General features: G+C 42.8%; 1 protein-coding gene and 1 pseudogene across 1 annotated transcript; both read right to left on the bottom strand.

Annotated features, from left to right (window-relative positions):
• Positions 1–42897: 42897 nt before the first annotated feature.
• LOC135565511 (growth/differentiation factor 10-like) lies at positions 42898–49922 on the bottom strand (annotated as a pseudogene).
• A 22744-nt stretch (positions 49923–72666) lies between these two features.
• Positions 72667–190806, bottom strand: LOC115113413 (tyrosine-protein phosphatase non-receptor type 13-like). The gene is given in 44 exon segments (XM_029641011.2): positions 72667–73609; positions 73611–73733; positions 74603–74665; positions 88157–88372; positions 88706–88883; positions 89166–89322; positions 96578–96668; positions 96818–96966; positions 97302–97438; positions 103111–103196; positions 108227–108306; positions 108309–108347; positions 108536–108878; positions 110973–111134; positions 111547–111602; positions 128460–128561; positions 129261–129298; positions 129434–129644; positions 130097–130271; positions 130497–130667; positions 135874–136393; positions 136809–137206; positions 137286–137384; positions 143986–144200; positions 144874–144997; positions 145670–145755; positions 145852–145945; positions 146394–146492; positions 159513–159694; positions 160212–160328; positions 162429–162529; positions 172248–172503; positions 172610–172772; positions 172903–173088; positions 173868–174020; positions 174645–174783; positions 174909–175044; positions 175151–175325; positions 175483–175554; positions 186882–187020; positions 187533–187608; positions 189212–189301; positions 190453–190522; positions 190634–190806. Coding segments are annotated over 44 exon segments (6474 nt in total). The 5' UTR covers positions 190772–190806; the 3' UTR covers positions 72667–73540.
• Positions 190807–229104: the final 38298 nt, after the last annotated feature.

Here is a 229104-nt window from a genome sequence, read left to right on the forward strand (position 1 = left end):
ACAAAGTGTAACTACAAATGGTTACAGTGTCAAAAACTGTTTTTATGGTAGTCAAGTGTATACATTTAAATGACTAGTGTAGCAAAATTGGGGCTAGTAGTAGAAGTAGTGACTGTACTACAAATATACTGAACAAAAATATAAGCGCTGGTCCCATGTTTCATGATCTGAAATAAAAGATCCCAGAAATGTTCCATAAGCACAAAAAGCTTATTTCTCACAAATATGTTTAAAACCCTTTCAGTGAGCTTTTCTACTTTGCCTAAATAATCCATTCACGGGACAGGTGTGGCATACCAAGAAGCTGATTAATCAGCATGATCATTACACAGGTGCACCTTGTGCTGCGGGCAATAAAATGTGCAGTTTTGTCACACAACGCAATGCCACATATGTCTCAAGTTTTGAGGGCTTGCTGACTGCAGGAATGTCCAACAGACCTGTTGCCAGAGAATTTTATGTTAATTTCTCTACCATAAGCCACCTCCAACGTAGTTTTAGAGAATTCGGCAGTACGTCCAACAGGCCTCAAACCGCAGGCCTTGTGCAGCCACGCCAACCCAGGACCTTCACATCCGGCTTCTTCACTTGCGAGATCATCTGAGACCAGCCAACTGGACAGCTGATGAAACTGGGGGATTGCACAACAGAAGAATTTCTGCCCAAACTGTCAGAAACTGTCTCAGGGAAACTCATCTACGCGCTCGTCATCCTCACTAGGAACTTGACCTGCAGTTCAGTGTCGTAACCAACTTCAGTGGGCAAATGCTAACCTTCCATGACCACTGGCATGCTGGAGACGTGCGCTCTTCATGGATGAATCCTGGTTTGAACTGTACCGGACAGATGGCAGACAGCGTGTATGACCTCGTGTGGTCAAGCGGTTTGCTGATGTCAATGTTGTGAACAGCGTGCCCCATTGTGGCTGTGGGGTTATGGTATGGGCAGGCATAAACTACAGGTAACAAACACAATTGCATTTTATCAATGGCAATTTGATTGCACAGAGATACCGTGATGAGATCCTGAGGCCCATTGTCATGCCATTCATATGCCACTAACACCTCGTTTCAGCATAATAATGCAAGGCCCCATGTCGCAAGAATCTGTACATCATTCCTGGAAGCTGAAAATGTCCCAGTTCTTCCATGGCCATCATACTCACCAGACATGACACCCATTGAGCATGTTTGGGATGCTCTGGGTCGACATCTACAACAGCGTGTTCCAATATCCAGCAACTTCGCACAGCCATTGAAGAGGAGTGGGACAACATTCCGCAATCAACAGCCCAATCAACTCAATGCGAAGGAGATGTGTATCGTTGCACGAGGCAAATGTTCTATAGGATTGAGGTCAGGGCTTTGTGATGGCCACCCTATACCTTGACTTTGTTGTCCTTAACCATTTTGCCACAACTTTGGAAGAATGCTTGGGGTCATTGTCCATCTGGAAGACCAATTTGCGACCAAGCTTTAACTTCCTGACTGATGTCTTGAGATGTTGCCCCCTTTTTCCTCCAAACATAACGATGGACATTATGGCCAAACAGTTCTATTTATTTTCCATCAGACCAGAGGACATTTCTCAAAAAAGTATGATCTTTGTCCCCATGAGCAGTTGTAAACCGTAGTCTGGCTTTTTTATGCCGATTTTGGAGCAGTGGCTTCTTCCTTGCTGAGCGGCCTCTCAGGTTTTGTCGATATAGGACTTGTTTTACTGTGGATATAGATACTTTTGTACCTGTTTCTTCCAGCAGCTTCACAAGGTCCTTTTCTGTTGTTCTGGGATTGATTTGCACTTTTTGCACCAAAGTACGTTCATCTGTAGGAGACAGAACGCGTCTCCTTCCTGAGAGGTATGACAGCTGCGTGGTCCCATGGTGTTTATACTTGCATACTATTGTTTGTACAGATGAACGTGGTACCTTCAGGCGTTTGTACATTTCTCGCAAGGATGAAGCAGACTTGTGGAGGTCTACATTTTGTTTTCTGAGGTCTTGGCTGATTTCTTTTGATGTCAAGCAAAGAGACACTGAGTTTGAAGGTAGGCCTTGAAATACATCCACAGGTACACCTCCAATTGACTCAAATTATGTAAATTAGTCTATCAGAAACTTCTAAAGCCATTACATAATTTTCTGGAATTTTCCAAGCTGTTTACTTAGTGTATGTAAACCTCTGACCCACTGAAATTGTGATACAGTGAATTATAAGTGAAATAATCTGTCTCTAAACAATTGTTGTAAAAATTAATTGTGTCATGCACAAAGCAGATCTCCTATCTGACTTGCCAAATTATAGTTTGTTAACAAAAAATGTGTGGAGTGGTTGAAAAAAAAAAAGTTTTAATGACTCCTTCCTAAGTGTATGTAAACTTCTGACGTCAACTGTAATTAGAAGACAAGGAATACTTTATCACCCATTTTGTGGAAATGGAAATTAGTATTTTTTCTTTCACCCACATTACTCTATCTCTACATCTAGTAATAGTCTGTCTATCATAACCACTGACTCGAAGGGAGCCTTTTGCTTGCTCTTTGGGTTCCAGGTCAGGTTACTGTAAAGCATACATGCTGATGTGAGAAGGGCTTTATAAATACATCAAGGGCTTTATAAATACATTAATCAATCAAACAATTGATTACATTTGATTGATGCTAAAGCAGAATGATGTATCTTTCTTCACCCTACAGATGATGAGGGAGAGATTAAAGACATTCTGGATGAGGCTGGAGTCAAGATTGTGAGTATCCACCAAAGTTGCCTACCGTTTTTCCACATTACTGTGCTCACTGTGGCAGCTTCCCTTCCTAGGCGTGGTACACTACATGTCCCAAATCAATCAAATCAAGTTTTTAAAATCAAATGTTATGTGTCACATGCTTCGTAAACATCAGGTGTAGACTAACAGTGAAATGCTTACTTACGGGCCCTTCCCAACAATGACTGCCTTGCCTGGTTCACCAACTACTTTGCAGACAGAGTTCAGTGTGTCAAATCGGAGGGCATGTTGTCCGGTCCTCTGGCAGTCTCTATGGGGGTGCCACAGGGTTCAATTCTCGGACCGACTCTTTTCTCTGTATATATCAATGATGTTGCTCTTGCTGCGGGCGATTCCCTGATCCACCTCTACGCAGACGACACCATTCTGTATACTTCTCGCCCTTCCTTGGACACTGTGCTATCTAACCTCCAAACGAGCTTCAATGCCATACAACACTCCTTCCGTGGCCTCCAACTGCTCTTAAACGCTAGTAAAACCAAATGCATGCTTTTCATCCGTTCGCTGCCTGCACCCGCACGCCCGACTAGCATCACCACCCTGGATGGTTCCGACCTAAAATATGTGGACATCTATAAGTACCTAGGTGTCTGGCTAGACTGTAAACTCTCCTTCCAGACTCATATCAACATCTCCAATCTAAAATCAAATCTAGAGTCGGCTTTCTATTCCGCAACAAAGCCTCCTTCACTCACGCTGCCAAACTTTGACTTCGGCGATGTCGTCTACAAAATAGCTTCCAATACTCTACTCAGCAAACTGGATGCAGTTTATCACAGTGCCATCCGTTTTGTTACTAAAGCACCTTATACCACCCACCACTGTGACCTGTATGCTCTAGTCGGCTGGCCCTCGCTACATATTCGTCGCCAGACCCACTGGCTCCAGGTCATCTACAAGTCCATGCTAGGTAAAGCTCCGCCTTATCTCAGTTCACTGGTCACGATGGCAACACCCACCCGTAGCACTCGTTCCAGCAGGTGTATCTCACTGATCATCCCTAAAGCCAACACCTCATTTGGCTGCCTTTCCTTCCAGTTGTGACTGGAACGAATTGCAAAAATCGCTGAAGTTGGAGACTTTTATCTCCCCCACCAACTTTAAACATCTGCTATCTGAGCAGCTAACCGATCGCTGCAGCTGTACATAGTCCATCGGTAAATAGCCCACCCAATTTACCTACCTCATCCCCATACTGTTTTTATTTATTTATTTTTCTGCTCTTTTGCACACCAGTATCTCTACCTGCACATGACCATGTGATCATGTATCACTCCAGTGTTAATCTGCTAAATTGTAATTATTCGCCTACCTCCTCATGCCTTTTGCACACAATGTATATACTCTTTTTTCTTTTTTTTCTACTGTGTTATTGACTTGTTTATTGTTTACTCCATGTGTAACTCTGTGTTGTTGTCTGTTCACACTGCTATGCTTTATCTTGGCCAGGTCGCAGTTGTAAATGAGAACTTGTTCTCAACTAGCCTACCTGGTTAAATAAAGGTGAAATAAAAAAAAAAATAATAACAATAATAAATGCAGAGAAAAAGAAAATAGAGAAATAATAGAAAAGTAAAACACATAACAATAAAATAATAAATACCAAAAGATAACTTGGCTATATACACGGGGTACCAGATCTGAGGCGATGTGCAAGGGGACGAGGTAATTGAGGTAGATATGTACATATAACTAAGAATAAAGTGATGGACTATAACTATGACAGACAAAATGAGAGAAAAAAATCCAGAAAATCACATTGTAGGATTTTTTATGAATTTATTTGCAAATTATGGCGGAAAATAAGTATTTGGTCAATAACAAAAGTTTATCTCAATACTTTGTTATATACCCTTTGTTGGCAATGACAGAGGTCAAACGTTTTCTGTAAGTCTTCACAAGGCTTTCACACACTGTTGCTGGTATTTTGTCCCATTCCTCCATGCAGATCTCCTCTAGAGCAGTGATGTTTTGGGGCTGTTGCTGGGCAACACAGACTTTCAACTCCCTCCAAAGATTTTCTATGGGGTTGAGATCTGGAGACTGGCTAGGCTACTCCAGGACCTTCAAATGCTTCTTACGAAGCCACTCCTTCGTTTCCCGGGCGGTGTGTTTGGGATCATTGTCATGCTGAAAGACCCAGCCACGTTTCATCTTCAATGCCCTTGCTGATGGAAGGAAGTTTTCACTCAAAATCTCACGATACATGGCCCCATTCATTCTTTCCTTTACACGGATCAGTCGTCCTGGTCCCTTTGCAGAAAAACAGCCCCAAAGCATGATGTTTCCACCCCCATGCTTCACAGTAGGTATGGTGTTCTTTGGATGCAACTCAGCATTCTTTGTCCTCCAAACACGACGAGTTGAGTTTTTACCAAAAAGTTATATTTTGGTTTCATCTGACATTACATTTACATTTAAGTCATTCTCCCAATCTTCTTCTGGATCATCCAAATGCTCTCTAGCAAACTTCAGACAGGCCTGGACATGTACTGGCTTAAGCAGGGGGACACGTCTGGCACTGCAGGCTTTGAGTCCCTGGCGGCGTAGTGTGTTACCGATGGTAGGCTTTGTTACTTTGGTCCCAGCTCTCTGCAGGTCATTCACTAGGTCCCCCCGTGTGGTTCTGGGATTTTTGCCGTTCTTGTGATCATTTTGACCCCACGGGGTGAGATCTTGCATGGAGCCACAGATCGAGGGAGTTTATCAGTGGTCTTGTATGTCCTCCATTTCCTAATAATTTTTCCCACAGTTGATTTCTTCAAACCAAGCTGCTTACCTATTGCAGATTCAGTCTTCCCAGCCTGGTGCAGGTCTACAATTTTGTTTCTGGTGTCCTTTGACAGCTCTTTGGTCTTGGCCATAGTGGAGTTTGGAGTGTGACTGTTTGAGGTTGTGGACAGGTGTCTTTTATACTGATAATGAGTGGAGGACAGAGGAGCCTCTTAAAGAAGAAGTTACAGGTCTGTGAGAGCCAGAAATCTTGCTTGTTTGTAGGTGACCAAATACTTATTTTCCACCATAATTTGCAAATAAATTCATTAAAAATCCTACAATGTGATTTTCTGTTTTTTTCTAATTTTGTCTGTCATAGTTGAAGTGTACCTATGATGAAAATCACAGGCCTCTCTCATCTTTTTAAGTGGGAGAACTTGCACAATTGGTGGCTGACTAAATACCTTTGTGCCCCACTGTATATTCTCATCCCATTCCTTTACTAGATTTTGTGTATTAGGTTTTTTTGTGGAATTTGTTAGATATTAGGTTTTGTGGAATTGTTAGATATTACTGCACTGTCGGATCTAGAAGCATAAGCATTTCGCTTCACTCGCAATAACATCTGCTAACCGTGTGTATGTGACCAATAACATTTGATTTGATGACGGCCAAATGCAGGCGGTAAGATTGAACTTTTATCAAAATTGACCTTATATTCAGAGAAATACCTATGATACTGTAATAGGTTCTGTAAGTGAGAGAGGGAATGTTCTGGGTTCATTAGAAATAAGATAAGGTCGTCCGCAAAAAGTGATAATTTATGGGTATGGCGGCCCACCTCAAATCCATGTATGTCAGGGCACGTTCTAATGGCCTCAGCCAACGGTTCGATGGCGAGAGCGATGAGGTGGAGGCTAATTGGGCAACCTTGTCTATTCCCCCTATAGAGAGGGAAAGAGGAGGATGTAATCCCATTGGTAGCAATCCTATCTTTAGGAGATGTGTAGAGTGATTTTATAAAATTTACAAACACGGTGCCTAAACCAAACTTTTCCAAGACGTGAAAGAGATATGGCCATTCGACCCTATCAAAGGCCTTTTTGGTATCGAGGGAGACCGCGATACTAGTTATTTTGTTTTTGTTAGCAAGGTGTATTATATCAAAAAACCTTCTGAGATTATTAAGGGGCAATCTAATAATTATGAAGCCAATCTGATCTGGGTTGACCAACAGGGGGAGACATGACTCCAGTCTCTTAGATAGCATCTTGGTGACCAGTTTACAATCTGTTATTAAGGGGATAGAGTGGTCTATAGGAGGCGCACTTTAGCGGGTTTTTCCCTTTCTTGTGAATTACTGTAATCACAGCTTGAGAGAAAGACTCTCGAAAGCATTTGTCCTCTCTGGCTTTTTTAAGTACCTCCATAAGGTAGAATAAAGACTCAATAGGTAAATCAGTAAGAAGATACATTAAACACAACAAAACATCCTTCCTCTCCATGCTAAAAATAACGTTTAGCTGAAAATGTTCATAAATTATTAGTCTATAATTAGGCTATAAGTGTGAATGTTCCATTAGCAGGAAAACACCATTCTCAAAAGTGTCCACAAACGCGATTATGCATGCCAGTTAGGCTTACACCCGTTGTAAAGCGGATTGATGTGCTTCCTTTTAAGAAGTTATTTGGCCACTTGAGTTGTGATACAAAATTATCAAAACATATAGGCCAATGGGCTAGGCTACATAAGGTGTGACTCTGATTTGAAAAAGTCAACAAAAAAAAGAATGCGCTTTTTACCTTAAGCTAAATGATAATACATAATTCACAAGTGATAATATGTGACTCTTTTCAGGAAACTAGGCGTATGTCGCACATCACTACCACACAGGAGCACCATTTGAACGTCAACTTAAAAAATATATAAAAATTGCCCCTTCTGGAACATGTGAACTTTCATCTGCCTTAATAACAAACGTGTATGCCATATGCCAAATACGCATACAATTGTTCAATTATGAGCCTAGTTGTTTAAGCTACAGAAAAAGACAGCAACTTTCCCACTAGCCATGATTGGTTGAGATAACGAGTGGGTTAGACATGCCGAGAGATGAGTTCGGATTGGTCTGCCATGTAGTGCGCTTCTGTCTATAATATGAGCTCGTCAGTATGTGTAGGTAATCCTTTAACGCATATTTTTTTAAAGATGTCACACAGTAGAAGTGCATAAGTGTTGCTCTCCACTTTCTGGAGGACTGAGTTTTGAAATCAGTTTTAAGTATGATAGCAAAGGAGATGGAGATAATTCTGCCGTTTGATTTCAAATAGTCAAAATGAGAACACACAGAAGGCTGTTGTCAGCCCACTAAGCTAAGGACCCTGGGACTAAACACCTCCCTTTACAACTGGATCCTGGACTTCCTGATAGGCCACCCCCAGGTGGTAAGGATAGGTAACAACGCATCTGCCACGCTATCCTCAACATGGTGGCCCCTCAGGGGTGCGTGCTCAGTCCCCTCCAACACCATCATTATGTTTGCCGATGACACAACTGTGGTAGGCCTGATCACAGACAACGATGAGACAGACTATAGAGAGGAGGTCTGTCATGTGCAGCGGTTAGGACGGAGTCAGGCATAGGACACATAACTGAGTAAAATACCTACTTTACTCGAAGAGAAACAACTAAATTTCCACGCAGGGAAAACACACCAGCTCACAGAAGTCTTGAACACTAAACAAAGAACAAACACGCACAAAACCATGTGGGAACTAGAGGGTTAAATAGGGAATAACAACATACACATCAGGTGTGTACAATCAAGACAAAACAAATGGAAAAATAAATGTAGATCGGTGGCAGCTAGAAAGCCGGTGACGACGTCTGCCGAACGTCGCCCAAAAAAGGAGGCACCAACTTTGGCGGAAGTCGTGACAGTACCCCCCTGACGCGAGTCTCCAGCAGCGCCCCGACACCAGCCTTGGGGAGGACGAGGCTCAGGGTGATCCGGGTGGAGATGATGAAATTCCTGCAGTAAAGGAAGGGTCCAGGATGTCCTCCACTGGCACCCAGCATCTCTCCTCCGGACCGTACCCCTCCCACTCCACGAGGTACTGAAGGCCCCTCGCCCGACGCCTTGAGCTCGCACAGTATACGCCGGGGCCCCCTCGATGTCCAGAGGGGGCGAGGAACCTCCCGCACCTCAGACTGCTGGAGCGGACCAGCCACCTCCGACCTGAGGAGAATCACATGGAACGAGAGGTTAATACAGTAATCAGGGGGAAGCTGTAACCTATAACATACCTCGGACTTTAAGTCTTTAAAAATCTCCTCAGGACTTTAAATGGCCCCACAAACCAGGGACCCAGCTTCCGGCAGGGCAGGCGAAGAGGCAGGTTTCGGGTCGAGAGCCAGACCCGGTCCCCCGGGGCGTACACCGGGGCCTCTGCTGTGGCGGTCGGCGCTCGCCTTCTGTCATTGACGGCCCGTTGCAGGCGCACATGGGCAGCGTCCCATGTCTCCTCCGAGCATCGAAACCATTCATCCACCGCAGGTGCCTTGATCTGGCTCTGATGCAACGGTGCCAGGTCCGGCTGATAACCTAGTACACACTGAAATGGAGACAGGTTAGTGGAGGAGTGGCGGAGGGAGTTTTGGGCCATCTCTGCCCAGACGATGAAAGCCACCCACTCGTCCTGGCAATAGGACCGCAGAAACCTACCCACATCCTGGGGTAGAAACCTACCCACATCCTACCCAACTCTCTCCACCTGCCCATTACTCTCGGGGTGAAACCCTGAGGTCAGGCTGACCGAGACCCCCAGATGTTCCATGAACGCCCTCCAGACCCTCGATGTGAACTGGGGACCCCGATCAGACACTATATCCTCAGGCACCCCGTAGTGCCGGAAGACATGTGTAAACAAGGCCTTCGCAGTCTGTAGGGCTGTAGGGAGACCGGGCAAAGGAAGGAGATGGCAGGACTTAGAAAACCGATCCACAACGACCAGAATCATGGTGTTTCCTTGTGAAACGGGTAGGGGTTGTAATTTCCCTCTGGGCATGTGTCTAGGTGCCTTGCACTGGGCGCACACCGAGCAGGAGGAAACATAAACCCTCATGTCCTTAGCTAAAGTGGGCCACCAGTACTTCCCACTAAGACAGCGCACTGGCCGACCGATACCAGGATGACCAGAGGAGGGTGACGTGTGGGCCCATCAGATCAATCGATCACGGACATCAGACAGAGGGTCAACCTCAACATACCACCGGTGCCATCAGGCAAGAAGCCGGAAGTATGGGAGTGGGATCCGTGGACCGCTCCTCTGTGTCATACATCCAGGACAGTGCGTCTGCCTTCGCATTCTGGGAACCTGGTCTGTAGGATAGGGTGAAAACAAAACGGGTGAAAAACATGGCCTACCTTGCCTGGCGAGGGTTCATTCTCCTCGCCGCCCGGATGTACTCCAGATTGCGGTGGTCAGTCCAATTGAGAAAAGGGTGTTTAGCCCCCTCAAGCCAATGCCTCCACGCCTTCAGAGTCCTGACAACAGCCAACAGCTCCCGGTCCCCCACATCATAGTTTCGCTCCGCCGGGCTGAGCCTCTTCGAAAAGAAAGCACAGGGGCGGAGCTTTGGTGGCATACCCGAGCGCTGGGACAGCACAGCTCCTATCCCAGCCTCGGACGCATCCACCTCTACTATGAATGCCAAGGAGGGATCAGGATGAGCCAGCACAGGAGCTGAGGTAAACAGAGCCTTCAGGTGACCAAAAGCCCTATCCGCCCCAGCTGACCACTGCAGTCGCACCGGTCCCCCTTTCAGCAAGGAGGTAATGGGAGCCGCCACCTTATCAAAGCCCCGGATAAAGCTCCAGTAGTAGTTGGCAAACCCTAAGAACCGCTGCACCTCCTTTTCCATGGTTGGAGTCTGCCAATTACTCAAGGCTGAAATGCGTTCATTCTCCATCTCCACCCCTGACACGGACAGGCGATACCCTAGGAAGGAGATGGACTGTTGGAAGAACAGACATTTCTCAGCCTTGACGTACAGGTCATGCTCCAACAGTCAACCAAGCACCTTGCGCACCAGGAAGACATGCTTGGCGCGTGTAGCGGAGTATATTAGAATGTCATCTATATACACCACTATACCCTGCCCGTGCAGGTCTACAAAGGATTGGAAGACTGATGGAGCATTCATCAACCTGTACGGCATGACGAGGTACTCATAGTGCCCAGAGGTAGTACTAAATGCCATCTTCCACTCATCCCCCTCCCGGATATGCACCAGGTTGTAAGCGCTCCAATTTGGTGAAGAAGTGCACCCCGTGCAATGACTCGGTCACACTGGCTATGAGTGGCAGCGGGTAACTATACTTCACCGTGATCTGATTTATACCTCTATAGTCAATGCACGGACGTAAACCTCCATCCTTCTTCTTCACAAAAAAGAAACTCGAGGAGGCAGGTGAAGTGGAAGGCCGAATGTATCCCTGTCCCAAAGATTCGGAGACATAAGTTTCCATAGCTGCTGTCTCCTCCTGTGACAGAGGATACACGTGACTCCTGGGAAGTGCTGCGTCTACCAGGAGATTTATCGCACAATCCCCCCGTCGATGCGGTGGTAATTGAGTCGCCTTCTTTTTATAGAAGGCGAGAGCCAAATCGGCATATTCAGGGGGGATGTGCATGGTGGAGACCTGGTTTGGATTCTCCACCGTAGTTGCACCAATGGAAACACCTATACAGCTACCTGAGCACTGACGTGACCATCCCTTGAGAGCCCTCTGTTGCCACGAAATAGTGGCGTCATGATAGGCCAACCAGGGAAGCCCCAACACCACAGGAAAAGCAGGAGAATCAATCAGGAAGAGACTAATTCTCTCATAACCCTCCTGCGTTATCATACGTAGTGGAGCTGTGACCTCCCTAATCAGGCCCGACTCTTCATTTCAAGTTAACGTGTAATGTTAGCTAGCTAGCTAGCTAAAGTTACGTGTATGATCTATGTAGTAATATTATTCGTATCTCAGAGTCTTTGCATTGCTAGTTATAGCCTAATGCTAGCTAGCTAACATTGAACCAGGTTGGTTAGCTACCTGCAGATTCATGCAGGGTAGTAACGTTATGAGTTGGGATTATGGTTCATTGTTTAGCTAGCTAGCTACATATCTAAACAAAAGAGTACTATTCAAGTAACTATTTCAATAGAATGTTTGATGTCACTGCGACAACTAGTCAATAGACATAGCTGGTAAATTAGCTCGGGTTATCTACTCCGATTTCAGAGCACCCTCATCTGAGTGTGCCAGAGCACAGAATAACTGTCAAATTTACGAGCGCTCCACACCCGTTCAATATGGCCGGTGTCAGTAAACATGGGCAAAAAATGTATTAAATTGTTTCCAGCAGCACAGTTGCAGTGACCAACGCTCTAGATAACATAAGCCTTACCAGCTCTGCAATGGTGAATATAATGGTCAGAGTGAGCTGTTCTCTTTTTTTGTGTCTGAAAGTAGCTAGCAAGCTAGTCAATGTTAGCCAGTTAGCTTGTGTGCTTGACTGATGTTGTTAGGTCAAAACGCTTGGATCAACCATACCTTTTGTCCAGACCGTCCAGTGTGCGCTCTAAGCACTCCGAGAGCAAAACACTCCGAATTTACGAACGCAAATCTGACAATGCTCTGAGTTTACCAACGCCCAGAGCACACTGGCACTCCAGATAAAACTTACGAACAAACCTGTAGTATAAGCCAGCCTTTAGTCTTGAAGTCTTTGGCTGTTTAGTACATAGCCTCACACGTGAATCCTTAAACAGATGCGGGGGAGGGGGCTAAAGCTTAAGAGGGTGTGAACGATGCTGAATGGGTGTGGACGAAGAAGAGTTTTCCAGTAGTTCATCAACTTTCAAAGCAGAATTACTTTCCCATTGTTCCTCAACTATAATGAATGATGCACTGTCTCTACTTTTATCGAATGTTTGAAACACAATTTCAAATTTTTCTACATAAGACCGAATCAAGCCGGTTGGTCACATATTGTCACCCATCACACTATTCTTGATTTAATCTTGTCTTTGCATATACAAAAAAATATAAACTCAGCAAAAAAATGAAGGTCCCTTTTTCAGGACCGTCTTTCAAAGATAATTCGTAAAAATCCAAATAACTTCACAGATCTTCATTGTAAAGGATTTAAACACTGTTTCCCATACTTGTTCAATGAACCATAAACAATGAATGAACATGCACCTGTGAAACGGTCATTAAGACACTAACAGCTTACAGACGGTAGGCAATTAAGGTTACAGTTATGAAAACTTAGGACACTAAAGAGGCCTTTCTACTGACTCTGAAAAACACCAAAAGAAAGATGCCCAGGGTCCCTGCTCATCTGCGTGAACGTGCCTTAGGCATGCTGCAAGGCGGCATGAGGACAGAAGATGTAGCCAGGGCAATAAATTGCTATGTCCGTACTGTGAGACGCCTAAGACAGCGCTACAGGGAGACAGGATGGACAGCTGATTGTCCTCAATGGCAGACCACGTGTAACCACACCTGCACAGGATCGGTACATCCGAACATCACACCTGTGGGACAGGTACAGGATGGCAACAACAACTGCCCGACTTACACCAGGAACGCACAATCCCTCCATCAGTGCTCAGACGGTCCGCAATAGGCTGAGAGAGGCTGGACTGAGGGCTTGTAGACCTGTTGTAAAGGCAGGTCCTCACCAGACATCACCGGCAACAACGTTGCCTATGGGCACAAACCCGTCGCTGGAACAGACAGGACTGGCAAAAGGTGCTCTTCACTGACGAGTCACAGTTTTGTCTCACCAGGGGTGATAGTCGGATTCACGATTCCCCCCAATAATGCCTGTGAACTTACAGGTGCCTTGGTGGAAGAGTGGGGTAACATCTCACAGCAAGAACTGGCAAATCTGGTGCAGTCCATGAGGAGGAGATGCACTGCAGTACTTAATGAAGCTGGTGGCTCTTGACTCTTGACCGCTGGTGTGGCAGTAATACGGTCACCATAACAGTCTTTGGCCCAACAACAGTGTCAGAACCAGAAACGTGATAAGCAGGATGGTCCTGTCAAACTACACAGAGAGAGATATCATAATATGTCACAGAAAAGTAATGTGGTGTCTTGTTTTAATCTAGATTGATATAAATTGAGATGAGTGATGATTTAAGGGGGTCTGGGTATTGTTTATTAGGCATAACACAGAAGAAAATGGATTGAAATCAAATCAAATTTTATTTGTCACATACACGTGGTTAGCAGATGTTAATGCGAGTGTAGCGAAATGCTTGTGCTTCTAGTTCCGACAATGCATTACTAACCAACAAGTAATCTAACTAACAATTCCAAAAAAAACCTGCATAGTTTCCTAGGAACGCGAAGTGAGGTGGCCATCTCTGTCGGCGCCGGAAATATACCAACAAAAATATTATATTTTGCATTGCTTCAGGACGTGATGCTGAATATTGTAAAATGCTGCTGAATTTTGTTAAATGTTGCTTAGGGATTGTTGAATGTCCCTGTATTCACACATTCAGTGGTGGTGATGTGAATAAAACTGGTGATGTATGAGAGTCCTTCATTCATACTGACCTGTAGATAGATCACCCTACAACACACACAACGCTACATTAGGGGAGAGTGGGGTAAGTTGAGCCAAAGGGTTAGTTCAGCCATCCCTTGTTTCTAGGAAACCATATACAAAATGAATCATGTGACCAAATATTTTAAAAGATTGTGTGAAGGAAGAAACCACATAGGAAAATGATTTTCAAATGAATTTATGGTGTTATAGGTTTCATGATTATTGTACTAAACCAAAGTAGATCATTTTAAGATATATTTATTTACATCAGTTGGGGTGATAGCCACCATACCCCATTCAAATGATGATTACATTTAGTCAGTTTTATGCATAGTAGTTTTGTGTCAACGTAAAACAAGCAGGGGTCTAGCACCGTTGGAGGTTCTTGAGAGAGCAGCCAAGAAAGTGAGAGAAGAGAGCAGGGAATGAAAAAACAGACTGAATGATACTGAAAAGAGGTACATTGACAAAAAAAGAAAAGGAACATGTACATGTGTGAAAGAGAGGCTATGATAGAGTAGCAGAGGCACGCAAGGTCTTGTCTGATGACATGGAGTCTGAGCTTGCTAAACATATCAAGAATCCCATAGTCCAGTTTCATGGGATTAGGAGCCTCAAATGCAGAGAACTTGCCTACGACATGGCACATCGAAACATCCCTGTCCCAGAGAACTGGTCAGGACATGGAAGGGTACATTTTTTCAGTCACTGGACTTGAAACCTATTGAAAACCTTTGATTTGAATGACAGAGGGCAGTCCATAAGCGCAGACTAAGGATATCAAGAATCTGGAAGAATTCTTTCTGTATGGAGGAATGGAGGCTCAACTCTCCCTGTCCCTATGCTAAACATACCCAGGATAAGTTGTGCCAAGAGACCACTTTTTTTGGACAAGCTATGTTTTAAAAACTGTTATGTTTACACTTATTCTGATTATTTCCAATGATACACAACATCCTGAAATATATGTAGATCTCTTTGTTAGAAAGAATACTATATTTCCCTTGGTGTAGTGATGCTGAATGTAAATGCATCTTTGTTAACAGTACAGATTAGCAAAGTAAGGTTTATCAGGGTTGCATTGTCGACTGCCAACAAGTGGAGAAAAAAAGTGGCAAATGTGGAAAGTTGTCATTAGGTCACTGAATGACTTCCCTTCCCTTCCCTATTGTTAGTGCTGCTATCTACAACACAGATCAGAGAGTAGTATTCTCTCTCTCTCTCTCTCTCTCTCTCTCTCTCTCTGTGCGCGTGTAGGGCTGTTGCAAAACTCCACTAACCCCAAGGTAAATTGAGAGTTGGGGTTGGTGGGTTGATATTTGAGAGGAGAGTGAGTCGGTTTAGCATTGAGGGAGGAGGCGGGAAGGGGGACACATAGGGGCAAGGGGGGTCAAGGTTATTTGTGGGTGGATGAAAAAAGAGGAAGCAGACTGAAAGAGAGGAAAGGGCCAGGGAGCCTTGTACCTCCCTTCTGGGACTTCCACTCACTCTAAAAGACTAGAGAACAATATAATATTATTTAATCCTGTATAGCACCACAGAAAGAACCAGATATAAATAATGATGCACAGATAAATCTGTACTCCCTCTTCTTGTGCCTCTTATCTCTTTCTCTCTCTCTCTGGGCTATCAGTACCCTGGTGACAGAGCCATCTTACCACCCATCAATCAGCTCTCTGCCATGAGTGTGTGTAGCTTCTTCCAGAAGGTTCCCAGTCACCATGTGATTGTGTGACAGCAGCAATGATGTCTTCATCATATGTGACAGGGCTGAGGGGTGTGTGTGTGTGTTAGGGGGTTGGTGGTTGCAGCCATGGGGGGGAGGGGGAGATAGGAAGAGGGTATGGGCCCTCAAATGCCCTCAAACATTGAGATTATATTAACAAGTCACTCTGGCACCTCCAGTTAGACATTCAGTTAGACAGAGCGTTGTAAAAGATACACAACCAAACATACAACGGTCATGTGCTTTTTAAGCATAATTACGTCTTTTAACCCGTTACACTAGCGGAAATGAACGGGGCTACCCATGGTAGCAGTTGAAAGAGAACACTGAGATTATGGGGAAATGATCAGATCAAAGGTGAAGACACAACAGTTTACCTGACACAAGACTGAATCCAAACATTAAATTATTTTATGTGCATTTTACCAGGGATATGTGTGCTCTGGGGACCTTTAACAGAATGTGACTGGTAGAATGGGTGTTGTATGTGGAGGATGAGGGCTGCAGTAAATATCTCAGATAGGCCTAAATCAAATCAAACTTTATTTGTCACATGCGCAGAATACAAGTGTAGACTTTACCGTGAAATGCTTACTTTACAAGCCCTTAACCAACAGTGCAGTTGAAAATATTTACCATGTAGACTAAAAGAAAAAGTAATAATTAAAAGTAACACAATAAGAATAACAATAACGAGGCTATAAACAGGGGGCACCGGTACCGAGTCAGTGTGCAGGGGTACAGGCTAGTTGAGGTAATCTGTACATGTAGGTGTAGGTAACAAACAAACAGCGAGTAGCAGCAGTGTACAAAATCCAAAATCATCCACCTCTGGCCTGCTCGCCTCCCTACCACTGAGGAAGTACAGTTCCTGCGCAGCCCAGTCAAAACTGTTCGCTGCTCTGGCCCCCCAATGGTGGAACAAACTCCCTCACGACGCCAGGACAGCGGAGTCAATCACCACCTTCCGGAGACACCTGAAACCCCACCTCTTTCAGGAATACCTAGGATAGGATAAAGTAATCCTTCTCATCCCCCCCCCTTAAAATATTTAGATGCACTATTGTAAAGTGGCAGTTCCACTGGATGTCTTAAGGTGAACGCACCAATTTGTAAGTCGCTCTGGATAAGAGCGTCTGCTAAATGACTTAAATGTAAATGTAAACAAAAGGGAGGGGGGAGCATGGCTCCATGAATTGTTCAGCAGTCTTATGGCTTGGGAGTAGAAGCTTTTGAGGAGCCTTTTGGTCCTAGACTTGGTGCTGCGGTACCGCTTGCCATGTGATAGCGGAGAAAACAGCCTATAACTTGGGTGACTGGAGTCTCTGACAATTTTATGGGCTTTCCTCTGACACCGCCTATCTGACACCGCCTATCTGGACCCACTCCCAGTAAGTATTGCAGGAAGCTTAGCCCCAGTGATGTACTGGGCCATTCGCACTACCCTCTGTAACGCCTTACGGTCAGATGCCGAGTAATTGCCATACCAGGCGGTGATGATACTGGTCAGGATGCTCTCATGACTGTCTTGGTATGTTTGGACCATGATAGTTCGTTGGTGATGTGGACACCAAGGAACTTCAAACTCTCGACCACTACAGCCCCGTCGATGTTAATGGGGGCCTGTTCGGCCAGCCTTTTCTTGTAGTCCACGATCAGCTCCTTAGTCTTGCTCACAATTAGGGAGAGGTTGTTGTACTGGCAGTTCTCTGATCTCCTCCCAATAGGCAAACTTAATGATGGTGTTGGAGTCATGTTTGGCCACGCAGTCGTGGGTGGGACAGGGAATACAGGAGGGGACTAAGTACACACCCCTGAGGGGCCCCAGTGTTAAGGATCAGCGTGGCAGACGTGTTGTTGTAGACTCTTACCACCTGGGGGCGGCCCGTCAGGAAGTCCAGGATCCAGTTGCAGAGGGAGGTGTTTAGTCCCAGAGTCCTTAGCTTAGTGATGAGCTTCGTGGGCACTATGGTGTTGAACGCTGAGCTGTAGTCAATGAACAGCATTCTCACATAGGTGTTCCTTTTGTCCAGGTGAGAAAGGGCAGTGTGGAGTGCAATTGTGATTGCGTCATCTGTGGATCTGTTGGGGCGGTATGCGAACTGGAGTGTCCGGGAGGATGCTGTTAATGTGAGCCATGACCAGCCTTTCAACGCACTTCATGGCTACCGACGTGAATGCCACGGGGCGGTAATCATTTAGGCAGGTTACCTTCACTTCCTTGGGCATAGGGACTATGGTGGTCTGCTTGAAACAACTAGGTATTACAGTCCGTAATATTTTTCAAGCCCTGCCACATCCGACAAGCGTCATAGCCGGTGTAGTAGGATTCAATCCTAATCCTGTATTGACGCTTTGCTTGTTTGATGGTTCGTCTGAGGGCATAGCGGGATTTCATATAAGCGTCCGGATTAGTCTCCCGCTCCTTGAAAGCGGCATCTCTAGCCTTTAGCTCGATGCGGATGTCACTGTGGGGATGACGTCATTGATGCACTTATTGATGAAGCCGATGACTGAGGTGGTGTATTCCTCAATGCCATTGGATGAATCCTGGAACATATTCCAGTCCTGTAGTGTAGCATCTGCGTTATCTGACCACTTCCGTATTGAGCAAGTCACTGGTACTTCCTGCTTTAGTTTTTGCTTGTAAGCAGGAAACAGGAGGATAGAATTATGGTAAGATTTGCCAAATGGAGTTCGGGGGAAAGCTTAGTATGCATCTCTGTGTGTGGAGTAAAGGTGGTCTAGGATTTTTTTCCCCTGATTACACGTGACATGCTGGTAAAAATTTGGTAAAACTGATTTAAGTTTGTCTGCATTCAAGTCCCCGGCCACTAGGAGCACCGCTTCTGGATGCACATTTTGTTCTTTGCCTATGGCCTTATAGAGTTGGTTGAGAGCGGTCTTAGTGCCAGCTTCGCTTTGTGGTGGTAAATAGACAGCTACAAATAATACAGATGAGAACTTTCTTGGTAGATATTATTTCCTGTAGAGTACAATAAGGTATTCTACCTCAAGCGAGCAATACCTTGAGACTTCTTTAATATTAGACATCGTGCACCAGCTCTAGTTGACAAAAAGACCCCCCCCCACCCCTCGTCTTACCAGAGGTAGTGTCTCTGTTCTGCCAGGGTATGGAAAATTCCACTAGCTGTATAATGTCCGTATCTTCGTTCAACAATGTCTCTGTGAAACATAAGATGTTACAGTTTTTAATGTCCTGTTGGTAATATCATCTTAATCATAGGTCATCAATTTTGTTTTCCAATGATTGCACGTTAGGAAGAAGAATGGAAGGCAATGGGAGTTTACTTGCTCCCCTCTGGATTCTCAGAAGGGTGCCCGATCTGCGGCCTCTTTTCCGGCGTCTTTTCTTCACACAAAGGCGTGGATCTGGGCCTGTTCCAGGGAAAGTAGGATATCCTTCTCGTCGGACTTGTTAAAGGAAAAGGTTTTAGAGGTGAGTAATCGCTTTTCTGATGTCCGGAAGTTATTTTCGGTCATATGAGACAGTAGCAGCAACATTATGTACACAATAAGTTTAAAAAATAAGTAACACAAAACGCAAAAAAATAAATACAAAATAGCACAATTGGTTTGGAGAATGTAAAACATCAGCCATATTCTTCGGCGCCTTCTTAATGGGGTTATATAAATAAGCATCAACCAGTGGGTCTTGGGACGGGTATACAGAGATGACCAGTTTACAGAGAAGTATAGAGTGCAGTGATGCGTCCTACAGTGCCTTGCAAAAGTGTACATACCCCTTGGCGTTTTTCCTATTTTGTTGCATTACAACCTGTAATTTAAATCGATTTTTATTTGGATTTTATGCAATGGACAAACACAAAATAGTCCAAATTGGTGAAGTGAAATGAAAAAAATATGGAAAATTCTAAAAAATAAAAAACGCAACCAATTACCTTCAGAAGTCACATAATTAGTTCAATAAAGTCCACCTGTGTACAATCTAAGTGTCACATGATCTGTCACATGATTTCAGTATATATACACACCTGTTCTGAAAGGCAGCAGAGTCTGCAACACCACTAAGCAAGGGGCACCACCAAGCAAGTGACACCACCAAGCAAGTGACACCATTTAGACCAATGAGCTCTCCAAACAGGTCAGGGACAAAGTTGTGGAGAAGTACAGATCAGGGTTGGGTTATAAAAAAATATTCAGAAAATGTGAACATCCTACGGAGCACCACTAAATCCATTATTAAGAAAATGGAAAGAATATGGCACAACAACAAACCTGCCAAGAGAGGGCCGCCCACCAAAACTCACAGACCAGGCAAGGAGGGCATTAATCAAAGAGGAAACAATTTTTAATTTTTATTTTTTATTTCACCTTTATTTAACCAGGTAGGCTAGTTGAGAACAAGTTCTCATTTGCAACTGCGACCTGGCCAAGATAAAGCATAGCAGTGTGAACAGACAACACAGAGTTACACATGGAGTAAACAATTAACAAGTCAATAACACAGTAGAAAAAAAATGGGCAGTCTATATACAATGTGTGCAAAGGCATGAGGAGGTAGGCGAATAATACAATTTTGCAGATTAACACTGGGGTGATAAATGATCAGATGGTCATGTACAGGTAGAGATATTGGTGTGCAAAAGAGCAGAAAAGTAAATAAATAAATAAAAAAACAGTATAAAAACAGTATGGGAATGAGGTAGGTGAAAATGGGTGGGCTATTTACCAATAGACTATGTACAGCTGCAGCGATCGGTTAGCTGCTCGGATAGCTGATGTTTGAAGTTGGTGAGGGAGATAAAAGTCTCCAACTTCAGCGATTTTTGCAGTTCTTTCCAGTCACAGGCAGCAGAGTACTGGAACGAAAGGCGGCCAAATGAGGTGTTGGCTTTAGGGATGATCAGTGAGATACACCTGCTGGAGCGTGTGCTACGGATGGGTGTTGCCATCGTGACCAGTGAACTGAGATAAGGCGGAGCTTTACCTAGCATGGACTTATAGATGACCTGGAGCCAGTGGGTCTGGCGACGAATATGTAGCGAGGGCCAGCCGACTAGAGCATACAAGTCGCAGTGGTGGGTGGTATAAGGTGCTTTGGTGACAAAACGGATGGCACTATGATAGACTGCATCCAGTTTGCTGAGTAGAGTGTTGGAAGCCATTTTGTAGATGACATCGCCGAAATCGAGGATCGGTAGGATAGTCAGTTTTACTTGGGTAAGCTTGGCGGCGTGAGTGAAGGAGGCTTTGTTGCGGAATAGAAAGCCGACTCTTGATTTGATTTTCGATTGGAGATGTTTGATGTGAGTCTGGAAGGAGAGTTTGCAGTCTAGCCAGACATCTAGGTACTTATAGATGTCCACATATTCAAGGTCGGAACCATCCAGAGTGGTGATGCTAGTCGGGCATGCGGGTGCAGGCAGCGATCGGTTGAAAAGCATGCATTTGGTTTTACTCGCGTTTAAGAGCAGTTGGAGGCCACGGAAGGAGTGCTGTATGGCATTGAAGCTCGTTTGGAGGTTAGATAGCACAGTGTCCAATGACGGGCCGAAAGTATATAGAATGGTGTCGTCTGCATAGAGGTGGATCAGGGAATCGCCCGCAGCAAGAGCAACATCATTGATATATACAGAGAAAAGAGTCGGCCCGAGAATTGAACCCTGTGGCACCCCCATAGAGACTGCCAGAGGACCGGACAGCATGCCCTCCGATTTAACACACTGAACTCTGTCTGCAAAGTAATTGGTGAACCAGGCAAGGCAGTCATCCGAGAAACCGAGGCTATTGAGTCTGCCGATAAGAATATGGTGATTGACAGAGTCGAAAGCCTTGGCGAGGTCGATGAAGACGGCTGCACAGTACTGTCTTTTATCGATGGCGGTTATGATATCGTTTAGTACCTTGAGCGTGGCTGAGGTGCACCCGTGACCGGCTCGGAAACCAGATTGCACAGCGGAGAAGGTACGGTGGGATTCGAGATGGTCAGTGACCTGTTTGTTGACTTGGCTTTCGAAGACCTTAGATAGGCAGGGCAGGATGGATATAGGTCTATAGCAGTTTGGGTCCAGGGTGTCTCCCCTTTGAAGAGGGGATGACTGCGGCAGCTTTCAATCCTTGGGGATCTCAGACGATATGAAAGAGATGTTGAACAGGCTGGTAATAGGGGTTGCGACAATGGCGGCAGATAGTTTCAGAAATAGAGGGTCCAGATTGTCAAGCCCAGCTGATTTGTACGTGTCTAGGTTTTGCAGCTCTTTCAGAACATCTGCTATCTGGATTTGGGTAAAGGAGAACCTGGAGAGGCTTGGGCGAGGAGCTGCGGGGGGGCGGAGCTGTTGGCCGAGGTTGGAGTAGCCAGGCGGAAGGCATGGCCAGCCGTTGAGAAGTGCTTATTGAAGCTTTCGATAATCGTGGATTTATCGGTGGAGACCGTGTTACCTAGCCTCAGTGCAGTGGGCAGCTGGGAGGAGGTGCTCTTGTTCTCCATGGACTTCACAGTGTCCCAGAACTTTTTGGAGTTGGAGCTACAGGATGCAAACTTCTGCCTGAAGAAGCTGGCCTTAGCTTTCCTGACTGACTGCGTGTATTGGTTCCTGACTTCCCTGAACAGTTGCATATCACGGGGCTATTCGATGCTATTGCAGTCCGCCACAGGATGTTTTTGTGCTGGTCGAGGGCAGTCAGGTCTGGAGTGAACCAAGGGCTGTATCTGTTCTTGGTTCTGCATTTTTTGAGCGGAGCATGCTTATCTAAAATGGTGAGGAAGTTACTTTTAAAGAATGACCAGGCATCCTCAACTGACGGGATGAGGTCAATGTCCTTCCAGGATACCCGGGCCAGGTCGATTAGAAAGGCCTGCTCACAGAAGTGTTTTAGGGAGCGTTTGACAGTGATGAGGGGTGGTCGTTTGACTGCGGCTCCGTGGCGGACACAGGCAATGAGGCAGTGATCGCTGAGATCCTGGTTGAAGACAGCGGAGGTGTATTTGGAGGGCCAGTTGGTCAGGATGACGTCTATGAGGGTGCCCTTGTTTACAGAGTTAGGGTTGTACCTGGTGGGTTCCTTGATGATTTGAGTGAGATTGAGGGCATCTAGCTTACATTGTAGGACTGCCGGGGTGTTAAGCATATCCCAGTTTAGGTCACCTAACAGAACAAACTCTGAAGCTAGATGGGGGGCGATCAATTCACAAATGGTGTCCAGGGCACAGCTGGGAGCTGAGGGTGGCCGGTAGCAGGCGGCAACAGTGAGAGACTTATTTCTGGAGAGGGTAATTTTCAAAATTAGTAGTTCGAACTGTTTGGGTATGGACCTGGAAAGTATGATATTACTTTGCAGGCTATCTCTGCAGTAGACTGCAACTCCGCCCCCTTTGGTAGTTCTATCTTGACGGAAGATGTTATAGTTGGGTATGGAAATCTCTGAATTTTTTGGTGGCCTTCCTGAGCCAGGATTCAGACACGGCAAGGACATCAGGGTTAGCAGAGTGTGCTAAAGCAGTGAGTAAAACAAACTTAGGGAGGAGGCTTCTGATGTTGACATGCATAAAACCAAGGCTTTTTCGATCACAGAAGTCAACAAATGAGGGTACCTGGGGACATGCAAGGCCTGGGTTTAAAGAGCATGGCTGAGGTGCACCCAAAGAGACCAAAGATAAACCTGAAGGAGCTGCAGAGTATCTGTCCATAGGACCACTTTAAGCCGTACACTCCACAGAGCTGGGCTTTATGGAAGAGTGGCCACAAAAAAAGCCATTGCTTAAAACTTCTTCGGGATCGGTGTCCCGTCCATGGGACGGTTAAGCTAACATAGGCTAATGCGATTAGCATGAGGTTGTAAGTAACAAGAAAATTTCCAAGGACATAGACATATCTGATATTGGCAGAAAGCTTAAATTCTTGTTATTCTAATTGCACTCTCCATTTTACACTAGCTATTACAGTGAAATAACACCATGCTATTGTTTGAGGAGAGTGCATCATTTTGAACATGACAAGTTATTAATAAACAAATTAGGCTCATTTGGGCAGTCTTGATACAACATTTTCAACAGAAATACAATGGTTCATTGGATCAGTCTAAACTTTGCATATACACTGCTGCCATCTAGTGGCCAAAATCTAAATTGCACCTGGGCTGGAATAATACATTATGGCTTTCTCTTGCATTTCAAAGATGATGGTACAAAAAAATACAAACGAACGGTAGGTTATTTATTTGTATCATCTTTTACCAGATTTATTGTGTTATATTATCCTACATTCCTTGCCTCAGTTACATTTGGGTCATTTTAGGCAGAAATTTTGGTGTTCGCGCAAAGCGCATGTGTGAGACTCCTCAAACATATGGAAGAAGGAACTCTGGTCAGATAGACTAAAATTGAGCTTTTTTGGCCATCAAGGAAAAAGCTATGTCTGGCGCAAACCCAACACCTCTCATCACCCCGAGAACATCATCCTGCTGTGGGGATATTTTTCATCGGCAGGGACTGGGAAACTGGCCAGAATTTAACCTCTTGCGACGAGCAATCCCGTATCCTGGAGCGTAATCATAGCCTTAAACGCATTAGCATAACGCAGCGGACATAAATACCCCTAGAAACTTTTCCTATTCATGAAAATCGCAAATGAAATGAAATAAATATATTCAAACACAAGCTTAGCCTTTTGTTAATAACACTGTCATCTCAGATTTTCAAAATATGCGTTACAGCCAACGCTAGACAAGCATTTGTGTAAGTTTATCATGGCATAATGCTATGCTAGGCTCTGCTGGCAGCAGGCAACATGTTCACGAAAATAAGAAAAGCAACCAAATTAAATAATTTACCTTTGAAGAACTTCAGATGCTTTCACTCAGGAGACTCCCAGTTAGATAGCAAATGTTCCTTTTTTCCAAAAAGATTATTTTTGTAGGCGAAATAGCTCCCGTTTCTTCATCATGCTTGGCTGAGAAATCGACCGGAAAATGCTACAACTATAACGCCAAACTTTTTTCAAAATTTGATCCATAATATCGACAGAAACACGGCAAACGTTGTTTAGGATCAATCCTCAAGCTGTTTTTAACATATATATTCGATAATATATTCGTTAAGGCAATTGGTTTCTCATAAGAAGCGATTGGAAAAATGGCTACCTCAGTATTTTACGCAAGATTTTCTGCGGGAGACACCATGTCTCATGCTATATTTGGTCCCTTACGGCCATTCTTCAATGGAAATGCCTAAAAAGACGTCACAATGCTGTAGACGCCTTGGGGAATACGTGGAAAATGTAAGCTCATTCGTAGCTCATTCACAGCCATATAAGGAGTCATTGGCATGAGGCAGTTTTAAAAAATGCGGCACTTCCTGGTTGGATTTTTATCTGAGTTTTTGCCTGTAACATCAGTTCTGTGGCACTCACAGACAATAGCTTTGCAGTTTTGGAAACGTCAGAGTGTTTTCTTTCCAAAGCTGTCAATTATATGCATAGTAGAGCATCTTTTCGTGACAAAATATCTTGTTTAAAACGGGAACGTTTTTCATCCAACATTTTTAATAGCGCCACCTAGTCGCAAGAAGTTAAGGAATAGTGGATGGCACTAAATGCAGAGAAATTCTTGAGGGAGACTTGTTTTCAGTCTTCCAGAGTTTTGAGACTGGGATGGAGGTTCACCTTCCAGCAGGACAATGACCCTAAGCATACTGCTAAAGCAACACTCGAATGGTTTAAGGACAAACATTTACATTTTTATTTCACCTTTATTTAACCAGGTAGGCAAGTTGAGAACAAGTTCTCATTTACAATTGCGACCTGGCCAAGATAAAGCAAAGCAGTTTGACACATACAACGACACAAAGTTACACATGGAGTAAAACAAACACAGTAGAAACAAGTCTATATACGATGTGAGCAAATGAGGTGAGATAACGGAGGTAAAGGCAAAAAAAGGCCATGGTGGCAAAGTAAATACAATATAGCAAGTAAAACACTGGAATGGTAGATTTACAGTGGAAGAATTTGCAAAGTAGAAATAAAATAATGGGGTCTAAAGGAGCAAAATAAATAAATAAATAAAATAAATAAATACAGTAGGGAAAGAGGTAGTTGTTTGGGCTAAATTATAGGTGGGCTGTGTACAGGTGCAGTAATATGTGAGCTGCGCCGACAGCTGGTGCTTAAAGCTAGTGAGGGAGATAAGTGTTTCCAGTTTCAGAGATTTTTGTAGTTCGTTCCAGTCATTGGCAGCAGAGAACTGGAAGGAGAGGCGGCCAAAGAAATATTTGGTTTTGGGGGTGACCAGAGAGATATACCTGCTGGAGCGCGTGCTACAGGTGGGTGATGCTATGGTGACCAGCGAGCTGAGATAAGGGGGGACTTGGACAGGCGGGCAGGTGCAGGCAGCGATCGGTTGAAGAGCATGCATTTAGTTTTACTGGAGGCCACGGAAGGAGAGTTGTATGGCATTGAAGCTTGCCTGGAGGGTTGTTAACACAGTGTCCAAAGAAGGGCCAGAAGTATACAGAATGGTGTCGTCTGCGTAGAGGTGGATCAGAGACTCACCAGCAGCAAGAGTGACATCATTGATGTATACAGAGAAGAGAGTCGGTCCAAGAATTGAAACCTATGGCACCCCCATAGAGACTGCCAGAGGTCCGGACAGCAGACCCTCCGATTTGACACACTGAACTAGGTAGTAGTTGGTGAACTAGGCGAGGCAATCATTTGAGAAACCAAGGCTGTCGAGTCTGCCGATGAGGATGTGGTGATTGACAGAGTTGAAAGCCTTGGCCAGATCAATGAATACAGCTGCACAGTAATGTTTCTTATCGATGGCGGTTAAGATATCGTTTAGGACCTTGAGCGTGGCTGAGGTGCACCCATGACCAGCTCTGAAACCAGATTGCATAGCAGAGAAGGTATGGTGAGATTTGAAATAATCTGTTTGTTGACTTGGCTTTTGAAGACTTTAGAAAGGCAGGGTAGGATAGCAGTTTGGGGCAAGAGTGACCCCCCCCCTTTGAAGAGGGGGATGACCGCAGCTGCCTTTGGTGGTTTGATTCATCCTGAATGTTGTACTATTCAAATGCAATCCATGAACTATTGGAAGGTGGAAAAAAGTGTACAATTGGGGTCGAACAGTAGTCCTATAAATATACCCTAATTCTCACTAATCATGGAACTTTATGACACTAAAGTAATTGTGAACCGTGCTCCAGGCTCCACGTTTAACCTGCTACGTGTGGTTTGAGTTCCATAATGATTCAAATTGTCACGACTTCTACCGTAGTCGGTCCCTTTCCTTGTTTGGGCGGTGTTCGGCGGTCGACGTCACCGATCTTCTAGCCATCACTGATCCATTTTTCATTTCCATTGGTTTTGTCTTGTCTTCCTTCACACCTGGATCCAATCCCATCAATTACATGTTGTGTATTTAACCCTCTGTTTCCCCTCATGTCCTTGTTGGAGATTGTTTGATTGTATGTTAGTGCTAGTATGTGTTGGTGTACGACGGTTTTTGTACCCATTTTATTATTTTTTGTTTATTTTGGTTTTTGGAGTTTGTTTGTGAGTTCTTATTTAATGACTCCGTTTATACCAAGTTCCCTGCTTCCAACACGCACACCTTACACAAATAGGCTACATGTCCCAAATTATTTCACAATGTTAGCCTAATATGAACCACTAATGCTAGCGACCTTTTGGAACAACTTACACAGACATGACAGAGAAAAGAAAGGTCAACAGAATGAAATAATGCAAAATGTAAGCTACAAATTTAAGAAAACTAAAGTGACAGTTATAAATGTATGTGGTATTAATGACGGTTTCTCTCGATATTGGCTAATATTTAACATGATACAAACTGTAAAATAAAACAGAAAAAAAACCATCAGAGTCTATCATTAAAACTTCGGCAGATTCAGCTCTACAGAAGCCTACAGCTTGGTTGTCCAAATGTTATCCACGCGAATTATTACATTACATTTACATTACATTTAAGTCATTTAGCAGACGCTCTTATCCAGAGCGACTTACAAATTGGTGCGTTCACCTTAAGACATCCAGTGGAACAGCCACTTTACAATAGTGCATCTAAATCTTTTAAGGGGGTGAGAAGGATTACTTTATCCTATCCTAGGTATTCCTGAAAGAGGTGGGGTTTCAGGTGTCTCCGGAAGGTGGTGATTGACTCCGCTGTCCTGGCGTCGTGAGGGAGTTTGTTCCACCATTGGGGGGCCAGAGCAGCGAACAGTTTTGACTGGGCTGCGCGGGAACTGTACTTCCTCAGTGGTAGGGAGGCGAGCAGGCCAGAGGTGGATGAACGCAGTGCCCTTGTTTGGGTGTAGGGCCTGATCAGAGCCTGGAGGTACTGAGGTGCCGTTCCCCTCACAGCTCCGTAGGCAAGCACCATGGTCCTGTAGCGGATGCGAGCTTCAACTGGAAGCCAGTGGAGAGAGCGGAGGAGCGGGGTGACGTGAGAATTATAAGGGCACAATTCAAATTTGGAATAATGGCACAGCTATTTATAGCCTATTTCACTGAGAAAAAGGGGCAATACATGTCACGTTGATATGATTTTCAGTTTGCTTACATATGGCTGGTTTCACATTCATCTTCAGGGATCATATGGGAAAATCCTCTAAAACAATTGCTATATGCATTTACAATCTCATTCTCCAAACGGATTACCCATTTACCTAGCTCTCATCAATAGCTCTTATCCATTTCTAAATTACAGTGCATGGAGAATGCTGTTATTTCTATCCGAAAAAATGAAGTAGATGCTTTTTTCACTTGGAACCGGTAGATTTGCTCAACCTTATTTATGGTTTCCTCACCCGTAAAGGTGGTGGAATTATGGGGGAAGGTCAGAATATGGTTTATCTGTAGACACAACTCCGCCAAACCTTAATTTCTTAGTTCTCTACCCTGAACAAATAGCAGGTGAATAGCATGCTATTCTCGTGCTAAAGTTCAAGGTCAGAATATGCATAGAGAGAAACGTGCAAAAAAGGTAATTCAAGTACGCTTAACTCGGGTCGGAATCGGGGCCATTCTGTTCAGGACAACAGGGTATAAGGTCCTTTTTACTGTGGATCAAACATAGCGATCATAAGGGTTGATACTGTAAATGACATGAGTTTTCAAATATGGAAATGTTAAGTGTGCATTTGGACTCATGGGTGTGGGGTTTGCTTGTAATGACATCAAACAGTATTTATTATAATCCTCAATGTCTCATCTTTCAGAACACATCGAGTCCTCTCGATTTACAGCATTTCCCTCACCCAGACAACAGCAAATGTGCAATAGTAGCCCAATTAGAGGGAGGGATGGGGGAATCTTCCTGTCGCACACATTGCTCAAGTTGTTAACATTTGTCAGTCAAACCCCATACAGCGCTGTGAATCGGAGAACCTGAGCTCTGGCGTCATGTATAGCATGTTACTGTACAGCCACTGGGTTCCAATTAAGGTACTTATTAATGACAAAATGTGCCATTTTCAATCTGTATACAGGATGACAGGGACTGTGAGTGAAAAGGGCTACATTGTAAAATAACCCTTATGATTTGTGTGAAAGATAGAAATATGATGACCTTTGTAGATTAAATAGGGTAAACACATAAATGGCATTGTTCCGAAACGTTCTTATGAATCAACAACAACAGGCCTCGTTGTCTGGCCCTTCAGCTGTTCACAGTTGAGTGTTGTTGGTAGAGTGTGTAATAACGGGGTGACTCCGTAATAGTGCTGGGAACAACACAGAGCTTCATGGGCACCATTATGGGCACATAAATGGAGAAGCAGCACAATTTTATGCCTTGTTACACCAATTTGGGGTGGTGAGGGTGTTGGCACAAGCCAAGACAGCCAGGTATTGACTGCTCCTTTCTACCTTTTTCGTTTTTGTGGAACAATAGAAACAAGGAGTTGGCTGATGCAGACTTATAATGACTAATAACATAGAAATGGGGATATAAAAAACCACACCAAAACTATTATTAAATCTCTTCTTGTTACAGCTTTAAACTAAAAGTGTCTTTAAGAGTGGTGTTGCAGTGGTGAGTCTGACTAACCCCAAGTCAAGAAAAGAGCAAGGCCTCCTCAGACTTCTGAGTGACAACAACAAGACAGTTGATCACCTGCAGGTGTCTGTGGCTGGGGGACAGCGGTATAATTATGCGCTGGGCTGGAGGGTAGTTTCTTCCAGCTCCCAGATCTTTCTCTGTCCCTTGAGAAGCTCTCAAACCACCCGGTGTGGCTCTTGAGGATGCTGGGGTGAAGTCTTTAGACATGGAGTCTCGCTCTCTCTCTCTCTCTCTCTCGCTCTCTCTCTCTCTCTCTCTCTCGCTCTCTCTCTCTCTCTCTCTCTCTGACCCCTAGCGCTGAACTGAGACCAGGCAAATACAGACATGCATAGAAAACTTCTCACCTCCCTAGTGACTGTGTTCACACACACCAGACGCACACACGCTCTGTCCGTCTCTCCTGCGTGTTTTCCCAGAGTCTAATTAAACCATGTTCCTACTTCTACTCCTCTAATTCTTTCCTTTCCACTCTTTAACCCTCTTTCTCTCTCTGATTACTGTCTAAGCTCGTTAGCGGTGACTGATCACAGCAACAAACGACTTTGTCCCTAATTCGCTCAAACCAATCTACCAATCCAGCTGCAGTGGCAGAGCGCTAGCACTATCGTTACTGCAGGGCTGGAACTAATGCCTGCACATCCTGTAGCTATACAAGACCATGTAGGATTGAAGTACACATTGGAATAATGTAGTAAGTAGAAGAGTAACTTACCTTCTACTCACTCACAGCAGGAACGTTTCCTCTATACCAGCAGGCCTCTTATCAAAAGATAAATTATCATCTGTTAATTAACATCACATTAATCTTGCAAATTAATACAGGAAATGTGTGTGTATTTGTGAGTGAGTGTGATTTTGTGTGTGTGTGTGTAACAGTATAGCTTTAGACCGTCCCCTAGCCCATATCCGGGCGCGAACCAGGGACCCTCTGCACACATCAACAACAGTCACGCTCAAAGCATCGTTACCCATCGCTCCACAAAAGCCAGGGGAACTACTACTTCAAGGTCTCAGAGCAAGTGACGTCACCAATTGAAACGCTATTTAGCGCGAACACCGCTAACTAGCTAGCCATTTCACATCCGTTACACTCACCCCCCTTTTGACCTCCTCCTTTTCCGCAGCAACCAGTGATCCGGGTCAACAGCATCAATGTAACAGTATAACTTTAGACCGTCCCCTCGCCCATATCCGGGCGCGAACCAGGGACCCTCTGCACACATCAACAACAGTCACCCTCAAAGCATCGTTACCCATCGCTCCACAAAAACAAGGGGAACTACTACTTCAAGGTCTCAGAGCAAGTGACGTCACCAATTGAAACGCTATTTAGCGTGAACACCGCTAACTAGATAGCCATTTCACATCCGTTACATGTGTGTGTGAGAGAGAGAGATATTCATTAGACATGTTCTTAGTATTTATAATTATAGCCTAAATGACACCCCATTTTTCACATAAACGTGTATGTTTGTGTGTGACTAACCCAGAGTGTTTGTGTCGTTGAGTTTGATGCTACAGAGGACCTGGTTGGTGTTTCTGGCGTGAAGAAAACAATTCCCTCGAACCACTACCGGGTACAACTCAGAGAAAGAAACAGAAAGGGTAAAAACAAAATGACCCTAAAAAAAAGGAAAGTATATTCTAGGAAAGTATTCTAGTGAAAATCTGTTAGAAAAAAATGACAATGAGTATCGCAGCAGCACTTCTCTTCCACTTATTTGTCTCATTTGGCCCTGTTTTACATTAGAAAGTGTTCACAGCCAGAGGCAGTATGTGTGTGTGTGTAGCTCTTTGCCTGCTCTCTCATGTGCTCTATGCTTAACCTTTCAGGAAGACTAAACTCAAGCAGCAGAAGAACAAACGGCATATGCTTCACTGGTGCTAACGCTAAAAGTACTGCTGTTTACAAATCCCCAACTGCACAGCCGGTGAGAGATGTGTGTGTGTGTGGATGGGAATATGTGTGTGTGTGTCTCTGATCTTTTAGTCCCCCAGGCACCACTAAAGCATATTAGCGTAAGCTAACCAGCATATGCTGGAATGTGTGTGTGTCAGTGTGTGGAAGTGTGTACAGCATATGTTGTAGAGAGGGGGGGGGGGGCACTCGCTTAGAAAGCGGTCTGCAGGGCTACCAGCAGAGACAGAGTGGCTCCGACTTTACCTATGGCATCAATGGTGTGTCTGTGTGTGTGTGATCTCTGCTGTGCACTGATGCATACTCTAGCCTTATCCCTGCTAACATTTGACACACCTTTAACATTTAAAGCTAAAGTGTAAAGTTCACTGTTCACAGTGTGTGTGTTCACCACCAGGGAAAAGCAGTGTTTCAAAAAGGTCCAAGCAACTAAGGTAAAACATTTGAATTCTCTCTGAAATACCAAGTCATCGGAATTAGTCACACACACCTTACCCCTCCCTTTCCTACACACCACATCCCCACAATGAACCTGTCACTACTTCTTTAATTACAGAGATAACACACTCTCTTCCTTCCCTCCCTCCTTTTTCTTTCTCTTCTCTACTTTCTCCTCTCTCTTTCCCCCTCGTAGTGGGCAGGAACTGGTGGTGTGTTGGCCGCTGGCATATCAGTACACACACATACCCACACACGCACGCACGCACGCACGCCAACACAAACACACATACACATCCTTGTCAGGCTTGCAGGTACAAATATAAGGTGACAACTCCTGTGTGTGTGGTGGTAGGCTAGCAGCAGATCAGGGCAATGCGTTTGTCTGTGTGTGTTCTTGTATGTGTGTGTTTGTGTTTGTGTAGGGGGGTTTGGCATGGGGAGGGGGAGGCAGGGTGATGTTAACAGTCATGTTAAAAACACATTACATAGCACCACTTTCGTTAAGAATTACTCTTTTACACAGTAATATGAAAACGGATAACTTTGACTATATAACATATCTTAATTGAAAATGCATTAAAAAAGTTATAAAAAATATTGTTATTTTACAGTGATTTCAGTTTAATGGACATTGCTTGAAACAGTCTTGCAAATATTATTGCAAAGTGTAAATATATTTAGTCCTACCTTTTTTGGTCCAGTAACCGAAAGGTTGCTGGTACGAATCCCTGAGCTGACAAGGTAAAAATCTGTCATTCTGCCCCTGAGCAAGGCAGTTAACCCCACTGTTCCCCGGGCGCCGAAGACATGGATGTCGATTAAGGCAGCCTCCTGCACCTCTCTGATTCAGAGGGGTTGGGTTAAATCCGGAAGACACATTTCAGTTGAAGGCATTCAGTTGTACAACTGACTAGGTATCCCCCTTTCCCTTTCCCTTTAATCTAATGTACTGTTAAAGACGTCGTCACATCCTCTTGATTGACAACTTAACCTCTAAATCTACTTATTCTGGGTGTATGAAACTGTCCAATAAGTCTATTAGTTCACTGACCATTACTGTTCTCATCAATCGAATAGTAAGTTAGGCTGTTTGGAACATGTCTAGTGACAGGCTGACCAGGCAAGGACATGCCATTCCTGATTAACATATTATTATACAGAACAGTCTTTATGAAGAAGGGTCTCACTCTCTCTCCCACTCTCCGTCTCTGTTTCTTCCTCCTTTTCTTTTCCACTCACTCCCCGTATCAGTCTCTCCCTACTTCTCCCTCCCTCCTTCACTCTTACCCTCTTGCGCACACACACACACACACACACACACACACACACACACACACACACACACACACACACACACGACCTCGATCTCTTCTCTCACTCTCTCTATTTTCGAGAACTGTTTAATCATTTAATGTTTCTTGTTTGTCTATCTTTTTTATGTATTTGTCTACAAGTTTATACATGTTTACAACAAGCAAGGGGAAGATATCGTGAAGCCGTCTCTAGAGTAATGCAAGGTCTCTTTCATGATCATGTGAAATGTCAATTGCTATGGAAATGTTGGGATGTGTTTTTCAATGATGTTAAAGGTAATTATGATGCAACTATGATGGTGATACGATATGGATTACAATTATCAGCATGACTATTAAGGCTATACTCACTTCATGTTACACACAGACACTCAACCATGAAAATTGGTTATTATTTATTTGGAAAGCACATTATAGTCTTAATCTTATACAGACAACATACACACTCACACTAAATCACATACAATATCATACACATCAACCTACTCAGATTTACTGTATCTTGTCTCAATTGGCACTGGCTCACAGTCAAACAGGCAAGAGAATAAAACAAATATTGCTAGAACCTATTTCTTGAATTCTAAATATCAGAAAGCTCTAATTTTGTCCGTCATAATACCTCTGATGGCAATAACTTTACAAGCACTAATTATGGTCAGTTTAGACTGAGAATAGTATCTAGTTATGGTAAGGGGTAAAATAAGTGTAGCCAGTTATAATGGCGAATATCACATTTCAAAACAACTTTACCACAGTAATTAATGGCCACATTAAAGTTCATGCCAGGCTCCCTCCTACTCACTAAATTGAATTTAAAAAGTTACCATATACAGTATATGTATATAGCATAGGCCACACTGTTTGAGGAAATATATGATTAAAATCATTTTAATGACAACAGAAAGCAGTAACGGTGCATGGGTAAAAATCATTGGGGAAGCCAAGCCCCCCACCCCATATTACAACCTGCGTGTTGTGATAATTGCATTGTTTGCTCTATAACCTGTTATATCACAGTCGCAAGGCATATGAATTATAGGCCTAAAGGCAGAGACAATAAGACAGTGGCAGAATATATTCAACCACATCTTTGTTTTATCACAAAACCGGATAGCAGCTTCTGTCCAGGGAAGTCCACAAAGCATATTGCATGTACAATAACATGACCTACAGCATGGTCAAGCAAGTTAATGTTTGACATTTTTCGGACCACTAAACAACTATTGATTTAGAACCACAGAGTTATCGCAAGTCGCAAAGAAAATAGGAACTGCCTCCACTATTTCAGCACCATTTCAACTTCAAAATCACTTGTGCTTAGTCTATTACAGAGACAACTAAAAGATACCTAAAAACAATTGTCCAATAAAATTAAGCTAAATGTGGCTATCCATGGTCCTGATTTCTGTGGGCGTTCACGCACGCGCACACACACAAAAATCAGAACCATGGAGAAACGCCAATGCCATACTCTTTCATGTTGACTAAACGGTCACAACAATGTATGAATTAATGGTTGGATCAGAATCCCAGTTATAATCAATGGCCTGTATGGAGAATTAAGTAAAACCACAAGTCCAAATCCCCATCTCCATCCATAGCTCATTTAGGAAAGGGACAATTTTAGCTAGCAAAATATGGATTTCACAAAGCGCTGATGAAGCCTTTATCAAGCTGCAAAAAACCTTTCCAGTTGATGGCCCCAATGAACTGTTCTCTATAGAAGTAGCTGATGCCAACAGGCTACATAGACACTGATAAGACAATTAATGTACAGTACCCACGGAAAGTATTCAGACCCCTTGACTTTTTACACATTTTGTTAGGTTACAGCTTTATTCTAAAATGTATTAAATTGTATTTTTCCTTCATCAATCTACACACAATACCCATAATGAGTGGCCTCCATCTAGCCACTCTACCATAAAGGCCTGATTGGTGGAGTGCTGCAGAGATGTTTTGTCTTTCTGTAAGGTTCTCCCATCTCTACAGAAGAACTCTTGAGCTCTGTCAGAGTGACCATCGGGTGCTTGGTCACCTCCCTGACCAAGGCTCTTCTCCCCCGATTGCTCAGTTTGGCGGGCGGCCAGCTCTAGGAAGAGTCTTAGTGGTTCCAAACTTCTTCCATTTACGAATGGTGGAGGCCACTGTGTTCTTGGGGACCTTCAATGCTGCAGACATTTTTTGGTACCCTTTCCCAGATCTGTGCCTCGATACAATCCTGTCTTGGGGATCTACAGACAATTCCTTTGACCTCACGGCTTGGTTTTTGCTCTGACATGCACTGTCAACTGTGGGACCTTATATAGACAGGTGTGTGCATTTCCAAGTCATGTCCAATCAATTTACCACAGGTGGACTCCAATCAAGTTGTAGCAACATCTCAAGGATGATCAATGGTAACAGGATGCACCTGAGCTCAATTTCGATTCTCATAGCGAAGGGTCTGAATACTTATGTAAATAAAGTATTTCTGTTTTTTATTTTTAATACATTTGCTAAAATTTCTAAAAAACAGTTTTTCCTTTGTCATTATGATGTATTGTGTGTACATTAGATGAGGAAAACACACCATTTGATACATTTTAGAGTAAGGCTGTAAGCTAGCAATTGAGACATGGATTGGGTATGTGTGCCATTCGAATGCCTTTGAACAGGGTATAGGTTGTAGGTTGCAACATATTGTTAAATATGGTCATGGCAATAAATTGGAGCTGGAATTACCGCGGCTGCTGGCACCAGACTTTCCCTCCAATGGATCCTCGTTAAAGGATTTACAGTGTACTCATTCCAATTACAGGGCCTCGAAAGAGTCCTGTATTGTTATTTTTCATCACTACCTTCCAGAGTTGGGAGTGGGTAATTTGCGCACCTGCTGCCTTCCTTGGATGTGGTAGCCATTTCTCAGGCTCCCTCTCCAGAATCAAACCCTGATTCCCCGGTACTCGTGGTCAACATGGTAGGCACAGAAAGTACCATTGAAAGTTCATAGGGCAGACATTCGAATGCGATGTCACCACCACAAAGTGTGCGCAATCAACTCAAGGTTATCTAGAGTCACCAAAGCGGCTGGGGCGTCCGAGCGCACCCCTCATGGGTTTTGGGTCTGATAAATGCACACATCCCTGAAGGTTGGAAATGATTTGCTCTAGATATGCCACAGTTATCCAAGTAAAGTTGGACTGATCAAAGGAACCATAACTGATTTAATGAGCCATTCGCAGTTTCACTGTACCGGGCCGTGTGTACTTAGACTTGCATTGCTAAATCTTAGAAACAAGCATATGCTACTGGCAGGATCAACCAGGTATCCCCCGCAATGTAGAGGTTGTCCCTGGGCGCGCTGGGCAGAGAATGGCTGGGGGGGAAGGGTCCTACCCAGTGGGGGAAGGAGGCCCCGGTGCAATCCAGTTGGAGGCCCTGAAATGCCCGTGGCCTGAGCCACCGGAGACAGGGCGCGCTCGAGAGGTCTTTATCTAGCTGGAGGGTTTAGTAGGAACCGAGCCAACGACAGGGTTTGAGAAACACACATGTCTTTGGCACCGGTGTGTAGAGGGGAGTGGCACACCCATTCAGTAATACCTGAAGCGGTTCCTACTAAACCCTACAGCGACGTTAGACCTCTCGAGCGGCGTACCGGAACACCAACGTAGGGCCGCAATGAAGCCTTCAACCGCAAGCGGGCGTTGCGATTCCATCCCCTTGTGGATGTCCCCAATTGAAATGCATGACATCCGGCGCAGTCTAATGGAGTGCTTATGGGTAATGTGAACAAGCCTTTAGATTACGAGCGTTTTCAAGTGCAACGTTAATAACGATGGTTTTGGGAAACAGCTCAGAGATTTAACAATGCTCCTACAAAGGTTCTAAAGACGAACTTAGCCTTAATCTGTTTTTTGGAAACCGGGCACAGGTCAGTGATCCTGAAGTTTTTGCATCCGCTGCCACAGAAGTTGACACTTTGTTTTTTGTACAATGTTTATAACTGGCTTCCAAACATTATTGTCACCATTCTATGGAGGACCAAGACAGCCAAAATCAAAAATAAATGAATACATAAATAAATCTATAAATATACATGCATATGAATGTAAAAATAAATGAATGTACATGGAAATCAATCAATACATAAACACAATTTGATATGAGTACTTTTGCACCATTTATTCCTGTATTTATTTATTTGCTTATTTCTTTATTTCTGTCAACTTTTCTTTATTAATTTATCTATTTATTTATGTTTTTCTTCATCCCTATGCAAATGACGAGGCTGCCAATCAAGCCATGTCACTGTGACCTTACTCCCATTGGTTGATCGGTATCAGAGCACGAAGTTCGACTTCACATGCCTGGTTGCTATGACACAGACACTATGTAATATGGCTACACACATGCAAGAGATAGCCAGATATTTGAGAGTGTTGGCTAACCTTGCTGAAAATGCTAGTGCTGAATCGGATTATTTACTTTTTCGTGTGGAGTCTCTGGCTGACAATTTGTTCCAGTTAGCTGCAACTACTGACACAGAGGTTGACCCTTTAGTGTTCAGCAAATTGGATGAAGTGTGCCAACGCCCTGCTCACATACTGCCTATGGATGCTGTAGAAAGTTATTTGTTAGCACGTTTGTCTGTTCGTGACATTGCAACTCTTTTTGGGGTTGGTTAAAGAACAGTTCACCATCAAATGGTAGAGCATGGGATAAGGGGAGTGTACCTGATATCATGCGGGAACAAGCCCCCAAAAGAGTCGGTGTGTGAATGCGTCTTGAGGTTAAGGGTAACGTTAGCTGTTTAGATTTGTATGTTTTTGCCTGCTACTGGCTTAAAAGCATGTGGTGACATCTAGCTGATGAGGACCCCGATCCTTAAGAAGTTAACAATTGTTGGAAAAATTACTTTTGGCATGCACAAAGTAGATGTCCTAACCGACTTGCCAAAACTATAGTTTGCTAACAAGAAATTTGTGGAGTGGTTCAAGAACCAGTTTTAATGACTCCAACCTAAGCGTATGTTAACTTCTGACTTCAACTGTATATTTATTTATGTTTTCATTTATTTTGGCCATATTGGTCCTCCATACCATTCAACATCATCTTCACTAGATGGTTATTTAAAAACAATGACATATTATATTGACAAATTTGGATTCGATTACTTTTTATTACAATTCAATACACATTTACAAAAATACATCCATTTATAAAATGTAATAATAATACGGTAACCAAGACAAGTTCATTTCAAAATATAATATAGAAATATTAGATTTTTTTTATTGTTTCTTCCACTTACCTGGCAGGTTTGAAAATATTATTAAGGAGGGAAATAAACAAATTAATTCCAGATCTTTACTATTCACTTGAAGGTCATTTTGTTAGTTGAACAAAACTTTATAAAATAATTTTTACAACATAACAGAGAGCTCCATCCCTTTGACATCCTTGTGCGCATTGTTTGGATAGAGGGAGGTATCGGGATGTACAGTGCATTCGGAAAGTATTCAGACACTGACTTTTTCCACATTTTCTTAGTTTAAAACCCTATTCTAAAATTACATTTCCCCCCCTCATCAATCTACACACAATAGTAATAGTCTTCTCTGCAGATCCTCTCATACTCCTTCAGGTTTGATGGGGAGCGTTGCTGCACAGCAATTTTTATGTCTCTCCAGAGATGTTCGATCGGGTTCAAGTCGGGGCTCTGGCTGGGCCACTCAAGGACATTCAGAGACTTGTCCCGAAGCCACTCCTGCGTTGTCTTGGCTGTGCGCTTACGGTAGTTGTCCTGTTGGAAGGTGAACCTTTGCCCCAGTCTGAGGTCCTGAGCAGGTTTGCAGTTTGCTCCGTTCATCTTTCCCTCGTCCTGACTAGTTCCTCAGTCCCTGCCGCATACCCACAGCATGATGCTGCCCCCAACATGCTTCACCGTAGGGATGGTGCCAGGTTTCCTCCAGACATGACGCTTGGCATTCAGGCCAAAGTGTTCAATCTGGGTTTCATCAGACAAGTTCATCTTGTTTCTCATGGTCAGAGTCCTTTAGGTGCATTTTGGCAAACTCCAAGCAGCCTGTCATGTGCCTTTTACTGAGGAGTGGTTTCCGCCTGGGAAAGGCCTGATTGGTGGAGTGCTGCAGAGATTGTTGTCTTTCTGGAAGCTTCTCCTATCTCCACAGAGGAACTCTGGAGCTCTGTCAGAGTGACCATCAAGTTCTTGGTCACCCCCCTGACCAAGGCCCTTCTCCCACGATTGCTCAGTTTGGCTGGGCAGCCCGCTCTAGGAAGAGTCTTGGTACTTCCATTTAAGAATGATGGAGGCCACTGTGTTCTTCAATGCTGCAGACATTTTTTGGTACCCTTCCCCAGATCTGTTTCTGGACACAATCCTGTTTCGGAGCTCTACGGACAATTTTTTCAACTTCATGGCTTGGTTTTTGCTCTGTCATGCACTGTCAATTGTGGGACCTTATATAGACATGTGTGTGCATTTCCAAATCATGTCCAATCAATTAAATTGACCCCAAGTGGACTCATATCAAGTTGTAGAAACATCTCAAGGATGATCAATGGAAACAGGATGCACCTGAGCTGAATTTCGATTCTCATAGCAAAGGGTCTGCATACTTATGTAAATAAAGTATTTCTGTTTCTGCAAAAATGTCTAAAAACCTGTTTTCGCTTCGTCATTATGGGGTATTGCGAGTAATGAGGAAATATTTTTATTTAATACATTTTGGAACAAGGCTGCAAAATTTGGAAAAAGTCCAGGGGTCTGAATATTTTCCGAATGCACTGTATGTACAATATTAGTGAATGAGGACCTAGGGTCTTGTTCAGTAGGCTTAAAACATTAAGAATAATCCAAAACCGGGAGGTACTCTCTGAACGTGTTCAATAAGAAACCCTCGTTTTAATTTTCTGTTGCAATTTTTTTTTCTGAGGCGTGTACTAATGAAGATGACCCAGGACTCTAATTACAACAAGCATGATCAGTGCCACAAAAACAAAACAAATTCCCATCTCTCTTCCTCCAGTTGTTTGGAGGGAGAGAGAGGGGAATTGAGAAGCGGTGATGCTGTTTTGTGGAGGATATGGTAGATGTGAAGGTGTGTGTTCCGGAGTTCCAAATTGAGCAGCTGCTGAAAAATGAGCTCCTGTATATATTGAGATTTAAATGTTTTTTTAGAGTGAAGTACATCGAAAAAATCAAGAGAAAACTGCAAGACTCAATAGAAGACAAAACAAGGAACAAACCAAAAAGACAGGCTTTTGAAGAAGTAACTATTTTTCATAAAATTGTACAGTTATCTTAGCTAGCTGAATTGCTAGTTGAATTGTTTACTTGTTGCTAAGCAGTTGCTAGGGACTCTCCTGGAAGAAGCTAGCTAGCTTACAAAGAATAACAACAAAAAATATCTAGTTAACAGAAGAAAGGAAGACAAAATAAGGACAGAAGAAAAAGGAAAAGAAAAAGGACAACAAAGTGAAACCTCTAAAGAAACAAGAGACCATAATACAAGAAACAGCACTATAGAGAGATAGAACAACAACAACGCAGCCACTGCCAGCTAGCCTACTTCAGCAGTACTGTATCATTTGAATTATTTTAGTCAATAAGATTCCTGCTACGTAAGCTTAACTTTCTGAACATTCGAGACGTGTAGTCCACTTGTCATTCAATCTCCTTTGCATTAGCGTAGCCTCTTCTGTAGCCTGTCAACTATGTGTCTGTCTATCCCTGTTCTCTCCTCTCTGCACAGACCATACAAACGCTCCACACCGCGTGGCCGCGGCCACTCTAATCTGGTGGTCCCAGCGCGCACGACCCACGTGGTGTTCCAGGTCTCCGGTAGCCTCTGGAACTGCCGATCTGCGGCCAACAAGGCAGAGTTCATCTCAGCCTATGCCTCCCTCCAGTCCCTCGACTTCTTGGCACTGACGGAAACATGGATCACCACAGATAACACTGCTACTCCTACTGCTCTCTCTTCGTCCGCCCACGTGTTCTCGCACACCCGAGAGCTTCTGGTCAGCGGGGTGGTGGCACCGGGATCCTCATCTCTCCCAAGTGGTCATTCTCTCTTTCTCCCCTTACCCATCTGTCTATCGCCTCCTTTGAATTCCATGCTGTCACAGTTACCAGCCCTTTCAAGCTTAACATCCTTATCATTTATCGCCCTCCAGGTTCCTCGGAGAGTTCATCAATGAACTTGATGCCTTGATAAGCTCCTTTCCTGAGGACGGCTCACCTCTCACAGTTCTGGGCGACTTTAACCTCCCCACGTCTACCTTTGACTCATTCCTCTCTGCCTCCTTCTTTCCACTCCTCTCCTCTTTTGACCTCACCCTCTCACCTTCCCCCTCTACTCACAAGGCAGGCAATACGCTCGACCTCATCTTTACTAGATGCTGTTCTTCCATTAACCTCACTGCAACTCCCCTCCAAGTCTCCGACCACTACCTTGTATCCTTTTCCCTCTTGCTCTCATCCAACACTTCCCACACTGCCCCTACTCGGATGGTATCGCGCCGTCCCAATCTTCGCTCTCTCTCCCCCGCTACTCTCTCCTCTTCCATCCTATCATCTCTTCCCTCTGCTCAAACCTTCTCCAACCTATCTCCTGATTCTGCCTCCTCAACCCTCCTCTCCTCCCTTTCTGCATCCCTTGATTCTCTATGTCCCCTATCCTCCAGGCCGGCTCGGTCCTCCCCTCCTGCTCCGTGGCTCGACGACTCATTGCAAGCTCACAGAACAGGGCTTCGGGCAGCCGAGCGGAAATGGAGGAAAACTCGCCTCCCTGCGGACCTGGCATCCTTTCACTCCCTCCTCTCTACATTTTCCTCTTCTGTCTCTGTCTCACCACCTTCCGGAGACACCTGAAACCCCACCTCTTTCAGGAATACCTAGGATAGGATAAAGTAATCCTTCTCCCCCCCCCCCCCCTTAAAAGATTTAGATGCACTATTGTAAAGTGGCTGTTCCACTGGATGTCTTAAGGTGAACGCACCAATTTGTAAGTCGCTCTGGATAAGAGCGTCTGCTAAATGACTTAAATGTAAATGTAAATGAAGGATATTGTGGTGGTGTGTCTGCTGCTACCAGAGGACTTGACTGGTGCTGCCAACAGCAGATAATGTGCCTCTTCAACACCTCATCATGCTCAACTATCGTTCTCTCAGTGTCAAAGCCTGAGGGATATAAAGGACCAACAGACGGAAAGACACCTCAACTCACCTTTTTACTTCCCTTTTTTGTCCTTTTAAATTCAGTCCATCCAGTTTAGCCTGGCTTATTCCCCCTCTGACTTCTGCAGCTATCTGCAGGCACAGCTCTCCAGAGATATACTGGGGTAGACCTTGAGCACCAGATTACCCCTTTCATCCTGGTAGAGAACCCCCAGGAGGCTCATCTTCTCTGGGACACAGCAGGGCTCTGGGACCCCTGGAACTATCCCAACCGCACAGACTATACTCTGGATGGTAGCATGGTTAGAGGGATGCAGTACCTAGTAGAGAGAGGGAAGGGTGGGTGGAGTAGAGAAAGAGGGAGAGAGGTTACAGCATTTACTGGCAATGCCGATAATTATTAAAATGGAAAAATTACATGAAGGTTACTCTGCATTTAAAAAAAGGAAAAGTGGTCTTGATAAAAGCAGTCTATGATTTAGAAGCACAATGGTTCATTCATTTAATAAAGTGCAAGTTGGAAAACATGATACAGTAGTACAATTAAGTACATTTAAGTGTGTCTGCAATGGCCAGTAATGATGCTGAATTATACTATTTCCTAAGTGTTGTAGACATAACATCAGACTATGAGCAATGGAGCAGTTCTAAGATGGAAACAATAAAAACATTCTCGGCTGTTGTGCTCACCTTAAAATAAGTGTGACGTTATTCCTCTCTGTCCTATCGTAGCTTTGTTCTGCTCTCTAACATTGACCATGTTTATTACGACTGCTTTAGTTCAGAGGAAGACCAGATTTGAACCAGTTTCAGATTTGACACAGGTTCGTCACAGTCTTTACCTTGGGAACAGGGATTCCACAGGTGCCAGCGCAGTAGTAGCAATCGAAGGCTTTGGGCACCAGGACCCACTCACTCCAGCCAATGTCTGCAAAGTCTACCCTGAGTGTCCTCCTAGAGCAGCTCCTAACCTGGGGCTTCGAGCCCCACTGTTTCCTTTTTGCCTTATCCAAGGTCGGCTCATCAAAACACAGCATCGAAGACTTACCTCCTCCTTCATTCCCTATATCACTCTTTCCATCCCTCCTTCCCTCACTGTTGTCTTGCGACCTACTACCTCCAACGCTGCTTTCTTGTGGTCCTCTCATCCAAGCTCAGGACTGGCGATTGACCCCCTCCATCCCTCTCTCCATCTTTCACTTCTTCCCCCTTCAAGTGTGGGCTTGATGGGTTTCAGGGCATGGTAGGCAGTTTCAAACGAGTCCTCTTTCATGGATCTACTAGGCCTGTACTCCATTTCTGGCAGTTCGTTGTTCTGGATGGAGTATGGGAGGGATGGTACCTCCCTTCTCACATGATCCTTTGACCCCAATTTAGCGTGAAGAAGAGAACGGTGAGGAGACTCTTTCTCCGCCTCAGGATCATACCTCTGTAAAGTCTGTGCCAAACTCCTGGTCGTCAGCATACACCAACAAATAAGGTAGGCTGGCCCCAAACAGTATGTCCTCTGATTTTCTGTGGTACTGCAGCCCAAAGTCCACCTCCACCGACACAAAATGGCTTCCCTTTCCCTGGCCTCTTTTATCGCTGTGGTTACGTCTTTAATCTGCCACGACCCTCTCTGGTGGGGGTGAAAGGTCACACTGCCTAGCAACAACCCATGAGACCCTGGATTGACCTCTGACCCAGAGGGGTCAGAGCGAAGGAGAAGGTGGATGGAGGAAGCAGAGTGGAGGCGTAGAGATCAACACACCAGGGTTTTGTAGTGTTTGCAGAACCAGGCGGTCGGCCGCGATTGCCGGTCGAACAGGAAGTGGAACGTGGCAGAGAGGATGATCTCCAAGTCCTGGAGAGACGTCAGGTTCAGATGGTACAACGTCCTCTGGTCAGACGAGTCTACAGGGGGAGAAATCAGTTACTTCAGAGAGTGTGTTTCACAGTGACCCAGGCCTAAACCCCGAAAGAGTAGGCAGAGGTACAGTGATTCCCTATAGTGGGAAGAAACCTTGAGTGGAACCATACACTGGAAAGGGAACCCATCATGCTCTGGCTTTTATAGGATAGTATTGAAGAGGGGAAGTCAGGAGGGAGATGATTTGGATTGACTAAAGAGATATACATATTTTTGTTGTTAAAACTCCCTTAACATCTCTCCTTAGAGTACATGGTTTCTGCAGGAAAAACACAACATGTATAATGATATGCTATTTTAGAACAGAATTTTGAGTAAATGTCGGGCTGTTTTGTCCTATATAAAAATAAATGAAGCGCAACTGTGCGCTAAGGCTTCATAATCCAGCCCAGGATACAGTCGCCTCTTGAGGGAAATAGAGCGGCCTTGATTTGGCACATTATTGGTTTCCCGTCTCCTAGTTACCGCATAGATTTCATAGCCGGCAGCACCGCGCTTGACTTGGGGCGAATCCTAAACACATTCTTTGCGCTTCTGCGGCAGCAGGGCTATACACTACAGCTGACACCACACAGACAGATCTGCCCCTGAGTGCTGTCCTAAAAAGCACTCATTGGCAGATGGTTCCAAAACAAGCCTACCTATTTAGGCAGCCTTGTCTCAAAGACTAGCCTTTTAATATTACATGTAAATCCGGGCATTCAAACTAGTATGATTTTTATGTTTAGTATGGTATATAAGACAGATGGTTACTCAAGGCAAAGGTTGTAAGTTTGAATCTCATCACTGACAACTTTAACATTTTAGCAACTTTCAACTACTTACTACTTTTTAGATGCTTTGCAACTACTGAGCATGTTAGCTAACCTTTCTCCTAACCCTCCTAACTCCTAAACTTAACCCTAACATTAACCCCTAACTCCTAGCCTAACTAACGTTAGTCAGTTAGCTAACATTAGCCACCTAGCTAGAATTCGCAACATATCATACGTTTTGCAAATTCGTAACATATAATACCAATTGTAATTGGTAATGTATCATACGAAATGGGTGATGGACATTCACAAATGAAAACATATGATATTAGGGGGTAACTGGCCCCACCCTGTACTTCAGATTAAGACCACAAGATGTCACCTAATTATTTTCCCAACTCACTTTGGCTGCCACTGCTCAACAAAAAATGTCCTCTGTGTAATCACAACTTTTGGAGATATTTCAACAAAACAATTTTGCAGTAAGTTAATTTTCTTTTTAAATGACATTTTGAAATAGTTGTAAATATATTTCAATGAAGTTAGATCTATAATTGTTTTTTAAATATACAAGTAGGAAAGTGTGTTTCCTGTCATTTAAACAATGACAAACCCAGTTAGTGGTAGTTTATGCTAACTTTCTAGCTAGCAACTTCAGTACCAGTTTTTTTATTTTATTTATTTTTTATTTCACCTTTATTTAACCAGGTAGGCCAGTTGAGAACAAGTTCTCATTTACAACTGCGACCTGGCCAAGATAAAGCAAAGCAGTGTGACACAAACAACAACACAGAGTTACACATGGAATAAACAAATGTACAGTCAATAACACAATAGAAAAAGTCTATATACAGTGTATGCAAATGGCGTGAGGAGGTAAGGCAATAAATAGGGCATAGTAGCGAAGTAATAAAAATTTAGCAAATTAATACTGGAGTGATAGATGTGTAGATGACGATGTGCAAGTAGAAATGCTGGTGTGCAAAAACGTAAATGAAAACAATATGGGGATGAGGTAGGTAGATTGGATGGCTATTTACAGATGAACTGTGTACAGCTGCAGCGATCAGTATGCTGCTCCGATAGCTGATGCTTAAAGTTAGTGAGGGAGATATCAGTCTCCAGTAAATAATAGCCATCTAGCTAGTTAGCATAAGCTGCTAGGAGTGCTAGCTAGCAACTTTACTGCCAGATCATCTGAGGTAAAATACATTAAAAAGATAACGTAACTTAATTGCAGTTGTAAATGTTTCCCCTAGTGACTGATAGCTTTGCAGTTAATGTTACTTCATAGCCTTTGAACTATTTTACACAGCATTTAATAATTATTTTCATTTTAAAGACTTCTGGGATTTAAAATATTGCATCATTCAAATAATATTTAGTGCAATTATACATAATTGATTTTATGGAAAAGGAACAACAAAGAAAGAACAAAGAAAATGAATGTGCAGGTGAGTTAAAAAGAGGGACTTTACATCAAATCTTTTCATAGTGTGGATATTAATGGTGACATGTGCAACATCAATTCCCCCCATATTTTATAAAAACAATTGAAATAAGACAACTAAACTTAGCTTGTAAGTATTACTTACTTAAGAAACCCTATGCCATAATCTTCTAACGGGGTAACTGGCACCCCATGGGGGAGGGGTCAGTTACCCGGGATAAAAAATAAAAAAGAATAACAAAAAAAGTATGTTTATAGTTTATTCGCCTAAGCAAGACCTTCATCCACATACAATTTTTTCCCCAAACTTTGCTTTTTTTTGTGTCAGCCATTAGACATTGTTCTTAGGGGGGGCTAGTTACCCATGAGTACCATACCAAACTAAACATATCACACTAAATGAGTGTCTCGGATTTACATACAGAATAATACGGGAGGGAGTTGGGCGACAGTAGCCTACATTGATGTTATTGAAAAAAATAAAACATTGGGTTGTTATACAATAACAACCATCACCATCTCTCTGTAAACGAAGAAGACACCACCAAGTTGCGTTTCTCTCAGTGCCATTCTCAACAGCACCCGAGAAAAGTTTCTTACTCTGTCTGAGAACAGATATACAGTATGTCTCCAACACTCATATGTGCATCTCAATAATTGAGGAACCACATCAACACTAATTTATCTACATATTTCTGTCCAGCATCTGAACAATTATGTTGGATGTGTGAATTTCCCTTTTCTCAATGTTCATCATAGACATCTATAGGCCTTCCACAACCACACTCACCTTGGCTGGCTCTGAAACTCCTGACAGTGTTTCCCTCTACGAGTTGGTTCAGTTCTCTGTTGTATTTCTCATACAGCCTGTGCATGTGCTGTGAGACCACGTCATGATCTGCGCTGTCCCGGTCAAACGAAGACTCTGTACCATCTCTGACCTGTCCCTGCACGATCCTTGGGTTTCGGCTCGCGGTCCGACCCTCCAAAGCTCCAAGACAACTCCCCAGCAATAGAAAAAACTCAAACCAGACTGCTATTTCAGAACAAAATGCAAAATCCTAGATCCTAGGAAGAAAACATGCATCCGAGGAACGACTTGGTATATAAGTGACTGGAATCCAAGGGTATGTGCCTCATGTCCGCTTTCACTGCTCTTTCTAGGTTGCACTGTCCAACATGCATGGTGTGGATGTCTCTCTCTCTCTCTTCCATTTGAAAACAAACTATTAAAACACAAATTTAGCAATCCAAATACATGCTTAGGGTCATGTATAAAAATGCTGGGCAGTCCCATCAGTAGCGGTGCATGGGAAAAATCACTGGGGAAGCCAAGCAAAACATTTAAAAAAGATATATACATATTACAACCTGTGTTGTGATAATTGCGTTGTTTGCTCTAAAACCTGTTAGTTCAAATTCCTCGCGACCGTGATGAACAGGCCTAAGGAAGACAAAGAGGCAGAATAAATTCTTTGTTTCATCACAAAACCAGAAAGCAACAAACAATTACTAAACAACTATTGATTTAAAACCACGGAGAGTTACTGCAAAGAAAGAAAACAGGAGCTGCCTTCACTATTCCAGTACCATTTCAACATCATCAAATCACCTATGCTTAGTCTAATGCAGTGCCAACTAAAGGATACCAAAAACAATTGAGTCTAATCAATGTAAGCTAAATAGACTATATATACAAAAGCATGTGGACACCCCCTCAAATGAGTGGATTCGGCTCTTTCAGCCAGTTGAGTCGGCTCTTTCAGCCACACCCGTTGCTGACAGGTGTATAAAATCGAGCACACAGCCATGCAATCTCCATAGACAAACATTGGAAGTAAAATGGCCTTACTGAAGAGCTCAGTGACTTTCAACGTGGCACTGTAATTGGATGCCACCTTTCCAAAAAGTCAGTTCATCATATTTCTACCCTGCTAGAGCTGCCCCGGTCAACTGTAAGTGCTGGTTTTATGAAGTGGAAACGTCAAGGAGCAACAACGGCTCAGGAGTGAAGTGGTAGGCAACACAAGCTCACAGAATGGGACCGGTGAGTGCTGAAGCACGTAGTGTGTAAAAATGGTCTGTCCTCAGTTGCAACATCCAGTACCGCCTCTAGAAGCAACGTCAGCACATTAACTGTTAGTTGTGATCTTCATGAAATGGGTTTCCATGGCCGAGCAGCCGAACACAAGCCTAATATCACCATGCGCAACGCCAAGCATCGGTTGTAGTGGTGTTAAACTCGCCGCCATTGGACTCTGGAGCAGTGGAAATGCGTTCTCTGGAGTGATGAATCACACTTCATCATCTGGCAGTCCGATGGACGAATCTGAGTTTGGCGGATGAGAACGCTACCTGCTCCAATGCATGGTGCCAACTGTAAAGTTTGCTGGAGGAGGAATATTGGTCTGGTTTGGGCTAGGCCCCTAAGGTTCCAGTGAAGGGAAATCTTAACACTACAGCATATAATTACTTTCTGTACTTCCAACTTTGTGGCAACAGTTTGGGGAAGGCCCTTTCCTGTTTCAGCATGACATTGCCCCCATTCACAAAGCGAGGTCCAGACAGAAATGATAAGTCGAGATCGGTGTGGAAGAACTTGACTGGCCTGCACAGAGCTCTGACCTCAACCCCATCGAATACCTTTGGGATGAATTGGAATGCCGACTGCGAGCCAGAGCTAATCGCCCAACATCAGTGCCCGACCTCACTGATGTTCTTGTGGCTGAATAAATGGAAGCAAGTCCACGCAGCAATGTTCCATCTAGTGGAAAGCCTTTCCAGAAGAGTGGAGGCTGTTATAGCACCAAAGGGGTAGCAACTCCAAATTAATGCCCATTATTTTGGAAGGAGATGTTCGACGAGCAGGTGTCCACATACTTTTTTTCGTGTTGTGTATGAGGTGGCATTGTTTTGATGTGTGTGTGTGTGTGTGTAAACCAAGTGATTCGCCGGGATGTTGAAGCACTTGGTCCCCTTCTTGATTATCCTCCAGTAGCTCTCCTTCTGTTTCTCCTGCACCTTGTTGATGTACATATCTATTGGAGGGTCAGAAAACAAATTAACAGCAGACAGTTTTTACCTGGTCAAAAACCTCCACGTCCTTCTCATTCTGTGCCTAATGTGGTCCTAGAAGGCATTCTGATCTGGTTTGATAACTTCCACCATATCAGGTGGAGTTTCAGTGATCTGAAAGTGTTATTCAAAAATAGCAGTAGACAAACAATAACACATGAAGTCAATCACAAATTTGGATGACTGCACTGTATGCAACAATTGTATATACAATTGCATTGTTCACCTCAGTCAGCTGCTCCCGTCCGTACAGCAGGCGATAGGGCAAGTACTTGGTGGAGGCCTGGACACTGCTGTTGTGTGCAAAGAGAATTACCTTCAGGTTATCCTCCCACCGTTCCTGGTCCCCTTCAAGAGACTTGCCCATGGCAGTCTTGAGGGTCTGATTGGTCCGGTCATCCAAACCTGGAGGAGTGGGTAGGTAAGGGTTATCTATTGACTATGTAAGATATTGTGTCTGATTATGTACCACGGAAAAACAATTTAAAAAACGCTCTGTAGATGATATGCAGCGGAGACCCAGTGCTTCAGCCCCTGTCCTCGAACTAGGCTTTGTTGGTCTAAGGAAAATCGCATATCAGTAAATAAACTTGGTTATATAGTTAGTGACAGAATATAGCCTATTTTATTACCTTGTGCCAGAGTTCACGACCTCGGTCACTCAAGATGACCTCAGGAGCACCGTGGGTGTTAAAGATGTCCATCATCGCCTTGGAGGTGGCCTCACCAGTCTTGTCCTTGATGGGTATCATATAACATGAAAATAGTTTTTTTGGTTCCAAGCACCCTTTTTATGGGTTACAGAAGGGAATTTAGAATTAAGCTAATTTTCTTCCTTTACTGACTTAATGGGTATAGCCTCCACCCACTTGGTGAAGTAATCGGTCGCCGTCTGACACCAGCAGTTGCCATTCCTGGATTTTTTGAAGGGTCCGATGAGATCCACCCCAACATTTAAAATGTTACTTTATTCTGATACTGACACAAACATTTGATCATATTGAAGTCTGCTGTGGTCAAATAAAGCAACCATTTTTTTTTAAAGCGTGTCAACGCAAATTTGAAGTTGACACCGATCATGTGCCATGGTGAAACAACTCTGGCGCCACAGTCTTCACCCTCTCAAACTTCTGGCAGGCTAGTCAGGTACTGACCTATAAGCAAAAGTGTCCGATTGAAACACTGTGTGCTCTCTGATATGACATTCATCAAAATCATAATAATTTCAAATATAATAGCATGTGATTGATAAACAAAAGGTTATTTCACTTGCCCAGCTGTCCACATCCTTGACAATCCCAGGCCAGAAGAAGCGGAGGTTGATTTTGGCAATCATGCACTTCACCACGAAATTTCCAGCATGCATCTCTGTCAGCACGGCCTCCTTCTCCTCCTTAGTGAAAATACCCTCCTGTGTGGCCAGCCATCCTTCCCCCATAGGTACATGTGATTGCCTAACAAGTTGGAAGACAATAGTTGTCTAAGTAAATTTGCACTGATGTATTTATCTTTCTGTTTCTCTCTCTCTTCATCTCTCTCTGTCTTTCACTCTTCCCACCTCTCTCCCTCCCTGTCACTTTCTTCCTCTCTCTTTCGGTATGGGTCTCTTTCTAATGAAGACACCTAGTTAAGGGCAATTGGAGGTACCATAATTGTTTACACCTAACCATTTGATCGATCAGGGTTAACTTATAGCTAGATACCTTAATGTGACATACATATAACTAAATGTATAGCCAGCAACATGTAGATGACAAACTAATGTTAGCTAGATGAAAATGTGTTGTTAAATGGTTGTACATAACTAGAAGGATTTATCGAACAGTAATATAAATTAACTGCTTAACGTTACCCATGAATTGTGAATTTCTCTGCCCCCCTACGAATGTTGTGCTTCTTGTCGAGATCAGTGGTGCCTCCATAGTACTTCGCCTGGTTGTAACTTAGATAACGTTAGCTAAATAAAACTGCCTGGCTGAGGTAAATAAGTAGCTAGGACTGTCACCATTAAATACATCTAAAACAGCTTAAATTATTTATTGCTATTTAACTAAATGTTCTTATGTAATGAAAAATACAGTGCTGTGAAAAAGTATTTGCCCCCTTCCTGATTTCTTATTGTTTTGCACATTTGTCACACTTAAATGTTTCAGATCATCAAACTAATTTTAATATTACTCAAAGATAACCAAGTAAACACAAAATGCAGTTTTTAAGTGATCATTTTATTTATTAAGGGAAAAAAGCTATTCGAAACTTCATGGCCCTGTGTGACAAAGTAATTGCCCTCCCTTGTTAAATCATGAATTTACTGTGGTTAAATCACATTTTTTGTAAAACTGAGTTCAATTTCACTAGCCAAACCCAGGCCTGACTACTGCCAGACCTGTTGAATCAAGAAATCACTTAAATGGAACCTGTCTGACAAAGTGAAGTAGGCCAAAAGATCTCAAAAAGCAAGACATGCTGCGATCCAAAGAAATTCAGGAACAGATGAGAAACAAAGTAATTGAAATCTTCAGTCTGGAAAGGGTTACCATTTCTAAAGCTTTGGGACTCCAGCGAACCCCGGTTAGAGCCATTATCCACAAATGGAGAAAATTTGGAACAGTGGTGAACCTTCCCAGGAGTGGCCAGCCTACCAAAATTACCCCAAGAGCACAGCGACGACTCATCCAAGAGGTCACAAAGAACCCACAACAACATCTAAAGAACTGCAGGCCTCACTTACCCCAGTTAAGGTCAGTGTTCATGACTCAACCATAAGAAAGAGACTGGGGAAAAAATGGCATCCATGGCAGAGTTCCAAGGCAAAAACCACTGTTAACATGAACATGAAGGCTCGTCTCACTTTTGGCAAGAAACATCTTGATGATCCCCACAGAATATTTTCCCCAAAGTCTTGGACTGACGAGACAAAAGTTTAACTTTTGGAAGGTGTTTCATCCATTTCATCTAGCACAGCATTTAAGAAAAAGAACATCATACCAACAGTCAAATATGGTGGTGGTAGTGTGATGGTCTGGGGCTGCTTCAGGACATGGACGACTTGCTGTGATTGATGGAACCATGAATTCTGCTCTCTACCAAAAAGTCCTGAAGTAGAATGTCCGGCCATCAGTTCGTGACCTCAAGCTGACGCGCACTTGGGTTCTGCAGCAGGACAATGATCCAAAACACAGCAGCAAGTCCACTTCTGAATGGCTTAGTGGCCTAGTCAAAGTCCGGACATGAATCCGATTGAGATGCTGTGGCGTGACGTTAAAAAGGCGGTACATGCTCGAAAACCCCTTAAAACAATTCTGCAAAATTCCTCCACAGCGATGTGAAAGACTCATTGCCAGTTATCGCAAACGCTTGATTGCAGTTGTTGCTGCTGAGGGTGGCACAACCAGTTATTAGGTTAAGGGGGCAATTACTTTTTCACATAGGGCCATGAAGGTTCGGATAGCTTTTTCCCTTAATAAATAAAATCATCACTTAAAAACTGCATTTTGTGTTTACTTTGTGTAATATTTACATTTGTTTTGATCTGAAACATTTAAGTGTGCAAATGTGCAAAAAAACAAGAAATCAGGAAGGGGCAAATACTTTTTCTCAGCACTGTATATGGAAAAGAAATAGTGTTATCTTTACAGTCTTTTCGGTCCTCTGAAACAGCAGGTAGTCAGCAGGTTGTTACCTTCAAAACACCATCCTTGGAGAGCAATTCTGAGGAAATAATTTTGTGCGAACTAAGTGAACGCTTCTGAGGTGAAATAAAACTAGAACTGCTGGCGTCCCCCTTCCTTCGCGACCGCTACGAGGTAGCCAAGCAACCAGCATAGCAACAAACGTGTTGGTTCATTATGTAATCCGGTCAGAATGTTGCAAGTTCTAGCAACAACCGTAGCAACAGAAGCTAGAACTCATCAAATCCCATTGTGATGTAGAGGGGGACACTATTTGTCCGGGGGACACTATTTGGCATGACAGGCCCCATGACTCACCATACGCCCAGAAGCTTGACCTCGGATGTGTCATAATAGGTAAGTCTGCCTGGGGAGCATTCACAAGCCTCTCTGTGAGGTACCTTTTACACAAACACTGTGGAGAAAGGACGCTCTACTCTCTTCGAGCCAAGTCTCAACCTCTCCTTGGTGAAAGAAAGATGCCTGTCAACCTGCATTACGCAGCTACAAAAGTCTTCCTTGCAACAAAGAGTAAGTTCACTTGGACTGCAATGTGTTCCAGGAAACAAGATGACAATAAAGTGGCCTTCTCCATCGAAGACAGCTCTTTTCTGAAAATTATGATGGAAGGGATCAGGAAGGACGACAGCAACAGCTAGGTGGCACCATTACCATTTTAGTCACCAAGACATTGTCTCCCCGACAATAGACCTCTAGCCTGAAACGCTTCTCCTCCCACAGATGCAACTTCCTTAGGAAACCCGAAACGAAAGACTACTTTGTCTCTTTCATGGAGGAGATTTTCAAGCATGGTCATGCTGAAGTGGCTCTTCCCCTGAAAGAAGAAGAAGAACGGTGGTAACTACCTACATTTGGTGTCCATTACCCAAAGAAGCCTGGTCAAATCCGTGTGGTTTTTGACTCCAGTGCCCAATACGATGGAGTATCCCTCAATGATGTCCTCATGACTGGGTCTGACCTCAACAACACACTCCTTGGGGTGCTTACCTGCTTCCGTAAGGAATCTGTTGCTGTGACAGCGGATATCCAACAAATGTTCCACTGTTTCCTGGTGAAAGAAGAAGACCGTAACTTCCTGTGGTTCCAGGGCAACGACTTGTCAGAAGACATCGACTACTGCATGAAGGTCCATGACTTTGTCAACAGTCCCTCTCCAGCAGTGGCCATCTACAGGGTAAGCGTCGGTGAGTATGTTCATTTTTGGTAAAAAATGTCCCTCCGAATTCGCTACAATCATTCATTCTTTGGTGTGCAACCTTGACTGATGAGCAATATCCTGAGCTCTGTTTTTGAACCAACAATCTTGCTAGGGAACCTGTCTGCCACATATCAGGCCGGTGACAAATGACCTTTGGCGTGGCACATCTGATAAAGTTTCTCATGTTCCCGCCATGACAGTGAGCCACGTTATTCTGCAGTGACAGCAAGCATTTAATAAGCTGTCCTGCCATGTCTGATGTGTATCATTGTGACAGTGACCTACTTAAAGTCCCTTCGTTTGGAATGTCAAACACATCACATCTGGGGATGGACTGTGCTTGGTCATCATTAGCTGTATACCCTATTTAATGGATTAATAAGACTGCCACGGGTGTCGTTGGAGGTAGACCAAAGTGCAGCGTGGTGAGTGTACATTTTATTTTATTTTAAAATGTTGCCAACAAAACAACAAATGAAAGAAACAACCGTGAAGCTTACAGTGCTAAGTGGCACAAACAAAGTTAACTTCCCACACTGACAAGGGGTAAAGGCTGCCTAAGTATGATTCCCAATCAGAGACAACAAATGACAGCTGTCCCTGATTGAGAACCATACCCGGCCAAAACAAAGAAATAAAAACATAGAAAATAGAACATAGAATGCCCACCCAAATCACACCCTGACCAAACCAAAATAGAGACATAAAAAGCTCTCTAAAGGTCAGGGCGTGACAAAGACTACTCTTCAATTAATAATTATCAGGAAAGAGAGGTACTATTATGGCTACCTAGGCTAAGTAAATATTTCTAACCAGTCTTTTGGAACACTGGACAGTGAGTTTTAGTAAGTGAGTGTTTTGTTTCTCCCTGAATGTGTGTATGTGTGCGCACAAGCATGCAAGTCTATTGGCCTATGTGACGTGTATGCAGGCATGTGGTAATTTAATTGCTCGGTTGGTGCGTTCTCTCTATCCCTCCTTTACACACATGCAGTGTCCATCAGAGCGGACATCTCCATTGGAAGCAGACACATATTGATGGTGCTAGCCGCCAGTGACGACTGGTCGTCTTCCTCCTCCACGGTGCTCCTGGTTAAGGACGAATCTCTGAGCCAGAGATCCAAACCAGAGGTCTCATCAGCACCACACTGCCTGTCAGTCACATTTTAATCACAAACCCTAATTAGAATTTACACTAATGAATACAAACGACTCCCAGGACTTCACAAGCTGATAGTTATAAATTATCATTGTCGCTAAATAGCATCAATTCACAGCTCCATAGTCATTTTTCAATTACATTTACATTTACATTTAAGTCATTTAGCAGACTCTCTTATCCAGAGCGACTTACAAATTGGTGCGTTCACCTTAAGACATCCAGTGGAACAGCCACTTTACAATAGTGCATCTAAATCTTTTAAGGGGGGGTGAGAAGGATTACTTTATCCTATCCTAGGTATTCCTGAAAGAGGTGGGGTTTCAGGTGTCTCCGGAAGGTGGTGATTGACTCCGCTGTCCTGGCGTCGTGAGGGAGTTTGTTCCACCATTGGGGGGCCAGAGCATTAGCAATTACCTGCTCCCGCCGGAGCCACTCGAGTATGATCTGCCGTAGATGAAGATAAACGATGTTTCTATCCATGGAGTGTGTGTGTGTGTGTATAAAATAGTTTTCTTGTTATGGGAACATCTTTGAAGTGGTGAGCCAGTTATTATTTTCAAATAACAGCTTGACAGAAAGGGTTGGTTAATTATCAGCAGGTGTTAATCATAATTCTCTGACATGGCTGATGAGGGGTGGGGGAGTTTGGGAAGTGAAGACAGTCCTTGCCATTCCATTACATGTTCTATATACTGTAGTTGTGCGAACAGAACGCCTGAAAAGGCAGGTAAGTCACAGAAGATCATGACCCAAATTATTTGTAGGTTACTTTTTGCTGGATAAATGTCTTTCTGAGATGATATATCAGACAGATTTTTATTTTGAGAAGTGTATATACCCCTGACCTATAGGGGTTTAAAGGGACATTACACTCCAAAATCAAGGTTTGCCAGATGTTTTCATACGTTGGTTCTCGGTTGATATACTGTAGTTTCACGTAGCAGGCCATCTAATGGAAAAGATAGGCACCATGTAATTTCCAGATTTCTGGTGCTTATCTTTTCCATTAATTTGGGTTGAGACGTAGAGCTGGACCTACACCACCGATGGTGTGATATTTGGACTACTTTTGAGGTCTGAAAATATCTGCCAAAATGTGATTTTGAAGTGTAATATCCCCTTTCTAAGTAAATGTATTTTTAATCCTATAGCTATGGTGGTGAAACACATTCACATTGAGCCTGCCTCTCTCCCTGCAATGAAAAATAAATACAGTAATGGAGCGAAACCACTGTGTGTTTGTGTACGCACTCTCACATGTCTGTGCTTGCATGTGTGTGCCAGTGTTTCCAGTGCTCTGAAGATGGGCCCTGTCCCGGCCCTATCCCCAAACCCCTCATGATTCACTCTCTACAGACCAAACCTCTTTACTATGCTTCCTACTTTTCTGGGAGTGAAGAAAGAGCCCCATAGCCCTGTGTGTGTGTCATTATAAATTTGTGCCTCTTTCAGATCTGCCAAGCACAACTCTGCCTCTACTGGTTGCTTGCAGAGCAGCTCTTACAAGCACAGATTTTTTTGTTTACAACTACAAAACGTTTGGCACAGTTTAGTCGCTAAATTTGTGCCAAAACATATTCAACTCAGGCAAATGTAGTTTTGATTCACAGGAGAAGATTCACTAGTCGCAAAATCTTATTGGATTTGACATAAGTTACATGTTTACAAGTGTTGTATTTATTCACACAATACCTGCTTGCTAGGGTTGTTGCATTTACTCTCAAAAGAAGTTTGCAGGTATTTTTTGCAACTATACAACTGATTATACAAGTAACAGCTCATATTTTACATGTGCAAATCATACTTTATATGCTTGTACACTTAATTTAACTTACAAATATGTATTTTACAGTTATAAGGAAGGTGTAATCGTATAGTTTGTAATTTTATATTTTGATTATGCTATATTTAGAATTTATATAAGTAATTTCAAACCTTATTCAAAGAGTTTTGTTGAATAGGAAACACATCATTAACCATATTTGTACTGTTTAGCCTACTGGTTAGCGCATTGGGCCAGTAATCTTTGTGGGCTATACTCAGCCTTGTCTCAGGATGGTAAGTTGGTGGTTGAAGTTATCCCTCTAGTGGTGTGGGGGCTGTGCTTTGGCAAAGTGGGTGGGGTTATATCCTTCCTGTTTGGCCCTGTCCGGGGGTGTCCTCGGATGGGGCCACAGTGTCTTCTGACCCCTCCTGTTTCAGCCTCCAGTATTTATGCTGCAGTAGTTTATGTGTCGGGGGGCTAGGGTCAGTTTGTTATATCTGGAGTACTTCTCCTGTCCTATTCGGTGTCCTGTGTGAATCTAAGTGTGCGTTCTCTAATTCTCTCCTTCTCTCTTTCTCTCTCTCGGAGGACCTGAGCCCTAGGACCATGCCCCAGGACTACCTGACATGATGACTCCTTGCTGTCCCCAGTCCACCTGGCCGTGCTGCTGCTCCAGTTTCAACTTCCACCTGGCCGTGCTGCTGCTCCAGTTTCAACTGTTCTGCCTTATTATTATTCGACCATGCTGGTCATTTATGAACATTTGAACATCTTGGCCATGTTCTGTTATAATCTCCACCCGGCACAGCCAGAAGAGGACTGGCCACCCCACATATGCTCTCTCTAATTCTCTCTTTCTTTCTCTCTCTCGGAGGACCTGAGCCCTAGGACCATGCCCCAGGACTACCTGACATGACTCCTTGCTGTCCCCAGTCCACCTGACCGTGCTGCTGCTCCAGTTTCAACTGTTCTGCCTTATTATTATACGACCATGCTGGTCATTTATGAACATTTGAACATCTTGGCCATGTTCTGTTATAATCTCCACCCCGGCACAGCCAGAAGAGGACTGGCCACCCCACATAGCCTGGTTCCTCTCTAGGTTTCTTCCTAGGTTTTGACCTTTCTAAGGAGTTTTTCCTAGCCACCGTGCTTACCTATTGTAGATTCAGATTTTCCAGCCTGGTGCAGGTCTACAATGTTGTTTTTTGGTGTCCTTTGACAGCACTTTGGTCTTGGCCATAGTGGAGTTTGGAGTGTGACTGTTTGAGGTTGTGGACAGGTGTCTTTTATACTGATAACAAGTTCAAACAGGTGCCATTAATACAGGTAACGAGTGGAGGACAGAGGAGCCTCTTAAAGAAGAAGTTACAGGTCTGTGAGAGCCAGAAATCTTGCTTGTTTGTAGGTGACCAAATACTTATTTTTCACCATAATTTGCCAATAAATTCATTAAAAATCCTACAATGTGAGTTTCTGGATTTTTTTTCTCATTTTGTCTGTCATAGTTGAAGTGTATCTATGATGAAAATTACAGGCCTCTCTCATCTTTTTAAGTGGGAGAACATGCACAATTGGTGGCTGACTAAATACTGTTTTGCCCCACTGTATAGGAGATACATATGGTGCATAGGAAGTAACAACAAGAGAATTGTTGAAGTTGCACATGGGGTAATAAAGGAGATTACCGAGTGTGTTCGGGAATAGTACTAAGTGAATGTGGGTGTGAAAGTTGTGTGATTGTGAGATATGACATATTAAAAGCTGATTTAAAATTTGGATAATAAATGGATTTAAATTATTACTATTAAGATTGAAATTTGATTAATAAGTTGATTGATTGAAATGTGGATATTAAGCTGATTGAAATATGGATAATAAACAGATTGAAATTTGGATAATAAGAGATTGAAATGTAGCTATAACATACTGAGTGAATGAGAACTGTCAGGGGACTGTCTCCAGTGTGAATGTGAGCTGAGTTTTCAGTTCTGTGTGAGAGTTTTTCAATCTATAACGTTATCTAGGGGTTCTTTCCACCACCGCCCATTGTAATCTGAGACTACTAATAATAGCACAAGTGTTTTTGAGCACGGGGTGTTGTTTTATATGTACAGGAAGAAGGGGTCTATAGGCATTTCTGGGAATTGTCCATGTGGTCTTGGACCACTGTCTCTGGGAGGTACAGCGAAATGGTTACTTGCATAGTAGCAATTTCAGAAACAGTGTCAATATAAATAACATAACATACAGTATGAACAAGAACAATACCGCCCTAACAGGTCCACAGACGATGCAATCATCACACTGTACACTGCCCTATCCCATCTGGACAAGAGGAATACCTATGTAAGAATGCTGTTAATTGACTACAGCTCAGCATTCAACACCATAGTACCTTCCAAACTCGTCATCAACCTGGAGGCCCTGGGCCTCAACCCCGCCCTGTGCAATTGGGTCCTGGACTTTCTGATTGGGCGCCCCCAGGTGGTGAAGGTAGGAAACAACATCTCCACCTCGCTTACCCTCAACACTGGGGCCCCACAAGGGTGCCTGCTCAGCCCCCTCCTGTACTCCCTGTTCACCAATGACTGCGTGGCCATGCACACCTCCAACTCAATCATCAAATTTGCAAACGACACAACGCTAGTGGGCTTGATTACCAACAACGATGCAACCTCTCACCCAACGTCAACAAAAAAAAGGAGATGATCGTGGACTACAGAAAATATCAGAGGAAGCACCCCCTATCCACATCGAAGAGACAGCAGTGGAGAAAGTGGAATGTTTTCACATCAACGACAAACTGAAATGGTCTACCCACACAGACAATTTGTAAGTCGCTCTGGATAAGAGCGTCTGCTAAATGACTTAAATGTAAATGTAAATGTACCCACACAGACAGTGTGGTGAAGAAGGCACAACAGCGCGTCTTCAACATCAGGAGGCTGAAGAAATGTGGCTTGTCACCCAAAACCCTGACTAACCTTTACAGATCCACAATCGAGAGCATCCTGCCGGGCTGTATCCCAGCCTAGTACGGCAGCTGCTCATCCTGAACCGCAATGGACTCCAGAGGGTGGTGTGGTCTGCACAACGCATCACCGGGGGCAAACTACCTGCCCTCCATGACACCTATAGCAGCCGATGACACAGGAAGGCAAAAAATATAATCTAAGACAACAACCACCTGGCCACTGCCTGTTCACATCGCTACCATCCAGAAGGCGCGGTCAGCACAGGTGCATTAAAGCTCGGACCGAGAGACTGGAGAACAGCTTCTATCTCAAGGCCATCAGACTGCTAAACAGCAAATCACTAACTCAGAGAGGCTGTTGCCTACATGGAGACCCAATCACTGGCCACTTTAATAAATGGATCACTAGTCACTTTAAGAACAAATTCTTAATTACAATGACGGGCTACTAGGGAACAGTGGGTTAACTGCCTTCTTCAGGAGAAGAGTGACAGATTTTTACCTTGTCAGCTCGGGATTCAATCCAGCAACCTTTTGGTTACTGGCCCAATGCGCTAACCACAAGGCTACCTGCCGCCCCAGGTAGCCTAGTGGTTATTGCTTATTAGAAAAGCACAAACTTAAACATTTCCATCACAAGCCTCCAACCATTGTAATCTCATATTTGGTTCCTAGCCTCCCACGCATAGGCCTAACATGAAAACTGAAACTAAATAATAGCCCCCCTTCTTCTCAAATTCCACCTAAAGACATACATAAATCCAACTGCCTGTAGCTCAGGCCCAGCAGCAAGGATATGCATATTCCTGGTATCATTTGAAAGGAAACACTCTGAGTTTTGTGGAAATGTGAATTGAATGTAGGAGAATGTAACACAATAGATCTGGTAGAAGAAAATACAAGGAAATAAACATACGTTTTCTGTTGTTGCTGCATCATCTTTCAAATGACCAAGAACAGCCAAACATACAGATAGGATGCTGAATGAAGAACATAAGATGGCAACAATAGCTGAGCAAAGTTTTAGACAGATAACTTCAAAAATGAGCGAGCTACATGACATTGAGCATGAAGTCTCCCAGGTGTCCCACACAAATGTACCCAAATGTACCCAAGTGGCCGAATTGGTACAGTGATACATTTTGAAGGAAAGAACTATATACAATATACATAAATGCTATTCTAACACACACCAAAAAAATATATATAAAAAATATTTTTAAAAACAAATAAAAAATAACAAGGGTAACTATTAACACATTTTCTATTTACAATATTGTGAAGACCTTCAGTCCTGTACACTTTGTGCTGCTGGTGCCATGGCCCATAGCGGTCTCTTTCAGCTGTAAAGCAGAGGCTTACTGAACAGGTGGTGCAGGTGATGGGGCATTTCCTGTGACAAAGGGCACAACGACGTCTCCCTACTGTGCCCTTTTTGCCCTGGGGCACATTCATGCCTGCAGAGATGAACCTGGGCAGGTGAACACCACTGGTTGAAGCAGAAGGGACAGGGGACAGAAGGTGCTACAGGATTGCAATGAAACCAACCATGACTGGATAAACGTGTTCAGTGTGTGTATTCACCACAAATGTTTTGTCCAAAGTTGAATGAGACAGAAATCACAACGCAAGCGGTTTACAAATAGGCTATAAAAATTGATTTTATCAAACATAACTAACATTCACTGTGGAGCTAGGACAATTGGCATTGCCACTAGAGGAATATTTTCTGAGGTAACAATACAATAAATCGCTTATTTCTGACTTTTGTGATACTAATGCTTGGTTGGAAAATGCTAGTAATACTTTTGTTAGCTGGGTGCTCTCCTCAGATAATCACATGGTTTGCTTTTGACGTAAAGCCTTTTTGAAATCTGACACAGCGGCTGGATTAATAAAATGTTAAGCTTTGAAATGATGTAAGACACATGTACCGTAATTTCCTGACTATAAGCCGCTACTTTTTCCCTACGCTTTGAACCTCGCGGTTTATACAATGACACGGCTAATTTATGGATTTTTCCCGCTTTCACAAGATTCATGCCGCCAAAAAACTGAGCACCGTCACATAAAGTGACGTAAATCGAGCGCGCTCAAACTTCCCATCATTCTGATTACGGTAGTCATTTTGTCACCCTCATCATGGCAAAGACACGGAGAAATGCATATGATGCAGCTTTCAAATTGAAGGCGATCGATCTGGCTGTTGGAAAAGGAAATAGAGCTGCAGCACGGGAGCTTGGCCTTAATGAGTCGATGATAAGACGTTGGAAACAGCAGCGTGAGGAACTGACTCAGTGCAAAAAGACAACAAAAGCTTTCAGAGGGAAGAAAAGTAGATGGCCCGAACTAGAAAATGAGCTTGAAGACTGGGTCAACACACAGAGAGCAGACGGCCGAGGTGTTTCAACTGTGCAGATCAGACTGAAAGCCAAAACAATCGCCACGCAATGAAGTTTGAGGATTTTAGAGGTGGACCATCGTGGTGTCTAAGATTTATGAGACGTAAGGGCCTGTCCATCAGGGTACGGACAAGTCTGTGTCAGCAGCTCCCTCCCGACTATGAGGAAAAAGTTTCAAACTTCCGCAAATTCACTGATGCAAAGATAGAGGAGCATTCCATCGGCCCGCACAACATCATAAATATGGATGAGGTTCCTCTGACGTTTGACCTGCCTCTCACTCGGACTGTCAACAGGAAAGGCGAATCATCCGTCACGCTGAAAACAACTGGGCATGAAAAAACGCACTTCACCTGTGTTCTGAGCTGCACCGCATCGGGAGAAAAGCTTCCACCGATGTTGATTTTTAAACGCATAACGATGCCAACAGAAAAATTCCAGAGAGGAATTGTTATGAAAGTCAACAAGAAAGGATGGATGACGGAAGGCCTAATGCATGAATGGTATACGGAGTGTTACGGCAAGCGACCGGGAGGATTCTTTCACAAGAACAAGGCATTGCTCGTGTTGGACAGCATTAGGGCCCACATAACAGATTTGTGAAAGAAGCCATCAAGAGGACAAACTCAATTCCAGCTGTGATTCCTGGGGGCACAACAAAGTATTTGCAGCCACTCGACATCAGTGTAAATCGTGCATTTAAGGTGGTGCTCCGTGTTCAGTGGGAGGCTTGGATGACAAGTGGGGATAAATCCTTCACTAAAACGGGCCGCATGCGAAGAGCCACTTATGGTCAAGTCTGCCAGTGGGTCCTGACAGCGTGGAGCATTGTTAAAAATCCACTATCATCAACGGGTTTCGAAAGGCTTGGACTGCTGCTTGTTGAAGAGGGCAGCATGAGCTCAGCGGGGAATTTGCCTCCGGATGAAAGTGACGAGAGCGACAATGAAAACGATCCAACATCGGATGAAGCAATTCTGAGGCTATTCAACTCCGACACCGAAGGAGATGACTTCAGTGGTTTCAGTGCACAGGAGGAGGAAGATAGTGACCAATGACTTTCTTGGTAGGCTACTGTAAAAATTTTGTTACAAGCCGTGATTCGTTAAAGCCTATTTATTTTTGTTACAGGCCGTGTTTAGTTTAAAGGCTGTGTAAAGTTCATTTGTTTCAATGTACCGGTAGGCACCTGCGGCTTATAGACATGTGCGGCTTATGTATGTACAAAATACATATTTTTTAATAATTCAGTGGGTGCGCTTTATATTCAGGTGCACTTAATAGTCCAGAAATTACGATATTTACAAGAATGTTTAATATTACGAATGGTGTATTTACAATTTTAGTGCGCTGCAATTTCACTGGCTGTTGGCCAGGTGGGACGCTACCATCCCACTGGTGCCAGAGAGGTTAACCTGTTTGGGATAGGTGGCAGCATTTTCACATTTGGATGAAAAGCGTGCCCAGAGTAAACAGTTAATAGATTTGGATAGAAAACACTCTGAAGTTTCCAAAACTGTTTGAATGATGGCTGTGAGTATAACAGAACTCATATGGCAGGCGAGAACCTGAGAAAAATTCAACCAGGAAGTGGGAAATCTGAGGTTTGTAGTTTTTCAACTCTTGGCCTATTGAAAACAGTGTCTATGGGGTCAAATTGCACTTCCTAAGGCTTCCACTAGATGTCAACAGTCTTTAGAACCTTGTTTCAGGCTTCTACTGTGAAGTATATGTACATGTTCTCATTCACCACTTTTAAAATGTGTATGTTTTGGGTAGTTGTTGGGGAGTTGTTAGATTACTTAGATATTACTCCACTGTCGTAACCAGAAGCACAAGCATTTCGCTACACTCGCATTAACATCTGCTAACCATGTATATGTGACAAATAAGATTTGATTTGAACAATATCAATAACGATATCAGTGATTTATGAGGTAGTTATATGCATACAATCAGGGGTAAAGTGGCTGAGCAGCATAAAAAAAAGAAAATAGTAGCAGCGTGTGTGTTAGAAGAAAGTAATTTGAATAGTGGCACTGCAGATAGTGCTGATGACTGGGAACTCACCCCCAGTGACGAACTGGTCCGTCCGCACCATGCATGAACAAGATAATCTATATTCAGAGAGCCTGTTTTGGTCCTACTCTTGACTTTGGTGCAGGGCATGTGATGTCCATAGCCTCTTCGTCATCTATGGGAGGAAGGATGTCAGCATTGCAAAGCAGCTGAAACTTGGTCCCGACTGAGCCCGAACGCTCTTTGGCGACAACAACACCAGGCTCCAGAGCATCAAAGATGTAAAACAGGAAATAACAGAAAAAGGATGTGAGATTAATAAAAGTAATGCCAGTCATGTTGGAGGTAAATAAAAAAATAAAAACATGTTGTTTATGCTTTACATACCAAGTGTTGTCATCGATTCTGCTTTTGTCACATGGGAAGGCAGCAGCTTTCCACCAAGTGTTTGTGTCCTGTGTGGCGTCCTGGTAATACTACTGCATTATCCTCGGTGTAGCTGTTGATGAAGTTCACAACTCGCTGCAAGTCCTCATGCTTCAGGTGTAACCTGTGCTTGCTTGGGTCAGCTTTCTTTTTGATGGGAAGTATTAGACCACTCTCCTTGTATGATTGGTGGAGGAGAGTCAAACGTGTTCTACTGATGCTAAAAGACAAATTCCAGAAACAACTATTTTGGCATTATTATACAATAGATAGCCGTAATCACCGTCAGACACACCTGGTGTTATGGGTGTGCACGGGAGGCGAAGCCAGGTGCAGGAGAGCAGAGTGTGGTTAACAAGCACACTTTTTATTCCGGTCCAAACAAAAGCACATAAGTACATAAACGCGCCCAAAACAAGGAACATAAAACAAAAGTCTGGCGCGTGACAATACCCGCATAACATAAAACAATTTCACACAAAGACATGGAGGGGAACAGAGGACTAAATACATGCAGTGTGATTAGGGAATGAAAACCAGGTGTGTATGGAACAAGACAAAACAAATGGAAATATGAAAAATGGAGCGGCGATGGCTAGAAAGCCGGTGACGTCGATCGCCGAACGCCGCCCGAACAAGGAGAGGAGCCGACTTCGGAGGAAGTAGTGACACCTGGCTAACTTGATGGGTCCTCTAATCATCTGGTAAAGTGGAGTCTTTTGTTTAGACATGCTAGCTAAACAATGAACCACAATCCTAATCCATAGAGTATTAGCAATACAAACCGATTGTCATAGCTAGCTAAAGTTAACCAAATAGGTTTATTGTTAGCTAGTTAGCTAGCTAATATTAGGCTATAATTAGCAATGCGATATGGCATTCTGAGAAAACATTACTACACACAGATCATAAACGTAATGTTAGCTAGCGAGCTAGCCATCTAACATCAGCTAGCTAGCTAACAGTAAGCTTAACTTGCAATGAAAACAACTTTCTGAAAAAATTAGAAATGTATAACATTTGAAACTGTAGCTAGACTCTTACCCGTATACATGGATGAACACTTCACGGCAGACTGCAACCCCTCCTGTGTCTTTTCCGTTTTGTTTGTACAACTTGCTTGACCTGTTGTGTCAAGTCACTTTGGTTCACACTGACCGTGTGCAATGCCATAAGAATCATCTTAAGCTTTAGCCCCCACTCAAACTTTTACTCGCCCTAGCAGAGATGGTTAGCCTGTTTTCATGTTATCCAGAACGTTGGTGACTGTAACTGTGCTCCTGGCAACAATTTAATCCTGCTTTTTTGCAGACGTTTACTGGACATATTCAACCGGTGTTGAGCGTTTGTAAATTCATCAGTTATTCTGCACATTTGTTGCAGTGACATTCTATTGAAATGGATACTTGCATAGTATTTTTTTGTTAAGTTTTACAATGCAATACATTTAAAAAAAAAAAGCAGCATTAGATAGGATTACCTACACATACTGACCAGCTCAAATAGACAGAAGCGTGCTATATGGCAGACCAATCCAAAATCATCTCTCGGCATGTCCAGCCCACTCATCTCAGCCAATCATCGCGCGAAGGTTGCTCACTTTTTCTGTGGCTTAACCAATTATGCTTGTAATTAAAAAAATAGTATGCATATTTACAGATGGCATATAACTTTGTTATCAAGGCACATGAAAGTTCACATGTTCGAGAAGGCATTTCTGCCAAAAAACGCATTTTGATAAAAATAAAAAGTTTACGTTCAAACGGTTCTCCTGTGAAGTAGTGACCCATGACATATGCCTAGTTTCCTGAAACGGGTCACTTATGGTGCATATACGCACATCGAGTTGTGTGGATATGAATACCTAAGTATAGTTATATAAGGAAAATAATGAATACCCCAACCAGTTCTGTGTGAGCTGAGTTTTCAGATCTATAACGTCATCTTGGGGTTCTGTCCATCAGCGCCCATCGATCTACAGGTAGTGAGCACTGACAGGAGAAGCCATTGAAATATTTGAGAGGGTAACAGCCCCCGGACACTGATTTCCTCGATATGAAAGATATGTGTACCTCTTGGGCTGCTGCGTTGTGATCGTTGCTGTGGTGTGGACATGAATAACTAAAGATTTATAACATTATATAGGGATTCTGTATGGAGATATGAAAGAACAGAGTATTATTTCCGAATATGAGGCTATTATATATGTATAGAAAGATGCATATGGTGCATTTCCTATGTAATGACAGGAGAATCGTTGAAGATGCACATGAAGTAATAAGGGAGATTACTGAGTATGTTTGGGAATAGTACTAAGTGAATGTGGATGTGAACGTTTTGTGAGTGTGGAAAGGATGTGTTAAGCTGATTGAAATTTGGATGATAAACTGATTGATTGAAATTTGGGACAGAGGTATGAATTATTGAATAAGGCAGGTTTTTGACCATTTCCAATTATTAATAATCAAATCTATAGTTTGGGTAGCACCAGTTTGTACAGAACTGTATTTCAATGCAACAGGTCAAAATAACAATGATTACAAGAGAGGGGCTCTGGGATTGTCTACTTTAGAATGTGCCTATTCAGCTTGATGTAAGGGTAAGGCCTGGCCATTTGGTTTGTTTTTACCCTAAGAGTTTTACCACACACACACCAGCACCCACACACAACCCACCTGTTAATTAATATTTGTTAGTGGTTAATACTCTGATTTATTGTGTGGGGTATATTTATTTTTGTTTTAGTGGGTTGGAAAGGATGCAACTTAAACGGTAAACAAATTACATTTTTCTGGGGTTTCTATTGTGAGAGTTTTGGTTGTACACTTGTAATTTCTCTTGATAAGAAATGTACTGAAAATGTAAACCTGATACACAAAATGTTTGAAATATTTGAAATATCTTTAAAAATGTCTGAGATACAGGGAGACAAACACTCACTTGATGGGGTTGAATGACCTCTGACCTCTGTTCTGACTTACTGGTGAGGCCTGATCACCCTCACTAGAAAGACTAGAGACATTGGAGGAGATTTAAATGTGCAAATGTGTAATTTATCAATAGTCCTATGTGTGACAAGAGAAGGAGAGCGTCAGAACGGTTTGGCCTACAAAATAATATGACCACTATGGAAAGATGAGACTCTCACGAACACGATGGCGTTCTCCATTTCTATTTACGACCCCCACAAGCCTCACAAACTAGTCTTAAATCGGTACTGCTGATGTGCTAACTTCTGTCTGGAACCATTTGGGTTACAAACTACACATAACAAAAATATCAACGCAACATGTGAAGTGTTGGTCCCATGCTTCATGAGCTGAAATGAAAGATCCCCAAAATGTTGATTGAGGTCAGGGCTCTGTGATGGTCACTCCAATACCTTGACTTTGTTGTCCTTAAACCATTTTGCCGCAACTTTGGAAGTATGCTTGGGGTCATTGTCCATTTGGAAGACCCATTTGCGACCAAGCTTTAACTCCTGACTGATGTCTTGAGATGTTGCTTCAATATATCCACATAATTTTCCTCCCTCATGATGCCATCTATTTTGTGAAGTGCACCAGTCCCTCTTGCAGCAATGAACCCCCACAACATGATGCTGCCACCCCCATGCTTCACAGTTGGGATGGTGTTCTTCGGCTTGCAAGCCCCCCCCCCTTTTCCTCCAAACAAAACGATGGTCATTATGGCCAAACAGTTCCATTGATGTTTCATCAGACCAGAGGCCATTTCTCCAAAAAGTATGATCTTTGTCCCCATGTGCAATTGCAAACCGTGGTCTGGCTTCTTTATGGCGGTTTTGGAGCAGTGGCTTCTTCCTTGCTGAGCGGCCTCTCAGGTTCCGTCGATATAGGACTCGTTTTACTGTGGATATAGATACTTTTGTACCTGTTTCCTCCAGCATCTTCACAAAGTCCTTTGCTGTTGTTCTGGGATTGATTTGCACTTTTCGCACCAAAGTACGTTCATCTCGAGGAGACAGAACGCGTGTCCTTCCTGAGCGGTATGCCGGCTGGTGGTCCCATGGTGTTTATACTTGCGCACTATTGTTTGTACAGATGAAAGTGGTGCCTTCAGGCGTTTGGAAATTGCTCCCAAGGATGAACCAGACTTGTGGAGGTCTACAATTGTTTTTCTGAGGTCTTGGCTGACTTCTTTTGATTTTCCCATGATGTCAAGCAAAGAAGCACTGAGTTTGAAGATGGACCTTGAAATACATTCACAGGTACACCTCCAATTGACTCAAATTATGTCAATTAGCCTATCAGAAGCTTCTAAAGTCATGACATCATTTTCTGGAATTTTCCAAACTGTTTAAAGGCACAGTCAACTTAGTGTATGTAAACTTCTGACCTACTAGAATTGTGATACAGTAAATTATAAGTGAAAAAATCTGTCTGTAAACAATTGTTGGAAAAATTACTTGTCATGCACAAAGTAGATTGTCCTAAACCGACTTGCCAAACCTATAGTTTGTTAACAAGAAATTTGTGGAGTGGTTGAAAAATGAGTTTTAATGACTCCAACCTAAATGTAAACGTCCTACTTCAACTGTATATACTGTAATGACTTATGATTTTACTTCAGACTAAGTAAAAAAAAAAAAATATTATAATGACAAATGCATCCCTATACAGTGTTGGATTCGGGCTAAACTTTGAATATTGAGATATTAAAGACATGATAGATGCATAGTATATAAAGGAGTGAGATCTGTAGAAAGACAGAGTGGCTGTGGAATGTGTTGCATGGACGGGAGAGAGTCACGGGAGTGCGATAGGTGATACGAGAGGACATCTGTGGATTAGGCGAAGGAGGGGTTGAGGTCAGGTCAGATCCCCTGTATCCTGTTACCCTCTTCCTGTTAAACCATATGATGTAAAGATTAGAGAGGAGTGTCCAAAGTGGGGTATATATACTTGTGATGGTGAGAGCACGTTTTTTTTGTCTGAATACAGCTGTGTGGACCCTTTAGGAAGAATTAAACTTGGTCAAGCTTCTCTAGTGTCTGTGAGTTATTTACTCTGAAAAATAAGAACCTAACAACAGTAAACATGTATCCAAAATTAAATTGCCGGGGTCTTTTTGATGGGGGCAGACGCTTTTATCCAAAGTGACAACAGTGACTCCACACATTTTCGTATGTGATCCCAGTGGGAATCGTACCCACCACTCTTGTGTTGCTAAAGTCGTGCTCATACTGAGTCACATAGGAACACTACAATACACAAGTACAATACAAACTGTAAAATACAATACATGACTACAGTACAGGTGTAGTACAGGCACACTCCCCATGAGTGAGCCACCCTCCTTCAGGCGATGGATGAGGCATGCGATGACATCTTTCCAGACCAATGTCACACTTGGATTCGCCATGCCAAATTTTTTTTCCCCAGCTGCATAAACAATGAGGACATTTACAGTAATGTCGAAGAGAACCTATGGCCAAATGCGCAGGACAGGCCGGATGCAAACTAGTGCCTGCTAAACATTGTTTATTTTATGTTTAATTTGATTACAGTACACCTATCTTGTAATTATATTGGAACAATACATTTTATTTTTTGCATTTTGTGAACGTTGTCTTCAGGGATCACAACTTTGATAACACATAGGATAGAAATTATGGAAATGTGATTTTCAGTCGGTAGTGCAAGTGTATTGCCTAATGTAAAAACGGTGTAACGTCGTGTAATTTATACTACTATAGCATATTACATTCAAAGGGCAATTTTAAAAAAATGATCTAGCATTTTTTACAATTGGATTAACTGGTTGTTAAAACAACTACATTGAGAAGATATCATTATGTTGTGTTTTGGTGAAATGTTAAGTCCCCTATTTACAGTGCATTCAGAAAGTATTCTACCCCTGGACTTTTCCCACATTTTGTTGTGATACAGCCTGCATTTTAAATGTATTAACAGAAAAGATGGTTGTGTGTGTGTTTCTTTGTGAACCCAACAGAGAGGAGGATTTACTGGAAGTTGGTAAGTTCCTTTCTACATGTTTCCATGGTTTGTAAATCACTGAACACACAACTAATTACTCTACCACCTCCCCATGTTCTCCACACTCCTATCACCTCTGGACGTCCTCTCCTCCACTCCTTCTTTCCTCTCCTTACAGCTAAAGCATAATCCTCTCACATGTGCCTTTATAGTTAGAGAGAAGATTACAGTGTCTACAGTGCTGCTATAGAACGGTGGCTGGTGACGGATGAGGAGAATGTGAGACTTTATCAAGGTTAGAATCTCAAATGCATTTCCTTGATTCCTTGCATCCTCTCGCCTCCTCAAAACCCATTGGATGAGAAGGTCAGAGGTCCCTCACGACTCCTGCGATCACAACTTTTATAAAGATGAAAGAACTATTTACACAAAACTATAAAAGGCATTGAACTCGACTCACGTTGGTTGATAGCCCTCTCCTTATATACAAAACTATTCAAATTAACAACTATTTATATAAAACTAGGAAGGCAAGTAGGATTTATATAACTCCATAAACCTATAAAAGTAACTGGACCCTGAATAACCCACGTCGTGCCTATCATGCAATAACTCAGAACTATAATAAGGTCTGGGTGAGAGGGAAGTAGGGAAAGAGTGCGAGAGAGGGAATGAGGAAGGGACTTAGTGAGTGAATGAGTGAGGTTGGGAGTCCTGATGGAGACACTGAGTGGGAGAGAGGGAGACTGTACAACAGGGCTTTCCACAAACTCAGGTTTTAAGACTTCCCACTCCAGTACCTGTGTGTGTGTGGCTAGCTGTTTCCTCTTAGGGAGCATACTGTTAGATTTTTTCCCCCCATGCAGTCACAAGGGCCCCTCTGAGACACACTTATTTACCCTTCAGTAAGCCTGCATAGGGACTCTTTTCCATGTTCTGTCAGTTAGCACTTGTAGGTAAATCTCTCACTCTCTCTGCTTGTAGATATTACTATAGCCAACTGCCTTGTCATATACAGCACCTGTGACCTACCAAATAAAAAATATCAGTTTCTAATTGTGATCCAGCCCTTACGACGCCATGAAACAAAGCAGTATTTCAGAACAACTTTTATTTGACGGTCCAAGGTAATAGGAGGATCAGTGATCAGACCGAGGCTATACTGTACTGGTAGTGAATGTTACAGCATATTATCATGCTACTGAAACTGCAACTACAATGGTGATGTTACTGTACAATGATTTTGTGCATTTGACCCCCATTATATTTCAAACTTCAAGCACTTGCTCAGTGGTCATAGAGATTAGACTGCAAAATGAATAGAGTTTCACTACTGTGCTGCAAAATTCACACACAGTGAATCAGAGTTTTGGGACAACAAGATTCGAACAAAAACAGTATCGGACAGACATTCCTTACAGAATCACACAGAGCATTTGTACTGAGGTTACTGTTCAATCAAACCTGGTTTCCAGGTTTCTGGGGGTGAAACAAACAAAAATATGAGTCTCTTAGCACTCCAAGATCGCATGTTTGGATTCACCCCCAGAAACCTGGATTATTAATCAGTGTCACATAAAGCTGCAAGTCTTTCCAAGGCACTTGATTCTATTCACTTTTGGTTTTAGTCATGGACAGAATTAATAAATGATTAACATGCACTTATTTCACAATTTTTAAAATACTATAATCACAGTTTGAGAACACAGAAAGAACCAACAGTAAGAATGTCTACCTCCATCAATAAATGCATAACCCAAATATCAAAACACTGCAGAAACATAGCCTGGTCTTCCATCTATATGTGCTATAGCCAACTGTTAATAGTCATGTTAGGCATGACAACAAATAAAGTAGCTGGCTAACAGTGCTCATAACAAATTAAACTGCTAACAAATGTATAACTTACACAGTCAACTATTCAAATATTACACATCTTCATTGATAAGGTATCTTCTTTGGGAAGGTGGGAAGTAACTGGTTAAACAAATTGGTTATCTTCATGGGGGCTCTCGGGTTGCCATCGGCTACTGTGTTTGTGAGGGCCCATAAGTTTGCGGGGGGCTCTCGGGTTGCAATTTGCGGGGGCTCTCAGGATGCCATCGGTTACCATGCAGCTGCAGGATGCCCTGTAGAACCTCCAACCATACCTTGTAGCAGAACAGGTACTGTTCCTATGCAGAGACAAGACAGGTGTTACAACATGCGCGTGCGCACACACACAGTCTTTTATAACTAACCTCAATTCAGTCCCATTGAAGATCCTATTTTCCCTAAACCTAACTTCAACCCTAAACTTAATCCTAACTCGAAAACGAGCCCTAGCTCCTAACTCTAAACCTAATTTTAACCATAACACTAATTCTAACCTTAACTCAACCCCCCCCTAAAAATAGCATTTGACCTTGTGGGGACTAACAAAATGTCCCCAGTTGGTAAAATGTTTGTTAGTTTACTATTCTTGTGGGGACTTGTGGTCACACACACACACATAGGATGTTTTAATGACTAATGATGTGGTACATTAGTGGTTAGGGGGAAATAGCTTCTGGGTGGAAGCCTCTTTCTCTAGCTTTCTGGGGGTCCACTTACTCTATTCACACACTGTCATTAATGATGAGGGTGGGTTTCTCGTAAGTTTCTTAGCTAAAATACTTTCTCTGGTCCAACCAGACTCAGGCCACTCCAACCGCAAAGTGCTTTATTTTTTTAATGAATTAGATATGGTCATGTATAGATTGACTGTCAAACATTGGTTTGATTGTTGTTACTCTCTTGCGGCTGTGTGGCAGAGAAAAATAAAATACAACTAGCTATGAAGTCTTTGGAAACCCACACCAGGTTAGTAGGTCCAAAGAACTACTACTCAACCTGGGTTTCTGGAATATGTGTAATTTAATATCTGACTATGTAGGAAACAATAGAGTGGACAGGATTATGGAAGCCATAGACAAAGAAACATTGGTACCCTGAATGGCCAAAAAAACGTTTAACCCCTGACCTCTGAACACTAACCTCTGTATGGTAGGCCTACCGTACTGACCTTGGTCTGAATCATGCCATATCGCTGCAGTCTCATCTCCCTAACAATGCTACTGACCTTGATCTGTGGACAGAGAGAGGGACAAGGAGTTACTGTAGGTTCATGGTGGTCAGTACAGGTATATGTCTGTGATATACACACAAACTTTTGTGAACACCAACTGAAGAGCATAGTTTGAGATAACCGTGAGGTAAGGAGTGTGTGCGTGTATGTGTGTGTGTCTGGGTGCGCACCAATGATGTACATAAACACTAGATGACAGTCTGTCAGTCAACAAGGGTGGCCATTTTAACAAAATGGCTGCCATTTGGGTTTCCTGTTAGAATAAAATAGGGTTGAATCATTCCAAACAATCTAAAAATGACTTTGTAATGTTATCTACCCATTGTAATGTTATTGTAACCATTCAGCACACAATTTCAAGAAAGGTGACAAGAAACCTTCCCTGTATTGGGGCGTCAGGTTTCCTAGTGGTTAGAGCATTGGGCCAGTAACTGAAAGGTTGCTGGATCGAATCCCCGAGCTGACAAGGTAATAAGCTGTTGTTCTGCCCATGAGCAAGGCAGTTAACCCACTGTTCTCCGGGTGCCGAAGATGGCGATTAAGGCAGCCCCCTGCACCTCTCAGATTCAGAGGGGTTGGGTTAAATGCAGAAGACACATTTCAGTTGAATACATTCAGTTGGACAACTGACTAGGTATCCCCCCTTCTCTATTTAGAATGTTGAAAATGGAAACATGGATGTGAAGTCAATAGAAGTCTACCTTTTTAAATGGGATGTATGGGACTACTAAGGCTGCCATTACGCACATGTTGTATATAATTTTAATCCACAGATATCACAGTATTGTGGAGCATGCTGAACCATAATCCGCTCAATTGAGATATGAAAATATTATCAAAATCTGTGATTTAGACAGCATTTTGGGCAATTATTTTGTTTTATTTTCAAAAACATCTTAAAAAAACATACATGATTCATTATATTGTATTTACCAAGCTATCCTGAACAAGTTAAGCTATCATTAGGCTAAATACACCACTTACTAATGAAGTTATGGCCAATTCAAAGTTTTAGGGGGCATTTTCACCACAAGGCATACTTGGGTCATTTTATTGTGTTCTCCACACCACCACAAACATTTTAAGCCACGTATGTACCAATTATTTATGGCTAAATGGCCATGTGAATCCTGTCCAATTAGAACCAATGTAGCTGGTTGGTGGTCATTTTGGAAAACTGGTATTTTAGAGTATAATAGGTTATTACATCTGCGATGGCACTATAGCTAGACATCTTTATGTAGTAGTTGACTCACTTTGTGTAAAGACTGAAAGGTATAATATTAAATGATTACCTGTCTGCTGGACATAATGCATTCCTATTGGATTTTACCTAAAGTGATGTGTACAGGGCTGTTTCCTGTCACGTTTCTTAAAATAGACACAAAACAGAATATCATATTATACTGTATATCATTGCAGCTGTACAAAAGCCCTCGGAGTGGAGCAGCATACAACTGAGATTAACTTGATCAACCAAGTTGATTTCACCTGTTGGCTCTCTCTCTCTCAATGCCACACTCTTGCCACTCATTATCAGGACTGCCCTGATAGGCCGCCCTGGTTGACTGACAGTCTTCCCAGACTGAATATGATCTTTAAAATGTTCTTTAAGGTATCTAGTATTAGTGTACCATGTTTGATACTTGTATCATAAAATGAAACAATGACTTCACCTACCTGCTGGACTATGTGATTTGTATGTGAACTGTATGTCCAATTACAAAGAAAAACCTGTTCAGTAATAATCTCACTTGTTAGCTGGTGGTGAATTATGTGGCCATTGAGGACAGCAGTGACGATCAAATGGAAAATTATCTTCTTATACCACTTGGTAGTTTTCCAAGCACATTCCACAAAGCTGTTTATAATGTCTGCTTTATCCACTGCCCCCATTTTGAGGTTATCGTCAAGTACAGTCTGACTTGATCTTTCTCTTTCCCGTCAGGTCATGCAGACTCCTTGTGGCTGACATGGTTGCGGTATGGCAAGGATCCTCAACAAGATTCAGCCGTGGGCCAATTGTTTCTTGAGCGGATGGTCAGGGGGCCAGAATATAATAAAACAAATACATTTAACATTACATTTAAGTCATTTAGCAGACGCTCTTATCCAGAGCGACTTACAAATTGGTGCATTCACCTTATGACATCCAGTGGAGCAGCCACTTTACAATAGTGCATCTAAATCTTTTAAGGGGGTGAGAAGGATTACTTTATCCTATCCTAGGTATTCCTTAAAGAGGTGGGGTTTCAGGTGTCTCCGGAAGGTGGTGATTGACTCCGCTGTCCTGGCGTCGTGAGGGAGTTTGTTCCACCATTGGGGGGCCAGAGCAGCGAACAGTTTTGACTGGGCTGAGCGGGAACTGTACTTCCTCAGTGGTAGGGAGGCGAGCAGGCCAGAGGTGGATGAACGCAGTGCCCTTGTTTGGGTGTAGGGCCTGATCAGAGCCTGGAGGTACTGAGGTGCCGTTCCCCTCACAGTTCCGTAGGCAAGCACCATGGTCTTGTAGCGGATGCGAGCTTCAACTGGAAGCCAGTGGAGAGAACGGAGGAGCGGGGTGACGTGAGAACTTGGGAAGGTTGAACACCAGACGGGCTGCGGCGTTCTGGATGAGTTGTAGGGGTTTAATGGCACAGGCAGGGAGCCCAGCCGACAGCGAGTTGCAGTAATCCAGACGGGAGATGACAAGTGCCTGGATTAGGACCTGCGCCGCTTCCTGTGTGAGGCAGGGTCGTACTCTGCGGATGTTGTAGAGCATGAACCTACAGGAACGGGCCACCGCCTTGATGTTAGTTGAGAACGACAGGGTGTTGTCCAGGATCACGCCAAGGTTCTTAGCGCTCTGGGAGGAGGACACAATGGAGTTGTCAACCGTGATGGCGAGATCATGGAACGGGCAGTCCTTCCCCGGGAGGAAGAGCAGCTCCGTCTTGCCGAGGTTCAGCTTGAGGTGATGATCCGTCATCCACACTGATATGTCTGCCAGACATGCAGAGATGCGATTCGCCACCTGGTCATCAGAAGGGGGAAAGGAGAAGATTAATTGTGTGTCGTCTGCATAGCAATGATAGGAGAGACCATGTGAGGTTATGACAGAGCCAAGTGACTTGGTGTATAGCGAGAATAGGAGAGGGCCTAGAACAGAGCCCTGGGGGACACCAGTGGTGAGAGCACGTGGTGAGGAGACGGATTCTCGCCACGCCACCTGGTAGGAGCGACCTGTCAGGTAGGACGCAATCCAAGCGTGGGCCGCGCCGGGAGATGCCCAACTCGGAGAGGGTGGAGAGAAGGATCTGATGGTTCACAGTATCGAAGGCAGCCGATAGGTCTAGAAGGATGAGAGCAGAGGAGAGAGAGTTAGCTTTAGCAGTGCGGAGCGCCTCCGTGATACAGAGAAGAGCAGTCTCAGTTGAATGACTAGTCTTGAAACCTGACTGATTTGGATCAAGAAGGTCATTCTGAGAGAGATAGCGGGAGAGCTGGCCAAGGACGGCACGTTCAAGAGTTTTGGAGAGAAAAGAAAGAAGGGATACTGGTCTGTAGTTGTTGACATCGGAGGGATCGAGTGTAGGTTTTTTCAGAAGGGGTGCAACTCTCGCTCTCTTGAAGACGGAAGGGACGTAGCCAGCGGTCAGGGATGAGTTGATGAGCGAGGTGAGGTAAGGGAGAAGGTCTCCGGAAATGGTCTGGAGAAGAGAGGAGGGGATAGGGTCAAGCGGGCAGGTTGTTGGGCGGCCGGCCGTCAAAAGACGCGAGATTTCATCTGGAGAGAGAGGGGAGAAAGAGGTCAGAGCACAGGGTAGGGCAGTGTGAGCAGAACCAGCGGTGTCGTTTGACTTAGCAAACGAGGATCGGATTTCGTCGACCTTCTTTTCAAAATGGTTGACGAAGTCATCTGCAGAGAGGGAGGAGGGGGGATTCAGGAGGGAGGAGAAGGTGGCAAAGAGCTTCATAGGGTTAGAGGCAGATGCTTGGAATTTAGAGTGGTAGAAAGTGGCTTTAGCAGCAGTGACAGAAGAGGAAAATGTAGAGAGGAGGGAGTGAAAGGATGCCAGGTCCGCAGGGAGGCGAGTTTTCCTCCATTTCCGCTCGGCTGCCCGGAGCCCTGTTCTTTTTAGATTGCAAATTGACTTCAAGAAGCCTAAACAGATATAATATTTGACTTAAATAATCAATTCAAATCTTCATTACATCTGGGGACATTGCCCTGCGTTGGGTGCCGTCTTACAGATGGGACGTTAAAACGGGTGTCCTGACTCTCTGTGGTCAAGTCCCATGACACTTATTTTACGAGTAGGGGTGTTCACCCCGGTGTCATGGCTAAATTCCCAACCTGGCCACATTCAATCATGGCCACCTAATAAGCCCACTCATTCCTAATTCGCATATATCACTCCTCACATCTCCACCTGATAGCTGATGTGTGGTGAGCAATCTGGCACAAAAATAGTCGGGTGCTACACATTGATGGTGGATGAGGCAAGTTTCTCCCTAGAGCTCTTTGAGTACCTCAGTTGGTACAAAATCACTATATAAATCAAATTAATTATGATTTGTTATTAGTATATGACCACATATGTCTCTATAATGCATGATAATATTTGGGAACAGATTTCCTAAATAAAATTACTTGGAGCTGATTTCCTGGTGTTTTTATAATTGTTGTCATTGTTGATAGACAAAAAAAAATGTTTTCACCTCTTCCACACTCACTTTACAGAATTCAAAATTACAATTTGTGTCTTTCATAATTTGGTCAGATATAGAGTACCAGAAAAAAGTTTGGACACACCTACACACATCAAGGGATTTTCTTTATTTGTACTATTTTCTACATTGTAGAATAATAGTGAAGACATCAAAACTATGAAATAACACATAGGTAACCAAAAAAGTCTTAAACAAATCAAAATATTTTTGAGATTCTTCAAAGTAGCCACCCTTTGCCTTGATGACAGCTTTGCACAGGTGTGCCTTCTTAAAAGTTAATTTGTGGAATTTCTTTCCTTCTTAATGCTTTGTGAACAAATCAGTTGTGTTGTGACAAGGAGGTATACAGAAGACAGCCCTATTTGGTAAAAGACCAAGTCGATATTATGGCAAGAACAGCTCAAATAAGCAAAGAGAATTGACAATCCAGCATTACTTTAAGACAAGTCGGTTAGTCAATCCGGAAAATGGCAAGACATTTGAAGGTTTCTTTAAGGGCTGTCGCAAAAACCACCAAGCGCTATGATGAAACTGTCTCTCATGAGGACCGCCACAGGAAAGGAAGACCCAGAATTACCTCAGCTGCAGAGGATAAGTTCATTAAAGTTACCAGACTCAGAAACTGCAGCCTAAATAAGTGCTTCACAACAGACACATCTCAACATAAACTGTTCTGAGGAAACTGTGTGAATCAGGCCTACATGGTCGAATTGCTGCAAAGAAACCACTAATAAAGGACACCAATAAGAAGAAAATACTTGCTTGGGCCAAGAAACACGAGCAATGGACGTTAGACCGGTGGAAATCTGTCATTTGGTCTGATGAGTTCAAATTTGAGATATTTGGTTCCAACCGCCGTGTCTTGTGAGACGCAGAGTAGGTGAACGATTGATCTCCGCATGTGTAGCATGGAGGAGGAGGTGTGATGCTGGTGACCCTGTCTGTGATTGATATTTGAATTCAATTCACACTTAACCACCATGGCTACCACAGCATTCTGCAGAGATACGCCATCCCATCTGGTTTGCGCTTAGTGGGACTATTTTTTTTCAACAGGACAATGACCCAACACACCTCCAGGCTGTGTAAGGGCTATTTGGCTAAGAAGGAGGGTGATGGAGTGCTACATGAGATGACCTGGCCTCCACAATCACCCAACCTCAACCCAATTGAGATGGTTTGGGATGAGTTGGACCGCAGAGTAAAGGAAAAGTAGGCAACAAGTGCCCAGCATATGTGGGAACTCCTTCAAGACAGTTGGAAAAGCATTCCAAGTGAAGCTGTCATCAAGGCAAAGGGTGGCTACTTTGAAGAATCTAAAATATACTTTGATTTGTTTAACACTTTTTGGTTACTACATGATTCCATATGTGGTATTTCATAGTTTTGATTACTTCACTATTATTATACAATGTAGAAAAACCCTTGAATGAGTAGGTGTGTCCAAACTTTTGACTGGTACTGTATATAAACAGTAATAATAATAATCATTATTATTGTTATTGAAATTATAATAAATATATAATATACAGTGCCTCTGGAAAGTATTCAGACCCCTTGACTTTTATCATATTTTGGTAGGTTACAGTCTTATTCTAAAATTGATTACGTTGTTTTTTCCCCATATCAATACCCCATAATGACAAAGCAAAAACAGGATATTAGAAATGTTGCTAATTTATTTACAAAAATAAATAAAATGAATATGACATTTACATAAGTATTCAAACACTTCACTCAGGACTTTGTTGAAGCACCTTTGGCAGCGATTAAAGTCTAGAGACTTCTTGGGTCTACACTACAAGCTTGGCACACCTGTATTTGGGCAGTTTCCACATTTTTCTCTGCAGACACCCTCAAGTTCTGTCAGGTTGGATGGGGAGTGTTAATGCACAGCTATTTTCAGGTCTCTCCTGTCACGTCCTGACCATAGAAAGCCTTTATTTTCTATGGTAGAGTAGGTCAGGGCATGACTAGGGGGTTAGTCTAGTTTATATTTTCTATGTGGGGTTCTAGTTTGTTTTTTCTATGTTGGTGTTTTGGTATGATTCCCAATTAGAGGCTATCGTTGTCTCTAATTGGGGATCATACTTAAGTAGCATTTTTTCCACTTATGTGTTATGAGATATTGTTTTGAGTTAGTGCACGTAGCATCTCTGTAGTCACGGTTAGTTGTTAGTTTATTGTTTATTTGTTTTTGTCTTTGCTTAGTTTCACTTTCTAATAAATAATGTGGAACTCAACATCCGCTGCGCCTTGGTCCGATATTCATTCCAACGAACGTGACAGAATATCCCATCAAACCAGGACCAAGCAGCATGTTCACCAGGTGAAGGATTTCTGGACATGGGAAGAAGTGATGGGGAGATACGAAACCCTTCCTTGGCGACAGACATGGGGTGGTCGGCGAAGTTGAGGGGTGAGTCAGAGACCGTCGAGGAGTTATTGGATAAATTGGAGGAGAGTAAACGGAGGGGAGAGTTAGAGACCTTCGAGGAGTTGTTGGATAAATTGGAGAAGAGTGAAGCGAGAGAGCTGTTGGTTTGGCATAGTATGCACGGCATTCGCCCTGAGGAGCGTGTTAGCCGTCCGATGCCACCGGAGTCAGCTCCCCGTACTCGTCCTGAGAAGTGTGTTAAAGTTCCGGTACAATTGCTGCCGGCTATACGCACCAGGTCTCCAGTGCGCCTTCACAGCCCAGTACGTCCTGTGCCAGCTCCTCGCACTTACCGGGTGAGGTGTGTCATTGAACCGGTACCATTGATGCCGGCTATACGCACCAGGTCTCCAGTACGTCTCCACAGCCCGGTACGTCATGTGCCTGCTCCTCGCACTCTCCCTGAAGTGCGTGGCCCCAGTCCGGTACGTCCTGTGCCTGCTCCTCGCACTCTCCCTGAAGTGCGTGTTCCCAGTCAAGTACGTCCTGAGCCTGCTCCCCGTACTCGCCCTGAAGTGCATGTCACTAGTTTGGCGCCATCTGTCCCGCCGGCTCCACGCACTAGGCCTCCAGTGTGCCTTCCCAGTCTGGTGCGTCCTGTGCATGCTCCTAGCCCTGAGTTGCGTGTCACCAGTTCGGTACCACCAGTACCGGCCCATGCACCAGGCTTCCTGTGACAATCCCCAGTCCAGAGCTTCCGGCGACATTTCCCAGTCCAGCACTTCCGGCGACAGTTCCCGGTCCGGAGCTTCCGGCTACGTTTCACAGTCTGGAGCTTCCGGAGACGTTTCACGGTCCGGAACCTCCAACAACGGTCCACGGTCCGGAGCCTCCTGAGACGTTTCACGGTCTGGAACCTCCAACGACGGTCCACGGTCTGGAACCTCCAACGACGGTCCACGGTCCGGAACCTCCTGAGACTGTCAATGGTCCGGAATCTCCAGCTCCATGGCCGGAGCCTTCCCCTGCGCCGATGCACAGTCTGAGCACGGTGTCCAGTTCAGCTCCAAGGCCAGAGTCTTCTTCTGCGTTGGTGCCCAGTCCAGGCACAGCGTCCAGTCCCGCTCCATGGCAGGAGCCTTCCCCTGCGCCGATGTCCAGTCCAAACACGGCGTCCAGTCCAGCTCCATGTTAGTAGCCCTCCTCTGCGCCGTTGCCCAGTCCAGACACGACGTCCAGTCCCGCTCCATGGCAGGAGTCCTCCTCTGCGCCGATGTCTGGTCCGAACATGGCGTCCAGTCCAGCTCCATGGCAGGAGCCCTTCTCTGCCCTGATGCCCAGTCTAGACACGGCATCCAGTCCCACTCCATGGCAGGAGTCTTCTTCTGCACCTAGGTCCAGTCCAGGCACAGTGTTCAGTCTGGGACTATGGCTGGATCTGTGGGATGAGCGGGTTCTTCGTCCCGCACCAGAGCCGCCCTCGATGCTGGCAGATCCGCGGGATGAGCGGGTACTTCACCACGCACCAAAGCCGCCACTGATACTAGACACCCCCCCTAACCCTCCCTTTTTGTTTCAGGTTTTGCGGTCAGAGTCCGCACCTTTGGGGGGGGGGGGGTACTGTCACATCCTGACCTTTATTTTCTATGGTAGAGTAGGTCAGGGCGTGACTAGGGGTTTAGTCTAGTTTATATTTTCTACGCGGGGTTCTAGTTTTTTTTATGTTGGTGTTTTGGTATGATTCCCAATTAGAGGCAGCTGGCTATCGTTGTCTCTAATTGGGGATCATACTTAAGTAGCCTTTTTTCCACCTGTGTGTTTTGGGATCTTGTTTTCAGTTAGTGCACGTAGCACTAATAAATAATAAATTATGTGGAACTCAACATCCGCTACGCTTTGGTCCGATATTCATTCCAACGAACGTGACATCTCTGGAGATGTTTGATCGTGTTCAAGTCCGGACTCTGGCTGGGCCTCTCAAGGAAATTCAGAGACTTGTCTCAAAGCCACTCCTGCATTGTCTTGGCTGTGTGCTTTGGGTCATTGTCTTGTTGGAAGGTGAAACTTCACCCCAGTCTTAGGTCCTGAGCGTTCTGGATCAGGTTTTCATCAAGGATCTCTCTGTACTTTGCTCCGATCATCTTTGCCTCGATCCTGACTAGTCTATCAGTCCCTGCCGCTGAAAAACATGCCCACAGCATGTTGCTGCCACCACCATGCTTCACAGTAGGGATGGTGTCAGGTTTCCTCCAGAAGTGACGCTAGGCATTCAGGCCAAAGAGTTCAATATTGTTTTCATCAGACCAGAGAATCTGGTTTCTCATGGTCTGAGAGTCTTTAGGCTGTCATGTGCCTTTTACTGAGTAGTGGCTTTTGTCGTACCATAAAGGTCTGATTGGTGGAGTGCTGCAGAGATGGTTGTCCTTCTGGAAGGTTCTCCCGTGCCCACTGAGGAACTCTAGAGCTCTGTTAGAGTGACCATCGGGTTCTTGGTCACCTCCCTGACAAAGGCCCTTCTCCCCCGATTGCTCAGTTTGGCCGGTCGGCCAGTTCTAGGAAGATTCTTTGTGGTTTCAAACTTCTTCCATTTAGGAATGATGCGGCCTCTGTGTTCTTGGGGACCTTCAGTGCTGCAGACATTTTTTGGAAACCTTCCCCAGATCTGTGCCTCAACAGAATCCTGTCTCTGAGCTCTACGGACAATTCCTTTGACCTCAAGGCTTGGTTTTTGCTCTGACATGCACTGTCAACTGTGGGTCCTTATATAGACAGGTGTGTGGCTTTCTAAATAAATAGAAATTCATTGAATTTACCACAGGTGGACTCCAATCAAGTTGTAGAAACCTGAGTTCAATTTCGAATCTCATAACAATGGGTCTTTCTGTTTGTTTTATTTTATTTGTAAAAATGTCTAAAAACTTGTTTAGGCTTTCTCATTATGGGGTATTGTGTGTAGATTGCTGAGGATTTAATCCATTTTAGAATAAGGCTGTAACGTAACAAAATATGGAAAAAGTCAAGGGGTCAAATTACTTTCCGAAGGCACTGTAGGTGGGCAGTAGCATTGTTGACGAAATGCAGGCATCGCAGCATAACTAGGAAGAGGTCTTGGGAAAAGTGGATTTGTGCTTCACTATTCCCAAAGAGAAGGACTGTCACCAGAAAGGTATTCATTTCACTAATTGTGGTTGTCACTCATTTAGTGAGCTTCCCCCTCAATCCTCAATTCCACATTTGTGAGTTATCGCCTTTTGATTGACATTGCTAGTGCTACTGCTTAGCCCACTAGCTACATACTTAAACAACAATACTGAAAGGCTCTGAGTGAGTGTCAAGAGGTTACGTGATTGACTGACTGAACGTGCCACATGTACGTATCTGTAAATCATTATCAGAAAATGGTTTGTGTTGTGGTGAAACCCTGCGCTGACACTTTTAGAGCACATCAGCAGTAAGGTAGGAGGAAATAAAGATAGCTATTCCGGCTCTCTGAAAGGTAGCTCTTGGTTGGCGCGGCAGTTGGATAGTGTGTGCAATGCAATGAAGTCTTGTTTATTTTCAGCGTGTTTATTTTGTAAAGTGTTTAATCACTGTTGAGCTCACCCATGATGTAATGAATTGTAAATAGTAATTGCTATTTGTTCATTTATTGTATGCTTTCTGTCAGCTGAGAGTTAGCTAAATATGACCACTCAGATTAGCTCACTCTTTCCTCAGTTAGCGCTAGGACTCATGTAGCCTACATTTTTTAGGTTTGGATGAGAATTGTGTTTTGCTGTTGCTATTTCTTTGAATGTCTGAACATTCCATCCAAAAATAAACTGCTCACACTGAGAACATAAAGTTGTGAAGACTGTTTGTGTAAAATGTTTCCGTGACAAAACAGTGTGGCCAGCTCAAATGCTGACTGTTGCATCTTAGACGTGGTCGGATGATGCAGATGCTACGCTATAGGACTGTTTTGTTAGCACAGACTGGAATATGTTCTGGGATTCAGGCAATGGAATTGAAGAGTATAACACCGTAGTCACCAGCTTCATCAATAAGTGCATCGATGACGTCGTCCCCAAAGTGGCCGTACGTACATTTCCCAACCAGAAACCATGAATTACAGGCAACATCCGCACTGAGCTAAAGGCTAGAGCTGCTGATTTTCAAGGAGCGGGACACTAATCTGGACGCTTAGAAGAAATCCTGCTATTCCCTCAGACAAAGCATCAATACAGGACTAAGATTGAATTCTACTACACCAGCTCTGACGCTCGTCAGATGTGGCAGGGCTTGAAAAATATTATGGACTACAAAGGGAAACCCAGTCGCGAGCTGCCCAGTTACGCGATCCTACCATACTTATTTTCCACCATATTTTGCAAATAAATTCATTAAAAATCCTACAATGTGATTTTCTGGATTTTTTTTCTCTCATTTTGTCTGTCATAGTTGAAGTGTACCTATGATGAAAATTACAGGCCTCTCATCTTTTTAAGTGGGAGAACTTGCACAATTGGTGGCTGACAAAATATTTTTTGCCCCACTGTATATGTATATAGCCTCGTTATTGTTATGTAATTTTCTTGTGTTACTTATATTTTTTTAATATATTTTTTATTCACTTTAGTTTATTTAGTAAATATTTTCGTAACTTTATTTCTTGAACTGCATTGCTTGTAAGTAAGCATTTCACGGTAAGGTCTACATGTTGTATTCGGCGTGTGACAAACAAAATTAGATTTGATAAACACAACATGTAAAGTGTTGGTCCCATGTTTCATGAGCTGAAATAAAAGATCCCAGACATTTTTCATATGCACAAAAATATTATGTTGCAGAAATGAGTTTACATCCCTGTTAGTGAGCATTACTCTTTGCCAAGATAATCCATCCGCCTGACAGGTGTGGCATATCAAAAAGCTGATTAAACAGCACGTTCATTACACAGGTGCACCTTGTGCTGTGGACAGTAAGGCCACTAAATATGCAGTTTTGTCACACAGCATATCCCTAAAGTTTTGTGGGAGCATGCAATTGGCATGCCGACTGCACAAATGTCCACCAGAGCTGCCCGAAAACTGAATGTTCAATTCTATACCATAAGCCTCCGACCTAAAAACCGCAGACCATGTGCAACCATGCCAGCCCAGGACCTCCACATCCGGCTTCTTCGCTGGGCCTGGCTCCCCGGTGAGTGGGACTGGCTCCCCAGTGGTTGGATCTGGCTCCCCAGTGGGTGGGCCTATGCCCTCCCAGGCCCACCCATGCCTGTGCTCATGCCATGTGAAATCCATAGATTAGGGCCTAATTAATTTATTTCAATTGACTGATTTCCTTATATGAACTGTAACTTGGTAAAATCTTGAAATTGTTGCATATAGCATTTTACATTTTTGTTCAGTAGCATTTTAGTCCAATGTTTGTAAACAAAGTGAATGTAAACACACACTGTAAAGCATCAAAACATGATTAACAACTAAAATGTTGGTCAGGCGTTGCATCCATAGCTCAGTCTATGAATATGAGAGTGGTTACAATTTTCCAGCCCCATACCTCAGATGTTTATCGAAACAGTGGCGGGGAAACACTTTGTTAATGTTTCAATTGCAGATTGAAGAGCGTCTGAACTAACTGATATTGTCTGGGCTTTTCTGCTGCTCAAAACAAGATTTGCGTCTTCGATGTGGGTGTGTTATGTTCGCTATATCGTACCCTGACATTTGTTGTTCTTTGTCCATCTTGAGTCACCATAGCAACAACATTGCCACTACTACTTTTTTCAGAATTAATCTTTGATGAATCAGGAAGAAAATTTGACATTTTTACAGAGGTTTTAGTTGCACAATTTTACATCTAGCTAAGGTGTTTTGTGCATGATTTCTGAAGAAAAAACATTTCCATTTAAAGTAGACAGTGTAGACAGCTGACACAACATTGCTTAGAAACATGCTGTCAGTACGGACTGATTTCTGAGAACACTTATTCATCAGAAAGCGGTCAAACTATTGTCAATAAAGAACAAGCTACATGTTGTTTATCAGTGCCTAAAATCAGTAACTAGTAAGAACATAGCTCTGTTTATCAATTTGAGATTGGTTACATTTCTCCTGGCCCATCCTTCAGCTTTTATTGTGTCAACTGTGGATTGCCCCTTTAACATAGAATTTGTAGAGAGTACTAATGTTACTGTCCCCACTACAACAATAAATACTTAAATACAGTGTACATGTACTTTTGTCCTTGAAACATTTAATTGAAATACTGTAGAATTCCATTCAATCCGATGGAGGAATGCTCCTTCTGAGGAGTACCAATATGGTGGACGGGGGATTCAAAATCTCTCATTGCCAAAACATAGTATCAGTAATCTAGCGTTTACATCATTGGTGAGCACGTGTGCTCCAACTTACCGGGAGATCGTATTCTATGAGACTCAGTATGACATCGGTGCAGATCAGTACTCCTGTTTGTCCTATTCCAGCACTACAGTGTACAGTGACAGGTCCTTTATGGTGGACCGCTCGGAGGTAACGGATAAACCTGACCAGCTGCTCTGAACACTGCGGCACACCGTGATCAGGCCAACGGGTAAACTTCAGGTGATGGACAAAGTGGGTCTTACCAGACTGGAACAGGAGGGAACAGATATCAATCAACTGATCAATCAATAAAATGTCAAATTATAATATTTGTACAAATGCATTTTAACATAACAAAAACCAGGGCCTAAACCCTCTAAGAGATGACAGTGGCTTATCGACGACTTAATTGAAATGAGAGAGATTGTGCATCCTTCAAAACTGCTTTCATTGGATTTAGTAGATACAAAAATAGCACATTATACTCATGCTAATTCATGCTTTACATATTTCAGCTTCTACTATCCTCTCTCCGTCACATCTACGAGTAGATCGTATTTGAGCTGTGTTCTCTTTCTGTCATCCCTCTCTCCCCCTCACCTCTTTCTCCACCATGCGGATGATCTTGATGTGGAAGTATTCCTGGATCTGCTGGTTCTCCAAGCTGAGATGGAAGGGTCCCGTGTCCAGGGGACAGCTAACCTTCTTTGGCCAGTAGCGGTGACACTTCACCCTGCCTCTCTCCACATCCTGGGTCATCATGGCTATCACATCAGACCTGGGAAGTGGGGGAGGAGGGTTGTTAACAACTTTGTCCTGTTCAATTATATGCTATAATATTTTAGTTAAGAGGTCAGCACTGACACACCAGTATAGTGTTTATTAGGCATCAAATAGAAGAAAACAGACGGAAACAGGGAGGGACTACATGGACTAATAAACATGGAATAATAAATGCAGATTTTCTACTGGAAAATGTTTTCTGTCAAAACACTTGTGTGTGCACTGATGTCATGTACTGTATGTAAACACTTTTCACAACACAGTAATCACCACAGACCTGTTCTCCCAGACCATCTGCCAGAAGTCAGGCACGGTGGAGGGCAGAGGACCCTGGCAGGAGATATAGAATAACTCCTCACTGCCAACCTCCATACGGATATAACTGGCGTTAATATAGTCCTGGTTATCACCCACTAGAACACGCGCCTTATCATCTAGAAAATGGGAAGAGAGAGCGAGAGAGGGGTTAGAGAGGGGCAGAGAAAGTTAGTTACAGTGGGGCAAAAAAGTATTTAGTCAGCCACCAATTGTGCAAGTTCTCCCACTTAAAAAGATGAGAGGCCTGTAATTTCCATCATAGGTACACTTCAACTATGACAGACAAAATGAGAAAAAAATCCAGAAAATCACAATTTATTTTCCAATTATGGTGGAAAATAAGTATTCTTTCTTTGATGAAAAGCTCATGATCATTAGAAAGCAAATTACAGACTCCTCTTTAAATCTGTGTATTTCTCCAAAGCTCATTTGCAGTCTGCACAACACTGCCAGGACCTATTATCAAGGGAGACACTCAAGTTTTTCAATACTATATCTCTTGACACGTTGATGAAAATAGTAATGTACCATAAACCTTCAAGCTGCACACTGGACCCTATTCCAACTAGACTACTGAAAGAGCTGCTTCCTGTGCTTGGCCCTCCTATGTTGAACATAATAAACAACTCCCTATCCACCGGATGTGTTCCAAACTCACTAAAAGTTGCAGTAATAAAGCCTCTCTTGAACCAGAAAATATAAAAACTATTGGCCTATATCAAATCTCCCATTCCTCTCAATAAAAAAAAAAAGCTGTTGCACAGCAACTCACTGCCTCCCTGAAAACAAAGGTATACGAAACGCTTCAGTCTGGTTTCATACCCCATCATAGTCTGAGACTGCACTCGTGAAAATCTCGTAAAATACCTTTTAATGGCGTCAGACAAAGGCTCTGCATCTGTCCTTGTGCACCTAGACCTTAGTGCTGCTTTTGATACCATCGATATCCACATTCTTTTGGAGAGATTGGAAACCCAAATTGGTCTACATGGACAAGTTCTGGCCTGGTTTAGATCTTATCTGTTGGAAAGATATCAGTTATTCTCTGTGGATGGTTTGTCCTCTGACAAATCAACTGTAAATTTCAGTTTTAGGACCACTATTTTTTTCCCACTATATATTTTACCTCTTGGTGATGTAATTCGGGAAACATAATGTTAACTTTCATTGCTATGCGGAAGATACACAGCTGTACATTTCGATGAAACATGGTGAAGTCCCAAAATTGCCCTCCCTGGAAGCCTGTGTTTCAGACATAAGGAAGTGGATGGCGGCAAATGTTTTACTTTTAAACTCAGACAAAACACAGTTGCTAGTTCTAGGTCCATAAAAACAAAGAGATCTTCTGTTGGATCTGACAATTAATCTTGATGGTTGTACAGTCGTATCAACTAAAACTGTGAAGTACCTCGGCGTTACTCTGGACCCTGATCTCTCTTTTGACAAACATCAAGACAGCTTTTTTAGATCAACATAACATTGCAAAAATCTAACTTTTTGTCCAGAAATTATGCAGAAAATTTCATCCATGCTTTTGTCACTTCTAGTTTAGACTACTGCAATGCTCTACTTTCTGGCTACCCAGATAAAGCACTAAATAATCTTCTGTTAATGCTAAACACGGCTGCTAGAATCTTGACTAGAACCAAAAAATATGATCATTTTTCTCCAGTGCTAGCCTCTCTACACTGGCTTCCTGCTTCCTGTTTCAAGGTTTTACTGCTAACCTACAAAGCATTACATGGGCTTGCTCCTACCTATCTTTACGATTCGGTCCTGCTGTACATACCTAAACGTACCCTATGGTCACAAGACGCAGGTCTCCTTATTGTCCCTAGAATTTCTAAGCAAACAGCTGGAGGCAAGGCTCCTATAGCGCTAAAGTCACTGTGTACTACTATAATAACACACATCATATATCATAAAAATTGAATTATTTTTCTATGCCACATACTCTCTGGTCAGTTTCATAATCTTCCCTAACCATGTTTCCTCATACAGGAGTTAACTCGAGGACAAACCCATAAACCATTTTAGGTTTATAAACACCACATTTATTGTCCATGGAATGTCCTGTGAAACACACATTCCTCAGTAGTTTTCCAAAATAGAACAATAAAACAGCATTTCCCTACCCATTCAGGTCAGACATATTGCACACAAACACACACACGCACACACACACTTTACGAGGTGACCAGTGTGTTTCACTGTTCAACAGTCTAACAATGCTCTGTTGTTGTTTTACCAGGAACAGTTCAGTCCAGGGAATAGTAAATACTACATAGAGGAAAACAACATAGAGGAAAAAACATAGATTAACGAATAAAGAGAGGGCACTGGGGAGTAAATGACGTGGGAGGAGAGGCATGATAGACATAGGGTGAGAAAAGAGGAGACGAGTGATGGAGGGAGAAGAGAAGGAGACAAGTGTTGTGGTCTATCTCACAACGGGATCTGATGGAGATCGGGAGTCTCATCACTCAAAACCTCATCCCCCATCACTCCTCACTCTTCCTTACCACATCCCTCCTTCGCTCTGTCGTCTCTCAGTCAAATCTCAACAGAGGCCAAGGTTTCATAGTTGTTCTCAGCAGATAGAAACAGAACTCCCAGAGTGAGAAAAGTAAACACTCCATTGTGTCAGCGTGTGTGTACATTAGGCCTGGGCGGTATTTCATATTTAACTATATACCAGTATTGATGCACGGACGGGTTTGGGTTTTTACTTTACCTTCTAAAATGTTTCTTTGTTAAATGAGATACGCCACTCAGTTTTTATAGTTTACTTCTGCTACTTGAGTCACCTCTCTCCCTCGGTTGTCAATAGTTACCACAGCCACAATGTCGAAATTGGCTATTGCGTAAAAGTTCATGAAAACAAAGCAGTTAGCAGTATGGTTAAGGTTAGGGAAGGTTAGGTTAAAAATCAGATTTGAAGAACATTGTAGAAATAAGCAGCGTTTAGCCATAATTACTACTTTGTAACTGTGGTAACTAGTGACAACTTTCTCCCTCTCTCACCAAGCCTCGCCCCTCAATCAAGGAGCGTAGTTGTTGCTCGACCACGAGATCACAGAATACTGTCTTTGATGAGATCACTTGCTGACCGTTCACTCTTCAGTCTGCATCAATGCAGCAGATGCAATAATTTGTTGATGGCAACAATGCTGCTTTCCACTTTGCTTCTTAATATAAATCCACGGCCTCCCGGGTGGCACAGTGGTCTAGGGCACTGCATCGCAGCGCTAGCTGTGCCACCAGAGACTCTGGGTCCTCGCCCAGGCTCTGTCGCAGCTGGCTGCGACCGGGAGATTCGTGGGGCAACGCACAATTGGCCTAGTGTCGTTCGGATTAGGGAGGGTTTGGCCGGTAGGGATATCCTTGTCTCATCGCGCACCAGCGACTCCTGTGGCGGGCTGGGTGAAGTGCACGCTAACCAAGGTAGCCAGGTGCATGGTGTTTTCTCCGACACATTGGTGCGGATGGCTTCTGGGTTCAACGCGCATTGTGTTAAGAAGCAGTGCGGCTTGGTTGGGTTGCGTTTCGGAGGACGCATGGCTTTCGACCTTTGTCTCTCCCGAGCCCGTACGGGAGTTGTAGCGATGAGACAAGATAGTAATTACTAACAATTGGATACCATGAAAAGGGGGTAAAATTTAAAAACAACAAAGAAATATATAATATATATATATATATACAGTGGGGCAAAAAAGTATTTAGTCAGCCACTAATTGTGCAAGTTCTCCCACTTAAAAAGATGAGAGAGGCCTGTAATTTTCATCATAGGTACACTTCAACTATGACAGACAAAATGAGAAAATAAAAACCAGAAAATAACATTGTAGGATTTTTAATGAATTTATTTGCAAATTAGTACATCTAGTTTGTGCATGACTTTAACGGCTTTCTAATGGTGAAGGAGAGTCGGACCAAACTGCAGCGTGTCTATTGCGATTCATCTTTAATAAACAAACGTAACACACGACAAAACACTAACACTACAAAACAATAAACGAAACGAAAACCGAAAACAGCCTATACAAGTGTCTACTAACCTCTAACAAGGACATCAAGACACACAGGACAATCACCCACAATACAACCAAAGAATATGGCTGCCTAAATATGGTTCCCAATCAGAGACAACGGTAAACACCTGCCTCTGATTGAGAACCACTTCAGACAGCCATAGACTCTCCTAGAACACCCCACTAAGCTACAATCCCACTATACACACATACCAAAATCCCAAGACAAAACACACCACAATACAAAAACTCTATGCCACACCCTGGCCTGACCCAATACATGAAGAAAACACAAAATACTTAGACCAGGGCGTGACAATGACACTAATAATTTTTCCAACAATTGTTTACAGACAGATTATTTCACTTATAATTCACTGTATCACAATTCCAGTGGGTCAGACGTTTACATACACTAAGTTGACTGTGCCTTTAAACAGCTTGGAAAATTCCAGAAAATTATGTTATGGCTTTAGAAGCTTCTGATAGGCTAATTGACATAATTTGAGTCAATTGGAGGTGGACCTGTGGATGTATTTCAAACTCAGTGCCTCTTTGCTTGACATCTTGGGAAAATCAAAAGAAATCAGCCAAGACATCAGAAAAACAAAGTAGACCTCCACAAGTCTGGTTCATCCTTGGGGGCAATTTCCAAATGCCTGAAGGTACCACGTTCATCTGTACAAACAATAGTATGCAAGGATAAACACCATGGGACCACGCAGCCGTCATACCGCTCAGGAAGGAGACACGTTCTGTCTCCTAGAGATGAACATACTTTAGTGCGAAAAGTGCAAATCAATCCCAGAACAACAGCAAAGGACCTTGTAAATTTGCTGGAGGAAACAGGTACAAAAGTATCTATATCCACAGTAAAACGAGTCCTATATTGACATAACCTGAAAGGCTGCTCAACAAGGATAAGCCACTGCTCCAAAACTGCCATAAAGAAGCCAGACTACGGTTTGCAACTGCACATGGGGACAAAGATCGTACTTTTTGGAGAAATGTCCTCTGGTCTGATGAAACAAAAATAGAACTGTTTGGCCATAATGACCATCATTATGTTTGGAGGAAAAAGGGAGATGCTTGCAAGCCAAAGAACACCATCCCAACCATGAAGCACGGGGGTGGCAGCATGTTGTGGGGTGCATTGCTGCAGGAGGGTCTGGTGCACTTCACAAAATACATGGCATCATGAGGGAGGAAAATTATGTGGATATATTGAAGCAACATCTTAAGACATCAGTCAGGAAGTTAAAGCTTCGTCACAAATGGGTCTTCTAAATGGACAATGACCCCAAGCATGCTCCCAAAGTTGTGGCAAAATGGCTTAAGGACAACAAAGACAAGGTATTGGAGTGGCCATCACAAAGCCCTGACCTCAATCTTATAGAAAATGTGTGGGGAGAACTGAAAAGGCGTGTGCGAGCAAGGAGGCCTATAAACCTGATTCAGTTACACCAGCTCTGTCAGGAGGAATGGGCCAGAATTCACCTAACTTATTGTGGGAAGCTTGTGGAAGGCTCCCCAAAACGTTTGACCCAAGTTAAACAATTTAAAGACCAAATACTAATTGTGTGTATGTAAACTTCTGACCCACTGGGAATGTGATGAAATAAATAAAAGCTGAAATAAATCATTCTCTCTACTATTATTCTGACATTTCACGTTCTTAAAATAAAGTGGTGATCCTAACTGACCTAAGACAGGGGATTAAATGTCAGGAATTGTGAAAAACTGAGTTTAAAAGTAGTTGGCTCAGATGTATGTAAACTTCCGACTTCAACTGTACATTCTAACTGTAGAATTAGAATAATGATTCTATTTCTATAATTTCAACAGATCACCCAAGTGTTTTGATCTAAATCACCAGTCAAAAGGAAATAGCAATATTTGTTTACAAATAAGGCCTAGATTTTTTTGCCCATATTGTGCAGACCTATGTGGCAGTGTGGAAATGATCTCAAATGAGAAACTTTTGGTTGAAGTTTGAGTGATGAAACAATCAGAAAGCCCCACTGAAATGGTGAAAACCCCATTTAAATGGTGAAAACCCCATTGAAATACTTCAAATGTATGTGTTGCTAAGCTAGGGTCATGCACAACTCATAAAGCCAATGTAGAACTTTTATTATTCAAAAAATACCGTAAAAAATAGAATTATATGATATTCTGTCTATATCGCCCAGCCCTAGTGTGTGTGTATGCATTTGAGGATCAGGTCTGATCTTTTCCCATGATAATGTTCTCAAACCCTCTAACGTGCTAAACTGTTTATGTTTGGAGAACTTTCTGTCTCCATCTTGTAAGAGGGAGAGAAGTCTCTGACAAGCAGACTTGCCTCACCTATCACTCACATAGCCGTAAATTACCACAGCAATCGGATTAGTTTCATTTAATTGCCATGCTGCATGTAGTCCAGTGTGTGTGTGTGTTGTATGGATTCAAGTGCTCCACTGTTCACCTGTAAACGTATACCTTCTGTTACACTCTTTCCATCCTGTCACTAGCTGCTGTATATGGGGGTGCTGTGGCAGTTTCCTCTCAGGTAATAGTGATCAGTCAACACTGTAAACATGCTGACTAGAAATGTTTCATTTGTGAGAGAAAATAAATATCCTAAATATGGGAAGTCATAAAATAAGGGATAAGATTTGTGTAAACACTGCCCAGCAAGCAAAACTGGTTGCAATGACGATATTATGGTCAGGTTATATACTGGTTGTATAAGGACGTTTTGTTGATGTCTTTAAAGCGGCAACATGCGATTGCTACATCAATTTCTGGACTTTTAAATGAATGACATACTGTATACCCATTGATTCTTGAAGAATATAACTTGTAAATGCCTCATGAGTTAGTTCAACTGTGCTACCCCTTCAGAACCCAAAATAAAAGCAATGTTTGTAACCAATGTCATTGTAAACAAACACTGTATAGCCTCAAAACATGGCTAGAACTGTACACTTGATCTCATGGATGGTAAGTCCTTGCATCCATAGCTCTGTCTATGAATTTGAAAGTGGTTACATTTCTCCAGCCCCATACCACAAAAAAACAATATTTATCTTGAACTATTATCTGACCAGATAACAACCAAAATATGACATCTTTCCCATAATGTCTTGTTATTGTCATTAAAAATACCTCTTCATCTGGTTGCAACAAGGACCACTGGGTTGTAATCTTACAACCAGAAAATGATGACATTAAGACGTCTTGTGTCAATTTGGCCCGCAGCTGTTCTCTCCAGCCCCAGCCCAGATTAGATAGTTCTAGTGCAGACTACACAGCAGGGTAAAAGGGACTGTAGTTTAACTAGTTTAACAGAACTTACAGGGCAGGATGTCCCGGTAGAGGTTCTTCTCCCGGTTCTCAGGAGCTTTCCCCACCAGACAGTTATCAAATGGCTGTAGATGCTCCAAGGCCTAAAACAAACAACACAAATAACAGCAACTGAAAAGGTTTGCTTCTGCTATTGAAAAGCCAGACCAACGTGCATGATATGGTTAGCATACTTCATTAGTGTGTGTTTGCGTGCGTGTATGTGTATGAGGAACACAAACTATATACCCACCATGAACTCTCGGACCAGTTCTTGCTGGTCTAGTTGATGTTGTAGTATCTGTATCAGGGCTTTCACTCTGGGCCCAGAGTATTGACTGGTTTTAGCTGGACTGATCATGGCTAGGCTGGCCAACTCTTCTTCTGAAACTATAGAGGGGCCTGGAGAGAGAGGGGAGGGAATCAGTTCTTACATTTGAGTCATTTAGCAGACCCTCTTATCCAGAGCGACTTACAGGCGCAATTAGGGTTAAGTGTCTTGCTCAGGGGCACATCGGCAGTTTGCTAACTAGTCGGCTCGGGGATTTGAACTAGCGGACTTTAGAGCAAAGGCTCTTAAACGCTAGGCTACCTGTAGTAAGATTTTTGTAGACCAACCATTTAACAGTGCTTGAAAAAGAAAAAGCCACGATGCAAGAGCTCCTGGAGCAGTTTAGTGGTTAAGTGCCCTTGCTCAAAAAAAAATGGGGATTTGAACCGGTGGCCCTGCCTTGTACCTGAGGAAGGTGACATCGCCTCCTGACCATTAGCTTCAAATGCCCCATCATCCTCATCCACGCTGCTCCAGCCGTCTGATTGGCTGTTCTTGCTGCCCGTGATGGGTTCGCCCAATGTCGTCACAGAGATTTGGTTCCTGGAAGGGGGGTCAGGGATGAGACCATTCCTATTCTTCTGTAGGGGTCAGACCAGACCATTATAGTGTTCTGTAATAGGGTTGAAATCGTGCAAGGCTGCAAGGCTGACCCTCCTTTCCTTTCCTTTCCATTACACCTAATCTCATTCCTAGACACTTCCGCCCAAATGTGCAAAAGGTCTGGTGGACCAACGCATCAAACTTCATTAGTTAGGGTTAGGTTTAAAATACAATTTTAAGAAGATAAATTATGGAAATGGGAAGGGTTAAGTAGTGTTTAGTAGTGACAATGACAAATACTTTACTCAGTAAGGTCATTCCTATAGAATTCTATGGTCACTCCCACTAAGGCCAAATTGGTTGATAGATATTCACAGGCTTATATGGGATGACGCTACCACAAGAAACACTTGATGAAAGCCCCCAACCTAATGAAATTGAAAGTGTCTTTCTTCTGGAACCAAGTTACATGTTCCTTAGTACACAAACATACACACAACAAAAACATTCACACCCTACAAATACCTCTCACACCCTACAGTAACCACCTGCGGATCATGAAGGAACCTTCATAAATAAGCAGAACATTAATAACCTATTTATTGACACTATGCGGTGTCCTGTAATACTTTGTTTAAAGTGAGACACCTTCGGTCATTCATAACACATACAGTGCCTACGGAAAGTATTCAGACCCCTTGACTTTTTCAAAAACAAATTATGTTACAGCCTTATTCTAAAATATATTCATCGTTGTTTTCCCTCATCAATCTACACACAATACCACATAATGACAAAGCAAAAACAGGTTGAGAAATTTTTGCAAATTCATAAAAAATGTAATACAACGATTACAGCAGCGAGTCTTCCTGGGTTTGGCACTACAATCTTGGCACACCTAAGCTCTGTCAGGTTGGATGGGGAGCATTGCTGCATAGCTATTTTCAGGTCAATCCAGATATGTTAGATCGGGTTCAAGTCCGGTCTCTAGCTGGGCCGCTCAAGGACATTCAGACTTGTCCCGAAGCCACTCCTGCTTTGTCTTGGCTGTGTGCTTAGGGTCGTTGTCCTGTTGGAAGGTGAACATTCGCCCCAGACTGAGGTCCTGAGTGCTCTGGAGTATGTTTTCATCGAGGATCTCTCTGTACTTTTCTCCATTCATCTTTCCCTCAATCCTGACAATTCTCCCAGTCTCTGCCACTGAAAAACATCCCCACAGCATGATGCTGCCACCACAATGCTTCACCGTAGGGATGGTGCCAGGTTTTCTCCAGAAGTGACACAAGGCATTCAGGCCAAAGAGTTCAATCTTGGTTTCATCAGACCAAAGAATCTTGTTTCCCATGGTCTGAGAGTCTTTAGGTGCATTTTGGCAAACTCCAAGGGGCTGAATACTAATGTAAATAATGCTGTAATGCTGTAATTCTGTTTAAAAAAATATATATTTTGCAAAAATGTCTAAACCTGTTTTCGCTTTGTCATTATGGGGTATTGTTTGTAAATTGCTGAAAAAAGAAACATATTTAATCAATGTTAGAATAAGGCTGCAACGTAACAAAATGTGGAAAAATCAGTGTCTCATCAACAACACTAAAAAAAGTACTTCCAGGTCACGAGATTAAAATACAAAATCTAAATAAAAGTCCCCCACGTAATAGTAGAAAAGTGTCAATAACTATTCATGATATATGTAAAATAATTGTCTAAACATTAACAATGATTTATATTTGTTCATATTTAAGTGACATGCATTAAATGACTGTTTTAAAACATGTTCCATTGTCAAATAAATGAAGACAATGCGAATCACTGTATATGGAATACATATTGGCTTAGAGAAATAACTCATTCTGCAACAGCAAAATAATTGTAGTGAATACTCAGTAGGGTCTGTAGAATGTACTGTATGGTATCATTTCATGGGGGTCTGAATGATACGGAGTGGCCTTTTCCTCCACCCATTCCATTGGCGGCCGAATCACATTCAATGTGCGCTTACTGCATTACAGAAAATCTGCTAACCAAACAACAGTGCAGGGCATGCTCACTGAATTAAAGGGCAAGTACAGTCAAAAATCGACGTTTCTTAGATTGTTTCCAGACCTCAAAAGACATCCCCTGATGTGGTTTAAGCAAGAAACACAGAAAATCAAATGCGGTTGTTTTTTAGTGAAAAAACTGGGGTAAACCGAAACCTGGAAAACCAAAAGCAAGAAAACGGAATATTAGAAAAAACAGAAGTAGCAAAACATTTAAACCGATTTTAAAAGGCCCTAACAACATTTTGGGGGAAGTTGAGATCAGGTCCAATATTGAATATGCACCCTAGTGGGAAAGAGGTTGGGCCACACTAAAAATGTTTTAGTGAAATATAATATAATTCATAAAATGTACCATACAGTCATGCGTGAATACATTTTTACGTATTGGTTGTCAAGGGAATTGAATCCAATATGTAATCCTTTATGAAGCACAGGTTTATGTCATATTTGACATAGTGGGTTATGTCAGAATTGACATGGGTGGTTATGTCACAGAGTTAGGCCAAATGTATGAACCCTTTATAAAAGCATGACATATGGCTATAGATGATTTATAACATATTTATGTAGGGTTTATGAAGGCTTTATAAGCTGCATGTAATTTAAGCGGGACCAAATACTGTCTAGAAAAGCTGCTATTATATCTGATATCAAACGAGATGGTAATTTTACATGAAGTAAAATGATGTGCCTTGCTTCATCTCTTTAAAATTGTTTTTCTAGTACTGTAAGAAGTGTTCTGGCTTTAGATTTGAATAGTAGAGAAGTAAGATCAATACTTCATACCCACTAAGTTTGTGTCAAAAGTGCTGGTAAATGGTCAAAATGTCTGTTATTTGTAAAAGTTGAGATGAAAAATAGTCGATGTGGTTACTAAAACAGAGGTCACTCTTGATTTCTGTTCTGATTTTAGATTTGAAAAGTAGACCAAGATGTCATACCCTCCAAGTTTGTGTCTAAGTTGTTGGGAAATGGTCAAAGTAGCTGATTTGTATCAAAAGTCATAATGTTTACTTATCGTCTCAGGCTTAGAATGTTATAAAGGAAATACTGTAACTTGGAAAGTATACCCACTACATGTATAAAGTTTCCTTACTGTGCTTTGAGCATGTATTATTAAAAATGATGAACGTGTTTTTGTTCAGAGTGGGATGTGATTTGATTAGCTATAAGAAGTAATTGTTTATTTAAGACTTTGCAAAGTGTGTAGTCACCGCCACTGAGTGAGATCAGAAAGTGTGTCAGCCTGCCGGAACTGCCCTTTTCCTACAAACTGTATAAATGATGGTAAATGCAAAGTATATGGTTACTGTAAGTGACAATCATTTCTGAATGTACTAATGCTAAGTGTCTCTGTCCCTCTCTCTCTCCATCTCTTCTTTAACAAGCAGCCATATTGTTGTCATTCTGCGAGGGACCTGTCTTCAGCATATTAAGTCAATAACCGATGCAACGTGTGTATGTTTATCCTGTGTTCCCATTTAATTAGCTAGTAAATAAATAATTAAACCAATTTGTGTAGTACTGAATCATAAGTAAGGCTCAGGTTTTTGCAGAGGCAAGGAGGTTACAACTGTTCAGAGTGATGATATGATACGAGGTTATGATTAATAAGTTAACTGATTATATATGTGATAGCTAAAGACATTTTTAGAGTTTAATTCGGGAGATGGTAACACTTTAAAGAACTGCTTTCATGGTGCCCCAGATCCTAATGAGATAATTGTTACATTAATTTAATCAGGTAACAATTAAACATAGTTAGTTAATTAGATAAATAAGTCTTCAGATTGATGTTAAAGTAAAGTTACGACACTCTTAATTGGTAGAAGATAATTGTGTTCTTATTCCAGATTTAAATAGCAAAGATGTCATACATACCCTTTAAGTTTTTGTCTAAAGTACTGGGAAAGTGGTCAAACATTCAGTTGTTTCTAAAAGTTGAAAAAAAATGGAGTTGATGCAGTTACTAAAAGAGCTGTATTGTTTTGATTTTATATTTGAAAAGCAGAGAAGTAGATAAGGATTTCATTACACTCTTAAGTTTTGTTTTAAATTATGGGAATGTGGTCAAAGTAGCTGATTTGTGTCAAAGGTCACAATGCTTAAAATGTGCTCACCCAGTGCTATAATTAGACATTTCTGAAAGGTCTTTAACAATTAATTCAACAGTAGGAAGTTAGCTAATGAAAGTAGTTGATGCGGTTACTAAAACAGCTCTACCTCTTGATAGGTAGTAGATAATTCTGTACTTATTCCAGATTTGAATAGCAGAGAAGACAAAGATGTCATACATCTTTTTCTCTAAGTTGTTGGGAAAGTGGTCAAAGTAGCTGATCTGCATCAAAAGTTACACTGTTTAAAGTGAATAGAATGTTGAAAGTCATAGCTTCAGCACATGTTCAATAAATCCCATTAAAAGGTAGATGAAGTTTAATACATATTAGTAGTAAATAGGTCAATCGAATGCAGACCATGGGAGATAGAAGGACACTGGATTGGCGCACATTTAACACATTTACATTTACATCTGATCTAACAGTGGATATTTGTCAAATCTGTCATGATTGATGTATTGTAACAGGCCCACAGCTCTACAATGTGGTTACTAAAATACGATTTAGATATATTTGGCTGCATAGCATTTAGAAGTTGTCCCTTTTAAGGTTTAGAAAAAGTGACTGACAAATGCTAACTCCCATTCGTATAAGCTGGTAGCATAGCTGGCACACAGAAATCGGTTATTGTAGTCAAAGTCGTTTTTAACGGTTATGTAGTTGATTGATGACAATGGGGTTGAAATCCATACAAGCATTATACTCAGATTTTTACTTCAACTTTGTTTGAAATACACAAATAAACAATAGCCTAAATGTAGGCTAATTTTGCTGAGAAATGTGGTATTGAGATGCAGGTGGGAAAACAGGGCAGTCTTTTTATTTCATGCTATCTTGGCTGAGCTCCTATGTCAAGCACCGGGAAATGAACTCCAACATCTCAGAAGAGGTAAGGTATTTTCATTGAGCCAGTTGCTTGAAATTAACTGGATGGCTATAGAGATTAGCCCTCAATCATTACGAGTAAGTGCAGTACATAAATATGTATTGGATGTGAATGACAGCTCCCTGAAGTGCAAAAAGCATGAATGCTCTGACTTTTGGGGAGGCAATAAATGCTGTATGGCCACTGCAGTTCGGATTGACCATGAAGAGCCTTTAAGAGTCAAGTCAACTTCTATTCAACTAGAACATTCTATTGTGATATGGTTATATCATCATAGGAAACATGAGTTTGTGTTTTATTAGTGACTCTTTGCTCCCTCCTTGTGGTCAAAGTCAGTCTACACTACAGTAACGTGTAGTAACAGTGTGTGGTCTGGCACTACAGATGTACACAGGGTACTTTGAGAACAACAACTGAAACATGACTTTAATATTAATACACAGAACTTACATGGCAGTTAACTCATCAAGGAAACATCTATTTTGTTTCTGAAACTGATCATTCAACTAAAGTGAATTTAGCTTTAAGAATCCAAATCGTACAGGCCCAAATGTGCGATTGTTATTGAGAGACAGATGGAGCAGAGGAAGAGAAGAGAGGAAAAGAGGAGGATAAAATTAATCTTACCTGTCAGAGGCTTCATGCAGCAAGTTAGCCACACTCTTGCTAGACAGGCAACAAGCCGGATGAGAGGGAATACTGGTACAGCTCTCCTACACAAAACACACAGAGAGAGAGAGAGAGAGAGAGAGAGAGAGAGAGAGAGAGAGAGAGAGGTGGCTCTTAAGATACACTGCAATGTTACAGTGGTGTGTATGTATGTGTGTAAGACTCTAAAGCGCAAACATTTTGTTACATACAGAAAATATTGACCTTTTTCCACATTTTGTTGTGTTACAGATTGAATTTAAGATGTATTAAATTGAGATGTGTCACTGGTCTACACACAATACCCCATAACGACAAAGTAAAAACATGTTTTTAGAAATGTTTGCAAATGTATTGAAAATTAAGTACTGAAATATCTAATTTACAAAAGTATTCACACGTTAGAATCACCTTTGGCAGTGATTACAGCTGTGAGTCTTTCTGGGTAAGTCTCTAAGAGCTTTGCAAACCTGGAAAAGAACAATATATGTGACCGACTGGCTCAAATCATGTAGCAAAATTTGAAATGGTGTTTTTTTACATTGGATAAAAGTAGAGACGAGGAGCTAGAAAATGGTATATCATACACTACAGTTAAAGAGCGATGGGGAAGTTATTTTGCTTTGAAAGTTTATAAACTCACTTTGAAAAAATGGCCTTTGAATGTTTTGCTACTACTACTGGAGAGCCTTTCTTTGTCTACACCCACTCAGCATCGTTCACACCCTCTTAAGCTTTATCCCCACCCATCTCTTTAAGGGTTTATCTGACCTTTTTTAGTCAGATTCAAAATGATAACAAATTTGTATTTTGTGGTTGTGACCCAAAGACTCTTGACCATTTATTTTGACACTATTTCAGAAGATTTTGGAGTACGTTAGAAGATTTTATTATAAAATGAACTACTATTAATGTTAATTTGAAAGACTGATATTATGATTAATATTTTTTTTACCCCTTTTCTCTCTCCAATTTCATGGAATCCAATTGGTAGTAGTTACAGTCTTGTCTCATTGCTGCAACTCCCATACAGACTTGGGAGAGGCGAAGGTCGCGTCCTCTGAAACACAACCCAACCCAACCAAGCCGCACTGCTTCTTGACACAATTCCAACATCCAACCCGGAAGCCAGCTGCACCAATGTGTCAGAGAAAACACCGTACACCTGGCGACCTGGTTAGCGTGCACTGCGCCCGGCCCACCACAGGAGTCGCCAGAACAGGGCTCCGGGCAGGCGAGCGGAAATGGAGGAAAACTCGCCTCCCTGCGGACCTGGCATCCTTTCACTCCCTCCTCTCTACATTTTCCTCTTCTGTCTCTGCTGCTAAAGCCACTTTCTACCACTCTAAATTCCAAGCATCTGCCTCTAACCCTAGGAAGCTCTTTGCCACCTTCTCCTCCCTCCTGAATCCTCCTCCCCCCCCTCCTCCCTCTCTGCAGATGACTTCGTCAACCATTTTGAAAAGAAGGTCGACGACATCCGATCCTCGTTTGCTAAGTCAAACGACACCGCTGGTTCTGCTCACACTGCCCTACCCTGTGCTCTGACCTCTTTCTCCCCTCTCTCTCCAGATGAAATCTCGCGTCTTGTGACGGCCGGCCGCCCAACAACCTGCCCGCTTGACCCTATCCCCTCCTCTCTTCTCCAGACCATTTCCGGAGACCTTCTCCCTTACCTCACCTCGCTCATCAACTCATCCCTGACCGCTGGCTACGTCCCTTCCGTCTTCAAGAGAGCGAGAGTTGCACCCCTTCTGAAAAAACCTACACTCGATCCCTCCGATGTCAACAACTACAGACCAGTATCCCTTCTTTCTTTTCTCTCCAAAACTCTTGAACGTGCCGTTCTTGGCCAGCTCTCCCGCTATCTCTCCCAGAATACCCTTCTTGATCCAAATCAGTCAGGTTTCAAGACTAGTCATTCAACTGAGACTGCTCTTCTCTGTATCACGGAGGCGCTCCGCACTGCTAAAGCTAACTCTCTCTCCTCTGCTCTCATCCTTCTAGACCTATCGGCTGCCTTCGATACTGTGAACCATCAGATCCTCCTCTCCACCCTCTCCGAGTTGGGCATCTCTGGCGCGGCCCACGCTTGGATTGCGTCCTACCTGACAGGTAGCTCCTACCAGGTGGCGTGGCGAGAATCTGTCTCCTCACCACGCGCTCTCACCACTGGCGTCCCCCAGGGCTCTGTTCTAGGCCCTCTCCTATTCTCGCTATACACCAAGTCACTTGGCTCTGTCATAACCTCACATGGTCTCTCCTATCATTGCTATGCAGACGACACACAATTAATCTTCTCCTTTCCCCTTCTGATGACCAGGTGGCGAATCGCATCTCTGCATGTCTGGCAGACATATCAGTGTGGATGACGGATCACCACCTCAAGCTGAACCTCGGCAAGACGGAGCTGCTCTTCCTCCCGGGAAGGACTGCCCGTTCCATGATCTCGCCATCACGGTTGACAACTCCATTGTGTCCTCCTCCCAGAGCGCTAAGAACCTTGGCGTGATCCTGGACAACACCCTGTCGTTCTCAACTAACATCAAGGCGGTGGCCCGTTCCTGTAGGTTCATGCTCTACAACATCCGCAGAGTACGACCCTGCCTCACACAGGAAGCGGCGCAGGTCCTAATCCAGGCACTTGTCATCTCCCGTCTGGATTACTGCAACTCGCTGTTGGCTGGGCTCCCTGCCTGTGCCATTAAACCCCTACAACTCATCCAGAACGCCGCAGCCCGTCTGGTGTTCAACCTTCCCAAGTTCTCTCACGTCACCCCGCTCCTCCGCTCTCTCCACTGGCTTCCAGTTGAAGCTCGCATCCGCTACAAGACCATGGTGCTTGCCTACGGAGCTGTGAGGGGAACGGCACCTCAGTACCTCCAGGCTCTGATCAGGCCCTACACCCAAACAAGGGCACTGCGTTCATCCACCTCTGGCCTGCTCGCCTCCCTACCACTGAGGAAGTACAGTTCCCGCTCAGCCCAGTCAAAACTGTTCGCTGCTCTGGCCCCCCAATGGTGGAACAAACTCCCTCACGACGCCAGGACACCGGAGTCAATCACCACCTTCCGGAGACACCTGAAACCCCACCTCTTTCAGTATTACCTAGGATAGTATAAAGCAATCCTTCTCACCCCCTCCCCCTCCTTAAAAGATTTAGATGCACTACTGTAAAGTGGCTGTTCCACTGGATGTCTTAAGGTGAACGCACCAATTTGTAAGTCGCTCTGGATAAGAGCGTCTGCTAAATGACTTAAATGTAAATGTAAATGCGATGAGACAAGGATATCCCTGCCAGCCAAATCCTCCCCAATCCAGACGACGCTGGGCCACTTGTGTGCCGCCCCATGGGCCTCCCGGCTGCGACAGAGCCTGGGCTTGAACCCAGAATCTCTGGTGGCACAGCTAGCACTGCGATCCCTTAGACCACTGCGCCACCCGGGAGGCCATTATGTTTTATTTTGATCCAAATTATACGGACCCTGATTTAACTTACATTGTTAATTTGTTGATTTTTCACAGCAGATTCTTTATGCATAAAATGAAGTGTGTGGAGAACAAACCCATCTTTACATTGTTTAAAATATAATCTAAATATTATTTCGAAATTATCAGTAAGTGTAAAAACAAAAAAGCAATACATACCATAAAACTTTTTGACAAAATGAAAATGTATCATCTCGATATGTAATACTGTTAGGTTTATGTACTCTTGTTTGTATATTTCTGGTTTTGTATTTGTTTTGTTGATAATAACAATAATAATAATACAAAACACATTTGAACTTCTAAGGGCTAGGCCCTTTTTTTTCTCCATTTCCGTCTGGAAATGTTTTTTTGTTTTTGAGAGAGAGAGAGACCATCCTCTTAGAAATACAAGAGAAAGGTCATATTGAAAATGAGCTCCTTGGATGGAATTCCTATGGCTTCCACAGGGTGTCAGCAGTCTATGTTCAAGGTTTCAGGCTTATAACAATGAATAAGAAATAATAGTTTTAGTTGAAGGACACAGTCTTAGAAATCCGAATTTGCATGCGTCATGAAGAAATTACGCAACTGCTAAATTTTCCGAAATAAATATTATAGTTTGATTACATTTTAGGGTATCTGAGGGGTAAATAGAAATGTATTTTGACTTTAGGGGTAGATTTTTGGATTCCTTTCTCTGCAAATTGAACGAGTGGATTACTCAAATCGATGGCGCCAACTAAACAGACCTTTTGGGATATAAAGAAGGATTTTATCTAACAAAATGACACTACAAGTTATAGCTGGGACCCTTTGGATGACAAATCAGAGGAAGATTTTCAAAAAGTAAGTGAATATTTAATCTTTATATGTAAATGTATGAAACCTGTGCCGGTGGAAAAATATGTTGATGTGGGGCGCCGTCCTTAAACAATCGCATGGCATGTTTTCGCTGTAATAGCTACTGTAAATCGGACAGTGCATTTAGATTAACAAGAATTTAAGCTTACATCTGATATAAGACACTTATATGTACCTAAATGTTTAAAATCCATAATATTTACGATTATTTATTTGAATTGTGTGCCCGCTAACGGGACACCGATCCTGATTAAAAAGCAGTCAGGCACTCGAGCTAACTTTCTAGCTACTTCCAGACACAAGTGAGGGAACAGCTCACTGAACATTGCTCGCTATAGCAGAGCTGGTTAGGCTGTTATGTTATCCAGAGCGTTGGTAACTGCAACTGGATAAAGCACTAAATAAACTTCAGTTAGTGCTAAATATGGCTGCTAGAATCCTGACCAGATTTCACGGATGACTCGAAGGTGAAGGTAGGAATCAGGCGCAGAGAGCAGAGGGTTCACGGAAAAATGCACTTTAATCCGGCACAAAATGGTCATGCCCAAAACACAGGGTAACAATGGTCCGGAGCACAATAACACCTCCAATACAAGATGTGAACTAAATATAATCCCGCACAATCAACAAGAAATTGTATTTTCTGGTGCTCCTAAATTTTATGTGGTACTTCTAACTTTCTAAAGTTGGGAGCACCAGTGCCACCATGTATGTTGTTTTATTTAGAGCTCTGTGAGTTTGTGTGTGGGTGTGTGTGTGTTACCTGTCCAGCCATGCCTTCTGTCAGGGCCTGCAGGCGGTGTGCGGGATGATGGGGAGGAGAGAGGTGGGGGGAGAAAGGGGGGCATCCTCCTCTACATAAGGTACTGGATCTGAAGTCAACTCTGGAATCAAACATACAGGCAAAATTACATACAGTATAACTCAATTATTTAAGTACATTTTGTTTAGGTTTGAGGCCTTCAGATTGGAATATATACTTAGCTAAAAATAGCTAAAAATACAACTTTTTAAGTATGAAACCCCCCCAACAAACATTAATTTGGGATTAACTGGCCCTCTTATATCTCACCAGGGGGAAGGTCCTCCTGCTGGACATCAGGTAAGAAGCAGGCAGCAGGTTTAGAGACAAGCTCTGCTTTATCCCCCATGTTGACGCCTTGGCAGGTCATCATATTTGACCCAGGACAAGGGGAAATATTTGATCCAGGACAAAGGGCCATATTTGATCCAGGGCATGCGGCCATGTTGTCTCTAGGGCAAGAGGCCATATAGAAGAAACCATCAGTGCAGGGTGCTGTATTGGCCCGTCGTATGATGTCTCTACAGATGTTGAGCTGGACGTTTCCCTTTACCTTACGGAGGATATCCACCACCTTACTGTGGCTCAGACCTGATATTATTATCCCATTCACCTAAAACACATTGGAATACAACAATGACACATACAATGAACTCCAAAAGTATTGGGACAGTGATACATTTGTGTTGTTTTGGCTCAGTACTCCACCACTTTGGATTTGAAATGATACAATGACCATGAGGATAAAGTACAGACTATCAGCTTTAATTTGAGGGTATTTTCATCCATATCGGGTGAACAGTTTAGAAATTATAGCACTTCTTTATCATAGTCCCCCTATTTTAAAGTATTGGGACAAATTCACTTATATGTGTATTAAAGTAGATAAAAAGTTCCATATTTAGTCCCATATTCCCAACACACAATGGCTACATTAAGCTTGTGACTGTACAAAAGTGTTGGATGCAAAGTTACATTCATGTGGGAAGCTGCTATAGACCACCAAGTGCTAACAGTCAGTAGCTGGATAACATGTGTGAAATGCTTGACAACGTATGTGATATCAACAGAGAGGTATATTTTCTGGGTGATTTAAATAGACTGGCTTTTATCAAGCTGCCCACTCAAGAAAAAGCTTCAAACTGTAACCAGGTTCACGTTTTCAGTCAACCTACCAGGGTAGTTTCAAACTGCGCAGGAATGAAATAATCAACATATAATCAATGTACTGATCACATCTTTACTAATGCTGCAGAAATGTTCTTGAAAGCAGTACACAGATCCATTGGATGTAGTGACCACAATATAGTAGCCATATACAGGAAAACCAAAGTTCCAAAGGTTGGGCCTAATACAGTGTATAAGAGGTCATTCAATAAGTTTTGTAGTGATTCCTATGTTGTTGATGTAAAGAATATTTGTTGGTCTGTGGTGTGTAATGAGGAGCAAACAGACGGTGCACTTGACATATTTATGAAATTGCTTATCCCGGTTACTAAAAAGCATGCACACATTAAGAAACTGTTAAATCCCCATGGATTGATGAAGAATTGAAAAAGTGCATGGTTGAGAGGGATAAAGCAAAAGGAATGGCTTCACAACCGATTGGCAAACATACTGCAAATTGAGAAATCATGTGACTAAACGGAATAAAAAGAAGAAACTACACTATGAAACAAAGATAAATGACAAAAAATAACAGTAAAAAGTTTCGGAACACCTTCATAGATATTTTGGGGGAAAAAGGCAAACTCAGCTCCATCATTCATTGAATAAGTTGGCTCATTCAATTCAAAACCAATTGATATTGCCAACTACTTTAATTATATTTCATTGGCAAGTTTTTCAAACGTAGGCATGAAATGCCAGCAACAAAAGCTGACACTACACATCCAAGTACATGTACAGTACTAGTCAAAGATTTGGACACTCCTACTCATTCCAGGGTTTTTCTTTATTTTTTACTATTTTCTACACTGTAGAATAATTGTGAAGACATCGACACTATGAAATAACACATATGGAATAATGTAGTAACCCAAAAAGTTTTTATATTTTATATTTGAGATTCTTCAAAGTAGCCACCCTTTTCCTTGATTTTTTTGTTTGTTGGGTGGGTATGATATGTATGTCTCTGTAACTTTCTCAATCATCATTATTCACGATTCATTCAGGATTATCTGTAATCATGGTAGCATCCACATTAATGTAGAAGTGTTCATTTACAATAAAAGTGACTCCAAAACGACACAATACATTATTTACTATGAATTACTATTGGGCACAAAACAATTTGAAACACAAGCGAAACAAACAGCAAATGCATCCAACAAATTGTAGAGTCACAAGCTTGATGTAGTCATTGCGTGCTTTGAATATGAGACCAAATACCTTAATTTTTACTATTTTTATACATATATAGTAAGTGAATTTGTCCCAATACCTTTGGTCCTCTAAAATTGAGGGACTACGTACAAAAAGTGCTGTAATTTCTCAAACGGTTGACCCAAAATGCACTTTAACCTCATAGTCATTGTATCATTTAAAATCCAAAGTGCTGGAGTACAGAGCCAAAACAAAAAGTCACTGTCCCAATACTTTTGGAGCTCACTGTATTTACTACAAATATATTAAAAGTAATGTTAGGACTCATGTTAGGATTCAATCAGTTATTGATAAGTGTGTGTGTGTACGTGCTTGTGCGTACCTCGAGCAGTATGTCTCCCACTCTGAGCCGCCCGTCTTGGTGGGCCACGCCTCCAGCGCAGATCTTCTTCACTCTGAGCACGCTCCCATTGCATCCTCCAATCAGAGCAAAGCCCAGCCACCCTCCCTCTGGCTTACAGACATCTATCTGCAAGATACAGCTCTGATTGAGGGAAAGGGGGATGTTACAAATCCACTCATAAGGGGTCAATTCTAACTTCCACTTAAAGTCAAATTTGCACTAAATCTCCCATTGATATCAATGCATGATTAAGTGAAAATTCAGTTTAGGAAGTTAGGCATTTCCCCATACCCCTTGTACCAAGACAGTAAAAATATAGGTGCATTAAGCAATTCTCTGCCAACAGGCTGAAGTGAGCAGTGTTTGAGCAGTAAAATATGAATGCATTAATCAGGTGAAGAGAATGCCCACACAGCCCCCCAGAGCCGAAAGCACAGATGACTCTAGCTTCAACCTTTGTCATCACTGAGAGAAAGAGAGAGAGCGATAGAAAGAGAGAGAGCTAATGAGAGTGAGAAAGAAAAAGAGATAGGTAGACAGCGATATTACTTACATCTTGATCTGAGGTGACAGATCTGAATTTCCCAGTGGTCTCGGTCACGGCTTTAGCTGCAGAACAAACACAGAGAGACGGAACAAAATGAGACAGAGGAGAGCTTAAAAAACATGTCTCTGCAAGAACATAAAAGTTTGCTATATTATGTAAGTCCTATGATCAACGCAAAGGCCAGTAGGGCAGGTAAGGTAATTGATAGCTACTGTTCCTCAACCCTGATCAACGTAACCAAATCTACTGAGAGGCAAAAGCTATTTGCAAAGTATTCGGAACAACCATCATTGATCAAATCAAATCAAACTTTATTTGTCACATGCACCCAATACAACAACAATACAACATGAAATGCTTGGCCTCCCGGGTGGCGCAGTGGTTAAGGGCGCTGTACTGCAGCGCCAGCTCTGTCGTAACCGGCCGCGACCGGGAGGTCCGTGGGATGACGCACAATTGGCCTAGCGTCGTCCGGGTTAGGGAGGGCTTGGTCGGTAGGGATGTCCTTGTCTCATCGTGCACCAGCGACTCCTGTCGCGGACCGGGCGCTAACCAAGGTTGCCAGGTGCACTGTGTATCCTCCGACACATTGGTGCGGCTGGATGCGCGCTGTGTTAAGAAGCAGTGCAGCTGGTTGGGTTGTGTATCGGAGGACGCATGACTTTCAACCTTCGTCTCTCCCGAGCCCGTACGAGAGTTGTAGCGATGAGACAAGATAGTAGCTACTACAACAATTGGATACCACGAAATTGGGAGAATTTTTTTTTTTAAACATGAAATGCTTACTTACAAGCCCTTAACCAACAATGCAGTTTAACAAGGCTATAATACAGCGGGTACCGGTACCGAGTCAATGTGCAGGGGGTACAGGTTAGTCAAGGCAATTTGTACATGTAGGTAGGGGTAAAGTGAATATGCATAGACAATAAACAGCAAGTAGCAGCAGTGTTAAAACAAATGGGGGGTGGGGAGGAGAACAGACTATGACTTGGGGGACTGGAGTGATTGACAATTTTTTGGGCTTTCCTCTGACACCGCCTAGTATATAGATCCTGGATGGCAGGAAGCTTGGCAATAATGATGTGCTGGGCTGTATGCACTACCCTCTGTAGCGACCTTACGGTCAGATGCCTAGCAGTTGCCATACCAGGCGGAGATGCAACCGGTGCTCTCGATGGTGCAGCTGTAGAACGTTTTGAGGACCTGGGGACCCATGCCAAATCTTTTCAGTCTCCTGGGGGGGAAAGATGTTGTCGTGCCCTCTTCACAACTGTCTTGGTGTGTTTGGATGATGATATTTCATTTGTGATGTGGACACCAAGGAACTTGAAACTCTTGACCTGCTCCACTTTAGCCCCGTGGATGAGAATGGATGAGAATGGGGGCCTGTTCGGCCTGCCTTTTCCTATAGTCCACAATCAGCTCCTTTATCTTGCTCACATTGAAGGAGAGGTTGTTGTCCTGGCCTGACCTCCTCCCTATAGGCTGTCTCATCGCTGTAGATAATCAGGCCTACCACTGTTGTGTCGTCAGCAAACTTAATGATGGTGTTGGAGCCGTGTTTGGCCATGCAGTTGTGGGTGAACAGGGAGTACAGGAGGGAACTAAGCACAGACCCTGAGTATTGTTGCCTACCCTACCAACTGGGGCCGACCCGTCAGGAAGTCCAGGATCCAGTTGCAAGAGGGAGCTGTTTAGTCCAAGGGTCCTTAGCTTAGTGATGAGCTTTGTGGGCACTATGGTGTTGAACACTAAGCTTTAGTTAATGAACAGCATTCTCACATAGATGTTCCTTTTGTCCAGGTGGAAAAGGGCAGTGTGGAGTGCAATAGGGGCGGCAGGGTAGCCTAGTGGTTAGAGTGTAGGACTTGTAACCTGAAAGGTTGCAAGTTCAAATCCCTGAGCTGACAAGGTACAAATCTGTCGTTCTGCCCCTGAACAGGCAGTTAACAAACTGTTCCTAGGCCGTCATTGAAAATAAGAATTTGTTCTTCACTGACATACCTAGTTAAATAAAGGTTAAAAAATTAGAGATTGCATCATCTGTGGATCTGTTGGAGCGGTATGCGAATCAGAGGGGAGGTTACCCGGGATGATGCTGTTGATGTGAGTCATGACCAGCCTTTCAAAGCACTTCATGGCTACTGACGTGAGTGCTATGGGGCGGGTTAATTTAGGCAGGTTACCTTCGCTTCCTTTGGCACACAACCTTTGATGGTCTCCCTGAAACATGTAGGTATTACAGACTCGGTCAGGCAGAGGTTGAAAATGTCAGTAAAGTCACTTGCCAGTTGGTCCGCGCATGCTTTGAGTACACATCCTGGTAATCCGTCTGGCCCCACAGCTTTTTGAATGTTGACCTGTTTAATGGTCTTGCTCACATCGGCTACCGAGAGCATTATCACACAGTCGTCCGGAACAGCTGGTGCTCTCATCCATGCTTCAGTCTTGCTTGCCTAAAAGTGGGCATAAAAGGCATTTAGCTCATCTGGTAGCCTCGTGTCACTGGGCAGCTCGCGGCTGGGTTTCCCTTTGTAGTCTGTAATAGTTTTCAAGCCCTGCCACATCCGACGAGCGTTAGAGCCGGAGTACTAGGATACAATCTTAATCCTGTATTGATGCTTTGCCTGTTTGATGGTTCGTCTGAGGGCGTAGCGGGATTTCTTATAAGAATTAGTCCTTTATCTCGATGCGGATGTTGCCTGTAATCCATGGCTTCTGGTTAGGATATGTACGTACGGTCACTGTGGAGATGATGTCGTCGATGCACTTATTGATGAAGCCGATAACTGAGGTGGTATACTCCTCAATGCCATTGGATGAATCCTGGAAAAAAGTTCCGTCTGTGCTAGCAAAACAGTCCTGTAGCGTACCCTCTGCGTCATCTGACCACTTCTGTATTGAGCGAGTCACTGGTACTTCCTGCATTAGGTTTTGCTTGTAAGCACGAATCAAGAGGATAGAGTTATGGTCAGATTTGCCAAATGGAGGGCGAGCTTTGCATGCATCTCTGTGTGTGGAGTAAAGGTGGTCGAGAGTATTTTTCCTCTGGTTGCACATGTGACATGCTGGTAGAAATGAAGTAAAAATGATTTAAGTTTCCTCTGCAACACTAGATGAGCATTTTCTTGTTTTTCTTATACAGCTGGTTGAGTGCGATCTTAGCGCCAGCAACGATTTGTGGTGGTAAATAGACGGCTACAAACAATATTCATAGATGAAAACTATCATGGTAGATTTTGTGGTCTACAGTTTATCATAAGGTACTCTTCCTCAGGCGAGCAATACCTCGAGACTTCTTTAATATTAGACATCGCACAGCTGTTATTGACAAATAGACATACCACCGCTCCTCATCTTATTCATAAGCAAAGGTACCATAACCAATGCAGATTTATAGTGAAACAAGTTTAATCTAACACATACACTGTATCAATGCCTGTTTGACCTTGAAAATAGTTATATCCCTCCAGTCACAAAACAAAGCCTCTTCAAGAGCCACATTTCTTTTCACTTCAACAATATACAGTGCATTCGGAACGTATTCAGACTCCACTACTTTATCAACATTTTGATACGTTACAGCCTTATTAAATTGTTTTATTCCCTCATCAATCTACACACAATACCCCATAATGACGAAGCAAAAAAGGTTTTTACATATTTTTGCAAATGTATTAACAATAAAATACTGAAATATCACTTTTTAAGTATTCAGACCCTTTACTTAGTGCTTTGTTGAAACACATTTGGCAGCTATTATAGCCTTGAGTCTTCTTGTTTATGACGCAACAAGCTTGGCACACCTGTATTTGGGGAGTTACTCCAATTCTTCTCTGCAGATCCTATCAAGCTCTGTCAGTTTGGATGGGGAGCGTTGCTGCAGTTATTTTCAGGTCTCTCCAGAAATGTTCGATCGGGTTCAAGTCCGAGCTCTGGCTGGGCCACTCGGGGACATTCAGAGACATGTCCCAAAGCCACTCGCGTTTGCCCCAGTCTGAGGTCCTGAGTGCTCTGGAGCAGGTTTTCATTAACCTTTTGCGTGTAGGGGGCAGTATTTTTGTTTTTGCCTAAAAAACGTACCCATTTGAAACGGCCTATTTCTCAGCCCCAGAAACTAGAATATGCATATAATTGTCAGATTAGGATAGAAAACACTCTAAAGTTTCCAAAACTGTAAAAGTATTGTCTGTGAGTATAACAGAACTGATATTTCAGGAGAAAACCTGAGGAAAATCCAATCAAGAAGTGACTCTTATTTTGAAACCTCTCTGTTCCTATGCATGCCTATCCTCCATTTAAAGGAATATCAACCAGATTCCTTTTTCTGTTACTTCCTTAAGGTGTCAACAGTCTTTAGACATAGTTTCAGGCTTTTATTTTGAAAAAATGAGCGCGAAAGATCACATTGCGTAAGTGGATAGGTGGGGGCTCTCAGAGTGAGTTTTGCGCTACAGAGTACAGCAGTCATTGTTTCTCCCAGTGTTATTAAAAAACCTACACACCCGCTTGATATATTATCGAATATATATTTTTAAAAACAACCTGAGGATTGATTATAAAAAACGTTTGACATGTTTCTGTGGACATTATGGATATGATTTCTGTGACCGCTCTTTCCTGTGGATTTCTGAACATAACGCGACAAACAGAGATATTTTGGGTATAAAAATAATCTTTATGGAACAAAAGGAACATTTGTTGTGTAAAAGAGTCTCGTGAGTGAAAATATCCAAAGATCATCAAAGGTAAACGATTAATTTGATTGCTTTTCTGATTTTTGTGACCAAGGTTCCTGATGCTAAGTGTACTTAATGTTTTGTCGTGCGATCGATAAACTTACACAAACGCTTGGACTGCTTTCGCTGAAAAGCATAATTTCAAAATCTGACACGACAGGTGGATTAACAAAAGGCTAAGCTGTGTTTTCCTCTATTGCACTTGTGATTTCATGAAAATAAATATTTGTAGTAATATTTATTGAATGTAGCGCTACGCTATTCAGCGGTTATTGATGACACTTATCCCGATATCGGGATTGCAGCCATAACAAGTTAAAGAAAAACTAACAGGTCTGTGAGAGCCGGAATTCTTACTGGTTGGTAGGTGATCAAATACGTATGTCATGCATTAAAATGCAAATTAATTACTTAAAAATCATACAATGTGATATTCTGGATTTTTGTTTTAGATTCCGTCTCTCACAGTTGAAGTGTACCTATGATAAAAAAATTACAGACCTCTACATGCTTTGTAAGTAGGAAAACCTGCAAATTCGGCAGTGTATCAAATACTTGTTCTCCCCACTGTATGTGTGGCACCATGTTTGTTGACATTATTACAATGAATTTTGGGTGTCACGTAAACATCTGTCAGACCAAAGATGTTTTAATCAGGTGAAGGAATGGTTCACTCCTCTTTTGGGTAAACTTCCGGAAGTGAATGAAGGGAAGTGAATGATCGTAGACGACACACCCTCTTCAACATGCATACTGCAAACAGACCAAACTCATCTTGTCTCCTCTTATTATCTTTGGCGAAAAACAAACATGGTGGCACACACAAACTACCAATCGATGGATTACTTTAGATTTCTAGAAAGTGTTTTACTCAATTATTGTGATCAATGTTGAGCTCACCTGTGATGTGATGAATTATAAATAGTAATGGCTTTTAGCTAATTCATATTGTGGTTTCTGTCAGCTGAGTTATCTAAATATGACCGCCTGTGTAACGTCAAAATTTCCTCAGTTTAGCGCTAGGACTAATGTAGCTTTTCCCCCCCGGTTTGGATGATTGTGTATGTTGTTGCTACTTCTGTGAATGTCTGAACATTGCATCCAAAAATTAACTTGTCACATTCAGGACATAACTTTGTAAGAACTGTGTTTGTGCAAAATGTTTATGTGAAAAAACAGTGGCTAGCTCAAATGCTGGCTGTTGCGTCAATCGAAACTGAAAATTCTAAATAAATGTTCCAATAAAACCAGTTTGAGCGTACGCTGCAGAGACCACTGTAGAATGATCAAACCCGTTTGTTGGTATATGTGAAAGGGTTAACAACTTAATTGTTCTTTTGTCTATTTAACACTCATTTGATATGCAGTTTGTCAGACCATGTAATGGTTGCTGCAGCAAATCCTTCACTGATTCCATCCATTTATATGATTATTCATTGACAGTGTTTTGATAGTCTAAAGCAGGATTGCTTTTGAATGCCAGAGCATGTCAGTAGGAGAGTGTGGAGCGAGGAGTAGAGCATAATTTGAGCAGATAAAAAAATGGTGGCAGCCTTCTCTCCCATTCCAATTTTGCTCTGGTACTGCTCAGCCACAAGGATTAACTGCCGCATAAGCGGCTATTCTGTGTAGAGCGGATAACAAAAGAAACAGGTACTCCGATGCGCTTAATTTAGAGTTATTTATGTAACTTTAATTGTGATACAAACGTTGGGCTATATGTTTACATTTTTCAATAGATTCTAAGGCTGCATGATGCAACTAATGATGTTTTGAAAAAGGTTGCATGAAAGGCATGAGCTCTGCTATGTTTTTTGTGCAGGCTGTGAACACTTCATTAGTCTCTCATTCACAATTTGACAAGCACTTGCTAATGCCTTGAATTTCCCTACGGCATCCCCTTTGTGTGACCGTAATGACCCCTAAAAAAATCCATGCCTTATGCGGCCAGTAGCCGTTGTGCCCTTGGGCTGAATATAATAATTTTAATTCCATTTTCCCTGCATGCTTAATGCTCCGAAGCATCTCTCACTCACATGGCTCTCAGTCAGGTGATCGGGTCTTTCTCAGAGGCTACAAGTGAAGACAGACACATCGGAGACACAACTACAAGCGTTCTTATCCAATTCCGAGGCGCATATTGAAGATATTGGAAGTGTCCACTGTCCACATTTACTTTTCGTCATCCAAACAGATTAAGTAGGCCTAACGAACAGCAAAAGTACTAACCTATGTCAATCTACTATCCCCCATAGTGCAAAAGTTGAACTATACTATTCTGTGCGAGAGATAAATATTCCAAACATAGTCTAGGACAGTTGTGGGATGCGATAAATCCCAAATTTATACAACCACTAGCATTAAAAATACACAATGAGGTTGATGCAACAGATCAGAACATTTAGCTTAAAATGTTGATAAACTATTAGGCTATTTCTTCACATAAGCGCAGTAATGAGCCCACAGCACAAGGATATAAGCCTGGATGTTCAAATAGCAGGCTTCAAGCATTGCGCTGTTTATGACTTCGAGGCTATCAACTACCGAGATTAGGCTGGTGTAACCGATGTGAAATGGCTAGCTAGTTAGCGAGGTGCGCGCTAATGGTGTTTCAAACGTCACTCACTCTAAGACTTGGAGTAGTTGTTCCCCTTGCTCCTCAAGGGCTGCGACTTTTGTGGAGCGATGGGTAACGATGCTTCGAGGGTGGCTGTTGTCGATGTGTACCTGGTTCGAGCCCAGGTAGGGGCGAGGAGAGGGACGGAAGCTATACTGTTACACTAAAGTGCCTATAAGAACATCCAATAGTCAAAGGTATATGAAATATATGGTATAGAGAGGAATAGTCCTATAATTCCAATAATAACTACAACCTTAAATAACTACAACCTGGAAATATTGAAGACTCACGTTAAAAGGAACCACCAGTTTTCATATGTTCTCATGTTCTGAGCAAGGAACTTAAACGTTAGCTTCTTTCTTTTACATGGCACATATTGCACTTTTACTTTCTTCTCCAACACTTTGTTTTTGCATTATTTAAACCAAATTGAACATGCTTCATTATTTATTTGAGGCTAAATTGATTTTATTAATGTTAAAATAAGTGTTCATTCAGTATTGTTGTAATTGTCATTATTACAAAAAAATCAGCTTTAACAAAAAAATTGGTATCTTTTTTTTTGGTCCTCCATTAATCGGTATCGGCATTGAAAACTCATAATTGGTCGACCTCTAGAGTGGACCATTATCATGCACCTGTCTCAAAACGGGCAGAAAAACATCCATGTCATCTATGCACTTAAATAGCAAATGGAGGACGCTTTTCCCGTGGTTCATTTTCATGCCAGTCAGGTAGGCTATACTCATGTTGTAAAGACAAGCAATGTGCCCGCCAGTCAGGAGCTGCCAGAGCCACGGTCAGTCAGGAGCTGCCAGAGTCGCCAGTCTGTCCTGAGCTGCCAGAGTCGCCCATCTGTCCTGAGCTGCCAGAGCCTCCCGCCAGTCAGGAGCTGCCAGAGCCTCCCGCCAGTCAGGAGCTGCCAGAGCCGTCCGTCAGCCAGGAGCTGCCAGAGCCGCCTGTCAGCCAGGAGCTGCCAGTCAGCCAGGGGCTGCCAGAGCCACCAGTCAGCCAGGAGTTTCCAGAGCCGTCCGTCAGCCAGGAGCTGCCAGAGCCGCCAGTAAGCCAGGAGCCGTCCGTCAGCCAGGAGCTGCCAGAATCGCCTGTCACACCGGCGCTGCCAGAATCACCGTTCACTCCGGAGCTGCCAGAGTCTCCTGCCTGTCCGGTGCTGCTGGAATCTCCCGTCCATTCAGGACTCGTGGCTTGGGTCCCCAGTTTGAGGTGGGCGGCGAGGGTCGCCGCGTTAAAGAGGCCACGGAGGCGGGTAAAGAGGCGGAGAAGGACTATGGTGGAGTGGGGTCCACGTCCCGCGCCAGAGCCGCCACCGCGGACAGACACCGACCCATACCCTCCCCTATAGGTTTAGGTTTTGAGACCGGAGTCTGCACCTTTGGGGGGGAGGGGTACTGTCACGTTCTGACCTTAGTTATTTTATTATGTCTTTGTTTTAGTATGGTCAGGGCGTGAGTTGGGTGGGTTGTCTATGTTCCTTTTTCTATGTTTTGGGATTTCTGTGTTTGGCCTGGTATGGTTCTCAATCAGAGGCAGCTGTTTATCGTTGTCCCTGATTGAGAACCAAATTTAGGTAGCCTGCTTTCACTTTTGAGTTGTGGGTGACCATTTTCCGTGTCAGTGTTTGTGCCACACGGGACTGTTTCGTTCTTTCACTTTGTTATTTTGTATTTTTGTAGTGTTCAGTTTTACATATTAAAATGGACACTTACCACGCTGCAAATTGGGCCGATATGTCTTACTCCTCGTCAGAAGAAGAGGACGTACGTTACATATGGATCCATAATGAATTACTATGGCAATAAATATCACTGAATTACAGAAATATTGGAACAAAGTTGTCTAATAATGAAGGTAAACAAATGGTTGATTACTGGAAAGTACTCTTTCAAACACACACGGTCATGTTTTTATTGTGTATCAAATCCGACCGTGATTGGGGGTCCCACAGGGCGGCAGACAAATGGCCCAGCGTTTCTCCCTCTAGAAAACAGAAATAAATGTTTTGGCCTTTAAAAATATTATTTTGGCCTTTATTCAAATTACAATCGCTCACTTTCTTTTGAAAATGAAATAACCTCCAAAATATTGTCATATATTATCAAGTTGATGGCAGAGTAATATAGCCCGGCACCTACATAAAGCTGAGTGACTCACTCATTCTTGGCTTTGGATCAAAATAAATAGGTACCATTCTTTCTGATAGTCTTTAATGAAGAAATGTTTTGGTTATCCTGACCTGGAAACCATGTAGAGTATTATAATAGCCCATTATGGGCTGTTAGCAGGACAATATACCTTTACCAACACCTCACTTGCTACAGATGCAGGTTAAATACCCGTGCCAAAGACCCATATGTAATCATTGGCGGTCACTTCAATGAAAAAAATATTTTTCCGATATGCTGTAGGCCTACCGTAGGTGACATGAGTCGCACTAGTGTTGAGTAATGTGCTGTTAAAAGTGTTGTAGGTCTTGTTTATTTAAAGAGCATATTGAAGTTAGAAGCAATAGGATTTGAAGCAAAAGCCTACCCGCTGTGGTCAACTATTTTAGGACTGTTTCGCGTGGCTCTAAGACAAGCATGGGGACTGGTCTTGATAAATCAATGAAATGTTTATTTTCACTGAATCTCTGTTTGGGTATTGGTTAGACTACAATTAGGGTGTGGAAATGTTATACTTTTAGTACTGTAGCCTACTCCCGATCGTAACGTTGTACAGTGCCATATTTTACATTCCATCCTAATGGAAACCTTGACGGTTTTTCATTTTTCTTGGAATAGAAAACCCCATAATATTAATCAAACTTTTTAAGCAACATTTCATAAAATCAGTCCCATATACAGTGTTCTTACAAAAAAAGGTTTTACATTCTCTAGTACAGCCACTATTGGAGGCTATCAAATGCTTCTCCCCAGTGGTGGGGGCTGTGCTTTGGCAAAGTGGGTGGGGTTATATCCTTCCTGTTTGGCCCTGTCCGGGGGTGTCCTCGGATGGGGCCACAGTGTCTCCTGACCCCTCCTGTCTCAGCCTCCAGTATTTATGCTGCAGTAGTTTATGTGTCGGGGGGCTAAGGTCAGTTTGTTATATCTGGAGTACTTCTCCTGTCCTATTCGGTGTCCTGTGTGAATCTAAGTGTGCGTTCTCTAATTCTCTCCTTCTCTCTTTCTTTCTCTCTCTCGGAGGACCTGAGCCCTAGGACCATGCCCCAGGACTACCTGACATGATGACTCCTTGCTGTCCCCAGTCCACCTGGCTGTGCTGCTGCTCCAGTTTCAACTGTTCTGCCTTATTATTATTCGACCATGCTGGTCATTTATGAACATTTGAACATCTTGGCCATGTTCTGTTATACTCTCCACCCGGCACAGCCAGAAGAGGACTGGCCACCCCACATAGCCTGGTTCCTCTCTAGGTTTCTTCCTAGGTTTTGGCCTTTCTAGGGAGTTTTTCCTAGCCACCGTGCTTCTACACCTGCATTGCTTGCTGTTTGGGGTTTTAGGCTGGGTTTCTGTACAGCACTTTGAGATATCAGCTGATGTACGAAGGGCTATATAAATACATTTTATTTGATTTCTCAAAGATGCCCTCTGGTGGTCAAACTAGCACTAACTAGCTTTAAAAGTTACAATGGCTGATACTTAAATAGAATTCTGCGGCACCATGCAAGCTGTGCTGCAGTACGCTGCAAATTTTGAAGGACAAACCACTGTATCTGTGATGTATACGGTTCAAGTCCTTTGCTCTGTTACAGGTTTGTTAGATCTATTATAGGGGTTCAAGTCCTCTATTAAAAGGCTTGAGGTCTCTGTTTCTTTGAAACCTTGTTGCATAGAAGCCTTCCACAAACTTTTGAAGTGAACACAAGTGTTATGGTTAACCAGGCCCTACAGAAACAATGTGTTCTATAGATAGGAGGTTTGAGTTCTCAAGGGGTGATATATATATTTTTTTTGGGGGGGGGGGTTAAAAAATACATTATACAACTTTTGAAGTTAATGTAATGCCATTGTTAAGTGAAAAAACACTTTGGAAAGGGCGGGACAGCTTCTCCGTATGTGAGCATGAAAACGATTTTGTGATCTGAAGAACCATTTCAAAGTAGAAAGGTGTAGGCAAGTGATAAAGAAATACTCCGTCATTGTTGACAAAGATGGAATCTGTCTGATATACAAAAAGCTTGGGGAAAAATAGAGGAAATCTAACTAGTTGACAAAAACAAGATGGTCTTTAACTGTTTTGCCAAAGTAAGAAAACGGGACGAGAAATTGTTTCTGGAGAATCATGACAGGACATTGCAGAGAGATAAAGATAGTTTGAGAGCTCTTGGTGAACCGATAAAAACCTTGAAAGTAGAAATACAACAATTATAGGCAATGGTCATAAAAACAGACTTGGCTCCAACATGTGGACCCTTTGTTCCCTCAATCTACCCACACTGAGTTGCGCAGGGCAGATCAGGTTTCAAGCATCTGGTCAGCATTGCCTGGCTTTGAGTCAACATGTTTCCACAACTAATGACTGGGAGAGACAAAACTTTGGCAACAGGTTGTCACGACTGGAGAAAGACATCAATCAACGTAATAAACCGGCTGTCCGAGTTGTGCAGGTTCCGAGTGAAACCAACATTATTCGTTCAGTAGAAGAGAAACCTGGTGAATGTCATCGAGGTATTTCTAGTCACTGGCAACAAGAATGTCGGGAAATAAAACGTGTTCTTATTGGAAGGGTCCGTCTAAGGGAAAATGGAATCAAGACAACAGCCCCAACGACGCAATGCTGATGGAGAAATTGAAAAATCTCTCTCCGGCTCAGCAGCAGAGTTTGCTGGATGCTGTGGAGGTAAACTAATAGACCACCTCTTACGTCCCATCTCAGCTGGGGTACATATGAAATCGGATGGGATTAATGTGAACATGGCTAATAGCTTTGCAGTAGATACGGGTGAAGAAGTCACAGTATTGCCCATATCTTTTACAAAAGTAAACCACAAGCTTCCCACAATAAGTTGGATGAATTTTGGCCCATTCCTCCTGACAGAGCTGGTGTAACTGAGTCAGGTTTGCAGGCCAGGCCTCCTTGCTCACACAGGCCTTTTCAGTTCTGGCCACACATTGTCTATAGGATTGAGGACAGGAATTTGTGATGGCCACTCCAATACCTTGACTTTGTTGTCCTTAAGCCATTTTGCCACAACGTTGGAAGTATGCTTGGGGTCATTGTCCATTCCTGACTTTAACTGATGTCTTTAGATTTAACTTCCTGACTGATGTCTTTAGATTTTGCTTCAACATATCCACATCATTTCCCTCCCTCATGGTGCCATCTATTTTGTGACGTGCACCAGTCCCTTCTGTAGCAAAGCACCCCCACAACATGATGCTGCCACCCCCATGCTTCATGGTTGAATGGTGTTCTTCGGCTTGCAAGCCTCCCCCATTTTCCATATAGGATTTGTTTTACTGTGGATATAGATACTTTTGTACATGTTTCCTCCAGTATCATCACAAGGTCCTTTGCTGTTGTTCTGGGATTGATTTGTGCTTTTCACACCAAAGTACGTTCATCTCTAGGAGACAGAACGCGTCTCCTTCCTGAGCGGTCTGACGGCTGCATGGTCCCATGGTGTTTATACTTGCGTGCTATTGTTTGTACAGATGAACGTGGAACCTTCAGGCGTTCGGAAATTGCTCCCAAGGATGAACCAGACTTGTGGAGGTCTACAGCCTTTTGTCTGAGGTCTTGGCTGATTTACATTTACATTTAAGTCATTTAGCAGACGCTCTTATCCAGAGCGACTTACAAATTGGTGCGTTCACCTTAAGACATCCAGTGGAACAGCCACTTTACAATAGTGCATCTAAATATTTTAAGGGGGGTGAGAAGGATTACTTTATCCTATCCTAGGTATTCCTGAAAGAGGTGGGGTTTCAGGTGTCTCCGGAAGGTGGTGATTGACTCCGCTGTCCTGACGTCGTGAGGGAGTTTGTTCCACCATTGGGGGGCCAGAGCAGCGAACAGTTTTGACTGGGCTGCGCAGGAACTGTACTTCCTCAGTGGTAGGGAGGCGAGCAGGCCAGAGGTGGATGAACGCAGTGCCCTTGTTTGGGTGTAGGGCCTGATCAGAGCCTGGAGGTACTGAGGTGCCGTTCCCCTCACAGCTCCGTAGGCAAGCACCATGGTCTTGTAGCGGATGCGAGCTTCAACTGGAAGCCAGTGGAGAGAGCGGAGGAGCGGGGTGACGTGAGAGAACTTGGGAAGGTTGAACACCAGACGGGCTGCGGCGTTCTGGATGAGTTGTAGGGGTTTAATGGCACAGGCAGGAGCCCAGCCAACAGCGAGTTGCAGTAATCCAGACGGGAGATGACAAGTGCCTGGATTAGGACCTGCGCTGCTTCCTGTGTGAGGCAGGGTCGTACTCTGCGGATGTTGTAGAGCATGAACCTACAAGAACGGGCCACCGCCTTGATGTTAGTTGAGAACGACAGGGTGTTGTCCAGGATCACGCCAAGGTTCTTAGCGCTCTGGGAGGAGGACACAATGGAGTTGTCAACCGTGATGGCGAGATCATGGAATGGGCAGTCCTTCCCGGGAGGAAGAGCAGCTCCGTCTTGCCGAGGTTCAGCTTGAGGTGGTGATCCGTCATCCACACTGATATGTCTGCCAGACATGCAGAGATGCGATTCGCCACCTGGTCATCAGAAGGGGGAAAGGAGAAGATTAATTGTGTGTCGTCTGCATAGCAATGATAGGAGAGACCATGTGAGGTTATGACAGAGCCAAGTGACTTGGTGTATAGCGAGAATAGGAGAGGGCCTAGAACAGAGCCCTGGGGGACGCCAGTGGTGAGAGCGCGTGGTGAGGAGACAGATTCTCGCCACGCCACCTGGTAGGAGCGACCTGTCAGGTAGGACGCAATCAAGCGTGGGCCGCGCCGGAGATGCCCAACTCGGAGAGGGTGGAGAGGAGGATCTGATGGTTCACAGTATCGAAGGCAGCCGATAGGTCTAGAAGGATGAGAGCAGAGGAGAGAGAGTTAGCTTTAGCAGTGCGGAGGGCCTCCGTGATACAGAGAAGAGCAGTCTCAGTTGAATGACTAGTCTTGAAACCTGACTGATTTGGATCAAGAAGGTCATTCTGAGAGAGATAGCGGGAGAGCTGGCCAAGGACGGCACGTTCAAGAGTTTTGGAGAGAAAAGAAAGAAGGGATACTGGTCTGTAGTTGTTGACATCGGAGGGATCGAGTGTAGGTTTTTTCAGAAGGGGTGCAACTCTCGCTCTCTTGAAGACAGAAGGGACGTAGCCAGCGGTCAGGGATGAGTTGATGAGCGAGGTGAGGTAAGGGAGAAGGTCTCCGGAAATGGTCTGGAGAAGAGAGGAGGGAATAGGGTCAAGCGGGCAGGTTGTTGGGCGGCCGGCCGTCACAAGACGCGAGATTTCATCTGGAGAGAGAGGGGAGAAAGAGGTCAGAGCACAGGGTAGGGCAGTGTGAGCAGAACCAGCGGTGTCGTTTGACTTAGCAAACGAGGATCGGATGTCGTCGACCTTCTTTTCAAAATGGTTGACGAAGTCATCTGCAGAGAGGGAGGAGGGGGGGGAGGGGGAGGAGGATTCAGGAGGGAGGAGAAGGTGGCAAAGAGCTTCCTAGGGTTAGAGGCAGATGCTTGGAATTTAGAGTGGTAGAAAGTGGCTTTAGCAGCAGAGACAGAAGAGGAAAAAAGATTTCTTTTGATATTCCCATGATGTCAAGCAAAGAGGCACTGCATTTGAAGGTAGGCCTTGAAATATATCCACAGGTACACCTCCAATTGACTCAAATGATGTCAATTAGCCTGTCAGAAGCTTCTAAAGGCATAACATAATTTTCTGGAATTTTCCAAGCTGTTTAAAGGCACAGTCAACTTAGAGTATGTAAACTTCTGACCCACTGGAATTGTGATACAGTGAAATAATCAATCTGTAAACAATTGTTGGAAATATTACTTGTGTCATGCACAAAGTATATGTCCTAACCGACTTGCAAAAACTATAGTTTGTTAACAAGAAATTTGTGGAGTGGTTGAAAAACAAGTTTTAATGGGGGGGGCTGGGTTGTAAAGCTACATCCTGTCTCTTTGTTCTGTGGAGAGAATCACTGAGGACAGGGGAGAATCAACCTACCTCCCCGCCCAATTTGTTCTCTTTGAATAAATGTATTTTCCTCCACCTGCTTTGGGTTCTAATTAAAATAGTGATAAAGGAAACGATAAATGTTAGGCAGATCATGCCCAGAGCTTGTGGCTGAGCAGTACCAGAGCAAAAAATTGAGCAGGAGAGAAGGCCGATACAATTGAATTAAAATCTGCTTGAATTATGCTCTGCTCCAAACTCTCCCCTTTACATGCTCCAGTATTTAAAAGCAACTCGGCTTTAGGCTATAAAAGAACTGTCAATGAATGAATGGCTGCATCCACCATGACATGGTATGACAACTGCATAATAAAATAGGCCTAATTAGACAAAACAATTAAGTCATTCAAAACTAAATACTAAGGTGTTCAAACAAGGTAACTGCAACAACAAAAAATGGGGGGGCTTGGGCTTCAGTGTTTCCATAGAAAAGCACAATTTATAGACCAATATTTACATGTCTTGGGGGGCAAGTGTTTAAATTGCGCAGTATGTTGGGGTTGTGATGTGTGTGTAGCATGAATGTCTATGTGGGTGTGTGTGTGTGTGGATGAGTGTATATCTGTGTGGGTGTGTGCGTGAGTGAGTGCATGTGTGCTAAGGTGCGGAGAGTTCGTGCAGGTGGTTAGTCCAGTTCATGTGTTCAACAGACTGATAGCTTGTAGATAGAAACTGTCTCTGAGCCTGTTAGTATCAGACCTCATGCTCTGTTACTGTCTGCCCGACGGTATATGTGTGAACAGCTCATGGCTGGGGTGTGTAGGGTTTTTGAAGCTGCGGGCCTTCCTCAGGCACTGTTTCAAGTAGATATCCTGGATGGGTGGGAGCACGTTTCCAGAGATGTACTGGGCTGTCTTCACCTTGTGGTTTTGGATTGAGAAATTCCTGTACCAGGCCGTGATGCAACCAGTCAGGACGCGCTCAATGAATCAGCCGTAGTATTTTGAGAAGACCAGGGGAAGCATGCCAAACTTCTTCAGCCGCTTTAGGAAGAAGAGATGCTGTTGTGCCCTCTTGACGAGAGTGGTGTTTTTTGTCCATGTCAAGTCCTCAGCGATGTGAATGCTGACTCTCTACTGCAGTCCCGTTGGTGTGAATCAGGGCACGTTCCCTTTGCTTTCTGAAGTCAACCACCAACTCCTTTTCTTTTGCTGACGTTTAGGGAGATGTTGTTGTCCTGGCACCACAATACCAGTTCACTTACCTCCTCCCTATAGGCTGATTCGTCGTTGTTGATGATTATCAGGCCTACAACCGTGTGGTCGTCAGCAGGCGCCCCCCCACACAGCACCCTGTCTATTAACACCAGTCTACGGCTACAAACACAGAAAAAGAGACGAGAAGAGAGAAAGAATGAGCGAGAAGTTTCTTACCCTGCTCAGTAGGTGTCTCTGGCTCAGGAGAGACAGGTTCCTCAAAATGAGTGAAATACTTCCATTCCTTCTCCTTCTTCCACTCTCTCAGGTCACTGAGACCTAGACAGACAGGACCCAGAATCACACTGTCATGTTTACATTTACTGTTGTATTTTTGTCAATTAGCAGATGCTCTTATCCAGAGCGACTTACAAGAGCAATTAGAGTTAAGTGCCATGCTCAAGGGCACATCGGATGTTTCACCTAGTCGGGTCTGGGATTCAAACTAGTGACCTTTTGGTTACTGGCCCAATGCTCTTAACCGCTAAGCTACCTGCCACCCTATTTTGAAACCAGTTGAGGCTGCGGAGGGAGGACGGCTCATAATAATGGCCAGAATGGAGTGAACAGAATGGTATCAAACACATGGTTCTCATTGTTTTGATACCATTTCATTCACTTAATTAAAGGCCTTTACACTTCATTACAGCCATTATTATGAGCCATCCTCCCCTCCGCAGCCTCAACTGGTTTCAAAGCCACCTCAGCAGCCTCCACTGGTTGAAACGCCACACCATAAAGCCTCTGTCTCTGTCTGAGGTATGGTTATCAACTCTGGTAACGATTGATCTGAGAATAGCATCTAATCCTCAATGAGGTGTCAACCTACGAACCTCTCATTATATCAACTTAACCTATTGCACCACTTGGCCACCTTCCAGAGTTTCTGTTTCTCTTTGAACCAGCAGTCATCCACATCAAGAGGAGTTCTGAACTGAACATAGTGCTCATCATCTCCCTATATGGTCTGATACACACCATTCCTCTTGGCTTTAGGCGTCACAGGCTGATCATCTCTACAACAAGAAAGAAACTTAATTTAACACAAAAACACACACTTGAGTGCACACACACACGCATGCATGCAGAAGATACACACACAAGCACAAGGGCACGCAAACACACACACACACACCGCCCTCCAAACACACCTGGTGGCCTTGAGTTTCACTTTGCGTGGAGCGTTCTCGCAGGCCTTGACAGCATCCTCCAAAGTCATTCCCATGGTGCATCGGCCACAGATGTACAGGATCCTGTCGTTTGGTTGGACGCTGCCTTCCTCACTGGCAGGTGAACCAGGAACCACCTCCAGACAGTAGATCCCCTGCCTCTTGCTGCCTATACCACCTGTCAGCTTAATACCTGAGAAATGTTCATTAGACTTGACTAACAATGTTTTCATCTTACAAATATTTGCTAAGGTGTGCCCTAATGAACACCATCCAGATATACAGTTCTGAAAGTATTCATACCCCTTGAATTATTCCACATTTTGTTGTGTTACAGCCGGATAAATCAAAGATTCTTTCCCCTCACCCAGACACAATACCCCACAATACCATTTTTAGGTCTTGCCATAGATTTTCAAGTAGCTTTAAATCAAAACTGTAACTTGACACTCAGGAATGTTCAATGTTTTCTTAGTAAGCAACTCCAGTGTATATTTGGGCTTGCATTGTTTTCCTCTAGGAAAACTGTCCTTAGGCTCCATTCCATTTTTATCCTGAAAAACTGTCCTTAACGACTACAAGCATACCTATAAGATGATTCCCTCAACTAAATCCTAATTGTCCCGCTCCCTCTCAGTTTTTTACCAAGCTGTCCAGTAGGTGTCTTGTGTAGAATGATGTCTTGCAGGTTGTCTGGAGAAGGTGGAGCTATCAGGTTGGTCACTGCCCTCCCCAGAGTCATACTCAGCCTCCTAGGAGATGACCTCAGGATCGACATGGCAACCTCATCTGTCACGTTTGTCACATCCTGGCCGTTGACCTGGGAGAGGGGAAAATGGAAGAAACCGGTAAGGGATAATGTGTGCCTGTGGGTGTGTGGGTGTGTGTGTACCGTAGTGGAGACTGCTGAGTGGAGGACGTCTCATGATAATGGCTGGAATGGAATCATATCAAACACGTGGTTTCCATGTAGTTGATACCACTCCATTGACTCCATTCCAGCCATTATGAGCCGTTCTTCCTTCAGCGGCCTCCACTGGTGTACCGTGACTAGTCTGTCCCCTGGTCTGAGCCGTCCATCAGTCTTAGCAGGGTTGTCCAGTATGTCCTGGATGTAGTAGCAGGCATCCAGTTTGCTGCGTGTGATGGTGAACCCAAAACCTCCGCGCCACAACTTGGTCAGAACAACACACATCTCAAACTCCTTCATCATACCCTGGAGGGAAACAAAGATAGATATATAGACCAAAGGACTGGACACCATCTCTGCTGTTTTATATTACATTCTGTCAGAACATGTTATTGTTAGACATCGGGAATCCTATAGAGAGAAGGGCCAAAGTCTGGTTCCTGTCAACAGGACAGCCGTGAGTTGGGGAGGAATGAGGAATCTGGGCCGAGGTCAGGTCAGATGAAATGAGAAAGAACAGGTCTCACTAATGTCCTGTCTAGCAACAGAGATGTATTGGCTGTCCAGATGTGTAAGGAGGAGACACAGCATAGAATGAAGGTATAAATACCAGTGCTTGTGTAAATACAGTGCATTCAGAAAGTATTCAGACCCCTTGACTTTTCCCACATTTTGTTGCACTACAGCCTTATTCTAAAATGGATTAAATATTTTCCCCCTCTCAATCATATACATACACACACACACACAATACCACATAATGACAAAGCCAAAACGGGTTTTTAGAAATATTTGTTTTTGCAAATGTTTGCAAATTCATACACAAAAAAAGAAGGAAATATGACATTTCAGTATTCAGACACTTTACTCTGTACTTTGTTGAAGCATCTTTGGCAGCGATTACATCCTAGAGTCTTCTTGGATATGACGATACAAGCTTGGCACACCTGTATCATTCTTCTCTGCAGAGCCACTCTAGGTCTGTCAGGATGGATGGGGAGCGTCGCAAAGCAATTTTCAGGTCTCTCCAGAGATGTTCGATCAGGTTCAAGTCCGGGCTCTGGCTGGGCCACTCAAGGACATTCAGAGACTTGTCCCGAAGCCACTCCTGTGTTGTCTTGGCTGTGTGCTTAGGGTCATTGTCTGTTGGAATGTGAACCTTTGTCCTGAGCGCTCTGGAGCAGGTTTTCATCAAGGATCTCTGTACATTTCTCTGTTCATCTTTCCCTTGATCCCGACTAGTCTCCTGATCCCTGCTGCTGAAAAACATCCCCACAACTTTGACTTGTACTGTGGGTCCATTTTTTTTTCTTTACTTATCTTTTGTTTACCTAATACCTATTTTTTACTTAAAAGTTACACTGTTGGTTAGGGCTTGTAAGTAAGCATTTCACTGTAAGGTCTACCTACACCTGTTGTGTAAGTCGCTCTGGATAAGAGCGTCTGCTAAATGACTTAAATGTAAATGTAATGTAAATGTATTCGGCGCACATTACAAATTTTGATTTGATTTGAGTGTGGAAGGAACGTAATAGAGTCTAAAGAACGAAACTAGATTTTCTCTTTTGCCGCAGATGGACATAAGGTGCCGGGGTTATAAATCAGCTGAAGGTCAGGTTTCAGATTAATGCTACCAGAACTAAAACCATTTCAGGAGGTTAATAGCATTGACACAACCATTGCTGACAATGGAGCAGCAAAGGATAGTGTTGGGGAAGTGCTATCGCGTAAAAGGAGGTTTTATTCACCAGTGATGCCCCTTAGTACAGCAACTAAGGGAGTGAAGTGGTCAGGGAAAGTTTTAGACACCAGTGGACTAAGAACATGGGGAAAGATAGCTTGTTGGGGGTAATTATACTCTCAACAACATCCTAAGGCGTGAATATGGGAACCAAATAATTATTACGGTCAAGCGTCAGGCGGAAGTCTCAATTAGACGCTGAACTAGTGACTGAGACAGAAATCCATCAGTGTAAATGGTATGATGGCGGGGGAGGGTCAAGGGTCAGTCTTATGGAGTGTTGGTTGCAGATTATGGCAGGACCGATGTCAGTGCATTCTATGGAGTCCCAAAAACCAAGGTGTTAACATCACAGAGAATTGGGGAAGCAGAATTTAATATGACTGTGGCGGAGATTTGGCTAATAAATTAAGGAAGTGGGTAATAGAGTCTCTGGGAACGATACCACTCCTCTATGTATATTGTTACAGAGGACAGCTCGTAGGAGAGGAAGGACAGCTAACTGTGCACAATATAGTGACTATTATGAAGTTAAATTTAACATCACACATACCCAGATCATGGTGAGAGTAGCAGAGATCGTGTTGTCATTTCAGACACTATTATCAACTTTCAGTGATGTGATTGTCAAAGAAGGTACAACGCCTGAAAGAATAGCCACAGATTCCTGTATACAGAAGGCCATATCACCAGAAGAGAAGTTTCCTGTGGTAGTAGCATCACATCTCCTGCAGAGTGTGATTAAGAAACATGTGACTTAGTTTTGTAAGGTTGGATACTCTTCCAACACCACTAATCTCTCCCCCATTCCTAACAGCCAGCAAAAACTTGACACATCTCCCAGAAGAATGGGACCGAGTGACGTTAAACGGAAAGTGTCAGAAGGTGGCTGCTTATCAACCGTTAGGACCCAAAGTTTACACTAAAGAGGGCGTTCACAAAGGGATGGGGTGTATATCGGCCTTGGGATGAGCGATGTTTACCTAACCTGAGCACAGGGAAGTGTCATCCACAGGTACCGACTGTAGCAGAAAACAGGAGGTCGTTGGAGAGGTTGGTGACTATGGAACCGTGTATAAGTTGGGAGACAGGTAGGGAGTATCTGAAAGTTTCAGTCCTAGATCCATCAGTGAACCACGAAGGCAATAGGAGAGCAGGAGACAGATTCCATGTAATAGCTATTCTCACTGCAGTCACAGTAGGGACAGTAACTGAAGGAGTGATAGTAGTAGTGAAGGATGCTATAGTCACAGCATGGAACTGGACTAAGGTGCAAATGAGGGGTATTTTGAAGTATGCGTCATGGGCAGTGTTAGTAGTAGCAGGGGTTAGCTTGATAGCATTGTTGGGATATCATCTTCTGAGGACATTTATGTTGAAACTTATATACAGTGCTGATTTTCCTCAGGGTGAGGTAAAGTTGATTAGGGCCACAGCATGTGTATATACGGTGGCCATGGAGGAGGAAGGAGATTGGGAGCAAAGTGAAAATGACATGGCTTGGGAACACCTCTAGTAACCAGTGTCCGGACGGGGAAGACTGGGTGAAAGCATGAGGAAGTTTTCATATTTGTGTAACCCAGCAGAAAATGTTCCAGAAGGGAATAGATTCAGGTGAAGAGAGTGGGTATCATCATGTTATTCAACTTCAGATTTTCTTTGCATATATAATTATGCATAGCTTAACACAATATTAATACTTGTTATGTTTTGTGTTTCTTTCTGCTTTTCAAGTCTTATGCTATCACTCTCTTAGGAATCAGAAGGAAATGGAGAAAGTAAAAAGCTCCAGCTGAAATGGAGGAAGTTAAAAGCTTCAGCTGAAATGTCATTCTCAGTTGTCTGACGAGAGATGGAAATGAGTGTGCATAGTGTAAGTCTAGATCAGAGGCCATACATCTCGGAGGTGTAAACATAATAATCAACTGTGAATGTTAATCATGTGTTATTTTCTGTTCGTTTAAAAGTCATTTCAAAGTTTATATAATTTGAACAGTATGGAGTTAATGTTCATGAGGAGGGATTGATGGGTACAGACTTCTAATTTTGAAATATGAAATATCCTTATTCATGTTACTGAGGGAGAGAGGGAATGCGGAAAGTTTACATTCTGTCAGAACATCTTGTTAGACATCAGGTATCCTATGGAGACGAGAAGGGTCACAGTCTGGTTCCAGACAACAGGACAGTTGTGAGTTGGGGAGGAGTGAGCATTCTGGGCCAAGGTCAGGTTGGATGAAGTGAGAATGAACAGGTCTCACTAAAGTCGTGTCTAGCAACAGATGGATTTGCTGTCCAGATGTGTAAGGAGGAGAAACAGCATAGCAGGAGGGTATAAATACCAGTGCTCGTGTAAATGTCTTGGTCTTTGCAGCTGTTTGATCCCTTTGGTGAATGAACGTGGTTTGAGATTTGACTAGTCTAACAAAGAGAGTGAAAAACAATCCCCTTATTTACATATGTATTCAGGCCCTTTGCTATGAGACTTGAAATTGAGCTCAGGTGCATCCTATTTCCATTGATCATCCTTGAGATGTTTCTACAACTTGATTGGACTCCACCAGTGGTAAATGCAATTGATTGGACATGATGTAGAAAAGCACACACCTGTCTATATAAGGTCCCACAGTTGAACGTGCATGTCAGAGCAAAAACCAAACCATGAGGTCGAATGAATTGTCCGTAGAGCTCTGAGACAGGATTGTGTCTAGGGACAGATCTGGGGAAGGGTACCAAAACATTTCTGCAGCATTGAACATCCCTAAGAACAAAGTGGCCTCCATTTCTTCAATGGAAGAAGTTTTGAACAACCAAGACTCTTCCTAGTGCTGGCCGCCTGGTCAAACTGAGCAATCGGGGAGAAAGACCTTGGTCAGGGAGGTGAACAAGAACCCAATTGTCACTGACAGAGCTCCAGAGTTCCTCTGCAGAGATTAGAGAACCTTCCAGAAGGACAACCATCTCTGTAGCACTAGATCAACAAGGCCTTTATGGTAAAGTCGCTAGACGGAAGCCACTCCCCAGTAAAGGACACATGACAGTCCACGTGGTGTTTGCCAAAAGGCACCTAAAGGACTCTGACCATGAGAAATAAGATTCTCTGATCTGATAAAAGCAAGATTGGCACCATCCCTACGGTCAAGCATGGTGGTGGCAGCATCATGCTGCGGGGATGTTTTTCAGTGGCAGGGACTGGGAGACTAGTCAGGATCGAGGCAAAGATGAAAGGAGCAAAGTAGAGAGAGATCCTTGATGATAACCTGCTCCAGAGAGCTCAGAACCTCAGACTGGGGTGAAGGTTCACCTTCCAACAGGAAGCCGACCCTAAGCACACAAAGACAATGTAGGAATGGCATCGGGATTAGTCTCTGAATGTCCTTGAGTGGCCCAGCAAGAGCACGGACTTGGACCCAATCGAGAGACCTGAAAATAGCTGTGCAGTGACGCTCCCCATCCAACCTGACAGAGTTTGAGAGGATTTGCATAGAAGAATGGGAGAAACTTCCCAAATACCCAAGAAGACCCAAGAGTGTAATTGCTGCCAAAGGTGCTCCAACAAAGTACTCAGTAAAGGGTCTGAATAATTATGTAAATGTGATATTTTATTTTCTGCTTTGTCATTATGGGGTATTTTATCAATTTTAAAATAAGGCTGTAACGTAACAAAATGTGGAAAAAGTCAAGGGGGCTGAATACTTTCTTATGGCGCTACCGCAAGCGCTTAGATTGACCATTGCATTAGGTTTATTACAATAGAGCCCTAGGTCTTACCTTTCTGGGATCCTCATCATCATTTTCATCCTCCTCCCCTTCTGTCTCCTGTCTCCAGCTAGTACATGTGCATGGGAGGGGTGCAGGCTGAATGGGGGGAGAGAGTGAGAATGGGGGAAGCTGGGGAGAGGGGTGGTGTGTGGGGGGTTGAGAGAGGGGGAAGGTGTCAGGGGGCTGGGGATGGTATTGGATGACTGTACTAGTGAGGTTGGAGGCATTGGTAGTCTTAAAGGTGATGCTGGGTTTGCAATCAGAGGTGATGCTATGTTTACGATTGGAGGTAAAGCTGTGTTTGCGATCGGAGGTCCTGGAGTTAGGGTTTGCAGTATGGGAGGAGAGGCTGGGAAGAGGGGGTGTAGCAGGCTGGGGCTGATGCACAGAGTGGCTGATGTTGAGGTCAGACATCCTAGAAGAGAGGCTGGATGGAGGCCTAGAAAAGGGCTGAGATCGTGTCTGCTGGACGGAGGTGGTTTTCGAGGACAGATTGGGGTTTGTTGAGCTTGTGGTCTGCGAGGACAAGCTGTGGGGGATGGAAGTACAATTGGGGCTGGTAGATCGGACACTAGTAGGGGTGGTGGATCTGGGCCTGGGTGTATGAGAGGTGGTGTGTGAAACCACACTGGGGGTACATGAGGTGTTTGAGGTGAGGCTAGAGGGACTGTTGAACTGACAGTCAAGTACTCTTTATCAGCCAGAATGGTTATTCGATCACCCATAAGGCAGTATGTCAAACCGCCATCCGCCCTGTCTCTGATGCCACTGGAAGTGCATACAGAGTTCAATCACAGTTAGGTTGTGTGTGTTAATTTATTTGATCCTTTAATTATACGGGTAAATCCCATTGAAAACAAACATGTATTTTACAAGCGAGACCTGTTTCCAAAAGGCAGAAATCAAGAATATGTTACTGTATATAGAATGTTCAATAATGTTACCTGGTGTACATGGGACTAACGCTGGTCTTGGACCCACCAGATGCCAAGCTAATTTCTTTGGAAACTTCCTCGTCCACAACAGACAACTCTTCATGGTCTGCTGGGTCACTTCTGCTGGCGAGGGAAATCGGGGAGGGGGGTGAGGGAGGGGTGGGAGAGAGTGAGGATGGCTGTTTCTCAGCTGCTTTCATCTCGCTGTCCTGACTCTCTTGACCGGAGGCTTGTTCCTGGGCATATGATGACTTCATAGGCCCCTTCTGGGCCTGGTTCTCCTTGTTGTCCTGATGGTTCTGGTGAATCTGGTGTGACTGTAGCTTGAGCAGCTGGCTGTAGTCTTCTCCCAGCCTGATGTCTAGAGACTTGGACCTCACCCCACTGGTAGGATATGGGAAAGGAACCTATTTAAAGAGTGAGATAAAACTCAGTGCTCAGTATGTGTTTGCCTGTTACTGTGTGTGTGTGTGTGTGTACAATCACCAGTGTGTCAGCGTCCAGTTGAGACGGTACTCCAGGAACAGGTCTGCAGAGAGTCAGGTGGACCTCAGACAGAGTCCCACTGAGCAGGAACAAGACCCTCTGTGGATGAGAGGTCAAGGGTCAGTACAAGGAATTATGGGTGTGTGTGTCTGCTGCGGAGGGCAGGGGCATATTGGTAGGGAGGTCTGCAGGCTTTTACTAACCACAACAAATGATCTGAATTAGCCTCCATTTATTTTTCCCCATACTTGTGCACTAATGTAAAATTAGATTGTGTGGTTACATTGGTGGGCCACAGATACATACAGTATAAATTTGCACCAAGCATTCCATGACAACAACTCATTTGCATGTTAACTAGACTGAGGCAGACAGTCTGATCGCTGTGTAATCCTGAATTCAGAGTCAGTGGAAGTGAGACACACAGAGCTAATTTCTACTAGATCAGATAATTAAATGTAACATGGAACAGAGAGGAGGAATAAATAAATAAAGCACAGAGCTAACATACAGAGACACACACTGCATTTTAACACTGAACTAACCCTATTATCAGAAACCAGAACCAAATCTTGCATGCTTTAGCTAGCTAGCTGACTAGCATAACTACCCACACTTTCTGGTTAAAATCCTAGCCTCCTCTTCAAGCAACTACTCCATAAATTGTCAAAATAATCTGTGATGCTGACTCACCAAAGAACATAAAAGAGAAGACCCCCATGAAATGGACAAAAATGAAGGGCATTTTACTGGCATTGGGCGAAACATATACACAATTGCAAATACCACTCAAATGGACAGTAGTTCACATGGCAAATGCCAAGTGTCATTCTCCAAAAATTCCAAAGGCAGTGAACACACTCCACCATAGGATTTCATATGGGAAATGGTCAAAGTCAGGTCTCAAGGGTGAAATCTTCAAAACCTAAAAAAAAGTGCAATTTTAAAACCTCATAAAAAGTGCTTTTTGGACTGTTTTTCGAGAGAAAAAAAGGGGGGGGAAGTGTCAACTATGCATATGTAGCAACCATAAGGACATACATTTCTTATTTTATTGAATTTGTCCATAAGGCCTATGTTTTGTCCGTCATATATGATCTTAGGAAGTCAGCCAGAGCCCAAAAGTCAGTGAACCATGTCCAAATGGCATATATCAGTATTGAAAGTACTAAATCAGTATGTTATGTCCATTTGCCATATATGATTATAGGAAGTTGGCATATGTGTAATAGACACTGTCCAATCGCTCGCTTGTGTTGATTTCAGCCTGTCCATTTGGTGATGGAAAATCCCTCATTAAATACATTGGAAAAGTACAAATGTACACTGTCCATTTGCAATGTATTACAATGGGCATTTAACATCACTCGGTGCACATGCTCTAATATACTGCTGAAATGCCCAATTATCTGGCACGTTGAACTCGGGATGGCCTAGCAGTGATAGTGTTTTCTCTCATTCACTTGTTGGTGTTGATTTCAGCCTTTCCATTTTATGATGGAAAATCCCTCATTAAACACATTGGAAATGTACACTGTCCATTTGCAATATAAAATCTACAATCCCAATATATTATACTGCCATCAAGTCAGCCATCAGTCAGTATGATTTCATACCGACACCAAACTTATACAGTGGGGAGAACAAGTATTTGATACACTGCCAATTTAGCAGGTTTTCCTACTTACAAAGCATGTAGAGGTCTGTTATTTTTATCATATGTACACTTCAACTGTGAGAGACAGAATCTAAAACAAAAATCCAGAAAATCACATTGTATGATTTTTAAGTAATTAATTTGCATTTTATTGCATGACATAAGTATTTGATCACCTACCAACCAGTAAGAATTCCGGCTCTCACAGACCTGTTAGTTTTTCTTTAAGAAGCCCTCCTGTTCTCCACTCATTACCTGTATTAACTGCACCTGTTTGAACTCGTTACCTGTATAAAAGACACCTGTCCACACACTCAATCAAACAGACTTCAACCTCTCCACAATGGCCAAGACCAGAGAGCTGTGTAAGCACATCAGGGATAAAATTGTAGACCTGCACAAGGCTGGGATGGGCTACAGGACAATAGGCAAGCAGCTTGGTGAAAAGGCAACATCTGTTGGCGCAATTATTAGAAAATGGAAGAAGTTCAAGATGACGGTCAATCACCCTCGGTCTGGGGCTCCATGCAAGATCTCACCTCATGGGGCATCAATGATCATGAGGAAGGTGAGGGATCAGCCCAGAACTACACGGATGTCCTGGTCAATGACCTGAAGAGAGCTGGGACGACAGTCTCAAAGAAAACCATTAGTAACACACTATGCCGTCATGGATTAAAATCCTGCAGCGCACGCAAGGTCCCCCTGCTCAAGCCAGTGCATGTCCAGGTCCGTCTGAAGTTTGCCAATGACCATCTGGATGATCCAGAGGAGGAATGGGAGAAGGTCATGTGGTCTGATGAGACAAAAATAGAGCTTTTTGGTCTAAACTCCACTTGCCGTGTTTGGAGGAAGAAGGATGAGTACAACCCCAAGAACACCATCCCAGCCGTGAAGCGTGGAGGTGGAAACATCATTCTTTGGGGATGCTTTTCAGCAAAGGGGGCAGGATGACTGCACCATATTGAGGGGGGCCATGTGTCGCGAGATCTTGGCCAACAACCTCCTACCCTCAGTAAGAGCATTGAAGATGGGTCGTGGCTAGGTCTTTCAGCATGACAACGACCTGAAACACACAGCCAGGGCAACTAAGGAGTGGCTCCGTAAGAAGCATCTCAAGGTCCTGGAGTGGACTAACCAGTCTCCAGACCTGAACCCAATAGAAAATCTTTGGAGGGAGCTGAAAGTCCGTATTGCCCAGCGACAGCCCCGAAACCCGAAGTATCTGGAGAAGGTCTGTATGGAGGAGTGGGCCAAAATCCCTGCTGCAGTGTGTGCAAACCTGGTCAAGAACTACAGGAAACGTATGATCTCTGTAATTGCAAACAAAGGTTTCTGTACCAAATATTATGTTATGTATCAAATACATTTGTCATGCAATAAAATGCAAATTAATTACTTAAAAATCATACAATGTGACTTTCTGGATTTTCTTTCTCTCGCAGTGTACCTATGATAAAAATTAGACCTCTACATGCTTTGTAAGTAGGAAAACTTGCAAAATCAGCAGTGTGTCAAATACTTGTTCTCCCACTGTACATACAGACACCAAACCCACTTTGTCCAACTCTTCTAGAAGCCAACTATCACATATTTCCGAGCCGGCCCACAATTCATAGCACCTTCTGTTAAAACCATAAAAAAACATTTAGAAACATAGTTACATTCGAGCTGGAGGTCCAGTTCTGACATTATGTGTAGGCCTAGCTGAGGCGACCTCAAATCTTGGCTCGATAGGTCATTCGGAGCCCGAGCAGTGATGTTAATTAGTGCTGAAAATGCACTTCTTTTGGGGGTTGCTACAGGGTCCTTGAACGAGCTAGCGAACAGAAACGTGTAGGGTCAGACTATGGGCCGAGTCGGTTTCAATGCACCTAGTCTTGTGATTCTGGGCCTTTTCTAAATGTCGTCATTTTTGCAACGCTAAAAATGTATTGAATATATTGCAAATGGATGAGGCTGTTTCTCAGCCTGAGAACCTTCTAGAGCCACATAACTCACCGTGCACTACTGACTTAAGCTCTAGAACATGTTTATTAAGTTTCAGCGCTCTAGGTCTGACGGTTCTTTGATAGTGTGAACGCCGGTAACTGTTACAGGCTCTGTGTGTCTGTATGTTCCACACTGTGTCACTACATCCTGGCAGTGTGTATGTTTTTTCTTGGACATCTGATGGGAGAAATGACTGATTTACAATTCATGAGGGTTGCTTAATCACACATATGACATTTTGGAAAGATGTGACCTTTTTAACCCTTTGAAACAGCCCCTATGACCCCAATTTATGGCACTTCCAGTTGTCACTGGAAACTGAAAGTAAACATATCCTCCTTGGGGCAGGCTTTTACAGAATCCTGAGTTTCACGTCTTTATGTTAAGAACGGACTTATTTACAGAGGGATGAATCTGTCACTAACTGTAGGTTGTGAAATCAAAACCACTTTTAAGGTAAATTTAACCACTTCCGGTTGTTCCAGGAAAATTGAAATCAGCAGGCAGGCAACGTATTCCTATGGGGAAAGATGTAAATGTAAACTGTTAGAAGAAAACACCCTGTTTTCACGCTTAAGGGTTAATTCCACACGGTCAGGTTATGCTTGTACCGATTGGGAGGACCTTAGGACCTTAGGAACGTTCCTGTGGTTGAATTGTTTCTAGCCTCAACGGTGATCTGATCTGTCACCCAAAAGCACCTCAACTTTAGGTCAGGCTTAATTTTGGGCCTACTTTTTTGCACGCTCGCTGCTGTCAGGACGAGCGAACGTGGGGGCATGTCCTTGAACTTAGCACGGCCTAGAGACTATGGAGAGGTTGTCCTGGTACCACACAGCCAGGTCTCTGACCTCCTCCCTCTAGGCTGTCTCATAGTTGTCAGTGATCAGGCCTACCACTGTTGTGTCATCAGCAAACTTAATGATGGTGTTGGAGTCGTGCCTGGCCATGCAGTCATGAATGAACAAGGGAGAACAGGAGGGGACTAAGCACACACACCTGTGGGGACCCCATGAGGATCAGCATGGCAGATGTGTTGTTACCTACCCTTACCACCTGGGAGCTGCCCGTCAAGAAGTTCAGGATCCAGTTACAGAGGCAGGTGTCCACGTGTCCCTTTTGTCCACGTGGGAAAGGACAGTGTGGAGAGCAATAGAGATGGCATCATCTGTGGATCTGTTGGGGCGGTATGCAAATAGTAGGTCTAGGGTCTCTGGGATAATGGTTTTGATGTGGGCCATTACCAGCCTTTCAAAGCACTTCATGGCTACAGATATGAGTGCTACGGGTCTGTAGTCATTTAGACAGGTTACCTTAGTGTTTTTGGGCACAGGGACAATGGTGGTCTGCTTGAAACATGTTGGTATTACAGAGTCAGACAGGGTGAGATTGAAAATGTCAGTGAAGACACTGCTAGTCAGTCAGCGCATGCTCGCAGTACTCGTCCTGGTAATCCGTCTGGCCAGTGCTCCTTGCCTTGAAGCGAGCATAGAAGTCATTTAGCTTGTCTGGTATGCTCGTGTCACTGGGCAGCTCGCGAATGTGCTTCCCTTTGTAGTCTGTAATAGTTTGCAAGCCCTGCCACATCTGACCAGCATCGCAGCCGGTGTAGTACAATTTGATCTTAGTCCTGTATTGATGCTTTGCCTGTTTGATGGTTCGGAGGATATAGTGGGATTTCTTATAAGCTTTCGGGTTAGAATCCTGCTCCTTGAAAGCGACAGTTCTATCCTTTAGCTCAATGCGGATGTTGCCTGTAATCCATGGCTTCTGGTTGGGGTATGTACGTACAGTCACTGTGGGGACAACGTCATCAATGCACTTATTGATGAAGCCAGTGACTGATGTGGTGTACTTCACAATGCCAACGTTAGAATCCCGGAACATATTCCAGTATGTGCTAGCAAAACAGCCCTGTAGCATAGCATCTACTTCATCTGACCACTTTTTTATTGACCGAGTCACTGGTGCTTCAGTTTTTGCTTGTAAACAGGAATCAGGATAGAATTATGGTCAGATTTGCCAAATGGAGGGTGAGGGAGAGCTTTGTATGTGTCTCTGTGTGTGGAGTAAAGGTGGTCTAGAGCATTTTTCCCTCTGGTTGCACATTTAATTAACATGCTGATAGAAATTAAGTAAAATGGATGTAAATTTCCTTGTATTAAAGTCCCCGTCCACTAGGAGTGCCGCCTCTGAATGAGCATTTCTTGTATGCTTATGGCCGTATACAGCTCATTGTGTGGTCTTAGTGCAAGCATCGGTTTGTGGTGGTAAATAGACAGCTACAAATTATAGATATAAACTCTCTTGGAGTGTGGTCTACAGCTTATCATGAGATACTCTACCTCAGGCGAGCAAAACCTTGAGACTTCCTTAGATATCGTGCACCAGCTGTTGTTTACAAATATACATAAACCGCCACCCCTTGTCTTACCAGAGGCTACTGTTCTATCTATGCCGATACAGTGTATAACCCACCAGCTGTATGTTATTCATGTGGTCGTTCAGCCACGACTCGGTGAAACATAAGATATTACAGTTTTTAATGTCCTGTTGGTAGGATATACGTGCTTGTAGTTAATCTATTTTATTATCCAATGATTGTACGTTAGCTAATAGGACCGATGGTAAAGGCAAATTACCCACTCGCTGCCAGATCCTTACAAGGCATCCCGACCTTCGTCCTCGATATCTGTCTCTTTCTCCTGCGAATGATGGGGATGTCAGGTGTCTGGAGTAAATCCACCTTGTCCGACTCGTTGAAGAAAAACGTTGTATTTTAATACGAGGTGAGTAATCGCTGTCCTGATTTCTAGAAGCTTTTTTCGGTCATAAGAGACAGTGGCAGACACATTATACACAAAATAATTTACAAATAACACAAAAAAAACACAATTGGTTAGGAGTGTAAAACGGCCGCCATCCCCCCCCGTTCACTCAGATTCAGCAAGTTACGTCAACATATGTAAATATTTAACACCGAACCGTAACACAAAGAGATTTGACAAAGGGATTGACAAAGGGATTTGTACAAAAAAAGACATTGCGTACCTGGTAGCTGAGTCCTGAAACCCATCTTCCATTGACAGTCAATATGATGTCTCCCTCTCTGATCTGTCCTGACTCCTGGGCTGGTTGACCTTGGAACAGAGTTTTGATGTGCACCACACTGCTGCCCTGGTCAGAACCACTGTTCAACTCACTGATGTAGAAGCTGAAGCCCAAACCACACAGACTCTTCTTCAACCGCACATCCAGAGTGTTGTCTGAGAAGAGTGCATTTTTATTTAGCTGTGTTTGAAAGAGGGGGGACGGTGTGTGTTTGTGTTTAATTTAAAGCTGCAATATGTAACTTTTTGGGTGACCCAACCAAATGTACCTGCAATAACAGGGCTAAGAAGCGGTATCCCTGTTCTATGTGCACTATTTCTATGCTTCCCGTACTTAAGTTCTTAAGTTGCGTCTTTTACATTTGGTTTTGTACACCAGCTGAAAATGCAAAATCTTTGTTTATGGAAAAGATATTAAACAATGGTTTAGATGGTACAATGATTCTCTACACTATACTTCCTTGTTTTGTCACAAACTGAAATTAGACTAACTATTCTAATTTTTGCAAACAGGAAAGGGCAGAGTGATTTCTGCTTAGTGCACCTTTAATTCAGCTTCACATTATTTACATGCAACAATGAGCATGTTCTACTGTTAAAAAATGACTGAGTACATTATGCCCCTCCACCAGATTGGAATGTGTGTAAACCGTAAAACCCAGATTGTGCTTCTGACTCGGAACACACACACACTCACGTACAAGTGCACTGTGGAATCCACACACGAACACTGAGCTGTAAGACATCAGGGTGCCTGTGTGACAGTCATCACAATGTAGCTGTCAGATAAGTCACAGGAGTTTGTGTGTGTGTGTGTGTGTCCTCTCACCATCAGTGACAAAGCTGTAGTCCTTGCCACTCAAGGTCATCTCCATGGAGCTGTCTCTCCTGAGGCTTCCTGATTGGCTCTGTGAAGCCACCTGGAGCTCTTTCTCTAGAAGCAGGCGCACCACCTAAGCACACACAGCAATTGCACATATAACGATCATTCATCCACAGCTCAGTGAACATACACAGAAGAAAAAAAACCCATCAAAAAGCACTTACTGTAACAGCTAAAAACACAGAATGCTGTCCGTAAAGGTTTAGACACGGGTGTTTAGAGACTCATTATGCCAGTGAAGTCATGTGAGGAAAAAGCTAGATTTGTTATGTTACTAGTTATTGTCCTGGAATATGGGCTTTATATACACATTGCATTCGGAAAGTATTCAGAATTTATTACATTTTTATACATTGGCAAAAATGTATAAAAACCTGTTTTTGCTTTGTCATTACGGGGTATTGCGCATACATTTTAGAATAAGGCTGTAATGTAACAAAATGTGGAAAAAGTAAAGGGGTCTTAATACTTTACAAATGCACAGTAACCCAGAGGGGACAAGAGGTGACTGAGCTAAGCTAGGCTGTGTTATCGCTATGTTAGCTCTATGACCTGGGTTTGAGTGTAGAGCACGCTAACATCCAATTAAATTAAAGGTTGAGGCTAAAGCTCATTAGCATGGGCTAAAATAACAACAACTGCAAACACATGGTTTACCTTGCCACTGTCAGAGAGAGAGAGAGGGAAAGAGAAAAAGAATAAAGAGCGAGAGAAAGATGGATGGAGTGTGTGTGCATCGTACCTCTCCAGTCCTCTTCAGGCACTCCACGGCCTGTTTTTGTGTTACACCTCGCAAGTTGGACCCATCAACTTCCAGCAGTCGGTCACCTGTCATACACACACACATGATTAATTAGTGCTGTCTGGTTATCTGAATGTGTGAAACTAGTCAGAGGTATTGGTTGATTAGTGATGTTTGGTTACCAATCTGAATGCGTCCATCCTGTTCAGCAGCACCCCTTGGCACCAGACTCTCGATGTAGATCCCCCCGTAATGAACACTGGTGTTCACTCCACCCTGGAGAATACAACACATACTGTACTGTATATATTATACCATAGCTTCTACCCCTGCCCCTAGCCTTTGACTCTTTCCCTGAAACTAACAATGGTGTTGACTCCCCTGGAGAACATATAACATACTGCATTAAGTATAGGAGACTATGAGTACGGGCTAGGCGAAGGCACTAGGGGTTGTTTTTAGCATGACCCCTAACCCTAACCCCTAGTCTGACCTCTAAACTCCACTCTATAGAGGAGTGTGTACTGTAGATTGGTGTGACTGAGACAGTAGGAGTGTAATCAGTAGAAATTAGGAATATAATTACTAGAAGGGACAAAGCCCCTCAGACCACAGCAATTTGACTGAAACACTCATGTGTACACATTCTAGTAATACCGTTTCTATGGGATGGCCAAGGTGTGGGGTTGGGAAACACTATTGTAACGTATATAGATTTACTCACAGCTACACTGATGCCCAGGCTGCCATTAGCCTTTTTCAGCTCCACCACCAGCTGCTTCCCAGCCCTCAGACTGCAGATGGAGGTAGAGCTAGAACACACCTGTAGGGAGGGGATGGGTGGAGAGCGAGAGAGAAAGAGAGAGATAAAGAATACATTAATACCAAGAATGCTATCGCATGTTGTGAATAATACAGCTCTTACTGACAGTGACATCATAGAAATAAACTTCTCAAATTCCCTGAACACCAATCCATTTATCCATTGTTCATAGCCATGACCTTGATCAGCTAACCTATTATTCTATTAAGTCTACACTCAGTGTATCTGTTGTTGTCTATAGACAAGATGACAACTCTTGCACATGTAGATTTAAAAAACAAATCCTATTATTCCTATCCTATACCTCACAACTATTTTAAGTGACATTTAAAAGGCTGTCAATAGTGTAACACAAAATTCATATGAACTCCACAACCCTTCACTTGACCTCTTTGCACAAAGTTTTCAAGCATACACAGCTTCTGACACCTGCTTTGGTATAGCCATAGATTTGTTGTACTTCCAACAATATGTGACTCGTTTCAGGAAACGCACGTCACTACTTCTTCACAGGATGCGTTTTTGGGCCTAAATGCCTTCTGGAACAACTTTCATGTGCCTTAATAACAAACTTGTATGCCGTCTGTAAATACAAATACCATCTGGTTTAGCCACAGAAAAATACAGGAACCTTCCAGCTAGCCATGATTGGCTGAGATAATGGATGGAATGGACATGCCGAGAGATGAGTTCAGATTGGTCTGCCATATAGCACGCTTCTGTCTATAACATGAGCTGGTCAGTATGTGTAGGTAATCCTTTTTAACACGGATCATTTTTTTAAGATATCATGTAGTACAACTGCAAAAGTGTTGCTCTCCATGGTGAACCCAAGAGCAGACTCAGATGAGGACACTGGGATGAGGTAACCAAGATATTTATTGAAACACAGTGGAGAGATGGGGTGCAGGCCACATGGTGAGAAGTAGAGGGCGTGGCAGGAGAAGATGTAACATCCACTTTCTGGAAGAACGAGTTTTGAAATTAGTGGAATGTCCGGTGGAATTAGAGTATGATATTAGGAGATGGAGAAAATTCTGGCGTTTGATTGCAAATATGCAGAGGGAGTCGAAAAGAGAACACACAAAAGGCTGTTGAATAAAACACCTGTCTCCGGAACACATCTTCAAACTAAGGGCAACCATGGCATCCCTGACAGAGAGGGAGAAGTGCCCATCCAAGTATATGGGTAAGATAGCCTAGCTAGCTAATGTTAGCTGGCTGGCTCACTAGCTAACGTTACGTGTATGTACGTGTAGTAATATTATTTGTATCGCAGAGCCATCTGCATGGCTAATTATAGCCTAATGTTAGCTAGCTAGCATTGAACCTGGTTAATTAGCTACCTGCAGATTCATGCAGGGTAGTAACATAGGAGTTGGGATTATTGTCACGAATCCCGCTTCCTGAGTCTGTGTTTGCCTGTGTTTCTGTCCTGGAGTGTGTTTCCGGTGTCCTGGAACGCACCCTGTCTGGTTGCCGGGCCAATTAGCTTGTTGGGAGATCGATGTTCACCCGCACCTGTATCCCATCAGTAATCTGCACACCTGTCCCGATCATCACCTCTCCCCTTCAAAAGCTCTGACCTGACATCCATTCCCTGCCGGATCGTTAGCCATGAACAGTATGTTGTGCCCACGAACCAGCCTCCAGTTTATAGAGTTTGTTTTGTTTTGTTTTATTGTTTTGTACGTCTTGCTTGCCTTCAACTTACCGCCGTTTGTTCTCTCTTCGCCAAGGAGCTCGCAGTGTGGCAGACTTTGTGATAGTATTCAGGACATTGGCTGTGGAGAGTGGTTGGAATGAGGAATCACTACAAGCGGTTTTTTACCAGGGGTTGTCGGAGCAACTCAAGGACGAGCTGATCTCCTATCCAGAGCCTAGTGACCTAGATAGTTTGGTCACCTTAGCTATTCGGGTAGATAATAGAGTCCGAGAGAGGAGGGAGAAGCAGTCTAATCAATCTGAGACTCGGTTACCATTCGGGTCAGGAAGTGGACCAGAACGGGTTGATCATTTTCCCTCACACGGGATTAGTGAAGGAGTCCTGCCGCCAGATCCTGAACCTATGCAAGTGGGGCGGCACGGGTTAACTAAGGACGAGCGCCAACGTAGACGTGAGACCAACAGCTGCCTCTACTGTGGTAGCTCGGGACATTACATCTCCGTTTGTCCTCAGCGCCCGTTAAACTGCTCGGCTCGTTAAGTTTGGGAGGTTTGTTAGCGAGCCAGTTTCAACCTCTCAAGAGCCCTGTCAGACCTCGTTTTCCTGCTACCCTCATAAATAAGAATCAGAATTTAGCGATTAACGCTTTCATCGATTCAGGTGCCGATGACAGCTTCATTGATGCCGACTTAGTGGAACAGCTGGGGCTTTCCAAGGAGCAATTCCCGGAAGCCATTGAAGCAACCACTCTGAACGGCAGTAGTCTGGCATGGATCACTATGAGGACTGAACCGGTTAAGATATTGTTGTCGGGGAATCATTCAGAGGTTATTTATTTTTTCATTTTGCCTTCCCCCCCATGTTCCTCTGGTTCTTGGATACCCCTGGCTAAGAGAACACAATCCTTCGTTCGATTGGGTGACTGGTAAGGTAACTAGTTGGAGCATTGAGTGCCATGCTAACTGCCTCAGGACTGCCTGTTCTCATGCTGTCCCCAGTCGGGTCAGTGAGTCTGCTCCTCCTGATTTGTCCCTAGTTCCTGAAACATATCACGAGTTGGGTGAGGTGTTCAGAAAGCTCAGTCACTTCCTCCCCACCGACCTTATGATTGTACAATTAAGCTGTTCCCTGGAGCTGCCTTTCCCAAGGGACGGTTATACAGTATTTCTCGACCTGAGCGGGAAGCCCTGGAGACCTACATAAAGGAGTATCTTGCTGCAGGTCTCATTCATCCCTCGTCATCACCCCTGGGAGCTGGATTTTTTTTGTGAGTAAGAAGGATGGCTCTCTTCGACCGTGTATTGATTATCGGGGGTTGAATGATATTACGGTCAAGAACAAGTACCCCTTGCCCTTGATGAGCTCCGCTTTCGATTCTTTACAGGGTGCTACTGTGTTTACGAAGCTTGATCTACGCAATGCGTATCATCTGGTTCGGATCAAAGAGGGGGACGAGTGGTTGACTGGATTCAATACACCTATGGGACATTTCGAGTACCAGGTGATGCCGTTTGGACTTTCCAACGCTCCAGCAGTGTTCCAAAGTTTGGTGAATGACGTGCTGAGGGATATGATCGGTCTGTTTGTGTTCGTTTACCTGGATGACATCCTGATTTTCTCCAAGGAGCTTTCCAGCCACATCCAGCATGTTAAGCAGATCCTGCAGCGGTTATTGGAGAACCGTCTGTTTGTGAAGGCAGAGAAGTGTGATTTTCACGCCCACACTACATCCTTCCTCGGGTACATCATCTCCAGGGGTGAGATCAAGATGGACCAAGAGAAGGTTCGGGCGGTTCGGGATTGGGCCCGACCCGGTACGAGATTGCAGCTCCAGAGATTCCTGGGATTTGCGAACATCTATCGGAGGTTTATCCGTGATTACAGCCGGGTGGCCACCCCTTTAACTGCTCTGACATCTTGCACCAGAATTGTCTGTTGGACTCCTGAGGCAGACCGAGCATTTCTGAACTTGAAGAACCGATTCACCAACGCGCCGATTCTCTCTCAACCTGACACTTCCCGTCAGTTTGTTGTTGAGGTGGACGCGTCTGATGTGGGGGTGGGCGCCATCCTGTCCCAGCGTAGCTCTACTGACGGTAAACTCCATCCCTGCGCCTTCTACTCTTGTCGTCTTTCACCAGCTGAGAGAAACTACGATGTGGGTAACCGGGAGCTTCTCGCTGTGAAGCTTGCCTTGGAGGAGTGGTGTCACTGGTTGGAGGGAGCGGAGCAACTGTTTGTGGTCTGGACTGACCATAAGAATCTGGCTTACGTGCAATCGGCTAAACGTCTCAACTCCCGTCAGGCCAGGTGGGCTTTGTTTTTTGGACGCTTCAATTTTTCCCTGACGTTCCGACCTGGGTCGAAGAACGGCAAAGCGGACGCCTTGTCCCGGATGTTCTCCAAGACGGATGAGAGTGGGGCCAAGACTGAGACGATTCTTCCCCAGAACCTTGTCGTGGGAGCCGTTACATGGAAGATTGAGGAGGATGTGATGGCGGCCCTTCGGACGCAGCCCGGCCCCGGTAACGGTCCACCCGGTCGGTTGTTCGTGCCTGAGTCGGTCCGTTCTGCTGTTCTTCAGTGGTCCCACGCCAGCAAGATAGCTTGTCACCCTGGCGTTGCTCGGACTATGGCGCTACTGCGCAGACGATTTTGGTGGCCTGCCATGGGAGAAGATACCCGGATGTCCTGTTTGTGCTCAGAACAAAAGTACCAATCGGCCCAGCTCTGGGCTTCTTCACCCCCTACCTATTCCTCGGCGACCTTGGTCGCATCTGGCCCTGGATTTTGTCACGGGATTGCCCCCTTCTGTTGGGAACACGGTCATTCTGACCATTGTGGACAGATTCAGCAAGTTTGCTCATTTTGTCCCTCTCTCCAAGCTTCCATCTGCCACGGAGACGTCCGAGATCCTGGTTAGGGAGGTTTTCAGGGTCCACGGATTGCCCAGTGACATTGTTTCTGACCGTGGTCCTCAGTTTACCTCTGCTGTCTGGAGATCCTTCTGTTTGGCCATTGGAGCTACAGTCAGTCTCACTTCTGGATTTCACCCACAATCTAATGGTCAGGCGGAGAGAGCCAACCAGAAGATGGAGGCCACGCTGCGTTGTCTTGTCTCCTCTGATCCCACCTCTTGGTCATCTCAATTACCCTGGGTCGAGTATGCCCATAATACCCTTCCTTCATCTGCCACTGGGATGTCCCCCTTCCAATGCCTGTACGGATACCAACCTCCCTTGTTTCCTTCTCAGGAGAGGGATCTTTCGGTTCCTTCTGTCCAGGCCCACATTTGTCGTTGCCACCGGACCTGGCATCGGGCCAGGAAGGTCCTCCTTAGAGTTTCTGACCGGTATCAGATCCAGGCGAATCGTCGCCGTATTCCTGCTCCCGCTTATACCATCGGAGATAAGGTTTGGTTGGCTACACGGGATCTTCCTCTACGGACTGAGTTGAGGAAACTGTCACCAAAGTTCATTGGTCCGTTTGTGGTGGAGAGAATCATTAACCCTGTTGTGGTCCGACTCAAATTGCCGGCAACGCTTCGAGTACACCCCACCTTTCATGTCTCCTGCCTCAAGCCGGTTCTCCTCAGTCCTCTGTTGCCCCCTCCTCCTCCTCCTCGGATGATCGGAGGTGGTCCTGCCTACACGGTGCGCCGCATAATGGATTCCAGACGGCGGGGTCGAGGTTTCCAATATCTCGTGGATTGGGAAGGATATGGTCCAGAGGAGAGGAGTTGGATTCCTCGGCGTCAGATCCTTGATGATGACCTGCTTCGTGACTTCTACCGCCTCCACCCTGGCGCTCCAGGTAGTCCGCCCGGTGGCGTTCGTCGGAGGGGGGGTACTGTCACGAATCCCGCTTCCTGAGTCTGTGTTTGCCTGTGTTTCTGTCCTGGAGTGTGTTTCCGGTGTCCTGGAACGCACCCTGTCTGGTGCCGGGCGAATTAGCTTGTTGGGAGATCGATGTTCACCCGCACCTGTATCCCATCAGTAATCTGCACACCTGTCCTGATCATCACCTCTCCCCTTCAAAAGCTCTGACCTGACATCCATTCCCTGCCGGATCGTTAGCCATGAACAGTATGTTGTGCCCACGAACCAGCCTCCAGTTTATAGAGTTTGTTTTGTTTTATTGTTTTGTACGTCTTGCTTGCCTTTAACTTACCGCCGTTTGTTTTGTCTACAGCCATTCACCCGGAACCCATACCCCATCCCTGTCTGCTCGTCGCCAGTGTGTTGTTATCCATTGAATCTGCCTATCCACTCCCATCAACCCATCTCCGCTGCCCGCTCCTCCACCCGGAACTATCTACCTCCACGTTCTCATTGATTAATAAATACTCACCATCTTTATACTCACCTTGTCCTGGTCTGCTTCTGGGTCCAATTCTGGTAAACCTTGACAATTATGGTTCATTGTTTAGCTACCTATATGTCTAAACAAAAGACTCTACTATGCAAGTGACTAATATACTTGGATTTTATTTGATATAGTATGTGTTTACCAGAGACATGACTTGCACCAAAGTCAAATTAGGATATAACGTTAGGCCAATGAGACAGTGTCCAAGTTCTAAAATTTTCTGGTAGAATGTCCTGCTTTTATTTTGTCACACTCAGAACCAACCATAAGCTATACTCAGTAATTGGCTCGCCATTAACTTGTAAATAATTATCTTTTGTGGTTTATTTTCCTGTAATAATGAAGACAAATGAGCTAAAGTGAAGACGTTGTCAGCTATACAATATGTGACTCATTTCAGGAAACTAGGCGTATATCGCATGTCTCTACTTCACAAGAGAGGAATCTGAATGTAAACATTTATGTTGATCAAAAGGCATTTTTTGGCAGAAATGCCTTCCGGAACATGTGAACTTTCATGTGCCTTAATAACAAACTTGTATTACATCCATAAATATGAATCAAATTGTTACTTTTCGAGCCTAGTTTGTTTAGCCATGGAAAAAGTCAGGAACCTTCCCACTAGCCATGATTGGCTGAGATAGCAGATGGGTTGGACATGCTGGGAGATGAGTTTGGATTGGTCTGCCATAGAGCATGATTCTGTCTGTAACGTGAGCTGTTCAGTATGTGTTGACAGTCCTTTCTACCGCACCGTTTTTGAAAGATATAACATTAGCCTTATAGAACTACAAAAGTTTTGCTACTTTTCTCAACAACATTGATGCCCTAAATGTATTATGTGCTATCGACAGATCAGTTGGAAAAAGTGATTGGCTACTTTCTGCACACGCTACAGTCAGTGTGTGAACTGGATTGCCTTGACACAACCCTGGCCAAAAATGATGTAGCTACAAACAAAATATAGTTAAAATGGTTCCAGTCTGCCATGAATCATTCAATATGTATACGGGTAAGAGTCTCGCTAGATTTTCAGAAATAAGTTTCTAATTTTGTCAGAAAGTTATTTTCATTGCAAGTTAAAGCACTCTGTTACATTAGCTAGTGAACGTTAGCTTGCTGGCTTGCTATCTAACGTTACGTGTATGATCAGTGTAGTAATATAATTCCAATCAAAATCAATCTGCATTGCTAGTTATAGCTAGCTAGTTATGTTAGCTAGCTAATGTTGAACCTAGTTTGTTAGCTTAAGCTACCTGCACATTCATACTACATATTTGACAATGTTTGTATTGGTAGTAATATGAGTTGGGATTATGCCGGTTCATTGTTTAGCTTGCTAGTTAGCTACCTAGCTAGCTACATGTCTAAGCAAAAGACTCCATTTAGGCCGGATTATTACATGACCCATCAAATTAGCCAGGTGTGTCTGGGGGTGATTACGGCCATCTATTGTATTTCATGAACATGAGTACATGTCCAGACAACAGTGACCCATCCACTTACTGTTGCTAGATGTGGCTGGGGGGGTTGGTTATAGCATTTCCTTCACATTACCCATCAATTTAGACAAATGTGTCAGGTAAGCGTCATCTAATAATGATAAAAATGTTATAAAATATTTTTTATCTGGACACTCTGTTTTTGATATTTCTACTACTGATGTCAACCCCAAGTGTCTGTCAGCCCAAGTTAAACATTCTGCCAAGAACATCCAACCATACATCAAGAATAACATGTGAGATGGTTGCTTCGTACTAAATAAATAAGAGACGATGGAGACCTTGTCTGTGATATCATTCACCATACTCGCAAATTGACAGTTTCATTCTTACATGTGCCTCCAAAGAATTCATCACAATATCTCAAATATCAGCAAATGCAAAAGAAAAATAATTTATCCCAAGGACCATCAGCAAGGCTGTGTCTGCCCTATTATAGTCAACACATAGTGGTCCCTCTGTTGCACAGTTTTGCCAAGTAAGATCAGACCTATTGGAATAGTTTGATTTGCAATTATGGTCAATATTATATGATCTAATAATGTCTATTTCCCCAGGTTCTAATCTCAGAGAATGTGGGTCAGAGCATTGTGGTTGGAAAATAAGGAAGTAGGTGCTATTCCAGAGCACTGGATCAAAGACCAAACTGTGTTGGCCACCAAATAAATATGACAAAGCAATAAAAGATTGGTGCAAACCCACTTTGAAATGGAAGTTTCTGAGGATAAAAGGTATATAGCAGGTATTCGCACTCCTTGACTTGTTCCACATTTTGTTGTGTTACAGCGGGTATTGAGATTTTGTGTCACTGATCTATCTACACACAAAACCCCATGTCAGTGGAATTTTGTTTTTTGCCATTTTTAATAATTAATTAAAAGTGAAAAGGTGGAATGTATTGAGTCAATATGTATTCAACCCCTTTGTTATGGCAGGACTAAATAAGTGCAAGAGTAAAAATGGTGCTTAGCAAGTCAAATAAATTGCATGGATTAACTCTGTGTGCAATAATTGTGGTTAACATGATTTTTGAATGACTACATCTCTGTACTCCAAAAATATAGTTATCTGTAAGGTCCCTCCATCGAGTAGGGAATTTCAAGCACAGATTCAACCAAAGACCAGGGAGGCTTTTCAATGCCTCGCAAAGAAGGGCACATATTGTATGATGGGTAAAAAAAAAAATAAGCAGATGCTATTCATCCCTTTGAGAATGGTGAAGTTATCAATTATGCTTTGGATGGTGTATCAATACACCCAGTCACTACAAATATATAGGCGTCCTTCCTAACTATATTGATGGAGAGGAAGGAAACCGCTCAGGGAGTTTAATGGCTGTGATAGAAAAAAACTGAGGATGGATCAACAGCATTGTAGTTACTCCACAATACTAACCTGCATGACAGAGTGAAATAAGGACGCCTGTACAGAATAAAACATATTCCAAAACATGTATCCTGTTTGCAATAAGGCACTATGTAATACTGCAACAAATGTGTCAAATAAATACACGTTTTCATCTTGGTAAGCAACTCCAGTGTATATTTGGCCTTGTGCTTTAGGTTATTGTCCTGCTGAAAGGTGAATGTCTCCCAGTGTCTGTTGGAAAACAGGCTGAACCAGATTTTCCTCTAGGATTTTGCCTGTGCTTAGCTCTTTTCCATTTATTTTTATCCTAAACTCCCTAGTCGTTTCAAGTTAAGCATTTTTAAGGTTAGGGTTAAGTTAAGGAATTAACTCAAATCTTAAGGTTAGGCATTAACCCCAAATATTAATGTATGGGTTAAGGTTTGGGATAGGCTTAAACAAATTCTTAGAGCTGGGGTTGGGCTATTTTTAGATTCTTAGAGCTGGGCTATTTTCCTGAATTTCCACCTGACTGACGTGCCCAAAGTAAACTGCCTGTTACTCAGGCCCAGAAGCCAGGATATGCATATTATTGGTAGCATCGGATAGAAAACACTTTGAAGTTTCAATTTTTTTTTAAATATAATGTCATAGACTATAATAGAATTGATATGGCAGGTGAAAATCCAAAGAAAAACCAACTATTTATTTTAGGTCAAAGGCTCTTATAATGGAAAGCTATGGGTCCTATGTAATTTTGGCTTCCAGATTGCAATTCTTATGGCTTCCACTAAATGCCAACAGTCTTTATTCAAGGTTTCAGGCTTGTTAGTTCAAAACCTAGCAAGAATTTGGAATTTCTGTGAAAAGACCACTGGAACAATATCAGTCTTTCGGCACGTGAGGAAGAGGGCGCGCACTTCCTAATTTTACTTTCCTATTGAACATACAACTTTCCGTATGAAATATTATAGTTTATTTACATTTTAGGGTACCTGAGGATTAAATAGAAATGTTGTTTGACTTGTTTGGACGAAGTTTAGCGGTAGCTTTTTGGATTCTTTGTCTGCATGTTGAATAAGTGGATTACTGAAATCGATGGCGCCAACTAAACAGACTTTTTGGGATATAAAGAAGGATTTTATCTAACAAAACTACCATTCATGTTGTAGCTGGGACCCTTGGGATTGCAAACAGAGGAAGATTTTCAAAAGTAAGTGATTATTTAATCGCTATTTGTGATTTTGTGAAGCCTGTGCTGGTTAAAAAAACATGTTGATGTGGGGCGCCGTCCTCAGACAATCGCATGGTATGCTTTCGCTGTAAAGCCTATTGTAAATTGGACAACGCAGTTAGATTAACAAGAATTTAAGCTTTTAAACTATATATGATACGTTCATGAATGTTTAATATTACGATTATTTATTTGAATTGCGCGCCCTCCAATTTCCCTGGATGTTGTCGACTGGTGTCTATCCCTAAGAAGTTTAAATTAAAAGAAAATCTGGAGAAAAAAAAGATTTTATCACTGGATTTGAACTTGCAACCTTTGGAATCTGAGGCAGATGCTTACGCCCAGCTGCCATAACTGTCCACAACACTGAAACCTTCTTGAAGGTAACAATGCTCACTGTTGCCTCTAGTGGCCGGTTTCCACGTCATCTCCCAAAATCCTCAGACTTGGATGGACGTTGGATACTGACTTGTATCACGAGTGACCTGTCTGATTGACTCAGCGGGATGAATACTTTTATAGTCAAGATATTTTCCATAAAAAATGGAAGTATTCAAATTTGTCTTCCACTCTGCCATTACAGATTATTGAGCGTAAATCGTTGACAAAAAAATTACAAATCCATTTTAATCCCACTTTTTAACATGACAAAATGTGGAAAAAGTTAAGGGGTCTGAATACTTTCGGGAAGGCACTGTACATTATACTTAAATGCAGTAAGTATTAACTGATCCCTTCAAATCTACAAATGTGTGGCTAGTGGGAAGATGGTCTCAACCCAGACGGAATAACTCCTTGTTTCACCATTGTTAGTGTAGTGAAACAAAAGTGAAACTGAGCTGAAATTCATCTGGATTTCCAGGGTAGGGGCTTGTGTGGTTAACTTCGGCATGTTGTAGAATTTGGGTTTCAAGTTTGGTAATGTGTTTAGGTTTACTTTTTAAAAGTCTTCTTCCACTTCTATAAAACACAAATGTGTGTAGAAAAAGGCTGGACATTTTCAGGCGAAGGTCTAACCAAGCCCTCACCAAAATACCTGTGCCAGAACTACTAAGAAAAAAAAAGAAAAACGCAGCACAAGCTACCAAGTAATGATGGTGAAGATGACCCTTCACAACGTAAGCCAACTCCGTATCATTGTATTTGAGAAAGGTATTCTAATTGTAAAAACAATCGTCATGATGTTGTCCAATCATCTTGGTCTCTCACATGGCTTAACATTGGAGCATGAGGGCTCGAGGTCATGAGTGCTTGTGTCTTCTTAATTGAGGGATCCCCTCACCAAATAGCTGCAAATGATCAGACACTTTTCCTGTGACAGACACAAGTATGAAACTCTCCATTTAGAATTTTGATTTAAAGTTTGGTAGAAATTAGATTGGCTTTAGGTAGAAAAATTGACTTCATTTTACACTTGCATGTGTTCTTCTTTTAGGCCTACCCAAGCCCCCACTAAAATCTGCTCTGATGTGCCAGTGCCATTTTAGTCAGCAGACGCTCTTATCCAAAACAACTTACAGTAATGATTGCATACATTTTCAGACTTAGGAATCGAAGTCACAACCCTGGCTTTGCAAGCACCATGGTCAACCAACTGAGCTACACGTGACACTAAGTGCCACAAGGCTATAACACCCTGCAAGCCACCAAGTATTGGGGATGAGGGGAAATAGTCAACTAAAACACCACACAAGCCACCAAGCGAAGTTAGTGAAGAAGACCGTTTCACAAAGTAAACCCCTTAAGTAAAATACATGATATTGAAATTAGGCTGTTATATTTGGAAGTGAACAAATATAAAACTACTTTGTATCAGAATTTTAAAAAAGAGTCCAATATCTCCTTCGTGAGATCCGTGACATTTGTAAAGGCCAGTAGCCTGAGTCAGGTTGAGGAATTCGTCTTTAACCTGAAATAGCCAAAGGAATATTTACTAAAGATGGAAGAGCAGCTAATGGAGAATGATTTTCGAAAATACATGGTGAGAAATTAAATGTTTCATTGGTGTGAGTTGATGTAAAAAGGGCTTTATAAACAAATTTGATTGAAATTATGTTGCTTATAAAGTACATATTTTGTGTTCTATACAGAACCTTGACAAACGGCCTCATGTCAACGATGAATATGAAAGGAAACAAAAGGAAGAGGGTATTTGAGGTCTCCAACCTTTGTAGCATAATTATAGGTACAGTGGAGACCAAATGATGACATTTTACATGACATTCAAATACCTTCTCTAGCTGTTTTCCCCCTTTGCGAATGAAAGGCTACATAGGCAGAAATACTACAGGCGATGTCAACCTGCCTGAAACATGCACCTGATTGCAAGAGGGGCAGTGGGAGGACCAATGACAAATGAGATAAAATAGTAATTAAGAAGTTAAAAGAATTAAAGCCTTTACCGACAGTGACTTTTACTGGTTATTTGAACTTCTCATGTGTTTCCAGAAGCCTGTGCCAGAAATGATTTTTTGGGGCTTTTTATTTTTTAAATGGCATCTACATCTACAGTATTTTATGGTGCTTAGCATTTTCTTTTCAAGTGTAATAAAATGTTGACCGTTTTATTTACTTTGCATAACAGTTTTTACATAGACAAAGGTTTACACAATACTCTTCCAAGTTACTGCTCTAATTGTGTATTACAATTTCATGGATTGATGGTAATCATTGTTGAATTCATGGTGTGTTTTGGTCAAATCAGATCACAATGTTTTCTTTACCTCACTCCAATATTTAAATGTAGTTGATTATTAGTTGTGTATAGTTTTCAAACTAGTACTGAAATTAAAAAATAACTTTTGGGTGTCTTTTTGAGTGGGTGAATAAAGGTTGAAATCTCATTGATCAATGTCTCAACCAAATATTACCCATACTTCCACGATGAAATGACGGTGTGTTACCTGAGCGTCTAGAATCCGGACCACAGGGTTGTGGAGTCTCTTGCCATGTTTAGATGTGGCCATGTTAGACAGAGCCAGGGCTGCCTCTGTCCCATTCAGGGTGGTCTGGGACCCAAAGCCCCTCTCCAACATCAGACTCTGAGTACTGGGGGCCAGAGAAGTCTTACTGTCCCTCAGAGAATCTGCATGGGAGAGAAAGGACTCAGAAGGGCTTTTCACACTAATGAGCCGTATCGAGCCGAGCCAAGCCAAACCAAGCAGTACTGAGCTGGTCTGGTTACTCATCCACCACAGTTGCTGGAAACGTGCTGAAAAAGACTATGTAAAAAGAAAATGTCCAGCCCAGCACAGTTTGGTTCGGTTTGACACGATAGTCTGAAAAGGGTAATATAGAAGTTGTTACTGGTTATACAGCACCAGATGGTGGGTGGCTTTTTGAACTCCCTCTCCAACATCATAACCTATAATGCCAAAGAACAAAAGTATTTAAGTCAATTCTTCAATGTCATACCCCGGGTACTGGGAGGCCGCGAGCTCTTATTGTCCCTCAGAGAACCTGCATGGAAAAGAGGGTAGAGGGAGAAACAGACAGACAAGGTCTGTCAGAGAGTGTATGACAGAGAGAGAACTGTGACAATGAGAGAGTATGTAGCGTATAGTTGGGTGGGGATGTATTTTATTGTAATAGGTTCTACGTACATTTAGGCTGTGAGACGATGAGCTCCACCTCATCAGGGCTGCTCTGGAGGATGGTTGCTGCATTGGTGAATGTCACGCCCTGCAGACTGATCTTATTCAGAGAGATCAGACAACCACCTACATCAAATCAAATTTATTTGTCACATATACATGGTTAGCAAATGTTAATGCGAGTGTAGCGAAATGCTTGTGCTTCTAGTTTCGACAATGCAGTAATAACCAACGAGTAATCTAACCTAACAATTCCAAAACTACTACCTTATACACACAAGTGTAAAAGGATAAAGAATATGTACATAAAGATATACAGTGGGGAAAAAAGTATTTAGTCAGCCACCAATTGTGCAAGTTCTCCCACTTCAAAAGATGAGAGAGGCCTGTAATTTTCATCATAGGTACACTTCAACTATGACAGACAAAATGAGAAGAAAAATCCAGAAAATCACATTGTAGGATTTTTAATGAATTTATTTGCAAATTATGGTGGAAAATAAGTACTTGGTCACCTACAAACAAGCAAGATTTCTGGCTCTCACAGACCTGTAACTTCTTATTTAAGAGGCTCCTCTGTCCTCCACTCGTTACCTGTATTAATGGCACCTGTTTGAACTTGTTATAAGTATAAAAGACACCTGTCCACAACCTCAAACAGTCACACTCCAAACTCCACTATGGCCGAGACCAAAGAGCTGTCAAAGAACACCAGAAACAAAATCGTAGACCTGCACAGGGCTGGGAAGACTGAATCTGCAATAGGTAAGCAGCTTGGTTTGAAGAAATCAACTGTGGGAGCAATTATTAGGAAATGGAAGACATACAAAACCACTGATAATCTCCCTCGATCTGGGGCTCTACGCAAGATCTCACCCCGTGGGGTCAAAATGATCACAAGAACGGTGAGGAAAAATCCCAGAACCACACGGGGGGACCTAGTGAATGACCTGCAGAGAACTGGGACCAAAGTAACAAAGCCTACCATCAGTAACACACTACGCCGCCAGGGACTCAAATCCTGCAGTGCCAGATGTGTCCCCCTGCTTAAGCCAGTACATGTCCAGGCCCGTCTGGAGTTTGCTAGAGAGCATTTGGATGATCCAGAAGAAGATTGGGAGAATGTCATATGGTCAGATGAAACCAAAATATAACTTTTTGGTAAAAACTCAACTCGTCGTGTTTGGAGGACAAAGAATGCTGAGTTGCATCCAAAGAACACCATACCTACTGTGAAGCATGGGGGTGGAAACATCATGCTTTGGGGCTGTTTTTCTGCAAAGGGACCAGGACGACTGATCCGTGTAAAGGAAAGAATGAATGGGGCCATGTATTGTGAGATTTTGAGTGAAAACCTCCTTCCATCAGCAAGGGCATTGAAGATGAAACGTGGCTGGGTCTTTCAGCATGACAATGATCCCAAACACACCACCCGGGCAACGAAGGAGTGGCTTCGTAAGAAGCATTTCAAGGTCCTGGAGTGGCCTAGCGAGTCTTCAGATCTCAACCCCATAGAAAATCTTTGGAGGGAGTTGAAAGTCCGTGTTGCCCAGCAACAGCCCCAAAACATCACTGCTCTAGAGGAGATCTGCATGGAGGAATGGGCCAAAATACCAGCAACAGTGTGTGAAAACCTTGTGAAGACTTACAGAAAACGTTTGACCTCTGTCATTGCCAACAAAGGGTATATAACAAAGTATTGAGATAAACTTTTGTTATTGACCAAATACTTATTTTCCACCATAATTTGCAAATAAATTCATAGAAAATCCTACAATATGATTTTCTGGATTTTTTCTTCTTCTAATTTTGTCTGTCATAATTGAAGTGTACCTATGTTGAAAATTACAGGCCTCTCATCTTTTTAAGTGGGAGAACTTGCACAATTGGTGGCTGACTAAATACTTTTTTGCCCCACTGTATGAATGAGTGATGGTACAGAACGGCATAGGCAAGATGAGGTAGATGGTATCGAGTACAGTATATACATATGAGATGAGTAATGTAGGGTATGTAAACAAAGTGGCATAGTTTAAAGTGGCTAGTGATACATGTATTACATAAAGATGCAGTAGATGATAGAGTACAGTATATACATATCACATATGAGATGAATAATGTAGGGTATGTAAACATTATATTAAGTAGCATTGTTTAAAGTGGCTAGTGATATATTTTACATCAATTTCCATCAATTCCCATTTTTAAAGTGGCTGGAGTCCTCACCTGGTATGGAGGAGGTTGTGGAGGGGGCCTCTGAGAAGCCCTCAGAGTCCTGTTTCTGTAGCGAGGCATTGGAGATGATTCTGGGGATGGGCTCTGGAGTACTGGAACACAAAAACAGTCATGGGTTTACATAGATAATTAGTATAATAATAAATAAATCTGATGGAAATAATTCTGGAGTACTAGAACACAACGACACAGTTTTTTCAGAATAATGATTATCATCATCAAAGGATGAAGTCAATGTAAGTAAGCTGAGGGTCTCTCCCTTTGTGGATGAATAAACAAATGGTTGTACAGATGACGGATCTTAATATGTCCCATTTTGTTGAGGAAGGGAAAACAATCCTGCAGCAGGTGGATTTCAAGGGATATTAAAGGATATTTAATATTTAGAAGCACTGCCACGGGACAGCTGGAAGTGGTGTTTGTATGCTATACAATCACTTAGACTGCAAGTCCACTGAGCGTCAGTTCAAGTAGCCTATGTAAGCTACGTGCAGGCTACGGCGTGTCTTGTATGAATTCTTACAGTGCGTTCAGAAAATATTCACATGCCTTGACTTTTTCCGCATTTTATGTTCTGTTACAGCCTGCATTTTAAGGGCGAGAGAGGGATAAACAACATTGTAGTGTAACCCTCTCACCAGGCTTGGATATGACTCTCTCAATATTAACTTACGTAGAGTATCTCAACAGCATGGGCTGTTAGGTGAGAAGGACATCTCCAATAATAATTCCTATTGTAAACTGTCTAGGGTGATGACAATTGGTATTAACTTCAGATGAAAATGATTATAGGTTTTTGTTATTGTATCAGGATAGGCTATCCCATGCATTAAATTAGATTGAATAATTGAATGACTCCACCAAGGCAACATACATAAGGTTCAATATGTGTGTTATTACATATTAACGTAGCACAATATCAAAATAAATAAAAATATTAAATCCCAATGAGTCGTGCACAACCCATGTCCAAATTATTTCAAGTTGCTTAAGTAATAACCCGTTGGCGCGCGTTGGAGCTAAAAAAAATGACGACAAACATAAAGTCCAGAATCACCCCACCTTGTGGTTACGCACTACTTGTAGATTTTCCTTCAGTGAAGTATGGCAGTTCCTTGCAGGTTTCCTCACATGATCCACAGCAAGCACCGCTATCAATGCAGACGGAACACCTTAGCCATAACCGACATCCCATGGGAACATGAACTCGTTAAGCTTTCCCAAGCAATTCTCTCTGTGTTACACGATGCTAGGCTAACCTCAAGGCTGTTAAATACATTCACTATGAGACGGTAGCTTCAGTCTTCACTAAGTCTTAACACAATTATAACAACTCTCTTATAAAATAAAATCGGAATTTCCCTTCATATCTTAGTAGGTATGGGTTTTGTTCTAGTTTTGTCGTCTTCTTTTATATTTTTTCTTCACCAACGATCCTAATGTAAAACCCATCCTTTTCTCAAGGTCTCTCTCCCTCTTTTTCCCAAGCCTCCTATTAAGGAGGTCCACTCCCATTGGCCACAGCTTAACAAGCGACCTTATTGGTCAAAACTTAAACTTAAAAGTAAACTAACCTATTCACTTATACATTAAATAAATATTTATTCAAAATAAATATTTATCAACATTACAATTTAGGAGCAATTCAATCACCTTTTAAATGTAATACCAATTAATTATAACAAATAAACTCACTACTTGGTTTTAACAAGGGTATTGCAGTAGTTAGTCCACAATATGGAAGAGTGTACAGAATATAAATATTCCAAAACATGCATCCCGTTTGCAATAAGGCAACAAAGTAAAACTGCCAAAAAATTGGCAAAGAAATTAACTTTATATCCTGAATACAAACCGTTATGTTTGGGGCAAATTCAACACAACACATCACTGAGTCCCACTGTTCGTATTTTCAAGCACGGTGCTGGCTGCTCAGGTTATGGGTGTGCTTGTCATCAGCAAGGCTAAGGGACTTGTTATGATAAAAATAAACCAAATAGAGCTAAGCACTGGAAAAATCATTAAGGAAACCCTGGTTCAGTCTGCTTTCCAACAGACACTGGGAGACAAATTCACCTTTCAGCAGGACAATGACCTAAAACCAAGATGACTTTGAATGTTCCTGAGTGGCCTAGTTACAGTTTTGACTTAAATCAGCTTGGAAATCTATAGCAAGACTTGAAAATAGCTGTCTAGTAATGATCAACAACCAACTTGACAGAGCTTGAAGAATATTAAACAGAATAATGTGCAAATATTGTACAATCCAGGTGTGCAAAGCTTAGAGACTTACCCAGAAGGACTTACAGCTGTAATCGCTGCCAATGGTAATTCTATCACGTATTTACTCAGGGGGTTGAATGATTATCTAATCAAGATATATTAGTGTTTTACTTTTCATAAATGTTTTACAAATGTTAAAATGTAGTTTTTTTTATGAATAAAATACGTTTAAAACTATTTTAATTCCACTATAACACAACATAAAGTGGAAAAAGTCAAGGGATGTGAATACTTTCTGTATGCGGATTATAACAAATGTACAATATTTGAAGGGGGTAGATGTCAAATCTGTTTTTTTAGATCAATGGTTTATTATATGTTCAGGGCAAGCATCAGACAATATATATATTATCTCAGTGCCTGTGTGGTCCAGCAGTTACTGCTGCTGACAACAGCACACGTGCCAGAGTAGGCATGGGTTTGAATCTGGCCCACTACTTACCTTTACATTTTTGGAGGAACTAGTACCTTTCCTAGTTACTCTCCTTGGGTTTTACTTGTAATTTCAAGTAATTTCTGAAGGAAGTAACTTACATTTGACCAAATCACTTCAGTTGCATAAGATTTACAATGGCTATGGAAAGTATTCAGACCCCTTGAGTTTTTTCCCGTTTTGTTAAGTTACAGCCCTATTCTAAAACTAATTAATTCGTTATTTTTCTCATCAATATAATAATGACAAGGCCAAACAGGTTTAGAAATAGTTGCTAATTTACTGAAAATATAAAACTGAAATATCACATTTACATAAGTATTCAGATCCTTTACTCAGTACTTTGTTGAAGCACTGTTGGCTGCGATTACAGCATTGAGTCTTCTTGGGTATCATGCTACAAGCTTCGCACATCTGTATTTGGGGAGTTTCTCCCATTCTTCTGTGCAGATCCTCTCAACCTCTGTCAGGTTGGACGGGGAGCATTGCTGGACAGCTATTTTCAGGTTTCTCCAGAGACGTGCAATCCAGGCTCTGGCTGGGCCACTCAAGAACATTCAGAGACTTGTCCTGAAGCCACTTCTGCGCTGTCATGCCTGTGTGCTTAGGGTCGTTGTCATGTTGGAAGGTGAACCTTCACCCCAGTCTGAGGTCCTGAGCGCTCTGGAGCAGGTTTTCATCAAGGATATCTGTACTTTGTTAAGTTAATATTTTCCTTGATCCTGTCTAGTCTCCCAGTCCCTGCCTCTAAAAAACATCCCCACAGCATGATGCTGCCACCTCCATGCTACACTTTAGGTATGGTGCCAGATTTCTTCAAGGTGTGACGCTTGGCATTCAGGCCAAAGAGTTGAATCTTGGTTTCATTAGACCAGAGAATCTTGTTTCTCATGGTCTGAAAGTCTTTATGTGCATTTTGGCAAATGCCAAGAGATTTGTCGTGCCTTTTACTGAGGAGTGGCTTCCATCTGCCAGAGATGCTTTCCTTCTGAAAGTATCTCCCATCTCCACAGAGGAACTCTGGAGCTCTGTCAGAGTGACAATTGGGTTCTTGTTCACCTCCCTGACCAAGGCCCTTCTCCCCCGATTGCTCATTTTGGCCGGGCCGCCAGCTCTAGGAAGTGTCTTGGTAGTTCAAACCTTCTTCCATTTAAGAATAATGGAGGCTACTGTGTTCTTGAGGATGTTCAATGCTGCAGAAATGTTTTGGTACCCTTCCCCAGATCTGTGCCTCGACACAATCCTGTCTCAGAGCTCTACGGATAATTCCTTCAACCTCATGGCTTGTTTTTTGCTCTGACATGCACTGTCAACTGTGTGACCTTATATAGACAGATGTGTGCCTTTCCAAATCATGTCCAATCAATTGAATTTACTGCAGGTGGAATCCAATCAAGTTGTAGAAACATCTCAAGGATGATCAATGGAAATAGAATACACCTGAGTCTCATAGCAAAGGGTTTGAATACTTGTGTATATAAGGTATTTGTGTCTTTTAGTTTTAATTAATTTGCAAAATGTCTAAAAACCTGTTTTTGCTTTGTCATTATTGGGTATTCTGTCTAGATTGCTCAGGATTTGTATTTATTTAATCCATTTTAGAATAAGGCTTTAAAGTAACAAAATGTGGAAAACATCAAGGGGTCTGAATACTTTCCGACGGCACTGTAGATTATTATATCATTGCTGTCGGAGGAAAACCACCTAACCTGTCACGTTCTGACCTTAATTTCCTTTGTTTTGTATTTATTTAGTATGGTCAGGGCGTGAGTTGGGTGGGTTGTCTATGTTTGTTTTTCTAGGTTTTGGGAATTTCTATGTTTCGGCCTAGTATGGTTCTCAATCAGAGGCAGGTGTCATTAGTTGTCTCTGATTGAGAATCATACTTAGGTAGCCTGGGTTTCACTGTGTGTTTGTGGGTGATTGTTTCCGTGTCTGTGTTTGTTCGCCACACGGTACTGTTTCGGTTTTGTTCACGTTTATTGTTTTGTATTCATTGAGTGTTCAGTTCATGTTTTTAAATAAACAACCATGGACACTTACCACGCCGCATATTGGTCCTCTGATCCGTTTCGCCTCTCCTCTTCGGAAGAAGAGGAGGAAAACCATTACAGAATCACCCACCCACCAAGGCCCGAGCGGCGTGGTAAAAAACCGCAGCGACGACAGCAGCAGCAGCAGCAACAGCGGCCAGCATCACAGGACTCCTGGACATGGGAGCAGATACTGAACAGAGAGGGACCCTGGGCACAGGCTGGGGAAAATCGCCGCCCTAAAGCAGAGCTGGAGGCAGCGAAAGCTGAGCGGCGTGGTAAAAAACCGCAGCGACGACAGCAGCAGCAGCAGCAACAACAGCGGCCAGCATCAGAGCAGAGTCTGGACTACACGACTTGGGAGGAGATAGACAGGTGGGCGGTCGACCCAGGGAGAGTGCCGGAGCCCGCCTGGGATTCGATGGAGCAGTGCAAGGAAGGCTACAGGAGAATGAGGTTGGCGAAGCCAGCACGGCAGTGCGACAGGTACGAGAGGCAGCTCCAAATTATTTTTTGGGGGGGAGGCACACGAGGTGTGGTACTAAGCCAGGTAGCAGACCTGAGCTCACTCCTCGTGCTTATGATAAGCAGCGCATTACTGGTCAGGCACCGTGTTATGCGGTTAAGCGCACGGTGTCGCCAGTGCGTGCCCATAGCCCGGTGCGCTATAGGGCAGCCCCCCGAGAGTGCCATGCGAGTGTGGGCATTGAGCCAGGGCGTATGGTGCCTGCTCAGCGGGTCTGGTCGCCAGTACGCAGTTTTGGTCCAGGTTATCCTGCGCCGGCTCTGCGTGCTGTGTCTCCGGGGCGCTGGGAGGGTGCAGTGCGTCCTCTGCCTGCGCTCCGCTCGTGCCGGGCAAATGTGGGAGTGGAGCCAAAGGGAGAGGTGCGTGTAGTAAGCACTAGATCTCCCGTGCTTACCCACAGCCCGGTTCAACCTGTGCCTGCACTCTGGAGGGTCCGGGCTAGAGTAGTTGTCCAGCCTGGGGAAGTGGTGCCAAGGTTGCGCACCAGAGCTCCAGTGCTCCCCCACAGCCCAGTCTTTCAGGCTCCTCCTAACACCAAGCCTCCTGAAGGTCTCCCCAGCCTGGTGGTTCCTGTGGCAGCCCCACGCACCAGGCTGTCTCTCTGTCTCCTCCCTGCAGGTGGTCCCGCCTGTCCGGCGCCGCTGCCGGAGCCTCCCGCCTGTCCGGCGCCGCTGCCGGAGCCTCCCGCCTGTCTGGCGCCGCTGCCGGAGCCTCCCGCCTGTCCGGCGCCGCAGCGTCCGGCGCCGCTGCCGGAGCCCCTCAGCCCAGAGGCGCCAGAGCCCCTCAGCCCAGAGGCGCCAGAGCCCCTGCCCCTCTGTCCCGAGCCCCTCAGCCCAGAGGCGCCAGAGCCCCTGCCCCTCTGTCCCGAGCCCCTGTCCCTCTGTCCCGAGCTCCTGTCCCTCTGTTCCGAGCTCCTGTCCCTCTGTCCCGAGCTCCTGCCCCTCTGTCCAGAGCTTCTGCCCCTCTGTCCAGAGCTGCCCCTCTGTCCAGTGGGGTCATTGAGAGGGGTGGCCATGGTGAGAAAGCCACGGAGGCGGACAATAAGGCGGACTAAGACAATGTTGAAGTGGGGTCCGCGTCCCGCGCCAGAACCGCCACCGCGGACAGACGCCCACCCAGACCCTCCCCTATAGGTCAAGGTTTTGCGGCCGGAGTCCGCACCTTTGGGGGGGGGGGGGGACTGTCACGTTCTGACCTTAATTTCCTTTGTTTTGTATTTATTTAGTATGGTCAGGGCGTGAGTTGGGTGGGTTGTCTATGTTTGTTTTTCTAGGTTTTGGGAATTTCTATGTTTCGGCCTAGTATGGTTCTCAATCAGAGGCAGGTGTCATTAGTTGTCTCTGATTGAGAATCATACTTAGGTAGCCTGGGTTTCACTGTGTGTTTGTGGGTGATTGTTTCCGTGTCTGTGTTTGTTCGCCACACGGTACTGTTTCGGTTTTGTTCAAGTTTATTGTTTTGTATTCATTGAGTGTTCAGTTCATGTTTTTAAATAAACAACCATGGACACTTACCACGCCGCATATTGGTCCTCTGATCCGTTTCGGAAAACCATTACATAACCAAATGTTGTGATTTTCATTTTTTTACATGAACCGATACTATTGGTTCCCTTTTATGTCTGTATGAACGTTTCACAACCTCTTGACCAATTCAATGTATTCAAAATAGCTTCTCATAAAAACTCTTAAGTCCAATGGCTCTCCAAGTTGTCCATCAAACCCAGTTTTATCTCCACCAAGGCTCTTGACGTGAAGCACACATCAATTTGTTCTTGGGTTCTCAGCCAGACGCGATCAGAGGTATGTTGTACTTTAATTAACTTCTGCCTTTGTAATATTATATATTTCTGGGGTAAGAAATGTATTTCTAAGATATAATTCTGCTGCTGAAATGGTGTTTTGTGGACAAGTGCAAATTAAATGGCTAAGTAGCTAACTAGCTAGATAGTTAACTAGTTTAGGCTGACCCAGATTCTGACAGAAAAAGTTTAATATCCATTTTTTATATTCCCACATAATCTATGTTTTTGGGCTAACTAGCCACCTTGTCATTGGCATAAAGCATGCACAGATTAATCAGTGGGAAACTAGCTATCACATTAATATGCCACTAAAAAAAATGGCTAAGCTATCTAGTTAGCTGCAGTGTCAACCATGTAGTCAACTAACGTTAGCTAGACCAATGGGTCAGTCCACCACAGCATCCTCCTACACATTGCTCTCTCTCACTCTCAGTGTATGTGTGTGTATGTTTGTTTAAATGTCATTCTGTTTTTTTTTCTCCCCAATTTTGTGGTATCCAATTGTTAGTAGCTACTATCTTGTCTCATCGCTACAGGAGAGACGGAGGTTGAAAGTCATACGTCCTCCGATACACAACCCAACCAAGCCGCACTGCTTCTTAACACAGTGCGCATCCAACCCTGAAGCCAGCCGCACCAATGTGTCGGAGGAAACACCATGCACCTGGCAACCTTGGTTAGCACGCACTGCGCCTGGCCCACAGGAGTCACTGGTGCGTGATGAGACAAGGATATCCCTACCGCCGGCGAAACCCTCCCTAACCCGGACGACGCTAGGCCAATTGTGCGTCGCCCCACGGGGCGGCCGGTTACGACAGAGCCTGGGCGCAAACCCAGAGTCTCTGGTGGCACAGCCGGGGCTGCAGTACAGCGCCCTTAACCACTGCACCACCCGGGAGGCCCGTCATTTTGTTTTTATGACAAGGTCAATAAGCCCCTTTGCCATACAGTCAGTGTATCATCTCCATAAGCTTTTGGTGCCATATACTAGACATCTAGTTTTTCTGTGTCTTTTTATTTACAGCTTGTAGCGACACAACCAAGGGGGATGAGAATGGGCCAGCCAAGAAATTAACATACCTTTCAAAGTGGAAAAGAGCGGTAAAGGAGGATGGAGGGTAAATCCAGTTTTGTCTAGAAGGGACACAGCTTTTGTCATTTTCTCTTGGGCCACCCATATACATTTTAGTAATTTAACAGACACACTTAAATAGAGCAACTTACAGTAGTGAGTGCATACAGTTCCCTGTTGTAATTGAACCCACATCCCTGGCATTTCAAGCGACATGCTCTACCAACTGAGCCATACAGGAGCAATCCCAGCACCCCCTCTGCTCTGCATGGCCACAGAAGTGAAACCATGGCCAGACAGACACCTTCCTCTCCACGGAGAACACTAGAGTATGTCATTGTATCTTATTGTCAAGTTCATATAATGTATCCCATCTGTGTTGACATTTCATCTATTCAGGTCTTCATCCACTTTTGACATCACATGTTAGCTCGGTGACGGACATTAGGTTATTCAATTATTGCATCTGAGCTCCTAGTGTGTGCGGCTCTCCTTTAATTTTTCACGTGTTCTACTCCGCTAGCCAGCACCTCGCCTAAAAAGGTGTGCGTTTCTTTCACCTCTAGCTAGGTGACGTTAGTCATAAGGTTATCCCCTGATAAGTCACTCGCCTAATGTGTGCCTTGCCAGGCTACTTACTATAGCCAAGTGAACATCAGTAGCTCATCAGAATAACATTAGCTTTTTTCTTATTCACTGTTTCACCATCAGCCCATTCAACAGCTTCAGATCGAACTAGGTGCAGTGCAGACAAACGTAAACCGTAGCACCAGGTTGTAAACAGGAAGTAATGAGTCCGCACATGTACATGTTTTGTAGGTGGTTCCAAATGAACTAAAGCGTGATAATGCCGTCCCTCGCAAGACATATAGTCAGACATAAATGTACATAATTTTATCATGAAACACACAGCATAGACGCGAAAAGATCTGAAGTTTAACTTCGGATTTCCCTGTTCAAGCCCAAATATATCATACTTTGACTAAAACGATGACTTATTGACTTAAATCATTGAGCAACATCACGGGTAAGCTCTGGGCATCGTCTTTCAGCTGAAAAAAAGTGGATTTCCGCTGGTGTGGGTGTTTAAAATCAGGTGAAATAAAATAAAAATGTCACCAAGTTACACTACTCAAAAGGGACTAATTTCGTGGAAAAACACAGTAGATGAGGTGAATTACCACCATAGAATGCAGGACGCTCTGAGCTCAAGTGAAAAGCATTTTATTGATGATGAAGTCCATTGTGCTGTAGTGTTATATAGTTATGTACAGGTAACTGCCAAAATAAAGGAAACACTTGAGTAAATGAAGGATACAAAGCCTATTGAAAGCAGGTGCTTCCTGAGTTAATTAAGTAATAAACATCCCATCATGCTTAAGGTCATGTATAAAATGGCCAAATCTCAACCAAATTAAACACTTATTGGAGACTGCTTTCCAACAATAAAACACCAAAGTATGGAATTTCTCAGGGAAGAATGGTGTTGCATCCCTCCAATAAAAGATCCAGACAATTTTAGAATTTATGCCAAGGGGCATTGGAGCTGTTCTGGCAGCTCTGGGTGGCCCAACGCCCTATAAAGAAACTTTATGTTGGTGTTTCCTTTATTTTGGCAGTTACCTGCATGTGGTGTTATGTAGTGTTATGTAATGTTACCTCAAGGCCTGTTCCTTCACCTCTGACAGTGGGCATGGTTCGGGTAGAGCTCTGTTGATTTCTCTCATCTCACTTTGTTGCCGTAGACATGCCTCCACCTTCGATGTGATGTCATCACACAACTTACTTAGCGACTCGCGTTGCCTGAGGTTGGCCGGTATCTCTACACTGTTCAGGATGACCTCGGAACATGAAAGACGCTTCATATGGGAGTCACGTGTCCGACAGATAGACTGGTACTTCTCAATGTTCTCATCTGAAATGACAACAAATAATCATAATGAATAAACAAATGTGTGTGTTTGTGTGTGTGCGTGCATGCGTGCCTTCCTGCCTGACTTTGTGCTCTAAGAGCCCCGTACCTTGAGCGATGCTGTAGTTGAGTTGCCTGGAGGTCATTTCACTGTGGAACTTGTGCTGCGCGGAGCAGAGACTAAGGAGGTACTGAGCAATCTTAGAACTCTCTGTCACAAAACTGTGCTTCTTACTGCTGGGACCACCACACTCTATTGTCAGCTTACGACGCTGGGGAAGGGGGAGAGAGACAACCGTCAGGGGCTTGTCTTTTAAATCAAGAGCATTGCAGCTGTTAATGTCAAACACACATCTGAAAGCACAGTATAGAATACAACACTAGTATTCCAGTAGTACTCACATTGGCAGAGATGGTATTGGTCTCCCTCCAGAGGAATTGTTGTGTGACGGTACGGAGGTGGTTCTTCAGCTCATAGATAATGATTCCAGTGGCACAGACTCCCAGCACCAGCTCCCCCACCACCGGCTTCTTCTCCCGGCATACCCGATGGAACACCATCCCATACTCTGGCAGCTGCTGAGCGATCTAGAGAGTAGATAGAACAAGTGTGTTGCAAGGTTGATCTCAGTAAAGGAGGAGAACATGCTCAATTCAACATCTTCTTGTGTATACATGTAAAAAAGGGTCCTAGGAACCAAAATAGATTAAAGAAAATTGAAAGGGCAAGCACTCAATTGATTATGATTTGCAATAATAGAAGCTTTGTTTTACTGCATCTTTAAGCTCAGTTGAGATACATCAGCAAAAATAAGACGAGACAAAACTACCCAGTTTTAGAATGTTGTGTTGTAAAACTGACTGAAGAACGGGCATTCAGATCAAACAAACGAGACGTACAGTTGAGACCATTTCCACTTTAATGGTGCCTCTTTACAATGACGTGATGAAATTTTGAAACAAGTGGCCACTTGTTGTAGCAAGTTGTTGTAGCAAACTAGTATTATGAAATACATGCACTAGAAACAGACCACACATTGGTATTTTGTCAGATAAGTATCAGCAAGCTAGGCTAGCTAACTAACTGCTTGGCTAAAACAGAACATCAGCTCATTGTTCTCTGAATGGATAAACAGATCCGTCTCATTGCAAGACTTTAGCAAAAGATTTGACATGTTGACTCCAGCAGCAGACATGAGCCATTCTAAAACTAGGCTGTTCAGATCAAGCAAACTTCGTTCTAAAACTGCAGGAAACTGTCTTGTCTCGTCTTATGAATCTGAACTGGGGATTCATTTCCAAAACTTTGATTTCTGCAAATAATAATAGATTTAATACAGTGTTCAACCACTGTTCAATTTTCTTACTTTTAGGAACTCGGTCTCAGCCTCCTCGGGCAGCATCTCGGCATTGTTAGCGTGGAACCGTGACAACTCCTCCTTTAGAGTGGGAAGAGCCATCTTCTCCAGCATTCTCTTAGACACATACTGCTCCGGCTGGTAGTAGTTCCTACCATACAACTGAACAGAGATAACAGGCCTGTCAATGACATATACTGACACTAATGTAGTAGTCTTTACCATACAGATATAACAGGATTGCATTCAATAGGTACCAAACTCAATAAAACTAACTGCAACAGAGAGGGACTACCTTGACTTCATTTTTTTTCTGTTTCAAAATGTTTTGGTTGTGTGTGCCATACTGAACATTACCCAGGTCTGTCAATAAGATACATTGCCATTGATGTTTTACAGGACAGATATAACAGGTCTATCAATGAGATACTACTTCCTCATAAACATACTGCGTTGGCTGGAAGAATGATTAAGAGCCATACAATCTCTCAGGATTTTATGGAGAACCTAATCCATTATGGGGTGGCATGTAGCCTAGTGGTTAGAGCGTTGGGCCAGTAACCGAAAGGTTGCTAGGTTGAATCCCCGAGCTGACAAGGTACAAATCTGTTGTTTTGCCCCTGAACAAATAAGTTATTATCTCACTGTTCCTAGGCTGTCATTGTAAATACGAATTTGTTCTTAACTGACTTGCCTAGTTAAATAAATAAAAAATGTAGATCATTAAAGAAAAGAAAAACACTGAAGAAAAATTCTGTTTCTGAGACAGTGGTTCACTCAATTTACCTCAGACATGTAATCCCCAAACTCTGCCTGAAGAGCAAGAGCCGCCAGGAACATGCACGTCTCCTCATTGCAGTACAACCTGTCCTCTAGGATATCCTTCCGCAGCTGCAAGTAGTATTGGTGACGCGTCAGCCTGTGTCTGGAACACCCAATGTGCAGTTCTTTAAAGAGACAACTAATAACTGCATTTCACTAACAGTTCATGATACCAAAACTAGATACTTTTCAGTAAAATGAAAGATATAAAATAATGATCAGACTCACAATATGAAAGAGATGTCGTCAACGAAAAACTTGACCCGTAGAAAAACAAGAAAAGAAGTCGACACTACTTTTTTCCAACTGTCAGGAGCAACTTTTGAGATTTTAATCTCGTGGTCCAGGAAAAAATATTCATCATCTAAAAGAAAGAATGACATAGTATATGTAGTATGAATATAAATCAATAAATCAACTACAGTATATGTTTATGAGACACATAAGATGGGTTGTTGTCAGTTTCTTACCATCGATGAAGGCCAGTCCGAAGTAGAAGTGCTCTACCAGGTTAGCGTGAGCCACCACCATGTCGAACACGTCTCTCCCTCTGGACTTTTTGTCACATCTGACCAATACAGACTGACCACTGGGCAACACCACACTAACCTCTCTCTGGGACGAACAAGACCTGCCCTTCTTAGACTGGTCGGAAGAAGATGGATTAGGTGGAGGGGGAGAGAAGGAGAGAGAGAGAGAGAGGAGAGAGGATAACCAATCTTTAGTCAACAAAAAATAGACTCAAAACCCAAAAATATAAATCTTCCAAAACAATTCTAGAAAAAAAAGTTAATGTTTTTACCACTATGGATCCGGGAAGCTCCAGACCTACATGGGGTTCGTCAGCCATCCTGATAAACTCAGGACCCAGAGCCTGAAAAGACACAACATGATGTAAACACAGCAATGCAGATACACAATCACATCATGCTAACATCACTACACATGGAAACAATTCATACACCACAATACACACACACACAGGATGCATCAGTCCTGACTATGACCGTCACCATGCTCCAGCAGCACTGCAGTTTCAAGTCAAGACTGATAAACCAGAACTGGGTCGGAGGTGACAGCTACCTCGATCGAACTGGGGCAGTGATGTCACAGGCTACGCTGACTACACCCAGCTTACTGTATCTTCGTTTCATCCCCATACACATTCTAGTTTTCAAAGTACGCTGTGCGTACACATCCTAGTTTTCAAAGACAAATGATTTTCAATGAACATTCATTGAGTAACATACAAATCAATCTAATTATCATATTTGCTTCAGTGTATGAGACTGGGATTATATCTTAAACTGTGAAGGAGCTGTATGCGTCAGAGGAAAAATGTTGAGAGTAAAAAGAAGTATGGAATCTATAGAATGTATGACTCAGAGTCATGCATTCTGTTGCATATTATTAGTGTATTATCACCCCCAGAGCTCAGAAGATAACTCGACGGGGTCTCAGAAGAACATCAACCCACATCACAGGGTGCCATAGATCAGGGATCATCAACCAAATTCAGCAGCGGGCTGATTTTTTCTCAGGTCAGGGGGCCGGAACATAATTACAAATAAATTGTAGACTGCAAATTGTCCACAAAAAGCCCAAACAGATATAATATTTGGGTCCCTCTTTAAATCACATTCAGCTTATAAAGGCTTCATGAAGCCTTCATAATGCCTTCATAAGCACTTTATAAATGTGTTACAAAGCATCTATAAGCGTATGTCATGCTTTATAAAGGGTTCATAAATGTGGCCTAACTGTGTGACATAATCACCAATGTCTAAAGTGACATAACACAGTATGTCGAATATGATTTAAACATATAAAGTCAGTGCTTTATAAAGGGTGACATGTTGTGCTGAAGGATGGCATACGCTCTACAGTGATAACATCTTAGTCACATTATAGCTAATCTCATTCCTAGATACTTCTGCCCAAATGTGCAGAAGGTCTGGTGGACCAACCCATCAAACTTGGGACTTCATTAGTTAGATTTAAAAATAAATATAAAAAAGATAATTTGTGGAAATGGGCAGAGTTTAACAATAATTATGACTTGTTGACTGTGTTATGTGTTCTATCATAAATACCTCTCACACCCTATGGATCATGAGAAAACTTTATAAATAAGCAGAACGTTTAATAACCTATTTATTGACACTTCATGTAGTGTCCTGTAATAATGATGATAATGATGATTGTACATAAAGATACACCAGGCAGGGGTGTTGGGACAGTGTTGGTCTGGTCCACACACAGAACTCCTTGCAGCACCTACAGCGGTAATGATCATCATGTCTCTCGTCGGTGGGTTCACAATTCTCAGGTGAAGAGAGATCCAGCTGCATAATGGGTGAGCTTGAAGATGCTATTACAGAGGAAGTGGAGCTAAAGAGAGAGAGAGAAATACTAGATTCCACTGTAGACATGCAGAGGGGTTGGGTCTGGGAGCTACCTTAACCGCCATAATTGGGTTGGGTTAGTTTCTTTACTGATTAATGCATCATATAAAAGGATAGATGTTGGGGTAATTGTACTCTGGACAATAATCTTGCGGCATTGATGTGAAAGCATATACAGTCATGGCCAAAAGTTTTGAGAATGACACAAATATTCATTTCCACAAAGTTTGCTTTGTAACGGCTTTCTACTGGTGAAGGAGAGTCGGACCAAACTGCAGCGTGTAGATTTCGATCCATGTTTAATAAAACAACTTAACACGAATCAACACACCAACTCAACAAAACAATAAACGAAACGAAAACCGAAAACAGCCTATACATGTGTCTACAAACCTCTAACAAGGACATCAAGACACACAGGACAATCACCCACAATACAACCAAAGAATATGGCTGCCTAAATATGGTTCCCAATCAGAGACAACGGTAAACACCTGCCTCTGATTGAGAACCACTTCAGACAGCCATAGACTCTCCCAGAACACCCCACTAAGCTACAATCCCACTAAGCTACACACCACATACAAAAACCCATGTCACACCCTGGCCTGACCAAAACATAAAGAAAAACACAAAATACTTCGACCAGGGCGTGACATGCTTGCTGCTTCAGTGTCTTACATATTATAGTCAGATGTTACTATGGAATACTGAAGTATAATTACAAGCATTTCATAAGTGTCAAAGGCTTTTCTTGACAATTACATGAAGTTGATACAAAGAGTCAATATTTACGATGTTGACTCTTCTTTTTCAAGACCTCTGCAATCTGCCCTGGCATGCTGTCAATTAACTTCTGGGCCACATGATGACTGATGGCAGCCCATTCTTGCATAATCAATGCTTGGAGTTTGTCAGAATTTGTGGGTTTTTGTTTGTCCACCCGCCTCTCGAGGATTGACCACAAGTTCTCAATGGGTTTAAGGTCTGGGGAGTTTCCTGGCCATGGACCAAATATATCGATGTTTTCTTCCCCAAGCCACTTAGTTATCACTTTTGCCTTATGGCAAGGTGGTCCATCATGCTGGAAAAGGCATTGTTCATCACCAAACTGTTCCTGGATGGTTGGGAGAAGTTGCTCTCGGAGGATGTGTTGGTACCATTCTTTATTCATGGCTGTGTCAAAATTGTGAGTGAGCCCACTCCCTTGGCTGAGAAGCTACACCACACATGAATGGTCTCAGGATGCTTTACTGTTGACATGACACAGGACTGATGGTAGCGCTCACCGGACAAGCTTTTTTCCAGATGCCCCAAACAATCGGAAAGTGGATTCATCAGAGAAAATGACTTTACCCCAGTGCTCAGCAGTCCAATACCTGTACCTTTTGCAGAATATCAGTCTGTCCCTGATGTTTTCCTGGAGAGAAGTGGCTTCTTTGCTGCCCTTCTTGACACCAGGCCATCCTCCAAAAGTCTTTGCCTCACTGTACGTGCAGATGCACTCACACCTGCCTGCTGCCATTCCTGAGCAAGCTCTGTATGGGTGGTGCCCCGATCCCGCAGTTGAATAAACTTTAGGAGACGGTCCTGGCGCTTGCTGGACTTTCTTGGACGCCTGAAGCCTTCTTCACAATAATTGAACCACTCTCCTTGAAGTTCTTGATGATCCGATAAATGGTTGATTTAGGTGCAATCTTACTGCCAGCAATATCCTTGCCTGTGAAGACCTTTTTGTGCAATGCAATGATGACGGCACGTGTTTCCTTGCAGGTAACCATGGTTGACAGAGGAAGAACAATGATTCCAAGCATCACCCTCCTTTGGAAGCTTCTAGTCTGTTATTTGAACTCAATCTGCATGACAGAGTGATCTCCAGCCTTGTCCTCGTCAACACTCACACCTGTGTTAACGTGAGAATCACTGACATGATGTCAGCTGGTCCTTTTGTGGCAGGGCTGAAATGCAGTGGAAATGTTTTTTTTGTGGGATTAAGTTGATTTGCATGGCAAAGAGGGACTTTGCAATTAATTGCAATTCATCTGATCACTCTTCATAACATTCTGGAGTATATGCACATTGCCATCATACAAACTGAGGCAGCAGACTTTGTGACAATTAATATTTGTGTCATTCTCAAAACTTTTGGCCACGACTGTAAATGCTTTCACATCAATGCCTCAAGATTATTGTCCAGAGTACAATTTTTTTGGGCCACGACTGTACAGTGCTGCGCTACCTCAATAGGATGTGGCATTGATTAGAGACACGCACTTGCCTATCATGTGACGTGCCTATCAGGTGGCAATGGAGGAAGATGGAGATGGGAAACAAAGTGAAAATGACATAACTTGGGAACACCTCTCGGAGCCTGTGGCCGGAAAGGGGGCGACTGGGTGAAAGCATGAGGTTCTCTAGGGCATCATGGAGGCATATAGTCAAGCGAAGAGAGAGTGGGAATTTTCATGTTGTCAGACTTGGGTTTTTCTGTGCATATATAATTATGCATATCTTGCCACATTTTTAATACTGTTATGTCTTGTGCTATCACTCTCCTAGGAACCAGGAGAAAGTTGAAATGGAAGAAATCAACAGCTCCAGTGGACAAGTTATTATCAGTGTTCTATGAGAAATGGAAATAACAGTGTGCATGGGGTGACTATGGAACAGAGGCCATAAGTCTCTTGAGTTTATAAACCTCACTGTGAATGTTAATCATGTTTGTTTAATTTAATTTATAAGTAATGTCCAAGTTTATTTTAGTTGAACAGTGGGAAGCTATTGTTCAAGAGGAGGGACTGTTGGGTTCTGATTTAGAGGGTAATTTATCATCTTTACATTATGTCAAGACATGTTATTGTTAGCCATCAGGGATCATATGGGAGGAGGAAAGACGCAGTCTGGTAAGAGTCAACATGACAGCCATGAGTTGGGAAGGAGTGAGCACTTTGGGGCAGAGGTCAGGTCAGATGAAGTGAGGAAGAACAGACATCACTAAGGTTCTGTCTAGCAACAGAGATGCATTGGCTGTTCAGATATATAGGAGGAGACTCAGCATATTAGAAAGGGTTAAATATCAGTGCTTGCGTGAATATGTCTTTTGTCTGTTCAGCTGTTCGATCGTTTCGGCTGAATAAACTTGGTTTAAGCTTTCATAGTGTCAGTTGAGTTTAGACTCTGATATTTAGAACCTAACAGATAATTCATAACACATCCATAAAGACTCTATCGCATGACACTGTACTTAATTTAAACTCAGACTCCTTTGGTTATTCATAACACATATATAAATGTCTTATATCATATGATGCTTTACTTACTATAAAGTCAGACACCTTTGGGCATTCATAACCAATACATAAAGGCTCAATGATGTAAACACTTAGGGAATTATCACTAACAGCTAAAGCAAATAAACATTAAAGACATGTTTAAACCATACATTTCCATTTATTTGTACATTGTTAAAACAATAGAAATCATTTCAAAAAGTTTCAAAAAGTCTGGCAATAAAATTATATTGATCATTACTCAGGGCTGTGAATAGTGTAGCTTGTCCCTGTGCTGGCAGACAAATGGTTCTAGCCTCTCTTCCTGCTGGAGGCACTGCATGTTGGTTCCAACCTTAAAAGTAACAACAAAGTAAGTTAGCAGGTCTATTAGGAAATTCCTTTGTCACACCATCTGGATAAGGGAAATTCTGTGCACCAGAAACTCTAAATGAGAACTCGATTCAATTCGTATTATGTACAGATTCTTTCATGTACAGATCTCATGGCATGACTGAGACATGGCTGTATCTAGGGGGATTTGCATTTAGCTGAGCATTCTAGCTAGCAAAATGTTGGCTAGATAGCAATTGCTGTGAAGTCACTGAAATGGTTTGTAATGTAACTCAGCACTTAACTACTACTACAAGCTAATTTAAATTACAATAAAGGTTAACTTACCTGTTTTTCGCTGTCCAGTGGCAGTACACGTGGGGCCTTTGATTTGTGAACTCCTCACATGATCAGCGACTCATCAGCAACACTAAAAAAGTGCTTCCAGGTCACAAAATTTCAGAACTTTTTCTAAATAAACGTTCCACACGTTATAGTACAAACGTGTCAATAACCATTCAGCTAAGAGGTTGGGTAGATGCTATTGATATTTTATGTTGACCTGCAGACAGCAGACAGACTGAAGTCCTGAAGTTATGTTTGAGCTGGCTGGATAACAGATCCTTCACCACTACTAATATTCAACTTCGACTTGAATAATGTCTCTTCAGCACGACTAGCTAGAAATATCTAGCTAGCTTGCTGCCCATTGCAAACAGGTTGCACAGCTAGCTAGCATTACAGATCGACAAATAAGTCTGTAACGTGTTATGCAGGCTAGATATGTATATGCGGTGTCATTTCATTGGGCTCTGAATAATACGGTGTTGCTGGCCTTTTACTTCACCCAGTCCATTGGTGGCCAAATCACATCATGTGTGCTTACTGCACAACAGAAAACCCGCAAATGTTGTGGAAAATGTTTTATCAAATACTTCTCAGATACCGGAGTTTGTAAATTCAATTAGACTTTTATTACAAAAGTAACAGAAGCCGAGCAGTTCCATGGAAGAACTGAATCTGCATTCTTAGTGCTAGGTTTTTATACAGTCTTACCCTTACATAACGTCATCACCCCATTTTACGAATATTGTTTTGTTACATAATTTCCATTATCTTATTGGCTCAGATATTGGGGCATAGATTCTATTGGTGGCATGACATGCTAATGTTCCTGTCCAAAGGACTTCACATGTTCAGACCTGTTTTGTCTATATATGATTAACCCATGTGCGTGTCCAGTAGCCTTCACAAGATCAGACATGGCCCAGACCAGACACATCCTGTTGGTTTACCTTGCTTAGTCCACACAGATTCTGTTTACGTTCTGTTTTTACATGTCCAATGATCAATTTGATATTGATCCAGCTTTGTACACTCACATGGGCTTCAGCCTTCATTCTGCTTACACATGCCACATTTTTTAAACTCTTTATAAAGCATAACACATAGTTGTAGATGATTTGTAACACATTTATGTTGTGTTTATGAAGGATTTATGGAGGCTTTATGAAGCCTTTATCAGCTGCACATCATTTAAAGCAATATTTGACTAAAACATAATCATGTGAAACCTTGCTTACATACAATACCAGTTAAAAGTGTCGACACACCTACTCATTCAAGGGTTTTTCTTTATTTATTTATTTTTTTACTATTTTCTACATTGTAGAATAATAGTGAAGACATCAAAACTATGAAATAACACATATGGAATCATGTTATAACCAAAAAAGTGTTAAACTAATCTAAATATATTTTATATTTGAGAATTTTCAAAGTAGCCACCCTTGGTGACAGCTTTGCACTGTCAAAGGTACCCTTTGCCTTGATGACAGCTTTGCACACACCTGGAATGCATTTCAATTAACAGGTGTGCCTTCTTAAAAGTTAATTTGTGGAATTTCTTTCATGTGTTTGAGCCAATCAGTTACATTGTGATAAGGTAGGGGTGGTATACAGAAGATAGCCCTATGTGGTAAAAGACCAAGTCCATATTATGGCAAGAACAGCTCAAATAAGCAAAGAGAAACGACAGTCCATCATTACTTTAAGACATGAAGGTCAGTCAATATGGAACATTTCAAGAACTTTCTTCAAGTGCAGTTGCAAAAACCATCAAGCGCTATGATGAAACTGTCTGTCATGAGGACCGTCACAGGAAAGGAAGACCCAGAGTTACCTCTGCTGCAGAGGATAAGTTCATTGGAGTTAACTGCACCTCAGATTGCTGCAAAAATAAATGCTTCAGAGTTCAAGTAACAGACACATCTCAACGTCAACTGTTCAGAGGAGACTGCGTGAATCAGGCATTCATGGTTGAATTTCTGCAAAGCAACCACTACTAAAGGACACCAATAATAAGAAAAGACTTGCTTGGTCCAAGAAACACGAGCAATGGACATTAGACTGGTGGAAATCCGTCCTTTGGTCTGATGAGTCTAAATTTGAGGTTTTTGTTTCCAACCGCCATGTCTTTGTGAGAAGCAGAGTAGGTGAACAGATGATCTCCACATGTGTGGTTCCTACCGTGAAGCATGGAGGAGGAGGTGCGATGGTGTGGGGGTGCTTTGCTGGTGACACTGACAGTAATTTATTTAGAATTCAAGGCACACTTAACCAGCATGGCTACCACAGCATTCTGTAGCGATACACCATCCCATCTGGTTTGCACTTAGTGGGACTATCAATTGTTTTACAATAGGACAATGACCTAAAATACACTTCCAGGCTGTGTAAGGGCTATTTGATCAAGAAGGAGAGTGATGGAGTGCTGCATCAGATGACCTGACCTGGCCTCCACAATCACCCAACCTCAACCCAATTGAGATGGTTTGGGATGAGTTGGACTGCAGTGAAGGAAAGGCAGCCAACAAGTGCTCAGTGTCATGATGTGCACTTTGGGGGAGGATCATATGCGCCACCCCCTTTCCCCTCTCTCTCTCTATCCACAGTTTTATGACAGTCATAAATACCTGCAGGAAAACTGTCTCTCCCACTCTCAGAAATTGAAGTTAAATCCCTTTGTTACCACAGAGAGAGACATTGCAGTACGGTAACATCAAAAGGTTGAATAATTAAACAGTATTTCTGTAATCCAAACATTTGGAGTGGTCCGTGGTTACTCGCAGACCAATTATGTCAGATCAGTTGTATCTGGGGATCACATGAAGGTCAGCATAACAACATAACTGTATATCTGAATGTATATATTTCCCAGTTTTCAGCGTCATATCCAAATGTGGGAGATCATATACGATTAAATATTAAACTATTTGTGAGAAGGTGTAATGTAATGTTAGCCTTCTAAACAAGATAATTGTTTTTCATATGAAGTCTTAACCAGTTGACATCCACCTCCACATCCACCTTATCCAAATACATTTAAACTCAGTTTTTCACAATTGCTGACATTTAATCCTAGTAAAAATTCCCTGTTTTAGGTCAGTTAGGATCACCACTTTGTTTTAAGAATGTGAAATGTCAGAATAATAGTAGGAAGAATGATTTATTTAATATTTTATTTCTTTCATCACATTCCCAAATGGGTCAGAAGTTTACATACACTCAATTAGTATTTGGTGGTATTGCCTTTAAATTGTTTAACTTGGGTCAAACGTTTCGGGTAGCCTTCCACAAGTTGGGCGACTTTTGGCCCATTCCTCCTGACAGAGTTGGTGTAACTGAGTCAGGTTTGAAGGCCTCCTTGCTCGCACACGCTTTTTCAGTTCTGCCCACACATTTTATACAAGATTGAGGTTAGGGCTTTGTGATGGCCACTCCAATACCTTGACTTTGTTGTCCTTAAACCATTTTGCCTCAACTTTGGAAGTATGCTTGGGGTCATTGTCCAATTGGAAGACCCATTTGCAACCAAGCTTTAACTTCCAGACTGATGTCTTGAGATGTTGTTTCAATATATCCACATAATTTTCCTCCCTCATAATGCCATCTATTTTGTGAAGTGCACCAGTCCCTCCTGCAGCAAAGCACCCCCACAACATGATGCTGCCAACCCCATGCAAGCTTCCCCCTTTTTCCTCCAAACATAACGATGGTCATTATGGCCAAACAGTTCTGTTTTTGTTTCATCAGACCAGAGGACATTTATCCAAAAAGTACAATCTTTGTCCCCATATACAGTTGCAAACCGAAGTCTGGCTTTTTTTTCTTTTTGTTACAGTTTTGGAGCAGTGGCTTCTTCCTTGCTGAGTGACCTTTCAGGTTATGTCGATATAGGACTCGTTTTACTGTGGATATAGACACTTTGTACCTATTTCCTACCGGATCTTCACAAGGTCCTTTGCTGTTGTTCTGGGATTGATTTGCACTTTTCACACCAAATAACGTTCATCTCTAGGAGACAGAATGTGTCTCCTTCCTGAGCGGTATGACGGCTGCATCCTCCCATGGTGTTTATACTTGGCTACTATTGTTTGTACAGATGAACGTGGTACCTTCAGGCATTTAGAAATTGCCCCCAAGGATGAACCAGACTTGTGGAGGTCTACCATTTTTTCTGAGGCCTTGGCTGATTTCTTTTGATTTTCCCATGATGTCAAGCAAAGAGACACTGAGTTTGAAGGTAGGCCTTGAAATACATCCACAGGTACACCTCCAATTGACTCAAATGATGTCAATTAGCATTTCAGAAGCTTCTAAAGCCATAACATAATTTTCTGCAATTTTCCAAGCTGTTTAAAGGCACAGTCAACTTAGTGTATGTAATTTTCTGACCCACTGCAATTTTGATACAGTGAATTATGAGTGAAATAATCTGTCTGTTAACAATTGTTGGAAAAATTACTTGTGTCATGCACAAAGTAGATGTCCTAACAGACTTGCCAAAACTATAGTTTGTTAACAAGAAATTTGTGGAGTGGTTGAAAAATGAGTTTTTATGACTCTAACCTAAGTGTATGTAAACTTCTGACTTCAACTGTATAACTGCAAAGAATCTGGGGGACAAACCAGAGACTTTCTGTCGACTGACTCTCCAGCAGACGGACCGGCGATTTCAACAGAGAGACAACAAAGGCATACAATCGTAAATATGTAAATGGAAAATAATTTGGAATTAGTGGCATTTCCATGAGCATAGTTATCAGCTATGTGTACGATAGTAGAGTCCTTTGTCTTTTCACCCACTCTTTCTTACATGCCCCTCCCTTTTCATTTGGTTTAACAAGCCGTCATATCGGTTTAGTCTACTGGGGATCTTTCATTGTATCATGTTAGTAACCAATGTATAACCTAGCCTGTGTGATTATTTAGTTAGTTAGTAATAAATAGTTAAGCCAATTGGTATACCGCTGATTCATCACTTATGCTAGATTTCCAAGAGTTTGCAACATTCCGAATATGACTGATGAGGTAATAATACATTAATAAGTGACTGTTATTGATAAGATATGAAAATATCTGAAGAGAGCTCAATTCGGGAAATAGTAACTCTTTAAACAACATAGACATAGAGAATTGATTTGATAATATAAAAGTCTTCACCTTAACGATAGTCCAAGACACGACATCAGCATATGTGAGAACTCCTTCAAGACTGTTGGAAAAACATTCCAGGTGAAGCTGGTTGAGAGAATTCCCAGTGTGGGCAAAGCTGTCATCAAGGCAAAAGGTGTCTACTTTGAAAAATCTAAAATATGAAAAATATTTTGATTTGTTTAACACTTTTTTGGTTACTATATGTGTTATTTAATAGTTTTGATATATTTACTTTTATTCTACAATGTAGAAAATAGTGAAAATAAAGAAAAACCCTTGAATGAGTAGTTGTGTCCAAACTTTTGACTGGTACTGTATGTATACTATCACATCTCTTTGTTATGATTGGGAATACTTTGGAACAGATTTCCAAATGAAGATCACTTGGAGCTGATTTGCTGTTTTTTTACAGTCTTTAATGGCAAATAATTAAACCTGGGGGGGCAAATAAAATCCCCTGTGGGTCAAATTCAGCCTGCTGGCCGCCAGTTGAGGAACCCTGCCACACTCCATGTGTAACTCTGTGTTGTCTGTTCACACTGCTATGCTTTATCTTGGCCAGGTCGCAGTTGCAAATGAGAACTTGTTCTCAACTAGCCTACCTGGTTAAATAAAGGTGAAATAAAAAAAATAAAAAATAGACGGATGGATGGATGTATGGACAGATGGATGGAGTGACAGACAGACAGATTTACCTTGACTTTCCTCTCGGTGAGGCTGGCTGAGGAGTCACTGAAGATGATGAAGGGGCTGTGGGGTTGGGGTGCACCCTTTGAGGGGGCACCAATGTAGGGGCTACTGCTACTTTCCATGTGTCTGAGATCTTGTGGCAGTCTGGAGGGACAGTGGAGAAAGAGAGTCAGAGAGAGAAGAGAGTCAGAAAGAGAGATTCAAAGAGAGAGAGAGAGAGAGAAGAGAGAGAGAGAGCGAGAGAACATTCAGAAGGGGAAAGGGGAGGGGAGAAAGGGAGATGAGCGACAGACACTCAAGTTAATAAAGACGACAGGTAGTGAGAGACAGATATAGAAAGTTCAGAAAAAGTGCTTCAACCGTAAGCCTCAATCCAAAAAAATCTAAACACTTGTCCACATTTTCCAATACTTTCACAACATTAGTTGCTCATTATCAAGTTGATTGTAATCAACATAAAATTATTGATTTAAAATGATTTATTTATGTCCATTATTGTATAGGACACAGAGGTCACACACAGGTCAGTCCCACAGTTGTGTGTGTGTCTGTGTAAATGTGTGTGTGTGTGTGTGTGTGTGTGTGTGTGTGTGTGTGTGTGTGTGTGTGTGTGTGTGTGTGTGTGTGTGTTTATCTGCTTTGATAGGCGTGTATACCTGTCTATGTTAGGTGGGTATGCAGGGGTGGGAGAACTTCTGGGTTTCTGTCTCCAGGGTTTGTGAAGTAAACTCTCTGTAACACAAACACCAAATGACACTGATAAAACACATACTTAAGGAATAGATAGGCCTAATACAAACATTTGAATATTAACATTAAATATTATAAACATATATCACACATTATACTGTTGAATCTATTTCAATAAAAAGTATACACATATCACTCATTTACTAAAAAAAGGAAGGTTTCCCTTTGGACACATTTCAGCAGCTTCCATGGTCAACTGCAATATTATCTCACTAACTGTACTGAGCAAATTAACCGTTAGGAGTGCCTAATCTAGACCATCTACAACATTCTTCAAAAACAGGTGAAACATAGAAATCTAATTTGTTGTACAGTAATAACAAATATACAGTTTTAAAAACACTGAGCTCTGTCTAGCTACCCCTTTGCACATCCAAAATGTATACACACAATGTACAGTGCATTCATTAAGTATTCAGACCCCTTGACTTTTTCCACATTTTGTTACGTTACAGCCTTATTCTAAAATGGAGTAGATTGATTTTTTCCCTCATCATTCTACACACAATACACCATAACGACCAAGCAAAAACTGTTTTTTAGAAATGTTTTCAAATTTATTACAAATGAAAATCGGGAATATCACATTTACATAAGTATTCAGACTCTTTACTTAGTACTTTTGTCACATTCTGACCATAGTTCTTTTGTGTTTTCCTTGTTTTAGTGTTGGTCAGGACGTGAGCTGGGTGGGCATTCTATGTTGTGTGTCTGGTTTGTCTATTTCTATGTTTGGCCTGATATGGTTCTCAATCAGAGGCAGGTGTTAGTCATTGTCTCTGATTGGGAACCATATTTAGGTAGCCTGTTTTGTGTTGGGTTTTGTGGGTGGTTGTTTCCTGTCTTTGTGTTTTCTGCACCAGATAGGGCTGTTTCGGTTTTCACGTTTATTGTTTTGTATCCTGTTCATGTTTGAGTTACCTTATTAAATTACCATGAACTATAACCACGCTGCGTTTTGGTCCGCCTCTCCTTCCCAGGAAGAAAGCCGTTACAACTTTGTTGAAGCACCATTGGCAGCGATTACAACCTCAAGTCTTCTTCGATATGACTCTACAAGCTTGGCACACCTGTATTTGGGGAGTTCCTCCCATTCTTCTCTGCAGATCCTCTCAAGCTCTGACATGGGACCTTATATAGACAGGTGTGCGCCTTTCCAAATCATGTCCAATACATTGAATCTACCACAGGTAGATCCAATCAAGTTGTAGAAACATCTCAAGGATGATCAATGGAAACAGGATGTACCAAGCTCAATTTCGAGTCTCATAGCAAAGAGTCTGAATACTTATGTAAGGAAGCTATTTCGGTTTCTCATTTTTAATACATTTGCAAAAATGTCGAAAAACCTGTCGCTTTGTCATTATGGGGTATTGTGTGTAAATAATTTAATCAATCTTAGAATAAGGCTGTAACGTAACAAAATGTGGAAAAAGTAATTTCCCGAATGGACTGTACATCAGTAATTTTTTTCAGGAGTCACTAAATGAGAGAAAACAATTGTCCAATAAGAACACTAATTATCCTATTCAAAACACTTTCTATCATTTGTTCCTACCAAAGCATTCTAACCCATGCATTTTACCTGACTTGGTGCCAGAGTTGTTAGAGTACTGTCTGCTCCCTGCTCCAGCCGCACAGCCCTCACTGTAGTCAGGACACCGATCATGCTTACCTGGTAAAACACCAGGTAAAATACCAGGTAGAACAACAGGGGAAATACCAGGTAAAACAACACGTAAAACCAGGGGTGTAATCATTAGTGAACATCGTAGCAAAACATAAGAATATGTTTTGCAGAAGGAAATGGAAACAAGTTTTCTTCCCTTTAGTGCTTTGTGAATACAACCCAGGTAAACAACCAGGTGACTAATGGCTTTACCTGGTTTAAAGGTTCAAATCAATGTTCCACGTTCCATAAATCCCATAGAATTTCCATAGCACAGTGTTGTTGTTTTTTCAGTTGAAAAACGCAAATCTTACCCAGCTTCGTTAGCTGTCTATGTCTTTGTTTGTGGCGTTAAAGCCAGTTAGTCCATAGATGCCAAAATAGTATGGTCCGCGATCAAAGAGTTTACAGTTTATTTTCTTTATTGCTTCTAACACAAAGTTCCAGAAATAGGGGTAAGTATGGCTGCCTGTCCGTTTGACCTGGGTAACTACTCCATCTTCGAGTTTGTAAGTGTGTGTTTGTGTGTGTGCGTCTACTCTGCATCCGTAGATTACTAGTTATCACTGTAGGTCCTAATCCTTGCTGTGCCTCAAGGTTAAACTCTTAATCCTTTTTTACCAAAGTCTTACCGCAGGAACAATTTAGGTGGTCTACGTCTTTGTGTTGTCAGTAACGCTAAAAGGTAAAAATGACCTATTTACGTTTACACGCGACATACAACAACCTAATCCAAACTATTAAATGCGATTAAAGGTAGACTCAGTAAATAGAAGTCAAATCACATTATGAAGATAATATAGTGGCAGTCAGGGGGATTAGAATTTTGTTTTTGTTTACGACTCTATTTATCCCTATTACCCACTATTATCACTCTGTTATCATGGAAACAAGAGCTGACAGAGGATGTGGTGTACGATGATGTCATGTTGCTGTTTGTCAGGGTAGTAGTTCAAATCTAGAGCTAAGAGCCTCTAACAGTGATAGGGGACCTGGACACTCTGACCTGTCCCAGTTTACTAGTACTACAACCGGATTAGTTTATTGTAAGGTCTGGAGATTAGGTGCCAATGAAAGATCTGGACATATTGTCATAAAAAGCTAATCAGACAAGATCCCAGACAGGGCTATAGAGATCGTTTAGAAGCGGTCCTTACCGTTAACCCTTTCTCTGATCATCTGACTCCTCCCACACAGTGGAACAAAGGGCTCAGACACATGGTCCACCTGAGAGAAAAGCATTCTACTGATTAGATTGCGGCATTACAGAGAGACAGACACACACATACACATAGATAGACTCCCCCCCCCCCCCCATCCCCCCCGACACACACTCACAGCTTCGTGAAAGACATCCTCCACCAGCTGTCGTATTACTCTGTTGGGCGGAGGCAGGAGAGAGGCTTTGTGCTGAGACTCACAGGACTCCAGGATACTGTTCAGATTGACCCTGCGGTGGGCCAGGTCCTCGCACATACTCACTAGCAGGCCGTTCAGGTGGTCACTCAACTGGACCGGCTAAGAGACAGGAAGAGAGACGATAGACGAGGTATCAATATCTCTCCAGGTACTAATACCCATACGGGAATAGAGAGAATAAGAGAAGTGTAGTGGTGTGCCCGAAACCACTGGAAGAACATGCTTGAGAGAAAGACTTGAGAGACTAACTTTGTTGTGTACAAGTTTAATGCTACTCTGATTTTAAATAAATTAACGTTGAGGGCCATAGTAATGTCAGAGAGCCACATTTGGTATCACTGCTCTGATAAGTCTTATAAGTCTATACGTGTTGTTTGAAAAGAAAATGGCCTCACCTGATTCTGAGGTAGATGATAATTGACAGACCAGTAGAGAGTCCTACCCAGTGAATACACCAGCATCTGGCAGAAGACAGACAGATTAGAGCATGACACTTAATATGAGTCAGACATGAAATCCTTCTGAAAACACCCCTGTTTGCCAAAACAATTCACCTCAACAGCGCAGATGGTGTATCCTGGTGTATTGTGTTTGGTTTACACAGGCAAAGCAGTGTCTACACAAGGGCAGCACTTAAAAACGTTTTTCCGTACCACTAGATGGGGTTATGTGCGAGTTATTACTTGAGGCTCACTGCTGTAAGTGCTTCCATCTACTGTATCAGGAGTACACACACACACACACACACACACACACACACACACACACACACACACACACACACACACACACACACACACACACACACACACACACACACACAGTATGTTAGTGCTGCCCCCTTGTGTATTAGCTTCAGTACAAGGACTTAGCTCGCTGCAGCAGTGTTTGTGCTGATAGTGCCATTAATGCTTTTAGTTAGTGGTGCTGGCCCGAGGCCATGTGAGGGATGGATTACATCATACTGTAAATCCTCTCTCTCTCTGAGGTGAACCATGAAAAACCACATTCACACCTCTCTAACGGTCAACAGCAGAACTGTTACTAATGTCAACATCAGAAACCACATTGTGATAGACGCTAATCTAATGTTAGGTTTACATTTATGCCCCCTGATATATAAGGATAGGATTTGGGAGGGTTAGCTGATTCTAGATCTGTGCCTACGGGAAACGTGTGTTGGGACTTGTGTCCTGTGTGTGCTACCTTCTCCATAACATCTTTGGTTGAGGAAGCACAGCCTCGCAGCATCTCTGGCGCAGTAAAGTTGCACGCCTCGTCTGATAGGGCACAGTTCTTAAACGCCAGTGTGCCGGTGCCCGAGAGCAGCAGGGAGGAGGGGCTTATGATGCTACACATACTGTTATGTCCTGAGAAGGGAACAGAAATAAAGATACTGGAAATGACATGCAATACCTGATCAATGTCTCTAAATCATATTTCTCCACAAATCCATATCCCCTTAGTTAGCATGTGGTCAGTATGTAATATTAAGCTGTACAACTGAAGTAGTATTTAGTATGCGGTAGTTACGACATTATTATTAGTAGCTGTATAGAACAGTATTGTAGTGGGTACCCTTACATAAAAGACAGATGAATTTCACATGTGATCCACTGGCAAAGCAAATAATATTGCAAAGCGGGGGGGCTCACAAGCTTTGAGGGCCCCCAAACCCAGGGGTCAGGCCCCCAGACAGCTATGCTATGGCTATGCTATCTGGGGGGTCTGACTTCTGGGGGTTGGGGGCCCTCAAAGCTCATTAGCAAATTTACTGGAATTTACTGGAATTAGCTTTAAAACTGCAACATTTTCTCTCAGGCTCATGGTAAAATGTGTAGAATAGCAGGAAATTAGCAAAGGGATTCTTGAAAGTCAGGACAATCCTTGTCCGGCAGTGAAACTTTATTTTGATGTAAAGAAAATGATTTTGTTACATTATTTGAGCTAAAAATTTACATTTAGGGGGAAAAAGTGAAAAGAGTAGTTTTTTTCACAATCATTTCAATATCAATAATTTCCATGCCTGCTCAATGCCTGGAAATGCCCTTGTCCGGAGAAAAGGATCTCAATTTCAACCTCTCACAAAAATGGTTTAATGTAAAAAAAATAACTGGCAGAAATTGATATTAGCTGAAAAATTGTCTTATGGAGTTTATTGCAATAGCCCTATGTGACTTTAAAAATCTTTCATGTCAAAACTTACATTCCCAAAAGAGAGTTGGTTTACTCAGTCAGATTTGCCTAAAATCCTAAATTAATCAGGAATGAGCATGGTCAGCTGTACCATAAGGACCCCTTATTCATGTGCCCATTGCATGTAGTGCAACAATACCATTAATGTCTGTTAGCAACATTGTAATCACCATGGTCACAACCATAAACTGTCAACTCTATCTGCCTGATAGAATATGAATTTTGGTTCAAATCTGTTACATGTAATTAGGGTGAAGGGTCACAAAGCGTGTGATCACGTAAGTGTTCCAAAAATGTTTTTCTGTGATCACATGTGATCTTATGTGAAGTTAATACAAAATCATGTGGTTTTTCAGTAAGGATTCCCAGGAGGAGTATTAGTATTATTTAGTATTTAATAGTAGTGAGTTAGCACATCAGTCGTACCTTTGTATGAGACATCAACCAGGGATTCTGTGGTGCCCAGGAGGAGGGACCACACTTCATCCTCCAGAAGGGGACCTCCTCGAGTCTCCAACACCTCTGCTAGCGTCACAAATGTTCTGCTCATCCTGCTCACACACCTGGAAAATGAGACATTTTTCAACTGTTAATTTATCATCAAATCACAGCCTACTTCGCCAAATGGTGATGATTTAACAAAGGCGCATTCGCGAAAAAAGCACAATCGTTGCACAAATGTAACTAACCATAAACATCTTTTGCCTTTCTTAAAATCAATAAACGGAAGTATATTTTTTTAAACCTGCATATTTAGTTAAAAGAAATTAATGTTAACAGGCAATATTAACTAGGGAAATTGTGTCACTTCTCTTGTGTTCATTGCATGCAGAGTCAGGGTATTGTCACACCCTGACCATAGTTTGCTTTGTATGTTTCTATGTTTTGGTTGGTCAGGGTGTGATCTGAGTGGGCATTCTATGTTGGATGTCTTGTTTGTCTATTTCTATGTCTGGCCTGATATGGTTCTCAATCAGAGGCAGGTGTTAGTCATTGTCTCTGATTGGGAACCATATTTAGGTAGCCTGGGTTTCACTGTGTGTTTGTGGGTGATTGTTCCTGTCTCTGTGTTTGCACCAGATAGGGCTGTTTAGGTTTTCGCACATTTATTGTTTTTGTTAGTTTATTCATGTATAGTGTCTTTATAAATTAAACATGAATAACCACCACGCTGCATTTTGGTCCGCCTCTCTTTCACCAGAAGAAAACCGTTACAGGTATATGCAACAGTTTGGGCCGCCTGGCTTGTTGCAAACAAATTTTCCAGAATTTTACATAATTATGACATAACATTGAAGGTTGTGCAATGTAACAGCAATATTTAGACTAACACGGAACCCAAACCGGCTGCCGCGTGCGCTATCGTGCGAAAATGTATTTTGTCCCCCTACACCAAACGCGATCACGACACACAGGTTCAAATATCAAAACAAACTCTGAACCAATGACATTAATTTGGGGACAGGTCTCAAAGCATTAAACATGTATGGTAATTTAGCTAGTTAGCTTGCTGTTGCTAGCTAATTTGTCCTGGGATATAAACATTGAGTTGTTATTTTACCTGAAATGCACAAGGTCCTCTACTCCGACAATTAATCCACACATAAAACGGCCAACCGAATCGTTTCTATTCATCTCTCCTCCTTCCAGGCTTTTTCATCTTCAAACTTATATGGTGATTGGCATCTACACTTTCATAGTATTGCCACGACAACCGGCAAAACATTTCGTCTTTCAATCACCCACATGGGTATAACCAATGAGGAGATGGCACGTGGGTACCTGCTTCTATAAACCAATGAGGAGATGGGAGAGGCAGGACTTACAGAGCGATCTGCGTCAGAAATAGAAATGACTTCTATTTTAGCCTTTGGCAACGCAGATGCTCGTTGGAGCATGCGAGCAGTATGGGTGCAATAATTGAATAACATGGATTTCTACATTTATTTTGCGACGCTCACATACGGTCTGGTCAGCATGTTAGGGCTGCCACCCGTTTGATAAAATACGATTCCTTATTTCACTGAAAGAATAAAAATAATAAAAGTTTTGTTCTCGAAATGATAGTTTCCAGATATGATCATATTAATGACCAAAGGCTCGTATTTCTGTGTTTATTATATTATAATTAAGTCTGTGATTTGATAGAGCGGTGGTAGGCAGCAGCGGGCTCGTAAGCATTCATTCATACTTTACTTTGTTTGCCAGCAGCTCTTAGCAATGCTTGATCACAGCGCTGTTTATGACTTCAAGCCTATCAAGTCCTGAGATTAGAATGGCAATTTTTTATTTTTTTATTTTACCTTTATTTAACTAGGCAAGTCAGTGAAGAACAAATTCTTATTTTCTTTGACGGCCTAGGAACAGTGGGTTAAGGGGCAGAACGACATATTTTTACCTTGTCAGCTCGTGGATTTTATCTTGCAACCTTTCAGTTACTAGTATGTATTATATTAAGTTAAAATAAGTGTTCATTGTTCATTCAGTATTGTTGTAATTGTCAATATTACAAATATATACAGTTGGGCTACACAATAATAGTTTGGGCTACACAATAGGTGAGAGGTGAGACTCTTATGAACTTGTACATGTTGTTTTGTTCTAGGACGCCCACAGGCCTCATGACTTGAATGAAGATCCCCGGTACCAGTTGAAAAAATATATGGAAGTACACAGACCAGTTAAAAGTTTGGACATTCAAGGGATTTGATTTATTTTTACTATATTCTACATTGTAGCCCCCCTTTGCCCTGATGACAGCTTCAGGAGGTTTCTACACATTTCCCACTCTTTGCACTGCACCCACTCCGGATGCACACCACACACCCTCTCTTCCACCATTTTCTGTCTGTGTGTCAAACATTGTGATAGCTCCTCAGTTGGTCAAGATGGTCAACCCTGCCCATTTTCTTGTTGTAATCCATTACAAGCTCTGGATCAGATATACTGTAAATTCCTACCACTTTAAAACAACTCCAAAACCACTGCCACTGTCACTTTAGGCCCAGGTTGTGTGGTACAAGGGTGAATGGTGGGACTTGGGGCAGAAACACTCCATGGAAATGTAGGCTTCTGACTGCAATCTTCAATGTGATTGCATCTACTGATAGGAGACATTTAAAAAAATAAAATGTATGGATTGAAAACTACAGGATAGTTCAAGAAGAGGCTTCCCACTGGTGATTATGGTTCAAGTAGTAACATCCCTGCAACATCATTTTCCAGAGTGACGCCCCAGTCCATCGCTTAGGCCCATGTTGGCCGTTTGAGACATTTGTGGCAACTTTGTCACATGTGTAGATGTTCTGAGGGTGCTAAAAACAAGCAAACAAATAGCAGACACCACTGAAGCGAACAGCGGGATAATCAGAATTCTGAAGTTCAGCACCACAAAGCAGTGGACAGCAACCTCTCAGGTGCAGCAGCCCACTCATTTCTAGAAAATCCTTAAAGATAAATGGGAAAAGCCCTAATCAGGAAGTAAGAACCCTATCAGCCAGGAAGGGGAAGGCTCCCCTATAAACTTGGTAGAATAGTAGCACATGTAATAGTAGATTAGAGAATAGGATAGGACTACTTTGTATATAGTACTACTGACTGTATCCAAAATAAACACGGTACATTACACACTCAACATAATACACACATTACCCATGTCATACATATTGTACATGTCTCGTACAACCACATACATAATGCATATTGCACACTGCCCTTGCACATTATGCCAGTGGTGTATTAACACAGCTCAACTACGCTGTTTAGGTATTTGATAGACATGGGAATAAAGGAGTGCTTATGCATGTTCAGCATACACACATTTTGGGACCCTATAGCGTCTGCCTGAGGGGAGAAGCTGATACTCGGGGTGAAGTACATGGAAGGGGTCTGAAATCATTTCTGAGCTTGTCTGATAAGTGTCTGTTCAAAAATGGTCTGCAGGGAGGGATGCTGCCTAAACAAAAACTTAACAAAAATAAAACTCTCCATTGTTTCTTTGAATCTACACCACAACACACAACACATCAGACAATCAGTGGCTCCCAGTCATTTACAGTAGGCTTGGTGATGTATCCCTTTAAATGTGCCACATGCCAACAATCCCGCATATCATGACAACCAATGACATAAAGCAAAAGCTGCCGTGTGAACTTCACTGTACTGTCGTGGTCTGACACTAACTGTAGCTCCTTTCACATGAATGACAAAGACATACTTTGAATTATATTTTAAATATTTGTGTCAGACATTGAGAGGGATATCTAATATAGAGAGAGAGTCTGGAAACTGTGTGTGTGTGTGTGTGTGTGTGTGTGTGTGTGTGTGTGTGTGTCTGTGTGTGTCTGTGTGTGTGTCTGTGTTGGAGTTTGCCCATGATATGTTTACAAATCACTGTCAGACTCAAACAGAAATGTACTTTCATGCATACTTTCAACACTTTAGGGTGAGTATCTACCAAAGGACAACCTACAAAGGCAAAGACTGGAAGTAAGTGTGCAGTTGTTGAGTAGCCTATATAAGCCCATAAACTTTAAGCCTACCTTTTTGTATTTAGTTTGGCATGAAGCCAACATGGATATGGCAATATACTGTATGGTCTATAATGTTTAGGCCTACTTGTATCAACAACAAAAGTGATACAGTGGGTTTACAACAGGATACAGAACAGCCCCTAACTATCCAATTATCTAATTTTATTAGCAGGTGATATACTAAATTACACTTCCCGGTTTAAATAGATAGAAAGAAGAACATTCTGTTTATGTGGGCTTCATTTTACCTGGTCACAATCGATATGTGAAGAACTCGAACCTTCAGTAATATCCTTAGCGTCTTCAACACTGCTCCAATATAATCCTTGTGATCATTGCATGTAGTTTTCTCGTCCTCTCTGTAACTAGGAGCTACAGTCCATCAAGCAACGCAAGACTGTAACCAAACTGTACTCCATGCCAGTGCCTCAACACAAAACAGCCAAATCCATTTCTTCCATTACCAGATCCTTGAAATGTTACGGTGTTTCAAAACGTTTGGTTTCTTCCTGTAAATTGCCACTATTATTAGCCCGCCCTGGCACTAAGAAGTCAATTGGATTACACACGCGCAGTTTGACAGGCATCAGGTCAGAGGCGCGACCGCCAATACCGAGCAGGGAAGATCTGTGTTCACAGTCCCCATTAACTTAATATGTCTGACCCCCAGAACCAGCGCTAGAAAATACAGGACCTGTTCCATCAAAGCCGCATGACAGTAGTAGCTGTAGAAAGCACTAGTAACCTAATGGCTTTTAATAGGCACTTACTCCATTGGCCAAAGCCTATGAGGAAATTAATGGGGGTTTTGTAGTTTTTTTTGTATAAATGCCGAGGTCTGTGGTAAACACAGGCTTAGGAGATCTTATATGTTTTGTCCAATGAGATAACCTTATGTGAATTTTGAAAAGTGTATGTAATCAAAACAAGTACATAAAGACTTCATAATTCATAAAGGTCATGTTAACTGACTGATATTTTTCAAACAAAACCACAAGACGGAGGTGTCCGGGCATCATTGCTCTAAACTACACTGAACAAAAATATGAATGCAACATGTAAGTGTTGGTCCCATGTTTCATGTTCTGAAATAAAACAAATCCAGAAATGTTAACAATTCTTTGGGAGGTTCAAAATACAAAATACAAAAATTCAAAATACAAAAATTGTAATACACTCATGAAAATACAAGTGTCATACATCATTTAAATAATTAACTTCTTGTTAATCCAGCCGCTTTGTCAGATTTCAAAAAGGCTTTACGGCGAAAGCATACCATGCGATTATACAAAAGCATTAAAAACCTGTCCAAACCAGCAGAGGCTTCACAAAAGTCAGAAATAGCGATAAAATAAATCACTTACCTTTGAAGATCTTCCTATGTTTGCAATCTCAAGGGTCCCAGCTACACAACAAATACTATTTTTGTTCTAAAGTCCTTCTTTATATCCCAAAAAAGTCAGTTTAGTTGGCACGCTTGATTCAGTAATCCACCTGTTCCACTCGTTCAAAATGCATACAAAGGAATCCAAAAAGTTACCAATAAACTTCATCCAAACAAGTCAAACAATGTTTCTAATCAATCCTCAGGTACCCTAATATGTAAATAAAAGATAACATTTAAGACGGAGAATAGTGTGTTCAATACCGGAGATAAATAACGAAGTGCGCACCCTCATCCATGCTCGCCACAAGACTACAGTCAAAATGAGAGCCACCTTGAAAAACTACAAATTCTAGCTCATTTTTCAAAAAACCAGCCTGAAACCCTTTTTAAAGACTGTTGACATCTAGTGGAAGCCATAGGAACTGCAATCTGTGAGGATTTCCTTTGAATTTCCCATTAAAAAAATAAAATTCATTATGAATTCTCCTTGAGTTTTCACCTGCCATATCAGTTCTGTTATACTCACATACATTATTTTAACAGTTTTAGAAACATCAGAGTGTTTTCTATGCAATTCTACCAATTATATGCATATCCTTTATATGCATAGCTTCTGGGCCTGAGTAACAGGCAGTTTACTTTGGGCACGTCAGTCATCTGAACTTCCGAATACTGCCCCCTATCCCTAAGAAGTTTTAAACACACACAAATAGCTTATTTATCTCACATTCTGGGCAAAAATGTGTTGACATTTCTGTTAGAGAGCATTTCTCATTTGCGAAGATAATCCATCCACCTGACAGGTGTGCAGTTTTATCACACTACACAAGTTTTGAGGAAGAGTGCAATTGGCATGTGGACTGCATGAATGTCCACCAGAGCTATTGCCATAGAGTTTAATGTTAATTTCTATACCATAAGCCGCCTCAGACGTCCTTTTAGAGAATTCGCCAGTACGTCCAATCGGCCTCACAACCACAGGCCACGTGTATGGCGTCGTGTGGGCGAGTGGTTTACTGATGTCAATGTTGTGAACAGAGTGCCCCATGGTGGCGGTGGGGATATGGTATAGGCAGGCATAAGCTACGGACAATTGCAATTTGAATGCACAGAGAAAGCATGATGAGATCCTGATGTTTGTTTCATGTTATTATTTTTCACAATTCCTGGAAGCTCAACATTTCCCAGTTCTTCCTTGGCCTCACCAAACATATCACCAATTGAGCATGTTTTCGGTGCTCTGGATCAATGCGTGTGACAGTTTGTTCCAGTTCCCACCACAAATGTGTATAAACGATCATACAGGAGGTTTTGTAATGATTCCTATGTCGAAGATGTGAAAAATATTTGTTGGTCTGATGTGTGTAATGAGGAACATCCGGACGCTGCACTTGAAGCATTTAAGAAACTGCTTCTTTCGGTTACTGATAGGCATGATAGGCCCATCATGAAACTGACTGTTAGAACTACCAAATCCCCATGGATAGATGATGAATTTAAAAAATGTATGGCTGAGAGGGATGAGGCAAAGGGAATAAAAAAATAATTCTGACCACACAGCAGACATATAGTAGGCAAACATATAGTAAATTGAAAATTCACATAACTAAACTAAAAAGAAGAAAAAGAAACTATCCTATGGAACCAAGATAAATGATATGAAGAATGATAGTAAAAAGCTCTGGAGTACTTTAAATGATATTCTAGGCAAGAACGCAAACTCGGTTCCATCTTTCATTGAGGCAGAAGGCTTGTTCATAATAACCTGGATGGTAAATTGCTGAGGTTGGTAGCAGAATACATTGTGGCTCCATTTTGCCACATCTCAATTTAAGCCTAGAAGACAGTGTCAGCCCTCAGACATGGGGGGTGGCAAAGGTCATTCCGCCACCCAAGAGTAGTAGAGCACTCTTTAAAGGTTCAAACAGCTGACAAATTAACTACAGACTGTCAGCCTGCTTATAGGGAAGGGCAGTCAACATGCTCGGCACTGAAACAAATGACTGATTATAGGTTAAAGGCTGAAAGAAATTGATAGTAAGAAGATTGTGGGGGCTGTTATGTTAGACTTAAGTGCAGCTTTTGATGTCATTGATCTTATCCAATGTTGAAATACGTAGGTGTTATGGATTTTCCTCCTCTGCCTTATTATGCATTGAGAGATACCTATCAAATAAAAAACAAAGGGTTTTTGTTAATGGAAGCCTGTCTCGTGCAAATTCAGTTGAGTGTGGTGTACTGTAAAGCAGCCGGCCAGGGCCATTATTGGGCTGCCCCCAGGTGGTGAGGGTAGGTAGCAACACATCTGCCACGCTGATCCTCAACACTGGAGCTCCCCAGGGGTGCGTGCTCAGTCCCCTCCCGTACTCCCTGTTCACCCACGACTGCATGGCCAGGCACTACTCCAACACCATCATTAAGTTTGCTAACAACACAACAGTGGTAGGCCTGATCACCGACAACGACGAGACAGCCTATATGGAGGAGGTCAGAGACCTGGCCGGGTGGTGCCAGAATAACAGCCTATCCCTCAACGTAACCAAGACTAAGGAGATGGTTGTGGACTACAGGAAAAGGAGCACCGAGTACGTCCCCATTCTCATCGAAAGGGCTGTAGTGGAGCAGGTTGAGAGCTTCAAATTCCTTGGTGTCCACATCAACAACAAACTAGAATGATCCAAACACACCAAGACAGTCGTGAGGAGGGCACGAAAAAGCTTATTCCCCCTCAGGAAACTAAAAAGATTTGGCATGGGTCCTGAGCTCCTCAAAAGGTTCTACAGCTGCAACATCGAGGGCATCCTGACCGGTTGCATCACTGCCTGGTACGACAATTGCTCTGCCTCCGACCGCAAGGTACTTCAGAGGGTAGTGGGTACGGCCCAGTACATCACTGGGGCAAAGCTGCCTGCCATCCAGGACCTCTACACCAGGCGGTGTCAGGGGAAGGCCCTAAAAATGGTCAAAGACCCCAGCCACCCCAGTCATAGACTGTTCTCTCTACTATCGCATGGCAAGCGGTACCGGAGTGCCAAGTCTAGGACAAAAAGGCTTCTCAACAGTTTTTACCCCCAAGTCATGAGACTCCTGAACAGGTAACCAAATGGTTACCCGGACTATTTGCATTGTGTGCCTCCTCCCAACCCCTCTTTTTACACTGCTGCTACTCTCTGTTTATCATATATGCATAGTCACTTTAACTATACATTCATGTACATACTACCTCAATTGGTCCGACCAACCAGTGTCTGTATATAGCCTTGCTACTCTTATTTTCAAATGTCTTTTACTGTTGTTTTATTTCTTTACTTACCTACACACACACATATACTTTTTTTCTCCTCACTATTGGTTAGAGCTTTGTCATGACGTTGCCCTCTTTGGGTACAGAAAGCCCCATCCCACTCTCCCTGCCTCCCCCTTTCCTCCTTCAACTAGGCTGCTGTGGTCAGAGAGAGGTTGTAAATTCCTGAGGAGAAGACCCTGCCACATGGCCACACAGTATAAGAGGCAGAATACATTTTCATAGAGAGCAAAGGAATTTCTTCCACCTCACAGAACTTGAGGTATGAACACATTTCATGTTCCGGAGAAAGTATAAATGATCGGTGAAGAATCCAGCTACGAACTGGTCCGTTTGTTACAACTTGGGGAAGCTCATGGGAGATGGTGTGGCCACATTACCATAATGGTGTTTACATAATAGCCTCAGATATGAGGTTTACATCAAATTGTTGTATAAGATGAATGAGTGAGTATGATACTGTTTGTAAAATTGTGTAATGTGATTTTGGACTGTTTAATGATGGAAAATCCAATTCCCTTTTGATTTGAACTAAATCAGAGGACTGCCCGTGAGCCCAGTTAGGGTCAGGCATCCTGGGACAGCCCCTTTTCTGCAATTCCGAATAAAACCCAACGAGGACAAAGGTTGCAGACCATTGCTGAATCTTTTACCCATACCACGTGGGTAAACTCTTAGACTATCGATACCGAAAGAATAAGAAGTCTTTGATATTAATTACTAGTCTGCAGCTAGGAATTCGGTATCATTGAACGCGAAGAACGACAACCGCTGAAACATCCATTCTATAACGAATGAAGGAATGTCACTCAACAATCCACTCTAACCACAACAGAGAGAGAGAGAGAGAGAGAGAGAGAGAGAGAGAGAGAGAGAGAGAGAGAGAGACGGGCAATTCTACAAAAGAAACAAACTTTTCACCAGCGATCAAAATGACACACTGAGCGTAAATATATATACAGTATATTGATTTCAATTGTTCCAGAATGAGTGAGCGTTCATGTGCAAAGGATTAGCATTTCAATTGTTATAATTATCACTCTGTAGTGACTTTTCAGCTGACTCCCCCTTTTGTCCACCAAGCCGCGATGCCGGTTTAGCCCACTAGGGCACATTCCCTTATTATTTCTTGTAACCATATTGACTTTGTTAGTTTGTTTATGCATTTCTGTGAATGACTTAGTTAGTAAAAAATCAATGATTTAAGACAATTGATGTATAGTGAAGACTGGGTTCGTGCAGATAACCAACAATTTACGACGTTTGGAATGAGACTAACGTGAGGTAAAGTAAATAATTCATTAATCAGAAGACTATGGATCAGATATGAAAATATCTGTAAGGTTATATTGGGAAATTATAACCTTGTAATCTGAATATTTTCCTTGGTGCCCCGACTTCCTAGTTAATTACAGTTACATTATTAATCAGTCTAATCGCGTAATACTAATTACAGAGAATCTTTGATAAAACTAAATCAATTTAATGATAGTAAAGACACGACAGCCTGTAAGTAAGCATTTCACTGTAAGGTACCTGTTGTATTCTGCGCACGTGACAAATAAACTTTGATTTGATTTGACCAATGGTCCATGTTAGGACTACAGAAGGGTGTAATGTCCACCATGCAGAGCGCAAAGCCATCGGCTACAACCGCGGTATAACAGTTGCTCTTGCGGTTGTCCTGCTCTTGGTGCACTGGTATTGAGGTTTTGCCCGAGTCATGCTGGGTGCAGTATGTCCTCCAATACCTGCAGTCTCGCTTGGATGAAGGCTTGGCAGCTTCTACACTGAGAGGGTATTTGGCCGCTATATCTGCCTGCCATGTGGGGTGGATGGACAGGCCAGTGGGGCACCATCCCTTGGTCTCCAGGTTTATAAGTGGGGTTCGTCTTCTGCATCCAGCTAGGACCCACTCATTGGCGAGCTGGGATTTGGATGTGGTCTTGGCAGCTTTGGCGAAGCCGCATTTAGAAAATTTGGAGTCTGCCTCACTGAAACACCTCTCTATGAAGGTGGCTTTCCTGGTAGCGATTACTTCCATGAAGAGGGTGGGTGCGCACCATGCTCTTTTTGTAAGTTCTGAGTGCTACCGGATGGACCCCGGTGGGAGGAGTATATCTGTGCTGCGGTTAGCTGGGCTTCCTCTTGCACCTTTGCTAGGTACTATCAGGTAAATGTCGCACCTTCCTTTACGGTTGGTTCAGTGGTCCTGGGCATCGCCTCCCCTTCTGGGGACTGTGGCAGGACCCCACTTCCACAATGACGGCCCCTGCGTCTCGATCCTGCGCTGGGTATTCGCCCCCGGCTGGCTAGGTCCCTCTAGCACCTACTAAATCTGGTACAGGTATACCAATATACAGGAGTGATCCAATATAGTGAAACATAAGGAAGGTTATGTACAGTTGAAGTCAGAAGTTTACATACACTTAGGTTGGAGTCATAAAAACTTGTTTTTCAACCACTCCACAAATGTCTTGTTAACAAACTGTAGTTTTGGCAAGTCGGTTAGGACATCTACTTTGTGCATGACACAAGACATTTTTACAACAATTGTTTACAGACAGATTTCACTTGTAATTCACTGTATCACAATTCCAGTGGGTCAGAAGTTTAAATAAACTAAGTTGACTGTGCCTTTAAATAGCTTGGAAAATTCCATAAAATGATGTCATGGCTTTAGAAGCTTCTGACAGGCTAATTGACATCATTTGAGTCAATTGGAGGTGTACCTGTGGATGTATTTCAAGGCCTACCTTCAAACTCAGTGCCTCTTTGCTTGCTAACCCGGTCTGCTAACTGCTAGCCCCTGCTAACTGCTTGCTAACCCGGCCTGCTAACTGCTAGTTTGCCCCGCTCTACTAACTGCTAGCTGCTGGCCTGCTAACTCCTAGCTTATCTGCCAGGTCTGTTCACTCCAGACCTGTCTGCCCTTCTCCCAGTCTACTGTTCCCACATGCTTCAAGAGGGCCACCATTGTTCCTGTTCCCAAGAAAGCTAAGGTAACTGAGCTAAATGACTACCGCCCAGTAGCACTCACTTCCGTCATCATGAAGTGCTTTGAGAGACGAGTCAAGGACCATATCACCTCCACCCTACCTGACACCCACTCCAATTTGCTTACCGCCCCAATAGGTCCACAGACAACGCAATCGCAACCACACTGCATACTGCCCTAACCCATCTGGACAAGAGGAATACCTATGTGGGAATGCTGTTCATCAACTACAGCTCGGCATTTAACACCATAGTACCCTCCAAACTCGTCATCAAGCTCGAGACCCTGGGTCTCGACTCCGCCCTGTGCAACTGGGTACTGGACTTCCTGATGGGGCCACCACCAGGTGGTGAGGGTAGGTAACAACATCTCCACCCCACTGATCCTCAACACTGGGGCCCCACAAGGGTGCGTTCTGAGCCCTCTTCTGTACTCCATGTTCACCCACGACTGCAGACGACACTACAGTGATAGGCTTGATTACCAACAACGACGAGACAGCCTACAGGGAGAAGGTGAGGGCCCTCGGAGTGTGGTGTCAGGAAAATAACCTCACACTCAACGTCAACAAAACAAAGGAGATGATGGACTTCAGGAAACAGCAGACGTGGACTTCAGGAAACAGTAGAGGGTAGTATCCACATCGACAGGACAGTAGTGGAGAGGGTAGTAAGTTTTAAGTTCCTTGGTGTACACATCACGGACAAACTAAATTGTGGTGAAGTGCAGCAGCGCCTATTCAACCTCAGGAGGCTTGTCACCAAAAGCACTCACAAACCTTTACAGATGCACAATAGAGAGCATCCTGTCGAGCTGTATCACCGCCTGGTATGGCAACTGCTCCTCCCACAACCGTAAGGCTCTCCAGAGGTTAGTGAGGTCTGCACGACGCATCACCGGGGGCAAACTACCTACCCTCCAGGACACCTACACCACTCGATGTGCAGGAAGGCTATAAAGATCATCAAGGACAACAACCACCCGAGCCACTGCCTGCTCACCACGCTATCATCCAGAAGGCAAGGTCAGTACAGGTGCATCAAAGCTGGGACCGAGAGACTGAAAAACAGCTTCTATCTCCAGGCCATCAGACTGTTAAACAGCCACCAGTAACATGTAAAAAACATTTTTTACCCCTTTTTCTCCCCAATATCGTGGTATCCAATTGTTGTAGTAGCTACTATCTTGTCTCATCGCTACAACTCCCGTACGGGCTCAGGAGAGACGAACGTTGAAAGTCATGCGTCCTCCGATACACAACCCAACCAGCCGCACTGCTTCTTAACACAGGGCGCATCCAACCCGGAAGCCAGCAGCACCAATGTGTCGTTGGCTACACCGTGCACGCCCTTAACCACTGCACCACCCGGGAGGCCTCCAACATTGAGTGGCTGCTGCCAACATGACTCAACTCCAGCCACTTTAATAATGTAAAAATTGATGATAAAAATGTATCACTAGCCACTTTAAACAATGCCACTTCATATAATGTTTACATACCCTACATTACTCATCTCATATGTATATACTGTACTCGATACCATCTATGTTGTTCTGTACCATCACTCATTCATATATTTTTATGTACATATTCTTCCTTCCTTTACACTTGTGTGTATAAGGTAGTTGTTGTGAAATTGTTAGTTTAGATTACTCGTTGGTTTTTACTGCATTGTCGGAACTAGAAGCACATTGTTTTATGTAGATTTTAGAATATTCGTGTTAAAATCTGTCACAAATCGGATGTAAACCTTCCTAATGTCTTGGAGTGTGCAGTTATGCTAACAGATTTTGGAATGCTGTTCCTTTCGTTCAAAGTTTACAAAATGACATCATCTAATTTCAAGTCACTAAAGGACATTCTGGTCTCATTGAAGTTGGGTTGGAATGTCTTCCTGCCTATATTGTAGACTGGGACCACTGGCAGAAGTCTTATTAAAGCAATGTCACCTTGTGTATCTGGAGAGAACAATGTTGTGAATATTCATGCTAAAAATAGATAAGCATTTGAGGCACCACCAGCAGGGTCATTTCAAACTATACCTGCTTCTCTCTGGGCTGGCAGCGCAAAGTTTTTTTGTCCTTGAAGACCATGATCCAGTTATCAGTGAGTTTCCCTGAGCAGTCCAGGTTTAAAATGCAGAAGTCCTGAGCAATCTGTAGTAAAGCAGACAATTACATTTTTTGTAATACTTTTGTAATTATTTTTTTGTAGTACAAAAACATACATTGACAAAACAATAGACAACTTAACATGTACACATCCAGAAACATTAATGACTGCACACTTGTTCAGATCCGCATGTTCCCACCGTATTCACACCCAATGCCAATTTCCAATTCTTGTGAGAATCTGTCCCATATGACAAATTGTCTTATGTTGTAGCCAGACAAACAATTACTTTTCCATTGCAGTTAATTACTAGTCTAGCTAAAACCAAATTCTCTCTGAAGTCCTCCTGACTTCAGATTCTGGAATGGCTCTTTGATATTGTTAGCAAAATGCATCGATAATGAAGCTGTGCTTTTACTGGTTGACTCTCCTCTCTGTCTTTCTCACTCAAACACCCACACACAGACCCTGAGTGCCATCCCCTTCTATAACAATGGTTGGATTTTCAAATCTCAACCCAGAGGAAAAAAAAATATTTGGGAGAAAAAAATCTAACCCTGTCGCACAATTTATTTGATTTAACTCCCAGTACGTCAATCTAAGTAACATAATACAAAAATCTCATCAAAATCTAAATCTGTCAGTTTAAGCTAGAGCTATCTGTTTTTTTGCACTGGATGAGTGCATCTTAATCCGCCAATGTCACACTGATGTATCTGCGGTGAAAGGTGGCAGAGCTAGAGCGGTGTCTGTCAGACCACGAGATATCCAGGTAAAATATCAAATTTGAATAAATATTGGAATGCATGCTGAAATCAATTGTCAGCTCAAGTTCCAGAGGCCCAACTAAGTTCCACAGACACAGATGAGGGGGTACACATTACATTTACATTTACATTTAAGTCATTTAGCAGACGCTCTTATCCAGAGCGACTTACAAATTGGTGCGTTCACCTTAAGACATCCAGTGGAACAGCCACTTTACAATAGTGCATCTAAATCTTTCAAGGGGGGTGAGAAGGATTACTTTATCCTATCCTAGGTATTCCTGAAAGAGGTGGGGTTTCAGGTGTCTCCGGAAGGTGGTGATTGACTCCGCTGTCCTGGCGTCGTGAGGGAGTTTGTTCCACCATTGGGGGGCCAGAGCAGCGAACAGTTTTGACTGGGCTGCGCGGGAACTGTACTTCCTCAGTGGTAGGGAGGCGAGCAGGCCAGAGGTGGATGAACGCAGTGCCCTTGTTTGGGTGTAGGGCCTGATCAGAGCCTGGAGGTACTGAGGTGCCGTTCCCCTCACAGCTCCGTAGGCAAGCACCATGGTCTTGTAGCGGATGCGAGCTTCAACTGGAAGCCAGTGGAGAGAGCGGAGGAGCGGGGTGACGTGAGAGAACTTGGGAAGGTTGAACACCAGACGGGCTGCGGCGTTCTGGATGAGTTGTAGGGGTTTAATGGCACAGGCAGGGAGCCCAGCCAACAGCGAGTTGCAGTAATCCAGACGGGAGATGACAAGTGCCTGGATTAGGACCTGCGCCGCTTCCTGTGTGAGGCAGGGTCATACTCTGCGGATGTTGTAGAGCATGAACCTACAAGAACGGGCCACCGCCTTGATGTTAGTTGAGAACGACAGGGTGTTGTCCAGGATCACGCCAAGGTTCTTAGCGCTCTGGGAGGAGGACACAATGGAGTTGTCAACCGTGATGGCGAGATCATGGAACGGGCAGTCCTTCCCCGGGAGGAAGAGCAGCTCCGTCTTGCCGAGGTTCAGCTTGAGGTGGTGATCCGTCATCCACACTGATATGTCTGCCAGACATGCAGAGATGCGATTCGCCACCTGGTCATCAGAAGGGGGAAATGAGAAGATTAATTGTGTGTCGTCTGCATAGCAATGATAGGAGAGACCATGTGAGGTTATGACAGAGCCAAGTGACTTGGTGTATAGCGAGAATAGGAGAGGGCCTAGAACAGAGCCCTGGGGGACGCCAGTGGTGAGAGCGCGTGGTGAGGAGACAGATTCTCGCCACGCCACCTGGTAGGAGCGACCTGTCAGGTAGGACGCAATCCAAGCGTGGGCCGCGCCGGAGATGCCCAATTCGGAGAGGGTGGAGAACACATCATAGCTAATTGATGCATAAACAGTATTATAACATAGTCTTTTAATTTTCCTATCACAGGTATTTAAGTTTATTTTTAACTTTAACTCGCTTTGTCATTATGGGTATTGTGCGTAGATTGAGGAAAACGTTTTTTTCTCAATTTTAGGATAAGGCTGTAACGTAACAAAATGTGATCCGCTTCAGGAAACTAGGTGTATGTCGCAAGTCACGACTTCACAGGAGAGCCATTTGAACGTAATTTTTTAAAATCAAAATGCATTTTGGGGCATCAATGCCTTCTTGAACATGTGAACTTCCATGTGCCTTAATAACAAACGTTTATGCCATCTGTAAATACAAAGAAAGTTGTTAAATTACAAGCCTAAATTGGTTTAGCCAAAGAAAAAGTCAGGAACCTTCCAGCTAGGCATGATTGGCTGAGATAATGAGTGGGCTGGACATGCCGAGAGATAAGTTTCAGATTGTTCTGCGGTTTAGCATTGTGTCTATAACATGAGCTGCTCGTTATGCATAGATAATCCTTTCTACTGCAGTTTTTTTTCTAAAGATATAATGTTAGCCATGGAGAACTGCAAATATGTTGCTACTGCTGTCAATAACATTGCTGCCCTGAATTTATCAGGTGCTATTGACAAAGGTCAGTGGGAAAAAGTTGTGATGGACTACTTCTGGAGGACGATCGTTTCATGCTGACTCTGACTCTGAAAATGAATTGGACAGTGAGGAAATCCCTGATTTAGGTAAAATCATTTTCATTGAAAAATACATTGTAGAGTCTTCTGATGACAATGATGGGGGAAGAAACGACGATCAACAGTGTTGTTGTCACGGAAGAAGTTGACCGAGTTTTGAAATCAGTGGAATGTCTGTGCAAACTAAATGGAAACGACACAGAACGTCTTATTTTATTAAGAATTGTTGACTTGCATTAAGCTGTGAAGGGTTACAAAAGTATCTCTAAAAGTCTTGATGTTCATCAGTCCACGGTAAGACAAATTGTCTATAAATGGAGAAAGTTCAGCACAGCGCATAATGCTCAATAAGGTTAACAAGAATCTTAGTGTCAGCTAAAGAAATCTCTGGAACATGCTAACATCTCTGTTGATGAGTCTACGATATGTAAAACACTAAACAAGAATGGTGTTCATTGGAGGACACCACTGAAGAAGCCACTGCTGTCCAAAAAACATTGCTGCACGTCTGAAGTTCGCAAAAAAGCATCTGGATGTTCCAAAATATTCGGTGGACAGATTAAACTAAAGTTGAGTTGTTTGGAAGGAACACACAACACTATGTGAGGAGAAAAAAGGCACTGCACACCAACATCAAAATCTCATCCCAACTCTAAAATATGGTGAAGGAAGCATCATGGTTTGGAGCTGCTTTGCTGCCTCAGGCCTGGATGGAAAAATGATTTCCCAAGTTTATCAATACATTTTGCAGGAGAATGTAAGTATATCTGTCCGCCAATTGAAGCTCAACAGAAGTTGGGTGATGCAACAGGACAATGACCCAAAATGCAAAAGTAAATCAACAGCTGAATGGCTTCAACAGAAGAAAATGCACCTTCTGGATTGGCCCAGTCAGAGTCCTGACCTCAACCTGATTTAGATGCTGTGGTATGACCTCAAAAGAGCGGTTCACACCAGACATCCAAGGGAATATTACTTAACTGAAACAGTTTTGTAAAGAGGAATGGACCAAAATTCCTCCTGACCGTTGTGCAGGTCTGATCCGCAACTACAGAAAATGTTTGTTTAAGGTTATTGCTGCCAAAGGAGGGTCAACCAGTTATTAAATACAAGGGTTCACATACTTTCCCCACCCTGCACTGTGAATGTTTACACGGTGTGTTCAAAAAAGACATGAAAACGTTTAATTGTTTGTGTGTTACTAGTTTAAGCAGACTGGTTGTCTATTGTTGTGACTTAGATGGAGCTCAGATCACATTTTATGATCAATTTATGCAGAAGTCCAGGTAATTCCAAAGGGTTCACATACTTTTTTTGCCACTGTTTTCTACCACAGTAGATGGTATGTTTTTGGTTGATTGTCAATATTAAAAACAGTCAAATACATTTGTGAATTCAATCACTTTAGCCAACATTCATTGTTTAATTAGTCAAGGCTCCTTTCTCTTCTCTGTGCTGGAGTTATTTTAAGAATACAAAATAAGCCTTCCACCCTTGATGGGCTATCAACAGGACAATGGACTTGCTGAGTTTAGGGACTTTTAATGTATCAATGGATGATTGCGAGGCATGTCACTTCTCCGATCTCTTTTGCATAGCCCACCAAATGCCTTATTTTCTAACAACATCTGGATAGATCCGTAACGAATTTCTATGGGAAGAAATATTACTGAATGACAGAAATATTGGAACAAAGTAGGCTAATGAAAGTAACAAATTGCTGCTTACTGAAACATTATAACATCCAATTGTTATAATAGGATTTGAAGCAATAGCCTACCTGCGTGTGGTCAACTATTTCATCACTGTTTCTCGCTTCTTTCAGACAAGCATGGGGACTCGTCTTGATTAATCAATCAGATTTTTCTCTGAATTGCAGTCACCCGACCGGTCACATTGTACAGTGCCATATTTTCCTAACGGAAACCCTGAGGCTACTGTAAAATGCATTTGAATTTTTCTTGGAATAGAAACACCATAACAATCTATTTAATTAAGCTACATTTCTAACAGTATACACAGCACAACAAATACTGTAAATGTTAACCAAACAAATACTATATACATTTTAAAACAAATTATAATCAATCCAATACAGTCTGTTCTAACAAAAAACACTTTTTAAAGTCTCTAGTACAGCCAATTTTTAAAAAAGTCAAATTCAATCGCTTTTGCCGACACGTTGTGGTTTATTCATTGTTTAATTATTTAAGGCTCCCTTTTGTTCTCATTTTATAACTAAAATGCTTGACTGTATTTAATAACATGGATGACTTGTATGATTTATGTAGACCTATAAAGGAGGCCTTTATGCCAATAAGTACAGTAAGTTATGCTAAAACAGCTACAGCAAACAGGACTCTTAGGCTTCAATAACTTAGCTTCTCAAAGATGCCCTCTGGTGGTCAAACTAATATTAATGGAACAATGGCTGACAGTAAAATAATATGATGTCATTCATTCTAATACGCCATAGAATTCTGCGGCACCCCGCAAGCTGTGTATGATGCAACTTTTAAAGGAAGAATCATTGAAAGTGAAAAGTGTTAAGGAGTGAACTGGGACTGGCTGATTCACTATGAGTAAAGCATTTTTAGACGTGCGTGAATGAGCATGTCTATGCTGGAAATAGAATGCACTGGAGTCAATAAGAGAAAACCGACCTGCTGTGAGCGTCAATGGCATCACAAGTATATAGAACGCCAAATTGGAATATAAATGTTCTCACGGTTCAATGCTGATAAAATGAGCTGGTTAATTCTCTGAAAATAGACTATATGTGCATTGTTACCAAGTCTGGAATTGTGAAGTGCAGTGTTTTTCATCATGAATCTTGTTCTGGAGGCAGTTCTGCAGAGTAGTCACTAGCTGGCACGGCCACAATGTCATAAAATCTGATTTTAAACCTAACCTTAAAATAAGGCCAATACATTTTTACAATATAGCCAGCGGGGCTGTCTAAGGGAAAATCACTCAGTTCTGCCTCCAGGACAAGACTGATGACAATAAATGTCAACATGCTTGTGAAGTTCAGTTAAAAAGCGTCAATTTAGTGTAAATACATGTAACTGCAAGCCAATATATATAGACTAGATCTTATGAAAAGAGATTGAGTGGGTTGTTTGAATGCAACGTTATTCTACATTTATAAACTGGATTGTGTTTTGAATGATATATCACATTGTCAATGTCATTTTCTTTACCTGATCACTGTTGTTGCTTTTTTGTTGCTGTGCCGATTTGATTGCACAGTTCAAACAAAGTGGTTCGAATGAATCAAATCTGGTTTAGAGATTGAGTGGGTTGTTTGTGGAAAGGAAATTCAAGGAATTGTTATGATTTTCCCTACATTGCTAAGTAAAGGTTAAAAAATACATTTGAGCTGTGGGCAATGGTTTATCTGACAAATAGGCTACCAGTTACGAAGGCACCAGTTACTACTGTTTATTTAGATCATGGGCATGTAGCCTAGGTCATGGCTGGAAGACTTAGTGATTGAGGTAACTCAGATTTCAAAAGAGAATACAACTCCTTATGGTAGCTTTTCCTGACAATTACACTGGCATACACTACGCTGTCTATGTGAATGAACGCTTACTGCTGTCGCACGTGGATGACAGAGTCCTCTGTGTTATTTCTGCTTAAGACTCAGCTTTCTGGCTTACCTGCCCTGATTTGGATCAGTTCCCTCCTCCATGGTGACCATGGGCCCCTCCTCAACTGCCTCCTCCATGGTGACCATGGTCACCTGCTCCGCCTCCTCCATTACCACGGGGCCCTCCTCAACTGCCTCCTCCATGGTGACCACATTCACCTGGTTGGCTGGCTCACAAGCCAATACTGAAAAGCATGCATACTATTTAAGTAATACACTTTGTGGTGGAAACAAGTGTCATATTTAATTTACAAAAAAAAATGAAATTACATATACAACTGTATTTTGAATGGTTCAAATGATTTGGTTCCAAATGTGACTGGAGACATGGAGAGACTTATTAGGCTACACATTTTCAATAACCACGTATGACCACAAAAGTCTGTGTATGATCAGTTACAGTAAAATAACGTGGTTGTAAATGTGACTGGCTATATGCCTACATCATAGAAAATATACATACATCGTAAGAGTCATGCCACTGTGGGAATCTGGGAAAAATAAAATGTTCAAAGTACTCAAAATTTGCCTTGATGACAGCTTTGCACACTCTTGGCATTCTCTCAACCATCTTCACCTGGAATGCTTTTCCAATATAAGCTGAGCTTCCCACATATGCTGAGCACTTGCTGGCTGTTTATCCTTCACTCTGCGGTCCAACTCATCCCAAACCATCTCAATTGGATTGAGGTCGGGTGATTATACATTTACATTTAAGTCATTTAGCAGACGCTCTTATCCAGAGCGACTTACAAATTGGTGCGTTCACCTTAAGACATCCAGTGGAACAGCCACTTTACAATAGTGCATCTAAATCTTTTAAGGGGGGGGGGGGGTGAGAAGGATTACTTTATCCTATCCTAGGTATTCCTGAAAGAGGTGGGGTTTCAGGTGTCTCCGGAAGGTGGTGATTGACTCCGCTGTCCTGGCGTCGTGAGGGAGTTTGTTCCACAATAGGATTATGGAGGCCAGGTCATCTGATGCAGCACTCCATCACTCTCCTCCTTGGTCAAATAGCCCTTACACAGCCTGGAGGTGTGTTGGGTCATTGTCCTTTTGAAAAACAAATTATAGTCTCACTAAGCGCAAACCAGATGGGATGGCGTACCGCTGCAGAATGCTGTGGTAGCCATGCTAGTTAAGTGTGCCTTGAATTCTAAATAAATCACTGACAGTGTCACCAACAAAGCACCCCCACATCATCACACCTCCTCATCCATGCTTCACAGTGGGTAACACATGTGTAAATTCTGAGGCTAGTAACTCTAAAGAACTCATCCTCTGCAGCGGAGGTAACTCTGGGTTTTCCATTCTTGTGGCAGTCCTCATGAGAGCCAGTTTCATCATAGCGCTTGATTGTTTTTGTGACTGCACTTGAAGAAACTTTCAAAGTTCTTGAAATTTTCCATATTGACTGGCCTTCATGTCTTAAGTAATGATGGACTGTTGTTACTCTTTGCTTATTTGTGCTGTTCTTGCCATAATATGGACTTGGTCTTACCAAATAGGGCTATCTTCTGTACAACACCTACCTTGTCGCAACACAACTTATTGGCTCAAATGCATTAAGAAGGAAAATTCCACAAATTAACTTTTAAGAAGGCACACACCCCCTCAGAGCGGGAGACACAGCTGCATGTGAGCTCTCCCATTTTTCAACATGTTTTTTTACAAAGTATAGATTTGGTGTTAGATAAACTTGGATTTATTGGCAGGTACACATGCAGGATGCTACCCTACAGAATGGCCTTCGCTCCAAATCAAAACTTCAAACGTGCAACCTAATTTTGACCAAAGTTAACCGGAGAGATTAATGCTTGCAAGGTTTCCTTTTCCAAGCCGTATGGAGGGTGCTCCAGCAAACCAAAAGCAAAGACCTGAGGACACCATTCCAACCTGGAACTGAGTGAGCAGTATTTGGGCTGATGCTATTTTGAAAGCCAAGAAGAAAACGAAAAAATGAAAAAAGTACATTTTTGAATGATGAATTTTACTTTATGAGGACTGAATGCTGAGTTAAGGCTCCCAGGCTTGCAAGGACAGACCAGATACAAATTCAATTAGAACTAAGGTGTGAAGTAAAAGGTGTTGAGGCCTTTGGGCCCAACAAGTGGCAGGAGTCTTTGAAGCATCCTCTGAAGCCCCCTCCTGCTGTTCAAATACCATTCACTGGCATTTCTACAAGAAATCTGCCTCCAGAAATAAATGCTTTTCCCAAGTGGGTGTGACACCTACTCCCGTTGCCTGCTGCACTGCTGCTTGGATTACAGCTGGCGATCTGTTCACCGTCTGCCCTGGCCTGTCTCCCCCTGTCTGGTGCAGGTACCTCCACGACACTCACCCCTCTCTCCTGAGCTTTTGCTCGCCTCCATCACACACGCACTGTTGGAGCGGGTGACTCTGAACTTACAATTGCTATCCCCAAGTCGTTATATTTTTTAAAAATTATTGTGCATTTTGCTATTTTGCTATTTTGCTATTTGCCTCATGATTCCTGCATACTTTGTTGACTACAAACTTTCTTCATCCAACCGTGGGACCGACTATGTTTGTTTCCACACTCGGGACTCTGACTCTCTTTTGCCCTCCCATCCTATTCTAACCACCTTTGTATTCATGTTACATGATGAAGTTGCTGTACAATATGATCTTGTTGCCATCTGATGCACATTCAATGTCATAAATCAACACGGCAGAGGTCTCCCTGTCCTATGCCGTGCCTTGATTGTATTACTGTTGATGATATCTGGAAATGTACATGTACACCCTGGCCCATCTACTTGTGTTCTGACATCTGCTTTACTGATTTCTGCTCTCGTAAAAGCCTGGGTTTTCTGCACGTTAACACTAGAAGCTTATTACCTAAAATGGATCAATTGAAAGTGTGGGTTCATAGCCCCAATCCAGACGTGTTGGTCATTACTGAGACGTGGTTAAGGAAGACTGTTTTCAATACTGATGTTAACCTTTCTGATTATAACCTTTTTTCATCAAGACAGATCTTCAAGAGATGGGGGAGTGGCAATCTTTACCAAGGATCACCTTCAGTGCTCAGTTGTCTCCACCAAGTCTGTCCCGAAACAATTTGATTTACTGGTAAGCATTAAACTTTCAAATAGCTCTTTGTTGACTGTTGCTGGGTGCTATCGTCCTCCATCAGCACCGGCCTGTACCCTACCTGCCTTAAACTCTCTCCTGGCCCCTTACACTAATTCTGAATTTCTCCTGCTAGGTGACCTAAACTGGGACAAGTCCTAAACTACCTGACCAAGTCCTAAAGCAACGGGACTCCCTAAATCTTTCTCAGATTATTACCAATTCTACAAGGTATGACCCCAAACACCTAGAAAAGGCTACTCTCCTCGATGCTATCCTCATAAATAATCCTGATAGGTATTAGTCTGGTACTTTCTGTAATGACCTTAGTGATCACTGTTTTACAGCCTGTGTTCGTAATGGCTGCTCAATGAAACAACCTGTCCTGATTTGTCATAGACGCTTGTTAAAAACTTTAATGAGCAAGCCTTCCTTCATGAACTGGCCTATGTAAAACAGTACATAGGCCAGATCCCCTCTGTCAAAGACTCTTGGACCTTCTTTTTTATATTTTCAGTGGTATTGTTAACAAACACACCCCCATACAGAAAATGAGAATTAAAAACAGGTTCAGCCCCTGGTTCGACCGTGATCTTGCAGAATTACTCCACCTCAAGAATTGCATTTGGCGAAAGGCACGCACACGCATTGTCACACCCTGACCATAGTTTGCTTTGTATGTTTCTATGTTTTGTTTGGTCAGGGTGTGATCTGAGTGGGCATTCTATGTTGTGTGTCTAGTTTGTCTGTTTCTGTGTTTGGCCTGATATGGTTCTCAATCAGAGGCAGGTGTTAGTCATTGTCTCTGATTGGGAACCATATTTAGGTAGCCTGTTTGCTGTTGGGTTTTGGGGGTGATTGTTCCTGTCTCTGTGTTTGCACCAGATAGGGCTGGGTTGTTTTTTTTTTTTCTCACATTTCTTGTTTTGTTAGTTTATTCATGTATAGTGTCTATATTAAAGAACCATGAATAACCACCACGCTGCGTTTTGGTCCGCCTCTCCTTCACCAGAAGAAAACCGTTACACGCATACTCAGGCTGACGGGCTATCGTTCAGGCAAATGAGAAATAAGTACACTCAGGCTATCCGGAAGGCCAAAGTTAGTTACTTTAAGTAGCAGTTCTCTCTCTGTGGGTCTAACCCAAAGAAGTTCTGGAAAACAGTTAAAGACCTGGCGAATAAACTCTCCTCCGAACAGCTGCCCATGTCCCTTAATGTTGATGATGTGGTTGTTACTGACAAGAAGCTCTTTAATCACCATTTCATTAAGTCAGGATTCCTATTTGACTCAGCCATGCCTTCTTGCCCGTCCAAAATTGCTTCATCTCCAACCTTTTTAACCTGTCTCTCCTTTCTGGGGAGGTTCCCATTGCTTGGAAGGCAGCCACGGTTTGTACTTTATTTAAAGGGGGATATAAAGCTGATACTAACTGTTATAGGCCTATTTCTATTTTGTTTTATTTTATTTTGCCTTGCTTATCAAAAGTGTTGGAAAAACTTGGAAATTATCAAATCGTTGTCTTTCTTGATGTCTATAGTATTCTCTCGGGTATGTAATCTGGTTCTGCTCAGGTTATAGATGTGTCCCTGCAACCTTAAAGGTCCTCAATGATGTCACCAATGCCCTTGATTGTGAGAAATATTGTGCTGCTTTTTTTATTGACTTGCCCAGGGCTTTTGATACGGTAGACCATTCCATTCTTGTGGGCTGGCTAAGGAGTAGTATTGGTGTCTTTGAGGGGTCTTTGGCCTGATTTGCTGACTACCTCTCCCAAAGAGTGCAGTGTATAAAGTCAGAAAATGTGCTGTCTCAGCCCCTGCTTGTACCCCAAGGCTTGAACCTAGACCCCACACTCTTCTCAATTTACATCAACAACACAGCTCAGGCATGAGGAAGCTCTCTCATTCATTTATATGCAGATGATACAGTCTTATACTCAGCTGGCCCCTCCCTGGATTTTGTGTTAAATGCTCTACAACAAAGCTTTCTCTACCATTAGCCTTGTTCTGAACACCTCCAAAACAAAGATCATGTGGTTTGTTAAGAATAATTCCCATCTTCCCACAGTTGTTATTACTACCTCTGAGGGTTTAGAGCTTGAGGTAGTCACCTCATACAAGTACTTGGGAGTATGGCTAGATGGCGCACTGTCTTCTTAGCACATATCAAAGCTGCAGGCTGAAGTTAAATCTAGACTTAGTTTCCTGTATCGTAATTGTTCCTCTTTCACCCCAGCTGCCAAACTAACCCTGATTCAGATGACCATCCTACCCATGCTAGATTACTGAGACATATTTTATAGATCGGGATGTTAGGGTGCTCTCGAGCGGCTAGATGTTCTTTACCATTCGGCCATCAGATGTGCCACCAATGCTCCTTATAGGACACGTCACTGCACTCTATACTCCTCTGTAAACTGGTCATCTCTGTATACCCGTCGCAAGACCCATTGACTGATGCTTATTTATAAAAACCCTCTTAGGCCTCATTCCCCCTATCTGAGATATCTACTGCAGCCCTCATTCTCTACATACAACACCCGTTCTGCCAGTCACATTCTGTTAAAGGTCCCCAAAGCACACACATCCCTGGGTCGCGCCTCTTTTCAGTTCACTGCAGCTAGCAACTGGAACAAGCTGCAACAAACACTCAAACTGGACAGTTTTATCTCAATCTCTTCATTCAAAGACTCAATCATGGACACTCTTACTGACAGTTGTGGCTGCTTCGTGTGATGTATTGTTGTCTCTACCTTCTTGCCCTTTGTGCTGTTGTCTGTACCCAATAATGTCTGTACCGTGTTTTGTGCTGCTACCATGTTGTCATGTTGTGTTGCTACTATGCTGTCTTGTCTTAGGTCTCTCTTTATTACAGTGTTGTGTCTCTCTTGTTATGATTTGTGTTTCGTCCTATATATATATTTATATTGTATTTATTTATTTATTTTTATCCCATGCCCCTGATTAGACATGACTGTAACTACCAATTGGAAACCACGAAATAGGGGAGAAAAAGGGGTACAAAAAAATACAAAAAAATATAAAAGATCCCAGAAATGTTCCATGTGCACAAAAAGCGTATTTCTTTCTCAAAAATGTTGTGCAGAAATTTGTTTCTGTTAGTTAGCATTTCTCCATTGCCAAGAGACAGGTGTGGCATATCAAGAAGCTGATTCAACAGCATGATCATTATACAGGTGCACCTTATACTGGGTACAATAAAAGGCCACTCTAAAATGTGCAGTTTTGTCACACAATACAATGCCACAGATGTCTCAAGTTTTGAAGGAGCGTGCAATTGGCAGGTTGACAGCAGGAATGCCAGATAATTTAATGTATATTTCTCCACCATAAGCCAACGTCATTTTAGAGATTTTGGCTGTACCTCCAAATGGCCTCATATCCGCAGACCACGTGTAACCACAACAGCCAAGGACCTCCACATCCGGCTTCTTCACCTTGTCTGAGACCAGCCACCCAGACGGCTGACAAATTCTGTTTTGCTGGGCCTGGCTCCCCAGTGTGAATTCCATAGATTAGGGCCTAATTTATTTATTTTAATTGACTGATTTCCTTATATGATCTGTAACTCAGCAAAATTTGTGAAATTGTTACATGTTGCATGTTGCGTTTATATTTTTGTTCAGTATACATCAGTGGTTCCCAAACTTTTTATAGTCCCGTACCCCTTCAAACATTCAACCTCCAGCTTCAGACAAAGTCTGTGCCTGTATTTAGTTTTCATGCTAGTGAGGGCCGAGAATCCACTCTCACATAGGTATGTGGTTGGTAAGGGCATCAGTGTCTTAACAGCGCAATTTCCAAAGCAGGATACCCTAAGCGCAGCCCTATCCAGAAATCTGGCAGTGGCTTCTGATTAAATTCAATTTTCACAGAACCGCTTGTTGCAATTTCGATGAGCCTCTCTTGTTCAGACATTGTTAAGTGGACTGGAGGCAGGGCATGAAAGGGATAACGAATTCAGTTGTATGTGTCGTCCGTTTCGGGAAAGTAATTGCGCACCCAGCTCCCTCAGGTGCTAACGCTATATCACATTTGACATTGTCCGTAAGCTTGAGTTCATCTGCACACATAAAATCATACAATGATGGAAACACCTGTGTGTTGTCCTTGTTAATGCAGACAGAGAAGAGCTCCAACTTCTTAATCATAGCCTCAATTTTGTCCCTCACATTGAATATAGTTACGGCATCATAAAGATGACGCCGGAGAGGATGGCTGCAGTTTTATTGGCTCTTAACCAACTGTGCTATTTTGTTTGTTTTTTCGCATTGTTTGTAACTTATCTTGTACATAATGTTGCTGCTACCGTCTCGTATGACCGAAAAGAGCTTCTGGACATCAGAACAGCGATTACTCACCTTGAATTGGATCAAAAAAATTATTTAATGAGCCAGACGGGATCATTTACTCCAAACACCCTAACGGGCCCTCATCCCCATCATCCGCTGGAGAAAGAAACAGAGATTTCACGGAAAGAGATCAGGGTGCCTTGTGAGGATAAGGTGACGAGTGGCTAATCTGCCATTGCCATCCGTACTGTTAGCCAACGTTCAATCGCTGGAAAATAAATAGGACGAACTGAAAGCACGTATATCCTACCAACGAGACATTAAAAACTATAATATCTTATGTTTCACCGAGTCGTGGTTGAACGACGACGTTAACCTTTCTGGCGCAGGCGTTCCACTAGCGACCCACCTCGACAACATCCGGTGAAATTGCAGTGCACCAAATTCAAAATACAGAAATGGTCATAATAAACATTCACAAAAAATACAAGTGTTATACATCGGTTTAAAGATTAATTTCTTGTTAATCCAGCCGCTGTGTCCAATTTCAAAAAGGCTTTACGGCGAAAGCATACCATGCGATTATCTGAGGACAGTGCCCCGCATACAAAAGCATGAAAAACATTTTCAGAAATAGTCAGAAATAGCGATAAAATAAATTGTTTACATTTGAAGATTTTCATCTTTTTGCAATCCCAAAGGTCTCAGTTACACAATGAATGGTTGTTTTGTTTGATAAATTCTTTCTTTATATCCCAAAAATGTTTGTTTATTTTTCCGCGTTTGATTCGGAAATACATTGGTTCCAACTCGCCCAACATGCCTACAAAGGATCTAATAAGTTACCTGTAAACTTGGTCCAAACATTTCAAACAACGTTTCTAATCCAACCTCAGGTACCATAAAATGTAAATAATCAATAAAATTGAAGACGGAATAAACTGTTTCCAATACCGGACAAAAACAACACGGAGCGCACTCTCGTTCACGCACTCCAAAAGACTAGAGTCCACCTGAGTGACACTTAGAAAGAATACAACTACTTCTTCAATAAAAAAAATAAAAAAATAAAACAATTTCTAAAGACTGTTGACATCTAGTAGAAGCCATAGGAACTGCAATCTGGGTCCTAATAATATGGCTTCTCCATAGAAACGCATTGGAAATTCCAATGACCTCAAAATATGTTTTTCCTGGATGGATTGTCCTTGGGACTTCACCTGCCAAATCAGTTCTGTTATACTCAAAGACATTATTTTAACAGTTTTAGAAACTTTAAAGTGTTTTCTATCCAATAATACCATGCATATGCATATTCTAGCTTCTGGGCTTGAGTAACAGGCAGTTTACTTTGGGCACCTCAGTCATCCAAACTTCCAAATAACATACAGCTGACAGGTTTTACACTATCGGCAGGATAAAACAGCAACCTCTGGTAAGACACGGGGTGGGGGTCTATGTATATTTGTAAACAACAGCTGGTGCACGATATCTAAGCAAATCTCAAGGTTTTGCTCAACTGAGGTAGAGTATGTCATGATAAGCTGTAGACCACATTATCTACTTAGAGATTTTTCATCTGTATTTTTCATATCTGTCTACATACCACCACAGACCAATGCTGGCACTAAAACCGCACTCAATGAGCTGTGTACCGCCATAAGCAAACAGGAAAACACTCATTCAGAGGCTGCGCTCCTAGTGGCCGGAGACTTTAATGCAGGGAAACGTAAATTACTTTTACCTCATTTCTATCAGCATGTTAAATGTGCAACCAGAGAGGGAAAAAAATCTAGACCACCTTTACTCCACACACAGAGACACGTACAAGCTCTCCCTCTCCCTCCATTTGGCAAATCTGACCATAATTCTTTCCTCCTGATTCCTGCTTACAAGCAGAAATTTAAAGCAGGAAGCACCAGTTTCTCACTATATAAAAAAGTGGACAGATGAAGCAGATGCTAAACTACAGGACTGTTTTGCTAGCACAGACTGGAATATGTTCCGGGATTCTTCTGGTGGCATTGAGGAATACACCACATCAGTCACTGGCTTTATCAATAAGTGCATCGAGGACGAGGTCCCCACAGTGACTGTACGTACATACCCCAACCAGAAGCCATGGATTACAGGCAACATTCGCGCTGAGCTAAAGGGTAGAGCTGCCGCTTTCAAGGTGCGGAACTCTAACCCGGAAGCTTACGAGAAATCCCGCTATGCCCTCTGACGAACCATCAAACAGGCAAAGCATCAATACAGGACTAAGATCGAAATGTACTACACCGGCTCCAACGCTCGTCGGATTTGGCAGGGCTTGCAATCTATTACAGACTACAAAAATAAGCACAGCCGAGAGCTGCCCAGTGACAAGAGCCTACCAGACGAGCTAAATCACTTCTATGCTCGCTTCGAGGCAAGTAACACTGAAACATGGATGAGAGCATCAGCTGTTCCGGATGACTGTGTGATCATGCTCTCCGGAGCCGATGTTAGTAAGACCTTTAAACATTCACAAGGCCGCAGGGCCAGACGGATTACCAGGACGTGTACTCTGAGCATGCGCTGACCAACTGACAAGTGTCTTCACTGACATTTTCAACCTCTCCCTGTCTGAGTCTGTAATACGCACAAGCAGACCACCATAGTCCCTGTGTCAAAAAACACTAAGGTAACCTGCCTAAATGACTACCGGCCCGTAGCACTCACGTCTTTAGCCATGAAATGCTTTGAAAGGCTTGTAATGGCTCACATCAACACCATTATCCCAGAAACCCTAGACCCACTCCAATTTGCATACCGCCCAAACAGATCCACAGATGATGCAATCTCTATCGCACTCCACACTGCCCTTTCACACTTAGACAAAAGGAACACCTATGTGAGAATGCTATTCATTGTCTACAGCACAGCGTTCAACACCATAGTGCCCTCAAAAAGCTCATCACTTAGCTAAGGACCCTGGGACTGAACACCTCCCTCTGCAACTGGATCCTGGACTTACTGACGGGCCACCCCCAAGTGGTAAGGGTAGGTAACAACGCATCCGCCATCCGCCTCAACATGGGGGCCCCTCAGGGATGTGTGCTCAGTCCCATCCTGTACTCCCTGCTCACTCATGACTGCATGCCCAGGCACAACTCCAACACCATCATTAAGTTTGCCGATGACACAACAGTGGTAGGCCTGATTACCTACAACGATGAGACAGCCTATAGGGAGGGTCAGCGACCTGACCGTGTGATTCAAGGACAACAACCTCTTCCATGACGTGATCAACACAAACGGTGCCGGAGTGCCAAGTCTAGGTCCAGGATGCTTCTGAACAACTTCTACTCCCAAGCCATAACAACGTACCGAAACGCGTGCGTGCACTATCGTGCTCCATAGTGCGCAAATAGATTTTGTCCCCACACACCAAACGCGATCACGACACACAGGTTAAAATATGAAAACAAACTGAACCAATTATATTATTTTGGGGACAGGTCGAAAAGCATTAAACATTAATGGCAATTTGCAGTTGCTAGCTAATTTGTCTTATTTTGCAAGCTTGCTGTTTCTAGCTAATTTGTCCTGTGATATGAAAGTTGAGTTGTTATTTTACCTGAAATGCACAAGGTCCTCTACTCTGAAAATTAATCCACGCATAAATCGGTCAACCGAATCGTTTCTAGTAATCTCTCCTCCTTCCAGGCTTTTTATCCTTTGGACTTTATATGGCGATTGGCATCTAACTTTCATAGTTACCCCGACGGCCGACCAAACTCAGTTCATCTTTCAATCACCTACGTGGGTATAACCATTGAGGAGATGGAATGTGGGTATCTGCTTCTATGCACCAATGATGAGATGGGAGAGGCAGGACTTGCATCGCATTCAGTGTCACAAATAGAGCTGACTTCTATTTTAGCGCTTGGCAACACAGACGCTTGTTGTAACATGTATGTTTACATTTATTTTGCAATGCTCTCACGCGCGATGCGAGTGGTGTGGTCAGCATGTAAGACTCCTGAACATCTAATAAAATGGCTACCCAGACTATTTCTATTGCCCCCCCCCTTCTACGCTGCTGCTACTCTCTGTTATTATCTATGCAGAGTCTCTTTAATAGCTCTACCTACATGTACATATTACCTAAGTTAACTATTTTCACTCTAGTGTCCAAAAGTCTTTCAAGCTTTCAGGCATTCGTTTGGCAGCTAGAGCCTCTCGGTGGATGCTGCAGTGTACCTAAGTGGCGTCGGGAGCAACTGCTGGCATGCGTGTTATCACTCCATGTCTCCCTGTCATGGCTTTTAACCATCAGTACAGATACCAACACATCTTGACCACCAAAGTCCATTTGATGTCACAAAGCTGTCTGGTACTTAAAAAATATCCTCTCCTGTTGTCCTGGTTTCCAACGGTTTGCAGAAGAGCATGTATTCCTTAATTGATCCCCATAAACGTAACGGACATATACCAGGAGCTGTGCCAGGCTATGTCTATTGACTCCATGTCTATTGACTCCTCCAGCTGAAACGCATTGAATTCACTGGCTTGTATGCGAAGCAGTAATTGTTTCAGAACATCTCCTGCCATGTCGCTGATGCGTTGTGAAACAGTGTTGTTTGACGAAGGCATTGTCTGTATAGTTTTTTGGGCCTTTTACCCCAGCACTATCCTAGCCTATCCGCGGCAGCAGGAAGAAATAAGTCCTCCACAGCTCACCATATAAAACGTTTCTAGCCCCTCAAAAATCTTCTGTGGCTTATTTTTCAAATTGACATGTTTCGTTTCTAAATGTCTGAGCAAGAGTGAAGGTTTTATCGAGTTGTGAGATAGTACTTTTGCACATATAAAATATATATGTGAATCACATTTTTATATGGCGTGACGGCTTTGCGCATACCCCAGTTTGGGAATAGCCGGTATACATAAATGAGGGATCGTAGCTTTCACCTGGACAATCTATGTCATGGAAAGAGCAGGTGTTCATCATGTTTTGCACACTCAGTGTATATTTTCCAGTCTGCCTCAACAAACAACATATCAACAGATGTGCTTGTGACGACAATATTTTCACTCACATGGAGGGAGGTATGCATTATACATAGTTTGACGAATTCAGCGTTGTTTGATTTTTTTTCCCCCGTATTTTTCCAAGCCTCTATTTGTTCTTTCTTTGTAGTGCTGTGGGGTCCTACCCAAGGGTTTGGGTACAGTTTGGACACGTCTTTTTTGTTGACCCCTGAGTTTCTGAAATTGAGGACAATGTGCATCTTTATAATCTATCAATGTCTACACAAAAGGCTAATTGTTTTATATCATACTCATACCATCATGTCATATTATGTGAATCATAATTCCAGAATGAGGTAGTACATAAAGGGTTATTTTGGATATTAAGTTGTCCACGTCAGGAACAAGATCAATAAACTGATTAAGAAGGCTGATTCAGTTATTGGAGTTAGTTATTGGCAGAGAACCAGACAGAAACTGAATATCTGTATAGTACTTCCAATGACTCTGAGTACTTTTAGTAACTGGCTTGTAATGCCAAAGTGCTCAACAGAAAGATTTAGGAGGTCTGTTTTATTTTATGACTATACTTGACGGATAGCCTACTTAGACTGGGTTCCTCCATGTTTGTAAAATTTTGTAGACCTATATTTTATTGTATAGTTGCTATATATTCATAGTAAGATATGATTATTAGGCTCCCACGTTTACCCTAAAAAGTCCAAATGCAGGAACTACGCAATTGTTTTCACTGCCAAATCTAGACAGACAGCAATATCTGATAATCCATGATATATTCTGATCAACTGGCTTGTTATTGTCAGGAAACCATTACAACAGATCAAATATGTTTGACTAAATTTGAAGTTACTTCGTTTTGCCTTTGTAGGGCAGTCTTGCCAAAGTCATATAGTGTTATTGGTTGCAAAACTGTTGGATCACATCCCTGTTGCCCCTGTAGACTTGGACAGTAAGCCTTCACTGTCTAGTCCACTGATGCTGCCGTTGATGCTGTCCCAGTGCACAAACTTAGGCTACAACAGTCATTCTGTGTTTTACCTGATCGTCAATAAAGACAGTGAGCTGTGGGACAATGAACAAACAACACTCTCAGAAAGAGTTTTTATCTGATCTTAAACGGTTCAATCTGGAACCTATTTTTAGAGGGTTCCCCTACAGACACAAATGGTGCCCCAAAGCACTTTTTTTTCTGAGTCTGCTGTGACTAACATCTCAATATACTATCAGCAAGGTTTCCTTGAGCAACTACTAAGGCTCAAATATTCTCATTTTTTCTCTCTTAATCACTTTAATGGTTGTGCAGACAGGACATACCAGTCATTTTCCAGGACATACTAGTAAACAAGCTACACTATCACAGATCTAAATAAAATGCTAAATGCAATTGTTACTTCTATTATTATACATTATATGCAGAGTAATATATGCAGAGTAATTATATTACAAAGGACAACACGGTCAATTCCGGTACTACGGAATCATGGGAGATTGACTTTCACAGTCCATCATTCACAGCCCGCCACTTAAGTCATAAGTCATATTTTGCTAAAAAGTATTTCCATGTGCTTACACGATTGATATTATTGATTGTCTTTTTACATAAATGATAACAACAGCGAGTAGATTTTTAAACAGCTAGCTAAAAGGCCTACACTCTTACAGGAACCAACAAGCTAAGGTTAATGTACAACAACAATGCTGGCCAGAGCAAATAAAAATCACTTCCAGCATACAATATGATAAAGCAATACATAAAACTGATTAAGATAAAATAATAGTCTAGAATTATGCAGGTCGAAACACATAAAATACTAGCTTATTATTAATTTCTTATCCAGTAACTTACCTCACTTTTACTGTAAAATAGTTAGCTATGTCCAAATAAGCAGTTATGTTTATTTGTACTAATAGCACAAACTCCGAGAGCATTGAGTTAAAGGATTCAGAAAGGGCTGAATGTGAAATGTGGAAGTGCAACATAGGTGGATGCAGCGGATTGAGACTCATCCAATGCAAAAAAAAAACAGATATCTCTAGCTCAAACTGACACATTTTTATTGGGATTTTTGTATTATGCTAATTCGATTTCTGAGGGGGCGCGGACATCGACCTTAGGCAATATGATGTTTAGCCTTGACAGGTTTTAGGATATACATCTGTTAGTTCATAGTAATTTGCCAAAGAAAGCAACGAAAAGGCCACGCAATGCATGCCACCAAAACCGGAATGTACTTTTTATAGCTTTCATTGGAAAGGTTAACAACACAACTCAGATTTTGGAAAGCAGAAATGCCAGGGTGAAGATTCTTGTGGATACAGCTACAGAGTTATTAGGGGTAACAGATGTTATTCTCAACAAAATCCTAATTCAGCATGAAGGAGGGAACGTTTGAAGAGGTTGGGGGGGGGGGGGGGGGAATGGTTTTAGGGATAAGGGACCGTTTGTTAGAAGTTAGTAGGGATTTATATGTTTGATATTATAAAACATTTTCTTTATAGTACAGAATTAGGCAAATTGTGATTGATCACAAACTCCAGCACAGTAGGTGGCTGCATGCACCTTAAACGTTTGTTGGTGGAGCACCATTATAACGTAGAGGAAGAAGAAGAACCTCCAAATGTTGTCTATTATATTGATAAGATATTCGACTGGCCATTCTAACAATGGAAATGCACGTCCTCAAAGATGGAAGGCAGGCGAGAGGAGGCGAGATCAAGTGTAGCCATTCTGGTCAATGAAAGGGCAGATACATGTGCGAACAACCGGCCATAGAGATAGATAGAGGACTCATTTTTGTATTTGTGCCTTCATAACGTCTGTGACAGCCTCAGTGGTGCGGCCCATTCTATCTTAAGTGTAAAATAGTCATTTTTCTTCTTCATTGACTGATTGCTTCCAACTCATAGAACTCTCCACCCAGTTAACTAATTTCAAATGGTGGAAGCCCTCAATGGCGATGTCGATACGA

The sequence above is a fragment of the Oncorhynchus nerka genome, linkage group LG28 (assembly GCF_034236695.1).
Source record: "Oncorhynchus nerka isolate Pitt River linkage group LG28, Oner_Uvic_2.0, whole genome shotgun sequence".
In the NCBI taxonomy this organism is placed as follows: domain Eukaryota; kingdom Metazoa; phylum Chordata; class Actinopteri; order Salmoniformes; family Salmonidae; genus Oncorhynchus; species Oncorhynchus nerka.